At 45.0% G+C, this 288,358-nt stretch overlaps 2 protein-coding genes across 4 annotated transcripts; both read left to right on the forward strand.

The window, feature by feature from the left end:
- Nucleotides 1-1,247: 1,247 nt before the first annotated feature.
- Nucleotides 1,248-153,252, forward strand: LOC311098747 (E3 ubiquitin-protein ligase RNF220-like; the record flags this gene model as incomplete). 3 transcript variants are annotated; one of them, XM_084139295.1, is made up of 13 exons in its annotated part: nt 1,248-1,896; nt 100,179-100,308; nt 106,778-106,832; nt 112,210-112,305; nt 114,758-114,800; nt 117,987-118,108; nt 120,336-120,465; nt 127,473-127,656; nt 127,779-127,834; nt 127,957-128,068; nt 136,526-136,634; nt 138,754-138,828; nt 151,474-153,252. In XM_084139295.1, the coding sequence occupies 13 exons, from the start codon at nt 1,248-1,250 to the stop codon at nt 151,543-151,545; spliced, it is 1,833 nt and encodes a 610-aa protein (XP_083995421.1). In that variant the 3' UTR covers nt 151,546-153,252. The 3 variants fall into 3 exon arrangements, with proteins under 3 accessions (XP_083995421.1, XP_083995422.1, XP_083995423.1); XM_084139296.1 differs by having other exon boundaries at nt 117,987-118,030; XM_084139297.1 differs by lacking the exons at nt 1,248-1,896; nt 100,179-100,308; nt 106,778-106,832; nt 112,210-112,305 and adding an exon at nt 114,362-114,598.
- Nucleotides 153,253-258,987: 105,735 nt separating this feature from the next.
- LOC311150671 (Krueppel-like factor 4) lies at nt 258,988-261,819 on the forward strand. Its single transcript, XM_084188174.1, has 3 exons — nt 258,988-259,200; nt 259,730-260,771; nt 260,913-261,819. The coding sequence occupies exons 1-3, from the start codon at nt 259,114-259,116 to the stop codon at nt 261,086-261,088; spliced, it is 1,305 nt and encodes a 434-aa protein (XP_084044300.1). The 5' UTR covers nt 258,988-259,113; the 3' UTR covers nt 261,089-261,819.
- The last annotated feature ends 26,539 nt before the right edge of the window (nt 261,820-288,358 follow it).

Genomic DNA, 288,358 nt, shown 5'->3' on the forward strand with positions numbered 1-288,358 from the left:
GAAAGATAGAGTGTAATGTGATGCTTGGGCATCTGGCCAGACCTGAGCGCTGTAGTATAGTATAGTATAACCCATTTTCAACAGACATTCCCCTGACACTGTATGGCTACGTCCCAAATGGCACCCTATTCACTATATAGTGCACTACATTTGACCAGGTCCCATAGGCGCTATGTGATAATGTAAAGGGATTTTTTTGAGGTAGGCTGCATGTGTGTGTAATGTGCCAAAGCTCAGATCAGGTTTTAAATCGATTTGAATGGGTGTTCAGGACAGCTGATATCTATAAAAGATTTCTCAGCTAATTCTCATGGAGGGTCTGATGTGGGCAGATATTCTGTGTGGCTTTGAAGAGCTACAGCAGTGTGATGTACTTTATGATAGCATATGAACATACCTTAAATGTTTTCTGTGTGTGATATGAATGTAAATCTATGGAATATTAATACAAATATAGATTTATGAAATACAGATTAGTAAAACCCTGAATGTAACTTCAGTTTTTTTTTGGATTGTTATAGATGAGCTCTTAAAATGTCCATGTTATACCCTTAACTAGGACGACCTTCAAATTGCCCTTTGGGATAAAAATCTTTGAAACGTTTTTCGCCAGCGTTTCATTATTAAATCACCTCACACACTTTGTCCAATCTGACCATCTAATCCTCCTGAGGGTCTCAGTCTGTTTCACTGCTCCAGAGGTCAAGAGGTGAAGTGCAGCTAATTTATTCATTCAGTCAAATTTTCTGGCTGTGCAGATGGCAGCCTGATATGATATCACTATCACAATCCCATTGGAGTAGGCAGCCTGGGGACCAGGGACGAGTGTTCACATGAGCAGGCCCAGCCTTATCAGATTGACGAGCGCTGCCCTTATCTGTGACAGACGGTTCTGGTCCAGCTGCAGGCAGGGGAGGGAGAGATGGAGAAATAAGCTGCTTAGATAGACGTGATCCAACCCCAGATCTCTCTCTGAGGAAAAGTTTGTGACTCTTCTTCAAAGAGGCTCTGTCATGTTGTTTGAAATAGTTTGATGGCTGATGCTGAATGACACTTCTTGTGTGTCCTGTTACAGACGGTGACCTGAGGAGGATGACCCCACAGTGAGACTGGAACCTTCCGTGAGGACCCACCTTCCCCTGACCTGCGTGTCCAGAGCCTCCTCCCGCACCCCGGACACACCGCCCCACTCCTTCTTCTCTCAGCCCCTCCTCTGGGCCCAGGACCCCCCCACCCCAGGTACCAGGATGGACCTGCACCGGGCCGCTTTCAAGATGGAGTCGTCCTCCTACCTGCCCAACCCTCTGGCGTCCCCGGCACTCATGGTGCTGGCATCCACCGCCGAGGCCAGCCGCGATGCCTCCATCCCCTGCCAGCAGCCCCGCCCCTTCGGCGTGCCTGTCTCCATGGGCGAAAAGGACATGCACCTGCCCTTCAACAACGGCTCCTACACCTTCGCCTCCATGTACCACCGTCAGGGAGCCGTTCCCGGGGGCTTCCCCAACCGGGACTTTCCCTCCTCCCTGCTGCACCTGCATCACCAGTTCGCCCCTCCAAATCTGGACTGCTCCCCCATCAGCATGCTGAACCACAGCGGGGTGGGGGCCTTCCGACCCTTCGCCTCACCTCCAGAGGACCGCGACGGGGCAGGGGGCTATCAATCAGCCTTCACCCCAGCCAAGCGCCTCAAAGGCTGCCTGGATGTAGACGCCTCTCCCCACCTGCGCTACACGGACGCTGAGGGTAAAGAGTATGACTTTGGGGGCGCACAGATCCCCTCCAGGTCCCCAAGCGCCCTCAAAGCAGTTGAGGATGCTGGGAAAAAGATTTTTGCAGTGTCAGGCCTATTGTCCGACCGTGAGACGTCATCAAGCCCAGAGGACCGCATCGAACGCTGTGAGTACATTTACTGTTGTCTAATGTTTCACAAAGGTCTGATTAATCTGTAAAGTAAAGGAACATAAAACACGTGTAATGATGATCACTAATAATGATAACCCATTATTTGCTATCTTTATTATCAAATCATGCCTCACAAACAATATGATTTTGATATAAATTGACAAGAAAACATTGATCTAAAAACAACACATACTTTATACTGTGGTTTAGTAGAGACTGCAGCACCCATTCTATGTGAGAAGTGTATTCAACTACCAGAGAATGTTCAGATAGTGTTCCACAGAGCACATTACAATGAACTCCACAGATCTAATTCATAAATGAGATGGAGGTTTCTCTTGGCTTAGTTCAAGTGAAAGAATTGGGAAAATTCAAAGGATGGCATAACCTTTCCTGACCAGGGCGTGCTCAGAAGAATAAGTATGCTGCTGAGAGGGAGCCCAGTAATATAACTGGCAGTAATTCACCCTGTGAACCTTAACTCCAAATACAGTAGCAGGCTGTAAAAACCAAAGACATTTCCATAGGCCCACTCAGCCTTAAACCCACACACACAGACACTGTCCTCTCCTCTCACTGTGCTCTGTGATGAATGCATACACACATGCTCATGTGCGAGCTTGTGCTCTCTCTCTCACACACACACACACACACACACACACACACACACACACACACACACACACACACACACACACACACACACACACACACACACACACACACACACACACCACACACACACTCCCCTACCGATTATGTCCTCTGTCACCACCACAGCACACTACACTGACTTTCTGGTCCCTTCTTTCTGCCTTTCCCAGTCCCTCCCTGTCCCTGTTTCACTCTGACTCCCACAAGCTCTGGGACATTAGCATTCGCCAATGAGCGGAGGCCATTTGGATCACTGTTTGAATCTGATTACTTGGGAAGTGACTCGCTACAAGATGGGGCACAGTCCTGTCATCAGCATTCATCATACCACTGGACTCACCCAGCCAATGTGGCAAATGAACAGGGGATTACCCAGCTTTCCAAACTTTGGCAGGAGACTCTAACAGAAGGGGGGTTCAATTGGAGTACCCACCACCCCTGTCACCCCCCTACCCTCCTCTCTCTCTGCACAAGCACTAACAACTCCTACACACGTCAACACAATCTATATGATCTTGTGACGTATTGGTGGGAGAGAGAGAGAGACAGAGAGAGAGCGAGATAGAGAGAGCGAGAGAGTGAGTCTCTCCGGATGAGAAGGGGACTGAGGCCTCATTATGGTTGCGGGTATTTCCCTGTGCTTTTTCTCCATCTTTCTCTCTCTGTCTCAGTCCCTCTTTCTCTCTCTGTCTCAGTCCCTCTTTCTCTCTCTATCTCAGTCCATCTTTCTGTCTCTGTCTCAGTCCATCTTTCTGTCTCTGTCTCAGTCCCTCTTTCTCTCTCTGTCTCAGTCCATCTTTCTCTCTCTGTCTCAGTCCATCTTTCTCTTTCTGTCTCAGTCCATCTTTCTCTCTCTATCTCAGTCCATCTTTCTCTGTCTCAGTCCCTCTTTCTCTCTCTGTCTCAGTACTTCTTTCTCTCTCTGTCTCAGTCCATCTTTCTCTCTCTGTCTCAGTCCACCTTTCTCTCTATGTCTCAGTCCATCTTTCTCTCTCTGTCTCAGTCCATCTTTCTCTCTCTGTCTCAGTCCATCTTTCTCTCTCTGTCTCAGTCCATCTTTCTCTCTCTGTCTCAGTCCATCTTTCTCTGTCTCTGTCTCCGTCCATCTTTCTGTCTCTGTCTCAGTCCATCTTTCTCTCTCTGTTTCAGTCCATCTTTCTCTCTCTGTCTCAGTCCATCCTTCTCTCTCTGTCTCAGTCCATCTTTCTCTGTCTCAGTCCATCTTTCTGTCTCTGTCTCAGTCCATCTTTCTCTCTCTGTCTCAGTCCATCTTTCTCTCTCTGTGTCAGTCCATCTTTCTCTCTCTGTCCATCTTTCTCTCTGTCTCAGTCCATCTTTCCCTCTCTCTCTCTCTCTCTCTCTCAGTCCACCTTTCTCTCTCTGTCGCAGTCCATCTTTCTCTCTCTCTCTCAGTCCATCTTTCTCTCTCTCTCTCTGTCCATCTTTCTCTCTCTGTCTCAGTCCATCTTTCTCTCTCTGTGTCAGTCCATCGTTCTCTTTCTGTCTCAGTCCATCTTTCTCTCTCTGTGTCAGTCCATCTTTTTCTCTCTGTCTCAGTCCCTCTTTCTCTCTTTTTGTCTCCCATTTCCTCTCCCTCTCATTGGGAGGGCTAGAGCGCGACAGGCGTGCTGTGCATAAGGAGAGATCGAACCACCCTTGATCAAACACATGAGAGACAAGGGCGGCGAGCTGAGACTGATCCGATAAAAACACCACCAGAGGAGCAGGGAGGGGTATGAATGACACACCCAGCCAGAAGAAAGAGAGGGAGAGAGAGATAGGGAAGGATAGAGAGAAATAAATAGAGGTGGAGAACTGAAAGAAATAGCATTTCTCATAAAGGATTACTTCTTATATGAGTCCTGTTTAAAGCCACTTTGGTGGTTTTAAGGAACTGTACATTTCAGCCCAGCTAATGATATCAGTGTTTTTGTGGTCACATTTATGTAGAACCAGAGAGATGCATTTCAATTTCTACTTTGTAACGTGTAGTGTAGATGGAAGAAGTGAAATAGATGGAATTACATGTTCTTCGTTTTGAGTTATTGGGAAATTGCAAAATGCAGCCACATGAATTCTCCCGAAGAAAGGCTTATGAATACCATCCAGATCTACTGCTATTGTGCCTTAAGCTGATATTGGTGTCATTTGATTAGAATATGGCCTGGTTCATCCTCACTGATATAGAGGAGATTATGGTGGAAGGGGACCGGGGGACTAGGGGACCGGGGGTTTGGCATCCCCAGTGAGGAGCAAGGCGGCATGGGCGTAGTGTATGGAGAGGACTGGGAGGGGGGAAATTATTTTGAGAGCTGGAAGCTGTTTTCTGTTTTGGAGTCTTGTCTAATTCGATTAAACCTGGGCCCACCAAGGGCTCTAATGCAATTGAATCTCCAGCACTTTTATATAAGAGACTTAAATTGGGTTCCCCTTGACTGGATATCTAGCTGCTTGCTGTCACTCCTGGAACAGTGTCCCCTCAGTGTTAAGCCCCCCAAATCTTCCCAGTACAGTCACTGGCACGTTTTTAATACGCTATGCTGTCAACCATTAAACCTCCACATAAAGGTCCCATCATGGCATAATATATATGCATAATATACGCATGTCACATTATAAGCTGTTACCAGATGTATCCTCTGAAATCAGGAATAAAAAGGTTTTTCCTTCTATACTGTATTATTTACAGGCATAATGAGTCATTTGCCTGTTTAAAATACACATTAATATTTACACTGAAACAGTCACATGCAGAAGCTCAGTGAAGACAGAAGAACACTTGTTTGTTTGTGAGAGTGATTTTATATTTGTGTATCTCTGTGTGTTTTGTGTGTGTGCCATTTATTTTTATGGATATAGTGTGTGTGTGTTTGTTCCTGTGTGAATGTGTGTTTTGTGAGCGTGTACGTCTCCCTGTGTGAGTGTGTGACAGCTGGAGATTGTTTGTTTGTTTTTTCCTCACCACACATTTGCACGGCAGAGCTGAGCATTGAACATGACCCTGAACAGCTAACCCACTTCCACAATTCCATTCCACAAAGCACCCCAACAAGCCTGACTTAGGGAGGAGAGGGGGAGAGAGAGAGAGAGAGAGAGAGAGAGAGGAAAGTGAAGACTGTGTGCGTGTGAACGAGAGAGAGCAAGAAAAAGTGAGATAAAAGGAGAGATCAAATAAATAATAAAAAAGGAGGAAGAGTAATCAGCGTGGTTTTGAGCTGAAACACAGACCCCAGCTGCCTTCCTGAGCAGCTGAAATAAAAGAGATGAATCCTTAAGACAACAGAGTATAGCCACGCGGGCTTCCTTCCTGACGTGACCAAGCTGTGAGCCGTACAGGCCTGTCTCCATAAATCCCCACTGATTTACGGGGTGCTGGGTGCCTGGCAGGGCCACAGTTAACCTCCACCACCCCGGTCGGTCAGGACTGGGGCTAGCCACTGACCAACCCACCGCCCAGTCAGTCAGAGGACAGGCCAGTCAGGCTAGGCTAAATATCCCATCTAATGTCTGTCTGGGAGAATAAGGATTCAGTCCCTCCCACATTTTATTCAAGACCCCCTGAGTTTCAGGTTTAGGTTTAGGGTAAAATTATTTTGTGATGATTCTGAATATTATCAGCTAGGTTGTTGTGATATAAAAATGAATGCAGTACAGTATGTAGATCCATCTCCATACCTGGTTCTGTGACACCGGTTGCCAGGCAGATTGTTCAGTTGGTGACTTTAATGATTTGCTGGCCCGTACCTTTCCCTCTCCCTCTCCGTCACGATGATTGATGCAGATTTTCATGTTTGTCATTCCTGCCTTGTAGATCTGTCACCCAACGTGCAGTTATTCCACCGTTCTTCACATCCAATGTTCAAAAGAGCAACGTGTGCTGACAGCTGTTAAAACACACAGTCAGTCGGATGGGGAGATTTCTTTTTCAAAGAGCATATGTCATCAGTGTGGTTGTTATTCCCAGGGAAATATTACAAACTTTGGGAAACAGTTGCAGGAAAAGGAGACAATCACAGAGAGGATCCTCAAAGAGGAGGATGATAGTGATGATGGTGCTAAGAATATAAAATGCCTTAGATGAATAGAAATCCCTTTATATTTGAATTCCTGTAATCTTATGAGGCTCTTGAATTGTTTGTTTAGTTACAACAACCCCTACTCATTTCATTCCAGCAGGTGAAGACTTAAATAACCAAGGAGACAAACATTGTCATCCCCACAAAAATCTGCTCCCCTCCTCCTCTTGCCCTGATCTCATTCCCTCTCCCTCCCTCGCTCTCCTCTCCCTGTCACAGTCTAGTGGCAAGGTTAAGTTAAGTAAGAGTGTTCTAATAATCAGGCTGCACCCGGGTGCTCGTCTGTGCTTACCCAGATGTTAAAAGGCTTGTCCTCTCATGTTGCCTCCCTGTCAGTCCCTGTGCCCATCCCCCCTGCCCTCCCTCCTGCCTCCTCTCCCACCCAGCTCCTGGGTGCTGTGGCCCTCTGGCCTGGCCTCCATTTCTTTGTTTAGTCTCTTTCTGTCTCTCTCTCCCGTTGGGTGGTTGTTGGCAGTAGACAGCAGGTGTCTACCCACCACAGCGCTGTGTTAAAGCGAAGAGCAGTGAGCTGTGCCATTGTTGCAGCGCAATGCAGATCAAGGATTAGCGCTTCCTGCCTGGGCTTTGTTGGCTCGGCCACTTGAATTGGACACAGAGTGTGCGGCCTCGATTATTGAAACGAGCCGCTGGATCCACTGTTAGGGAAATGAACGGGGGGAAATTTGATGAGCGGCGACACCCTCCTCCAACGAACAGTTGGGCTCTCTGGACTAGTAAACAGCTGGGCTCTCTGGACTAGTAAACAGCTGGGCTCTCTGGACTAGTAAACAGCTGGGCTCTCTGGACTAGTAAACAGCTGGGCTCTCTGGACTAGTAAACAGCTGGGCTCTCTGGACTAGTAAACAGCTGGGCTCTCTGGACTAGTAAACAGCTGGGCTCTCTGGACTAGTAAACAGCTGGGCTCTCTGGACTAGTAAACAGCTGGGCTCTCTGGACTAGTAAACAGCTGGGTTCTCTGGACTAGTAAACAGCTCCTCGCAGTTCTCAGTTAAAGGAGGGGCTGTTAGAACACATTGAACACAAGCCCACAACTTTTTATCTGTTTTTCTCATATTGTGGAGCTAGAAAGAGAACTTGTTTGACTCCAGACAATATGAGAACATAAGTCTCAATAGAAGGGACGATTAAAGTCGTAATGTAAAACAGGAAGCTTTATGTAGCTAGTAATATTGTGGCGGTATGTCTTCCCTGACAATGGGCTTTATTATTTTTGCTGTGTGTGCCTGTGTGCGAGTGTGTGCGCGTTATTTATGCTGTGGGTGTGTGTGTGTGTGCAGCAGCAGTATGGGGGGCCCAGTCTCCATCCGTTCCTCTCGGCCCCCTCCATTTCATCTCCCAGGCCCCGGGTCAGCCACATTCCCATGGTCCGGATTTCAGCCCTGTGCTGATGTCACTCAGCCGCTATAAAACCCCAGTGAAACCAGCCCGCTGAGTCCAGTAGAACCTCCACAGCTGGCATGCAGTTCCGTTCCTCCGTTACCTAGGGGTCAGGCTGCTAGTCAGGGCACCAGGAGGGCAGAACACCCTGGAGGTCCAGTCCTCCATCCCCCCTTTCCACTCCTCCCTTTTATGAAACAGGTTTTTGTCTGTAGTCTCAGGAAAGGGGAAGGAACAGATTCTCTAGTTGTTACTGACTGACTCACGGTGTCCAGAGCTGTAGGGTTTATTTCTCTGGAGAGCCCGTATTCCACGGTCCTCGGCCTGCCCATGCTAATGCAGACGTGTTAAAAGGTCTGTCACCACCAGAACACCCTTAAAGAGCCAGGGCCTGAATCCGCGCTCCTGCTAACAGGTCCCCACCTAGAGCAAAGCCAGACCCCCATGACAGCTGGCATGTCTTCTATCGCTTTTATTCCCCCTTTTCTTTTATCTTAATTTTTCCTATGTTCCTCTCCTTTTCTCTTTCTCCTCCCTCCCTCCCTCTCTTTCTCCTCCCTCCCTCCCTCCCTCTCTTTCTCCTCCTTCCCTCTCCCTCGCCAGCTCTGCCCCCCTTCTTCTCGTCTCTCTAATCTTCTCACAGTTTGTGGATGCAGTCTTCTGTGACAGGTTTGTTTCTAAAAAGCCCACTTGGCAAAAGGACACATATATGTTACGCCCTTAATTTGGAATAATTCATCGGCAAGTGATTGCGGCCTCTGAAGCGCTGCTGTGAGAGGCTGCGTTTGGGATCGTTACCTGTTTTAACGCACGGTTGCACAATGTTTCAGTGTTGCAGACTGGAGCTGTGCCACAATAACAGTCCTTTTTTAGACCATTACCTCATGAAATGCACCTGTAGCTTTTGTTTCGGTGCCATTTAGTCTTCACTGAAAATATGCTAGAGTGGTTTTTCAGTAGGTAAATCTGGAGAAACAAAAACTAGAAAACATAACCATTGAATGAATGGGTATTACAGTGAATTACCACCAAACGAATAGGCATGTTTCAAACCGTTCAAGTGGGCATTTCCTTGTTATTCACACCATGCTCCATCAGATACAGAAACATTGTATAATCACAGTCTCAACTGCTGATCACAGAACCATCATGAATAAAGCAAGGCGTCCATACTGCCATATGTCCAATCCTATCTGCTTGGTCCTTCAAAATGCCCCACAATGCAGTGGTGCATTTGTGATGGGTGACGGCCATTAGGAAAGTGTTGCCATTCTCCCCCTAGCTACCTTCATGTCACTCTCCCTCCATCCAGTCCTCCTCCCACTAGCCCCAATTAATTATTTATCAGCATGTATCATCTATTTACCTTTGTAATCCATCTGTCAGCAAGCCTATTGATTCAATTCTGCATTCTAATTGTGCGTCCTCTACTCAGCTGCTATCTCATATTGAAATCCAATAGCTGTCACCCACCTAGCCTCTTTCTGTATTAGTTACCCAGCCTCTTTCTGTATTAGTTACCCAGCCTCTTTCTGTACTAGTTACCCAGCCTCTATCTGTATTAGTTACCCAGACTCTATCTGTATTAGTTACCCAGCCTCTCTCTGTATTAGTTACCCAGCCTCTTTCTGTATTAGTTACCCAGCCTCTCTCTGTATTAGTTACCCAGCCTCTCTCTGTATTAGTTACCCAGCCTCTCTCTGTATTAGTTACCCAGCCTCTTTCTGTATTAGTTACCCAGCCTCTCTCTGTATTAGTTACCCAGCCTCTCTCTGTATTAGTTACCCAGCCTCTCTCTGTATTAGTTACCCAGCCTCTCTCTGTATTAGTTACCCAGCCTCTATCTGTATTAGTTACCCAGCCTCTCTCTGTATTAGTTACCCATCCTCTCTCTGTGTTAGTTACCCAGCCTCTATCTGTATTAGTTACCCAGCCTCTCTCTGTACTAGTTACCCAGCCTCTCTCTGTATTAGTTACCCAGCCTCTCTATGTACTAGTTACCCAGCCTCTCTCTGTGTTAGTTACCCAGCCTCTCTCTGTATTAGTTACCCAGCCTCTGTCTGTGTTAGTTACCCAGCCTCTCTATGTATTAGTTACCCAGCCTCTCTCTGTATAAGTTACCCAGCCTCTCTCTGTATTAGTTACCCAGCCTCTCTCTGTGTTAGTTACCCAGCCTCTCTCTGTATTAGTTACCCAGCCTCTCTCTGTATTAGTTACCCAGCCTCTCTCTGTATTAGTTACCCAGCCTCTCTCTGTATTAGTTACCCAGCCTCTGTCTGTGTTAGTTACCCAGCCTCTCTCTGTGTTAGTTACCCAGCCTCTCTCTGTATTAGTTACCCAGACTCTCTCTGTACTAGTTACCCAGCCTCTCTCTGTATTAGTTACCCAGCCTCTCTCTGTACTAGTTACCCATCCTCTCTCTGTGTTAGTTACCTAGCCTCTCTCTGTATTAGTTACCTAGCCTCTCTCTGTATTAGTTACCCAGCCTCTCTCTGTACTAGTTACCCAACCTCTCTCTGTATTAGTTACCCAGCCTCTCTCTGTATTAGTTACCCAGTCTCTCTCTGTATTAGTTACCCAGTCTCTCTCTGTGTTAGTTACCCAGCCTCTCTCTGTATTAGTTACCCAGCCTCTCTCTGTATTAGTTACCCATCCTCTCTCTGTATTAGTTACCCAGCCTCTCTCTGTACTAGTTACCCAGCTTCTCTCTGTATTAGTTACCCATCCTCTCTCTGTATTAGTTACCTCTCTCTGTATTAGTTACCCAGTCTCTCTCTGTGTTAGTTACCCAGCCTCTCTCTGTATTAGTTACCCAGCCTCTCTCTGTATTAGTTACCCATCCTCTCTCTGTATTAGTTACCCAGACTCTCTCTGTACTAGTTACCCAGACTCTCTCTGTATTAGTTACCCAGCCTCTCTCTGTACTAGTTACCCAGTCTCTATCTGTATTAGTTACCCAGTCTCTATCTGTATTAGTTACCCAGCCTCTCTCTGTGTTAGTTACCCAGTCTCTCTCTGTATTAGTTACCCAGCCTCTCTCTGTATTAGTTACCCAGCCTCTCTCTGTATTAGTTACCCAGTCTCTCTCTGTATTAGTTACCCAGCCTCTCTCTGTATTAGTTACCCAGTCTCTCTCTGTATTAGTTACCCAGCCTCTCTCTGTATTAGTTACCCAGCCTCTCTCTGTATTAGTTACCCAGCCTCTCTCTGTATTAGTTACCTAGCCTCTCTCTGTATTAGTTACCCAGCCTCTATCTGTATTAGTTACCCAGCCTCTCTCTGTATTAGTTACCCAGCCTCTCTCTGTATTTGTTACCCAGCCTCTCTCTGTATTAGTTACCCAGTCTCTCTCTGTATTAGTTACCCAGCCTCTCTCTGTATTAGTTACCCAGTCTCTCTCTGTATTAGTTACCCAGCCTCTCTCTGTATTAGTTACCCAGTCTCTCTCTGTATTAGTTACCCAGTCTCTCTCTGTATTAGTTACCCAGTCTCTCTCTGTATTAGTTACCCAGCCTCTCTCTGTATTAGTTTCCCAGTCTCTCTCTGTATTAGTTACCCAGCCTCTCTCTGTATTAGTTAGCCAGCCTCTCTCTGTATTAGTTACCCAGCCTCTCTCTGTATTAGTTACCCAGCCTCTGTCTGTATTAGTTACCCAGACTCTCTCTGTATTAGTTACCCAGTCTCTGTCTGTAGTGGTGCTTTTGTTAATCATTGGAGTCATAGTAGCTATTCTAAGGTATTCTTAGGGCGGCAGTTAGCCTAGTGGTTAGAGAGTTGGGCCAGTAAGGTCACTGGTTTGAATACCCGAGCTGTCAAGGTGAAAAATCTGTCGATGAGCCCTTGAGCAAGGCACCTAACCGTAATTAGATCCACGGGCGCAGTACTACTATGGCTGACCCTGTATAACAACACACATCTCACTCACTGCACCTATCCGGTGTATGTGACAAAAAAAAAATTCAAACACCTAACATCTTTACTCTCATTCTATTCCGTTTCAATTCTCCAGTTCTTCTTTCTTTCTTTCTTTCTTTCTTTCATTCTTTCTTTTCTTTTATTTGTTCTTAGTTAGTTGACATTGAGGTGTCGGGTAGATAAGAGATGTAAAGCAGGCTGTCTGTCTGGTCGTGTTGAGTGTACCACACCTCATACCACACCACCCCGCACCACACCACACCACACTACACCACACTACACCACACCATATCACACCACACCACACCGCCTGTTCGTGTCCAGGCGCCTGCAGCCGGTGCTTTTATACGCCAGTAAATAGGTCCATAGGGGGGTAGTAACCAAGGAGCCGGGAGGAAATTGTTCAAGTAGGCACTTAACCAGCAGCCCCACCAGTCTCCCTCCCTCCCACTCTCTTATCATGATGGCTTATACTGTTGTTCTCAGTTGTCTTCTAACAAGGCTTTTGACATAATTGAATACAGTAGCCCTGCAGAGTGGCGATAAGTGTGTGTGTTTGCGTGTTTGAGTGTGTGTAGGCTATGTGTGTCTGTGTGTGTGCGGAGATGAATGTCTGTATGTGTGTGGGAAGATGAATGACTGTGTGTGCGTGCATTCGTACATGCGTGTCTGTGTGTATAAATGCGGATGTGTGTCTGTAGTGTCCATATATGCACATCGGTATGTAAGTTTATTGCTCAATTCATGCCCTCCTCCTTCTCTTAGTATCCTGTGCTAATCAGAGGCCACGTGTGAGAGCCCAGCATGAGTAAACATGCAAATGCAGCAATCAGTAAACACTCACTGAGCTCATGACATCAATCAATGGCCTTTTAAAACAGCAATTTGATAATTACAATCATCAATGCTCCCTGCAGTATTCATTACCAAGCAAGCACTGATCTCAATAGGGTTCCCCTCCATTTCCCTCTCTCTCTCTCTCTCTCTCTTTCTCTGTTTTACTCATCACTTCTTCATATTATCTTGTCAACTGGCCTGAGGTGTTTTGATAAAGCTTAATAGAGATGGATTTATTTGGATACATTTTAGAATGATCGTGTTTTGTAATATTAAGATTAGGAGCATTATCTATGTTGACTCCTGTAGGGTTGTTAAATGCTAAACCCGCTGTTCAATTTGTGTGTTTGCATTTTTTATGTAAAAAAGGGGAAAGGGGGTACCTAGTCAGTTGCACAACTAAATTCATTCAACCGAAATGTGTCTTCTGCATTTAACCCAACCCCTCGGAATCAGAGAGGTGCGGGGGGCTACCTTAATTGACAAGTTATGATTAAAAGGATTACTTAATCCCAATGTAATATATTTGTCTTTGGTATCGTTTGGTCAGTTTCCAGTAATACATTACTGTTATTTCTCCAAAACAAATGTTGCTCTTTTAAACAACCTCTGTTCAATTTTTTTGTAAGAATTGATATAATACATTTACACATCTTAGTAACGCAAAGTGTGAGACAATTCCAATGGTTAATTTGGTGATTTGCATACTAGTGCAGACAGCAGTTTTCTTTTCATTATGATGGATTAGCTAAAATTATTCCACAACTGTAGAAAATCAATTTAATTCTTCACTTGTCTCTCCTTTCAAAATACTTTCTTAGATGAAACCGTAGCGTCAGAAGTATGAGACACGGTCCTTGGGTTTCATCTTGTTCAGTGATCAGTGATTACGTTGTCTCATCTGGCCTTCTTTGAGAATCGTGATGCTTGTCGTTACTGCGGGGGCGCGGGGAATTGCGCAGAAGTTTATTTCTGTGACTCATCAAAGGGAAACAGCGGCCGTTTGACTAACCCTCTCAGTGTGGGGTCCACAATCATCTCAACCAGTGCCTCCCCCTTCCCCCCCAACCATCAAAGATGAAAACCGTCCCTGGGTTGCTCCTCAGTGGGTCATTTTCATCATATTTGTTGTGTGTACCAGCCAGCCAAACAGAGACAATTTTGAGATATAGAGCTGAAAATTGTTGCTTTTGAAAATGACACCTGAAAGTGGTGAGTGGGGGGCTAATCTGGGGTGGACTGGGGTCCTAGCTCTCTTCTCTTTACAGAGTGGTCCTGTTTGGCTATGTCTGGCTGACTGTGGCTGGGTCTGGGGTACAGCTAGCTAGCTGTCTGAGTTAAGCCCCGTAACCCACCTGGCGTGGTGTAATCCTGTAGTCATGTCAGACTGCAGCAGGCTCCAGCACTCAGGGTGCTCTGCGGGTTCCATTTCGATGTGGGATGTCTAATATCGCGTCCCCGTGGTAAAATGCTCGGAATTCTGCCATCCTGGAAGGGGGGGGGGGGGGGGGGGGGTTCTGAAGGGTCGACGTGTGGGTGGGAGGGGGAGAGAGAACGGAGGCAGGGGCTTAGAGGAGCAAAAGAGAGCAAATCTGTCACTTCTCCCAAAGCAACCACCCTTCTAACCTCCATTCAAAGATATATTGATTTTCCAGTGCTCTCTCCAGGGGGAGGAGTGGTGTGTGGTGGGGGAGACAGAGCGTCAGGAGCAACACATTATGGCTCCTCTTCTCTACAAGTTAAACACAGATCCCTAGCTACCTCACTAGCATAAACATCTAATAAGCATAAAGACATGAATAGAACAAAATGTATAAAAGACGTCAACATCTCTGTGTGTGTCTCTGTGTTTGTACCAGTAGGAAGTGTGTGTGTATGTGTGTGTGTGTGTGTGTGTGTGTGTACAAGTACAAAGCCAGTGTTTCAATCTGTTTCTGGCATAGGGTCTTGTCATGTTGGTCTCAGACAAGCTGATCCAAGCTCTCAGTTCAGAACTCCCTCTAGTTTTCTTTACTGGAAACCCTCCGATAGCCAGGCTGTAGGGATCCGCCTGAGGAGATCCAAGGATCCTTCAGAAGAGGACAAAACAAAGCTAGCATGTACAAAAAAGCAGAGCCAAGGGGAAAGCGCTCCCAGCTCCCAGCATCTCTCTTTCTCAGTACTCCTGTCTTATTGGTCCTAAGCCCTCTCTCTCTTCTCTCTCTGACACTGGACAAGGGCGGCGAAGCAGTAGGAGAGACTAATCTTGGTGAGGAAACTGTTTGTTTAGTAAACCCTGCCAAACCTGCCACCAATGACTCACAAAGTTTTGGATTTTTTTTTAAATGTTACAGTTTGTTTCCTTTAGATGCGTTTAGATTCTGTTCAATAATGCAGGGATTCGATGATTTACTTGCAAAAGAGAGTGGTTTCAGTATTTTCCGTACACACTACATTAGGTTTAGGGGACATTTACAAATCAAACTGTTATCATTGGTAGTTGATATTGTGAAGCCTCATATACAGTGGGGAAAAAAAGTATTTAGTCAGCCACCAATTGTGCAAGTTCTCCCACTTAAAAAGATGAGAGAGGCCTGTAATTTTCATCATAGGTACACCTCAACTATGACAGACAAATTGAGAAAAAGAAATCCAGAAAATCACATTGTAGGTTTTTTTATGAATTTATTTGCAAATTATGGTGGAAAATAAGTATTTGGTCACCTACAAACAAGCAAGATTTCAGGCTCTCACAGACCTGTAACTTCTTCTTTAAGAGGCTCCTCTGTCCTCCACTCGTTACCTGTATTAATGGCACCTGTTTGAACTTGTTATCAGTATAAAAGGCACCTGTCCACAACCTCAAACAGTCACACTCCAAACTCCACTATGGCCAAGACCAAAGAGCTGTCAAAGGACACCAGAAACAAAATTGTAGACCTGCACCAGGCTGGGAAGACTGAATCTGCAATAGGTAAGCAGCTTGGTTTGAAGAAATCAACTGTGGGAGCAATTATTAGGAAATGGAAGACATACAAGACCACTGATAATCTCCCTCGATCTGGGGCTCCACGCAAGATCTCACCCCGTGGGGTCAAAATGATCACAAGAACGGTGAGCAAAAATCCCAGAACCACACGGGGGGACCTAGTGAATGACCTGCAGAGAGCTGGGACCAAAGTAACAAAGCCTACCATCAGTAACACACTACGCCGCCAGGGACTCAAATCCTGCAGTGCAAGACGTGTCCCCCTGCTTAAGCCAGTACATGTCCAGGCCCGTCTGAAGTTTGCTAGAGTGCATTTGGATGATCCAGAAGAGGATTGGGAGAATGTCATATGAAACCAAAATATAACTTTTTGGTAAAAACTCAATTCGTCGTGTTTGGAGGACAAATAATGCTGAGTTGCATCCAAAGAACACCATACCTACTGTGAAGCATGGGGGTGGAAACATCATGCTTTGGGGCTGTTTTTCTGCAAAGGGACCAGGACGACTGATCCGTGTAAAGGAAAGAATGAATGGGGCCATGTATCGTGAGATTTTGAGTGAAAACCTCCTTCCGTCAGCAAGGGCATTGAAGATGAAACGTGGCTGGGTCTTTCAGCATGACAATGATCCCAAACACACCGCCCGGGCAACGAAGGAGTGGCTTCGTACGAAGCATTTCAAGGTCCTGGAGTGGCCTAGCCAGTCTCCAGATCTCAACCCCATAGAAAATCTTTGGAGAGAGTTGAAAGTCTGTGTTGCCCAGCGACAGCCCCAAAACATCACTGCTCTAGAGGAGATCTGCATGGAGGAATGGGCCAAAATACCAGCAACAGTGTGTGACAACCTTGTGAAGACTTACAGAAAATGTTTGACCTGTGTCATTGCCAACAAAGGGTATATAACAAAGTATTGAGAAACTTTTGTTATTGACCAAATACATATTTTCCACCATAATTTGCAAATAAATTCATAAAAAATCCTACAATGTGATTTTCTGGATTTCTGTTCCTCATTTTGTCTGTCCTAGTTGACTTGTTCCTATGATGAAAATTACAGGCCTCTCTCATCTTTTTAAGTGGGAGAACTTGCACAATTGGTGGCTGACTAAATACTTTTTTCCCCCACTGTAAACATTGTATAAATACCATGATTATAATACCCTGTTTTCCTTTAGAGGGAGTGTAGCTAAGGCTCCTTAGTTCCTAAAGCTATAGCCCACAGTGTGTCTTCCAACAGATGTAAACCCAACGTTCACTTATAAAAAAGACTGACTTTGCAGCAATGTCACAGCAACAAACATTGTTGTATCATGATCAGTAGAGAGAAGAGGTCAGGTGTCCACTGGGAGTTGACCTTACACGGCAGCGTGGTGCAAGGTCCTTGGTATATGTGGTAATGGCTGACCGCTGGGGCTGCTGGGGCAGAGCTGGACACGCCGGGTCTTCTCGGACATGGGCGGTTCACAGATAGCAGAGTGCATGCTGGGGAGAGGTCCTGCTGGGTTGTGGCCCACTGTTAGTGCTCTAGTTAAATGACCACCAGCTCAGACCAGGTAATGATGATCTGATGGGATCTGAGAACATACTGTGATAATATGAAGTGAACACCGGTGCCCTGGGGGTTTTACTGAAAAAGCAAACAGAGAAGACGAAAGTACATTTGAAAGTGAAATAGATGTAAAAGTGAGAGACTATGGGCCCGACTGGTTTGAGTGTTGATTTTAATTTGTGTTGTACAGTGGAGTGAGTGTGTTCGTGTATACATGTGTGTGTTAATCTGACTTGTCCTCTGTGTTGGTAATGCTTGTAGCTCCTCAGGCCTCTTCTTCCTGTATTAATACTATTCCATCGATACGGCCAGCGACGTGGTTGGGGCTGTCTGGTTTTGGGTGTCCTGCAGCAGGCATCCATCATCCAGTCGGCAGAGCCCCCCTGGCCTTCAATAACCCAACAGAATGCTAATGGTGGCATTTAACCATGGCCTGACAAATTAACCAAGGCTACTCAACAAGGGTTAAATATTCAGCATCCATTCCTAACCTCCTTAACTGGTCTGGCCTGGTGACACAGCTACCTACTGGGTTGTATAGGCTGAGCATGGGGCTGGAGCATGGAGCCCATAGAGATATATAATAATACTAAAGTGGGTATAGGTATAGCCGCGGGAAGTAGGGGTGCAGGGGATGCTGCAGCACCTCCTGATAATATATATATATTTTAAATAATTATTATACAATTCCACAAAATTATTGAACTAGGCCTTAATTACTCCTGTATGAGCTGAGAAAAATACTTGTCAGCAGAGCAGAGAAAAATACTCCCGTCGACAGCACCACCACAAAACATCTTCCCGCGGCCATGGGTATAGGCATAAACCTTAATAATTCTAACCTAGAATGTGCTGGATCCCATAGAGATATATAATACTAGAGCGGTTATGTCATAAACCTTTGTAAGTCTAGAATTTGTTCTCTATGTTCTATTTAATTATATGATGAATCCCTTTAAAGCCAACCCACAGAGAGAGGGGATACTGGCCTCTCAGCTCGCCATTGAATACTTGACCATAGAATAGGATATGTTAGCATGTTAGAGAGAGGGTTAGTGAATAGTGATGATACATAGGCATGGTGCATGGTCCCAGTGCACCTTTAAGGATGGTCATGCAGTGGATTTAAAGGGGGATTATGTTCATGCACACACAGGGTTAGAGGAGCTGATCGCTGATCACTTCCCCCTCCTCCTCCTCCTCTACTCTCGCTCTCTGATCACAGATGGCAATGTGTCAGGAGGGAGAGGGTTGGTTACGATCAAAGCCCCCAGCCAATACCCCTCCCTACCCAACCCAGGCCCACCACCCGCTCTCCCTCTCTGGACTGGTCCAAGGCTTGGCCGAGGGTAGGATCAGGGATGGAGCAGCAGGCACTAAGTGTGTCTGCCACATGAAAGCCTCCCTCGGCCTCCACTGTCCTCCCCTCCTCATAGCTAGACCGACCAGCAGCCCAGCTCTCCTGCCCCCTCCTTTTTCCCTTTCTCTCTCTCTCTCCCTCCCTTTCTCTTTCTTATTCAGCTTGTCCATCAGTGGCCTTATAAATAATTCATTGCTCTTTCCCTGATGCCTTGTCACCTTGCCTTCTTATTCGCCACCTTGTCTCCTTCCTCTCACTTCCCCTCCTCTGTTCTCAGTGTAGTGGAACACCCCAGGAGCCCGCTTGTCCGGGACCACACACTCTCTCATCCTCACCCCCCTCTCACCCCCCTCTCCTCCACCTCCTCCTCATCCTCTTCTTCTTCCCTTTCTAGACTCCTGTCTCAGTCAATGGTCATTAAGTCAGATACGGGGGTCCTGGTGGGCTCCATTTGTAGTCTGCTGTGTTTGTGGCTGGTAATTAATAGCATGCCCTTTTAACTGGCCAGTTCCTTTTAGATTCATGTTGTTTTCTACCAAGGGCTCTAGAATTGGGAGGGTGGCAACGGCTTTTTGTTTGATCTCTGCATTCCTTATCATATTGTGAGTTCCTGTTCAGTGGGGAGATGTTGTATATGGATCAGTTTTAAGAGGCGTGGCTTGTTTCTTTAATATTCTCCTCTCGGATGCCTGTGAGGAGGAAGAGTTGAGTTTTTAACTTCTCGGATGTTGAAGGAGTCACTTGATTTAATGCAATGCGCTCCATAGATTAAGGCAAATGGAACATCATTGCCCTCTGGAGAGCCTTGTGGCTAGCAGGCTGTGCAGCACTGTGCTCTCTGCAGACAGGAAGGCAGGAAGGCAGGCACACAGACCTGCAGCAGGCTGGACAAATAGTTTTCCTGAGCATAACCACAGACTTCCTAAACATTCTCATCTCCTCGCTCCTCACGTCTCCTCTTGTCCTCCCAAGGGGCAACTCTCAGCAAGAAAGACTGAAAGCAAAGCAATCGGAGAGCTGTAATCTTGTCACTAATCCATCTCTACTCTCAACAATTGAACACTGAATTAGAATCAGAATTAGTTCAGAACTCTCACTTCTTCTGAACATCAAAATAAAAGTTTGCATTAATCATATGAATGATTAATGGTTCCCTCTGTAGAGTTTGGTGTAGTGAGAAATGGATTATAGGCGTCAGAGGGCTGTTAGCCTGCTGTGTGCTGGCTGATGCAGTATGGCCGGCTGTGGAGCACTTGGGCAGAACCCTTGGGACATTGAGATGCAACACAGGGAGGTGTGTGTGTGTGTGTGTGTGTGTGTGTGTGTGTGTGTGTGTGTGTGTGTGTGTGTGTGTGAGAGAGAGAGAGAGAGAGAGAGAGACAGGTGGGACAGCCCATGCTCTGGGATGCATACAGTAAGCAGGACCTCTCGCTGTGTGTCCCTTCGAGCATATGTGTGTCCACCAAGCCCTCGCCGGCTCCACAACTTCAGATGGGGCTGTCTGCGTTACTCACAGCAATCCCGTCGGGCGATTAAAACAATGTCTCCTTCACTTTCACAGCCAGCCACACAACTGCTATTCTTTATTCAGCTGAGGCCCTGCTCGGTTAGTGCAAAATCAGCAGCGACGCCCTGGCCCATAAGAAGCAGATCAATCAGGGAGCTGGGTGATGAATTAGAGGTATCAGCAGCATGGAGGATGCTAAATTGAGCCGGCAGGATGCCACTCTGCTGCTGGCTTGCTCTGGGGAGCAGGGAGCTGACACCATACAGACACAGCCTGAGTTGTCCTTGTATACCCCCCATCCCCTCCACGCCGCTAGCAGCTTCCTTCCTCTGTACACACCCACAGATCCTCTCTCTCACACAAACACAAATACACCGATTTACACATACACACATAAAACACAGACACACAGCACAAATGTCTGATGACAAGCACAAAGTCCTCTCAAAAGAAGATGGAAGAGCCCATATGAATGGGGAATTTCCACAAGAGGCCAGACTGAGCATTTGTAGAAGTTTCTATAAGGGTCTAACAAAACAGAACTACAATAACAGTAGTTCACCTATTTATTTGATAGCATCCACAGGTGAGGCACATGATATGGGGCATTCATTTCATATAATATATTTTGTGATAGTCTGGCTTCAAATATGAGTTAATGACAAACAATATAGGACCTTGGAGACATAAAAGGAGGGATAAATAATATTTACACTCTATTTATTATAAGAGGATTCAAAATATTCAAAATATATATAATATTGTAGGTTTGAATAGGAGTCTTTGTATCACTGAGGGGTAATTGTTTTACAAAATGTTAGACAGGTTGGACTGTGAGGAATGTGGTGTCTTGGCTCTAAAGGCCCTCAGGTTAGCAGGGGGCCTGTGGCTCTATCTGTCCCAAGGCACCTTGTATTGCTGTTACCAAGCCCTCGCCGGTTCCACAGCAAGCCCTGTAGGCTATAGGCTTGATGTAGCAGCAAAACTGGGCTCCCCATACGTACCAGATTAAATCCCAGCTCTCTTACATCCTTTTTTCTATCTCTCTCTCTCTCTCCTAACCTCTCTTTCTCTATCCGGCACTCAGCTCGTGTGATAAATTCATCGTAACGATGACAGCTTTGTTACTAGGCCGCCCGCCTTGTTTTGGTGTAATTCAAACGACAGATTTAGGACTTTTTTTTTTTAAGACGTCCTGTAATTACATGGGTTTTAGCATATGTAGGGAGAGAGATATGATTCATTTGCAGAGCGACTGGGGAGCCTGGGTGAGAGGGAGATAAAGCACGACAGAGACTAGAAAAAGAAAGAAGCGAGAGGGGGAAAGGAGAGAGGGAGAGGAGAGATATGGTTTGGCAAATAAAAGAGGAGCGCCGTGTTGCTACAAACTGTTCCCCTTATTATGTCTCATTAAAGTGCGAGCTGAGATAAGGCTACACGAGGCCATGAATAAAGATCTATGGCCTCACTGTTCTGTTAGCAGGCAGAGCAATGGGAGCTGATACTGCCTGGGAGCCGTTAGTGGCTCTTTGTGAGCCGCCACTAAAATAATGTCTCCTTTTCTCCAGCGCTGACCCCAGGGAGGGGCCTGAGCGATAGCAGATAGCGGAGAGCCCCCCTGCGCTAATTAGGGGAGCTTTTTAACGAGGACAAAAAGATGTGTAGAGCCGGGGAAACTGACAGGGCCCGTTAATCCAGCTCTATTGTCAGCGCAACAGGGAAACCATGTTGGACAATCACCCTGGGAGACTAGTCATAAATCCTATACAGGCCCAGTTAGCTTACCTTCTCTTCTTCCCCTTGCCTCGCACACACACACACACACACACACACACACACAAACACGAGCTCGGACCGACCGCATTGGCTAGATTCTATAAAACAGGGCCCGGGTGATGACTGATGCCTTTCATCACAGAAGCCAAACAAATCAACAGCCAATCACACACAGCGGCATAAGTAGTCATTTGGTCCTAATTACCCAGAGTGCTAAATTACTACCTGGAGTTGTTGGGCTGATTATTGAGGAGGGCCAATCTAATCTTGTGGTGACATGACGCTGCCCAGCTGCTTTGTTCTGTGGTAGAGAGAGTCGTTGTTTGGCTGTCCTGTCCAAGCTCCTCACCTGCTGCCTCTGTAAATCAAAGCCGTGCAACACTATTAGATGCTAATGAGACCACATTGTAATTTCCAAAGGGGCTACTCTAGTCTACTCCGGGTCTGGGCCTGTCTACTGAAGATATTAAGAGAGTTGTGAGAGTAAGGCTCTGCCCCTCCATGATAGAGTAGGCATAGGAGACCTCTATGTTATCCTCCATACAAACACAGTAACACACACAGCCCCGGTCCTGGCCGTCTCACCCCTGCTGGTCACTTGTCATTCCTCTGTCTGGCCTCCCTCGCTCTAACAGGCATGTATATAGGCCCCCTGCAGTTAGAACCGTGGCCTAGTGGTTAGAGCTGTGGCCCACCGAAGGGCCCAAACATGCATCTCTCCTGATAAGCACCATGATTTCCCTAACTACCACTTACGTCCTCAAAGCAATGCCTTTTCACCCCTGATGATAGTGATGATGGGGCTGGACAGCATGAGAGTTGACGGTTGGCGCCCAACAGGCAGCTCTAGATCCCATGGCCAGAGAGGACCTGGCTGGCAGTATACTTCCATCCTTCCTGACTGAGACGATCCAACAGGCACCTGAGTTAAATGTCTGTTCTTCCTCTTCTTAATGGGCCCTATTGACAGTTTGCACAATGAAGTCCATCACCACGTACAGTAGATTAGTACGTTGGACTGCTGCTGGGAAGTAACAACACCTGCCACCACATCTTCTTCAACGCTGATAAATAACTCAGTGGCCGTATGATTCAGTGCTGTGGCCTCCTGCCGACTGGTAATTTGCTGAAATTAAAACTTAATCAAGCATACTGCAGCATTGGTCTTGAATAATTTAGTAGGGATGTTGAGGAGGAGAGGAAGAGAGAGGAGAGAGGAGGGGAGGAGAGGCATCAGGGATACAGGAGAGAGAGGATGAGCAAGTGAGAGAGAGAGGGGAGGAGGGGGAGGAGAGGGAAGGGGGGTGATGTGGTAATAAGGGATACTCTCGAGGGTCATTTTTCTCTCTCTGGGAACCTTGAACTAAACTAAAGCAATGTTTATTAGCAAGCGTCAGTGGATTCATGGTTTAGGTGCTGCAGTAGGCTTGTTCTTTGCCTCTAAACAGTAGCTCTCAATATATTAGAGATAGACAGTACACTTGTGTGCAGATTGTGTGTTGATGTTATTGGTATCAGTTGGTACTGTATCTGCAGCACTGAATGCATCCTGAGTTTGTCTTAGTCAAATAATTTGGGAGCATAATTACTTAGCTCCCCTTAACTTTTAATATCTTCTTTCAAATTTCCCGTCTTTGATTAATTTCTCATCTCCGCAAATGTTTCATTAATACAAAACCCATTAGTCATTGTGTAATGAAATATATATTTGCAGTTGTTTTTTACAAATGGAATTTCTAATCAGTGGATGATGGGGATGAATAGAATAAACATTATTTTTCTTCTGTTCACTTTTTCTCCAGGCTTTGACAGGGTGAGCTGGGCTGGAAGTGACCCTAAGATAACATTAGACTAAATTAGGACCCCCTGATAGTGAGAGAGCTGGCTGAGAGGCATCTGCTGAACTGCCTGAATTGTGTCTGTTAACTGTCTGAGGTATTACAGATCCACCACCACCGTGTTTTGTTTACAGCCTTAGAGGCTTGGTTGTATGAGTGTATGTTTGTGTGCTTGTCTCGATCTCCATCCGAACACACCCCTCTCCTCTATCCTCCTCCTCCCTCTCTCCTCCTCTCCCCCCTCCCTCCCTCCGCGGTCTTCCTCCCGTCCTCCCGACCTGTACTCTGGCAGATTGGCGAGAATGAACTCCTGGTCCAGACATTTTGTGTGAAAGCTCGGGCCTCTCTAATGGAAATGAAGCAGCAGTGACGTACTGTCCCTTTGTGATGGCCCGCAGACTCACATTTTATTAAGTACTCTTTAGAGAGAGGGGGAAACACAAGAGGGGAAAAGTCACCCGGCTGCATGTTAATTAGACCACTCCAAGACACCGAGAAGAGAGGGGAGTTTGTTAAAGGAGAAAGGGGGACTTTTTCAGGCGCTTTTAAAGGACGGGAAACTTTACACGCAAACAAAAAAGCATTGAAAAGAAAGAAAGAGAGAGAGAGAGCTGGTGTTCACTGTTTCCCTTCTTTCTGCTCCCATTCCATCCATACCCACTGGGCACACACTGGTTAAATCAAAGTTGTTTCCATTTCATTTCAATGAAATTACATTGAACCAACGTGGAATAGACGTTGAATGGACGTCTGTGCCCAGTGGGTACTCTCTCTGTGCGTTGGTCTCTGAATTCCATTTTCATCCACTCTCAGCCTGCGGTACCCTTACAGAACACTACAGTTCTCACTTAATATCAACGTAATGTCATTAAAGACTGAAAGAAAATTCATCCAATTGATTCCTGGTAGTGAACAGAAGGACCCATGATACATTGCATGGTAAAACTACACTATTTAGCCTCACATTGTGAAAGCGTGGGAGACATTGGGAAGTGAAAAGCTAGGAATTTTGTGGAAAGAGTGAGCTGAGAAGGTAGTCTGAAGAGGCTAGAAATTGCAGGGTGAGAGGTGCACTTGTTTAGGCCAGCTGAGGAGAGGGGTGTGGGGGTGGGGGGTAAGATGGTTAAAATGGGAGAGCAGAGCTGTCGACTGGTGGATGGAGCTGGTGGGTGGGTGGCTGTGGGTGAGTAGGAGGAGGGTGGAGGAGGGGGTAACGTTGTCTGAAAGGCTGAAAGAGAGCATGATGACTGCTCAATGGCACCACCCAGCCTGCCGTGAAATCGGAAACCCCTGCCAACAACCAGGGTGGAACAATCCCCTGCATGCACCCGTCCCTGTCCCCCTGTCCTAGCCAAGCAGAGGGGTTAGAGGGAGGGGTGGTCAGGTCCTCTGGGGGGAGTGCAGTCATGCAAGGTAGGCTACAGCCCTGCCCAAACCCTCCCTCCTCCCTCCCACTATCTCACCCATCCATTTCCCTCCCACTCTCTCTCACTTTCTGGCCTCTGGCATAGTCTCCCAGTGCATTTCTCATTGTAAAATACATCAGATGTCTAGGATGCTCATAGCCAGCAACTGCATGGTGTTGTACCCTACATGCAGCAGTTTAATAGTAGTTAGTTACTTTGTAGGCATGCATTACTGATGAGGCCAAAGGCTGCATTCATCTGTTAATGGCTACTGTCTGTAGAACTGCTGTTAAAAACCTCCTGCACTCCCTCCCATCCATTAGGCCTTGTTGTATATGGCCCCAATGACACCCTATTTCCTACATGGTGCATTTGACCAGGCCCTGGCCAAAAGTAGCGCACTATACAGGGAATCGGGTGCCATTTGGAATTTGTTTTGTTGCCATCAGCCCTGCATCCCACTACCCGCCCCCTTCCGTGCCAGCCAGCTGTTTCTAATGAAGTTTATTGTGTATTATTATAGTCCAACCCTTCAGAGGACTACCCTCCAGAGAGATAGGACAGTTGACATGAGTGGACTTATCCATATTAGCTAATTGGATGTATAATTTCTTTACATCTGTTTGTCTCCTCATCACTCCTTGTATTCTACGTAACTCACCACAAGGATTACCACGTAACAGTGCTCGTGTGTGTGCACGTACGAGTGAGAAATACTTCTAGACTTGTTCTAGATAGTAGACACAGGGTGAGTGCAGGGAAAAGAGAGAGAGGGAGTAGTCCATTGGAGAGTTGAGCTGGTAAGGTGGGGGGTCCTGTCATTTTAGGTCTGAGTAGGGTGGGACCAGAGCCCAGGGAGGTCAAGAGGCTAGCAGACCCAGGGCAGTCCCAGGGCAGAACCCCAGCCCCAGCACCAGCCGCCGCCTCCTGGGTCACACTGTCCCACACAGTCCCCAGTCAGATCCCAGGACCACACCACCTCTCCTCCTCACTTCTTTCTCCCTCCTCTCCTTTCTCACCCATTCACTGCTTTGTTCTGCCTGAGAATTTAGTGCTCAGCAAACTCTATTGGTCAATAACCCTCCTTGGGTTGTTATTTAACTCACTTCATAAGGCAGCCTCCTCATGCCTCCAGTCCCAGGAACTGATTTAGACCAGTAAATTAAAAGCCAAAAGTCTATCATTTGACATGGCATCAGAAAGGAGGAAAAATGATTATGCAATCAATTATACATAGATACTGTATATATTTGATTATTATCACATTTGAAGTGACTTGTGAAAATGTAAACCCTTAAAATTATTTTTGTTCTTGATATAGCTTTTTACTGAATATATTTGGATATAGGCAGGGGTTATATATTATGTAGGCCTAGAATTGATGATCATTCTGGTACAATTCTCCAACACTTTGCAGTATTACAAGTCCTCCACAAACCATAAATACTCACTGTATTATTTTCTTGTATGCGTGTATCAGTAGGCTACAGCAAATTGGAGGTTTGTTGGGCCAAGTAATTGAATAGCTTTTAGTAATGAAGGACTTAAAGAGTAAGTCCTGCTATCAAGTACCTTAAGAATATATTGGATCCAGATTATAATCACGGGGCCTACTTTTTCTCATTTACTCTAAAGTAAATTATTATTTCGTCCTCTAGACGAAGGAGTCCTATGTTCTAAGAGTCCTATGTGATTTAACGCTGCTCACAGGAACCTGTTAGCTGAAAAATTGGTTTCAAGAATTTAGTTTTAACACAATAAAACACTGTCGGTGCGCAATTAAAAACCATAGGCTTCTCTTGGAGTCGTTAACCTTCCGTGATACTTTTTGGAATTAAACCATAAAGTACTCTTTTTAAAGGATACAAATCAAAGATGTTCCACCAGTTTATTTAATTAAACTGCCATGAATGTGTCCGGCTCATGTCCAAATTTTGAGAATAGCAATACATTCCTCAAGTTGATTAAAATATGTGATATTTCACATTAGTTAGCTTTATGAGCGTCGAGGTAATTAATTGTCTCTAAATGGCTCCATGTCAATGTGCTTCAATGAATGATGTCATTTGGAAAGTCTATCATTTTAAACATCCTCCTGACTACACTGATCGACTACTGGCCTGTATTTCATTTTTGGGAGTAAAAAAAAATAAGTAGCAGGTTCATAGATGACGTGATGAAACTGATTGCTAACTCAACTATGATAATTTGTATTATGCTATGTATGATAACAATAACAGGTGAATAATAGGATAATGATACAAGCATAATAAATAATAGTAATAATAATAATAATAATAAAAATAATAATGCTATTAAAATACGTAATTAGTACCCTATTTAGCATGCCTATTGAACACGTCGGCCTAATATAAAGGTAGGCCTACCTCATTAACGCTCATTTAAATTACACTTAATGCAAATTAAGGTTAACATCAAAGCATGTTGAAAAGAGAGAATAGCAACTGGAAAAAAAAGATAACTTATGCATATTTATTTCATGCTAATTGAGGTGTATGAACACAGAAGCTGTTAATTAATTGAAAAGGATCGGATGTAAATTAATTGCTGCACTCAATCTGAAGTGTGAACACTGAGCTACAGTGAGCTCACAAAACGACTAACAACACTCCAGAGAAGACAAAGGAGAAAGATATAACAATATAGAGCCATGTTTTATTAATTGTAACCTTTGGACAATATCTATAGATTATTGTTATTATTTTTATTGTTATTATTATTAGCCTATCATCTAGAATAGCAGACTAATCGCAAGCTAATGTATAATAAACATACACCCTATTAGATAAATTGCAGAATTTGAAATAATTCGTCTAAATGATCTCATATAATGTAACATAATTAAACAGGCGTGACATTTCCACACACTCAGGCTACTGTTGTTGTTTTCTTTGCCCATATCTTACTGCCAGTTGGAAGAAGTGCGTTTATTCAAATTACCTAGCTACGAGATTAATTCCTGATTTCAGACGTTTTCTTTTTGGAAATAGCTCTGTCCTGCCAACTTGTTTTTGGAAATAGCTGTGTGCTGCCAGCTCGCCCCGTGTAATTTGTCCTGTGTTGGGGGCTGCTACAGGGCTCTATTCTCACATGTATTTGTTTATCGGCTTTTTAAGTTACTGATTGGTTGCAACCCATTCACTGCTCCTCCCTTTTAGTGAAGCAAAATGTAGGACACAAAACACTCATCCATTTCAAATCACAGATGGTCTTTTCAATGGTCGCTCTCTTGTTTTGTGTGGGAGTGCGCCCGGTTTCCCCTCTTCACTGTCGCGCATTTTGCTGCTCCTTGTTTCTTTGTGTCTAACTTTCTCTTTATAAAGCCTTTGTATAAAGCACCCCCTTCTGCTCATCTGCCCCGCTATTCACCTCGCGCCAGCTGTGCTGGGGCTCTCTTGGCTGCATGCGAGCAGTGAGAGAGAGTAGGTGAGAAGAGAGGAGCGAGCAGTGTATTGACCATAGGTCAGACCTACGACTTGGTTTTATGTCGATTGTAACACATGAAGTCAACGAGATAAAAAATATAATTTATTAAAAACATTTAGGACAGTAATTAACGGTGCATTATTCTCTTGGCATATTATTTATTCAGACTTGTTTCACATAGCCTAATACTGGGCAATGAACTAAATGCAATTAGGCAAATTAAAGGAATTGCCCACACTTGAGAAACGGAGAAGTGGGCATACAGGCAGTTTCCATCCAATTGAATTTGTTTGCAGATTATATCTAATACCTAATGCAATTCGATTATATATTTTTGTGAGCTACTGATCATATTAGAGGAGTTCCAAAAGTTCAATGGTAAATGATAATAATCATATGTATTTTACTTTGGGTATGAGGGTATATTGCCATGATAAACTCCATTGAATGGCTAATTGTAAAATTGCCCACCTGTCACACACTGAATGTGGTTTAGGGACCATTTCCGTAACATGCATAGTCTCACTTTTAATAGCGAAACAGCTGTGATTCTTGGTGGTCTTGGGGAATTTTTACATTGTATATAATGTAAAATGGAGCTACCATTTGGTGTGGCATTACATTATAAAGACAGTTTATGGTATTGCACATTTTATGGCATAGGCGATATATATAATGTTTCATGCTCTTGGATGGTATAGGTGCTGCATTGTCACCAGAGCACAATCAAAGTGGTAGTTGATGAATGGTTTAGTGGACAGACCATTGATGTTGTTAAATCACATTTCATCTTGTGTCTGTCCAGTCTCTCTATTCCTCTCCTCTCCTAAGGTGTAATAAACACACTAGCTGTCTTTCCCACTGGCAGGTTGTGACCTACTTAAGCAGGCGAAGCCACTGCTCTTTTTGAAGTCCCTTTCAATGTGGGCATTGTTGGGGAGTGTAGCCATGTTAATGTCTTGTACCGTAAAAATTGCTGCTGCTATGGCTATTAGGTGCGCTGCTAAAGTACAGGGCACCAGCAAAGAGTAGAAGCCCCACCACAAAAGCCAGGCAGCGGCGGCTGCCGGCTTCAAATACTGCGATAATTGCATTGCTGTGAAGGGTTAGCCTTTTCTCTTCTCTCGCTTTTTTTTTGTGTGTGTGATTTGTCTCTTAAGCCGGCGTAACGTCTCGGACGTGGCTACAGAATGTGGAGAGCAAATTGGAGGCTGAGCGTGAACAATGCAACATGGAACACTGCTGGGGCATTCTTTAGTGGAAATTACCCCCTCCACATGAAGGGGGAGGGAGAGAGAGAGAGAGAGAGAGAGAGAGAGAGAGAGAGAGAGAGAGAGAGAGAGAGAGAGAGAGAGAGAGAGAGAGAGAGAGAGAGAGAGAGAGAGAGAGAGAGAGAGAGAGAGAGAGAGAGAGAGAGAGAAGGAGAGAGGGAGAGAGAGAAGGAGAGAGGGAGAGAGAGAGAGGGAGAGAGAGAGAAGGAGATAGGGAGAGAGGAAATAGAGAGAGAGAAGGAGAGAAGGATAGAGAGAAGGGGAACGAAAGATAAATAAATAGTGCGTGTGAGAGAGAGAGTGAGGGGACTTCGAGAAAGAGTGTGTGAGTGAGAAAAAGAGAGTGGGGGAATAGAGATGGTGGAGAGGGGGAGAGAGAGAGAGATTGCACAACAGAATTGCCTGAAGTAGAGTTTGTCCTGAACCGTCTTATTAGAATACCCCTGTGTGTGGTGTGGATTCTCCTCTTCTTCTCCTATTGCTATCTTTCATCAAGCTACTACTACTCTCAGTGAGATGAGCACATTCCAGTGCCAGTGGTTGTTCTCTCTCTTAATGTGCCAATAGATGTAGGTATATTTCTTTGTACTGAACAGAAAAGGCCAGTCTTTCTGTGCTTTACTGTATTCCAGAGTTCAGCTAGTGGGGAACAGGTTGTGATGCTGTTGATGAATATATGGCTCACCAAAAGTAAACAGATTAGCGAGGAGGAAGCTTAGATATTCGAGGGGCCCTCTTTCTGATGTTTAAGAGCCTAATTTGATTTTTCACCTCCCATTGTTTCAATGTTTTGCTCCTCTAATCCACTTTAAAGTGGATGCAGCTTTCATCTTGGTAGGGGGGGGAGCTGCATGCTACCCCCCCCCCCTCCCTCTCTCTCTCTCTCTCTCCCCCTCTCTCTGTCTTGCTTTCTCTCTCTCTCTCTTTTTGCTTTATTTCCCCCTTATCTCTCACACAATTAGTAGAGAGAGTAGGGCAGTAAAGTTATAGCAGCAACCCTCCACCACCAGTCTCCATTTCTTTAGTTTGCATTGAAGTACTCTACCATCTCAATAAAGACTGGGGTGCTTTAAAGCTTCATTCCAAGAAGGACTGTTGGACCCTGGTGGTGTATTAAAGCCAAAGAAAGGCAGGAGAAAGAAGAAAGGAAAGAGGTGGAAATTGCCACCAGAGTTTGCAGCAAAAATGACCAGCTTGCCTGTGCTGCCTTAATGTGCCCTCCTCCGTGACCCCGAAAACGCACACACAAAACAGGGGATCGACATTATCCGGGAGCCTTGAAAAGAGCCACACAGAAATGAGCCTTTTGTGTTAATTCCTTCTCCAAACCATTGACTGCTGCTGCATTTTTCTCTCTCCTCAAATCTGTTGAAAACCCCAGAGAGAGAGGGAGGGAGGGAAGGAGGGAGGGAAGGAGGGAGGGAGGGAGGTGGATAAAGAGAGAGAAAGCGAAAGAGAGAGCGAGAGCGAGAGACAGAGCGAGAGAGAGAAGAGGGGAGGATTCCTGTCCTGGCTATTTTTAAGAACCATCTATGAACAAAGTTTGTATTCATTGGAGCAGCAAAAGAGCAACTTCAGGAAACCCTGTTCTTCCCCCTCCTGATGCCTTTTTGAACACAGCTTTAGCATAGGATATGAATAGTGTAATAGATTACATTTAAGGGTAGTAATTTATATTTGACTTTGAACAACAATTTTCATTGTCCACAAATATTCTCAAATAATGACTAATTACTTTTTCTGTTTATCCTCTTTGTTTTTGTTACAATACTTTAAACAAAACGTTCATATTGACAATTTATTAATTGAACCTTTTTGTGAGCAGGAAGTGAAAGTGTGTTTTATCAGGCTCATTGTTCCCCTGAGTGTGTGAGCCGGAGTAAGCCACTTTCCTCTCAATATTGAACCCTCACTTCCTCTCTCTCATCCCAATGTGTGTGTGTGTATATACCATATATCTGTAAGCTTGTGGTTATACCATATATGGGGCCTCAACAGTGGACTGATAACTTTACTCAGGGTTCAGCATGATACCCTACTAACGCTACTAGCTGGATAACACACACACACACACACACACGCACACACACACACACACACACACACACACACACACACACACACACACACACACACACACACACACACACACACACACACACACACACACACACACACACACACACACACACAGTGGGATTCCACAGGAACAGCAACCCTTGGGCAGCATCCACCAGAAGGCAAAGAGAGAACCATTAAAGTCCATCCCTGATAGCCCTTAAGTGGTCACCAGTCAAAGCTGACAATGAGATGAGAAGAGAAGAGAGGAGAGGAGAGGCCTACTACCTTTTCAAAGTCACCTAATCCCTCTTGAGTGGCTGTGATAGTCCTAATGATCCACACAGGCAGGGAACTGGCTGGGCTGCACCTAAATGTGCTGCTCAACACAACCACTTACTTTGACTCTAAACTCAGGGCCTTATTGCTCTGACTCCAAACCCACCCACAATCAATCCAGACTACACTACACGTCTGGATCACACTCACCTACACATTGGTGTATATCACAGAAACCAGAGCGTGGATATTTATGTGTTTTACCTAGTGCTGCTGTGTTTATGTGACACAGGGGACAAAGGAGTGACGTGTCCCCAAAGCCCTCTATGTTGAGCATTGTTGGCCGGCTGTGTGGTGGGGTGGGTGGTGTGGGCTCTGTTTTGGAGTAGCGAGGCGAAGCGAAGTAAGACGGGGACTGGCAGTGGTTTTGAAAGGGGGAGATTTTGGCCCTAGTCCAGGGAGGATGAGAAGGTGGTGGGGGGTTGGGGGGAGGAGGGGGGTGACATCACCCAGGGAGGTGTGCCAGTGTTGTTTTGCATTCAATTGCACTGTGTGTCTGTGACTGCACTGGCCCTGTGCTGCACTGTGGTGGGCCTTTTTTCCTCCCTACACCCTTTACATTCAGCCCTCGCTCACATTCATTCAAGGGTGTGTCCCAAATGGCACCCTATTCCCTATATAGTGCACTAATTTTTAACAGCGTTCTATGGGGCCTGGTCAGAAGTAGTGCACTATATAGGGAATAGGGTGCAATTTAAGACTCACCCACTGTAGTTCCTGGAAGGAGAGAGAGGCTATTTAGCCTCCATAAACTAAGCAGTACCTACTAGACAAGCAGGTGGTTTCCTATACTACTGGGCTTTATAATGTCTTCCTGTTCCCAGTGTCATAGTCATGTGGAGCAGTGGTGGTTTATCATGTCACACAGACAGACAGTACAGAGCAGAGCAAAGAGCCTATCTGCCGGAAGTGTCTCTCTCAATGACGGGTTGTTGCAACACAGTAGCAAACAGCCAAAAGAGCCAGAAGTGCAGTAACACAGTAACATATCCCCCTCTCGTCACTCCACCAGCACCACCATACTTTAATGGCCATTTCCTTTTCAATTCAGTGCACACAATGCAAACATCACTCAGGTCTCCCCGCGCCTGTCACTGAGTTTGAAGGGCCAGGGTGGATGGAGAAAAATGAAAAAGAAAAGAGTGACTTACAGATGTAGGATCTTAATTTGAGCCAGTTTGCTACAGCAGGAAAATACTCCTGCAACAACAGGAAATGGGAATTATTATGTGGACTATATTTAATGGACATTTTTGTAGGGGTTGATACATTTTTCATAAGGGATAATCAAGTCTGAAATGTCAAAGTGGAAAGCCTTTTTAAACCTTAAACACACTACCATTTTAAAATGTCCTTCATTGCAGGAAAGTTACCTGCAACAGCGTGATCATATTAAGATCCTACATCTGTAGCACCCAGCCCTCTGCCTCAGACAGGCAGCAAAGAGAGGGAACAGATTTAACAATTTGCCTGCTTCTGGTGGCCTGATGGAGCAAAAGTGAGGGCAGATTATAGGGCTGAGAGAAGACACAGGGACAGGCAGTGACAGGATGGAAGCCTAATGGCAATAATTGGCTGTGGCTTTGACAGGGCTATATGATAGCTCACAATAAATACCCTGTGTTTTTAAAGCTACATTTACACAAAATTGCACAGCGGCCGTTGAAACCATCTGTTCCTGTCTATACCCTCCGTTGACTGCTCACGTCACGCTCTTTGATTTACTCAATCAAAGCTTCAGTATTTTTTTATATCTCGCAGATAAACAGGCTTGGTGTCTTGACAGGTGTAAAAACAGTTGTTAAGCAGAATCTCTACGAATCTCCTTCTACCAATTTTTTTTGGTGTTTGGACAGTTTTTGTGTTTGGTCGGTCACATACGCACATGCACGCACGCACGCACACACTAACACACACACACACACACACACGCACGCACGCACACACACACACACACACACACACACACACACACACACACACACACACACACACACACACACACACACACACACACACATTAAAACTGTTCTTGGAGAGTCGGAGGACACAGCTCCTGTATCCCCCTTGTTGAATCAAAAGGAATCTGAACCCTCAACCCCCGTATTGATGCTGCTGACAATGTCTTCCTTTTTTACTACCTATGAAATCTACCGCATGTAAGAATGTTTGTACTTAGCTCCCTCTCAAGCCATCATAGTTTGTTTGACCATTTCCTGATAAGTAAGGTAGTTATGTATTTCTTGGGGAGGGATCAGGCCAGGGGGGATCTGGGTAAATCTGCTATTTAATCCTCTGAAAGCATCTCGTCTCATACTTTCCCAGGCTGATCTGGGGTCAGCCAGGGATGTACCCTCTGGACCCATGTTCCCAACTGTCCTCACTTTGTTCTCTTTGTACAACTAGTAATTGCGTGGTTTGCAGGGTGAAACAAATCCAAGGGTTTGTAATGATTTTGAAAGAGACACAGGAGGTTGGAGAAGAGGGGGAGGCAGGGGAGGGATAGCGAGTGAGGAAAGAGGGGGTCACATTATTAAAACAACAGACCACTCAAAAGGGGACTATCCCTGCACCTGATCGACCAGCATCATGTGTGCCAAAATACTTCCCTCTGATCTCGGTTCAAAGACAGCAGGGAAGAGACTCAAAGCATTCAGGGTGGAAGGAGGGAGGGAGGAAGGGGGAGTTGGATTGTTGGCTTACTAAAAAAAAGGCACATCCCTTGTCCCTGGAGCCCACAAATCATTCAAGCAAATACTGACTGGGGGACGTGATGGCTAAAGCTGGTTTTAAAGAGACTGATGCCCTGGTATTGAGCAGGGGAACCAGCATGGCTTCTGGTCCATCCTTCTCACCACTAGCTGGACATCTGTTCTGGGAGGTAACTTTCCACTGCAGACAGACAGACAGACAGACATACAGACAGCGAGACAGAGAGACACAGAGAGAGAGCAAAAGAGAGAGAGAGTACAAACGTGTGCATACGTATGTGTGTACCTGTAAACGTGTGTGTGTGTGCACAACGTGCCAGCGTGCGTGTATGAGCCGGGTTGCCGGTGGCCTGTCCTTGGGCAGAGCAGTTTAACTGTATTGGAAATGTTCTTGGAACCCAGTGAACAAAGGCTTTTGGGTCTGATTACCTTAACAGTAAAGCTAATAGAGGATTAGTTCCTTTTAGCCGGGCCCGCTCTCTCTCTCTCTCTCTCTCTCGCACTCTCACTCTGTTTAGTATCCAGCTGTTTTCAAAGACAGGAGGTTGTTGCCGTTGTTGAAAAGTCAAACTACTGCAAGACTAGGGGAAATGTCATTGAGGATGGCTTTGAGAAAAATAAATACAAAATATTTCGATATGTCAGAAGCTACATAATGGTTTGGAGCACTTTCACATCGTAAATATATTGAGTTTTCACATCTTTGTGAGACATCTTACTTTGGAGGCTTTGGGATTTGTTTGGCTACGAAAAAAAAAAAAAACATTTATATAAATGTACATCCTAGTTTGGCTGAAGATGTAGTAATGGAATGTTTTATGGGACACTCTGAGACACAATTTCCTCCCGCAGTACACCATGCTCATTGGAGATGGGGAAAAGCCAGTCAGTATGTCTTACCACATTTTTCATAATGGCTTTTGTAAAGCAGTGACAGTGACTTGCCATTGCACTCTGACACTGTCACCACAAATAGTCATATTTTCCCACTGACACGTACTGTACATCGGAATATGTTTTCCTTGCAATTATTGAGACCAATAAGGCACGCCGTCATAAAGTTATGGACATATAAATACTGTAGCCATGACATTTTATACTCTCGTTGGTGTTTGTGAATTGTAAAGGTTAATGGACATGTATGGTTCAGACAGACAGACACTTCTGATTGTAGTGGTCAAGGTCTCTGTCTTTGTCCTTCTGAACGGCTGTCTGGCCAACTGCTCCCTTCTCTTCCCCCTCTCCAGCACCCCTATTGCCCCATGCAGCCCCAGAAGGTTGTGATTGGTCTGTTTTAGTGGACGGTGTTGGTTGGGCCAGACCAGACCAGGCGGAGGGGGAAGAGAGGCTTCATAGGGGGTGACCCCAGGACCACTTCCTGTCTGAGCTTTGGACATCTGGGAAAGTGATTGGTCCTGATAGGGCGGTCTGGGTTACCCCTCTGCGTTTTGCCACGCAAATGACTCGTTGTGCCTGCCGCGTTGAGGGGGGCTGCTCCTAATGGTCATTCCAGTCACGTGGACGGGCCAGATGGATCAGAGAGGCAGCCAGCCAGACAGACCTGTTCTAGAAAGGTGAACAGACCCTCCCTCCCTCCCTCCCTCCCTCCCTCCCTCCCTCCCTCCCTCCCTCCACTCTCTTGTTTATGAAGAGGGATTTATAGGTCTGAGAGGGGCTCTTAGCTGGTGGTGGGTTCCACTGTGCAGAGTATTCTATCTGCTGGGACTTGGCTCTACTGGGTTATGTTCTGTTCTGCCATGGTCTGGTGTAGGAAGTAGTGGACACACACACACACACACCTCCCACTGTGCCCTGTTAGAATTCCTCTGATGGGACCCTCATGGCAGGGTAAGGCGGGCAGCCCCAGCACTGCTTCAGGCCAACATCATCCCCTCTATTGTAGCCGCGGGGTAACCTTTGTTCCCAGCATGCACAACAAAAGAAAGGGAGAGCTCTTACTGAGGTGGCCTGAGCTCAGACCCACTTGAGCTATTTTACTTTCAATTAGAGGAGCAGGCTGAGCCAACCTGGCCACACAAAAGAATGGAAACGGCGGTGATTCAAGTCAGTCAGCGGGGTTACCATGAAGGAGCTGTTGGCCTAATTGTATGGGGCACTCCATCTCACCCCCACCACCAACTCACACCATCATCACCTTCCCAGCAGCAGAGGACTGAGGGAGGGGAGGAGGGGGAGGGGACGGGGGGATCCTGGGACTTTTATGAAGTCAGTATGAGGAATGGTCTAGACCTGTGTGGCAGCCTCTTAAAAGGCCACAACTATTCAGCTGTGTGTTCCACTGTGTGCGCATGTGCATCAGTCAGACTCTATTGAATCTGATATTATCCTAGACCCTCTCTTAGTTACAACTATCTCTCTCCCGCTCTCTCTTTCCCCATCCTTCAACAAACCTTAGCCCCGACTCTGGATCCTGCAGCCTATAACCTCCAGTTGTTACAGCAGCCAACCCGTGTGGTTACAACGTGGTGACACACACACACACACACACACCACACTTCCCACTGCGCCCTGTTAGAATTCCTCCGGGTAGGAACCGGACGAGGGGTGGAGGGTCTCTCTCTCCTTGCTACTGGAGTCTAGCCGTGCCATCAAGGTGACATTTACTGTAGCGGAGGTCATGTCTAACTGTAGGTGTTACAAGCCCCTCCACACCCTCTCTGTCTTAAATATTTTATATCACACCACCTGACATCCCTGCATGTAGACTAAAGGCTAAACATGCTAAAGATAAAGGCTAAAAATAAAGGCTAAACATGCTAAAGATTTGACACTATTGGGAGTCCCAGGCTGCATCTGAAATGACAATCTATTCCATGTATAGTGCACTATTTTTTAGGTCTATATTCCCTATTTAGTGCACTGCTTTTGACCAGGAAATGGCACTCTATTCCCTATATAGTGTACTACGTTTGACCAGACCCTGGTCTTATGTTTGGTCTCGACAGACACATTCCCTGGCTGTATGGTGGTGGTGGTGTCTGGTCTCGACAGACACATTCCCTGGCTGTATGGTGTTGGTGGTGTTTGGTCTCCACATATACATTCCCTAGCTGTAAGGTGGTGGAGAAGTTTGGTCTCCACAAACACATTCCCTGGCTGTATGGTGGTTGTGGTGTTGTCTGGTCTCCACAGACAGGTGTCTGGGTCTGTTATGTAGTCCTGCAGTAATTAGCAGGCATGCCTGAGCAGTAAACCTCCAGAGGATCCGGAAGTGTCTAGTGTTTTTACCAAGGAAGGACAGGAGGGGAAGAGGGGAGGACATGGGAAGTGGGTGGGCTGTAGGCACCCTCCCATCCCTCCAGCATGTCTGGAAAACCCACTCCTCCTCCCCTCATCTTACCCCCCTTCTTACCCCTCCTCCCAGATTCCACAGGAGAATGGCTTCGGCTTCCACAACCAAACATGTTATTTGGGTGCAACTGAGACATTGGCTCTGAGAGTTATGTGTTCTAACTTGCCAATTGCTTGAGTGCTTTACTATTTTTATATGCACATACAATAATTCCTTAAGTGATGATTCTTTACCATACAGTAGAGATGAAGAAGAAAAATCTTCTACTCTACATCTTCTGTCTTGGGGTTCACTCTGTTTCTTCTGAGCATGTGCAGACAGACTGACTCTCCTGCCTGAACCCGGGCCCGTTACCACGACTACTCCCCAGCTATGCCACAGCTGTGCTTGCTCATTTGTAAAGTGCAAATCTCTTCACCTTTCTAAACAGGACAGATAACAGTAGATGGTGATCATCCCTGCCCTCTCTTAGCCTATAGATGGCCATCTTAACGGCCTCCCGTTGTCTGTCTCTTTCTTTTAACCTTTTATCGGCCTGTGTTTTATGCCCTCTCTCTTTACCTCTGCCAGAATTGATTTCCTTTCACACTATCTCATTCTGGCTCTTTCCCCTGTTACTTTACACACTCACGCATACACACAAACACACGCATACACACAAACACACGCACACACACACACGCACACACACACACACACACACAGATCCACCCCTATTCATTATTTGCATCAGTGGTCTTCAATATTTCATTGGAACATGGCAATCATATTACACTGCTAGATCCTGTACAGATACCTACCGTATTATGAATGTGAGTTCACCACATTATTAGCAGGCTGTAATATATGGGGTGTCATGGTGCCTTCAGACAGCAGTTAGACCTGGGGCTATATTTCAGTGGTAGTAGACTAGACTGTAGAGTAGTGGTCACCAACCTTTTCTAAGTCAACATCACTTTCGCAGTCAAAAAGCAAGCCATGATCTACCACTCAGATTATTTTTAAACATGACTTACAAAATTCACATTAACCTAATAAAAACGAGGTTTGTGCAGTGGGCCTAATACATTATCACAGTATATTGGCTATATGCCTCGCCTGCCAATATTGTTCTCCTCAGACCATATTATGTTTCAAAACTCGAGCTTTAATAACAAAATAATCAGTTGGTGTAGAACTTGCGAGGCACAGCTGAGCTTTTTTATTTTACTGGATTTATGGTACCTGCATCTGATGGTCTTGGTGCTTTCAAGACAACTGGGATCTCTAAAAAAATCATGATGTCAGTGATCTTCAGGTCGGAAGGTCGGAGCTATACAGGTTTCCGACTTGGAATTCAGAGTTGGGTGACCGTTCAAAACTATTTTTCCCAGTTGTCTTGAACGCACTGAAGTCGGATGTCGGAGATTTCCGAGTTCCCAGTTCCCAGTTGTTTTGAACACGGCATTAGTCTCAGCAGAGGGAGGGAAGGAGCGGTAGAGGGTCCGACTCTCACGGTCCCTGGTCTGTTCTTCCGTTCCTCCGGTGAGACTGACCAGAGAGAGGGGACAGTCTTCCACCTGATTGCGAAACTCGAGTCGCACCGCATCTGCCTCATGCACAAATTCATGTTGTTCCTATGACCAGAGAAAGTTAAATATTCCTAGATATTAAAATAGACACGAAGAGTTGCTAATAATAATAAAAACGCAGGCCTATCGATACACTTGGCTACTCATTCATTGCAGCTGCAGCGCGAGTGGAAGTAGGTGTTTTATGTTTTGTAATAGTGTTGAATAAAAACAGTGTTGACAGTGCTGAATAAAAACTTAGACATGAACTCACTCATAAAAACAGCAGCTCTGGTCAAGGTTTTAAAAGTTATGAAATCTCACGTAGGCTAGTATCAAGCTTTGCTGTGGCCGGGGTCGTGGAAGCTGTAGGCAAGGTGATTGGAGCTATCCGATTGGCCAGCGCAGTAGGCACACTCAATTTAGCCACAGATATCCCAGTCTGCCGGGTAGGTGGAGTTTGTATTTTCAGACAAATGAAATGTGTGATGAGGTGGTGTTGAAGGAGTCAGGCGCAGGAGGGTAAATCACAGAATAACAGGCTTTAATCCACAAAATACAGGTTTACGCAGAAATGCGTCAAACACACTCCAGGGCACAAAACAGGCGCACTGGAAAATACAAGGCACACAGGAAATACTCCCGTCGATACAAAATACACAAGCTCCACCGAGCTTCACTAACCTCCACAATAAACAATCACCCACACAGACAAGGAAGCAGAGGGAACACTTATACAATGACTAATGAGGGAATAAGGACCAGGTGTGTGTGATTGAAGACAAGACAAATGGAATGATGATAAATGGATCGGCAGTAGCTAGTAAGCCGGTGACGCCGAACGCCGAAACCTCCCCGAACAAGGAGGGGAGGCAGCCTCGGCGGAAGTCGTGACAAAATGGTTCAAAATGGGAACACTTTGCCTGCCAGGTACATAGGGCTTCTGAATCAAGTGCACCTACAGCCAACAGCACAACACAGGGCTTCTGAATCAAGTGCACCTAGAGCCAACAGCGCAACACAGGGCTTCTGAATCAAGTGCACCTACAGCCAACATCGCAACACAGGGCTTCTGAATCAAGTGCACCTACAGCCAACAGCGGAACACAGGGCTTCTGAATCAAGTGCACCTACAGCCAACAGCGGAACACAGTGCTTCTAAATCAAGTGCACCTACAGCCAACAGCGGAACACAGGGCTTCTGAATCAAGTGCACCTACAGCCAACAGCGGAACACAGGGCTTCTGAATCAAGTGCACCTACAGCCAACAGCGCAACACAGGGCTTCTGAATCAAGTGCACCTACAGCCAACAGCGCAACACAGGGCTTCTGAATCAAGTGCACCTACAGCCAACAGCGGAACACAGGGCTTCTGAATCAAGTGCACCTACAGCCAACAGCGCAACACAGGGCTTCTGAATCAAGTGCACCTACAGCCAACAGCGGAACACAGGGCTTCTGAATCAAGTGCACCTACAGCCAACAGCGGAACACAAAGAAAAAAAAGGAGCGCAAGCCTTTATCGTTTGCTGTTCTACAGAAATGTTTGGTGATCCACTAGGAATGCGATCGACTGGTTGGTTACCGCTGCTATAGAGGCTATGTCTCAAATGGCACTCTTTTCCCTATAAAGTGCACTACTTTTGACCAGGGCCCATAGGACTCAAAAGTAGTGCACTAAATAGGGAATAAAGTAGGGTGCCATTTGGGACATAGCCATAGACATTGAGCTCTTACACCATGGTCTGTAAGATAGACACAGAACACCGCTGAGTAGCGTGTCAAAGCACTGTCACACCCCCCGTTTTATATGTAAGACGAATGTGACAGTGAGTCAGGGAGAGCGAGAGTGCTCTCTGATAAAGGGCTTTGTTAACCTTGTGTAGCACTAGGACGAATGGAGGGGAAAATTAGGCCTGATATGATGGTAGTCATACAGGGGACTGCTGAAGGGGAAAAGGGGGATGGAAGCTGCTAGCTAGTGTTAAACTAAGAACATGTAAGAGATAGAGATTCAGAACCAGATAAAAGCAGGTGATACAGTCCTACTTTTTTATGACTTACTGTATTAGAAAGCTCAGTAATAGTAGGCCTGTGTGTCTGTGGGATTGATATAAAGTGTAATATCTGCATATGAGTTGTCATGGCAGTACAAGCAGCAGATGTGAGAAGTCATGCTTATTCCTCAACAACATTATGACATCTTGTTTTTATTAGGCTACCCAGCTGTAAACACCGAGTACTGTATCTCTACATCTGGCCTCAGAGACTTCCATGATTGTGTTTCACATAAACTCCCACCACAACTACCCCAGCTACTCTCTGTCTGTTCCTCTGCCAGGACCCCCCTCTCACGCTGACGAATGAGTCAAATCCTCAGCACTCTGCTATGTCTTTTCCCACCACACAGTGGATTTGTTATAGGCTATGGCCATCACTTCACAAGCCCACAGTGCCCAGTCCACCACCACACAGCCCTACTCACTCATTATACAATAAACACAAGCCACGGTAGCTACAGGCTCTGTTGGCTAGGCTGTGGACAACTCTCGGCCGAGGTCAGGCAGTGGCAAAGAGACATGATTAAATGCGGGTTAATCGCCTGCTTCCAATGGCTGTCTAAATGAGAATGGAACTGAGAGTGCAGTGGCAGCAGCAGTAGCAGTTGCTGGAAATGGCCATGGAGCTCGGTTTTGATTGTTTCTCTGGTTAAAGATGCCCGGGGAAAGAACCCATTACTTGGGTGTGAATAGGTAAAGGAAAGAGATAGCTGAGATTTCCTCCAGACCTCCAGAACTCTCACCCAGAGTAGGGGAGGAGAGACAGCCACTTATCCCTGTCTGAGATGTCTCTGAGAGGGGGAGATCTCAAGCCTGCTCCCAGCTCCCTGCCCTATCCCATACTACTCATTCAGGGCAGGATTTACATTTAGCTGGTCAGGCCATTGGTTTATATTACCATAGGCTTATGGCAGTGTTGTACAAGTTTGATGCAGAGATAAGTAGTACGGCACATTGTTATATTGATATTGCTAGGCCAATAAGACTTTAATACTTTTTTTCCTGTGATGGCAGTCATTTTTGGATTCATGTCGCTCCCTTCTGTTATTTTGTGTATAGTAAGTGATCAATGTGATGCAATGACAGGCGTCTCACTGAACCAACAAGTGTTTGCTTAAGCCAGTGTGTAGTTGTGTAGGTTTATAATAAGTGTGTGGATGCTGTGGTTCTATATGCCACTAGCTCCCATTGATATCACACCAGTCATTACAGAGTTAGAAGCAAATACCCCCCGCTAGTTTGTCTGCAAATCGTCACAGCAGTGAAAGAGATCTATAAAATAGGCCCTCAATAGAGATAGAGATAGAGAGAGAGAGAGAGAGAGAGAGAGAGAGAGAGAGAGAGAGAGAGAGAGAGAGAGAGAGAGAGAGAGCATATGAATGAGGCAGAAAGAGGGATCGAGGGATAGAGAGAGCGAGGCAGAAAAAGATAAAGAAAGTGAGATAGTAGGCGGAGCGAGGGCCAACACACTTTCCTACAGCAATCCAAAACCACTCTCTATCTTCTCCCAAAATGACACAATTACGTGATCACAACACCAGTAAGAGTGTCTACCTATAAAAGACAGTTTAGCTTGTTACACCAGCCAACTGAGCAGAATAACATGATGATTTGCTAGCTGCTATCAAGTCCCTCTCAAAGCCACCCCCTGAGGTGAAGTTCTAGTGTAGTCCCTCCCCACACCACACACACCCCAACACACTAACCTTGTTGCCACTACCACCAGCACCACCACACAGACCCAATGTGTGTGCGTGTTTGTGTGTGTGTGTGTGTGTGAGTGTGTGTGTGAGTGTATGTGTGTGTGAGGAATCGTCAAGTTCCTGAGACATTCTCAATCCACCCTGGTGATAAATCAGGCCCAGTGTTAATTGGTATGGAAACAACACTTTGGTAGTATGTAATGTTTTATGTGTCTTTCATGTCCTTTATTATAATACTAATGAGGAGCTGTATATATATAGAGAGAGAGTCGGCAGCACAGCGCGGCGGAGGATAAGCTCCTTAGCAGGATCACGGGGATCTGAGAGCCGCAACACAGAACAGGCGGAACACAATCAACCAGCCTCTCATTTGTAATCAGTAATTAGTATGCAAATGAGCCCAGGGGACCACACAAGTACTAGTGTATTACAAGGGTCTGATTATGACTCCTCCGGGCCTCTGGGAGAGCAGACTGAGCACTGAGAAACCTCCTCACCTCCCTCAGCTGGTGCCAAGTATCACAAACTAGCACGCCATTTGCTCCCATTCGTGTCAGTCAGGGCTCCTGGCCTATCAGCTGGGAGAATAGGCCTGGGTGGGTGGGAGTTTTTCATAGCCACCCTGTGACCTGAGAGCTGGGTTTTTATGGTGACCTCCTGTGTCTGGCCCAGCCACTCTAGTCTTAAGTGCTGGCCAGACTTTCTACACCTAATCTGCTGCCATTCAGAGACAAAGGCCATACATTTGCTTGCTGGCCAGAAATGAGTCCACCAAGGGAAATGGAAATTGTTGCACCATTTTTTAATGGCTGAATGACGAGCATTTGGTCCTAGATTATTATTCTGTATTGATGGGGTATACTACACCCCCATACAAGTGTAATATGCATTTAATGTAGTGTTCTATACATGCCATATATTCAACATTATGTTGTGTAGTATTTTGATTGATTGTAACAGTGCTGTGTTTATCCTGCTGACCAATCGAATTGAAAAGCACAACAGAGAAAAAGGTGTTTGGTCGTGATGTGTGACACTGAGACAAATAGACAGGAGGCTTTTAGCTAGGTTGCTCAGGGTGAATATTGCCCTCCCCGGCTAGCTCTGGGAGAGAGGAGAGAAGGCATCACACACACACACACACACACACACACACACACACACACACAGAACATCGCATCACCAGGCCTGTAAATGAATCCCGACAGGCTGTGAGGAAGATTGGGGCCCATTATGGCGAGCAGTGTCCTCTGACACCCCGGCCTTAAAGAGTGGCGGCCAATTGAATCCCATGCCAAACGGCGGCCGGCTCTGCCCGTGATTCTCCCCGTGACCTGATTTAAGGAGAACAGAGAGAAGCAGAGATCTATAACACCCTGACTGCCCTCTCCCTTTGTTCTCCTACAGAGCCAGGGATAGTCAGGCAAGGCATATTGGCTGTGGAGATTATAGGCATATTGATGGGATGGGAGGGATGTGCTGGGGCTGGTGGGACTGAAGGGAGGAGAGGAAGGATGCTGATCTGCTCTCACCATGCCCAGAGGGAGCCTTGGATGCTGGCTCAGGTCCATCCACCCCAGCCCCAGCCCCAGCCCCAGGCAGACAGAGCCACACAGCTCCTCACAGCTCCTCCAGTCTATGGCAGTGTAGAGCAGTGAGTGAATCAGTGTACTCTGACTGCCCTTGGCTGAACACTCAAGCTGAACAACATCCAGTACAGGAGGGCATATGGAAAATGTCCACCATCCACTATCCACACAATGGGTAGTGCAGAGCAACGCTTAGAAATGTGCCATTGATTCCCTGTGCTTTGGTATAGGGGTTAACTTATGCTGGCCCTCCCAGAGCCACCCAGGGATAGGGACTATTGTTCACCATACACACAGGAGGGGTACCATAAGATATGCCTGGACACAGTCTTTTTCTCCCTCCACACTGCAATAAAAGGCCTAAGCATTGGCTCTTCATCCAGGTCAATTACAATCTGTCTCGTTGGTTTGGTTTACAGAAAATTGTGATCACTCTGGCAAGCAGGGAAGCCAGTAAATCACTGTAGTAAAATCCACAGAGAAAAGGCATCACTGGTGAGGCGTTGCCCCGTCTCAATTGAGTGTGCCTGGATGTTGTGTATGTGTTTGTTTGGGTGTCACTACCCTCTCCATCTCTGGACGAGTAGTCAGAACTCCTAATTTCTCCCTGTCCTCCTCCATAGTGGAGTAGGTGCCCCGTCATGTAACTAACCATTTAGGGTCCTCCTCTCCGCTCCTTTCCTCCTCTTCTCTTCTCTTCTCCTCTCCTGTCCTCTTCTCCTCCTCCTCTCCTCCACTCCTCCTCTTCTCCTCCTCCTCTCCTCCTCTCATCCTCAGCCTCCTGGGTGACAGCAGTACTACTGATGCTGCAGCAGGCCAAACGCTCCACAGGGGGATCGTTCCACCAAGCAAATATTATTGCACACTGGAATAATTTATGAGGAGCATAAACCCCCCCTCTTGCCCATCTCCCCACCCCCCATATCGTCCCATCCCCTTTCTGGTGGTGGAGGCTCCTCTCCGTTCATGGAGGTAGTATTTATGAGAGGGTTTGTTCCCTGCCTCCCTCCAATATTTCACCCAGTGAAAAGGGATGGGGTGTGTGGGGGGGTTGGGGTAAAGGGGTGTGTGGGGGGGATAATGACACACACTACACCACCACCGTGGGCTTCTCTCTGCTGGCTGCTGTGACAGCTGTAATTGTGGAGCACATTAAAACGGAGAGCAGGGAGCACCTACCCCACCTTTCTCTGCCTGAAAGGACACTACCGCATGCCATCTGAGAAATGAGCTGCTCCAAATATCAAATACAGCAGAACCCGAGTGCTGTGATGAGTGCTACCCTGTCTTAATGTTTAGATTTTTGATGTCATGATTATAGGTGTTGGTTTGAACCTCTCGAAACGAGAGAAGGTCTACTGTTAAATGTATAAGAAAAGGGACATATTTCTTAGAAATGCAGGGAGGGAGCCTGTGACTGTCAATATGTGACAGTAAGTGTATAGAATTTGGATTGAAAGGTTTGAAGACAAGGCCCGAGGGGTCAAATGTCACATGAATAATAATGAGTCATATGTATAAATTGGTTGCAGGTGCCTTTGGTCAACAAAGGTCAGGCCACCACCATTTTGTCTACCGAATTACTGTACTAATGAGTGATGCATCTAAATGTATACTTTATAGAGAGGGGGGAGTTTATAACTCTTTCATTAGTTGTTCTAGTGCTCCAGTCCCTGCCGTTATTGAGGCACTGTCTCATTCCTTTGTCTCTTCCCCAGCCTAGCCCCGTTTAACTCTGGGAACACACAGTGAAAGTGACCAGGCGGGGGGACTAAGGTTTGTGTGAGTGTGTGTGAGCTGGCAGTTCACCCTACCTTGTCACTGTCCTGGCACTCACAGTGTGGTTATTGGAGCTTAATGATGCTATTCTGCCATCCTCTCTCAGCTCAATGGTGCTCCTTTTCAAGGTGGACAGCTCCGAATAGGGTTCCATTCCTTGGGAGGGGTTAGGGGGGTGTAGGGGTGTGTATAGATACCCCCCTGGGAGACCCCCCCCCCCCCCCCCAGAGTGGCTGTATTGTCTCCTTGGGCAAACATTCCCACAGAAAGGCAGGGGGAAGAAACCATTGGCTTCCCCAGCTTGTGGTTCTTTTTCTGGACTAGAGGAGGTCCCCGCCAGTCAACAGCTGGACATGACGTGACAAATTGGGGGCTTTGTCTTTCCGAGGAGATGGGGGAGTGGAGGCCAAATGGCTTAGGGAGCTGACATTGAAAGGATGTGTAGCCAATAGAATGGATTGTGAATCCCCCCCCCATGCACAATGCAAATGGCCACAGTTTAAAGGAAAAATATGGTGCTGCTTTGTTATTAATAAAAACGCTCAACCTTATTGAGGTGATAAAGACGGGGAGATTATTATTATTTTTGGTCTGGCCATCTCTCTCGGCGTTCCCCTGGAGACCACAGGTGAGCCAAAACGTTGATATATGGAATTTTGACTTGGATTTAGTTACAACAGCATATTTGGTTACAAATGAGTTTACGCAAACCTCGTAAAACAACCCAGAATAGCAAAGCGTCTCACCGCTGTAATTATTTTCTGGATTCTGAGCAGCAATAAAACACGCTTGGAGCTCTGGGTTTTAGAGCTCTACTGTGATTGGATATAAACAAAGTGGCCCTCAGACTTAAATGGGGGATGCTACCAGATTTTCTAGTCATCATGCTAGGCTCAGACCTTAGCCCCTCTCCTCGGCGGCCATTTTAACTGGTCCCTCTCCTCTGTATTGTAGTAGGCCTGGGATCCCCCACTGGCGACCCTGGGGTGAAAAAGCTCTGCATTTGACAGAGTCCACCTCTTAACTTGTTAACTTGCTAATTGGCCAGCAGTCACTTCATGAGCTGAACAATAGACTGCTAGCTGAGCGATGATCCCCTCTTTTAGAGAGCCAGAGGGAGCGAGGGGCCAGGTGGTGGTGAGGGAAGTGGTAGTGGAGGATGGGGGGACTCAGGGATGTGTGTGTGAGGAGTGTTGTGTGTGGGGTCCTGCCTTGTTGCCAGGGGGATAGGGGGCCTATCGGCCTGACCTAGGGAGATGAGGTGGTGGGGGGTTAGGTGAGATGCACTGTGTTTTACTCCCCCTCTCTCTCCTCTTCTCCCATCCCCCCAGCCTCTTTCTACATGGCAGAGAGGAGCAGAGGAGTTTGTTTGCCCAGTGAAGGATTGGCTTGGCAGTCCTGGCTCCATTGGTTGTGGGCTGAAAGGAGGTGCAGACGTTTAGACCTAGACCATGTTAAGTAATTAGGGAGCGCTTACAGGGCCATTTCCACGACAGCTGCTCCGAGAGCAAACAGAGAGCTGCCCAGAGGGAGCTGCGGATGCATTGTGATCTGTTTGTGGGAACAAGGTTGCCAAATACAATACGGCAGCATGTGCAGCCAGACATCCAGAGATGTCCAACCGGAGTCTTTGTATGGAAGCACAAACACTATTACAACACCAGCACAGAAGGGAAAGAACAGGGTACAAAACAACATATTATTGGGTTTGATCTGATCGGTAACTGGACCAATACACACTATGTGCCGTTGTTTGGCACTGGTTATAGATGAACTAATACACCCAGTGATGATATTCAGGTTAGAATACAGGTTGAACACGATATTTCAAACGTTTCAATGAGACCTGTTGAATTTAAGGGATTTAAGGTTTTTTTTTCTCTCTCCCTGAAGAGAAGGCCTCACATGGGGAGACCTACCCTGCCTGTCTCTCCCTGTAGTCTAGCTGATGGCATATGGGACCCAGTTGGAGTCCCTGTGTTAAATAAATGGCTGGGGAGTTGACCCATGTGTTAGCCATGTTACAATAACAACCCCCGCATCCCGTGTCCCGGCAGGCCCCAGTGTGGCACTGTAAGGCCGGGGAGGGGGTGGTGGGGGGGGGGGGGGGGGGGGGGGGGGGTTGGTGAACTCATGCCTAACAGAGGGTCCTTCCTATGGGCCGGCTCCCCAGCCAAGGTTCAGGCTTTACCCAGGGCCTTGTATATTTTCCTGGCTCCTCTTTATTTATTCACTGCAAATCCATCTGGAGCAGCATCAAAGGAATTTCCTTCTTTCTCTCTTCCCCCCCAAACCACCTAGGTTGAGAAAGAAAAAAAACAGGTGTAACAGTGTCTTCTCGCCTGGCATGTTGACACCGCTGTCTTCAACTTTTAACATGAACTCAGTCGTCTTCAACTTTTAACATTGGGAAAGGGAGGGGCTTTGCCTTGCCATCATTTCCCATAGCTCATTTATTAGACAAGGGTGTCGTGCCATCGGAACACACAAGCTCTTTTAAAGGGACTGTATAGAGTTTTTCTTCTATAATGCTTAGTATTTGTTTAGGTAGTTTTGGGTTGCTCTCAAAACACATCTTACCTTGTTTTGTCTAGGTAGAGAGCAGGTGTCATCCAGCTTTTTCCCCTGGCTGGTGTGAGGTGAATTGTCCTCACGGAGAGTTCATACAGTAGCCATTTTGCAGCTTTAGGTGCTCCATTTAGTCTTATGGTACCTACCCATAGTCTACCTCAATTACAGCATTCTACACTCAGGATGAAACCAGTATGTTATGTGGATGGTTAGCGTACGCCCTATCAGCATTCTTTCTGTTGATTATACAAACTAGTATGTATGAAACCAGTATGCTTAGCGTTAGCGTACGCCCTAATGAGGCACTACGTATTGTTAAAGGCATGCGTACCTCTTCAACCACACCATGAGCAAACCATTACATCAATAAGCCTGGATCATTTCAAAAGCATCCAATTAAATTTGGTCTTACAGCACTGCGTTCAAAAACACAGATTTTTCAGTCTGTGGGACATGCAAACACACTCACAAACACACTCACAAACACACACACACGCCCCCCCCCCCACACACACTGAAACACACGCACACGTTTAGCTACGAGTCTGCCTCCTCTCTCCTATGTGTCGGGCGGCAGATGCCTTTCATGTGGCTCCCCGTTCTCCTTCCTAATAGCCTGCCTTGTCTGCTAGCCTGATGGGCTGTTTTCATAGCTCAAGCTGTGGCAGGGAGGGGGCAGAGTGTCAGCAGGAGCAGAGTAACCACTCCATCAGGCCTCTGTGTCAAACAATACAAACCTGATCTCTATATTTGGAGAGAAGCTGCGCACCGCTTGCCACACAGGAAAGGCAGAGGAAAAAGTGCCGGCGGCGGCGTGGTATCATTTAAACCCAGTGGCGTGGAATGATAAATAAAACCCACAGTGTTTCGCCTCTCAGTCATGGATGTTAGAGCTGGTGGAGAGAGGCCGCGCCAGAACCTCTCTCTCGCTCTCTCTCTCTCTCTCCCTCTCTCTCTCTCTCTCTCTCTCTCTCTCTCTCTCTCTCTCTCTCTCTCTCTCTCTCTCTCTCTCTCTCTCTCTCTCTCTCTCTCTCTCACCCCTCCGTCCTTGTCTTGTCTGTGTGTGTCTGTACAGTAGGTATGATGGGTGAAGCATGTGTTAAGGGCTCTCAATGGCTGCCTGCATCCCCCCCATGTACCCCACCTCCTCCCCCCAACCCTCCTGCTTGGCATCTGTTAAGCTGCTAAAGAGAAATTTGTGTTGTGAGACCGGTCCGTCTTGCTGGGTGGATTTGAACAAGCACATGCCTGTTCTACCCCGGTGGCCTATGAAATGAGAAAATCAGCCGCTGTGATGCCGACGGGAGCAGGGCTTGGGTGATAAATCTGTGAGGGCTTTTTGTGTGTGTGTGTGTGTGTGTGTGTGTGTGTGTGTGTGTGTGTGTGTGTGTGTGTGTGTGTGTGTGTGTGTGTGTGTGCGTGCGTGTGCTTGTGTGTAGATCCATGGAGCCAGGGGGTTAAGATTTGGGGATTTGATTTTACACCAGCAAAGATGTGTCAGGAAACCCATGACGTTAAAACATGTATGAGTTAATTATTCAGCTCCAGTGACATTAATTTCTTATCATCTGGCTCATTTTTTATTTCTATGAATATTCCTCCCAGGAGTATTAGAGGTCACATTACTAATCTATAGCACTCACACAGGGAGGGTCCACCATCTTGTGACATAAAGGTCAGATATTGAATAGAAAATTAGCCTGGTACAACACACGTTTAAGAGTCATACGTATCTATTATAATAGGTTAACTGGTTTGTCCTCTTTATGAGGTTAAAAGCTTTTTCTAGATTTGTCCTATGTTGTGTGTGTATTTCTTGAATTTATGGAAACTTACATAAATGTAGTCATGTAATGACAACCATAGCTTTCTGCAGCCAGATTACCAGGCTGGTCCAAACTAAAACAACTAATCAGTTCCTTCATGCTTCATGTCTATGACTCATGTTCATGCTTCATGTCTATGGCTCATGTTCATGCTTCATGTCTATGGCTCATGTTCATGCTTCATGTCTATGACTCATGTTCATGCTTCATGTCTATGGCTCATGTTCATGCTTCATGTCTATGGCTCATGTTCATGCTTCATGTCTATGGCTCATGTTCATGCTTCATGTCTATGGCTCATGTTCATGCTTCATGTCTATGACTCATGTTCATGCTTCATGTCTATGGCTCATGTTCATGCTTCATGTCTATGGCTCATGTTCATGCTTCATGTCTATGGCTCATGTTCATGCTTCATGTCTATGGCTCATGTTCATGCTTCATGTCTATGACTCATGTTCATGCTTCATGTCTATGGCTCATGTTCATGCTTCATGTCTATGGCTCATGTTCATGCTTCATGTCTATGACTCATGTTCATGCCTCATGTCTATGGCAAAGAATATTGTTAAAAGTCCTGAACCAGTTGATAATATCTAGATCAGATCTAGTCTGTGAGGAGAACAAGAGACTGTTTCATCTGTACTCATCCTCAGAGGCAGGCGGAGAGAGAGGGAGAGAGAGAGAGAGAGAGAGAGAGAGAGAGAGAAAAAGAGAGAGAGAGAGAGGTCTGCGGTGTGCTGATAACATACTGTACACACCTGTGTAAGGTGTTTCCGCACCGCTTAGACAGAAGCATAGGGGTGTCTGAGGCCTTTATTTGCTTCGATATACTATAGCTGTAATTACATTTTTTGAGCAAAAGGTGAATGGAAGAGAATATCTTTCATTATTATTTCTTAACAATTAGAATATATTGCTGTCTACAACACAGTTGGATCTCACAACACATCTCATGTCTCATATCTTGGATTGAAAATCCAAACATAGTTTTACTTCACTCCATCATGATCACCTACTCCCTTCACTATGGTGATGCAGGGTAGTGACCACTAGCCAGTATATCAGAGCTTAATTACCCTTCTCCAGTACACTACAGCCCAGGTAATAGACTGGTAACAGAGGTGTCACTCTGCCACACAGAGGGATCTCTCAGGTGAGTCCTACTGTAGTCTGTGCTTTATTAGGGGGTCAGGAGTTCGGTGCCACCTCATTGGCTCTGGTCGAGCTCCGTGCCAGCTCATTGGCTCTGATCAGTAGCTCTTTGCCAGCTCATTAGCTCTGAGAACTATTAACCTTCTCCCCTCTCCAGACCCAGCTGTCTTAGGTGCAGTACAGCAGGCCACAGGCTCCTGCTACTCCTAAAGGAGTCTCATGCCAAGCAGAATCAAGCAGGCAGCCATGGGCAGTTGCTGCCGTACAGGAAAGGTCTTAGCTCTTTGGAAACACTGGGACTCTCTAAATGTAAGTGTCCAGTTGATGCAGCTAGTGTGTTTTCTCTACCACTGGTATGTATAGTAATTTGTTTACATCCCTGTTAGTGAGCATTTCTCAGGTGTGGCATATCAAGAAGCTGATTAGACAGCATGATTATTACACAGGTGCACCTTGTGCTTGGGACAATAAAAGGCCACTCTAAAATGTGCCGTTTTTTCACACAACACAATGCCACAGATGTCTCAAGTTTTGAGGGAGCATGCAATTGGCATGCTGAATGCAGGAATGTCCACCAGAGCGGTTGTCAGATAATGTAATGTTAATTTCTCTACCATAAGCCGCCTCCAACGTCATTTTAAAGAATTTGGCAGTACGTCCAACCGGACTAAAAACTGCAGACCACGTGTAACCAAGCCAGCCCAGGACCTCCACATCATTCAATTGACTGATTTCCTTATATGAACTGTAACTCAATAAAATCTTGAAATTGTTGCATGTTGCGTTTATATTTTTGTTCAGTGTAAATTGGGGAAACAAGTATGTTATTGAGGGCTTAATAATAACATTTTCATCCATCCTCTCTAACACCTAGCTTAAGTCAAACAGTTCACATTACCATCTGAGCTTGTGTGCTATTACACTCCGATCAAGGGTTCTGCGTTCCATTTGGATTGTTATCTAGTGGCTTCACAACCTTGCTGAAAACCAGATACCACAAAATCAGAGCAAAGCTTCAAGAGCTGTTTATAAGGGCTGACATTCAGAGCAGCAAGGCCCTATTCTGAATCTCCCATTGTGTTGGAGCAGAGGAGGCCTCTCCATGGCAGCGTCCCAAATGGCACCCTATTCCCTATAGCGTGCACTACAGGGCTCTGGTCAAAAGCAGTGCACTATATGGGGAATAAGGTGCCATTTGGGACACAGCCCATGTGTCAGCTCCTCCAGGGTCCCTGAGGGGCCTGGATGGCCCTCTGTCTGTTTGTCAGGGCTCTCCCCCCAGGATGCACCGGGCAGCACCAGCCTGGCTCCTCTTCCTGCAGCCTTCTCCCCTGCCTGGCCCCCCATGTTGTGACTCCTGACAAGTCCTCCAATTTGCTCAGCTGTGTGAAAAGGCAGAGAGGCCATTGATATCTTCCCATTTATAAATGATCAGGCCCTGGGCTCATGTTTCAGACCTGGTGGGCCCTGGCTGGCCCCCTGAGTCCCTCAGCTCCTCCAGCTCAGCTCCTCCAACCCTCTACTTTTCACACTCACACACCAACCGCCTCTGTGACTGTCTACCACCACCCGGCCTGCCACACACAGAAACCCAGAGTAGCAGCCATTGATTTAGTCCCTTCTCAGAGTTAACACAGCTCCATCAGTTAGAGGAGCAGTGGGGGACCGTGTGTGTCTGTGTTTGTCTGTTGTGTGTGTGTGTGTGTGTGTGTGTGTGTGTGTGTGTGTGTGTGTGTGTGTGTGTGTGTGTGTGTGTGTGTGTGTGTGTGTGTGTGTGTGTGTGTGTGTGTGTGTGTGTGTGTGTGTGTGTGTGTGTATGTGGACACGTGTGTGTGCATGTGTGTGAGTGCATGCGTGAATATGTGTGTGTGTGTCTAGCAGGGGGATGAGGTAGACGCAGCAGCAGAAACACATTTAGCCCTGACCTTAATGAAGGTCGAAAGGATACCACTGTCACACTCCATGAACAGTTAGATAATACCCTTTATCGAAAATATTAAGACTATGGCACTGCCAATGTACTAAAAAGTTAATGATTATAGCATTAATCAATAAAATCACCTCACAAGGAGAGAATGCTGTGTCAGCAGGAATGAGGTCTCCATCGATTGGCGGTCAACTTCCTTCATATTCCTCAGCATTAAGCAGCAGGTAACAAGACCCAGAGGAGTTCAGTTCACAGCCTGATACGATACACACACTCAGCTCTCAGTTTTCTTTTCACACACAATAATTGCAGCGTTACATTGTGAATAGCAAAAAATAGCAAAAATAAAATTCAATTTACATAAAATGCTTCACAGTTTTGAAATCTCTTCAAAAATTGTGGTTGAATTGACTCAACAAAGAAAAATTAACCGGGCTGGATGCTGGATGTTGGACGAACACTCTTCTTCCTATCAGTCAGTCAGTCTTCATCCCTCTCCACTCATCCACTGCCCACCATGTCTTCCTGCCATGGTGGATTCCTTTAAACCTGATCCTGGCTTATTTTCAGGCCTTCCAGATCGATTTTCCTGGGTGAAAATAAGAGGATACAAAAGCATGTTAGACGCTCTGGAATCAGATCCAATCCATTAGGGGAGATCAATACACATAAGGCAAAAGGGAGAAAAAAGAGCCGTGAGTGTTGACAAAACCAAATAAATACAGATGCGCAAGAGAGGAGAAATTAGATTACTGTCAAAGAATCTAAGCACAACACTTTTAACCCCTAACCTAACAATCTGTGTTTACACCGCAGCACAAGGGCGAGGGAGGGGACAGGAGGGACTGGAGATCAGACACGCTGTACTGTGGTCTACAGGCAGAGATGTCTGGTCCGCTCTGAATTTGATAACCTCCCATGGGATACTGGGTGGCATTCTAAATGCTAGTATACTGGGATGTATGATTATATTTTAATATGACTTAAGATTTGTGAACATGTAATGCATGGAAATGTAAAAGGTGTGTTTATTTTCTCAAGGTTGATATCGAGTTTAACATGTCTGGGGAAATGATCTAAATATATTTTGGTGCAAATTCATACGTTATCACAGAGCCATGTTTATAATACTGCTTTCTCTTTTTTATTCTCTTTTGGTCTTCATTTCAGGTAAGTCCATCTTCTTATCTTTTCATCCCTAAAAATAGAATGTGGTCAAACTCCTCCAATAATCCTCTTATGGATCACGTCGACATTGCTCTGTCTGAAAACAAATCTCAATTAGTTCTTACAATGGCAAAAGCCACATACTCACATTTCATATGGGTATTACAAAGTACGAACCGACACCCAATAACTTCACATTATGTTCTACCAGCCAAGTTCGTTCAGCTAAGTACAGTTTTTGAAGTGTTAGCAGGTTATTGAAAACGCGACCTGTTGGAATGCAGACACTATTTTCTGCCCTCCACCTCTCCCCTCCTCCTTCTCTGTAATCCCCCTTTCATAATACCTTAGCAGAAATAAATACCCATGGTCTGCTTTCCAGATGGAGCCCCATGCAGCATGGTCAAAAACTGGCAACGTCAGTTGCCCCCATCTTCCCCCACTCCCCCCCTTCACTCCCCACTTCCAGCCACAAGCATCAAGCTCAAAACTGAGGGTGTTAGTTGGTAGTGGCACCCTCATCCCTCTCTTGAACTGTAGACAACCATCAGGGTGAGGGGAAGTGATGGAGGATCTAGGTAGAGCCCCCAGAGTGAGCCATGAAAAGCCCCATGTCCGAGGGGAGGTATTAGGGTTGAGGTCTCAGGGTAGATAGCTAGCTGAATTCCTATGTCTGAGGTGAGATATCAGGGTAGATACTCTATATATACAAAGGTATGTGGACACCCCTTCAAATTACTGGATTCGGCTATTTCAGCCACACCCGTTGCTGACAGGTGTATAAAATCAAGGACATAGTCATGCAATCTCCATAGACATACATTGGAAGTAGAATGGCCTTACTGAAGAGCTTAATGACTTTCAACATGGCACCGTCATAGGATGCTACCTTTCCAACAAGTCAGTTTGTCAAATTTCTGCCTTGCTAGAGCTGCCCCGGTCAACTGTAAGTGCTATTATTGTGAAGTGGAAACGTCTAGGAGCAACAACGGCTCAGCCGGTGAAGTGGTAGGCCACACAAGCTCACAGAACAGGACCACCGAGTGCTGAAGCGCGTAGTGCTTAAAAATCGTCTGTCCTTGGTTGCAACACTCACTACTGAGTTCCAAACTGCCTCTGGAAGCAACGTCAGCACAAGAACTGTTCGTCGGGAGCTTCATGAAATGGGTTTCCATGGCCGAGCAGTGGCACACAAGCCTAGGATCACCATGTGCAATGCCAAGCGTCGGCTGGAGTGGTGTAAAACGCGCCACCATTGGACTTTGGAGCAGTGGAAACACGTTCTTTGGAGTGATGAATCACGCTTCACCATCTTGCAGTCCGACGGACGAATCTGGGTTTGGCGGATGCCAGGAGAACGCTACCTGCCCGAATGCATATTGCCAACTGTAAAGTTTGGTGGAGGAGGAATAATGGTCTGGGGCTGTTTTTCATGGTTCGGGCTAGGCCCCTTAGTTCCAGTGAAGGGAAATCTTAACGCTACAACATACAATTACATTCTAGACAATTCTGTGCTTCCAACTTTGTGGCAGCAGTTTGGGGAAGGCCCTTTCCTGTTTCAGCATGACAATGCCCCCTTGCACAAAGCGAGGTCCATACAGAAATGGTTTGTCGAGATCGGTGTGGAAGAACTTGACTGGCCTGCACAGAGCCTGACCTCAACCCCATCGAACACCTTTTGGATGAATTGGAACGCCGACTGCGAGCCAGGCCTAATCGCCCAACATCAGTGGCCGACCTCACTAATGCTCTTGTGTCTGAATGGAAGCACATCCCCACAGAAATGTTCCAACATCTAGTGGAAAGCCTTCCCAGAAGAGTGGAGGCTGTTATAGCAGCAAAGGGGGGACCAACTCCATATGAATGCCCATGATTTTGGAATGAGATGTTCGACGAGCAGGTGTCCACATACTTTTGGTCATGTAGTGTATCTAGCTGAAGCCTTGTCTTGAGAGATGAGGGTAAATACCGTATCTATCTGAAGCCCTGTCTGAGAGGTGAGGTATCATGGCTGATAGCTAGCTTTGCCCTTCACTACCACAGAGAGGATGTTTACTTTAGTCACAAAGCTGTCTCCAGGTCAGGCCCTTGGAGGATCAGTTGAAAGCCTGTCACCCTCCCTAAGCGTCTGTTCCCCCAGTCCCCCTTACTCCCCTGTCACAGTGGACGAGTTGCCACTCAGGTGATTCCCATTGATTTCCACTACACAATCGTGTCCTCTCCAGGTGTAAACAAGCTGGGTCATATCGATGGCACTTGAATGATCAGGATTCTCTGGCAGCACAGCGGGTCAATAGCAGCCACTCCTTAGAGAAGAGAAAGGCTGTGGAATGTGTCCCAAATGGCACCCTATTCCCTATATATTGCACTATTCTATATATAGTGCACTACTTTTGACCCGAACCGTATGGACTCTGGTCAAAAGTAGTGCACTATATAGGGAATAGAATGCCATTTGGGATGTATCCTGTGTGTTTTAGGATGGGACTGGGAGGGTGGGTTCCTAGACATTCAATTTCCATTGGTGGGTAATTACATTTGACCAATCGTTATGCATTTATTTCCCTTTGACTTCCCGTCACAGAGATGTATTTTTAAGATGTGTGTGTCCTTCCTATCCAACATCATAATTATTGGACGCATGATTCCAGTATTCAATACCCATGTTTTTAAAGTGTGATGATGACATTATGTGATACGGGAATTTTATTTTAGACCTTGCTTTGATATTCAGTTTCCTTCTCCTTTACCCCAGCTCCTCCTTGTATGTACAGTATTATTATGTCTTTATATTTTGTGCAAATATATGATGGTATCCATTAATAACCCTAGTTTATAGGGGCTGACATATAGCTCAGGAAATACATACCAGCGTGTAATTCAAGCTAGTTTCATGCCCAGGGTAGGAGAATGAGTAACTATTGTCAGTCTCCTCTCTCTATCTCCACACCACCCCTTGACTATGAGAGGCATAAAGGGGCATCACACAACACTATAAAACAACCTATAACAAATCAACCTAAAATTCACATGCAATATCTCTATAGCGTCTAACTGTTTCTAATCAGATATTGATTCAAAGAAAATGAATGGTTTATGCCTTGTTTTTCATGTATGTAGCTTGATAGATATGGATATTTCCCACATTTTCTCTTGTATAGTCTGTCTTCATCTGAGAGGATAAAACACAGGTCTGCCTGTCTGGTATTCATTTTCATCATTTAGCAGACGCTCTTATCCAGAGCGACTTACATGAGCAATTAGGGTTAAGTGCCTTGCTCAAGGGCACATTGACAGATTCTTCACCTAGTCGGCTCGGGGATTAGAACCAGCGACCTTTCGGTTACTGGCACAATGCTCTTAACCACTAAGCTACCTGGTATGAGAGTGGCTGTCTGTTCTGCCTATGTCTCTCTCTCTGCCTGGCTCTGTCTGAGCACTGGAAGCAGTCCTGTCAGCTCTGGAAGCAATATTGGCAGCCGCAGCAGTCACAAGGCTTTTATTTCTTCTCCTCTAACTGCTAATTCACAGCTGAAGTGGCAAAAGTGAGGCGAGGGGGGTGAAAAAGGGAAACGCTATTAATGTTCGTTAATCATTGGGCCAAGTAATAGTTATCAGTGTTTTAGGGGCAATATTATTACCATGTAACGAACGGCTTGATTACTTTATTAGCCTCTTCAAGTCATTCTGCTATCGCTTACCAAGTCGACCCTCAAGACCCATCAGCCCCTCCTCCCTGCCGCACCCCATGAAAAAATCAAATTATGGGGACTGCACATTTAAATCACAGACCCTATACCCCAAGTGACATAAAGAATGACCACTGGGGGTTATTCAGAGTTCAGGACAGATAATGAAACAGCCAGCGAGGTAATAGCATGAGGAGTAGGTGTTCTGAATATGGGGGGGGGGGGGGGGGCACAGGGAGGGGTTAATAAGGGGGGTTCATTTAGAGGGTATCTACTCCATCTGCCTCCCACGTCACTTTTTACTTTCAACCACTAAAACTCTCTCTCGTCATCTAATAGAGATCGACAGTTCCTTCTCGATTTACCAGTTAATAACGGGGAAAAAACACTACAATATTTTACATTTAGTGAGTGACATCATGTCTTTAATTTATTTCAACGTCTTTGTAAAGGGCTGGGATGTCTCTTTTACAGCAGCCATTATATAAGTGTACTATATATTTAATTTGTCTAGAATGAGTGTCGTCAGTGAGACATCATATCACCTACACACTTCTTTATTCTTCTAGTTTCTTCCAATAGCTGTGATTTGAACAGCACCACATTTTGAACAGCACCACGATTTGAACAGCACCATGATTTTAACAGCTTTCCACAAGAGAACTCAGATGGCTGGTTAGCAGTAGATAATGATGTTGTTAAACAACTAAAAGCAAACCCTTTGAAATGTCCAATCCAGTCATAACAATCTGAGCTGAAGTAAAGGACACTTGGTTTTCTCGCAGCTAGTTTCAGATGTCTATGAAGTTTGCAGGTGTACTGCTCCTGACTCAGACAGACACCTGTCACTGTGTACAAGTCCAGTCAGTCCACCCTTCCCATGTTTAAGAGCCCTAATCCCTCATTACTGAATAACTCTGCTCTCCATCTCATGTTGACTGATTCTAGATGAACAACATGGTGTGACCTCTGACTTCTCCTCTACTGTCTGTGGGGCTAAACGAGGTCAACCTGAAGGGTCAGGCAGACTGAGCCATAGTTAGTACTACCGAAATTAGAGCTCTAGTTAAAGAAAACACTCTCAACTGCTTTTCAGCAACAACTTCCCAATGTGATTTTGCTATAGTACCTAGTCCTTAGAATTACATACAGAACACATACGTGTGACAATAGAATCTATGAACTAGTCTGTGCTGGACTTGGTCATCCACTGACTCGCTCAGGAATTCTAAACAGTCGTGTTTGATGATAGCTACAGACAGTGAAGCTTTTTGAAGTGTTCTGCATGTATGTTATTCCGTGAACTTTCAATAAATTCCCGGGTTTCCCAGAATCGTGGCTGTAGGATTCCTGATTTCCTGATTATTCCCTTCTGATTCCAGGAATCCGGGATTTTGGGAAAACCAGAGAATTTATTGAAAGTTCCCCGGAATTTTGCAACCCTAGTCTATTCTATGTCTTTATGTAAAGTCCAGGGGTCCTTAGTCCACTCATTTGAGCTTCATGTCCTCCGGCCCAAACACTAAATTCGGCTTTAATTTCACCGCCATCGTGACCTAACGGAAATAGAAAGCCCATTATGAAGCCTTGTAGCCCGTAGCTCGCAGGCAGCAGCCAGGCTGTTGTTGACTGGCTTAAATGATGGCTGGGGATGAATCTGATCTCTTCATTTAGTAACAGAGTAACATTCGCCCTGTCAGCTCTGGACATTCGCTGCCCCGGCCCAAGCAACAGGCACGCCAGCCGGGTGATTAGTAGTAAAACATTTATGTGGATCCATACATATGTCTAGCTGTCATTTTTATGAGGACGTTTATACAGGCACGCCTCTGATCAAGCAGCCAGGACCCTGGGCCTGAGCAGGCACTAGCCGACCCAACCCCACTCTCCTCAGTCCCCCTCAGTCACCCATCCCCCTAGCAGCCAGAGGACCTGTCTCTCTGCCCCACATTAAATAAGCCCCCCTTCCTCCCCTGGATCACATGTGACAGTTACAGTATGGTGCAGAGAGGAGAGGACGCTGGGCTGGGGGATGTTATGACATTTGTGGGTCACCAACCCAGAGGGCTATTAGCTACATGTACAGTGTAATCTGTTGCTGGCTGCCAATATCTAACAACCATGTAACAATATGGCCAAAAATGTATAGTAATATTAATAATAGCATTTAGACACTTACTGTAGGTGTATCTTGTGAATGCTTCATAACTAATTAGACCATTAAGATAGTAGTTTGATTGTTAAACGGCTTTCAGTTATATAACATACTATTGAATGACGTGTCACATGTATGTTTAGTAGTGCCCTGAGGTGTTAAAATAGGGTTGGATGTTCCTAACTGATAACCCAGGTCCATCAACCACCATCCTGAGATTATAATAATACACCATTCAGCAATTGACATTCAAAACTCAGGAACACACTCTCCCATAGATTTACATTTTAGCAGACGCTCTTATCCAGACCGACTTACAGTTAGTGAGTGCAAATTTTTTTTTTTTCATACTGGCCCCCCGTGGGAATCGAACCCACAACCCTGCCATTACAAACTCCATGCTCTACCAACTGAGCTACATCTTACAGATAATATAAGATAGTAAATACTACCTGAGCAGGACTGATAGTCACAGTAGACTTCAGCCATTCTCAGCAGGTGGAATGCCATGAGTGGGCAGGTAGTTAGTTGATCAGGGTCATGACAAGAGGTTCCAAAGGCCCCTCCCTCCAATAAATACCTGCCACCTACCTGCATCCCAGCAGGTAAGAAGGGAAGGGACATATCCCACTTCCAAGGCACCTTATCAGCCACTATGTTTTGCTAAGATATCTAAATGAGGGTGGAAGGGCCTCTCAGATTGCTTAGAAAATAGCTTAGAAAATAAATACAGTTGGAGGTCAGAAAGGCAAAGGGTTCTAGAAAGGTGAAATTGCGATTAGGGATCGAGGGATTGATATCGTGGGGTCACCATCCTAACAAGTGGAGTAACAGAGTTAGGGCCTGTCACACCTGCAGATCAGGGGCCCGGCCGGGGCCCCAAGAGTGAGAATGAGCTGACTAATGGGCCCTAATTAGAGGAGACGAGAGGCAGGAAAGTCCTTTATACTGAGCCTGGAGCCACAGCACCTCACTCCGAGGTGACCGTTTACAAGACTAACACTGCAGGCCTAACGCAATTAACACCGGTGAGTGTGGGGTTAAGACAAGGTTTCCGTTGGGATGGCGATGGCAATGGCTCTATACCTCGCTCTGAGCCCAGAAGCAGGGAGAGAGGGAGAGAATGAAATCGACCTGAAATTGAATCACCGGTGGAAGGGGATGGGTCCCACAAGGGCCACCACGCATGCAGCCAGGCAGGGAACCACAATGACAGTCTTAACTGAAGGGGACAAGGTCAGCGGTGACCACAGTGAGGACGGTGTCCTCCAATCAACAGCTTAATAATAGAACACATCATTAGAGGGCTGGGGGCTATTGCACTAAGCACTTACGTCACTGTTTGTTTGCTTCCCTCTGGACGTTTTCCCCAACAAAATTGCAGCATAGGCTATAGAACTGTATGTATCGACTTCAGTCCTTTTTAGACAACGTGCAGACAGCCAGCAATCCTAATTCCTCAAATAGGAACTTGTGAATATTGGTCTGGCTAATGCCTAGATTAGATCACCCCATGCACTAAAGCAGACAGCAGACATTCTTTGGAGTCGATACCCATATTCTCTCCAACAGATATGATCAGTAGCTTCACCACCAGGCTCTACTGACCACTCTCAGAGCCTCATGGTGCATCCCAAATGGCACCATATTCCCTACATAGTGCACTACGTTTGACCAGGGCCCATAGGGAATAGGGTGCCATTTGGGACGTAAGCTCAGTAATAAGCCCTTCAGCAGTTTATATCTATCAGCGTTCTGCTGCGTATCGACCAGGCATTGCTCTGGCCTCACAGAGGATGCAGATGCTCAGGCTATTAGGCCCTTTTGTTTGTTTTGAATGAGAATAGAAAAGGAATTGGCTCATTTTTATCTTATTGTCGGTAACTCTACCTCCTCTGTAGCAAGGACAAAAACCAATCCTAATTTGGTTAGAGCGGCAACATTGGCTTTTCTAATGGTTTTGAGCGACCAAAATATGGTGACATATAATGTACACACACACAGGAAGGGAAGCCTTTAAGAGCAAGGCAGGCAGCCGCAACCGAAGATCCTCCGTTAGCTAACCGCCGCCCGTGGCTCCAGCCGGAGCATTAGAGAGGCCTGTGATTGGTTTGAAATTTATGGCAGCCATAAGTGGATTTGATTGATAGGACTGTTTAAGAGCAGACTCTGCCTGCTGCAATTTATTTTATTCATAAAGAATGACCCAATAAATGTTTTTAACCCCACCGCCACAAGCTGTATTCACAAAGAGTCTCAGAGTAGGACTGCTGATATAGGAACAGTTTTCCTTATAGAATAGTTAAGAATAAGATTAGCGGGGTAACTGATCCTAGACCTGCACTTTTATTCTGAGATGCTTTTTGAATACTGCCCACCAAACCTTTAGTCAGCACACTCAGCACCAAAATCACCCAGTCCTCTCCAGCCTCACCCTTCAACATGAATACCCCACAAGACATGCCACCAGAGGTCTCTTCACAGTCCCCAAGTCAAGAACAGACTATGGGAGGCGCGCAGTACTACATAGAGCCATGACTACATGGAACTCTATTTCACATCAAGTAACTCATGCCAGCAGTAAAATTAGATTTAAAAAACAGATAAAAATACACCTTATGGAACAGCGGGGACTGTGAAGCAACACAAACATAGGCACATGCATACAAACACACGATAACATACGCACTATACACACATGTACACATGGATTTTGTGTTATAGATATTTGGTAGTAGAGTACAGGCCTGAGGTCACACACTTAATATGTGAAATCTGTTATAAATGTATTGTAATGTTTTTAAAATGTATAACTGCCTTACTTTTGCTGGACCCCAGGAAGAGTAGCTGCTGCCTTGGCAGGAACTAATGGGGCTCCATAATAAATACAAATACAAATAGAAAGAGAATATATCAGTCATGGCTGTCTTATTTGATATGTTCATTTGGGGCTATGGAGAGGACACTCTATCCACTCACAATAACGCTCAAGACATACTGAAATGAGGTAGCATAATGTTATTGTAGATCACTGTGGTATGTCAGACCTGGGTTGTGTCCCAAATGGCACCATATTCCCTATATTGTGCATTATTTTTAACCATGGACCCATGCACCCTGGTCAAAAGTAATGTACTATATAGGGAATAGGTGCTATTTGGGATGCAGACCTGGTGTATAACTGTAGAGGGCTTTCTGAAGAAGGCTCAGCAGCATCCAGCAGGCTAAAGCTCAGGAGAGAAACCTGATCTGCCCAGTGCAACCTCTCGAACCTTTCCTGTCCTCCACTGACCTCTGTGTAATGATGCCTTTTGACCTATAGCACATCACTGCACTGTCTGACATCATGTCGTGTGTGTGTGTTTAAATATCCGTAACTAGCCCAGTCAAAGAAATCAGCCATATCAGATTATTTTACAACTCTGCACTAGTCTATACTTAAGTACTAAGCAATATACTTTCTAGCACTTTCATTTATATAGTTGTATTAGCTTGCCCTAAAACTGTAAAAAAAAAAAAAAGAAAACGTGTCCAAAATGCATGCCCATACACAACCACCAACTTTTGCTTCCTTACATACCTTGTGCACACACGCACGCACGCACGCACGCACGCACCCACGCACGCACGCACGCACGCACACACGCACGCACACAAACACACACACACACACACACACACACACACACACACACACACATCTATGATATGCTAAGTAGCAGTGAGTAATAGCCCCTATGTGCAGGCAGCTGCTGGCTCTTGTTTACATGATAACTGATTACCCTAATTTTGAGACAGGCTGATAAATAGTGTCCTCCATTGTCAGGCCCTGCAAGAGCAGTGGGTGATAATACCTTTTTGATTATTCAATAAATAACCCATAATTCGACATTGATTGGGCTGTGAATGTGCTGAGGGGGTTGGGGTAGGAGACGGCTATTGACCCTTGTGGTCAGTTAGCTGGCTGACCACTGGGCACTAAGGTCAGACCCCTCCCTGGCCCCCCTAGCCTGAGTCCACTCCAGGCCTCGCTGATCTTATTATGACTGGGGTCATTTGTTTGCCTCATTGCTTATTGGCAAAACAGACATTGTGGCCTAATGGTTCCCACTTAATAACTTTTTTCAAAATTATCCCCATTGCTTTTGATGACCAAATTACAATGACATGTTTAGTATGAGCCATATTAACATCTAGCCCCCTGAATGGATTTTCCGCCTCGTTGTAAGTAGAATGGATTTTATGGTATCTGTCTCACTCACTATCGGACGCAGCAGAACAGCGTTGTGGGTGACAAATCTTCCTGGGTTGCGTGTCATTGCCTTGATGTTGCCATTGAAGTCTCCTGATGTAGTTATTGGAGTTTCCTGGTGTAGTTATTGGAGTATTGATTCTAGGAATGTTTAGCTTTCGGTCCTCTCCCATTTCATGTACAGTATATGCACAGCAGATGCCGTTGTGCAGGGCAACTAGAACGTTCACTTGCAGTTCTGTCTGACAGCCTCCCTCCCTCCCTCGCTGCCTCCCTCCCTCCTCTACTTATGATATCACTCATCAGGACAGACAAGCCACTGGGTGTCTCAGGGAGAGAAGAGGCAAGCCACACTGGGTGTCTCAGGGAGAGAAGAGGCATGCAGTCATTGAATTGAACAAATCTGGGGTTGAAAAATAGCCTTGGATCACTTTGAGAAGCAGCCCGCCGTAGAGTGACTTTCACTCCAACAGCAGATGCATTACTGTGTTAGTAGGTTGCCTATTAAATACCTTCTCTCAATTGCCCATTATTTCCCCCAATAAAACTGCTGCAGACTGCATGGATTATTTCCCCCTCTCCCCGTCTTTTTGTTTCGGAAAACATGCTTCAAATGCAACCTTGAAAAAAAAGCCCTTAATGAAGTGAAACGTTTGATGTTTTAAATAAAAAACAGACTGGCTTATGGGTGGAAGGCACAGCAGCAAATGCGGTGGTTGATCATAGGTGTGGAAAGCAAATCTTTTAAAAAGACAAAATAAAAAAGGTCCTTCTCAGAAACTCTGCCAAAAAAAGGAGCCCCCCTCTTCCCCCACCTCCTTATACCTCCCTACCCTTGGGCCATTGGTAGTAGTCTTATTATGCAATTACTGCTAGGTAAATTAACCTCCGCCCCAAAGTCTGGGTGGAGTACCCACATCCCACACACACCACACGCTGCTCCAATGATTTGACCAGGTAAGAGTACAGTATTGAAGTGGCATATACGTAAAAATATATGCACACATGACTGTAAGTCGCTTTGGATAAAAGTGTCTGCTAAATGGCATATTATTATTATTATTATATGGACATGGTAAGACCAGGGAACAAAGCTTAGTTAGCATGCCTTGATGAAATGACACCAGCTGTGGAGTACAAGAAGAAACCACCAGACCTTTATTAAGGTGTGTTGATGGGCTTATCTCGGGCTGATGCCCTCTCTCTCTCATTAGACCCCCGTGTCTTAGGCTAGAGATGAGAAAAGAAAGAAGATGATTAAGAACCGCGGCCATTATGCTTCACTTTTCTGTTAGGAGGAGAAAATCGTTCTATTCATAATTCATACCCTCAATAACTATTAATAAAGTGATATTTCGGCTAGGGGAATGGGCACAGGACAATTACATGTAGCGTATAGCATTAACATTTTTCTATTTTAATGTTTTCCAGCATCAATTTCTCTTCTTGGAGTTAATAAGATAGATGATCCCCTTGACTTTGTCATGAAATTATTGTATGAATGTAATATTCCAATCTATTAGCCTGGTGTGATATATTCGACCCAGTTAATTGGGACTCTGGTGGGAGAGTGTGGTGACTGCCCTAGACAATGATGTTGGGGCAAAGAGAAGAGAAGATGAGAAAGAGGGTAGGTGGAGTTCTGTTGAACCCTCTCGGGGATGAAGGTCAAAGCAAAGGTCTCTAAAGTCCTGTGAAGTTTCAATGAACACCCACTGAAGGCACGTCCATCATCTGAAGACATTGATCAGCATTCCATTCCTTCTTATCTCTCCAATGACCCTCCTCACTGTGCTTGGAAAGACAGCAGGCAGCAGACTTTGAATGCGTCCTAAATGGCACCCTATTCCCTATATAGTGTAGTACTTTTGACCAGGGCCCATATGGAATAGGGTGCCATTTGGGACATACAGTGGGGAGAACAAGTATTTGATACACTGCCGATTTTGCAGGTTTTCCTACTTACAAAGCATGTAGAGGTCTGTAATTTTGATCATAGGTACACTTCAACTGTGAAAGGAATCTAAAACAAAAATCCAGAAAATCACATTGTATGATTTTTAAGTAATTAATTTGCATTTTATTGCATGACATAAGTATTTGATCACCTACCAACCAGTATGAATTCCGGCTCTCACAGACCTGTTAGTTTTTCTTTAAGAAGCCCTCCTGTTCTCCACTCATTACCTGTATTAACTGCACCTGTTTGAACTCGTTACCTGTATAAAAGACACCTGTCCACACACTCAATCAAACAGACTCCAACCTCTCCACAATGGCCAAGACCAGAGAGCTGTGTAAGGACATCAGGGATAAAATTGTAGACCTGCTTAAGGCTGGGATGGGCTACAGGACAATAGGCAAGCAGCTTGGTGAGAAGGCAACAACTGTTGGCGCAATTATTAGAAAATGGAAGAAGTTCAAGATGACGGTCAATCACCCTCGGTCTGGGGCTCCATGCAAGATCTCACCTCGTGAGGCATCAATGATCATGAGGAAGGTGAGGGATCAGCCCAGAACTACAAGGCAGGACCTGGTTAATGACCTGAAGAGAGCTGGGACCACAGTCTCAAAGAAAACCATTAGTAACACACTACGCCGTCATGGATTAAAATCCTGCAGCGCACGCAAGGTCCCCCTGCTCAAGCCAGCGCATGTCCAGGCCCGTCTGAAGATTGCCAATGACCATCTGGATGATCCAGAGGAGGAATGGGAGAAGGTCATGTGGTCTGATGAGACAAAAATATAGCTTTTTGGTCTAAACTTCACTCGCCGTATTTGGAGGAAGAAGAAGGATGAGTACAACCCCAAGAACACCATCCCAACCGTGAAGTATGGAGGTGGAAACATCATTCTTTGGGGATGCTTTTCTGCAAAGGGGACAGGACGACTGCACCGTATTGAGGGGAGGATGGATGGGGCCATGTATCGCGAGATCTTGGCCAACAACCTCCTTCCCTCAGTAAGAGCATTGAAGATGGGTCGTGGCTGGGTCTTCCAGCATGACAACGACCCGAAACACACAGCCAGGGCAACTAAGGAGTGGCTCCATAAGAAGCATCTCAAGGTCCTGGAGTGGCCTAGCCAGTCTCCAGACCTGAACCCAATAGAAAATCTTTGGAGGAAGCTGAAAGTCCGTATTGCCCAGCGACAGCCCCGAAACCTGAAGGATCTGGAGAAGGTCTGTATGGAGGAGTGGGCCAAAATCCCTGCTGCAGTGTGTGCAAACCTGGTCAAGACCTACAGGAAACGTATGATCTCTGTAATTGCAAACAAAGGTTTCTGTACCAAATATTAAGTTCTGCTTTTCTGATGTATCAAATACTTATGTCATGCAATAAAATGCAAATGAATTACTTAAAAATTATACAATGTGATTTTCTGGATTTTTGTTTTAGATTCCGTCTCTCACAGTTGAAGTGTACCTATGATAAAAATTACAGACCTCTACATGCTTTGTAAGTAGGAAAACCTGCAAAATCGGCAGTGTATCAAATACTTGTTCTCCCCACTGTATACATTGTCACTGGCACTGCAGCCAGTGGAGGATAGGACCAGCCAGCCAGGCAGTCTAGCTTTGGCTGCAGTGACATAGAGAGCTGTGCTGTTTCAATCTGTGCTGTGAAGTCCCTGGATCTGAATGTGATGGTGACTGGCACACTTGGCATTCCTCCTAGGACCCCATTAGACCCACACCTGCCTGCCAGCGGAGTCTGGATCTGGAACTCAGGACCCAGCCCTACACCAGAGAACCATACTCCACTTGGTATAGGTGCCAAGCACGAAAACCCACAAGGAACCAATTCCTTTGGAGTGGACAGATAAAAGTCAACTTTGATATGGGGAGGAAAGTTCAAATGGTAGTATTTTCTGCTGTGTTGGTACTACTGCTGCCTGTGCCTATCAGGTATGGTAGGCGCCACGTGCCTTTCCTATAATAGGTGGTTTACTCTGCTCTCTGGTTTCTAGGGAAATGTTTAATGGCCTCTTCATATAAAAAAGTATTCAGTGAGCGCTTGTAAAAGGTTCCAGATTGACAGCTTTGCAGACTCCCAGTGTTTTGGCTCTCTTGTTTTTTAGGTGGGCACAGGAGATGGTGGGATGGTGGTAATGATGGCCCCCAAGGCCAGGTCTCCATAAAGGGGTGACAATCTTGTCCCTTGAGGGTACCATACCAGTGGTAATGGCCCTCCCTCCCCCTGGCTGGTTAGCGGGGTAGCCCCCTCCCTTTATGTGCCAACCTGACCCACAGCTGTGCTGTTTTTCCACTTCACATCGTGGACGTCTAATCCCTCTAGCTTTCCTCTCAAAGGAACAACGGGCATGATGTAACTCCAACTGAATTTCAATTACCATGTCCTTATTTCACTAAAAGAGTCACCCCTTCCCCCTTTTCCCCCACCACGCACCCCAAAAATCCCCTCACTCTCACCCATCAAATGTTTTATTCTGATAAATTCACTATTCTTTATTTCCCTGGTCTTAACAGGGGCAGCGATGCTCTCACTACGCGCGCGGCCTGCCAGCCAGGGCTTATAAAAGCTAGACTTCAATGAACTAACCCACAACGGGGTGCCTCACACCCCGCCCGCATATCTGGTTTGATTTTAAAGTGAAATGACTAAATTCCTGCCTTCCCTTTGGAAAGCGCAGTGGAACATGCGCTCCATAAAATGCTGGGTGGGGTTGTTTGGTTGGGGGGGCTCCTGGTGACGGTTAGCCGTGCGGTTTGTCTGAGCCCCATGGGGCTTGTCTGGGCACTGTGTGGGTGCTGTAAACCAGGAAGCTGTGCTGTAAACAGAGCCGGCGTGGAGGGGCCCTGGACTGAGGGCCGGGAGGACACTACCGCTCTCCTCCTCTCTGCTCTGGGGGTAAACAGACTAGTGGCCCTGGCTTGGCCCTTGGTTCTCACCTCCCTCTGTGCTCTCATTCAACTTTCATCATGTGAATAAAAGGCAAAAGCTGGTGCATACATACACTGACTGTCCACTCTATATGTGCTATAGATCTCATGGGTGACTGGTGGAGAGATCTAGTCATACAGCTAAGTGAACCAAGAAACCTCCACCTACTAATATAATTTTACAAGGAAATATCCTTATGTTTGACCTCATACTTAGAGCTAACTACATGGCTTGGCTGAGAGGTAAATATTGTATGTGGAGCCCTCTGCTGTACCAACCTCCTCTCACCCCGGTAGCCCTTAAAAGCCTCAGGCATTAAACTATAGGCCGCCATGTCGCTGTCTGTTTCAATGACGACCAATTAGACTGCCTTCGGGCATGTCTATTACAAGCTCCAATGTTAGTCATAGTCATGTCTCAGTCAATACTGCGAGCTGTCATCCAGGCATCAATCTCTCTCTGCGCAGAAACTCGCTTTCTCTTCAGCTTTTGTTCTGACACATTCTGGGCCAAAGTTCCCAGCCTCATGTTTCTATTTTCTGACTCCTAAATGTAATATTTTTGAGTTTTGGTTTATAAATGTATCATAGCCACCCAGCTGGCACAGGAAAACAAAGACATGAGGGAAACAATCTCATAACAATCAAAGTATAAAAAACGCAGCCTCCAAAATAAATCTTGAAATGTCATAGCAAGGCCCTTTGCTTATTTCATTGTGCGTGGAAATACAAGAAGGCATTGTTTCGCTAATTCCCCCCGCCTTTTAGACACGTTTAATGGGGCTTTGGCTGCTCTGACCGTGATATAAATCTGTCATATTTTATTAGAAATACTAAAGAAGAAGAGCAACATTAATCACCCTTTTTTGTTTATTAAAGCAATAAAGGTTTCACTGAGTGGTTTATTACCAAGCACCATATTTTGATAAGACAGGCTTTGTAGTGTAGGGTGTCTCACTAGAGTAACTAGTGCAATTACACCATGGGTTGAATCTCAAATGGCACCCTAATCCCTATATAGTGTACTACTTTTGACCAGAACCCATAAGGCATGGGCCACTATATAGGGAATAGGGTGCCATTTGGGACGCTGACCATGGTAGCACTCTGACTCAGAGTCACTAGTGCAATTACACTATGCTAGCACTCTGACTGCACCCCTCCCTCCCACCCAGGGAGGGTATAGGGAGCACAGGATGGCTGTGGCTCTGGAGCACAAGCTTTATTGTGTTGTCAGGAAGTAGGACATCATCCTGGTCTTTGACCCAACACAGGCAGCAACGGCAGCATACTGCTGATTGGACATGGGACGTCTATATTGACTCCTGTCCTTCCATAGTGCTGATGTAAGAAGCTATTACACCTGAGATACCTGACGACATGCAGATAGGAGCATAGTGGTGGACGGTGGTGGTTCAGCATACTGTAATATGCACTGAGGGTGGGTCATTGCTGTAGGTCATTGCTGTAGGTCATCATACGTTTGTAGAGATCATAGGGTTTAGATGTCTTCTAGGTCAAGCGGCTGTACTCTGCACATTCACCTGACCTGAAGAAATATTGTGTAAAATGGCCAGGCTTTCTCTCTTCTCTGTGCTTTTTTGTTATACCACAGATCAATAATTCAATAAGACATATCTTTCAATTTGGCGACATCTCATCTAGTAATCTCTGTTTATAATTTCCATTGATCTAAATAGGGTTGAGCAGAGTCAAGGACATCAGGGAACAGTCACCATCCTTAGAATATGTAAACAAAGCAGTTACCTTTGACATTGAATGAAGGGGGAGTCAGTATATTATGAGTGCTTCTGTATTCTGCGCTGGTACTATCTTGATGTTTTATCTGAGGACGGATACAGACAGACAGCGATTGATATAGACCGATAAAAACCTCGATCTCCAGCCTTAATGGATGATTGCTCTTTCTGTTTTTAGCCGGGCCACCATATCAGAGATCTCAAAGTCCAATCGTAAGATGGGTGTGAAAGACATGGGCGTTGCTGTTCGCAATCACCACAATCATAAATTCAGAAAACTCCCATTTGTCTTTGAATAATGTAATCTTAATGATTATTTTTGCTCTGTATAACATAATTATTTGGTATAATGATTTTTATGCCCCTGACATATTGTTTGAAGGGTGACATAAAACCCCAATGACATGTGACATTTGGAAAAGGTCACTCAGCCCATCTCAGCTCACGTCTGTCTTCATAACGCTAGCATCACCAATCTTTGTCTTGCGCTCGAAAACCCACCTCCCACCTATTTTTTCTCCCTTATTGCGCTTTTTCCTGGTTGTGTTATTATTTGTTTTTTCGAGGGCTTTTTTCAGGAAGAGAGGAGGGGAGAATTGTCACTGTAGGGAGAGGAGGAAAGGAAGCCATATCGCCCCCCCTCAGGAGCCCTGGGGGAACACAGGCAGCATGCAGCATGTCAACCCCAGCTGGAGAGAGAGGGATGGATGGATGGATGGATGGAGAGAGAGAGAGGAATGACAGGGAGAAGGGTTAATACTAATGTGATCAATACGTCAGAAGTGACCAGAGGCTGGGGGGGCAGGATGGGGGCTAGGTGCCTATGTTCAGTCAGATGACAGAAATGGGGGGATTTGACGAGGGGCGATCTGCTGGAATTAAAGGAAATTGTGTCTGAAATAAATTGCGTATTTTGGGGGGTTTGGTTGGTTAGAGGCTGTCAGCACACTCTACTAAAACATGTTCAAACTAAGGGGAATTGGCTAGGATACAGACAGTTGTACCTTTTACACTCATCACAATTTGGTAGAGTAGTTATTTAAAACTGTAAAAGGAATGTTTTTACTCAGAGAAAGTAGTAGATTATCGGAAAAATAAGATGCATATAAAAACTGTAATTATGACTAAAAAGTCTGATAATATTATTCAATGTTAAATACAGTAGTATTTAATTGAGGGGACATTTTATGTTAATCATTAATCACACAGATAGGGTGTCTTTTTATTCAATATCTATTTCACTGTTTTAGAAATGTAACCTGTCATCATCCCCTGCCTGTACTCGACGCTCTTATTTTATCCTGCTGTGGAGTGCCACCCTGACAACCCTCTGCTTCAAAATTACAGTTTTCTGACAACTGTATCTTATGGTCTTAAAATGGCTGACCCCTGCCCTCAATTTCCCAATGGATGTGTTTTGAGTAGGACATCCTTTTGGAGGACATGAAATATACATTTTGATGCAGGCAGTGGGGCCTGACCTGGGGTCGTAAATTACAGAGGGGCTCAGTGGGCTTGGTGCTTGGTGCTGTAGGCTTACACCTCTCACGCCTCTTACTCTAACCAAGGAGGAGCAGGGACAGGAATGGGGACGGGGCGGACGGGGGTCATCTGGGCGGAGCTGGACCCAGCTTGTTTGTGGTATCTCCATCCCAAATGGCAACCTACTCCCTATATAGTGCACTACTTCTGACCAGATTCCTATGGGCCCTGGTCAAAAGTAGTGCACTATATAGAGAATAGGCTGCCATTTGGGACACAGCAGTATCTGCTGGGTTACCGGTGGCCTGGTAGCAGAGCTGGGGGGTTGGAGGACTGGAGGGGGTTGCAGCAGTAATGTATGGACTGTAACACTCAGTGCTTATGCCCTGACAGCTTTAATGGTGATGGCCATATTATAGAGAGTGGGCAGAGAGTAAAAGAGGTGCTTTATGTGGACTGCCCTGTGACAGATGCAAATAGTAAAGACACTGAAGTGTCCGTGTGTGTTTGTGTGCGTGCGTGTGCGCATGTGTGCATGTGTCCGTGTGTATCCGTGTGTGTGTGTACCACAGCGGATACGTCTCTGTGTACCCCAAATGAGTCAGTCAGTCAGGCTAATTACGAACAGCTGCTGACTAATGAATCAGGCTAAGGTTAATGATCAGTGCTTTTAACGCTGATGAGAAACTGAGACTTACTGTAGTGTTCATGGAAACTGGCGTTTGTTAGCAGCAGTGGTATATTTCTAGCATGGTTCCAGATATGTTTGTGCTGTCTTGAAACAGGCTAGACCATAGAAGTTGGCAAGACAGCATAAACAGATCTGGAACCAGGCTAGACCATAGAAGTTGGCAAGACAGTACAAACAAATCTGGAACCAGGCTACCGTACAGTTGAAGTCGGAAGTTTACATACACTTAGATTGGAGTCATTAAAACTAGTTTTTCAACCACTCCACAAATGTCTTGTTAACAAACTATAGTTTTGGCAAGTCGGTTAGGACATCTACTTTGTGCATGACACAAGTAATTTTTTCAACAATTGTTTACAGACAGATTATTTCACTTATCATTCACTGTATCACAATTCCAATGGGTCAGAAGTTTACATACACTAAGTTGACTGTGCCTTTAAACAGCTTGGAAAATTCCAGAAAATGATGTCATGGCTTTAGAAGCTTGTGATAGGCTAATTGACATCATTTGAGTCAATTGGAGGTGTACCTGTGGATGTATTTCAAGGCCTACCTTCAAACTCAGTGCCTCTTTGCTTGATGGGAAAATCTAAAGAAATCAGCCAAGACCTCAGAAAAAAAATGGTAGACCTCCACAAGTCTGGTTCATCCATGGGATACATTTCCAAATGCCTGAAGGTACCATGTTCATCTGTACAAACAATAGTACGCAAGTATAAACACCATGGGACCATGCAGCCGTCATACCGCTCAGGAAGGAGACGCGTTCTGTCTCCTAGAGATGAACGTACTTTGGTGCGAAAAGTGCAAATCAATCCCAGAACAACAGCAAAGGACCTTTTGAAGATGCTGGAGGAAACAGATACAGTGTCTATATCCACAGTAAAACGAGTCCTATATCGACATAACCTGAAAGGCCGCTCAGGAAGGAAGAAGCCACTGCTCCAAAACCGCCATAAAAAAGCCAGACTACGGTTTGCAAATGAACATGGGGACAAAGATTGTACTTTTTGGAGAAATGTCCTCTGGTCTGATGAAACAAAAATAGAACTGTTTGGCCATAATGACCATCGTTATGTTTGGAGGACAAAGGGGGTGCTTGCAAGCCGAAGAACACCATCCCAACCGTGAAGCACGGGGGTGGCAGCATCATGCTGTGGGGGTGCTTTGCTGCGGGAGGGACTGGTGCACTTCACAAAATAGATGGCATCATGAGGAAGGAAAATTATGTGGATATATTGAAGCAACATCTCAAGACATCAGTCAGGAAGTTAAAGCTTGGTCGCAAATGGGTCTTCCAAATGGACAATGACCCCAAGCATACTTCCAAAGTTGTGGCAAAATGGCTTAAGGGAAACAAAGTCAAGGTGTTGGAGTGGCCATCACAAAGCCCTGACCTCAATCCTATAGAACATTTGTGGGCAGAACTGAAAAAGTGTGTGCGAGCAAGGAGGCCTACAAACCTGACTCAGTTACACCAGCTCTGTCAGGAGGAATGGGCCAAAATTCACCCAACTTATTGTGGGAAACTTGTGGAAGGCTACCTGAAACGTTTGACCCAAGTTAAACAATTTAAAGGCAATGCTACCAAATACTAATTGAGTGTTTGTAAACTTCTGACCCACTGGGAATGTGATGAAAGAAATAAAAGCTTAAATAAATAATTCTCTCTACTATTATTCTGACATTTCACGTTCTTAAAATAGAGTGGTGATCCTAACTGACCTAAGACAGGGAATTTTTACTAGGATTATATGTCAGGAATTGTGAAAAACTGAGTTGATATGTATTTGGCTAAGGTGTATGTAAACTTCTGACTTCAACTGTATTTCTTGGAGGGTAACATTATGTTTTTTCCGATGTTAGCCGAGTGAGATATTGAGATATATGTGGTTGGGACAGAGTGGCATGTTTCATAGAGGTGTCTGCTCAGCAGCCCATCTCTTTGTCATGCTGCCTGTGGTCCTTCCTTCCGCACCACCACCACTGTTACTGATATTCAAACCTGCTCGCTCTGTTATTCAGTCCCTCTGTGTGTTTCTGGTGGTTATTTAAAGGAAGGCAGCCGTGTTGGGTCTTCATAATGTGTGGTGGTATCATAACCCATACTTCCTGGATCACATCACATCAAGTCACACACACACATATACACACACACACACACACACACAAACACACACACACATTTATACACACACACACACACACACACACACACAAACACACACACACTCATACACACACACACACACAAAAAAAAAAAAAACACACACACACAAAAACACACACACACACACACACACACCCCAGCCAGCCAGTAGACTAGGACCTGTCTGTCCGTTACAGTAAGGAAAGGGGCCCAGTGTCTGTGGTTTCTGGGGAGTGTAACGGACTGACCTCATGCAGGTAGACCTTTTCCTGGTATTACACAACAATAGCACCCATTGGTACCCTGTCTGTTGCCACATTCACCACAGTCCTGTCACTGCTCTCCTCTCTGTGACATAACCGTTCCCCCTTGTTCCCAGGAGAGTGAGAGGGTCGAACCAACACAATTTCACACAGTTTTTTATATAGATGTCAGCGAGATTTAGAAAATGTCTTATAGTACAATATATAATTCAAATAATATTACAGATTTTAATGACACGGTTATGATCACATTTACAGTAATGTTACAATTATTATTTATTTCATAATAAATCGATGTCCAATTTTTTTAGCAAGGAAAAAACAAATGACAGTATAACTATATATACAAACATAACAATATACTGCAGCTCCAGCAATGATCTGGAGCCAACAGAACTAATGACATGACATGTGTCCTGCCTGTAACACAATGCTTGCTGACTCCAGACCTACGTACAGCAGTACCACTGCCTGCCAAACATAAACTTTTGCAGCAACCCCAGCACCTCACCGTCTCTTAAACCTAGCTGACACTCTGCTGCTTTAAGCACAAAAGTCCTGTCTGTGTTCCAAATTGTACCCAATTCCCTTTATAGTGCACTATTTTTGACCAGAGCCCTATGTGCCCTGGTCAAAAGTAGTGCACTATAAAGAGAATAGTGTGCCACTTGGGACGAAGAACCTGGCTGTGTTCTGCTGTTCTGCTGTGATTGAGAGCTTAAGTGAGTTTAGGCCACAGAGTTTTCCCCCGTAAACATTCTGAGCACTTGAGCCGTTCGGAGGCTGAGACTCATTTGCCCTTGTAAATAAACATGTTTGCTAGCTGTGTTTCTCAGGGATCAGAAAGCTTCTCCATGTCGCTGAGTTTTCTGTCATTCTCATCCCGATATCATGGCAAGTATCTCCTCTGCAATAGGCCCATCTAGGTAGATCTGTACATACATACAGTATATATCTATTTCTGTAGTCATTGTGATCGAAGCTAACTAACGGTATATATCATGCCACCTAGCTATAATTGATGCCTTTCTGTCTGTTTGTTAGTGTACCTGTTGTGTTAAGTGTGAGACCTGGCATAGCAGGGGGTTTTGAAAGGGAAATTGTCTGACAGACACACGCATGCTGTCATAGCCAGCGCTCCTGAAAAGGGAAAGCTTGATGGATTGATTTTGTTATTTTGTTCTGACGTCTAGCATCCACCCACTCTGGCCCTTTTAATCTAACATAAAAGAGGGCTGCTGTCTTTTGTTTGCGGTGGCGAGGAGGTAGGAGCCTAGCTGCCTCGTGTTATTTGCCAATTTGATGTGAGACACTGAGGTTGCTTCCTTGTTTGTGGGATATGTACGCCACAAATTGGGGCGGTAGGATTGGGAGTTGTGGGGGTCCGTGTGTGTGTTTGTATGGATGTGAATGTCTTAACAGTATTACCTGGATTAAGACAAAGCCTATTATGCTTGAATTAAATTATCATCCTGGGGGGATAACAGAGTACTGTCTGCTTGTATAGATACTCTTATCCCTCGTAGGATCCCTTTGTCACAGGAATAGGGTCACGGTTTGAGGTGAGAGGGTTGCATGCGTTTTTACACTTGTCTCCTTATCTAGTGTGGGTCAGCTCCTGGCTGCTAGTGTTGGGAGAAACAACAACCCTTGCCTCCTTCCCTTCCTAATCTTGTTTGTCATTGCTAAATGAGTTGCTCTTGCTAGGTGTGTTAGCAGCTAATGAATTTACAACCTGATAGTGAAGCCCAGGACTGGCAGGGGTCATAATAAATGGAGAAAAAAAGGTAATTAACATTTATTAGCTGCCTTGTCATCTAGCTGCGTCTGTAGGTTTGTTGGTCATATGGGACCAGAGTATGGGGTAGTATTGCAGTGATCAATTTAATTTTTAATTATCTCAGGAGAGATTATGGAGACTCCCGATGAACTCCAGACTGGCTGGAGTCTGTCAATAACCAGTGTATGGGTCACACTGCAATGCACCATGTGTATCCTGGCTTATCAACAGAATACAACCCACCCCAGCCTGCTGGCTGCTGTCATGACACCTGGCTTGCGTCCCAAATGGCACCCTATTTAGTCCACTACTTTTGATCAGGGCCCATATGGCTCTGGTTAAAATAGTGTACTATGTAGGGCAGGGATCATCAACTAGATTCAGCTGCGGGATGATTTATTGTGGATGGTCAGGGGGCTGGAACATAATTACAAATCATTTGTAGACTGCCAATTGACCGGGGGTGGGGGGGAGGGCAAATAAAAACACCTGCTGGTCGTGAGTTGGGAGATCCTGATGTTGGGAATAGGGTGCCATTTGGGACCACCCACCATCCACAACCACCTTGCCACCACCCTCAACAGACCCACATCAATCCTATCATCTCTGTCTATCTATCTATCCACCACATGACACAAGACTTAACTCCTATAACGAGACATAAGAGAGCTCAAATGGATTGCCCACAGCTCCTTTGAACCCTAAAGCTGCAATGTTCACATTAACTGTTCAGGAAATGGTTGTTGTTGAACACAGCATCAAAGACCGGACCTTTTTCCCTTCAAAGCCCATTTCCCCTTAGTGTATAGGAAAGAGAGGCTAATGGGGAATAGATACTAGATACTAGACTAATGCCCTGTTGAAGGAATATAGATGGATGGATAGGGAGGGGAAAAATAACTACATGACTTATCGAGTGTTACCCATGGGGTTGATTCTTCACAGACAGTTTTCATGGCAAGCGGTAGCTGATAGTTAAAAGTTAATAACTTTATTGCTGAAAGGCCCTCATTCATCACGGACAGTTTGTTTGTCCAGCATTGTGACGGCACACTGTAGCCAGGGCTCGGCTTACTGCACTGATAAATGGAGATTGCAGGAAGGTGTCCCTCTGTGTGTATTATGTGTCAGCGTGTGTGTCAGTGTGTGTGTTCCTCTGTCATATTGGGCAATGTTTTTAGCTCTTTAATTAATGAATTTTTGGTATTTTTAATGTATTTATTTTTAACTATTTCCTCATTTAATCAATGTGAATGGGGGCGTGCTCGGCCCTCCTTTTCCTGTAGTCCACGATCAGCTCCTTTGTCTTGCTCACGTTGAGGGATAGGTTGTTATCCTGGCACCACACTGCCAGGTCTCTGACCTCCCTATAGGCTGTCTCATCGTTGTCGGTGATCAGGCCTACCACCGTTGTGTCGTCGGCAAAATTAATGATGGTGTTGGAGTCGTGCTTGGCCACGGAGTCGTGCTTGGCCACGCAGTCGTGGGTGAACAGGGAGTACAGGAGGGGACTAAGCACGCTCCCCTGAGGGGTCCCCGTGTTGAGGATCAGCATGGCAGATATGTTGTTGCCTACCCTTATCACCTGGGGGTGGCCCGTCAGGAAGTCCAGGATCCAGTTGCAGAGGGAGGTGTTCAGTCCCAGGGTCCTTAGCTTAGTGATGAGCTTTGAGGGCACGATGGTGTTGAACGCTGAGCTGTAGTCAATGAACAGCATTCTCACATAGGTGTTCCTTTTGTCCAGGTGGGATAGGGCAGTGTGGAGTGCAATTGAGATTGCGTCATCTGTGGATCTGTTGGGGAGGTATGCGAATTGGAGTGGGTCTAAGGTTTCCAGGATGATGGTGTTGATGTGAGCCATGACCAGCCTTTCAAAGCAGTTCATGATTACAGACGTAGTGGCAGAATGGCGTCGGAGGGGATGGCTGCCGTTTTACGGGCTCCTAACCAATTGTGCTATTTTGTGTTTTTTTTTACAAAAGCATCATTAGAATTTTATTCTGCTAAACAATCATTTAACTGGCACTCTGCTCATGTAATCTGTACAATTTCTTAAACTGAAAATATTTCCTAAAATTACACCGCCACTTTTTACTCTGTCCATAATTTGTGAAGTCTGAAGTGTGACTGGACTGTCGTTTCTTTCCCTGAGCCTCAGTGACCTGCTGTCTAGGGGACATACAGTAACAAAGATGTGTGTGTAGAGAGAGAGTCTTGGCTCAGCCCAGCCAGGCTAGCCAAAGCCCCAGTTCCTTCCGGCAGCCTATGGGGCTCTGAGGCTGGGTCCCAGCACTGTAAATGAGCTGCCTCGTCTGGAGGTTTGTAGTGTTAATAGCTCAAGGTCACCACCATAAACTGGAGGAGACAGAGAGGGCTGGCCAGCCCGGCTTGCTCCAGAGCTGCTGGGGGTGTGATGGTGGAGGTGATGGGGAGGACCAGACAGTTTCAGTAGAATGTACTGCAAGGTGGTTGTGACACCGCACCCCGCCGCAGTTGTCAACAATGCAGATCTCCCACTGTTCTCTCAAACCAACCTACATCCATCCATCTATCTCCCCCTCTCTTTATGTTATGGGGCCTCTATGATCTTTAAGAGTGGGAGGTTTTTCTCTGCCATGCAACCCCTGTTTTCAGATTTCCAAAGTGATAAATGGGAGTGTGAAAAATGAACAGTTAGTTGTTTTTTACACCTAACTAACAGGGCCAGATGTGATGATGTGAAGAATGTTACCCCTACAAGTGGCCTGCTGTAAGACTGCCTTTAGGCCTGCTGCTGCTGCTTGTACGACTGATTTGACAACGTTACGCTGTGATGGGTCATCATCAGACAATGGCCATTCCCTTCTTTTTTCTCAACACTCCACCACTCCTTCCCTCCCTCTCTTCCCTCCCTCCCCCTCCTCCATCCCTCCCTACCCCTAGGCCTTACCACTGCCCTCCTGCAAACCAGCATGCAGCTGTGGTTCTGTTGGTGCCACCGTCCCCACCGTCCCTGTCACAATAGAACCATTAACACTGGGCCACAAAGACACAAAGATACCAGTGCACCGCCCACCTCTTAACACACTGCATTGTTCCTGCTGGCCAGCGACGCTGCCTCGGACCACTCAATCAGTCATAGGGTGTGACTAAAACAATACAAAATAACAACACACATATGGTAGGGGTAGAATGGGAGGCATTACAATTATTTATTTATTTATTTTATTTTTTAACAATTTGAAACTCAAAATAATGAATTACGACGATAACTGAGGATATGTGCAAGTGGAACAGCGAGCAAGCGGAGGTTTCATTTTTCAACAATATTGAATTATATAAATGGTCCTCAGTCAAGTGCAAAATAAGAAGTCAGATTCTCTCTGTGTGTTTGAGTGTGTCTCTGTGTCAGTGTCTCTGTGTGTGTGACTGTGTCTCTGTATCAGTGTCTCTGTGTGCATTGTGCAGCCCAATCGGTGGGGCTGAGGCAGAGGCTGAACATATTGTTTTCCGGCTGAGAGTGCTCTGTAATTCAGGCTCAGTGAACCTCCAGCTCCCCTGGCTGGCTCCTGGTCCCCACCAGACCTGTTGATGGGCCCTTTCCGTCAGCCTGCGGGAGGCTGGAGTGATAAAGGTCCCTTATCGTCATTGTCATTGTAATAGCTCCACAACAGGCCTGTGAGATGGGGAATGGGCCAGAGTTATCACCGGCTCCTGCAGGGGAAGAATACACATCAAGCTGCCAATCACCCACCCTGAAAATTGCTCTGAGATTTGAGTCCCCAGACAGCCAGCTAGACAACAGCCAAAGTTCCCTCTCTCCCTCTCCTTTCTCACTGCTGCTATTACACTCCTCTCCTCCATTTCTTTATTTCACCTTTTTTTAACGCTGAAACTCCTAAACACCACCATTACCTGTCAATCTCTGAGGGCTTTTTTTCTTTCTCCCCTCCTTTCCGACCCTGTTACTCAAGACAGTTAAAATAGAGCTGCTCAGCTCGTCTCTGTAGCGGCAGTTTGTAGGAGAGATGAGAGGCAGAGGCCTGCGTCCCACATGGCATCCTATTCCCTACATAGTGCCCTATGGGCCCTGGTCAAAAGTAGTGCACTTTATTGGGAGTACTAGGATGTCATTTGGGACACAGCCAGTGAAGAGGGTTAATGTGTGAGCAGCAGCAGAAACCATTTTCAGGCTCTTTAATTTTCTATTGATCGGCCGTGCACCCGTTCTGAACTGAGAATTAGATACGATACATCGGGAAGAGACAGTGGACTCTTTCTCCCAGCCTCCTCCTCTACTACCTCATACCGTACAGTAAGATCCAGGGCTGAGGATGAGGAGGCTAGTATCGGATCAGATCACCCCGCAGTGCTGCCCGCCACACACATAGTGACTTGGACTCCTAATCAGAGGGGTTAAAGAGAGCAGCCAGCCATGTTAAGATAGGAGCGGTCGAAGAGTAACATCGCCCTCTGCTGTTAGAACTCATATCACACTCTGAGAGGAAAGGAGTAGAGGGGGAGGCACAGCCCTAGACAGATCCAGCTGTGTAAGAGAGAGCGAAAGAGCGAAAGAGAGAGAGAAAGAGAGAGCAGCGAGGAGCAGGGATAAGATCACAATGATGTCCAATTGCGGTGGCTGTGCCGTGGTGTGATGGCAATCGGAGCGTGTCTGATTGTCGTCGTCCCCCCCGTCCCCCCAGGCAGCCCTCCAGGACACCGCAGCTCCTTTTATCACCCAGCCTACAACTCTCTCTGCCCACTGTAATACCCAGTCCTCCATGCCTGATAGCCATCACAGCCCACTCCTCAGCTCCCATCAGCCTCTCAGCCCTACAATCCCTGCCTTTATTAAGTGCCCTCTCGCCCTCTCTCTCTCTCTCTCTCTCTCTCTCTCTCTCTCTCTCTCTCTCTCTCTCTCTCTCTCTCTCTCTCTCTCTCTCTCTCTCTCTCTCTCTCTCTCTTCTCTCTCTCTCTCTCTCTCTCTCTCTCTCTCTCTCTCTCTCTCTCTCTCAACCTCTCACTCTGCTATGCAGCCTCTCCACAGCACAGAGAAAACTGACATTCTGATACTATTCTCAGACAAGGGGAAATATAGCAGGCAGCAGCCCCAGAGATAGAGATATGCAGGCACACTGAGGGATTATCCGAGTTCCCCCGTTTGTGACAAGGGCTGATAACGGTTAGAGCTGAAAGGGGATGGGGGCTGAGCGTTTCAGACCGGCGGAGAGCAAGAGGTGTCAATCCATCACTGGGGGGATTTCAAGGGAGGAAACAGAATCATCTGAATCATCCTCTCAACAGTAACAATAGGATATTGTGAAATGTGTCTTTTAAAGGGGGAATTCAGAGGTTTGAATAGACACCAATTTTGGTGTATTCCTGATTTCCATCTTGCATTTATATTTCCCTATTTCTCTCCTAATCATTCTAGGAATCTCATTGTGTGTCTCCTGACATCACTGTGACGTTCCAATGCTGGCCAAATATCAGACACAGCAATTGCCCTTTAAATCAAAGGGTGTCTAGGTCTAGTTATCTGCAAGGCAACCTGAACAAACAAGCAGAACCAATAGTAGTGAGTGACTGACTAAGGAGCCAAATGCAAGCTGTCCTGTCCTGTCCTGTCCAGTCCTGGCTACCACTGTATTGAGAGATGTCTAACTAGCAGCCTGTCTGGTTATTATTCTCCTGCTTTATTGCTCTGACCCCCGGGCCATATTTCTGAGGCTCAGTGCTCCCGACACAGTCTGGCAGATGAGAATGGGAGGGAGAAAGAGGGTGAGGAGGGGGTGATGTGGCGTGTGTGTGTGTGTGTGTGTGTGTGTGTGCGCGTGTGCATGTACAGGCCTGCTTTTGCATGAATGCTTTCGTGCGTTGCCGTGTGTTTGTGCCCAAAAAAAGGGCCTGTATCTCCCCTCCCCTCCACTGTAGACAGGTGCCATGTTAACAGCAGTGTTGTCCAGTCAAGGGGGAGGAGGAGGGGAGGTGGAGGTCTACTCTGGGCTTAGGCTGTAAATGGCTTGTGCGATGGAGGTGTTAGCCGGTGTCAGCGTACCAGGAGCTGAAAGATGAGAACAGGCTAGGAACAGGCAATCTCCTCCTCTCCTCTCCTCTCCTCTCCTCTCCTCTCCTCTCCTCTCCTCTCCTCTCCTCTCCTCTCCTCTCCTCTCCTCTCCTCTCCTCTCCTCTCCTCTCCTCTCCTCTCCTCTCCTCTCCTCTCCTCTCCTCTCCTCTCCTCTCCTCTCCTCCTCCTCTACTCTCCTCTTCCCTCCTCTCCGTGTGTAAAAGGAACCCTGTTTCAGGCTCTGTGGGGGTCGCAGGGGCGGGGTGGAGAGGTTAGAGATGTGCACCATTGTCTCCGATTGTGTTCCTGGGAGAGAGAGTGAGTTCTCTGCATGCAAAGCGTGGGGTCAGGAGGCAGACCATTTGGTGAACGTGGCGGTGCTAGATATGATTGATCACCCAAGCCCTCAGCGCTTTCTCTTGTAACTTTCAAATCATTAAGCCTTTACAGTCTTATGCAGATTTTATGACTCAGCCAAGGACCCATTTTCAGATCTATATTAGTGAATCAGGGAACACTCGCCGAGCCAAGGCCGTGGACTGTAGTGTAGCCCTGTGCTCTGTATACTTTCAACCACTGTGATATACACTTTCTAACGAATACTGTCAAATATGTAAAATATCCTAAATATAGTGTTATGAGTCTCATGGGGTGAAGTGACATGGTGACGTGGTGACATGAAAATGCATAAAGTCATAAATCCATGAATTAATGTATTTAAATGGATAGGCATGTTGGCAATGTATTTTATGCTTGTGTGCATGTGTGTGTCTTTGTGTCTATGAATGTGTGTGTATGTGTGTATCCGTGTCAGGCATGAGGTGTGACACACCATCTAAAGTGTAGTGACAGGCGGTTGGTGTAAATAACAGGGGAGGTGGGAGGGGAACAGCTTTCTCCCCTCTACTGCCTGATGACAGGCAGCTCTACCCCAGACAGGCTTCTTCCCATTCAGCTTCCACTCCCAACCTGCATCCAGCCCCAACGTTAGAATTCAATTAACTCCACTGGGCGCTGTTGTGTCGCCATTAGAGATAATTAGTTAAAACATCAGAGTATAAACAGTTAATTGGCTTTGGTAATTAATTCCCCCACTCAAGCATATGAGAGCGAGGGAGAGAGTGAGGGAGAGAGGGGATGAGAGAGAGGAAGAGGGGTAATAGAGAGAGAGAGAGAGAGAGAGAGAGAGAGAGAGAGAGAGAGAGAGAGAGGGGGGGATGGGGGACGGTGGTGTTGGTGGTGTTGGTGGTGGTGATAAAGTGAAACCTGTGGGGGTTAGCTATCTGTGGCTGAGCGCTAGCTATCAATTACTGTTAAGCATTGTTCAGGATGAGCTCCGTGCTCCCGCTCCACTTCCTGGTGGCAAACAGGCGGCAAATAACACTCTCAGCAGCAGCCAGCCGACAACAGCAGCCAGCCGACAACAACAGCCGACAACTTCCCCAATGTCCCTGCTAAAACTGAGAAGGGAAGAGGGATGCAGCATTAAAGAGCTAGCTAGCTAGCCTCATCAGCTAAAACTAAACAACCAAAACAGAACCCATCTTAGGCAATGGATTTACTTTTAACAGAGTACAGACATTATCTCCTATTGAAAAGTGAGGGGAAGGAAGACAGTGCTTAGTGCTCTAACCACTTACCCTGTTGAAGGGCTGTATTAACAAGAGTAGCCTATTGTTGTTCTGAAATGGGGGATATGCAGTGGTTGTGAATGGGTGTAAACAGAATACTATTGTGGTGGTGGTGGTGCTTAGTCAGCCCCTGTGTTAAAAGTGCTGATCTCAGCCTCAGCAATGACACTGCTGTTTCTCCTTCCACCATGATGAGCCCTTTGGGATGGAAATGAGTCCTGACCACAGCAGATCAGCCCACTCCCTGTTAGAGGCTAGAGACACACCTCAACTCTGTGCAGCTGAAGGTACAATTGAATAGTGGGAGTCAGCGTGGAGAAGTTAGCTTTTGACTCGCTCATCATGGCCCTTTCTGAGCAACTGAGAAATATTGAGCTGGTGAGAAATTGTCTATTTGAATGGGGTTTTCCCACACACTCGCCCCGACCTCCACGCTTCACACCCTCTTAAGGCGTCCGCATGCTTCCCAGCCAAAACTGTTCGATAGAGTTTGTGCAAATATTATGATGACATTTTGTGACCTTTTTGTTCGTTTTGGACTTCGGACACACAAAACAAATTATTGAGGCCAGCCGAAGTTTCGGAGCCGAAGTCTACGCCCCTTCGTCCATCATTGATCAACTGTAGGGATTCTTCAATAAAGTATTTGTTGTCATTCAGCGAGAGACGACTTGTTTTCATGCACAATTTTTCATTGAGAAATACTACACCAAATATCTTTGTTGGATGTAAAATTGTGCGACTAAGATCTCTGCAAAAACATAAAAAAGAATGACATATTTATTGCGTTATCTTAGATTAATTCGGACTATATTTGAGGCTGGCTACGGCTCGTTCAGTTCGCCTAGCCGACTTCGGCTAGCCACCAGCCGAACAGAAGCATGCTGACGCCTTTACCCCACACCTCCTCAGTGCTACTCCCCCACCCGGCAACTCCAGAGGGAGGCAACCCAGGTTAGGACCCAGACCTCACACCCTGCCCACTCAGCAGGCCAAGTAAGGCCCCACCTGTTCTCAGGAACACATGATTTCTCTAGCTAGCCTATGTTGCAAATACATCCATATTTAAGTAGAGATTCTACTCTACCAGCTCCTCCTCTATTTCCCCTTCATCCCCTACTACCCAGGCCGTCTCCCTCTCATGCCAACAGTAATGTCCCTTTCCCCTGGGGAGAACTGAAGGAGGAGGTGGGGGAGATAAGGGGGAGGTGGGGGTGCTGTGAATGTGTGGTGCGGTGGTGGCCACTGTCTCTGTGTTCAATTCTCTGCTGAAGCTCCCTCCCTCTCAGCAGTAGCAGCCGGGGGCCGTGGGAGGCTTGGGGGTGCCGGGGAGTACGAGGCTGAGTGGAGAGGCAGGCAGGCTGGCAGATCTAACCCAGCAGTATCACCCTCATTTCCTGGGTCAGCGCCTGGGTAATGGTCTATTAATTTGCTCCATTCTCCCTTGTGAGGCAAAACTCGATCTCACAGTCCCTGGCACGCTGCTTTACCGTCGACAAGGTGATTGATTGAATAAACAGCTGTCACTAGCGTGCTCGCCCCGCCACCACCACGAGCCACTCTCCCCTTTCACCCCCCATACACCACCCCCGTCAACCCCCATAACCCCCACTAGCACATACACCCATACACACACACCCACACAAACCACACGCCCTCCCGCCACTGCTTCAGAAGAGGTGTTAAAACTTCAGTAAATCACTTAGATAATATCACATTGTTTTGAAATCAGCCTACATGATGGCATTGTTTAGCTTTTTGTATGGATTGTAACAAGTCCTCATTGTATTTTCCATCTGTAAGTGTAAACTTTCACTGTTAGCATTTTAATCACATTTTGACAGGCAGAACAACAGAACAACAGAAGCTCTCCCCCTTTTCCCCTTCACTCTGCTCACGGAGAGGAGATTGCATTTGCTTTTTTAAAAGTGACAATGGGGCCCGGGTTTGGAACGAGCAGAGTGATCCGTTTTGAGCAGGGCGTGGAACACTGGTATTTAAAAGCACAATGCATCACTGTCAGACCCCGAGCAGGAGAGCAAGCGAGCAGCCCCCTGTGTACTAGCTAGAGATCTCCTCCTCTCCTCCCCACCTTGCTCCTAACACCGGCAGGCGTGGGGGCACCAAACTGAAGATGACCCCGTTCCATTTCATCAAACGTCCTCTGAATGAACAGCCAAACTCCGCCTCCCACCCCCTCACTGCAATCAGCCCAGTAACTGGCAGGCCTGCTTAAATCACCACTCACTTAGAATAAACCAAATCATCACACACACACACACAGGCAGGGACACACACACACACACACAGGCAGGGACACACACACACACACACACACACATATGTGTACACACAAACACCCCTTGCCGGCCCCATTGCCTTAATTCGCCTCATTTTGACTTTAAAGCCCACATTTTCTATTATGAAGATGACTTCAGGGGACTCACCTTGAATTGATTTAGGGTAGTGGGGAACCCAAAATGAAGGGTGACAGGATTGGTGGATTTATTTGATTGTGCATGCGAGGCAGTGTCATTTTGGAGAGGGGGATGAGATGAGGATGAGTGGGGGTTGAGTGGGGGGTGTTACAGCTTCAGGCAAGGCAAGGAGGAGAGGAAAGAATGGGGAATCTCTAAAGGAGAAAAAAAAAGGCCCCCGCGAATCAAATCAAATTCCCCTTATCACACATTATTTGAAGACGTTATCAGGCAGGGTAATGCGGTTACACATTGAGTTTTGGCTGAGAGATTTCATTGTTTACTGATGTTGGCGGGTTTAGTAAGGGCGAGGCGATGGGAGGGATAGAAGGAGGGTAGCGGGTGTAAACACTTGATGCATGTCGGGAAACTCATTTACGGCTCCCTGGCATGAAAAACAAGAGGAAAATGCAACTAGGTCGACAAGGAGAACACACTTCTCCAAGGGCACCCAGACAGGCTCTCTATGTAGGCACTTTGTAATTCCATTTACCAAACTGTTTGTGTGTGGCTCCACTCGGTTCACCTCAGCTCACCTCAGCCAACTCATAAAGTCAGACCTTGCCGTTCATTCTGTAGTCTTATTGTGCCTTTGTGTGCAGTTTACATGCATGTTATTCATTAGCTGATTGTAGTACAAGCCAATTCAATTCATTCCCATTTGCATACCGTACAGGCTCACATAAAGCCCATGACGCGCTGGTCAAAAGTAGTGTACTAAATAGGGAATAGGTTTCCATGAGTAGTGCACTATATACGTGGTCCTCTGTAGCTCAGCTGGTAGAGCACGGCGCTTGTAACGCCAAGGTAGTGGGTTCGATCCCCGGGACCAACCATACACAAAAATGTATGCACGCATGACTGTAAGTCGCTTTGGATAAAAGCGTCTGCTAAATGGCATATTATTATTATTTATAGGGAATAGGGTGTTATTTCGAAAACACAGACCTATACACTCAGTGGCCAGTTTATTAGGTACACTCATCTAGTACTGGCTTGGACCACCCTTTGCCTCCGAAATAGCCTGAATTCTTTGGGGCATGGATTCTACAAGGTGTGGCGTTCAAACGTTGCTCAATTGGTATCAAGGGACCTAACGTGTGGCAGGAAAACATTCCCCACACCATTACACCAACGCCACCAGCCTGTACCGTTGCCACCAGGCAGGATGGGGCCATGGACTCATGCTGCTTACGCCAAATCTTGACTCTATCATCAGGATGACGCAACAGTCAAGATTCCTCTGACCAGGCAATGTTTTTCCACTCCTCAATTGTCCAGTGTTGGTGATCGCGTGTCCACTGGAGCCGCTTCTTCTTGTTTTTAGTTGATAGGAGTGGAACCCGTGACAAGGACTATCTGTGACAAGGAACGACGAGTTGTGCGTTCCGAGATGCCGTTCTGCACAACACTGTTGTACCGCGTCGTTATTTGCATCTTTGTGGCCTGCCAGTTAGCTTGCACAAATCTTTCTCCTTCGACCTCTCATCAACAAGCTGCCACTGACTGGATATGTTTTGATTATTGAACCATTCTCAGTAAACCCTAGACACTGTCTTGTGTGAAAAGCTCGATCCTGGAACCGGCGCGCCTGACACCGACGATCATACCACGCTCAAAGTCGCTTAGGTCACTCGTTTTGCCCATTCTAACGTTCACTCGAACAGTAACTGAATGCCTCAATGCCTGTCTGCCTGCTTTATATAGCAAGCCATGGCCACGTGAATGGGGTGGTGTACCTAATAAACTGGCCTCTGAGTGCAGACCTATGCATTAACTGGGTAGCCAGGTACAGTAAAAGAAAATATACATATCCACTCCAGATGATAAAGGCCTAAAGAACCCTATTTCCTGCTACTCATCCTTCTCTTTAAAAGACAAATGATCATCTACCTCTGCCAAAGACAAGTTCAGGGGCCTCTATTAATCTGGAAGTAAAAGTGACAGATCCTAGCGCGCTGTTAAATGAAGTCAGCACATAATTGATACTAATTGATCCTGTGTAACTAACTGCTGCTCGGCTGGAAGAATGGAGAGATGGAGGGAGAGTGGAATGGAGGGATTTTGATTGTTCTGTGCGGCCCTGTATGATACTTGGTTCTGGGTTATAAAAACGGTGAAGGGAAATAAGATAGTGTTCCTTTGTTCTCAACTACTATAGTCTCTGAGATTAAAGTCAGACATTTAGAGAACCTTTGGATTTTTACCCTGTAAACTGTCTAATGACCCAACAAAAATGTTAACACTTAAATCTGACCTAACAGATTAGAATTAGGTGTGCTGTATATATTTCCTGCATAATCACTTACAGAATTTTAACACACACACACACGCACACACACGCACACACACACACACACACACACACACACACACACACACACACACACACACACACACACACACACACACACACACACACACACACACAGTTATAGGCTGTGTAAAAGCTGAGTTAAAGGGCCTAGTAGTAAAGCTGCAGTGCAGTGTGGGCAGGCAGCAGGCATGTAGTCAGGCGCCTGTGAAGTCAGCAGTGTGTTTTGTTGCGGAGGCAGCTTTACTGGCGGCAGCTGTGCTGGGTCATGGACTTCCAGGTGAGCACCGCGGGGGGTACACTACACAACTACAGCCCTACAGGCCCCACCAGACCTCTGCCAGAGTCTCCACTAAGAGCAATGCTACAATGTTAACACTCCAGTCCTCCCTGAATGCCTATTATGTAAAATGTCTTTGTTCTCTGTCCAGTACATTAAGCATTAAGGGAGCTAGCAGTGCTGAGCTCTCATTTCAGCAGCAAGCAGCATACTGCACACACACACACACACACACACACACACACACTCTCATGTATACACACCATGGTTATACACACACATATCAATTACTAAAACCGGCTTCCTATTTTAGCCAATAATTGATATAGCACACACGTTAGCTAATATTATTTGAGAATACTTGCATGTTTAAAAGTATATTTACACAAATCATATCAAAAGCCAGTGAGACAGTACCTTCTGTCGCTACATATATTTTTATGGACACAGATACGTAAGGCGTATAGGTTCTTTATGCATTTGGAAGCAGTTAAATAAAATAGACCCATGCTGTTACGTTGTGAAACGTTGTGAAAGGGCAAACGAGTTAGGAGACAGACAGCTTACATGTCTGAACTATCAGAGTTGTGGCAGTGGCCCTCTGCCAGTTATAGCAGCTAGCTACAGTCTTGGCTCAGCAGAGTCTGCTTCTCCTCTTAAATAGTGGTGTATAAAACAACAAGAAGAAGTTTCAGGGAGAGCTCCACAGCAGTTATACATCGCCACGCACAAATGTAGCCTGAGCCGCCCGCTCAGCCAAATTCACCGTCCCTCACTGGCACCCTAGCCATGGCCATGCACCATGATGGGGGCTGTGCAGCCGTTTGGCAGCTCTGATAAGACAGGCATCGGAGCATGACAGGGTTTAGTATCAGCTACATGGATGTGGTGAAACGAAACAGGAATATCACCCCCAATCTCATCTCCTCCTCCTCTTCTCTCTCTCTCTCTCTCTCTCTCTCTCTCTCTCTCTCTCTCTCTCCATCAGGCTGCAGTCTTCCATAGAAACATGCTCTCATTTCACCATCTGTCGTCTAATCGGTTGTCTCGATTTCTCATAACGCCTCTTATCATTGATTTTAAGGAAAGGGGTTAAGTGATGGGAATACTTTAGATAATTACAGTTTGCCTGGCTGGCGTGTTGTGCTGGAGGAGGGAGTCAGGTGAGCGTGTCTGAGTACGTCCCAAATGGGACCCTATACCCTATTTAGTGCACTACTTTTGGCCAGGACCCATAGGGCTCTGGTCAAAAGTAGTGCACTATATAGGGAATACGGTGCCATTTGGGATGCGGCCTCTGTCTGTCATTAACTGTGTCTAGGAGACGAGTGGAGAGGACTCGGGCTGGTTAAGTGGAGTGCCCTGATAAAGGTAAATGGTGGCAGAGATTAAAAGGAGAGATTGGGGGCCAGGCAGTGAGGCAGTGTGGGATGGGAGAAGAAGATGAGATGATCCATCTTGGCGCATTAGAAGAGATCAGGCCAGCACTCAATCAGAACTGTCAGGCCACAGCGAGCGGAGGCAGCAGTCCATCCCTTCCTTCCTTCCCCTGGTCACATGGCATTTTAGTGAGGAATCTCAGCACTAAAAAGTTCTGTCAGGCCTATTTCCTTGTTATTGCCCCCCTCCTCCTCCTCCCTCGTTCCCTCTCTCCCTGTCTGCCTCGGCGTCCCCTTCGCTCCCACAGATTAAACAGAGCCAAGGGGTCCGGCGGAGGGGGGCATCCCGCATTAATCATCTTTAACGCGCTGACAAGTGCCGCGTGCAAGACCCCCTCCATCCCCAGGATTTATCTCTCTGTCGACCAATTCCCATCACTCACTGCCCTGAGGGAGAGAGAGACAGAGAGAAAAAGAGGGGGGTTGATAATGAGAGAGGGTAAGAGACAGGGATAGAGAGAGAACTAGAAACTGACAAGAGAATGAGGGGTAGAGAGATGGGGATAAAGGGAGGGGGAGAAAGGAAGAGAAACGGAGGAAAAGGGTAGATGAGGCAATAGAGGAGAAAAAGAGAGAGAATAGACCAATAGACAGAAAGGGGAAGCAGTACCAGTACCCAGGTGTGGCTGTGTAGAGAGGGAAGGAGCACTACTGTGAAGTGAAGTGGGGGGTCTGCCTGCCTCTGTCGCTGTCTATCTGTGACTGCTCTCACTCTGTTTCACTGGTCCTCCTGGCCCATGATTAATCACAGGCTGTCTGCCTTTAGTCAATCCTCTCTGGGGAGGACGTGGACATCAGGCTGGGGGGCTGCAGCCACACACACACAGCCACACATAATGTGGCCTGTCTATAGGAAAAGCATTAGGCCCAGCCCCACACACAGACATTATTGAGGATCCCCGTGACAGATCAGGAAAACTTTGGACATGTGACATCATAGGTGAGATTGAAAGATTACCACAAGGGGATGAGAGATGCTCTGTTGTCCGGGGCTGAGATTGGACAGGGAAAGATGATATTTGGAACCAATGTGTATCATGAGAGGTGTGAGATTTAAAGGGAGCCTTAGACAATGCCTTGGGTCATTCTCTAAAATGCAGCGATAACAGAGAGAGAGAGAGAGAGAGAGAGAGAGAGAAAGAGAGTGATATTTTGGGGGGTTTAGTCTGGAGCAGGGCCCAGCAGAGCCAGCCACAGTTGGTACAGAGAGAGAGATTGATTGAGAGAGAGAAAGAAAAAAGAGAGTAGTCAGCCCCTGCTCTAACGCCGATGTTCCATCTGTCAGCAGGTTGACAGATGGTCCGTCAGCTTGTTTTTCATTAGACTGGCTGCTCTCTCTCTCTCGCTCTCTTGCTCTCTCTCTCTCTCTCTCTCTCTCTCTCTCTCTCTCTCTCTCTCTCTCTCTCTCTCTCTCTCTCTCTCTCTCTCTCTCTCTCTCTCTCTCTCTCTCTCTCTCTCTCTCTCTCTCTCTCTCTCTCTCTCTCGCTCTGGCTCTCTGGTGAAATTACAGCACACCAAGGGCCAAACTCCCACCTGCCCGGCCCACTCTCAACTCACAGAGAGGAGTTTCTCACCACACAGCCCCCAGACAGAGCCACTACAGCCAGCCAGGCAGTCACACCACTACCCCTAATCCCTGGAGCATCTATCCCCAAGATGCCTCTGTGTGATGAAAAAATGAACACAGTTCACTGTTATGTACATACATCTGTAGTCATTACCGCACTTATTACCATAAGCTAATGTGACATTAAATCTTATGTACATGTTTTCTTACTTGTAAAATGCACTACCAGTCTGGCAATGCAATTCATTCAGTTGTATTGAATGTCCCGGAAATGTGACAGAACTTATACAATTGACAAATTCTGTATTTTCCTGGAGTGTTAAAATGGTAGTCAGTGCTGTGAGGCTTGGGCTCTGCACTCTGTCCTGTCCACTCTCACAGCCCTGCCTGCTGCCTGCCTGCCCTCAGGGAGCCCTGTCTCTTTCTCTGTCTACCCACACCACACTATGTGCTGCGGAGAGCAAACAGCTCTCTCCTCTCTGAGCCAGAGCTAGATATTGGTGTGTGTGTGTATGTGTGTGTGTGTGTGTGTGCCCGTGCGTGTGTGTGTGCGTGCATCTGTGCATGCATGTGTGTGTGTTGGGGCATGACAGGTGACACGGAGGTGGTTAAGGGGCCGACAGGTCCTCGCTGCAGTGATCAGGACTCCATTACAAAACCCATTGATTGTGTAGGAATGAATTAAAGGACCTGACTCGAGAGGCGATGGACCACACACTCCCATTGTCCTCAGACAGACAGGGACTCAGTACCACCACATAGTCTGTCTATCTCTACCCACACAAACAGCACCAGAATAATTGCTGTTCTCCTCTGGTATACACAGAAATCTATTGGTATTTGTACCATATTTAACACTTTGTTTAAAGAAATCTGGACAACCATGAGAAACCTATGCTGTCTGACAATATGGCCATTGATGTAACATTGTCACTTGCACAATTGTCACAGAACTGAATGCCTACAGTAAAAAAAATAAAAACTATGGTTATTTACAATGAGCAAAATGCACATTTAAAAAGCCCATCTACCAAAAACCCCTAAATCAACCATAGACAATAAAGTCCAGGGATTTCTGTGTTTTCTCAATACGTTTGCCCACAGAATTGAAAGCACTTTATCAGCAACAGAATTGGATTGGATCTTTCTTTGTTTACTCTTGCGGACGGTGATTGCTTTGGCACACTCAAATTATCTTGTCAGGGCAATAAAGCTGACCACCGCTGAGTGAAGAGAGGAGACAGCTGGGAAAAGAGGAGAGCGACAGGTACAAAGACCACAGGAGATGAAAGGAGAAAGAGATAGAAAAATAAAGAGACAAAGAATGGAAGAAAGAAAGACAGGAAGAAAAGGAAAGAAAGATAAATAATATAAATAAATAAATAGATGGAGGATGAGCAGAGCGAGGGAAAATAAATAGGTAGGGGCAGAAAATTCGAAATAGATGTCCAGGGATGCAGCGAGCGGGAGAGGGAGGAAGGTGACAGAAACAGAGACGCAGAATTGTAATCGATTACCTATTTTTCAAAGTCACTTATAGTGTCCAGAGTGTGGGGCTGTTAAGTAGTAGTGCTGGAGAATAGGAGTTCAGTATGCGCCGGCACGCTTGACTGGGAGCCAAGCGGGGAGGAGGGGGGTAGGCTGAGAGCCGCAGAGATGGGGTGTGTGTGTGTGCGTGTGCATATGCGTGTGTGTTTCTGCGTGTTTGCAAGTGCGTTTGCAACTGGAAGGGCGAGGGGGATGGGGTGGCGGTGCATGCTAACATTGACCCTGCTAACTACTTACTGATGAATCTGTACTCTTGCAGGAAATAGTTGTGACAGGCCAATATCTGGGCAGGGATATGGGCCCCTGGAGGGCCCCTGGAGCAGTATGCTGCTCTGCTCTGTGTTTATGTGTGTTTGTTACAGAGGGAGGTGAGACTGATCCATCACCAGCTCAAACAATGTAGCAGCACATCACTAGACAAATACAACACTGGTTGTTTGGATCCTGGATGCTGATTGGACGAGCAGCAGCCGTGCTGTATTGGCCGTCAAAGACACACCTATGCCTGATAACAGTTCCATCTGAAAACAATCACTGCGCCTCCATAAGAATATCATGTCCATGTTGTTGTCCGAATCATCGCCTAGCATTTAGTTTGGTACAGTGGGAGTTAATATAAGACTCAATGTCTGCCTGTCCGACATCGGAAACAATGTTTAATTTTTGAATTTTGATCTCTGTATTACCATACATAGAGTAAATGTTGCCCAGACAAGACAACTTTTTCTCAGCCAATTGAAATCACGCATCAACGTCATTATCATGGACATTTCCAAGTAAATGCCAATAGAAAAAAAAGCTACAACAAACGAAAATGCAGCTAGTGTACTGTCATTCCAGGTTCAATGTTTGACGTGAATGAGTTAGCTGAGCTAGGTAGCTAGCAAGTGACAAGAATGTTATCCAACCTGCATGGCAAACATTTTGTTGAGAACAGACGACCAGTGCTTTTGCATAGCAAATATGCAAAAAATAATTAATGACTGGCTCGCATCTGTAGCAACATGTCAAAAATAACTAACAAGCAGATTTTTGTCCGGACTATATCTTCTATGAATTTTCTTATCAAAATAAAGTTTTAATGAAAATATGTAATTCTTATGTTATTTTAATATGTTGGTAACAGTTTTATAAAAGCAAGGCAGTGCTGTATCATGAATACAGTCACAGGTAAATGGGTTGAACAACACCTGTGACTTTATTCATGATACACCACTGCCTCTTGTGCCTTATTGCTTAAATACAACACTGCCCTCGGAAGTCAAGGACACAGAGGTTTCTTGGCTTAAGGATTGATACTGAGCACAGAGCAGAGAGCTAAGGCTTTATAGTGTTTATGACTATAGATGTTAGAGCCCACGCTCCGCTGCCCTGTTTCTAGGTTGCCTCCCTGTACAGTGCCTTGCAAAAGTATTCATCCCCATTGGCGTTTTTCCAATTTTGTTGCATTACAACCTGTAATTTAAATGGATTTTTATTTGGATTTCATGTAATGGCTTGTAATGGACATACACAAAATAGTCCAAATTGGTGAAGTGAAATGAAAAAAATTACTTGTTTCAAAGAATTCAAAAAAATTAATAACGGAAAAGTGGTACGTGCATATGTATTCACCCCCTTTGCTATGAATCCCCTAAATAAGATTTGGTGCAACCAATTACCTTCAGAAGTCACATAATTAGTTAAATATAGTCCACCTGTGTGCAATCTAAGTGTCACATGATCTGTCACATGATCTCAGTATATATACACCTGTTCTGAAAGGCCCCAGAGTCTGCAACACCACGAAGCAAGGGGCACCACCAAGCAAGCGGCACTATGAAGACCAAGGAGCTCTCCAAACAGGTCAGGGACAAAGTTGTGGAGAAGTACAGATCAGGGTTTGGTTATAAAAGAATATCAGAAACTTTGAACATCCCACGGAGCACCATTAAATCCATTATAAAAAAATTGAAAGAATATGGCACCACAACAAACCTGCTAAGAGAGGGCCGCCCACCAAAACTCACGGACCAGGCAAGGAGGCCAAAGATAACCCTGAAGGAGCTGCAAATCTCCACAGCGGAGATTAGAGTATCTGTCTATAGGACCACTTTAAGCCGTACACTCCACAGAGCTAGGCTTTACAGAAGAGTGGCCAGAAAAAAAGCCATTGCTTAAAGAAAAAAAAAAAAAAAACGTTTGGTGTTCGCCAAAGGGTATGTGGGAGACTCCCCAAACATATGGAAGAAGTTACTCTGGTCAGATGAGACTAAAATTGAGCTTTTTGGCCATCAAGGAAAATGTCTGGCGCAAACCAAACACCTCTCATCACCCCGAGAACACCATCCCCACAGTGAAGCATGGTGGTGGCAGCATCATGCTGTGGGAATGTTTTTCATCGGCAGGGACTGGGAAACTGGTCAGAATTGAAGGAATGATGGATGGCGCTAAATACAGGGAAATTCTTGAGGGAAACCTATTTCAGTCTTCCAGAGATTTGAGACTGGGACAGAGGTTCACCTTCCAGCAGGACAATGACCCTAAGCGTACTGCTAAAGCAACACTTGAGTGGTTTAAGGGGAAACATTTAAATGTCTTGGAATGGCCTAGTCAAAGCCCTTAATCCAATTGAGAATCTGTGGTATGACTTAAAGATTGCTGTACACCAGCGGAACCCATCCAACTTGAAAGAGCTGGAGCAGTTTTGCCTTGAAGAATGGTCAAAAATCCCAGTGGCTAGATGTGCCAAGCTTATAGAGACATACCACAAGAGACATATTTTGCATCTTCAAAGTGGTAGGCATGTTGTGTAAATCAAATGATACAAATCCCCAAATAATCAATTTTAATTCCAGGTTGTAAGGCAACAAAATAGCCCTGTCCAACTGTAGTGTCACCGCGTTCAGACTTGGTGTCATGGGGGCAGATAAGGATAAGAGTGTCCCACTGACTGTGTGTTTCTGATGTCAGGGCAGACAGTGTCTACCGTCCGCCGCCCGCCTGCCTGCCTCTACCTGCAAAGTTGTCGCCCTGACAGCCCATCCCAACAGGATATCCTGTGTCAGGGTAGGCCCATTGTTCCTGGTCTAAGAATAGACCTGTCTGATTGGACAGCTCGGGATCCAAAACAGCAAAGAGACAGAGGATGCGTCCCAAATGGCGCCCTATTCCCTATATACTGCACATATTTTGACCAGGTCTATGGTCAAAATAAGTGTACTATTTAAGACGTAGGGTACCATTTGGGCCACTTTTAGCCCAGACGTGTCCTCTATACCTAGACTTTTCACACATACACACACACACGGAAATCCTAATACACTCCTGTTTCCTGACACACACTTACACACACACTCACTCACTCACTCACTCACTCACTCACTCACTCACTCACACACACACACACACACACACACACACACATACAGAGACAATGAACTGGCTCATTACATCTTATACTGTACGCTCTTAGAAAAAAAGGTGCTATCTAGAACATAAAAGGGTTCTTCAGCTGTCCCTGTAGGAGAACCCTTTGAAGAACCCTTTTTGGTTCCAGGTAGAACCCTTTCCACAGAGGGTTCTACATGGAACCAAAAAGGGTCCTATCTGGAACCAAAAAGGGTTCTCCTATAGGGACAGCCGAAGAACCCTTTTGGAACCCTTTTTTCTTAGAGTATATGATTGTACTTTACACAAGTGTGCATGAGTGTGTGTACAGTATGTCTTTCTCTCTGATGTCGAGCCAGAATTTGATCTATGGAGTGTTGCTGGGCTCAATCAGTCGCTTACTTCGTCAGTGTTAATGAGGTAACTGGAGACAGGCGATAGGGCCCAGCGATTCTCAGGGAAGTGAACTCTGTGGCACTTAATCCTGCTGCCCCCTCTCTGCCTCCCTCCCGCCAGCCACACGGCCCTGTGGACTGATCTCATCCTAGCTGCCCTTGATAACTCTCTCTCTCTCTCTCTCTCTCTCTCTCTCTCTCTCTCTCTCTCTCTCTCTCTCTTTCTCTCTTTCTCTCTCTCTCTCTCTCTCTCTCTCTCTTTACTCCTCTCTCTCTCTCTCTCTCCCCTATCTCTATCTCGCTCTTTTTTTCTCTCTCTCCATCTCTCCAGGTAAGAAGAAGGTGTCTCTGTATGACAGCCAGGCCCCCATCTGTCCTATCTGCCAGGTGTTGCTGCGTCCAGGAGAGCTGCAGGACCACATGGAGCAGGAGATGGAGCGCCTCACACACATGCACCTCAGGTTATACCTCCAACCTACCACACACTATTCGCCCATAACACAATTCTGGGAGGGTACAGCTGACCCCCTCATCAGACTGAGACCTGCACCCCCACGTCTAGTACAGCACACAGTAGGGAGTCTACTCTCAGTTCTATATCATCCAAAGCAAGAACCACATAGCCTACAGTGCTTCAATCTCTCTACTGAGGGTACAATACACAGGGTCAGGGAGTATGCTTTAGTGGTCAGCTTTGGAAGAAGAGCTTTTGGAGAGACCATAGCCCCCCTCCAGCCCCTGGCATTTCCCCTATTACTGCAGTGATACCTGGGCTTTTGGGGGACTTTGCCAGCCAGGAAAACATATCAACTGCAGAACACACTGAGCGTATCCATGGTAAGGTAACTATGGGATTAGATAAGAGAGATCTGGAGGTAGATTTACAGTATCAATTACTTTTTTACTGACTGTGGAGGCTTCAGCTAGAGAAAGCAGAAAGATTCGGTTCCCTTCAATAGTCAACCTGGGCTGCGTCCAAAATGGCACCCTATTTACTATATAGTCCACTAATGTACTTTTGACCAATGCCCTACTTTTGACCAAGACCAAAAGGGCTCTGGTTAAAAGTAGTGCACTATATAGGGCAGGGATGGGCAACTTTGATATGGGTGGGGGCCACAAAAAATCTAAATTCATCATGGGGGGCTGCAGTGGTTCGCAGGTCTGCGTACCCACATCTATACCCACACATGCAGTCAGATCCGGCCCTAGCCTTTTGGGGACCCTAAGTGAAATATGAAGTTTTAGAGATTATTTCCTGCAATTCTACATATTTTGCCATGGGGCGTAGAGAACAATTAAATAAATAATAATAATATGTCATTTAGCAGACGCTTTTATCCAAAGCGACTTACAGTCATGTGTGCATACATTTTAACGTATGGGTGGTCCCAGGGATCGAACCCACTACCCTGGCGTTACAAGCGCCATGCTCTACCAATTGAGCTACAGAGGACCACATTAACAGTTTTACAGCTAATTTCCTGCAATTCTACACATTTTGCCATAGGGTGGAGAGAAATGTTTGCTGTTTTTTATATGATATCTGACTAAGAATGACTAACAAAATAAATGTGGCCCCCCCTGGTCGGTAATTCGACTATGATTACTACAAGTTTAGATAGCTGGCCGCAAGACTAACTTACAATGTATTTATTTATTAGCTCACATGGGCTAATTGAGTGACAGTCAGTGACTGACTTCACAAGATAAACACTGCTGATGCACAACCAAATTTCGAAATTGCACCTTGCGTATTCTACTACTCTAACTCTCAACAGTATATATATCAATCATTTTGTTGTCTTTGGAAATCGTGGGGCCCACGTGTAACCAGTTGCCCATCCCTGATATAGGGAATAGGGTGCCATTTGAGTTGCAGACCCAGGTTTACAATGGGATAAATCAAACCATTAACCCTTGAGATAGGAGGCAGCCATTTGAAATCATATTTCACCTTGATCCCGTGACAAAGTGCTCCCTATCCACCCTGCTTTATAGCACCACCCATTAACCCACTGCCATGAGGAGCCTTCCTCCACTCACTCCTCATTGAAATCAAAGCTACACTCTCTCCTCCCATATCTGAATGATCCCTGTCACCTGCAGCAGTACATGTGTAACACATAGCACCAGAGCCAGCCCAAAAGGCCTATGGTGAGAGGGTAGAGGGGGAGGAGGGGGGTGTGTGCTCCTCTTCTCTCCTCTCCAGACTGAGCGTTATCCATCATGCGGCAGTGAGGAGTTATCATTTAATAATTAATAAAGGGCAGCAGGCCACCCTCCCGTCCGGGCTTCCAGCCCTCCACCCTCCACCCTCCCCACTCTCCTACCCCTCTGCTGCAGACACGGACACGGGGAGCCTGCCTGGAGGGCCCGGGTGGTTGATGGCAGCGGTTATTTAAAGAAATGGCGTCATCCTTCCTGGTTTGTCAGGGGCGGACACTGCTGAGCATCGCGGCCTGGTGATTTAGCCTCGCCTGCACCGGCCCCATTAACCCCATTGCTGTTGCCATGTGAATTATGCCTGGTTATACCCCGGCAACGCACCGCCGTTTAGTTTTGATTTAAGGAATATGGGGGAGGGGAAGGAGAGGTCTTCGTAGAGGAAGAGAGAGAGCGGGTGGGAAGGGGAGAGAGAGAAAGAAAGAGGAAGTGTCTTGTGCCGAATGTCCTTGCTCCTGGACCAACCCAAGGTCTATGTTTAACTCCAATACAATCACTGCTGGGCTTAATGGGAGAAATGATTTCCGTTAGATGATGAATCTTCTTTCAGACCATGTTGGAGCTTTAATCTTTTTGCGTCCGTGTGAAAAGCGACGTCAGGTAATGGGCTTAGCAAACTGGTCAGTTAGCTTTTCATAATTTCAATAATGCCTCTCACTGTATAGCTAAAATGTACTTTCAAGATGGATGGTGATCTCTACCTCTGTGTAAACCCCATTCTGCTCTGCCACAATGGGCCGATAGCCTGTGGAACCCCATACAAAGCACAGATTCTGGATTAGAAGGCTATGAGGACATCAGACCCATCCACATATCATTAAAGAGCAGAGTATGTCCTTATGACAGCAGGGAAGTCCCCCTTCTTCTTCTATCCCTCTCTCTCTCTATTTTCCTTTCTCTCCCTCCCTCCGTCTCTCTCTCCACAATCCGCTGTCCCATTCTTCCTGCTCTGACACCGTTGCCGGGCGAGGCAGCAGCGCTACATCGGCGCACAGATCATTGGAAGTGACATGGCGAATTTGTGGCAATTTGTAGTAAATCTCCCTTCAATGATAGCGTTTCATTTTGCACCAAATTAGACTTGAGTGCATGTAAAATGGAGGAGGCTGTTTAAGATGTAGCATTAGGCAGATGATGGGGGCTGTCAGGAGCCGTGAGAGGCCCTGAGTGGAGGTGTGTGAGATTGGGACTAGCTGCCAGAGCTGCTGGCTCCCTAGTGGCCTTGGCCGATGGGGCCGCCTCACCTCTCCTCGCCTCTCCTCTGCCTCCACTCCTCATGTATGGAAATGGAAATCTATCATGCCCTTTACACATCAGCCTGCTCACAGGGGCAGAGCAATCTACATATCCCTCCACCCCACCACCCCTCCCCTCCACATAATCAATTTGCCTCCAACGGAGCGAGCCAGAGCTGTGTGGCAAATGACACGAAAAGCAATCTTTATGTCGAGCTTCCAACCCCTTCCCCCCTGACTGGGACTTATTCAATTTTCATCCTCTCTCCTCTCCTTCCCTCTCCGTCCTTCTCTCCTCCTTCCCTCTCTCTCCTCTCCTTCTCTCCTCTTCTCTCTCTCTCTCTCTCTCTCTCTCTCGCTCTCTCTCCTTCTCTCGACATTTGGTTTCAGTGGGAGGCGTTTGGATGGGTCTGGGAGAGAGGAGGAGGACCAGAGGGGGTGTAGTGGTTATTCTAAAGGCATCCTATCAGGCCCCTTTAGCCAAATGACCGTTGCTAACCCTATCAACCAACAGTCTAGAAGATGAAAGCTTAGCATTCTGCCAGAGCTGTCAAAGAGCAGTCAGTCATGGGCCGAAACATCAAACATATTCTCTTCACATTAACTTCTACTGCTTTTATGGAGAATTATATAGCCTTGACTGGAAAAAGCACCTCTACTTTCTGGTAACTCTGCTCCCCTGTTCACATTCTCATGAACAAAACACATTTGAACTCCATCTTGTTTCGGCAACCTCTCTTTCTCTCCTTTTCTCTCCAACTCATCTATTTTCTCTCCTTGCTTTGTTGCTCATTTCCAAACTATTTCATTGGTTTGACATGACAGGCTGGAAGCTTTTTGCCCAAGCGTTCAAATCAAAATTCATTGAAACGGGCACGTGTGTGAAGCTGCAAGAAGCCACACCTGCACTTCTTCTTTCATCTCTCCTCTCTCTCCTCTCTCCCTCTCTCTCCTCTCTCCCTCTCTCCCTCTCTCCCTCTCTCCCTCTCCTCACTGTCACCTTACTGTTACTGTGACAACAGCACCTCAGTGTTTAATCTCCTTGTTGTCGCTCCCTATATACAGTACTGCCAGCCACCTTCAACAACATGTCAGCTTTTCTTATTGTTTCTATGGCATTTTGAGGTAATAAAGAGAAAGAAAGAAACACTGGACATTCAGGAGATACCGAGCGTTACACACTGCCAGAGTATGTAGCTAATGTTATTATCTTTGTTGGTTCTACTCTATTCAAGTCCCTCCTCACACTTTGCCAGACTGCTCTCCTTCCAAGTGTGCAATAGATACAAATACAACTTTTCAGTAGTCTCATGTAGGCTCCTACGACTCTTTAAACAACTAAGACATGGTGGACGTCCTCTCAACCCTCAGCCACTAACACTGAGAATGAACCCTATCTGTGACTTCCCTTTGACCTGTAAGTGCCCTACTCCCACTCCACTCCACCCCACTCCCTCTCCATCCCCTTGGTGTGTCTCTACCAGTGTGGCCGGGGTCTCTCATCCAGATTGATGGTGCAGTACATTAGTTACAGTGCTCTAAAAGCAGGCCCTTCTGTACTGTCTGTCGGACCAGAGTGGAGGGATGACATGAGTGTGACACAGCCAGCACAGACACAGATAGAGACACAGCCCAGTTAATGCTGCCTCCCTCCCTGCCTGCCTGTTACCCTGCCTGCCTGCCTGGATGGTGGATTTATGATGGCAGGGAGTGTGTTTATTATCTCACAAACAGTACAGAGCCCATGTGGAGATTTATCCCCTTTCAAGGCCTGGCCCTGATTTGTGTTGGCAGATCAATCATCAGTGCCTCCACAGAGGGGCCAGGGGCGGGGACAAGGCTTATTACCTATGGAAGGAGGCAGGACGAGTGGTTGAATCTGCCTTCACCTGCCATTCATTACACCAATGCAACTATCTCTGGTTGCCTAACCGACCGGAACGTCAACCAATTGCCACACTAGGATTTTACCACATCAGGAAGATAAGTATTTATTCTTCTGGAGATTTAATTGTAAATCAACTAATCTTTACTTCCTGCTTACCTTGGTTGATCTCCTTGGTTTCCTTCTTGTAACACCTTGTCTGTGGCCTCCTGTGTGAGGCCACGCCCCCACCCCTCCCCTCTCCAGCTGTCCACTCCGGGGACACGCTCGCCTGCCAAATCACGTTGTTGGATTAGGACCTGGGCAAATTCAATTTCAGTGTCTTGCCAAAGCCGCTCTGCATCTGGGGCTGCGCGTAGGACACAAAGCGAACATGACAAGGGTGACTTTTTTTGTCACTTAGACCCGGCACATCATTTGTGAGGCTCATAAAAATGTATCTGTGTCTCAGTGAAAGGAGGAGATAGGGAGGAGGAGCGAAAGAAGGAAAGCTAGACAGTGAAAGTGACAGAACAGAAGATATGCAGGAAACAAATAGAAAAAAAGGACTGCCAAGAGCAGAGCTCCAGCCAGTCTATGTCTGCAGAGGGAGGAGGATAGGGAATAAGGGATATTAATGTCTCAGGGAGAGATCTGATTTGATATGTCTCTCCCCATTGTCGGCTGATGCTTTAGCCGGACCGTTTAATATTTCCGGCCTTCTAATCAGTCATCTTCAATCCACAATGTCGATGAGGCTGTGATTTGATGTAGCCCCCGCTGGTCAGACTCCCTCCCTTCCCTCTCTCTCTCTTATATCCATCCCTCTCTCCTCTCCTCCGCCTCTTTAATACAATGTTTACAAGCGAGCGCATTGTCCTCAACATATTTCAAAGTCCTAAGTGCACAGGGCGTTTCACTGACAAATCAAATAACAGCAAAATCATTTATTTCCTGCTCCTGCCACTGGCTCAGCGACGGCAGTTAGAGAGGAGGATAGGTGGAGAGGGGTGGATAGGAACATCAAAGAGAATGATTACTTCAATAAAATAATTATATCCCAAATCTGCTTAGCAGTCATACTTTGAGCTGTAATTGTTTCAAACACAGCATGGCCCAAGGGTGGGCAGATTGAGTGGCACAGAGGGAGCTGGGAGGAGGGGGAGGAAATGGAGGGTGGTCGTGTTGGAATCTTGCAGACGATTAAAAGTGTGATTTGTGTTTCTCGGTGACTGAGTAACCGTTTGAGCTGTCCCCTGGGTATTGCATTTTGTCTGAGTGAGTAGGGGGAGAAACAGTGCTGTCTTTCTGTCCGCGTGACTTTAAACAGAGTTGAGTGTTAAAAGAGGGATGTCATCTGCACAGAGACAGAGGACAGAGGTGTCACCTGAGAGGACAGAGGGTAGAATATCACTTATATTAGGGGTGACACAGAAATACACACACAGGCAAAAGGAGAGGGCTTCCTAGAAAGACAACCTCAATAAAAAAAACATATATATGTTGTGCAACTCCCATTTCAATGGAAACACCCAAACCCACCCATATTGTAAAAATACAGATCCAATAACTTGTTTTAATTGGTCTCTTCCCTCTCTCCTACAGTAAGAACCCATCACACGGACACAAGGACGGCAGTTTGGCTCCAGGAACTCCTAAGGTAAGAGTACTTCAGAGACTTTCATGATAAACCAGCAGAATCTCTCCCAGACTCCACAGCCCCAATAAGACCATTATCTTTCCACTGACCAGCTCCCAGTCCAGGCTCTCCCTCACAAATATCTGAGCCTTATAAGGCTAAAGTACTTTAGGTCTAGATCTCTGTTGCACTGTGAGGAAACCAGTAGAGATCATTAAGGTCCTCTGGAATGAAGGGTGTTAAGCTACTACTGTCTGTATCAAGAGGCTAGCCCAGTGGACATGCTCCAGCAGGCAGGGGAGAGGGGAAAGGAGGAAGCAGCCATAGATGCACTTCCTATGGTTTCATGGCTGTCTGAGTCCTCATTAAAGAACTGGTCCAAGAGACCCTGGACAGCAGTTTCTGTGAACCCCCAATAAGAATCAAAGGATATGGAGACAAAGGACTCTGTATAACCAAGAACTTAAAAAGGGACTCTAACTGGGTCTAACTCCTCGGTACAATGCAGTGTTTCAAAGTGTTCACTTTGAGACACACTCCAAGCCACATTGCATTCCTGTAGTCTGTTGAGACAGGGTATGTCTCTCTTAATAAGAGCTTTCATTAATGTTCTCCCAATGCTGCCACATTTAGCTGTGACAGGCAGGGGCATGTGGATCAGTGGATGTGTTGAGTGAAGAGAGAGAGAGAGAGAGAGAGAGAGAGAGAGAGAGAGAGAGAGAGAGAGAGAGAGAGAGAGAGAGAGAGAGAGAGAGAGAGAGAGAGAGAGAGAGAGAGAGAGAGAGAGAGAGAGAGAGAGAGAGAGAGAGAGAGAGAGAGAGAGAGAGAGAGAGAGAGAGAGAGAGAGAGAGAGAGAGAGAGAGAGAGAGAGAGAGAGAGAGAGAGAGAGATTCGTTTTTTTAGGTTTAGTCTGGAGCAGGGCCAAGCAGAGCCAGCCACAGTTGGCACAGAGGGAGAGATCGATTGTTTCTCTGCCATTAAAGGTACGATTTGCTAATGGCATGTGTCCCTGCGGAGGGTAAAGATGCTATGAAGGATGTCTGTCTGTAATGATCACTGTTCCTGTCTGGTAAAAGGGGACCTTTAATATCGTCAACATCTCCAAAGACACATGCTTTAATGTGCTCAACAGTGTTTCCTCTACTCTTCATTCAACTGCCATTTCGGAGGACATTTACTGGGTTGAGATTAAATGGATAAACTTCATAAAAAATATATAATGGAGATTTTTGATGTATTAGGATCCCCATTAGCCGACGCCAATGGCGACAACTAGTCTTACAGGGGTCCGACACATAACGAAAAAGACATTACAGACAGAATACTTTACAATTTACATACATTTAAAAACATGAACATGTAGTGTGTGTGTGTGTGTGTGCATCTATCAGTTACACATACATGTCAGTACATACACACAACAAGTAGGTCACATGGGGAGAGGTGTTGTGCTGTGAGATGTTGCTTTATTTGTTTTTTGAAACCAGGTTTGCTGTTCACTTGCGCTATATAAGATGGGAGTTCCATGCACTCATGGCTCTGTATAATACTGTACGTTTCTTTGATTTTGTTCTGGACCTGGGGACTGTGAAAAGACCCCTGGTGGCATGTCTGGTGGGGTAAGTGTGTGTGTCAGTGCTGTGTGTAAGTTGACTATGCAAACAATTTGGAATTTCCAATACATTAATGTTTCTTATAAAAATCAAGAAGTGACATAGTTAGACTTTCCTAACAAAAATCTAGAACCAGTTTATTTCTGGCCACCCATTCCAAAACAGACTGCAACTCTTTGTTAAGGGTTTCAGTGAGTTCATTAGATGTGGTTGTGTATATAGTTGAATCATCAGCATACATGGACACACATGCTTTGTTTAATGCCAGTGGCAGGTCGTTGGTAAAAATAGAAAAGAGTAAAGGGCCTAGAGAGCTGCCCTGCGGTACACCACACTTTACATTTGACATTAGAGAAGCTTCCATTAAAGAAAACCCTCTGGGTTCTATTAGATACAGTAGATAGCTCTGAATCCACGATATGGCAGAGGTTGAAAAGCCATAACACATATGTTTTCTCAACAACAGGTTATGGTCAATAATATCAAAGGCTGCACTGAAATCTAACAGTACAGCTCCCACAGTCTTCTTATGATCAATTTCTTTCAACCAATGATCAGTCATTTGTGTCAGTGCAGTACATGTTGAGTGCCCTTCTCCATAAGCATTTGTTTACAGTGAAATAGCATTGTATTTGGTCAAACACAATTTTTTCCAACAGTTTGCTAAGAGCTGGCAGCAAGCTGATAGGTCTGCTGTTAGAACCAGTAAAGGCCGCTTTACCACTCTTGGGTAGCTTTGGCTTCCCTCCAGGCCTGAGGACAAAGACTTTCCTGTTCGTTGTTGGCATTTCCTGCCTTAGTTTGCCCACTTTGCCAATTAAGTCATCATTAAAATAATTGCCAACATCAAATGGTTTTGTGACGAATAAGCCGTCTGATTCGTTGAATTTGTCTTTGTGCCCATAATTTCATTTAAAGTACTCCAAAGTATTTTTTCCATCATTCTTTATATAATTGATCTTGGCTTCATAATACAGTTTCTCCTTATTTCTGTTGAGTTTAGTCACATAATTTCTCAATTTGCAGTAAGTCAGTCAGTCAGATGTGCAGCCAGACGTATTAGCCACTCCTTTTGCCCTATCTCTTTCAACCATACAGTTTTTTAATTCCTCATCAATCCATGGAGCCTTAACAGTTCTAACAGTCAGTTTCTTAACAGGTGCATGTTAATCAATAATTGGAAGAAGTAATTTCATAAATTCATCAAGTGCAGCGTCTGGATGCACCTTATTAATCACATCAGACCAACAAATATCTTTACATCATCCACATAAAAGTCACAGCAAAATCTTATACACTGTTTTAGGCCCAGCTTTTGGAACGTTGGCTCTCCTGGATATAGCCACTATATTATGATCACTGCATCCAATGGGTACAGATACAACTTTAGAACAAAGTTCTACAGAATTAGTAAAAATGTGATCAATACATGTGGATGATCTTGTGCCTGTAGTGTTTGTAAACACCATGGTAGGTTGATTAATAACCTGAACCAGATTACAGGCACTGGTTATAGTGAGAAGCTTCCTCTTGAGCGGACAGCTTGATGAAAACCAGTCAATATTCAGGTCCCCAAGAAAGTAGACCTCTCTGTTTACATCACATACACTATCAAGCATTTCACACATATTATCTAGATACTGACTGTTAGCACTTGGTGGCCTATAGCAACACCCCATAAGAAAAGCCTTTAGCTGTACCAGGTGAACCTGCAACCACAACACTTCAATAACACTTGACATAAGATATTCTGTAAGAGATTGGAGACAGAGGTGTGGTACTGTAGTAACAGTACATATTACATATTATTATGTAAGTCTGCAGGCTCACCGTTTCTCACTACTACCTTCTGGTGGGGCCTGGTTCAGAGTCAGACAGAAGCTAGGGGAGAGTCAGAGACAGGGGCTAGGGGAGAGTCAGAGAAAGGGGCTGGGTGAGAGTCAGAGACAGGAGCTAGGGGAGAGTCAGAGACAGGGGCTAGGGGAGAGTCAGAGACAGGGGCTTGGGGAGAGTCAGAGACAGGGGCTTGGGGAGAGTCAGAGACAGGGGCTAGGGGAGAGTCAGAGACAGGGCTACGGGAGAGTCAGAGACAGGGGCTATGGGAGAGTCAGTGACAGGGGCTAGGGGAGAGTCAGAGATAGGGGCTACGGAAGAGTCAGAGACAGGGGCTACGGGAGAGTCAGAGACAGGGGCTAGGGGAGAGTCAGAGACAGGGGCTAGGGGAGAGTCAGAGACAGGGGCTAGGGGAGAGTCAGAGACAGGGGCTAGGGGAGAGTCAGAGACAGGGGCTTGGGGAGAGTCAGACAGACAAGGGCTAGGGGAGAGTCAGAGACAGGGGCTAGGGGAGAGTCAGAGGCAGGGGCTAGGGGAGAGTCAGAGTCAGAGACAGGGGCTAGGGGAGAGTCAGAGACATGGGCTAGTGGAGAGTCAGAGACAGGGGCTAGGGGAGAGTCAGAGACAGGGGCTAGGGGAGAGTCAGAGACAGAGGCTTGGGGAGAGTCAGACAGGGGCTATGGCAGAGTCAGAGACAGGGGCTAGGGGAGAGTCAGAGACAGGGGCTAGGGGAGAGTCAGAGACAGGGGCTAGGGGAGAGTCAGAGACAGGGGCTAGGGGAACCAGAGTAATCGTGGTTAGGTGAGGAGAGTGGGAGTAAGGGAACAGGGAACGAACAGGGACTGGGGTGAGGGGAACAGAACAGGCCATCTGAGCGAGGCGTGACTAAGCATTCCCCAGTAGGTACTTAGTATTCCCTGTAGTCCCGTGTAGCTCAGTTGGTAGAGCATGGCATTTGCAACGCTAGAGTTGTGGGTTCGTTTCCCAAGGGGGACCAGTATGAAAAATATATATTTAAAAAATGTATGCACTCACTAACTGTAAGTCGCTCTGGATAAGAGCGTCTGCTAAATGACTAAAATGTAAAATTTGAAAAATGAAGAAGCTGGTTGAGGGTCACAGGGGCTTGCTTCAGACCTTCTAGACCAGCCTACCGGTTCTAAAGGGGATTAACCTTTCCCGCTTCACACATGCCACCCGCCCCCTCTCAACCACGCCATCGCCATAGCGACTCCATGCCAGCCCTGTGCCTCTTAATTCTCGGGGCCAACTGGACGTCGAGGCGAGATGAAGCTAACTAACATGGCACCTCCTGTATCTAACGCTGACATCAATCTGTATATTAGTCAACACACTATTACACTTAAGTATAATTACAAGTAGTAGTTGATATCAGAGGCTTGTGCTAATTGACACATTTGCAACTAGTCCAGTTACAACAATTAATAAAAGACAACACACAAATATTCCCCAAGCTCAAGCCACACAAATAAACAGCAGTTACCTGACCTTGCAGTCCCGAAGCATAAAAAGCCATGCACAATGCTTAATTTACTGTCCCGGCACTAGGGGTCTGCCATTTCTCACATATTAATATTAGATTATAGTTGTCGGCCACTTAAGCCCCTGCTCTCTCCTCTCTCCTTGATTAATAGGGACACATTGTAAATACAAATATTTCATAGCAGCCTCGTAAAGAGCTGGATCTCTGTCAACTATGCCCCGTAAAGTAAGCACTATTTCCCCTCCCCCCCCCTTTCCCCTCGTTCATTTGAGAAATTAACTCAATTAAGTTTGACAGTGGGACAGGCCTGTAATGTTGGAGGCTCATCTGAGGCTCTCAGAGCAGGTTTCTAGATGACTGTAATGTTGGCGAGTGTCCTCCTTGCCTCCACTGCAGCATTCACCTCTTCTCTTCCTCTCACAATAACTGTCTTGCTCTTTCTCCTCAGTCCATGCTGTTGTCGGTGCACATCAAACGCGAGGGAGAGTCACCGGTGGTCTCCCCTCTTTCCTCTGAAGACGCCCACCACTCCGACAGATACCAGGTGAGCTGCCTGCCCTGTGCCCTGCCTGGAGAAACAAGGGGTAGGTTCCAAATGGCACCCTATGCCCTATTTAGTGCACTACTTTGACCAGAGCCCTGGTTAAAAGTAGTACTCTATGTAGGGAATAGGGTGCCATTTGGGACGCTACCAGGATGCTGCTCTTGGCCCACATATTTAGCATCATAATCCCATCATCATATCCTGTCATATGACAGGAAAAATTAAACTCTCTATGAAACATACTCCTGGTAAAATAACAGGAAATGCAATGGATGGACAATGTGCAAAAACGTCCCCTGCTCTCTGTTAGAGAGGTTAAACATTAGGCAAACTCACAGGTGTCACCGCGGCGATGGTGAAAGACGACAAGGTAATAATTTGTTGTTTTAGTGTTGAACACACAACATTGACTCAGCCAATCATCTCGCTATCATGGAGTGGATCAGGGAGTCAATAGAGGTCCTAGTCTCCATCAGGAATCAGCCAAGCCGCCTACCTCTATCCTACCTGCTTGTGTCCCAAATGGCTCCCTATTTCCTATATAGTGCACTACTTTTGACCAGATCCCTATGGGCCCTTGTCAAAAGTAGTACACTATATAGGGAATAGGGTGCCATTTGGGAAGGCACCCCTCTATCCTCCGACTATCTCTGGTAAAGATTTGTCCAGGCTGTAATGTGTTTCCCTGTTCAGATAGGTAATCATCCATAGTTTACCTCAAGCTCTTATGCTCCCTAAGCCTGGATGGTATCTCTTCTGGTCTACAGCATCCTTGACATGTTTTCCACCTCATTCTGCTGGAGGCCTCACCACTACAGTGTGCGTCCTAAATGACACTATACTCCCTACACAGTGCCTTACTTTTGATCAGACCCCAATGGGCCCAGGTAAAAAGTAGTGCACTACAGTATATAGGGAATAGGGTGCTATTTGGGATGTGACCGTACAGTAGATTAGTTAGGATTTAACTTACTCATACAGCACAGTGTTTTAACCGAATCTATAATTATAATGTAGCTTATATACCGTACTTTTTTTCTCTCAAAGTTTAGTATTTCAAACTCATATGCCAATGATCTATTATTTGGGTTAAGTGGTTTTCTTCCTTATACCATAAAGTGAGAACTATTAGTGTAGGACATCATATCCATACATTGACAGGCCTATTAAAGGGGCAGTGTGGTTAAAGTATATATTTTCATTAGTAAAATTGCTGCTGAAATCATTTCATACAAATGATTAAGTAAATGGAGACCCCAACCCCCCTGACATTTTAGATTTTTGTTATTATTCCTCATCATGTAATTGTGTAAGCCGTTTAGATAGCATGCGTCCCAAAAGGCACCCTATTCCCTGTCAGGTACTTTATATTTCAGCAGAGCACTATGACCCCTGGTCAAAAGTAGTGCACTAAATAGGGAATAGCGTGTCATTTGGGAAGCAGCCATAGTGGATCATCATGGTGCAGGTTGGATATGAGCATGACTTAAGTATCAGTGTAAGAGGCCTGTCTGGTATATGATGGACGACCACTCGGCAGGAATTTGAATTTTTGACCACATTCTGTGCCCGTGTCGATGAGTGGACATTCATCCATTGCCCTGACTGGCCCTGCTAGTGTCAGCACATAGCCTACACACTCTGGAAGAGAAGGGAGAAGAAAGATAGGTGGTCCCACTTAACCCATATCTTAGTGGTATTCACAATCACTGATCATGCCTGTCAGTTTCAAACAAGTTTAGATGGAGAGAATTCATAGCCTATTTCTTATGTCACTTTGATATGATGAGATTGTACAAAATAAGGAAACACTCATTTTCAGAAAATGAAATAAAAAGTTTATACTATTTGTATTGACTGCAAAAAACTAAGTTTAGATATGATGCATACAACTTGTTTACCCTACAAGTTACTTGACAAACTTGAATAAATCTTGAAATCTCATATCAAGTCAACTTCCATTGAAGCCAGCCACTATATTACTTATTGCTGCTCCCTAGTGTCAAACGGTGGTACGACACCGGACGTCCTCTGAACTTTCACTCCTGTGTTGGTCACATGACACGCGCCAAGCCAAGATGGCGACGTCGATGAACAGAGCGGCTTTGTAGGCGGCACATTCAATCCTTTGGCATCCTCATAAAATTATTGATACAAAATTGTATTAATGGTGCGGTCTAGTACCGGGAGACCTAAATGATAGACGTGAACAAGTGAGTTTGTCGGCTTGAAAAGGCTTTGAACAAAACTTGACGACCCTGTTATGGAAGACACGATACAGCCCAAAAGAGAAGTAGGTTTTTGTTTACTATCAAGATGTAGCTTGCAGGGCACACTGTAGAATCCAAAGCAATCCATCCATGCACTGCTACTAATGTATCTATGAACATTATAAATTCAAAGGTCCATATCTAATGCATATTTTGTGTGATTCCTTTCTTCCTACCTGCAGACATTTTTACGAGTGCGGGCAAATAGGCAAACCCGATTGAATGGTATGTATACATTTCATTTTTCTTTTGAAAGTTAAATACTTTTCATAAGCATCTTACACGTTTATGTTTTTCATAAGGCAACTTATTTATTTCTAACAGCATTTCTGGTAAAACATCCTGTAGAATTACAGCATATATATTAATATATATATTAATGAAGATATCATGATCTCATCACCTGCAACATCACAAAACCCACTTGTATGCAATGACATGATTAGAGCCTAGCTTCATTGTCTTGGTGAAATTGTGCAGTAATGTTCTGAAATAATGCCACTATCGGCTTGTGACATGATTAAATCATGTCTATTTAGGTTATTTCCTAAAACAAGATATTTCCCTATCAAATAATATTCTATTCATATTTATTAAGTAGCCTAAACAGTTTTATTTTATACTTTTTCAATACACTACTGAAAATGAAGGTTGCTCAACCAAATATCACCTGTATTACAGTTGGTGGAATTGTCAATACATGTTGAAGCAGCAACTGGTGAGGCGCATGTGCATCTTCAGTATGGTGACCAGATTTTGGAAATTTAAATCATTTTATTCAGTTATGTAGCTGCACCAAAAATGTATACATTGTATGGAACTACCAATTTTTACTATAGCCCTTTAAAATACTTTTTAATAAATGAAAACAGAAATGTATTACTCCGCCACAGTTTTCGTAATCCTAGCTTATCTAGTAATTTTAGAATCACCCAAGTTTGGTAGCCTATGCTGTTGGATGCACTTTATGGCCATGGCCGTAGTTGTTCATGCGGTTACAATGTATCACTGATCAAACATTCTCATTAGGTCCGAGGCAAAGCTGCTGTAGCAAACAAGTTTTGTACAGGGACAGACATTTTTACATGCAAATCTGATTGGATACTGTGTTTGATTATTGAAATATCAGCCTCAATTTATCTTCGAGTTGCTTTATTCTTTCTGAGGGCTAATCAGGGACAGCTATAGCCGGAGACAGGCCACCAATGGGGACTGTCCCCGGAAATTGGGGATGTCTGGTCACCCTAATATTCAGAGTGGGAGGACAGATTCATAGGTCTGGATGGATCAACTGACAGAGAGAGTCTGAGTCTGTGGGACCTTGACCAGGCAGGGTGGCCATGAGTGAGATGTCAATCTGACCTGTGTTTGGTTGGATTGTGATAGGTGTGACTGACCACACATTTCTACCCTGCATAGCCAAAATCTTGGCTCTGTCATCTATATCACACATTATGGCTCAATATAGCCAGAGGACCATGTTGAACACAGCCCTTGCTGACAGCCCATTCACACTGTGGACCAGCTCCAGGTTGTAGCCTACATTACAGCTACAGAGCCAGGCCTGCCCCTTGTTGACCCACTGAGTGTGATAGCAGGGCTGGCTGGTGGGGGGGTCGGGAGCCCTGGCTGCCCCTGTGTGTATCCCTCCCTGATTTTCCCTTGACCTAGCGCCTACACGAGCAGAGGATCTATTAACCCTTGACCTTCTTGATATGTTAACAGTCGATGACCTCTGCTGGTGCAGGCGCTACGCCAAGGAAAGTGTCAAAAGTGCTCCCCTTGGACTGCACAACGGAGCCCCCCTTGCCCCCTGCTGCATTCGCCACGGTAAGCGCCTGCCCCCAGTCCCCTCCTCAACACCCCCGAGCTAGCTCACTTCAGGCCCAGTCTCCCTCCCTGCCTCCATTGACATTTAGCGTACACCAGCCTCGGCTCGGCAGCAGCCTCACTGCTGCTACGAAATGAAACGGTGCCGACTTTGTTTAAACTCAGGCCTCCATTAATGTCTATTACCTCTCATGTGGAACCTGAATGATTTTTTTTTGGGGGGGGGGGCTTGTGCCGTGCCTAATTAATCGTCCCTTTCTCTCTGCGTTTAATGACGCCCTCCTCGATTACCATCACCCGTTCCCTGGCCTGGGAGAGAGATTATGAGGAGCTTTCCCAATCTCCCTGGAGTTATGGCGCATTGTCCCTCCTCCTCCTCTCGCCATCCCTCCTCAGGTCCCCCTTGGCCCCTTTCGCAAATCACAGCCACCTAAAAATTAATGTCCCCGCACGCCATTTGCAGTTAAGAAAAGTCGACAAAGACTTACGGCGCAATGGCTGCTGTTCTGCTGTGTTAAATTTCTAATTATGCGCGTGGTGGGGGGGGGGGGTCGTAGACTAGAGAGAGAGACGTGGAAGGAGTGTTCAGTTCAGTCACGTGACCTAGACCTACAGTAGACCATCTTTACCTATCATCCTGGAGAAAGATGAGGAACCTTCTCTAGGTTTAGGCATCCTCCTAAAACACTGTTTGGACCTATTAAGAGAATAGATTGCCCTCTCTCTATGTCCTGTCAATGTGTTATAACATGTAGGGGTAGTAGACCATAGTTGTGGCACTGGGGATGGTTCTCCTAAAACAGTGTTCCCATGAAGAGAGTAGATTGCCCCCTCTCTTTGTCATGGCACTGTATTATAGGCCTAACATTAGCGGGTAGTCTCGTGACGTTAGAGTAGTTGTGGCACTGAGGATGGTTGTCATGGCGGCCTCCCTGCCCGCTGTTGTAATTCCTGATCTTCTGGTACCAGGCTAAACGCTGTGGCATCGTCTGGGAGACCTGGGGCACATCGATTCCCCTCCACTCCGCTGACCCGCGTTATTCCCAGCGAGGCAGCAAACTTCTCTGACATGTTGTGAATGCCAATAGCGTTCACTGCTGCTCTTTTGCCCAGAAGAGGAGAGAGACACACAGCACACAGCTGGAGGACAGAGGAGGTAGAAAACTCCCAAAAGGCTACCATGAATTTACTGTGTGTTTTTGGTCCATGTCAAATTCAATACCGGTTGCCATATTAAAAGAGCCTGGTTTTGAGGCATTCTGCTGGGCTGTATTGCCTGCTATGAGTCTGGTTATCCACACTGACAGAGGGTTTAATATTATCAAATAACTCATATCAGATTCTAATCAAGAACATTTGGTTCATTCTGTTTTTTGGATTGAGTCCTCTTTTGCTGCATTTCAACCAATCATGTCATTGTAGCCACATTGCTGTCTGCTGAAGTCAATTGACTTTTTTTAACCAATCAATGTGATATTTCAGGACGCAACTTAAAAAAGAGAAATACAAAAACAAGTCCCAGATTTCCATGTATTTCCCCATGTTTCTAACCACCTCTTCCTCTGTTTCTTTGTGTTTCAGCCCGGATTGGGAAGATGAAGCGCCGGAAGCCAGAGGATGGGCAGGTATGTCCACTGTGCAGCGCGCCGCTGGCAGGGACAGAGGAGGAGATGAGTAGGCATGTGGAACAATGTCTGTTCAAGGTAGCCTCACGTCCGTACCCGTTCCCCCTTAGCCTCAGGCCTCTAGTCAACCAGTCACCACTCTAGTCACTGGTCACCACCACGCTATCTAGTATCTATCCACTCTGCTCCCTCTCTTTCCCCTGGACCTGACATTACATAGACACTACATAGACATGACATAGACTCAGAACACATACAGTGAGGGAAAAAAGTATTTGATCCACTGCTGATTTTGTACGTTTGCCCACTGACAAAGAAATGATCAGTCTATAATTTTAATGGTAGGTTTATTTGAACAGTGAGAGACAGAATAACAACAACAAAATCCAGAAGAACGCATGTAAAAAATGTTATAAATTGATTTGGATTTTAATGAGGGAAATAAGTATTTGACCCCCTCTCAATCAAAAAGATTTCTGGCTCCCAGGTGTTTTTTATACAGGTAACAAGCTGAGATTAGGCGCACACTCTTAAAGGGAGCGCTCCTAATCTCAGTTTGTTACCTGTATAAAAGACACCTGTCCACAGAAGCAATCAATCAATCAGATTCCAAACTCTCCACCATGGCCAAGACCAAAGAGCTCTCCAAGGATGTCAGGGACAAGATTGTAGACCTACACAAGGCTGGAATGGGCTACAAGACCATCGCCAAGCAGCTTGGTGAGAAGGTGACAACAGTTGGTGCGATTATTCACAAATGGAAGAAACACAAAATAACTGTCTATTTCCCTCGGCCTGGGGCTCCATGCAAGATCTCACCTCGTGGAGTTGCAATGATCATGAGAACTACACGGGAGGATCTTGTCAATGATCTCAAGGCAGGTGGGACCATAGTCACCAAGAAAACAATTGGTAACACACTACGCCGTGAAGGACTGAAATCCTGCAGCGCCCGCAAGGTCCCCCTGCTCAAGAAAGCACATATACAGGGCCGTCTGAAGTTTGCCAATGAACATCTGAATGATTCAGAGGAGAACTGGGTGAAAGTGTTGTGGTCAGATGAGACCAAAATAGAGCTCTTTGGCATCAACTCAACTCGCTGTGTTTGGAGGAGGAGGAATGCTGCCTATGACCCCAAGAACACCATCCCCACCGTCAAACATGGAGGTGGAAACATTATGGTTTGGGGGTGTTTGGGGGACAGGACAACTTCACCGCATCAAAGGGATGATGGACGGGGCCATTTACCATCAAATCTTGGGTGAGAACCTCCTTCCCTCAGCCAGGGCATTGAAAATGGGTCGTGGATGGGTATTCCAGCATGACAATGACCCAAAACACACAGCCAAGGCAACAAAGGAGTGGCTCAAGAAGAAGCACATTAAGGTCCTGGAGTGGCCTAGCCAGTCTCCAGACCTTAATCCCATAGAACATCTGTGGAGGGAGCTGAAGGTTCGAGTTGCCAAACGTCAGCCTCGAAACCTTAATGACTTGGAGAAGATCTGCAAAGAGGAGTGGGACAAAATCCCTCCTGAGATGTGTGCAAACCTGGTGGCCAACTACAAGAAATGTCTGACCTCTGTGATTGCCAACAAGGGTTTTGCCACCAAGTACTAAGTCATGTTTTGCAGAGGGGTCAAATAGTTATTTCCCTCATTAAAATGCAAATCAATTTATAACAGTTTTGACATGCGTTTTTCTGGATTTTTTTGTTGTTATTCTGTCTCTCACTGATCATTTATTTGTCAGCGGGCAAACGTACAAAATCAGCAGGGGATCAAATACTTTTTTCCCTCACTGTCTGACAAGCTCTTCTTTTAGTTGTCTCTCTCCTGTAGGAAAATCTTCTTCCTCCTCTGAATCTCTGGTTCCTAAATAGAATAGATGGCAAGTGAGGCCTCCTGACCAACTCAAAGATTCATTCTCACTCGCACTGTAACACCTCACTTTAGCTCACAGAATATAATGTATTTATTTATAGAAATCATGCTTTGTATAACGTTGGTCATGATGCTGCACTCGCCCCCCTATTTTGGTGATATGTTTTCCAAATTTCACAGATCCATTAGTTGTAGTTCTATCACCTATTGTACATCACAACTAGTTTTGTATTAATAAGAAATATTTAACAAGTATTGATAAGTTGATAAGCATTTTGGTGATATGGTATACTTGGAATAGTTTTTGGTTGATCATTTTGATTATGCGAATAGTTCCAAATTCTGACATAGGAGAACATGTATTTTTCCGCACTCAGCCCTACCCTGTGTCTGGTTCAGTGTTGACTGTGTCTTTGTTCTCTCAGAGGGAGGGTGCGTTTGCTGAGGATGACTCTGCAGACATGGACGGAGAGAACGGGACCCGCTTCGAGGAGTACGAGTGGTGCGGCCAGAAGAGGGTCAGAGCTACCACCCTGCTGGAAGGAGGCTTCAGAGGTACACTATACAGTGACACTATACACCTATGGGCCCTGGTCAAAAGTAGTGCACTATAAAGGGAATAGGGTGCCATTTGGGACGCAACCCTATTTTTCACACTAAGAAAATAAATTAGTCTACTTTGGTTCAAAACATTTATGTAACATTTGAGAATCAACTAAATATTTAGGGTAGCTGAAAGTATAAGAGTCTGGAAACCCAGTGCACCAAATGCCTTCCACCACAGCACTCAATCTAAACGTCATTCCCTGCTAGTCCCAAGCCCCCTCAGTAACAACAACAGGGTGAGGCGGTGTATCATTGCCTTTTAAAAGGACTTAACAGGGTGCAGAGGCTAACATGCCTACCATGCCCACGATTACAGGGTGGACAGCTCTAGGTTTACGTGCCACGATTACAGGGTGGACAGCTCTAGGTTTACGTGCCACGATTACAGGGTGGACAACTCTAGGTTTACGTGCCACGATTACAGGGTGGACAGCTCTAGGTTTACGTGCCACGATTACAGGGTGGACAGCTCTAGGTTTATGTGCCACGATTACAGGGTGGACAGCTCTAGGTTTACGTGCCACGATTACAGGGTGGACAGCTCTAGGTTTACGTGCCACGATTACAGGGTGGACAGCTCTAGGTTTACGTGCCACGATTACAGGGTGGACAGCTCTAGGTTTATGTGCCACGATTACAGGGTGGACAGCTCTAGGTTTATGTGCCACGATTACAGGGTGGACAGCTCTAGGTTTATGTGCCAAATTACGCCCTATTCCCCATTTAGTGCATTACCTTTGACCAGGGCCCATAGTGCACTAAATAGTGAATAGGGTGCCATTTGGGATGTGCCCTCTGGCTCCAGCTGCAGTGTGAGGGCATGTAGCCCCGGTCCAGGCAGGGGTCAGCCCAGTCTGGCCCTGGCCCCTTTAGGAGAGAAAGGAAAACACATTTAGCTGTGCAATTGACCTGTCTGAACCGGTGAGGAGTGGTGTGTGGAAGGGAAATGGGCCAGTGACCCTTTGGGTTCCCCTCAGCCCAGCAATGCAATTATAGCAATGGACACAAAGCTGCCCACTAGGGAACAGACTACTCTCTCTCTCATGTTCTCTCCATTTATTTTTCTCTCACTCTTTCTTTCTCACATTCCATCTCCCTCTCGCTATATCTCTCTCTCCCTCTGAAACATATCTTAGCTAAGCTCACGTCATCAATAGGAAGGGCTAGAATTCAATACATAATCCATTATCAGTAATCGTTGACAACAAGACGTCAATGGGCTATTGATTACATTGCTCAATAAATTGTCTATTTTAATTTCTTTTTCTCCAATAGTGAACTTTTAAACGTAGGCGATCAAGCAACCAGATAGATCTAGTTTAGTGATTTAGATGCTATAATAAATGTATCCAACCTAACCGCTATGTGCTCACGTACATGATTGGTGAATATTTAGTAGGCCATTGGTCTGTGATCAATAACTAGTGTAGTCCGCTTAATTGGACAAGTGTATGATTTGGTTGTAGGTCAGTGTTCATTATTTCATGTCCGACAGACAGGCCTTACTTCATTGCTAGCGAGAGCTGTAAAAATGAATTGGACACAGGTCCTCGTGGTGTGTCTATAGATCACAGGAAAGTGAAGTCCTCTTCTTTAAGGTCCTCTTTAAACCTTGCAAAGTCACTAAACCCCCCAAGTCCCCAAATTCGATCCAGAGTAAAACTACATTACAAAGCCCAATAAGACGTGAGCCTTTTGGCTCCTCTATCTCTCTCGCCGCAAACCTGTCCAGACAGACTGATATCAACGGCCTACAGATCAATTTGAATTCTCGACTGAACCTCCTGAGCAGGAGGCTGTCTGTCCATTCATCTAATGAGCAGTAGACCCCTTCTGGCGGGCTGTGATAGCCCGGCGTCCTGTGATGTTGTGATGTGACACAGATAAGGGCTGGTCAAAGTCAGAGGTGCTGCTGCTGCTCCAACCAGCCTGGTGATACCACTTGAAAGCAACCCCCCCTAGAAGCTCAGAAGGTGGATTTGCCTTGAAAGCTCTGCTGCAGTCAACCATGGTTCAATGGGTCCAGCCAGGCAGAATCCACCATCCATCCAGCCCAGGGGGGGGGGGGGTGGTTGATGCGGGGAGGAGAGACGGTGACAAGGGGCTTCAATTGGATAAAAGGCCTAAGCTATCCTCTGTGAGACACCAACACCGCCACCTCTGTCCCTTTGAGAGGAAAGGCAAAGGGAAGCCCTTTAAACAGCACAGAAAAGTCGAAGACAGGCAGAGGGTGGGAGGAAAATCGAACAGGATCACTTTCTGCTTGAGACGTGTGGGGCCCTGTTCCTCCTGTGTACATGGCTTATGAGGACCTGGGAGACAGCTCTAAAGGCTGCTGTATTGATGAAGGAGGTCAGATCTGATCCCAACAGCCTGATAGTGAAGACCAAGGCTAAGTGGGCTGATCCAGGGAGAGAGGATTTGGGCCTGCTGACTGGAGATGGCACCGGTATATAAGGCGGTGCTTTCTCCTTTGTAAATGGGCTTCCATCTCTGTCCCCTCATCTCTCCAGACGGGTCCTGTAAATGCCAGTGAGATATGACAGCCTTCAACCAGAGCCGACTGGGGAGGGCTGATAAGGGCTATCAGTGCCATGGCAACCGGGTGTTGTTGGTCAGGCTGTCTCTTATGTTGATTGGCCCCTTGACCCTCCCTCGCTACTCACATCTCAGAAACCTAACGTTGTCACTGACTCTGTCTCTGCGGTAATAGGTGGTATATGGAGATAGGTGTGCCGTGTCACAGTCAGGTCCATGTTACACAGGCAAGAACACATGTATTTTACATGTTCAAGTCGATGAGAGAGAGCGAGAGAGATATATGTGTATATATATATATATATATATATATATATATATATATATATATATATGCTGCTGACCTTTTCAGGGGAGATTAGATTGCCTGCCAAGACTGGTTAAAGGGAGAGATAAGGGCTGAGCAGCAGGACCAGACCATGCTGGCCAGCCCAACAACATGGCTGAGTCCCAAACAGCACCCTATTCCCTATTTGATGCATTACTTTTGACCAGGGCCCGTAGGGCTCTGCTCAGAAGTAGTGCACTAAATAGGAAATAGGGTGCCATTTGGGACGCAGCCCATGACTTAAGACTGCTGTAGTCCTCTCGTCTGCTCATGGAACAACAACAGGGTCTGACGCTTAGACTTTGGACAATCCAATTTCGGCTGGATAGTTAGGCTACATGCCACCTGCTTTTATAGCATCCCTTCGTTTTAGTTTCTATCAGTCAGCTATCAGTGTGATGGGGATCTTGTTTTCCCTACTAGTCTTTATAGTCCTCTTCCACACTTACCGCTGTGGTGAATTAAGATTGAACTGGATCGAATGCAGCTGTAGTAGTCTGCCCATCTCTGTCAGTTCCAGTTGGGGAGAGTATATTTAAGGGGAATATTTATCCATGTCCCACTGGGTTTAATGCTAATCCCATCTAGTAAAACTGAACTCTGGAAAGCCCTCTTCTTAGAACCACTGTGGCCCCAACACGGTTGGGGGTTGGGGACAGTGAAAGCATCTAGAACCATTCTCTTTAGCCACCACAACACCACAGTCTTCTAAAAATCAATGCTGTGCTATCTCTCCCATCCCTTCCCATCTCCTGGCTCCAGCCATGCATCGCTAACTAGCCGCAGTATCAATACCCTGATCAATTGATTGGAATAACAGTGATTTCTGGTTCCTTCCAACCCTCCACCACTACAGAGACCCAGAAGGCAGGCAGCCTCTTCCCCTCTCTCCGTGGAGGCTGGAGGAAGCTGTGCTAAGGCACTGGAGCTGCTGCTGGAGAAGAGAGGGTAAAAACCATGTCCCTGCCTGCCATCAAGGCTAACCCTTTTTACAATGTGCCCATGCTTTTCAGTGATCATATAAAAGGGACCTTTTACGTTTTATTTGATTCCTGTGGCTACGTGGAATATATCTGAACAATGGCTGTGGTGCACAAATATGTCTGTTTAGCTGCTTGTGGCAGAGACAGTAGTACTAGACAGCTGAGGGGACCAGTGGGCAGATACTATTTAAATAATCTCAAGGTCCCTGAATGGTGGTGGTCTATCTGGATAGGACAGGCTCCCATGCTGCCCACTGGGCCCCTCAGCTGTCTAGTACTACTGTCACTGCCACCAGCAGCTAAACAGACATATTTGTGCACCACAGGCATTGTTCATATATATGCTCCACCCAGCTACAGGGATGAAATAAACTCAAAAGGTCCCTTTTACACTGAACGAAAATATAAACGCAACATGTAAAGTGTTGGTCCCATGTTTCATGAGCTGAAATAAAAAAATCGCAGACATTTTCCATACGTACAGAAAGCTTATTTCTCTCACATCTTTTGCAGATGTTTTTTTACATCCATGTTAGTGAGCATTTTTCCTTTGCCAATATAATACATCCACCTGACAGGGGGGAGGGGGGGTTCTGAGGAGTATTTCTGTCTGTATTAAAGCCCTTTTGTGGGGAAAAACTCATTTTGATTGGCTGGGCCTGGCTTCCCAGTAGGTGGGCATATGCCCACCCATGGCTGCACCCCTGCCTAGTCATGTGAAATCCATAGATTAGGGCCTAATTGTTTCATGTTGCATTTTATATTTGTTCAGTATATATGATCACTGAAAAGCATGGGCGCATTGTAAAAAATGGTTAGCCTTGATGGCAGGCAGGGACATGGTTTTTACCCTCTCTTCTCCAGCAGCAGCTCCAGTGCCTTAGCACAGCTTCCTCCAGCCTCCACGGAGAGAGGGGAAGAGGCTGCCTGCCTTCTGGGTCTCTGTAGTAGGTTGGCCTTAGAACCTCTATCCATGACTCTACCTTTTGTCTTTGTATGAGCCCATGCCATTTTTTATCCTTAACAGCTGAGTCTGTCTGTACTCCACCACTGTACCATCTCCTGTCCTGACATGAGTCAGCTATCAGTGTCCAGCCCTAGACGAGTGGGAGACTCGGCCCCTGACCACTCAATCAGCCCCCAGCACTGTGTGTGTCTCAAGGGTAGCACAGGCAGGGCCCTAAGTGGAGCTGAAAGGGCCAGTCAGAGCGCAGCAGGAGTTTGTCTGGGGAGCCGCTCATCACATGGTTTCTAGAGGTGCCAGTCAGACCCTACCGCCAGTCAGTCAGCCCCTCCCAGACCGCCACGCTCCCATAACCAGATAACCAGCCACTGGCAGCTGACAGACAGCTGACACAACCCCCTAAACTCCCTCCCTCTCTCCCCCAGTCTGCAGCTGACAGCCTCACCTGGCCAACAACACTTCACAGAAAAGGAGGGCGAGATGGCAGCATCTCAACATGTCCATTTCAATCAGTCTGCTTTAGCAGCAGGTTTAATAGACAAACTCAGATCTTTCGTAACCTGCTGGTCTACATGTGTAGAGAGAGGGATAGGCAGACAGGGTCTTAGAGAAAAGGCTTGCTACTGTTTGTTGGAGGCCTGGTTTGCAATGTCATCCCATCTGAAATTACAGAAATGAATGTTTCAGAGGTTGTGAAGTATATACCAGCCATACTCAACTGGCGGTTCGCATCCGGACCCAGAACAGGGCCCCATGTAGCTCAGTTGGTAGAGCATGGCGCTTGCAACGCCAGGGTTGTGGGTTCGATTCCCACGGGGGGCCAGTGTGTATATATATATATATATTTTTTTTAGATAAAAGGTATGCACTCACTAACTGTAAGTCGCTCTGGATAAGAGCGTCTGCTAAATGACTAAAATGGAAATGTAATAAATACTTTTTATAACCTGTCAGAAATGTCCAGTTTATCAACTACTAGCCTGTGTTAGGTAAGTTAGGCTATCTAAATCCTGTAGTTATCATGGCCAGATTACGTGCCCGGGGGCCTGCATTTCAAATCAAATCAAATCAAATTTTATTGGTCACATGCGCCGAATACAACAGGTGCAGACATTACAGTGAAATGCTTACTTACAGCCCTTAACCAACAGTGCATTTATTTTAAACAAAAAAGTAAGAATAAAACAACAACAAAAAAGTGTTGAGAAAAAAAGAGCAGAAGTAAAAATAAAGTGACAGTAGGGAGGCTATATATACAATAGAATAAAGTGACAGTAGGGAGGCTATATATACAGGGGGGTACCGTTGCATAGTCAATGTGCGGGGGCACCGGCTAGTTGAGGTAGTTGAGGTAATATGTACATGTGGGTAGAGTTAAAGTGACTATGCATAAATACTTAACAGAGTAGCAGCAGCGTAAAAAGGATGGGGTGGGGGGGCAGTGCAAATAGTCCGGGTAGCCATGATTAGCTGTTCAGGAGTCTTATGGCTTGGGGGTAGAAGCTGTTGAGAAGTCTTTTGGACCTAGACTTGGCACTCCGGTACCGCTTGCCGTGCGGTAGCAGAGAGAACAGTCTATGACTAGGGTGACTGGAGTCTTTGACAATTTTGAGGGCCTTCCTCTGACACCGCCTGGTATAGAGGTCCTGGATGGAAGGGAGCTTTGCCCCAGTGATGTACTGGGCCGTACGCACTACCCTCTGTAGTGCCTTGCGGTCAGAGGCCAAGCAGTTGCCATACCAGGCGGTGATGCAACCAGTCAGGATTTGATTTTGTTGAGTCACTCCGGTGTCATATGAACACACATAAGATATGGCAAAATGTGTAGAATTGCAGGAAATGACCTTTTTAAAACTGCAAAATGTTCTCTCCACCAACAAGAGGGCTGTGTAGAGTTTGAACAGTGTGGGGTCGCATTGGTTGCGAGATGGGGGTTTGTTACTACACCGATCCATGAAAATATCGTTTCAGACCTTTGCCACCTAGGAAATTTGTGTGACCGGATCTTCCCAAATAGTAGTTGAGTACCCCTGGTATATACACTATTTACACAAATAGTTATTTTCCTCCTCAACATTGACAAAGGTTGCATGGTCTGAAAGACACTGACTCCCTCCTCTCTCGCCTCCCTGCCTCTCCTCAGGAACAGGCTTTGCCATGTGCAGCACGAAGGAGAACCACGACAGCGACGCCGACCTTGACGTGGATGGAGACGACACACTGGAGTACGGCAAGGCCCAGTACACTGAGGCAGACATCATTCCCTGCTCCGGAGAGGACCAAGGAGAAGCCAAAGAACGGGAAGCCCTACGCGGCGCAGTGTTGAAGTAGGTTCTCACTCATACCACTCTACTATATGCTAGTCAACTCTACTCTATTGACGACTTCCTGTCTGTGGCGTTGAGCTCCTTCTCATGACATAGTATTATGTTTGTTTCTGCTCTTACAGTGGTGGAATGCCATCCAACAGAATAACGCCAGAGTTCTCCAAATGGGCCAGTGATGGTGAGTTAAGGCTTGAAACAAGATGTCATCCTCTATATTTTTGGTTACCTTGTTGAAATCTTTCGACCGTATTGATTAATGTTGAGGTTGGTGCTAATAGCTCCCCGTCTCTCTCTCTGCAGAGATGCCCTCTACGAGCAACGGGGAGAGCAGCAAGCAGCAGCTGCCTCAGGAGCCCAACGCCTGCTCATCCTCCAACGCGCCCCGGACCTGTAAAAACAGCGAAATAGAGAAGTAAGAATCATCCCCCCATCCTCTCTTCTCAGTACACACACACCTGCCCAGGCTGAAATCTAACCACTGCCTCCCCCATTCCTCTCATGTCACGTTTCTATTACTCTCAGATGAGTTTCTCTTTCCTTCCTACACTTGGCCAGTTATGTCATAAATGATGCATTTTGTGTGGTCGTTTTTCCTCCTGCGGTGAATCTAGCGAAGCCTCACTTTGTCCCCTGGTCTGATCACAGGAGAGTCCCACCGTATTGATCCCCTCTCTGTAGCTGTGTGCTCCATCTGGGCCAGACACACAGCACCACGCAGGAATCCTAATATCACCACACACACTACCTCCCCCCTTCTGCTATCTAGCTGCTGTACCTAGCCACCTACCTCCCCAATTCATTACAACCTAATCATGTGTAATTGTTTGCCTAGCTGCTGCTCTACCATCCTCCAGTAGTGTTCACACACTCACACACACACACTCACACACACACACACTAGGCCTGGTGAGAAGCAACAGGCCGGCAGACCTCCTAGTGTAGTAGAAACACAGGCAGTCTCCCTAGCCTCCCTACCAAACACCAGATAAATGTGAATAATCTGTGCATGGTAAAGGCCAGCCTCTCTAATTCCCTCATCTCCATGTCCTCATCCATATTCCCCGACATGTGGCGCCCGGAAGCAGGGCCGGCCCCTGAATGGGTAATTGGGGTCAGAGCAGCACAGCTAGTGGAGAGAGAGCGGGGGATTGTGGTTGATTGCTTGTTTCTGCATGTGTGGCATATTCCTCCTCTTGCTCCCCATTTTGGCTCAGTTGCTTCGGTTTTCCCCAACCCTATCTTAAACGTGGCCACGGGTCGGAAACTGCAAACTGCAGTCTGCCACTGCCTTCCATCACAATCTCTCTGTCTCTTCCTTCTCACTCCTTCCTCACATCTCATTTGGCTGTTTCCTTTCCCCAGCCCTGCTCACTCTGACTGAGATAAATGAATGTTTTGGTTTCAACAAAGCAACCAAACGGCTCCATTTCTTATTCTCCCTCAGCCGCCATCATCATCATTGACTTCCTGTGAAGGGCATAGTAGTACGAGCGTAGCAAGTGTTTTATAAATCCACACATGATTACTTCCTCTTAACACCCGTAGACACACACACACACACACACACACACACACACACACTCTTCTCCACTGACTGTCTCCTCTTGGGAGGGCTGCCCTGCCTGCCCGGCAGGCTAAATGCTTCATTGCTCAGCTATCATAGAGCTGCTCTAGCCACATATTGAATATCAGCCTGCTGTTGGAGAACTGAACTGGTGCATAATCAGAGCAGCTTGAGATGTATTGATCTCGGCTGCGTCCCAAATGGCACCCTATTCCCTACATAGTGCACTGCTTTTGACCACGGCCAATGGAAAAGTACTGCACTATGAAGGGAATAAGGTCCCATTTGGGACGTAGACCTGATCTGTGCTCATCGGTGCACTGTGATCACGTATCTGGTCCGATCCCTCCCTCCCTCTCTCTCCCGGATGAAGGTGTGTGTACCCAGGATAAATGTGTGTGTGTGCAGAGTGGGGGGATGAATTCATCATCAGTACATCCTCTGTGGCAGCGTCATTATGATCCGTCTGTGTGGCAGACAGACAGACTGAGAGATGTAAACACAGTGACTGTCTGAGGGTTAGGGAGGGAAAGCCTTGTGTCCATAAGGAAAACGGTGTAGGGGTTTAGGAATAGTGAGGTTGATTCATTTTTTTTGGCCGTGTAGATAGACGGGGGATCGGCATGAAGATAGACGGGGGATCGTTCCCTAAGTGGTGAAGCCAGAAGCATGACTACTTAGGAGATTGATTCATCGCTGTAACTATGTTGAAACTCCCTGCCTCCCTTCTCACATACACACACACACACACGCTCGCCCTCACAGCCGCAGAAAGAGAATACCGCTCTGTGCCATTATATGAAGGAGTAGGGGTATTAGGCGTGTTAGGCGCACTGGGCATAGATCACTCCTGCTGGTTGATGTCAGACAGAAGGAAGAGTAGGCTTTAGCCATGAGAAGGGCCTCCTACCTGCCTCCTCAATCGGCTTTATTAGCTTAGCTATCGGCTGCTCTGCTCTCCTCCAGACGTGACACAGGCCTATTTATTTAATATCATATTTCCACCAGCCAGGCAGAGAGAGAGAGGGGTTCACCAACCAGTCTGCTCTGGAGCACTGACTTTGTGTCTTAAATGGCACCCTATTCCCTGTATAGTGCACTACTTTTGATTGTGCCCTATGTGGAAAAGGAAGTCAAACATAGTGCACAATATAGGGAATAGGGTGCCATTTAGAATGCATCTACAGACAGTCACAGTAACTCTTCAGCTGAACCTATATTTCTCACAGATATTTAGCGTTTCTCCCTCCCTGCCGTTGTTTTCTACGAGGCCTTATTTGATCAGGTTCCACAGGATGTTGGAAGGGTATTGTATTATACGGCGGGAGATGATGTAATTCATCAAACAGAGAGAGGGTTGTTACGGGAATAATAGTTTAACAGTTCTTCTTTACTTTCTGTTGGCTTATTGGGAAGAACAAGCCTGTATGATTATTTACTATTGTCATAAAAAAGACAAGGAAATAATAATAATAATTATTATTATTAAGTACATGAGTTGACATCATTCATTCTTCTTAACAGTACAATGTTGCTTGTATGTTCTTACATTCTGACTTTTCTGTGCCAAAATCTAGAAACAAATGGACATGCAGGGTGACAGTTTTATGGGCAATTTCCTGATGGAAAAGAAAGAGGCTTAATGTGAGAATCCTTTAAAAGAGACCAAATAAGGGATTGAATGATTTCAGAGGAACAACTTTGCTGTTTGCAAAATGCATATGGCTTTCTCTTTCTCAGCCCTCGATGAAAATGAGATATGTCTCCTTTCGTTATGTTGATTGTGTGTGTGTGTGTGTGTGTGTGTGTGTGTGTGTGTGTGTGTGTGTTTGCGCGCGTGTGTGCATTTTGCGGTAGTGAAATCTCTGATCTCATCCCAGATGGGTAATGATCTCTTGGCATCGGTGTCTCCATCCCCGCTCGTTGCCAAACAAGATAAATGAGCTCTCCAATGCCGCCAATGTGATTGCTGCAAAATTTCATGCTCAACTTGAAACAATGGCAGAGATTTCCATGTAGCTCCGCAAATAATTGAATCTGTCCTCAATTTCTGTGTGATGACTCTACCCCACCCGCTCCCTCCTCCTCTGCCTCTCCCCCCTCGGACCCTGTGAGAGAGAGGAGCCCTCCCCCTATAGCCACCTGAAACCCTCCTCACACACATATGGCTGGAGCTGAAGAAATCAATTGGGACTTAACTGTTTTATTTTCTGGTGTCAGTTTAATTAAGGCGTTAGTTAACAGAGCTGAGGCAGCCATGGACTGTAATAGCGATGTCCCACTCCATAGTTTGTTGGAATTTGTGGGTATTGTTAACTAGTCCTTTGTTATATGACTTGATCTTAATCTTCAACAGTATTCACGTTTTTAGATGTGAATATACATTTGAGTTTCCGAAGGTTTGTAAATTCGACATACATTTTTGCATAGGCCTATCATACAAAGATGTTGTATGTACAGATGACCGAATTAATTGGGTGAATGGGGAAGGAGGTGGATGTGGATTAATCCCCATTGTAAAAGGCTTTCAGTCCTCTGGGTCTCTCCTTTTCCCTTTCGCTCGTATCTAACTGTAATTACACCAGCCAGTAGTGTGCTCAGGAGGCCACCACTGGCCCTGCCTGCCTGCCTCTCTCCCTGCCTGAGAGATGAAAGGCTGGGATATAGGTGGACGCTAGATGAAGATAACGGGCTGATGGAGATGGATTGCAGGGGGTTGTGCAGAGGCCTGGGGGGGGCCAGGGAGCCTATTAAGGTGGGCTAATCAAATGAGAAATGGGCGCAACGCACAGCCTCCCGCACACATTCAGACTGAACAAAGAACACTTAACGGGGAAGAATGACAAGCTCTCTCTTTTTCCCTCTTCCTTTCTCTATTTCTTTCTCTCGCTTTCCGTCCTGTGGAGGTCAGAGGGGAGGATCACAGCTGAGATAACATACACTGAGTGTACAAAACTCTTCCCATGACATAGACTGACCAGGTGAATCCAGGTGAAAGCTATGATCCCTTATTGATGTCACCTGTTAAATCCACTTCAATCAGCATAGATGAAGGGGAGGAGACAGGTTAAAGAAGGATTTTTAAGCCTTGAGAAAATTGAGACATGGATTGTGTATGTGTGCCATTCAGAGGGTGAATGCGTAAGACAAAATATTTAAGTGCCTTTTGAACAGGGTATGGTAGTAGGTGCCAGGCGCACGAGTTTGTGTCAAGAACTGCAACGCTGCTGGGTTTTTCACGCTCAACAGTTTCCTGTGTGTATCAAGAATGGTCCACCAAACAAAGGACATCCAGCCAACTTGACACAACTGTGGGAAGCATTGGAGTCAACATGGGCTGGCATCCCTGTGGAACGCATTCAACACCTTGTAGAATCCATGCCCCAATGAATTGACGCTGTTCTGAGGGCAAAAGGGATGGGGGTGCAACTCAATATTAGTAAGGTGTTCTCTGGCTCCATCCTCCCCTTCTGTTGCTTCAGGGATTGTGTTCAGTAGGGAGAACTTCTGAAACAGTGCTACTGAAGTTAAGATTTTAGTTTTCCATTCTATGGTTTGCCCTTCTGAACACAACCCCAGGTAGTCCTCCAAAGAACTGTAGTGTCCCAGCTACACAGAGATGGTGTAGCAGCCAGGGACATCTTTGCATGATGTAGTATTTCAGGTTAGATTGTAAGTCTTGTAAGGTTTTATCAGTACTCAAGGCTACTACAGCTTCAGTGCCCCACAGAGTCCCACTGTGGTCAGAAACCTCAGCCCAGGCCTGATTCACTGCCCTGTTTTTATGCCCACAATGTTTGCTTTACTTGTATTTCCCTTAGCATTACGTCTAACCAATAACTTAACTCATCTTATAAATCATTTAAAGTTTAGCACAGGTTGTTTGGTATATTACAACATGGATTTTTGAGGTGTACCTTTACAAATGATAGTAGTTTAGAGTCTAGGAAAAGGTTTAGCGAAACGTGATCTGCGTAGACCATCTTCCTCTACCAGTCAAGCTAAATTGTGATAATTTATACACAGGCTTATGCCCAGTAAAGACAGGGTTACCTATCCAGGAAGACAATAGAATGAGGTAAAGCTGTAAAGTGACAATGACAAGGAGTCATTGTGTCAAGGTATGTTGAAAGTGGTATATAGATACTAATAATTGCTATGATCTAGTTTAGTAATGCAGTGCTTGCCTGTCTGTGGTTGGGTTGTGGTTTGGTTGGGGCTGGCCCCCCTGATACAGTCATCAAATGGTTGATTACTTTCAGCCCAGTGAGGTAATCCAGTCCCCTCTGCCTAGTGTGTAGTAAACCAGGGGCACACACACACAAACACTCCTGTCCACCATCCATCGCTCCATCGGCTCAGTCCTCCACATAAAACAAGATTAAAACCCCCTTTTATTGCACGAGGGAATTAAATAACTTTTAGAATGTGGTTTCTTATAAATCACTGACTAAATTAATATTCATCGTCAAACCGCCTCGTGTCTGAGAAAGAGACAAGAGGAGGGTTGGTCTTTATAGGGAAAAGTTTTACTCAGTGCGGCCCAATGACAGTGTTTGTTGAGTGAATCACCACAGGGATTTATGAAGCTGTTAAAAGGGAAAACACCAGGCTACCGAGGACAGCGCTACTGGGCCTGCTTTATAAGCAAGCACGCTAATCAAGACTAAATGCCTTTTTACAAGCTCCTCGCTAATAAGGAGAGATTTTAAAGCTTTATGGCTATGGTGTCACAGGACAGGAGACAATGACTGGCCTCTCCTTTCTGTAGCCAAGGTCTCTGTCCAGTCAAACGAGTTTCAAGTTGACTTGAGTAACAATCAGCTGTATTGTATTGGACTAACATCAGATAAATGAACATTCAAGGTCTTGAAGTCATATACCTTCTGATGAGAACATGGCATTGGTGTGAGTAGATCTACAGTGGGGAGAACAAGTATTTGATAAACTGCCGATTTTGCAGGTTTTCCTACTTACAAAGCATGTAGAGGTCTGTAATTTTTATCATAGGTACACTTCAACTGTTGAAACCGGAATCTAACCGGAATCATTGTATGATTTTTAAGTAATTAATTTGCATTTTATTGCATGACATAAGTATTTGATACATCAGAAAAGCAGAACTTAATATTTGGTACAGAAACCTTTGTTTGCAATTACAGAGATCATACGTTGCCTGTAGGTCTTGACCAGGTTTGCACAAACTGCAGCAGGGATTTTGGCCCACTCCTCCATACAGACCTTCTCCAGATCCTTCAGGTTTCTGGGCTGTCGCTGGGCAATACGGACTTTCAGCTCCCTCCAAAGATTTTTTATTGGGTTAAGGTCTGGAGACTGGCTAGGCCACTCCAGGACCTTGAGATGCTTCTTACGCAGCCACTCCTTAGTTGCCCTGGCTGTGTGTTTCGGGTCGTTGTCATGCTGGAAGACCCAGCCACGACCCATCTTCAATGCTCTTACTGAGGGAAGGTTGTTGTTGGCCAAGATCTCGCTATACATGGCCCCATCCATCCTCCCCTCAATACGGTGCAGTCGTCCTGTCCCCATTTGCAGAAAAGCATCCCCAAAGAATGATGTTTCCACCTCCATGCTTCACGGTTGGGATGGTGTTCTTGGGGTTGTACTCATCCTTCTTCTTTCTCCAAACAAGGCGAGTGGAGTTTAGACCAAAAAGCTATATTTTTGTCTCATCAGACCACATGACCTTCTCCCATTCCTCCTCTGGATCATCCAGATGGTCATTGGCAAACTTCAGACGGGCCTGGACATGCGCTGGCTTGTGCAGGGGGACCTTGCGTGCGCTGCAGGATTTTAATCCATGACGGCGTAGTGTGTTACTAATGGTTTTCTTTGAGACTGTGGTCCCAGCTCTCTTCAGGTTATTGACCAGGTCCTGCCGTGTAGTTCTGGGCTGATCCCTCACCTTCCTCATGATCATTGATGCCCCACAAGGTGAGATCTTGCATGGAGCCCCAGACCGAGGGTGATTGACCGTCATCTTGAACTTCTTCCATTTTCTAATAATTGCGCCAACAGTTGTTGCCTTCTCACCAAGCTGCTTGCCTATTGTCCTGTAGCCCATCCCAGCCTTGTGCAGGTCTACAATTTTATCCCTGATGTCCTTACACAGCTCTCTGGTCTTGGCCATTGTGGAGAGGTTGGAGTTTGATTGAGTGTGTGGACAGGTGTCTTTTATACAGGTAACGAGTTCAAACAGGTGCAGTTAATACAGGTAATGAGTGGAGAACAGGAGGGCTTCTTAAAGAAAAACTAACAGGTCTGTGAGAGCCGGAATTCTTACTGGTTGGTAGGTGATCAAATACTTATGTCATGCAATAAAATGCAAATTAATTACTTAAAAATCATACAATGTGATTTTCTGGATTTTTGATTTATTTTTTGATAAGAATTACAGACCTCTACATGCTTTGTAAGTAGGAAAACCTGCAAAATCGGCAGTGTATCAAATACTTGTTCTCCCCACTGTATATGATAACACAAAAACAGTGCTTTCTTCAATGTAGCTATCGAGCTAGGTAAGTGGCCTGTCTAGTTCTTCTCCTGTACTGTCTCTGTGGTCCTCAGAGCCCTCACTCCTCCTCATTGAACAACCACACAAGGCCGGTAGTATAATAAATGAAGCCATAGATAGCCGAGGCAATGGGCCCTCCGACCGGCCGCTAATCGGAGTGGGGGAGCGCTGTGCCTTGCCTCCCGCTGAGAGCTGGTCCAATAGTAAATCAATACTGTAGATCAGCGCTCCATCTGGCTGGAAAATGAGCGGATCACCATAAACATCTGGCTAGCGCCGCATCCCGGACAATCACTGGCGGCCATATTGATTTAGTTATTGCTAGTTCATATGCTGCAGGACAGTGTTAAATGTACATTCTCCAGGCAGTGGCATTAATCAGGGGATATTTAGTGGGGCCTGAGAGGTGAGGAGGGGAGGGAGCCGTAAATCATGGGTCAGTCAGTGTAGGGATAGGGCCTGGGAGGATACAGACAGACAGCTGTTAAATAGGGAGGTGTCATGCACAGAATAAAGACAGCTCGGTGTCCTGACAAGCAAGGACTGAATGGAAAAACTTGACGTGGAACAACCATCTCAAAGCAATCAGATACTGGGACTGAGGTAGAAGATTAAGAATGATAACGCATAAAATGGCCACCAAATACCTTGGCCTTTGCATCCCTGCAGTGCTGCTACCAAACAGTTAAAACAAGAGATTTCATGATGTAATTGTGATGATCCTTTCTCTTTGAGTGTCACTGTGACCCAACCCAAGCTTTTCTTCTTTACAGGATCACAGAGGGCTCGACAGCCACCACGTTCGAAGCACTAAAGGCTCGTATCCGGGAACTGGAGAAACAGATCCTACGAGGGGACAGATATAAGTGTCTCATCTGCATGGTAAGGATCCACTACACTCCTTTCTTCTCTGTCCATCCATTTGCTTTTCTCTCTGACTCAATGCATGTCTGCCATAACGGAGTGTTTGAACCCAAGTAACCCGCCCATCCACTACTATATCAACTCTTGGTGTGCGTTCCAAATGGCACCCTATTCCCTTTATAGAGTGCCAGTTTTGACCAGGGCCCTGTGGGTTTTGGTCATATATAGGGAATAGTGTGCCATTAGGGACACATCGTTGTGGTATGCAGGCAGAGGCTTTGTGTTGACATGTACTGTCTGGTGGTTGAAGTGATTCCTGCATGGCCTGAAAGTCAGCCCTCCTCCCTCCCTGCCCCTGATGTGTGTGTCAGAGAGATTCTGTTGCACCAACTGTCATCACTTTGAAGCCCCAGCTGCAAGCAGCCCATTGTATTGGCAGCTTTGAGGAGTTTCTCTGACCATTTCATTTGGGGGGGGTCAATAAGTGAAATCATGTCTTTAGTTATTGATGTCACCTTGGTGATTGACATCCATCAACGTATCCGGTTCCTCGAGAGTTGATTATCTGTCATGTCCCTAATGACTGGCTCGGCTGTTCTGGTCTGAGAGAAAATCAGACAACATGGATTAAGAACACCCCACACCTGAGCAATCAGAATCCTTTCGTAAGTGTTCCTGAGAGTGTGTTGTGGTGGTACTTCCCCCATCGTCATAGACCCCACCCACCCTGCCATCCTCCCATCCTGAGAATGAGTGGAGAGTGAAGATGCCAGATGCTTTGGCAGCCCCTGCTCCCTGACCCCGGCCCCAACCCGGGCCCACAACTCTGAAAAGCAAGTAATTACTGACGCCTGCCCCTCCTAAAGGGGGGGCAGAGAGGAGAGGAGAATGGATGCATATTGATCACTCCTGCCCTCCGGTGACCATCGTAAAGCTCATTTGTCATTACTGTCGTCTCCTCCCATCACAAATCTCACTCGGCCAGGCTGAGGAGTGAAGACGCTCTGCCCTCTGCTCTGACTGACACACCTGTTTGTTGACGGGATTTAGATGTCATTTTTTAAAGAGTGGTGAGGAAATAGCCTAAACAATGACCTGAAAGTCTAACCCACCAACTAAGTTGGTCAGGAGTCATATTTGACTGCTTACACCTCATCACTCATTTTGAAAGACAAAATGGCGTGGGCTTGTTAGGCAGTAGAGTTGAGGATCTTTCTCTACAAGCTCCTCAAGGAGTTTGTAACCTGTGTTATCTGAACACTTGTTAAAGCATCGTACAGGCAGACCACCTCAGCAGGGTCCTTGTCAGTGGATCTCTACCACCATCTACTGTTGCTTTAAGGAACTGGACACTAGATGGATGCATTGGATTTCACATCACATCATCTTCACATTCAGTGTTCCCTGTTCTGTTTCAGTACGTTTCATAGAAACAGCATATTCTGGCCTGTAAAGTTATCTATAGCTTATTTTGATCAGAGCCTGCCACAAGTCTCAACATATCACATCAAAAGAGCTGCAACAGAAACTCTTATAGACCTCTCTCTCCAGTGCCGCCTGATGTTGTGTGAGTGCATGTGTCGGTGTCCGTCCAGTCCGTCCGTACCTGTTTCTATCTATGCTTTGTAGTCCGCCACATTCTTGTGCTCAGCAGTGCCCCCTCTGTACTTCCCTACAGAGGAAAATATTCCAAACAGACAGGGCTGAAGACAAGAATCTGGGCCAATTGGGGCGGGCCCTCGCGGTAACAGCGCCCAATGAGAGGCGGTTTGCTGAGAGCTCAAAGCCCCTCCCCCCGCTGAGCATTTACTGTTTGTATAGAGGCTACGTTATGGGCTGCAGCGGCGGCGGGATTAAACGGCTGCTCCCGCTCCGGAGGGTAAGGCTCTCTGTGCTCACCCACTCTCCTTCCCTCTACCCGCCCACCTGCTCACCCGGCTGGGCTGGCCACTCCCCTCATCCATGCCTGTGCTTCTAGCAGTGCTGCCTGGTGCTTTTGTTTTGGTGCCGTCGTTCGTCAGGACTTGTCCAGTGTTGTGCCGTGTGTGCCTGCGACCGTGCATTTGTGTCAGTCCAAACAGTTCCCCTTTAATCTCTTGTGCTTAATGTTCTCTCTCTCCCATCTCCCTTGTGGCAGGACTCGTACACGATGCCCCTCACCTCCATCCAGTGCTGGCACGTCCACTGTGAGGAATGCTGGCTCAGGACTCTGGTGAGAACCCAACGGCAACCCACCCAGCCTCCACAACACATCACAACACTGCTGTTGCACGGCAACACTACTTCATCACATTACAGCCACTGATTATAGAACAGTTTCATAGTGACTGAACTTCCCACTTCTCTCTCTCTCTATCGCTCGCTCTCTCTCTTTCTCTCGCTCTCTCTCTCTCTCTCTCTCTCTTTCTCGCTCTCTCAACTCTGAAATAAATAGGTCTACTCTAACCTCTGAATTATACCCCTTACGTCTAAACACACAAACTTAACATACTCTTGAGCTATGTTTGTTTTGTTATTCATTTTTCTAATTTGGTCTTTGGTCAGTGATTAATGAAGTAAATTATTTAGACAATTTTGTTGCATCTGACCACAGGGGTGTAGGTACCTCTTCTCCTCTCTTCTCTTTACAAACACCGTAGTGAGTCCCACCTAACTCATTAACCCCTTATTGTACAGTACAGTAGGCCCAACCAGGCAGTGTACCTCCACTGTACTCATATCCTTCCATATCCTTGCCTGTACATACAGTTGAAGTCGAAGGTTGGAGTCATTAAAACTTGTTTTTCAACCACTCCACAGATTTCTTGTTAACAAACTATAGTTTTGGCAAGTCGGATAGGACATCTACTTTGCATGACACAAGTAATTTTTCCAACAATTGTTTACAGACAATTTGTTTATAATTCACTGTATCACGATTTCAGTGGGTCAGAGGTTTACATACACTAAGTTGACTGTGCCTTTTAAACAGCTTGGAAAATTCCAGAAAACGATGTCATGGCTTTAGAAGGTTCTGATAGGCTAATTGACATATTTGAGTCAATTGGAGGTGTACCTGTGGATGTATTTCAAGGCCTACCTTCAAACTCTGTGCCTCTTTGATTGACATGGGAAAATCAAAAGAAATCAGCCAAGACCTCAGAAAAGAAATTGTAGACCTCCACAAGTCTGGTTTATCGTTGGGAACAATTTCCAAGCACCTGAAGGTACCACGTTCATCAATCAATTCAATCAATTTTATTTTATATAGCCCTTCTTACATCAGCTAATATCTCGAAGTGCTGTACAGAAACCCAGCCTAAAACCCCAAACAGCTAGTAATGCAGGTGTAGAAGCACGGTGGCTAGGAAAAACTCCCTAGAAAGGCGAAAACCTAGGAAGAAACCTAGAGAGGAACCAGGCTATGAGGGGTGGCCAGTCCTCTTCTGGCTGTGCCGGGTGGAGATTATAACAGAACCATGCCAAGATGTTCAAAAATGTTCATAAGTGACAAGCATGGTCAAATAATAATCAGGAATAAATCTCAGTTGGCTTTTCATAGCCGATCATTAAGAGTTGAAAACAGCAGGTCTGGGACAGGTAGGGGTTCCATAACCGCAGGCAGAACAGTTGAAACTGGAATAGCAGCAAGGCCAGGCGGACTGGGGACAGCAAGGAGTCACCACGGCCGGTAGTCCCGACGTATGGTCCTAGGGTTCAGGTCTCTCAGTTGGCTTTTCATAGCCGATCATTAAGAGTTGAAAACAGCAGGTCTGGGACAGGTAGGGGTTTCGTAGCCGCAGGCAGAACAGTTGAAACTGGAATAGCAGCAAGGCCAGGCGGACTGGGGACAGCAAGGTGTCATCATGCCCGGTAGTCCTGACGTATGGTCCTAGGGCTCAGGTTCTCAGAGAGAAAGAGAGAACGAGAGAATTAGAGAGAGCATACTTAAATTCACACAGGACACTGGATAAGACAGGAGAAGTACTCCAGGTATAACCAACTAACCCCAGCCCCCCGACACATAAACTACTGCAGCATAAATACTGGAGGCTGAGACAGGAGCGGTCCGGAGACACTGTGGCCCCATCCGAAGAAACCCCCGGACAGGGCCAAACAGGAAGGATATAACCCCACCCACTCCGCCAAAGCACAGCCCCCGCACCACTAGAGGGATATCCCCAACCACCAACTTACAATCCTGAGACAAGGCCGAGTATAGCCCACAGAGGTCTCCACCACAGCACAAACCAAGGGGGGGGCGCCAACCCAGACAGGAAGATCACGTCAGTAACTCAACCCACTCAAGTGACGCACCCCTCCCAGGGACGGCATGAAAGAGCACCAGCAAGCCAGTGACTCAGCCCCTGCAACAGGGTTAGAGGCAGAGAACCCCAGTGGAGAGGGGAACCGGCCTGGCAGAGACAGCAAGGGCTGTTCGTTGCTCCAGCCTTTCCGTTCACCTTCACACTCCTGGGCCAGACTACACTCAATCATATGACCTACTGAAGAGATAAGTCTTCAGTAAAGACTTAAAGGTTGAGACCGAGTCTGCGTCTCTCACATGGGTAGGCAGACTGTTCCATAAAAATGGAGATCTATAGGAGAAAGCCCTGCCTCCCGCTGTTTGCTTAGAAATTCTAGGGACAATTAGGAGGCCTGCGTCTTGTGACCGTAGCGTACGTATTGGTATGTACGGCAGGACCAACTCGGAAAGATAGGTAGGAGCAAGCCCATGTAACGCTTTATAGGTTAACAGTAAAACCTTGAAATCAGCCCTTGCCTTAACAGGAAGCCAGTGTAGGGAAGCTAGCACTGGAGTAATATGATCAAATTTCTTGGTTCTAGTCAGGATTCTAGCAGCCGTATTTAGCACTAACTGAAGTTTATTTAGTGCTTTATCCGGGTAGCCGGAAAATAGAGCATTGCAGTAGTCTAACCTAGAAGTAACAAATGCATGGATTAATTTTTCTGCATCATTTTTGGACAGAAAATTTCTGATTTTTGCAATGTTACGTAGATGGAAAAAAGCTGTCCTTGAAACAGTCTTGATATGTTCGTCAAAAGAGAGATCAGGGTCAAGAGTAACGCCGAGGTCCTTCACAGTTTTATTTGAGACGACTTTACAACCATCAAGATGAATTGTCAGATTTAACAGAAGATCTCTTTGTTTCTTGGGACCTAGAACAAGCATCTCTGTTTTGTCCGAGTTTAAAAGTAAAAAGTTTTCAGCCATCCACTTCCTTATGTCTGAAACACAGGCTTCTAGCGAGGGCAATTTTGGGGCTTCACCATGTTTCATTGAAATGTACAGCTGTGTGTCATCCGCATAGCAGTGAAAGTTAACATTATGTTTTCGAATAACATCCCCAAGAGGTAAAATATATAGTGAAAACAATAGTGTTCATCTGTACAAACAATAGTACGCAAGTATAAACGCCATGGGACCACGCAGCCGTCATACTTCTCAGAAAGGAGACAAGCTCTGTCTCCTAGAGATGAACGTACTTTGGTGTGAAAAGTGCAAATCAATCCCAGAACAACAGCAAAGGACCTTGTGAAGATGCTGGAGGAAACGGGTACAAACGTATCTATATCCACAATAAAACGAGTCCTATATCGACATAACCTGAAAGGCTGCTCAGCAAGGATGAAGCCACTGCTCCAAAACCGCCATAAAAAAGCCAGACTACGGTTTGCAACTGCACATGGGGACAAAGATCGTACTTTTTGGAGAAATGTCCTCTGGTCTGATGAAACAAAAATAGAACTGTTTGGCCATAATGACCATCGTTATGTTTGGAGGAAAAAGGGGGTTGCTTGCAAGCCGAAGAAAACCATCCCAACCGTGATGCACGGGGGTGGCAGCATCATGCTGTGGAGGTGCTTTGCTGCAGGAGGGACTGGTGCACTTCACAAAATAGATGGCATCATGAGGAAGGAAAATTATGTGGATATATTGAAGCAACATCTCAAGACATCAGTCAGGAAGTTAAAGCTTGGTCGCAAATGGGTCTTCCAAATGGACAATGACCTCAAGCATACTTCCAAAGTTGTGGCAAAATGGCTTACGGACAACAAAATCAAGGTTTTGGAGTGGCCATCACAAAGCCCTGACCTCAATCCTATAGAACATTTGTGGGCAGAACTGAAAAAGCGTGTGCGAGCAAGGAGGCCTACAAACCTGACTCAGTTACACCAGCTCTGTCAGGAGGAATGGGCCAAAATTCACCCAACTTATTTTGGGAAGCTTGTGGAAGGCTACCCGAAACGTTTGACCCAAGTTAAACAATTTAATGGCAATGCTACCAAATACAAATTGAGTATATGTAAACTTCTGACCCACTGGGAATGTGATGAAATAAATAAAAGGTGAAATAAATCATTCTCTCTACTATTATTCTGACATTTCACATTCTTAAAATAAAGTGGTGATCCTAACTGACCTAAGACAGGGAATTTTTACTAGGATTAAATGTCAGGAATTGTGAAAAACTGAGTGTAAATGTATTTGGCTAAGGTGTATGTAAACTTCCGACTTCAACTGTAATGCCCTGAATCTATTCTACAACGCCCGGAAATCTGCCCGGTTTATTCTCTCTACCCAACGCACTAGAAGACCAGTTCTTAAAGCTTTTAGCCGTATCCTTATTCTATTCCTCCTCTGTTCCTCTGGTGATGTAGAGGTTAACTCAGGCCCTGTAGCCCCCAGTATCACTCCTACTCCCCAGGCGCTATCATTTGTTGACTTCTGTAACCGTAAAAGCCTTGGTTTCTTGCATGTTAACATCAGAAGCCTCCTCCCCAAGTTTGAGTTATTCACTGCGTTAGCACACTCTGCCAACCCTGGTGTTCTAGCAGAGTCTGAATCCTGGCTTAGGAAGGCCACAAAAAATTCAGAAATGTCCATCCCGAACTACATCATCTTCCGTCTAGATAGAACTGCCAAAGGGGGCGGAGTTGCAATCTACTGTAGAGAGAGCCTGCAGAGCTCTATCATACTATTCAGGTCTGTGCCCAAACAGTTTGAGCTTCTACTTCTAAAAATCCACCTTTCCAGAAATAAGTCTCTCACTGTTGCAGCTTGCTACAGACCCCCCTCAGCCCCCAGTTGTGCCCTGGACACCATATGTGAATTGCTTGCCCCCCATCTATCCTCAGAGTTCGTACTGCTTGGTGACCTGAACTGGGATATGCTTAACACCCCGGCCGTCCTACAATCTAAACTAGATGCCCTCAATATCACACAAATTATCAAGGAACCTACCAGGTACAACCCTAAATCCGTAAACATGGGCACCCTCATAGATAACATCCTGACTAATTTACCCTCTAAATACACCTCCGCTGTCTTCAACCAGGATCTCAGCAATCACTGCCTCATTGCCTGCGTCCGTAATGGGTCCACGGTCAAGCGACCACCCCTCATCACTGTCAAACTCTCCCTAAAACACTTCAGCGAGCAGGCCTTTCTAATTGACCTGGCCCGGGTATCCTGGATGGATATTGACCTCATTCCGTCAGTATAGGATGCCTGGATGTTCTTCAAAAGTGCTTTCCTCTCCATCTTAATTAAGCATGCCCCATTCAAAAAATTCCGAACTAAGAACAGATATAGCCCCTGGTTCACCCCAGACTTGACTGCCCTTGACCAGCACAAAAACATCCTGTGGCGTACTGCACTAGCATCGATCAGCCCCCGCGATATGCAGCTTTTCAGAGAAGTCAGGAACCAATATACACAATCAGTTAGGAAAGCAAAGGCTAGCTTTTTCAAACAGAAATTTGCATCCTGTAGCACTAACTCCAAAAGGTTTTGGGACACTGTAAAGTCCATGGAGAATAAAAGCACCTCCTCCCAGCTACCCACTGCACTGAGGCTAGGAAACACTGTCACCACCGATAAATCTACGATAATAGAGAATTTCAATAAGCATTTTGCTACGGCTGGCCATGCTTTCCACCTGGCTACCTCTACCCCCCCCCCCCCGCTTCTCCTTCACCCAAATTCAGATAGCCGATGTCCTGAAAGAGCTGCAAAATCAAAATATGGACCCCTACAAATCAGCTGGGCTAGACAATCTGGAACCTTTCTTTCTAAAATTAGCCATCGAAATTGTTGCAACCCCTATTACTAGCCTGTTCAACCTCTCTTTCGTATCGTCTTGAGATCCCCAGAGATTGGAAAGCTGCAGTGGTCATCCCCCTCTTCAAAGGGGGTGACACTCTAGATCCAAACTGTTACAGACCTATATCCATCCTACCCTGCCTTTCGAAAGTATTTGAAAGCCAAGTTAACAAACAGATCACCGACCACTTCGAATCCCACCGTACCTTCTCCGCTATGCAATCCGGTTTCCAAGCTGGTCATGGGTGCACCTCAGCCACACTCAAGGTCCTAAACGATATAATAACCGCGATTGATAAAAGACAGTACTGTACAGCCGAGTTCAATGTGTCAAATCGGAGGGCCTGTTGTCTGGACCTCTGGCAGTCTGTATGGGGGTGCCACAGGGTTCAATTTTCGGGCCGACTCTATTCTCTGTGTATATCAATGATGTCGCTCTTGCTGCTGGTGACTCTCAGATCCACCTCTACGCAGACGACAACATTTTGTATACATCTGGCCCTTCATTGGACACTGTGTTAACAAACCTCCAAACGAGCTTCAATGCCATACAACACTCCTTCCGTGGCCTCCAACTGCTCTTAAACGCTAGTAAAACTAAATGCATGCTCTTCAATCGAACGCTGCTTGCACCCGCCCGCCCGACTAGAATCACTACTCTCGGCGGGTCTGACTTAGAATATGTGGACAACTACAAATACCTAGGTGTCTGGTTAGACCGTAAACTCTCCTTCCAGACTCACATTAAGCATCTCCAATCCAAAGTTAAATCTAGAATCGGCTTCCTGTTTCGCAACAAAGCCTCCTTCACTCATGCTGCTAAACATGCCCTCGTAAAACTGACTATCCTACCGATCCTTGACTTCGGCGATGTCATTTACAAAATAGCTTCCAACACTCAACTCAGCAAATTGGATGTAGTCTATCACAGTGCCATCCGTTTTGTCACCAAAGCCCCATATACTACCCACCATTGTGACCTGTACGCTCTCGTTGGCTGGTCCTCACTACATATTCGTCGCCAAACCCACTGGCTCCAGGTCATCTATAAATCACTTCTAAGGCAAATCCCCGCCTTATCTTAGCTCATTGGTCACCATAGCAATACCCACCTGTAGTATGCGCTCCAGCAGGTATATCTCACTGGTCATCCCCAAAACTAACACCTCCTTTGGCTGCCATTCCTTCCAGTTCTCTGCTGCAAATGACTGGAACGAACTACAAAAATCTCTGAAGCTGGAGACACTTATCTCCCTCATTAACTTTAAGCATCAGTTGTCAGAGCACCTTACCGATCACTGTACCTGTACACAGCCCATCTGTAATTAGCCCACCCAACTACCTCATCCCCATATTGTTATTTACATTGTTATTTATTTTGCTCATTTGCACCCCAGTATCTCTATTTGCACGTCTATCACTCCAGTGTTAATACTAAATTGTAATTATTTAGCACTATGGCCTATTTATTGCCTTACCTCCATAACTTACTACATTTGCACACACTGTATATAGATTTTCTATTTTCTATTGTGTTATTGACTGTACGTTTTGGTTTATTCCATATGTAACTCTGTGTTGTTGTTTTTATCGCACTGCTTTGCTTTATCTTGGCCAGGTCGCAGTTGTAAATGAGAACTTGTTCTCAACTGGCTTACCTGGTGAAATAAAATAAATAAATAAAAAAGGGAAACCTCCAGGACCTTCTGCTGTGTCCTATGTTTTGGGGAGAATTTGTTGTCCCCGATGCACTCCCTCCTCATCCTGTTTTTTGCTACTACACACAGAAGCAATTCATAAAAAGAAAATTCCCAGCTCAGCCCTCCTCATCCTCCTCCAATATCCAATATATGTGTTCCTTTTTTCATCACAAAGCCCTGTGTGTGAAAGACAAAGGCAGTGGTGGAAGGAGGGAGGGAAAGGGGGAAGGCTGAGGGGTGGATAAGAAATGTGTGTCTGCCGCAGCAGCTTGATCCTAATGTGGGCATTCAAATGTTGCCCAAAGACAGCAATAAAAGCATTGTACGGCAGGGCTCCCCACATCTTGATCAAAGTAAATGCGTGTAATCTAGTTACCGCCAGGCCTTTTTTATGAGTTTAATAGAGCACGGCATCTGGCCACACCGTACACCAGGCTCATTAAGATCAGGTAACTCTTTTATTTTATATGAAGAAAAGAAAGAAAGGCCCTGCTGTCATTTCTTTGTGTAAAGAGAGGACGATGGAGGAACCTGGTTCTCATTGGAGCCGGGGTACGGGTTGGGGGGGTTCTTAGAGGATGAGGTATACAACAATAGAAGAAGGCTGGTACGGTAGCTCGTTTGTCTGTCCGTCTGCAAGGTCGTTGGACACTGATTTTAGTTCGGTGCAAGCTTCATTTATTTTCAAAATGAACCTGTAGGCTGTTAAGACAACGAGAGCTAACCAGTTTGGGCTTGGTCCAATACTCCCTGAGTTTTTCTGTTACTGCATGCTGCTGTTATGGAGACCACTTCTACTCAAGGCCCCTCCGCCCATCTCCTTAGCCTGGTCATCTTTGCTCTAGACATGAGCAGACCTGTTGGGAGCCACAAATCCACCGTGGCGTGAGAGCTGCCCGGGCCCCCCAGCTGCCCCCTGACTCCTGGTTCTGGCAGCACAGAGACTCCACTGTTTGCTAACAGCTGTGTGCTCCTTGTCTGGCAAAGATTTATTTACCCCTTCCTGTAAGCCAGGGCCTAACCCTGTGCAGTCAGGTGTACACACACACACGTACATACACACAGGGCTAACCCAGCCCACCACATCAGTGTGTCAGGACTCAGTGTATGAACTCTGCCCCTAGTTCAGTAACTCCCACTGTGCCCTCTGCATACTCTGACAAGAACCGTTATATCACCTTGGTTCATTCCAGATAGATCCCAGGTCAGTCAGCTAGTACCTCTCAGACTGTACATACACAGGTCCCAGTGTGCTGGAAGTTGACTCACGCTCTGAGCACACACACAGGTAGTAGACTAGACCTCTTCACAGTGTGGCTCCAGTAACCTTCCCCATACCTCATTTTCCTGTTAATGAGTCAGTGACAGGAGACCAGTGAAAGCAGGTAGTCTACATGTCTTTCGTGTTTGAGCTGGTGGTGTGTCAGCACTTGTAGGGGGAGGGGTTCAGATAGATGACACTTGGCAGGCTCAATCAAATGCTCAAAATATTTGAAAGAAAACAAATTTGAACACAGTTCAGATACATGCCAGGGTAAGGGTTCAGGGCCCAGATTCACAAAACCTTAAGAAATACCTTCTTAACTGCATTTTTTCCCTTAACTATAGACTTATGGAGAATAGCAAAGTTGCTATTCCTCAAAAATGTTATTGGAAATGTTCTTGCGCTATTTCTTATGTTTCTCCTGATTATTGAAAGTACATTTCTTGGATTTGTTCTTAATTCCAAGATAGCTAAACCCTTGTCTTAAACTCTGGGCAGTGAGAGAATAAGTTCATGAAAGCAATTTAACATGTTTAATTCACTCAAACTTAATCTGAGAGTTTTAGTATTGATTATTTTAAACCCAAGAACATGTTTTAGAGCAGTCATTTCAGTACGAAATATGCTAACGTGATTGCCATTGCTAGCTAGATAGCTAGCTAAATTGGTTGCCTAGCAACAAACATCTTAAGAAGATTCGTAAGAAGATATTTGAGAAGTTCGTAAGAAAATCATTAAATCTTAAGATATATTGTTGAGGAATTGCACTTACAAACTATCTTATCAAGTTAATATTTCTTAAGAAACTTCTTACGTTTTTGCGTAAGAAGTGTTTTGTGAATCTGGGCCCATGTAGATGGCTCAGTTGGCAGACTGTATGGTTGCGTGGCAGCCCTCCCTCCTGCCGTGGCAGATGCCCGTCTCCCTCTCTCCACTCGGGGCAGCACCACCTCATGTGTGGCACAGAAAGAGAGGAGACCACACAGCTCACCTTGCCCTGATGTCAGCTCCTGCCCCCGCTGCCTTTTAATTACACCCTGTACACAGCTTTATAGGAGATGGCAGTGATTCAAAGTGGGAGAGAGCAGAGCAGGAACCCTGGAACAGGATGATGAGCAGGCTTTGATGCTCCACTGTAGGCCGTCTGTGTCACTGACGGAGGCATGCTTAGGGATCTATACACTGTGGCTGAATGTGGTTTTATACCTGTTCTGTACTGTGTCCACATCACCAACAAACTAACATGGTCCAAGCACACCAAGACAGTCGTGAAGAGGGCATGACAAAACCTATTCCCCCTAAGGAGACTGAAAAGATTTGGCATGGGTCCTCAGATCCTCAAAAGGTTATACAGCTGCACCATCGAGAGCATCCTGACTGGTTGCATCACTGCCTGGTATGGCAACTGCTCGGCCTCCGACCGCAAGGCACTACAGAGGGTAGTGCGTACGGCCCAGTACATCACTGGGGCCAAGCTTCCTGTCATCCAGGACCTCTATACCAGGCGGTGTCAGAGGAAGGCCCTAAAAATTGTCAAAGACTAGCCACCCTACTCAGACTGTTCTTTGTGCTACCGCACGGCAACCGGTACCGGAGTGCCAAGTCTAGGTCAAAGAGGTTTCTAAACAGCTTCTACCCCCAAGCCATGAGACTCCTGAACATCTAATCAAATGGCTACCCAGACTATTTGCTTTGCCCCCCCTCTTTTACGCTGCTGCTACTCTGTTTATTATCTATGCATAGTCACTTTAATAACTCTACCTACATGTACAGTGGGGAGAACAAGTATTTGATACACTGCTGATTTTGCACGTTTTCCTACTTACAAAGCATGTAGAGGTCTGTAATTTTTATCATAGGTACACTTCAACTGTGAGAGACAGAATCTAAAACAAAAATCCAGAAAATCACATTGTATGATTTTTAAGTAATTCATTTGCATTTTATTGCATGACATAAGTATTTGATCACCTACCAACCAGTAAGAATTCCGGCTCTCACAGACCTGTTCATTTTTCTTTAAGGAGCCCTCCTGTTCTCCACTCATTCCTGTATTAACTGCACCTGTTTGAACTCGTTACCTGTATAAAATACATCTGTCCACACACTCAATCAAACAGACTCCAACCTCTCCACAATGGCCAAGACCAGAGAGCTGTGTAAGGACATCAGGGATAACATTGTAGACCTGCACAAGGCTGGGATGGGCTACAGGACAATAGGCAAGCAGCTTGGTGAGAAGGCAACAACTGTTGGCGCAATTATTAGAAAATGGAAGAAGTTCAAGATGACTGTCAATCACCCTCGGTCTGGGGCTCCATGCAAGATCTCACCTCGTGGGGCATCAATGATCATGAGGAAGGCGAGGGATCAGCCCAGAACTACATAGCAGGATCTGGTCAATGACCTGAAGAGAGATGGGACCACAGTCTCAAAGAAAACCATTAGTAACACACTACGCCGTCATGGATTAAAATCCTGCAGCGCACGCAAGGTCCCCCTGCTCAAGCCAGCGCATGTCCAGGCCCGTCTGAAGTTTGCCAATGACCATCTGGATGATCCAGAGGAGGAATGGGAGAAGGTCATGTGGTCTGATGAGACAAAAATAGAGCTTTTTGGTCTAAACTCCACTCTCCGTGTTTGGAGGAAGAAGAAGGATGAGTACAACCCCAAGAACACCATCCCAACCGTGAAGCATGGAGGTGGAAACATCATTCTTTGGGGATGCTTTTCTGCAAAGGGGACAGGACGACTGCACCGTATTGAGGGGAGGATGGATGGGGCCATGTATCGCGAGATCTTGGCCAACAACCTCCTTCCCTCAGTAAGAGCATTGAAGATGGGTCGTGGCTGGGTCTTCCAGCATGACAACGACCCGAAACACACAGCCAGGGCAACTAAGGAGTGGCTCCATAAGAAGCATCTCAAGGTCCTGGAGTGGCCTAGCCAGTCTCCAGACCTGAACCCAATAGAAAATCTTTGGAGGGAGCTGAAAGTCTGTATTGCCCAGCGACAACCCCGAAACCTGAAAGATCTGGAGAAGGTCTGTATGGAGGAGTGGGCCAAAATCCCTGCTGCAGTGTGTGCAAACCTGGTCAAGACCTACAGGAAACGTATGATCTCTGTAATTGCAAACAAAGGTTTCTGTACCAACTATTAAGTTCTGCTTTTCTGATGTATCAAATACTTATGTCATGCAATAAAATGCAAATTAATTAATGAAAAATCATACAATGTGATTTTCTGGATTGTTGTTTTAGATTCCGTCTCTCACAGTTGAAGTGTACCTATGATAAAAATGACAGACCTCTACATGCTTTGTAAGTAGGAAAACCTGCAAAATCGACAGTGTATCAAATACTTGTTCTCCCCACTGAACATATTACCTCGACTAACCGGTGCCCCCGCACATTGGCTCGGTACTGGTACCCCCTGTATATAGCCTCGCTATTGTTATTTTACTGCTGCTCTTTAATTATTTGTTACTTTTTTTTTTTTTTTTTTTTTTTTTTTTGTTTGGTGTTCTTTCTTAAAATTGCCTTGTTGGTTAAGGGCTTGTAAGTAAACATTTCACTGTTGTATTCGGCGCATGTGACAAATACAATTTGATTTGATGTGGTTGTTTTGATCTATTACAGGACTATCTCTGTACTGTCAGTCTAAGTACCGCATACTATTTCACCAGGGTGTTTTAAGGACAGATGCATTCTCTATGCTTTGCTCAAACCCTCAACTGCTCATATTGTGGCCTAAACAATGACATTTTCCTCTCTCTCTGTCCCACAGGGAAACAAGAAACTGTGCCCACAATGCAACACCATCACGTCGCCAGGAGATCTAAGGCGCGTCTACATGTGAAGAAGACGGCGCCTGCCCTGACCGGCCTCCACCTCCAACCCCCTCCTCCCTCCATGTTTTCCTCTTAATATTTCCATTTGCTCTCACCGTATTTGTTTTTCTTCACCTTGCGTGGGCCTGGGTTTGTGAAGCCCCCATCAGAGCTTAGAGAGATTAAACTGATGTCTTGAATGACTCTTCAGACCAGGGGAGGACTGACTGATAAACCAACCAGCCATGGGGACAGAACCAAACCAAGTAGTATTCTCAGAATGACTAACCAACCACCCCTCACTGGCTCCCTGCGCTCTAGTGGTGGGTGGTCTAGTCCAGTCAAATACCCTCCACCCTGCCCTCTAGTGGTGGGTGGTCTACTCCAGCCAGATACCCTCCACCCTGGGTGACACTTCTGGTTCTGTGTGTTTGATCCTGTAGCTCCCAGACGACCCAGCTTTACACTGCTGTGTTACTCACTGAGCCCCCCTCCTTTGCCACACCATCATCCCTGCGGAGAGGTGTGTTCAGGTGGGAGGAGGTGGTGGTGTAATTCGCTCTGTGTGGAAAACCCCATCTTGGTTCAAGCCATCGGGACAGCCAAGCTAGACATTGAGCTGGCCGCCGGTCGTCGCACCCTGCTTGAAGGCCTGGTAAGGGGGAAAGGAAAACGATCAACTCTTTCAGCTTTCAACCAAACCAACAACCTCAGAACATCCAGGAGATCCTCCTCTTCTTTTCAACCTCCTTTTCCCTTCCTTCTTCAGTTGTGGTGTTATAGTGAAGTCAACCAAATCCCAAGGATCAGTGCAAGCACATGTATAATAGTCTGTGTATGTTTACAGTGTTGTGTGTAAATGACATAGAGGTTACACTTGTATACATATGTACGCACACACACACACACACACACACACACACACACACAGAAGTATATATTATTAAAGTCCAGTTTTTCTTTAGAGTTTTGGTGAGGGGGGAAAAGGATGTTTAAAAAATGGCCGAAAAGAAACCCCTCTGTATTTTTAAACCAACGTTGTCGTCTTGAGGTTGAAGTTGAACTATTTCATTGTACAGGAATACATTTAAAGTAATAATAATAAAACTACTCAATTAGAAATTCAAGGTTTAGATGGTGTACATTTTTCATTCAACTATACAGTAAAAGCTATAGAATAATTAAACCTAAAGCAAGGAGATAATTTTTTTAAATTATTTTTTGGGGATGTAAAGATTCAAATGGCTCTAACCCTAGACTAGGAGAGATGATGGCTTTGAATTGTTACAGAACTGCAACGCTGGCCAAACAAACCGCTGTTTTCAAAATCACAACCTGGAACGCAGTTGTAAATTCCACCTCCGCTTCTTGTCCTCAGTTGTACAGCATACATGCTGATCATATCACTTTGCTGATCACTTTGATTTTCTGTTTTGCCTGCTCTGATAAAGCCTCATAAAATGCTTGTCCTCCAGAAATGTTTGAGTGTTCCTTCCATTGTGCTACCCAGCAAAGGCTCCAACCTGGCAACTCGTAAAGGCAGGTCCTTCCCATCTGTAAGGGAAAAGAGGAGTGGGCCTTCATGTTGGGTTGGGTTGGCCCAGCCAACTGACTGCCCAAGCCCAGTCACTGAACACTACCCCACAGCAAAGTGGCGTGCTTTGTATTTGTAAAACTATGTATCCTGTGATGTCTGTATTGATGTATGCTGACAAAAAATAAAGAAGTGAAAGGTTTATGACTGAATTCAAACCCCCAACAGAAACCCTGCAGATATATTAACACGTGTACAGAAAGCTTCCATTTTCAGTGAAGGGGAACAATAGACAAAGACTTTAGTCACAAATGCAAAGATTTTGATATTTCAGTCCAGACCTGGTTTCTCTTCATGGACTACTGTTTTCAGAACTGTCTCCAGTTTAGTGCTTATTGCATTTTTTGTTTAGGTCTAAGATTATTTCATCTCCATCCATTGTTGATTTAGATGCTATTTTACAATGACTATTTGATTGATAATGATGGCTACAATGTAGACATACAGCAGGTTTGTTTTCATAAAAGCAGTACACATCTTTAGTAGAGTATTGTTTCTATAAAGGGTATGTTCTGGAGCAGCCTGTTAAAAGGTATGATCACAGGCTCGTAGCACCTCCAAAGGATCTGTAGAATTGTTCCACATTGTTACAAAGTTATTTTCCCAATACCTCTGTTCATACAGTACATGTATGTATAGGTTTTGTTCTAGTTTCACTTTGCAGTCACATTTACAGGTAACCATGCATAGGCAAATGAACACTTAAAGCTGTGCTACAGTACGTCTGGGGCACCTTTGAACCCGTAATAGGCTTATTGCACCTGTGTGTCAAGACGAGCTGTGACTTCTGTGAATCGGCTTCACAATACTGTTGAGAATTAAGGGTTAAGCTCTTCTCTCACTTTGCGGTTACTTCCTTCAACTGGAGATTTATTTCAACCTGCCCCAAAGATGACAAATTGCACAAGATGATTGTGTCAAATAATTTGTGTCTTGTATATTCTTGAAAATGGTACGTGTCTTTCCCGTTTGTAAACTACATTTGACATTAATTAAATGATTGTAAATCTTAAGTTGTCCTCGCGTGCTGCCTCTATTCCCAGATCCCATCACTCATTGTTCTCATTGCTTCTTTCTCTCTTTAGGTCCTGAATATAAATCTAGTTAAAGGTCCAATGCAGCCGTTTTATCACGATATCAAATCATTTCTGGGTAAGAATTAAGTGTCTTACTGTGATTGTTTTCAAGTAAATGGTCATAAAGAAACAAAAATAGCTTCTTAGCAAAGAGCAATTTCTCAAGAAATAATTTTGCTAGGACTGTGGGAGTGGTCTGAGTGGGGAGGGGAAAACTGAAAACTAGCTGTTATTGGCAGAGAGGTTATTGGTCTATTGTACATCGGGTGGGTCTAATCCTGAATGCTGATTGGTTAAAACTGCATTCCAGCCAGTGTCTATTCCACAAGTTACCAACGGCTAAATCTATGACCTTACAATGCCTATTTACTCTGTTCCATCTGACTGCGCAATCCACTGTCTCATCAGCCCAGCCAGGCAATATTCAAATTTGATCTCCACTATAAAAAGCATCTAGACATTATCTTACATTTCTTTTAGACTAACATTTAGTTTTCAACAGCGGAGATTTGTATTAACCTTGCTGTCTGTCTCCGACATTTGCAACATTGTTTCAATATTCGAATTCGATCTCCAGCTGTCACATGGTAATGAATGTGTCGGGAGTCGGGATGAGACAGACAGGCAGGCAGCTTTTCTCAGCCAGTCGAAATCATGAATCAGCATCATTTTTATGGATATCTACAAAGAAATATCAATAGAAAACAGGTAAAATGAAACAAAGTGCAGCTAGTTTGCAGTCTTTCCAGCTTCAGTTTGAAGTGATTGTGTTAGCTGTGTTGTTGGCTAGCTCCTCTGAACAACAGTGTCCTGACGAGAAAGCACATTTTCTATGCCAGGTGAAATCGCGCCTCATTAGCTCATTGTTATGGATGTATCCTAATAAATGTCACTAGAAAACAGCTTAAACAAATGCAAATTATGCAGGTACTTTGTTGTTTTCTGGCTGCACTGTTTGACGTGACTGTAAATTAGCCGTAGTTGGCTAGCTAGCAAGCAAGGGATAAGAACGTTGCCAGCCAGTATGGCAATAGAACATTTAGAACGAACGACTGAGTCGTGTCCATAGATGTAGAACAAAAAGACTGAACGACTGAGTTGCTTCTCTGCTGAATGGGCAGCATTCCTTGGCTGGATTGTTCTAGCGATGTTAACAAGCACATACACTTTCCCCTGCCTCAGCCTGCCTGCCTGCTGCACCATCTGGAGAGCACCCATCATTAGGAGTGTTGGGAGTTAGTAACACTTTAGAGTTATTGGACACCTTATTGGACACCTTTTGCCTCTAGATGGTAATGGAAGCTGCTAATTCCAGCGACGTCTATTTTGACTAGCTTAATTCTAAATGAATGGCTATCTATTGGCTTGGCTGTTGGGAAAACATAGAAATTCTGATCACTCACATACACCAAAACTCTAAGCCAATAGATAGCCATTCATCTATAATTAAGCTAGTCAAAATAGACGTCGCTGGAATTAGCAGCTTCCATTACCATCTAGAGGCAAAAGGTGTCCAATAAGGTGTCCAATAACTCTAAAGTGTTATTAACTCCCAACACTCCTAATGATGGGTGCTCTCCAGATGGTGCAGCAGGCAGGCAGGCTGAGGCAGGGGAAAGTGTATGTGCTTGTTAACATCGCTAGAACAATCCAGCCAAGGAATGCTGCCCATTCAGCAGAAACCTGTTGCAGTAATTTGGTGGAAAACTACAAGATGATCACTGAAAGTAATTTTTTTCCCCTCGCCACCTCTTAGATCCATGGCCAAACCTTGAATTCAACCAATATTACCTTTCCGATGCCGAGGTAAAGAAAGGCACATCCAGCAAAAAGCAAAACAATCCCCAGAAGTTGTGTTATCAGATGCTAATAAAGTAGTGCTAAATGAGTGGGAACGCCAGCAGGGGTTCTAATAAACCTCTTGTGGAACTGAACTTCTCCCCATACTCCTGCTGAAGGTTCTGGAAGCTCTCTAGGGTAAAGCCCCTAGTGTGGATATCAACACTCAATCTTACCCCAACGAGCCAGGAGAGGACGAGATGGGGTCAATCAGATTAGGATTGACAAGTGGATATAAACTCAGCAAAAAAAGAAAGGTCCCTTTTTCAGGACCCTGTCTTTCAAAGATAATTCGTAAAAATCCAAATAACTTCACATATCTTCATTGTAAAGGGTTTAAACACTGTTTCCCATGCTTGTTCAATGAACCATAAACAATTAATGAACATGCACCTGTGGAACGGTTGTTAAGGCACTAACAGCTTACAGACGGTAGGCAATTAAGGTCACAGTTATGAAAACTTAGGACACTAAAGAGGCCTTTCTACTGACTCTGAAAAACACCAAAAGAAAGATACCCAGGGTCCCTGGTCATCTGTGTGAACGTGCCTTAGGCATGCTGCAAGGAGGCATAAGTACTGCAGATGTGGCCAGGGCAATAAATTGCAATGTCCGTACTGTGAGACGCCTAAGACAGCGCTACAGGGAGACAGGATGGACAGCTGATTGTCCTCGCAGTGGCAGACCACGTGTAACAACACCTGCACAGGATCGGTACATCCAAACATCACACCTGCGGGACAGGTACAGGATGGCAACAACAACTTCCTGAGTTACACAGGAATGCACAATCCCTCCATCAGTGCTCAGACTGTCCGCAATAGGCTGAGAGAGGCTGGACTGAGGCCTGTTGTAAGGCAGGTCCTCACCAGACATCACCGGCAACAACGTCGCCTATTGGCACAAACCCACCGTCGCTGGACCAGACAGGACTGGCAAAAAGTGCTCTTCACCGACGAGTCGCGGTTTTGTCTAACCAGGGGTGATGGTCGGATTCGCGTTTATCGTCGAAGGAATGAACGTTACACCGAGGCCTGTACTCTGGAGCGGGATCGATTTGGAGGTGGAGGGTCCGTCATGGTCTGGGGCGGTGTGTCACAGCATCATCGAACTGAGCTTGTTGTCATTGCAGGCAATATCAACGCTGTGCGTTACAGGGAAGACATCCTCCTCCCTCATGTGGTACCCTTCCTGAAGGCTCATCCTGACATGACCCTCCAGCATGACAATGCCACCAGCCATACTGCTCGTTCTGTGCGTGATTTCCTGCAAGACAGGAATGTCAGTGTTCTGCCATGGCCAGCAAAGAGCCTGGATCTCAATCCCATTGAGCATGTCTGGGACCTGTTGGATCGGAGGGTGAGGGCTAGGGCCATTCCCCCCAGAAATGTCAGGGAACTTGCAGGTGCCTTGGTGGAAGAGTGGGGTAACGTCTCACAGCAAGAACTGGCAAATCTGGTGCAGTCCATGAGGAGGAGATGCACTGCAGTACTTAATGCAGCTGGTGGCCACACCAGATACTGACTGTTACTTTAGATTTTGACCCCCCCTTTGTTCAGGGACACATTATTCAATTTCTATTAGTCACATGTCTGTGGAACTTGTTCAGTTTATGTCTCAGTTGTTGAATCTTGTTATGCTCATACAAATATTTATAAATGTTAAGTTTGCTGAAAATAAACGCAGTTGACAGTGAGAGACGTTTGTTTTTTTGCTGAGTTTACATGTGCTTGATCCCCTGAGTGTGAAGTGTGTGGAGGTCAAAGTGGAGAAGGAGTGACCACTAGCCTAGAGGAGAGGACTGAGGGGGTTGAGGGCAGGGGGCCAGATTAAATGTGCCTTTAAGGCTTTATGGTTAAATGAAAGTTACAGAGCCTGTATCGTTTACCCCACAGCCCAGCCTGTCAAGAGGTTGTAGGCCAGACACCCAACCAATCCATAACTGGTGCATTAGGAGGGCTATGACTGAGGGTCGGGTTACGGCTAGGCTTAGAGCCTGAGTGGCTCTGGACCCAGGAAGTGGGGGCCCCAAGTCGAAGCAGATCTATAGAAATTGCTTTTGGAGGTCAAAGCTCGTCCTGATGGGGGAGTATAGAGTGTGGGGGCCATTATTGGTAGTTTACAAACATCTCCACAGACCGATCAATAGGACAGACCTTCCCTGTTGTGTTCGGTAATTTCTCTATTGCATTGCCCGTCTGTACCAATGGTAATTTACACCTTCATGTGGGAATTTGACTTGGACCCCCTACCCTACCTCCCCCTACTAGCATCCTCCTCTTCCTCCTCTGGCACTCAGCATATTGCTGCTGGTACAACTCATTCAATTAAGAGCCTGCTCTCCACCATGGCCTTTTTACATCATCGATCCAACCCAAGGTGGTTAATCGGAAAAGGATTTGGTCAGTCAAGGGATCTCTGTTTGGAGAAAGGGGAAGGGAGAGTGTTTGACATAGGCCATATGGTGTAGTGTCCTTTTCTTCTTCCGGCCATGGTGGTGCCAGAGATATCTAACCCCACCGTTTTAGATTAACCATCGTGGATTAGAGGTGCACTTAGAAAGGGGAATTTGAACCAGTTAAGACTCAGTCAGCCGATCATACAGCCAATCTCTCCTATTTACCACCTGTCATTATCCTAAGATGAAGGTGGAAGTTATTGAATTAATTTACTGTGTCTTTTACACAGGTGTCCAGGTGTTTTTCATCTCAATAATCTTCACCTTTTTCAGATATACAAAATCTCAAATAAAGAAATAATTAAAGAGGAAAAGAGAAATAGCAGCCCAGAGAAGCCAGCGCTTTACCAAACCCTAGCTAGTGTGGTTGTAAATGTCTTCAGAGTCCTCTCCTCTGTGCCTAGCTAATCCGATAATTACAGTTTTGCTAAATTGCTTTCATATCCATGAATGCTTAAGAGATTGAAGAATGACATTGTGGGTTTAGAGTGGGATGTTTTTCAATAACAAGGCAACTGACTAGGCGAGGTGAGACTGCTTCTGTGTGTATTCATGTACAGGATTACTGTCATGCGGTGTGCAATGAGACATTAAGGTAAAGCCACCAGAGAAACCAAAAACCGACATGTGGGAGTGCGCCAAAGTTACCTCCCTAATCTCTCTCTCACAAAGTTGTGACTGACTTACATTAGCTGCCTCCTAATGCTTTACAGCTATTGTGGTGATATTAAAAGTGTGTAATTTGGCTGACCACACACACCCACATTCCACACAGTGTTGATGCCTATTATGAAGTTCTCACACTAGGCTATTATATCCAACACATTCTTTGGCATGACATTTTTCCATTGATTTGAATGAAATGTTTGTATGCAAGCAATATCTACCTAAATATCCGTTATACAGCCACCTTAGCATTTACTCTCACTGTCCACATGGGAGCACTAGAAGCAAGACAACGTTTTTTCAAGGAGGCAGTCCATGCCAGTATGTTTGGTCAGGTTGTCAATGGTGGAAGTACTGTAGGTGAAAAAAAGCTAAACAAATTACCCTTTGAAATCAGTGTGATGATCAGGTAAATAGTAGCTATTTTGATAATAAACTACTGCAGTAGAAGAGATGGAGATGTGAATGCATTGCACGGAGTAGGTGGGTTCTTCTTCTACTCAACTAACACAGGCATATGATGCTATTCATGTTTTCACACTTACTTTAGTAAACACAATCGAAAAAGGAAGTATACTTTTCAGCCTATGGTAAATGCAATGGAGAAACGATGCATTACAAGACTTTTCCCTAACTTAGGCTACTGCCCAGAGTTCAAGTTAACCAGGCCAGGGTCGTGCTATCTTATATAAACCTGCTGCCTGGCTTGCCACCCCCCACATAGACAGGATCATGAAACCTGCCACTTCTGTCACCCCCAGCTGCCCCCTAGCACCCCCACAGCCACCCACCAGAGACAGGATCCAGACAACGAAGGCCTTTGACTGGGCCCTGCAATGAAGGCCGAGATGCTCCCACAATTATCCGAGACATTTCATCTTCTCCCCTCTGTCCCCGGCTTCAACACACCGGCTTTCATCTCCAGTTGGCCCCAGGGGAACACTGACTGTTTTGTGTGTGGTGGTGGGGAGAGAGGGGACGGGGGTAGGGGAGTGCGGTGGAGGGGAATGGGAGGGGGTGGTCAAGGTTGCTGAGGGACTGCTTCGTACAGGTAGAGGTAGTAGGGGGAGGGGGGTTCTTACCACAGTATCCACCTATTTTCCTGTCTTGAAAGGGGGAGATGACAAATGGAGATTGGTGGGGTTGGGAGGGTGAGGGATAGAGGGTTGGGGGGGGAGGACCCCCCACTTCTGACTGACGCTGTACCTGGCCAACTGTGCATGACTTTCAGATGCCAGGGCTCTGCAACAGAGCGAGAAAGAAAGAGAGAGAGAGAGAGAGAGAGAGAGAGAGAGAGAGAGAGAGAGAGAGAGAGAGAGAGAGAGAGAGAGAGAGAGAGAGAGAGAGAAGAGAGAGAGAGAGAGAGAGAGAGAGAGAGAGAGAGAGAGAGAGAGAGAGAGAGAGAGAGAGAGAGAGAGAGAGAGAGAGAGAGAGAGAGAGAGAGAGAGAGAGAGAGAGAGAGAGAGAGAGAGAGAGAGAGAGAGAGAGAGAGAGAGAGAGAGAGAGAGAGAGAGAGAGAGAGAGAGAGAGAGAGAGAGAGAGAGAGAGAGAGAGAGAGAGAGAGAGAGAGAGAGAGAGAGAGAGAGAGACTAACACAGGAAAGTCAAGTTCATACAGCAGTGGCGTTCTAACATTATGACAGTAATATACTTCAGTTTAACGACAATGTTTATGTTTCGCAATCAGTCCTCTAAGGTTACAGCAGACAGGATTGTAAACACATATGAAGTAATAGTAATTCCAAGGTAAATATTGTTGCTTAGTCTAATGTAAACAGTCAAAGCAATTAGCTAAGACAGTTATCTCTAAGCCAGTGGTCACCAACCGGTCGATCACGATCTCCAAGCCATTTCTATTCGATCACCAAACATTTCTGTAAAAAACCCAACGATAAAGCCTTGCATTCCTATTTTTTTTATTCATTTTGTGTTGTTGGTGGTAGGTGCACTTGATTCAACAGCCCTAACGCATGTGTCTGAAAGTAGAAATTTGCCTACCCGGCAGGCCCAGAGAGCAAATCAAGTGTAAAAAATAAGCCTTGAATGCACAGCAAAGTTGATAATGTGAGATTTCAACACTTTTAAAACCATGTCTAGAGAGAGACTCAACAAATACACCAAAGAGCTGCTGTTTTTATGAGTAAATTCATGTTTAAGTTGTTATTCAGCACTGTCAACAGCACTGTCAACACTCCCTACGTCCACTCACGCTACAACCAGCACTGCAGCTGCAATGAATGAGTATAGCAAAGTGTTTCGATAAGCTTGCCTTTTTTAATATCAAGGAATATTTCACTTTCTCTGGTCATATGAATAACAACATGAATTGGTGAATGAGGCAGAAATAATGCAGTGCGACTTAAGTTTTGCCATCAGCTGGAAGACTGTGTCCCCATTTCTCAGCGGAGGGAGGGAGAGAGGAGGGCCGGTGAGTCGGGTGAGAGGCAGTTTCACCGCTGCTCCCTCCCTACCCTCACACTGACCATCAGATGCAGGCCATCAGTCCAGTAAAAAGCTGTGCCTCACAAGTAATACAACAAATTATCTATTATCAGTGTGATCATACCTAAAATATAATTTCAAAATGGTCTGAGAAGAACAACATTGGCAGGGTAATTCAAGCATAGCCAATATGCAGTAATAATGTATTGGGCCTATAGCCTACTGCACAAACCTCATTGCTACAGAACTGTTTTTAATTGGTTAATGTTGCATAGGCTTATGTTTTTTAAGTCATGTTTAAAAAATAAATCTGAGCGGTAGATCTCGGCTTGCATTTTGACTCAGAAAGTGATCTTAACTCAGAAATGGTTGGTGAGCCATGTGTAAATGACTGTAGAGTAGTACCACTACACATTCTGTAAAGGCAGACATGTTGACTGTAGGCTAATTCTCAGCTAGACCTGTTGTTTCTGAATGGAAGGTACATTTACAACACCAGTCTGTTGCTACTCTTTCCTTAAGTCGCTGCATGAAGTCTCGATGGGATATTCCCCAGTAATTGGATGATAATACCTCTAATTGACAGTACTAATCCATGTGATAAGTCTGCCACTGGGACATGAGTTGGTTTAGAGGGAAGTGTCTTGTAAGTGGGCTATTGTTGTTGAGGTTTTTACAAATCAGAGTAAACTTCGCACTTATACCCCAACACACAGGAACACAATGCATGGTTAAGAAGGACTTAGGTTTTAAAAGTATGATAAGTCCACTACAATGTGTTTACAGAGCTCTACAATGTTTTTTGTTTGACTAGAAAACACAGTGGTTTGTGCCAGCTCAATGCTAATGTTAGCATGCACATGGATTACGTGAACAAGCACTATCTTCAGTGCAGTGCTGTCTGACAGCAACAATTGCAAAGTTGATTATGTAATGCACTGTGTATAGATGTGTTAACAAAAAGTATAGGCTCAGTCATAGCCAGCTCTGAACTGCTGCAAAAGGTCTTGAGATGCTGAAGAAAGGTTAAAAACACCAGTGCCAAGTAATTGCCATATCTATCTCGACATTCTACTTTTCTTCATTTCTATAACTGGGCAGCGGGTAGTTGGTTTATTACACCAACTACCTCAGGGAGTGATGTCACTGCCATACCCTAGTCACAGGCTCAACTGGTGCAGTCTGTCAGTAGCCGGAAAGCCCCCCCCATGTAGAGAAGCACCACTACAGCCCATGTAGAGAAGCACCACTACTGCCCATGTAGAGAAGCACCACTACTGCTCATGTAGAGAAGCACCACTACTGCCGATGTAGAGAAGAACCACTACTGCCGATGTAGAGAAGCACCACTACAGCCCATGTAGAGAAGCACCACTACTGCCCATGTAGAGAAGCACCACTACTGCCCATGTAGAGAAGCACCACTACAGCCCATGTAGAGAAGAACCACTGCAGCCCATGTAGAGAAGAACCACTACAGCCCATGTAGAGAAGCACCACTACTGCCCATGTAGAGAAGCACCACTACTGCCCATGTAGAGAAGCACCACTACAGCCCATGTAGAGAAGCACCACTACAGCCCATGTAGAGAAGCACCACTACAGCCCATGTAGAGAAGCACCACTACAGCCCATGTAGAGAAGCACCACTACTGCCCATGTAGAGAAGCACCACTACTGCCCATGTAGAGAAGAACCACTACAGCCCATGTAGAGAAGCACCACTACAGCCCATGTAGAGAAGCACCACTACAGCCCATGTAGAGAAGCACCACTACTGCCCATGTAGAGAAGCACCACTACAGCCCATGTAGAGAAGCACCACTACAGCCCATGTAGAGAAGCACCACTACAGCCCATGTAGAGAAGCACCACTACAGCCCATGTAGAGAAGCACCACTACTGCCCATGTAGAGAAGCACCACTACTGCCCATGTAGAGAAACACCACTACAGCCCATGTAGAGAAGCACCACTACAGCCCATGTAGAGAAGCACCACTACTGCCCATGTAGAGAAGCACCACTACAGCCCATGTAGAGAAGCACCACTACTGAATCCACTTGACAGGCCAGATGTATAAAAGAGGAAGGGGATTCTTCTGTTATCTCCTATCTCCAGGATGACAACACACTAATCCTTCCAGTCAATATGAAACCAGGGGGACACAAGGGGGACACTGTTGACTCTTCCTAGTGCTTTATCCCCATAGGGGGCTACTGTTATCTGATGCATAGTCATAGGGATAGACTGACACACTTGGCACCCTGGTGCTTATACCTCTATCTCTGCTACATGTTATTTTCTATTGACGTTATGCTAAATATAAAAGACTGTACCTGGTTATTCAGTGGGAAACAATGTAAGTGATGTTTTGGTTAATGGGGAGTTGTGAGGGAAAGAATGCCTGAAATCCTTTACTAAAATGCAAATGTTGGTTTTGAGTTGCGATATAAATAGATGTTTTATGATAATTCAATGAGTTCAGTGGGTTTGGTTGTCAGCTGGCATACTGTACATGCCTCTGAGTTTTGCACTTCAGGACAGAGGCTTTTTATCAGAGCATGAAACTGTACATTAGTGTACATTAGATATATAATCACAGCTGAAAGACAGCAAGTTCAAAGTCTGGCCATATGAGTCATTGAACTAATCTTGTCTTCCTCGTCCTTCCTTGTGTTTTTTTGTTTGTCTGTCTGTCTCTGTCTGTCTCCCTACCTGCCTGTCTCCCTACCTGCCTGTCTCCCTACCTGCCTGTCTCCCTGCCTGTCTCCCTACCTGCCTGTCTCCCTGCCTGTCTCCCTACCTGCCTGGCTCCCTGCCTGTCTCCCTACCTGCCTGTCTCCCTACCTGCCCGACTCCCTACCTGCCTGTCTCCCTACCTGCCTGTCTCCCTACCTGCCTGTCTCCCTACCTGCCTGTCTCCCTGCCTGTCTCCCTACCTGCCTGTCTCCCTGCCTGTCTCCCTACCTGCCTGGCTCCCTGCCTGTCTCCCTACCTGCCTGGCTCCCTGCCTGTCTCCCTACCTGCCTGGCTCCCTGCCTGTCTCCCTACCTGCCTGTCTCCCTGCCTGCCATCATACATCCACTGTAGGGGGATACATGAGGGGGAGGGGTGCCACTCTACTGTCTCTTCTTCCTGCTATCTCTCACATTGAAAAGCACAGAGACGGTTGCCTGAGGCACACCTGGGTGGGACTGTCCTCACCTGTGCAAACAGAAGCAGGCAGTATGGAGAGACCGGTTTGAAATCCACCAAGGATTCGATCCCTCATCAGCTACACTTGATCATGTCTGACTTGGCCTGACACCCCCAGGAAACCGAGATCCCCCAAATAATGTATTTTCCTGTTTCAGAGGCTTAAATCTCAAATACCTGCTTTGATTAATGAACTTCTGATGTGCCTTTCGGTAGATCTAGTGTAGCACTGTAGATGATGATGATACACATATAGGTTGTTGTGAAGAGAAGTCCTCCGCTTAACAATGTGAGAGAGGGATATAGTATATTTGTGTGTTGCCAAATGCAATATAATGTCTGTAGAAGTTTTTATTCTACACAGTTTATATACATGTAACAAACAGAAGAGTAAGAATCATTCTGTTGTCAAAGAAAATGCCAAAAGGTAGGCTATTCAACAAACAGGAATAACTTCATGCAAATAGGATGCTAAGACTAATGTTCCCATGTTGAGAATGACATCTTTGTCATCATATTTCTGCTTTTCTTTCTTCTATTGCTTTTGAAATTATTCTGCTTTCATATTCCCTCTTCTCCAGTATGTGGATGTGGATCTGAAGTCTCCCATGACAGTTAAGATCAAACTCATTAGACAGGTGCAGGGAATTTCTCCTACTATGTGTGAAGAGAAATGTAACTAATTAAATGTTTTAAAAAAAAATCTGTACAGCCAATTTTCACTTACTGTCAATGTGACTTACCTGTGACGAATGCTTGCATATTTTGTGACTTTTTTGTGTTTCATGCTATTGAAAATGTTGCACAAGAATGCTTTCAATAGTGTAACAGTCTCCAATTTTAAGTCATAAAGGGTTTTGTTGCACAAAGTTAGTCACATTTTCTCTGTCTTCTTCCCTTCCCCCAGCTCTTTCTTTTTGTGGTGAAAAGGGGATTTGATGTAGCTGGACAATGAGTGTACGATTTAGAGATTTCCTGTTTGAGAGTGTCATATGATTTGTCCTAAGGCAGTGCTGTTTCAGAAGCCTTTGTGTCCCGGTCAGAACAGTGGAAACCAGACTTCCCAAAGGTTATTTATGTCACCTATTGAATACAGGGATGCAAAGGCATTGTGGTGTGATTTATACAGGTACTGCTGGCTCCTATGATCTCTGCTTGACATGTGCAGTGTGAACAGTCTATTTGATATGGCTATCCCTTCTACACACAATCTTTCTGAGGAAAAGTGCACATTGAAGCAGACAATAGCTTTTGTCCGGTTTGATAATGGAGGGATTTCAAATGGCTATTTATGTTTCTAATGTGATTTTAGACACATTAATGTTAAGTTACATCAGGCAGAAAGCTGAGACTAAAGCTAGTTCTCTATGAAATCCCTTTCATTCAAAATGAGACATTTTGTTTGTTTGTGAAAAGTTGAATTACAGCAACCTGGGTATTTCAAAATGGAATAAACATGAACCACTGACATACTCAGTGAGGCACTGTTTTTTCACATGGCACAGTCTGCATGGAGGAACAGTACATTTTAGATGGATTGCCTTTTCGGGGGGTTGAGCATTATGTTATGGAACTCAGGCATTCTGTTTACTTCCTCCATGTCAACACAGAGACTCTTGCTTGAGGAGTTCAGACATGGCAGCAGGTAAACGGAGGTGACAGACAGTAAGGAATCAACACCAGGAAATGTCAGAGATGGATTCTGGGCTTCTATCTTGTCCAAGCATGCCCATAACCTATTAAGAATGATTTTACACCTGAGGAAGAAGTGTGTGTGTTGGTATGCTTGTTGCTGATCCAATGTGTGTGTGTGTGCGTGTGTGTGTGTGCGCACGGGTGCGCGCGTGTGTTCTTGTGTTTGTATGTGCGTATGTTTTTGTGCACGTGTGTGTGTTTGTGTATGTGTGTGTGCATGTGCGTCATTAAAGGCCCAATGCAGCCATTTTTATATCAATATCAAATCATTTCTGGGTAACAATTAAGTACCTTTCTAACCACTTTTCCATCCACAGTTTTAATGCTAGTAAAGTCATACCATAAAAATGTTTTCATGACAGCTGTGATGGAAACAGGACGTTTCGGTAAAATTCTATAAATGCCGACAGATCATTTGTTTATTCGACATGGTGGGATCTTTATGTGTTGGTAAAATGAACTATGAGAGAAATGGCGCTGGAAACGGCTTTAGCGCAAATATTGATATTGTAACGACCCTGTATTGTGTTCTGTGTTCATGGGTGTGTTATCGTTCTCATGGGTGCTAGCAGGGGTTAAATATGCCAGGACAGATGGAAAGGTTGGGGGGGTACGGTCTCATCTCTCTCTCTTCTGTTCGGGACCCTTGATTTGACATGTTATATTTGTGTATGTTCGAGGTTTAGCGGCGTGGGCTGTGGCCTGAACAATAGCCCATTCAGGAATAAACCTGTGTTCTGCCTGTACACCTGGTGCCCGTCTCTCTTTTACTTTATGACCCAGCTGGGTCATTACATTGGTGTCAGAAGTGCTTTCGAACGACGGGATAGATCGAGATTAGGCGAGTTAGCTGTTTCAGTATAGGCCGTGGTTAGCTTTAGCGTGACTCGCATCTACGGTCATGATGATCGGGGCGAGGTGGAAAGTTAAGGAACAGTCGGACAAAGTGTCCGTTGTGGGCTCGGGTGTACCCGGTCGGGAGGGTCAGGCGATGACGGCTGTAGAAGAGCTGGAGAGCAACATGGCGGAAGTTAAATTGTCAGTCAGCAAGATGGCAGAACGGGCGGGTTTTCCTTCAAACCGCTCGACCAGAACAGACGTCACGGCGACGGAGATATCGACGTCACCGCGTGCGGAAATGGCTGGGCCTCCTTATGTAAACAGAGATGGCAGCGCCCTATTGCCATTAGCCACGGTAGCGGCTAAACTTCCAAAGTTCAATGGACAAGGTAAATGGGAAGTTTTTTTCACTCAATTCGAGTTGTTGGCTAGAGCCGGGAGGTGGTCTGACGAGACGAAAGGGTTACAGCTTGCCCTGAGCCTGGCAGAGGAGGCGTCGGAATGCCTGCTAACGCTAGCCCCGGACGAGAGGGGAGACTACGGTGCGCTAGTGGAGGCATTGGGGGGCCGTTTCGGCAGCGATGCACAGCCCAACATGCTGCGGATTGAACTGAATAACAAAAAGAGACTTCAGGGGGAATCATTAAAGGCGTTGGCAAGTGATATTCTGAGCCTGACCAGGCGGGCTTATGCAACTATGCCGATTGGGGTGCAAGACGAGCTGGCACGGGACAGTTTTATTAGAGCGCTCTCTTCCACCGAACTGGGTAAGCATGTTCAGATGTCGGACCCAGCATCTCTGCGGGCTGCAGTGGAGATAGCCAGGAAGAGGGAGCTGATCTGGGGTGAGGGAGTGAGAGTGGAGGTTGCCAGTCAACCAGAGGTGAGAGCAGCGGCGGCCGTGGTGCCGGGGGTCACCAAACCAGAGTGGGTCGACGAGTTGGGCAGGTTAGTCAAGACCGCTTCGCTTGTCATTGAGAGGGGCTCCAGACAACATCGCAGTGTCAGCTCAACTTCCATTGTCTGCTGGGGTTGTGGCCAGCCTGGCCAAATTCAGCGGGAGTGTGGCAGATTCTCCAGTCAACAGGGAAACGACAGCGGGTTCTCGCGCAGGGGGCAGCGCGGGCCCACCCCTCCGCCCCCGAACCCACAGTAAGCAGAAGAGGTACCCAGCAGCGCAGGCAAGAGGGTGGGGACCTGCTTCCCCAGGGTGTAGCTGCCACCGTGTTTCCTAGTCCGGTAGTTGTGGTGGGACGTACCACCATTGGGGACTTCTGCAATGTCATCGTCAAGGTAGAGGGGGTGGAATGTTTGGCCCTGGTCGACACGGGCTCTACAGTAACCCTGGTGAGACCAGACATACTACCTGTTGGGGTGCGGGTGGAGCCGACCCTTGTCCAGCTACGGACTGTCACGGGGGAGCTAGCCCCCATGTTAGGGAAGAGTCGGTTGTCTGTGACTGTGGGGGGGAGAACTGTGGGGTGTCCGGTGTGGGTAGCAGCGGTACAGGACCCCTGTATACTGGGAATGGACTTTTTGAAAAACTGTGGGGCTCAGTTGGACTTAGCTTCGGGCACTTTGAGGCTGTCGGGGGGGCCCACAGTGGGAATGTCGCCTTCGGGAGGGCCAGCAGGGGGCAGGGCTGTCCCTCCGTCTTCCTCCAAGCTTGCCGAAACTCCACTGGTCGTCCCGGCTGCTCCCTTGGTCGTTGTGCCATCCCAGCAGCTGTCTCCGGCGGCAACGACCTTCACTCCCCATAATGGTGCAAGCACAGGCATCCCAGTAGCCCAAAACACACTGGCTCCTTCACCCCATCAGCCCGACGGGGGGAAGGAGGAAGTTATCGACGCCGTTGAGGCTGTGTGGCTGAAAAACTGTCAAGGTCTGGACGAGAGACAACAGAGACAGTTAAAGCAGCTGCTGTTTGACTTTAAAGATAGCTTCGCTTGGGGGGAAGATGAGGTAGGGCAAACGCACCTGGTTCAGCACGACATCGACACTGGGGACAACCAACCCATTAAAATTCGGCCCCGTCGCATTCCCCTTGCCAAGAGGGAAGCAGCAGCCACAGCTATTGCTGACATGTTGCGGGCTGATTTCATTGAGCCATCAGATAGCCCATGGTCCGCGCCGGTCGTCATGGTGCCTAAGAAAGGGGGTAAACTTAGGTTTTGTGCGGACTACAGGGGCCTAAATTCTGTCACCACTAAAGACTCTTACCCCATACCGAGGATCGATGAGTCGCTAGACCACGTCAGAGGGTCCTCGTGGTTCTCTTCCCTTGATCTGCGCAGTGGCTACTGGCAGGTGCCCCTCTCGCCTGGGGCACGTGAAAAAACGGCCTTCTCCACGGATAGGGGCCATTGGCAGTTCAAGGTGCTGTGCTTCGGGCTTTGTAATGCTCCTGCCACCTTTGAGAGGCTCATGGACAGAGTGCTGGCGGGGGTTCCGAGAGACGAGTGTGTCGTGTACCTAGACGACATATTGGTACACGGCACGTCGTTTGAGGGGGCACTGGGGGCACTTAGGCGAGTGCTGGAGAGGATCTCGGGGGCGGGGCTAAAATTACACCCGGAAAAGTGCCATTTCATGCAAAGGGAGTTGGCGTTCCTGGGTCATCAGCTGGGTGGTGAGGGTATCAGCACGATGCCAGACAAAGTGGAGGCTGTGAGGGGGTGGCCAATTCCAAAGGGAAAAAAAGAGGTTAAGAGCTTCCTGGGTCTGGCATCCTACTATCGTAGGTTTGTGAAAGGGTTTGCGGGGATAGCAGCTCCTTTGAACCACCTTCTCAAGAAGGACACTGTTTTTCAGTGGACCGAAGAGCACCAGCGGGCGTTTGAGGCCCTCAAACGTGCCCTGGTAGAGGCCCCTGTCCTGTCCTCACCAGACCCAAACCGTCCGTTTATCCTGGACACCGACGCAAGCAATGAGGGCTTGGGGGCCGTGCTGGCTCAGCGTGGTTCTGACGGGGAGCACGTAGTAGCTTATTACAGCAGAACTTTTGATAAGGCTGAAAAACGCTACTGCGTGACAAGGAGGGAGCTTTTGGCTGTCGTGGCAGCAGTACGCCATTTCAAGTACTACCTGGGGGGCCTGCCGTTTGTGGTGCGGACGGATCACTCCGCCCTGCAGTGGCTTCTCTCCTTCAAGGAGCCAGAGGGTCAGATCGCCCGCTGGTTGGAGGAGCTGCAACCCTACGACTTCCAGGTGGAGCACAGGGCCGGCCTTCGCCACAGCAATGCAGACGCCTTGTCCCGCCGCCCGTGTGCTGAGGACGGCTGTGGGTACTGCGCCAAACGGGTGGAGCGAGAGAGGGAACTGTGCATGGAGGAGGGAGTCACCGCCACGGTGAGTCAGCTGAGGGTGACAGAGTGCCGGGAGCTTGAGGCTGTGGACGTCGGGGAGTGGAGGCGTCGCCAGGAGGAGGACGCAGAGCTGCGTCCTGTGCTGGGGTGGGTGGAAGAGAGAAGACGACCGCCATGGGGGGAAGTAGCCCCTCTATCACCAGTCACCAAAGGACTCTGGGCTAAATTCTCAGTCCTTAGAGTGGCTGAGGGAGTGCTCCAGAGGGGGTGGAAAAAGCCAGCTACTGGAGAAATGACGTGGCAGGTAGTGGTTCCCAAAAGGCTGCAAGGGAGCGTGTTACAGCAGCTTCAAGGGGGAGTAGGCGCAGGGCATTTTGGGGTCTCCAAAACGTTAAAGCGCGTACGTAAAGGCTTCTATTGTGCCAGGCACAGGAGGGATGTGGAGGACTTTTGCAGGCAGTGCGATGAGTGTGCTGCTAAGAAAGGACCTCCAGGTCAGTCACACGCCCTCCTACAACAATTCCCAGTAGGGGAGCCCATGGAGAGACTGGGGGTAGACATAGTTGGACCGTTTCCAACCACAGACAGCGGTAACAGGTGGATTCTAACTGCTATGGACTACTTCACCAAGTGGCCAGAGGCTTACGCTCTCCCAGACCAGGAGGCAGAAACAGTAGCTGATGCATTGGTAGGGGGAATAATCAGTCGGTTTGGGGTGCCACAGTCTATACACAGCGACCAGGGGAGAAACTTTGAGTCACGGGTGTTCTCAGAGTTGTGTAGACGGTTAGGCGCGGAGAAGACGCGCACTACTCCGCTTCACCCCCAGAGTGATGGGCTGGTGGAAAGATTTAACAGAACATTAGCACAACAGCTGGCTATCGTTACCTCAAAACACCAGAGAGATTGGGACACCCACTTACCGTTTATTCTTATGGCATGTAGGTCGGCTGTTCAAGAATCGACTGCGTGCTCCCCAGCGCTACTAATGTTAGGTCGTGAGTTGCGCACCCCAGCCGAACTGACGTTTGGCCACCCTCCTGATAACGACGACGGGGTTTTGCCTGGCCCGAACTATGTTCATCGTCTGCAGAACCGGTTAGAAGCGGCTCACACCTTCGCAAGAGAGCAACTCGAGAACGCAGGGATGCGCCAAAAGCGCCACTATGACTCACGCGCTAGGGGGAGGCACTTTGGAGCGGGAGAACGAGTGTGGCTTCACAACCCCACGCGCAAGAAGGGGCGGTGCCCAAAGCTGGACAGTGCCTGGGTGGGGCCGTGCCTGGTGATAGAGAGAGTGGGGGAGGTGACGTACCGGGTGGAGGTTCCCCCACGGAGCAGGAAGGTGGTGGTCCACCGGGACCGATTGGCGCCCTACAGAGGGAGGAAAACGGTAGGGAATGGAAGTGAGGACTCTGATGTGAGCACACGGGGACAGTCTAGCGAGGAGACTCTAGTGCAAGCTGAGCCTGGAGCGGGGGCTGCCTCTTCGGAGGGCGCTGGAAATGACATTGGGGCAGATGAGTGTTCTGGGGGTCCACCAGTGAGAGTCAAGGGGAGGCACAAGAGACTGATGCGACCTCCGGGTCGTTTTAAGGATTTTGTTTTGTAACCCTAGGGGCTAGGGTTTAGAAAGGGGGGGGCTATGTAACGACCCTGTATTATGTTCTGTGTTCATGGGTGTGTTATCGTTCTCATGGGTGCTAGCAGGGGTTAAATATGCCAGGACAGATGGAAAGGTTGGGGGGGTATGATGGGTAATCCCGCGGGGTTTTGGAATGCTTAAATAAGGGTTACGGTCTCATCTCTCTCTCTTCTGTTCGGGACCCTTGATTTGACATGTTATATTTGTGTATGTTCGAGGTTTAGCGGCGTGGGCTGTGGCCTGAACAATAGCCCATTCAGGAATAAACCTGTGTTCTGCCTGTACACCTGGTGCCCGTCTCTCTTTTACTTTATGACCCAGCTGGGTCATCACAATATATTAACCATCATATCGAAGTAAACTTGAAGTCACACGATATGTTGTGTGGTCCTCCCAGTACGACTCAGGACACCATGTAGTTTATTAGGCTACAGATGAAATAAGTTATGATGAACTTCACATGGTGATGAAAGTGCACAGTGATGAGCTTGATGATCCATTCCAAAGAATATCGAAGGTCTTCTTCTGGTGACATGATGAACGACGCTTGACTGCCATTTGACAAATACAAATATTCTCGCTCTTATCCATAATCATCTCAGTAGACTAGCCAACCCGCACTGTATCTGCGAGCTGTTGGCTGGAGCGCACGTGCCACGACCAGAGTAGGCACATTTTCTATTTAACGAGAAACACATTGAAACTTAGGTTTTATTCGGTACTTACGCGAAAAAGTTCTTTTTGTGTGCACTATTTTTATCCACAACAAGTCCATTTGGTGGAAACACACCACTGGTGGGAACATTTGCATATTTTCTTTATGCGTATTTTAGAATATTTGCATGAAAATCTGTTGCCAATTGGATGGAAACCTAGCTACTGTAATAGATTTACATTAAAACTATTTCTCAAGCAAGAATTTAGCTCGGAATGTTTGGGAGTGGTCTGAGTGAGGAGGGGGAAACTGAAAATCCGGTCCCTAAATGTCTTTGCTCCACGAAAGAAGCAGAGATGGCAGATGTCAACTAGATTGAAGTATTCATTCTATCAATTTATGATAATTTTCTGGTGAGCAAGGCTTTATTTAGTCTTCTAGGGCAGGGTTTCCCAAACTCGGTCCTGGGGCTCACCTTGGGTACACGGTCTGTTTTTTGCCCTAGCACTACACAGCTGATTCAAATAATCAAAGCTTGATGATGAGTTGGTTATTTGAATCAGCTGTGTAGTGCTAGGGCAAAAACTAAATGTGCACCCTGGAGGGAAACCCTGTTCTATGGCAACATATCATGACAGAACAGAAGCTTTCATGTATCTCATGATAGACAAGTTGACTAACAAATAGCCTACCAAAATGTTGGAAATGATAAGCAGAAACATATCTAAATTAGGCCCACAAAAAATCCTGCATCCCCTGTCAAAAAATCGTTCCGCCGTCTCTGACTGTAGCCTAAAGCTCATTTTCTATATTTGCTGGTTAGGGTCAGGTGCGGGCATCAGATTTTCACTTTATCACATATAGTCGGACAGTTGCGGATGGGCCATTAGCAATTGTGGGCGGGTGATTAGAAGGTCCTGTGTAGGTTGTATTATCAACCAGAAACTAATCAGGAAATAACATTGATCGAATTTGTTCACACTTTTGCAGTTGTTGTACAATATGATATAAAACACAGGAAAAACTGAATTTTGACTGCACTGGGCCTTTAAATCTAGAATCCTTAATTGAAACAATAACAAAGCCGTCACCCCCCACTTGTGTTTTGGTAAAAAGCTGAAGGATGAGCCTGGAGAAATGTAACCACTCTCAAATTCATAGACAGAGCTATGGAAGCATGGACTGAACTATAGTTTACATTTTTTTAGGCTATACAGTGTTTGTTTACATTTACATTGTTTAAAGCATTGGAGTAAAACAGGCTTGTATTTTGGGTTCTGATGGTGTATGACAGTTGAACTAAGTTCATGAGGCATTTCTAAGTTATATTCTTCAAGAATTAATGGGTATACACTGAGTGTACAAAACATTAGGAACACCTGCTCTTTCCATGACATGCTGTAGACTACTGACCAGGTGAATCCCCCTGTTAAATCCACTTCAGTCAGTGTAGACGAAGGGGAGGAGACAGGTTCTTTCTTAAGAGTCTAAGTCGTTGGGGGGGGGGGGGTTCTAAGCTGACATATGGAATGGTTTTAAGATGGTCATACCATGGATCATTTAGCTATTTGATTTGGAATTTTAGGACCCCTTTAGGTATTAAATATTGAATTTGTCCTTTACTACTATAGCCCATAGAAACACATTGAATAACACATTTATAAATGGCAAAAAAGACTGTTAAAAAAAAAAAATCACAAGGAATGAGGTTTTGAAGTGTCTGTCCTATATCTAGGAGATATACAGTAAGAAAGCTCAGGAAATATTTTAGTTTTTTTTTTACATATTTAACCTCTTTTTTGGGGTAGACATAAAACTACCACCATACTTCCATACATTTTTTAAAACCGGAACCGGTTACCTTCAGACGAATCCTGTGACACAGAAAAAACCATCGTGTTCGTGAGTGTCTCATCTTTCCATAGAGTGGAATAGTTTGTAGGCTAAACCGTTCGGACGCTACAGACTTTTTGTCAGGAGACCGTTTTTCATGATGTCTCATGGTCTGACAAACATCGCTGTAGCTCGGCCATCTTCCACCGCAGATGCGGAAGGCCGCTATAGGCGGATGAGGTGTATTGAGATATCTCTAGTTTAAAATTCTGATGTGGATTTTTTTATTATGTTACTTAGATTGACGCACCGGTGCGTCAATAGACTCTAGGGTTAAAGAAGGATTTAAAAAATATATTTAAGTGCCTTTGAACATGGTATGGTAGTAGGTGCCGGGTGCACCAGTTGGAGTGTGTCAAGAACTGCAACGTTGCTGGGTTTTTCACGCCTGTGTGTATCAACAATGGTCCACCACCCAAAGGACATCCAGCCAACTTAACAACTCGGGGAAGCATTGGAGTCAACATGGGCCAGCATCCCTGTGGAACGCGTTCCACACCTTGTAGAGTCCATGCCCCGACGAATTGAGGCTATTCTGAGGGCAAAAGGGGGTGCAACCCAATATTAGGAAGGTGTTCCTAATGTTTTGTACACTGTGTATATCAAGTCCAAAAATGGATGTATCAACTAAGGATTCCACCATGCCACAAATCCGATGTCTTCTTTGAGTGCATTAATCCTCTAAGGCACAATACTGTATTATATCCCCCCAGCCGTGTGATAGAGATGAACGGTTTGAGGAAGTCAATCAGCTTTGGTCTGTTTCACTTTGCATTCTTCACATCTTTACCATTCAAGTAGTGTGCATTAGAAAGAAGATGCCTATTATTAGAGCGATATCAAAAAGGAATGAACGAGGTTCCTGGGGAAACCACCCTGTTGGACTTTTAGCCAACCTGTCTCTCTACCTGTCTCTGGTTGCGCACCTGACTTTAACACCAGGAGACAAATGAGAATATCTCACATTGTGTCATATGCAACTTGCTTTCTCTCATTTGTCTCCATGCACCTTGCCCTGATTGTCATTCAATCATATTGAGGGAAAACAACTTAGTTATAATTTCTTAGGAAAACTTCTAAAATGCCTTTCACAATTGTAAGGACCAGACATTAAAATGGGTTTAGAATATTTGAGGAAATGGAATGGATGTGAGAATGAGGACTCTGCAGATGAAGGATCCAGGGGGGTGGACTCTGCAGAGGAAGGATCCAGGGGGGTGGACTCTGCAGAGGAAGGATCCAGGAGGGTGGACTCTGCAGATGAAGGATCCAGGGGGTGGACTCTGCAGAGGAAGGATCCAGGAGGGTGGACTCTGCAGATGAAGGATCCAGGGGGGTGGACTCTGCAGAGGAAGGATCCAGGAGGGTGGACTCTGCAGATTAAGGATCCAGGAGGGTGGACTCTGCAGATTAAGGATCCAGGAGGGTGGACTTTGCAGATTAAGGATCCAGGAGGGTGGACTCTGCAGATTAAGGATCCAGGGGGGTGGACTCTGCAGATGAAGGATCCAGGAGGGTGGACTCTGCAGAGGAAGGATCCAGGGGGGTGGACTCTGCAGAGGAAGGATCCAGGGGGGTGGACTCTGCAGAGGAAGGATCCAGGAGGGTGGACTCTGCAGATTAAGGATCCAGGGGGGTGGACTCTGCAGATTAAGGATCCAGGGGGGTGGACTCTGTAGATGAAGGAAACAGGGAGGTGGACTCTGTAGACTTTGGCTTGGAGTCTCAGGTAGACATCGTCGACAGGCCGTGTTAGTTTGGCTGCTGTGGTGATAGCAATCACCCCAGGAAATCCTTGGAAGACCCTAAGAGATACTAGATAGAAGGGAAGGGCTGGACACCTTGATAAGGCTAGTGGCACACAGTGTCATGCAACACAACATGCACTGCAGAACAATAAGGAGGAATGTTAGTTTGGTCAGGTTTAAGTAGGGTGGCAGTGGTGATTAAGAAGAGTGAGGACCGGTGTGGAGGCTAATTAGCAATGATTGCAGCTGATGATTGTTGGGGAGCTGCGTTCAAGGCAACTAGTGGTTCCATTCAAGTCTGATCCTCTCTCCTGAATTTTTTACAATTCATAACACCATTAACATGATGAAATCCTAACACAACTGTAAAGAACGTCACACTACTTGCTTAACAACAGTATAGCTTCCTCGCTCACAAACCCTCATTGGTATTTGATCTGGCGTCCAGAAGGGTCTCACTCAAGGTATAGACGTGATGGATCACTGACCACAGATCAGATTCACTGTCACCACGTCTCCCCGTGTCCTCCAGGTCAGCCGTGCTCTCCTCTTTGATCAGGGACATGTTGTCCAAGCCTTGTCTACGAGGCTCCAGGGGGGGATAGGCAGGGCCACAGGGCCAACCTGACCCCCCTGGAATACTGAGCTTTCTGTGGGTCATCTACAAAGCCTCTCCTTCTTTAGCACTGCAGCACATGGAGCTCTGCCTGCAACCTGATCCTATCAAGCGGATGAATGTGTCTGACTGAAATGTTGTGATCATACGTAGTGGTAATTATAGATTATTAAAGATTGGACATCTGACTCCCAGGGTTACTGAGTCTGATGTTGGGGGGATATGATGAGTTCTCTGAACCTCACCAGGATCAACTGTGTGTATTTGTAAATGGTTCAATACTTTGATAAACTCCTGTAGCCTTCTTCACTGTCCTTGCATGATCATGTGACACACTAATGCAGTTTGCTTGTCCAGGTTTTGTGGGTTAACACAGCAGCAGTCAGGTAATACTACACACACACACACACACACATACAATACAGTACTGTAGTTGACTATATCTGGATCTGTAGTAAGGCTGCAAGTATTCTGTGTGAATGGAGTGGTATCAAACACATGAAAACCAAATGTTTCAAACCATTCCATTCAATGGCCGTTCCAGACATTATTATGAGCCCATCCTCCCCAATTAAGGAGCCACCAGCCACCTGTGAGTTCCTGTAATGTTTTTTTTATCTGTAGCTGGCTCATTTCTGCGAGAGAGAATGTGAGCAGTAAATTATGCGGTAAAAATGATTGGCATGCAGCTAGCTACCTACCTGCCAGAGGAAATAAGGTAAATCCCTTGGTTAAATATGTGTAACAGTGTTGCTTCCGTCCCTCTCCTTGCCCCAACCTGGGCTCGAACCAGGGACCTTCTGAACACATCAAAAACTGCCTCCCACGAAGCATCGTTACCTATTGCTCCACGAAAGGGAAACAACTACTTCAAAGTCTCAGAGCTAGTGACGTCACCGATTGAAACTCGTCTTAATTTGATCAACCTGTTGTTACAGGAAATGTCCTGTACAGCACAAAATGCAAACTTGTGGTGTATTCATGGCTTAAAAGGGCTTCTAAAGTTTGTAATTTCCACTTAAAAATGTCAGAATTGATTTGCCCAAATGAAAAATGTATCAACCCCTACAATTTATTTTATGAACTATAATCCACACAATAATTCACATTTCCTGTTGCTGCAGAATTTATTTTCCTGCTGTGAAAAGCTGGTCAAATTTAGATCGTACTCCTGTATAGCTTGTACCATCTATTCCACCGGTGTGGCCTACAACTCAGCCATGCACCTGATGATGTCCACAACACTTTGTGACGAGTGAATGAAAAGTTGTGGGGTGAAGAGGTTTGACTGTTGACAGAGAGAGGGACAGGTGAACCACTTGATAGTAATCCTCCCGTAGCAGAGCTCATGTACTGTATATGAGGAGTGATTAATGCATGTAGTCCTCTGCTGAACACTACAGAGGACCTACTGTACCTCATCAGTGACATCAATCTTAAAACACATGTACATATGTGCTATTTTAAGTTGACCAGTTTCTCGCAGCTGGAAAATAATCCTGCAGCAACAGGAAAGGTGAAATATTATTTGGATTATAATTTATGGATATTTCTGTAGGAGTTGATACATTTTTCGTTAAGGCAAATCAAGTATGACATTTTAAAGTGGACATTACAAACTTCAGAAGCCTTTTTAAACCTCAAATACACTACAATTTGCATTTCCTGCTGCACAGGAGAATTGTCTGCGACAACAGAGTGATCAAATGAAGGTAGCACTCACATACATGGCCCCACTTCTACTCTCTTAGAAAAAAAGGTGCTATCTAGAACCTAAAAGTTCCATATAGAACCCTTTTGGAATAATTTTTTCTAAGAATGTATCATTACTTATTTTACATAGTCATGATCCTCTTCTCACAAGACGTCTGACATCGCATACATGTACAGTGGGGAAAACTATTTAGTCAAATCAAATCAAATCAAATCAAATTTTATTGGTCACATGCGCCGAATACAACAGGTGCAGACATTACAGTGAAATGCTTACTTACAGCCCTTAACCAACAGTGCATTTATTGTTAACAAAAAAAGTAAAAATAAAACAACAACAAAAAAAGTGTTGAGAAAAAAAGAGCAGAAGTAAAATAAAATAACTTTAGGGAGGCTATATATACAGGGGGGTACCGGTGCAGAGTCAATGTGCGGGGGCACCGGCTAGTTGAGATAGTTGAAGTAATATGTACATGTGGGTAGAGTTAAAGTGACTATGCATAAATAATTAACAGAGTAGCAGCAGCGTAAAAAGGATGGGGTGGGGGGGCAGTGCAAATAGTCCGAGTAGCCATGATTAGCTGTTCAGGAGTCTTATGGCTTGGGGGTAGAAGCTGTTGAGAAGTCTTTTGGACCTAGACTTGGCACTCCGGTACCGCTTGCCGTGCGGTAGCAGGGAGAACAGTCTATGACTAGGGTGGCTGGAGTCTTTGACAATTTTGAGGGCCTTCCTCTGACACCGCCTGGTATAGAGGTCCTGGATGGCAGGAAGCTTGGCCCCAGTGATGTGCTGGGCCGTACGCACTACCCTCTGTAGTGCCTTGTGGTCGGAGGCCAAGCAGTTGCCATACCAGGCGGTGATGCAACCAGTCAGGATGCTCTCGATGGTGCAGCTGTAGAATTTTTTGAGGATCTGAGGACCCATGCCAAATCTTTTCAGTCTCCTGAGGGGGAATAGGCTTTGTCGTGCCCTCTTCACGACTGTCTTGGTGTGTTTGGACCATGATAGTTCGTTGGTGATGTGGACACCAAGGAACTTGAAGCTCTCAACCTGTTCCACTACAGCCCCGTCGATGAGAATGGGGGCGTGCTCAGTCCTCTTTTTTTTCCTGTAGTCCACAATCATCTCCTTTGTCTTGGTCACGTTGAGGGAGAGGTTGTTGTTCTGGCACCACACGGCCAGGTCTATGACCTCCTCCCTATAGGCTGTCTCATCGTTGTCGGTGATCAGGCCTACCACTGTTGTGTCGTCGGCAAACTTAATGATGGTGTTGGAGTCGTGCCTGGCCATGCAGTCATGGGTGAACAGAGAGTACAGGAGGGGACTGAGCACGCACCCCTGAGGGGCCCCCGTGTTGAGGATCAGTGTGGCAGATGTGTTGTTACCTACCCTTACCACCTGGGGGCGGCCCGTCAGGAAGTCCAGGATCCAGTTGCAGAGGGAGGTGTTTAGTCCCAGGATCCTTAGCTTAGTGATGAGCTTAGAGGGCACTATGGTGTTGAATGCTGAGCTGTAGTCAATGAATAGCATTCTCACGTAGGTGTTCCTCTTGTCCAGGTGGGAAAGGGCAGTGTGGAGTGCAATAGAGATTGCATCATCTGTGGATCTGTTGGGGCGGTATGCAAATTGGAGTGGGTCAAGGGTTTCTGGGATAATGTTGTTGATGTGAGCCATGACCAGCCTTTCAAAGCACTTCATGGCTACAGACGTCAGTGCTACGGGTCGGTAGTCATTTAGGCAGGTTATCTTAGAGTCCTTGGGCACGGGGACTATGGTGGTCTGCTTGAAACATGTTGGTATTACAGACTCAGTCAGGGACATGTTGAAAATGTTAGTGAAGACACTTGCCAGTTGGTCAGCACATGCTCGGAGTACACGTCCTGGTAATCCGTCTGGCCCTGCGGCCTTGTGAATGTTGACCTGCTTAAAAGTCTTACTCACATCGGCTACGGAGAGCGTGATCACATAGTCATCCGGAACAGCTGGTGCTCTCATGCATGCTTCAGTGTTGCTTGCCACCAATTGTGCAAGTTCTCCCACTTAAAAAGATGCGAGAGGCCTGTAATTTTCATCATAGCTACACGTCAACTATGACAGACAAATTGCGATTGTAGGATTTTTAATGAATTTATTTGCAAATTATGGTGGAAAATAAGTATTTTAGCACCTACAAACAAGCAAGATTTCTGGCTCTCACAGACCTGTAACTTCTTCTTTAAGAGGCTCCTCTGTCCTCCACTCGTTACCTGTATTAATGGCACCTGTTTGAACTTGTTATCAGTATAAAAGACACCTGTCCACAACCTCAAACAGTCACACTCCAAACTCCACTATGGCCAAGACCAAAGAGCTGTCAAAGGACACCAGAAACAAAATTGTAGACCTGCACCAGGCTGGGAAGACTGAATCTGCAATAGGTAAGCAGCTTGGTTTGAAGAAATCAACTGTGGGAGCAATTATTAGGAAATGGAAGACATACAAGACCACTGATAATCTCCCTTGATCTGGGGCTCCACGCAAGATCTCACCCCGTGGGGTCAAAATGATCACAAGAACGGTGAGCAAAAATCCCAGAACCACACGGGGGGACCTAGTGAATGACCTGCAGAGAGCTGGGACCAAAGTAACAAAGCCTACCATCAGTAACACACTACGCTGCCAGGGACTCAAATCCTGCAGTGCCAGACGTGTCCCCCTGCTTAAGCCAGTACATGTCCAGGCCCGTCTGAAGTTTGCTAGAGTGCATTTGGATGATCCAGAAGAGGATTGGGAGAATGTCATATGGTCAGATGAAACCAAAATATAACTTTTTGGTAAAAACTCAACTCGTCGTGTTTGGAGGACAAAGAATGCTGAGTTGCATCCAAAGAACACCATACCTACTGTGAAGCATGGGGGTGGAAACATCATGCTTTGGGGCTGTTTTTCTGCAAAGGGACCAGGATGACTGATCCGTGTAAAGGAAAGAATGAATGGGGCCATGTATCGTGAGATTTTGAGTGAAAACCTCCTTCCATCAGCAAGGGCATTGAAGATGAAACGTGGCTGGGTCTTTCAGCATGACAATGATCCCAAACACACCGCCCGGGCAATGAAGGAGTGGCTTCGTAAGAAGCATTTCAAGGTCCTGGAGTGGCCTAGCCAGTCTCCAGATCTCAACCCCATAGAAAATCTTTGGAGGGAGTTGAAAGTCTGTGTTGCCCAGCGACAGCCCCAAAACATCACTGCTCTAGAGGAGATCTGCATGGAGGAATGGGCCAAAATACCAGCAACAGTGTGTGAAAACCTTGTGAAGACTTACAGAAAACGTTTGACCTGTGTCATTGCAAACAAAGGGTATATAACAAAGTATTGAGAAACTTTTGTTATTGACCAAATACTTATTTTCCACCATAATTTGCAAATAAATTCATAAAAAATCCTACAATGTGATTTTCTGGAAAAAAAATTCTCATTTTGTCTGTCATAGTTGACGTGTACCTATGATGAAAATTACAGGCCTCTCTCATCTTTTTAAGTGGGAGAACTTGTACAATTGGTGGCTGACTAAATACTTTTTTCCCCCATTGTACATGTCAGACCAGCCTGTATGTCAGACTACTAAGCTCTATAGGATGCATTTTTTACATTGGTGCAGGGATGCATGAGAGAGTTAAGGTATCACATCCTGTTTGACTTTGTGAGAATGAAAATAAAAATACCTTTACCGAACAGCTTGTGGCTTGTATCAAACAGTGCAGATCTTAATCTTGACATACATAACTGTAACTTTCTGCACGCTTATCTCAGGAAGTATGTTCTATCCTGAAAGAGCCAACCACTCAATGATCTATACTTTGTACAACTGCAGACATACAGTATTGGTAGCACTTCATAATAACTCCACGTAATAAAGCATTTAGTAAATCGTTTATTCATAATTTATGAATCATTACTCCCACCTTTGTAAATGTTAGCAACCTAGTTATTCACACATTTATTGAATAGTGAATCATAAGATCATTCATAAGATGTTTAATATACAGTTGAAGTCGGAAGTTTACATACACTTAGGTTGGAGTCATTAAAACTTGTTTTTCAACCACTCCACAAATTTCTTCTTAACAAACTATAGGACATCTACTTTGTGCATGACACAAGTAATGTTTCCAACAATTGTTTACAGACAGATTATTTCACTTATAATTCACTGTATCACAATTCCAGTGGGTCGGAAGTTTACATACACTAAGTTGACTGTGCCTTTAAACAGCTTGGAAAATTCCAGAAAATTATGTCATGGCTTTAGAAGCTTCTGATAGGCTAATTGACATCATTTGAGTCATTTGGAGGTGTACCTGTGGATGTATTTCAAGGCCTACCTTCAAACTCAGTGCCTCTTTGCTTGACATCATGGGAAAATCAAAAGAAATCAGCCAAGACCTCAGAAAAAAAGGTACCACGTTTATCTGTACAAACAATAGTACGCAAGTATAAACACCATGGGACCACACAGCCGTCATACCGCTCAGGAAGGAGACGCATTCTGTCTCCTAGAGATGAACGAACTTTGGTGCGAAAAGTGCAAATCAATCCCAGAACAACAGCAAATGACCTTGTGAAGATGCTGGAGGAAACAGGTACAAAAATATCTATATCCACAGTAAAGCGAGTCCTATATCGACATAACCTGAAAGACCGCTCAGCAAGGAAGAAGCTACTGCTCCAAAACCGCCATAAAAAAGCCAGACTATGGTTTGCAACTGCACATGGGGACAAAGATCGTACTTTTTGGAGATATGTCCTCTGGTCTGATGAAACAAAAATAGAACTGTTTGGCCATAATGACCATCGTTGTTTGGAGGAAAAAGGGGGGGCTTGCAAGCCAAAGAACACCATCCCAACCGTGAAGCACGGGGGTGGCAGCATCTTGCTGTGGGGGTGCTTTGCTGCAGGAGGGACTGGTGCACTTCACAAAATAGATGGCATCATGAGGAAGCAAAATTATGTGGATATATTGAAGCAACATCTCAAAATATCAGTCAGGAAGTTAAAGCTTGGTCGCAAATGTGTCTTCCAAATGGACAATGACCCCAAGCATACTTCCAAAGTTGTGGCAAAATGGTTTAAGGACAACAAAGTCAAGGTATTGGAGTGGCCATCAGAAAGCCCTGACCTCAATCATATAGAACATATGTGGGCAGAACTGAAAAAGCGTGTGCAAGCAAGGAGGCCTACAAACCTGACTCAGTTACACCAGCTCTGTCAGGAGGAATGGGCCAAAATTCACCCAACTTATTGTGGGAAGCTTGTGGAAGGCTACCTGAAACGTTTGACCCAAGTTAAACAATTTAAAGGCAATGCTACCAAATACTAATTTAGTGTATGTAAACTTCTGATCCACTGGGAATGTGATGAAAGAAATAAAAGCTGAAATAAATGATTCTCTCTACTATTATTCTGACATTTCACATTCTTAAAATGAAGTGGTAATCCTAACTGACCTAAAACAGGGAATTTGTACTAGGATTAAATGTCAGGAATTGTGAAAAACTGAGTTTAAATGTATTTGGCTAAGGTGTATGTAAACTTCCGACTTCAACTGTAGGTCCTTATAAACCATTTACTAATCATTAGTTAAGTATATTGGCGTGGTCTCATCTAAAGTGTGGGGTATTTACACTTTATAAATGTTTTGAGTGACCAGTGTAATTACTCACAAAAAGGACATGGTAAACATTCCAGCAGTACCTGATGCTCCTTATGGTCTCAAAATGGCCTAGAACATATCAATGGTTAAACAATAAACACACATTACAGATGATGTTTAAGAAAATATATTGAACATTTTATTCCAAAACAGTCACACTGTTGTAATAGTGTGATGTGTAACTTCCGACACACTCTATGCTGAGTCACATTTTTGTCTGAAAATGCTAACATAAGCCTTTCTTGGCAGTGACTTTTCAACCAAAACCAAAGTGTGGAGAGCAGTGTAATCTCGGTTAACCCAGCACTAAAATATCGCCTAATTTGGTCTTCTGCGTGATTAAGTTCTGGGTCCATACGTGTTAGATATTGGGAGTTCCGGTTTGCGAAGTTTAAGCACTCCCAATCCTGGTCCATCCAAATAATCAGTGACGAAAACCCAAACACCGGAACTACTGCTGCTCGCTACGCATTCCATCCCACCACTGCAGAATCTGTTCATGAGAGATTAAGAGCAGTCCATACACTGCTTACGAGGTAAGAAAACAAATATCTGAATAGATTATTTCACTGAACTATCCCATTATGTTTAAAGAGTTACTACCTTTAAAGGCCCAGTAAAGGTGACGCCAAATAAAGCCAGGTGTGAAAATAGTCTGTGGTTAAAAGACTGAAGCACTGGAAGCATTTAAAGGTTATACATGTAACATTTCTACCTGCAAATCATACATGCAACATTTGTACCCCAATCACATATCAGTAGTAATGAAGGAAAAAAATCCACTAGAGAAAAACTCTTCCTAAAGTCCTTGCAACAGTTGTTTCACAAGTTTATGTGAATAAAATGTTTGATATATTACCTTTAACATCCTGTGTTGTGTGCTTATTATTTTATCATTGATATGTTCTAGGCTATTTTGCGACCTTAAGGAGCATCAGGTACTGCTGGAATGTCTACCAATGACGTGCATCTTTTTGTGAGATAATATCCTTGTAAAACCACCTCAAAAAGAGAGGAAGAAAAGATAAGTCAGACCGGTAACCAAACGGTCTTGTCTAGTTATATGGTAATGATTTAATGCCCCTGGTGCCCCTAACTCTATTGTTGTTTTCATCATCCTTCTGGCTACCATCACATCTGTGGCATTGGACAATACCGCTTTGCTGAAGACAACCACTGGAGGCCTCAAGGAAAAAAATGGGCCGGTGTGGAGGCCTAGAGGAAGAAAATGGGCCGGTGAGGAGGCCTAGAGGAAGAAAATGGGCCGGTGTGGAGGCCTAGAGGAAGAAAATGGGCCGGTGTGGAGGCCTTGAGGAAAAAAATGTGGGCCGGTGTGGAGGCCTCAAGGAAGAAAATGGGCCGGTATGGGGGCCTCGAGGGGAAAAGAAATGGGCCGGTGTGGGGCCTCAAGGAAAGAAATGAGCCAGTGTGTTAGAAATACCAGAGCCGATTTCTGGTCCCAGTCCGTCCCTGGTGTCTCCCCTATCTGTTTACTATGGACTGTTGGAATAAAACAGCAGGCTGGATGTCTGACGGTAAATCACGTTGCTATAGTAATGGTACCTGGAAAGCTGTCAAAATACATTGGCAGTTTCCCAGGTTTGGGTAAACAACATTTCACTGTAAATTCACTTTGAGTTTATGGTAATTGTTTGTTATTTTACTCTATCAATGCTTGGCGCTGCCTCTGATGGTTGTTGTCATTTGTCTTCCTTCTTCCAGAGAAAAGGCATGTGCTAGGCAGGTATATGTCAACTTTCCTTGAGGGATTTGCTTCCAGAGGAAGTAGTTACTGTCACGGATATTTATCCTGTATCTCTGTATCTACAAGTTAACTCTTGATTAAACAACAAAAAAAGGTTTCCTTCCTCATATATATTTTTTTATCATACACTCTTTTCCAGAACGACTTACAGAAGAGAGTGCATACATTTTCATTTGTACTGGTCCTCTGTGAGAATTGAACCCACAACCCTGGTATTGGAAGTGCCATGCTCTACCAACTGAGCCACGTGGGACCACTCAAACACATCACTATGTTCTCTATCCTGTCCTCATATTCCTAGCAGTCCTTATCACCTGATCTGTTGCCTGACATAGGCAGTTATGTACCATCCACAAATTGAACGACAGTGACAGCGTGATGCATGAGCACTGTCGCCAGTTTGTTAGAAATGATTTATTATGTGACGTCTACTGTGATAGCACTCCCTGGGGACGCGTCGTCACGTCTGCAGGTTCTTATCACCATCATGTTGTTTATGAGCTATTGGATCAGTCAGGGGCAATAATGAGAGTATGGTATCCGCTGCAGCCGCCATCGAGACTCCTTCTGACGGAATCCACACACACACAGAACCGTGCAGAGAGAGCGAGAGAGAGAGAGAGAGAGAGAGAGAGAGAGAGAGAGAGAGGGAGTGAGAGAGAGATAACAGCAGGACAGAAAACACGAGACCTAAGTTGAAAAAGAAGCTGAGATGGATATCAAAGTTTAGCGCAAACAAATTGACTTATCAGAATCTCTGATTCATACACCCTGTTTTCATTTTGATGTGTGTATAGTCGTTTGTCAGGCAAGCGCTCATTGTGTGCCTTTCTTTGCCTGGCTGAGTATAACTTTGAAGGGTCAGTGGCAACAGGAAGAATAAATGTTAGAATTGTGCATTTATCAGAGAGAGAGAGAGAGAGAGAGAGAGAGATGGCGACAGGGGGACTCTTAGATATTAGTTATAATGGTGCCACTGTTGCAATGGCATCTAAATAGAAAATCACCAATGTAAATTGCCGTCCCATCTCAGTGCTTTGAAGTTGCGCAGTAGCGAAACCTTGAATTTCCTCTTTTCATTTTGGAAGCAGCTCGTTGTGTTGTAGTGTCCCAGGGGGACCTCCGATACGTGCCATGGCCCATGCCCCAGCCACTCTGGAGAGATGCCACATGCCTCCTGGGTTCAGAGCCCCCCCCCCCCCCCCCCCTTTCTCTCTCACTCTTTCTTCTCCCTCCTTTCTCTCTTCTTCTCAAACATACAGTATTCACACTCGCAAGTATGCACACGCACACACACACACACACGTACACACACAAGCTCTCGTGCACCAAATATATCTTGACTTGTTTGCCAAAATCAGTAAGGGAGTCAACTAAATGAGTAGCATGGTGATAACATGTAATTACAATTTCTGTCAATTGAGAGTGAATCCAACTCACAAAGCACATTGGGTAAACCTTTACATGACAGTACAACTGCCAGGTCGCAGTTGTAAATGAGAACTTGTTCTCAACTGGCTTACCTGGTTAAATAAAGGTGAAAATAAAAAAAATAAAAAAATAAAAAAACTATTTCTGTAAGGATTCCGGGTTGAACCGGGATGTGGACATGAAGCTAGGGCTAAGGTTAGGGTTATGGCTAGGGTTTGGGTTGAGCCGGGGTGTAGAAAAGTTTGTGGTCGTATGCACATCCTTAGGTGCTGGGCTAATGCATTGTTTCGAATTGTTTTCACATCCACCATGTGTCGTGCGTAATGGTCATGTGGGGGTGGAATATGTATATATTTGGGGATGTGAGCACTCAGTCTGTTTGACCTGAGGAAGTTCCTTGTGGATAGAAAAGTTGTCAATAAAGGTGGTAATTGGAGCATATTCAGTGTGCAGGCCTTTCTGTTATTTTTGACACAGGGTGTGGACATGAAGCTAGGGTTAGGGTTATAGCTAAGGTTTGGGTTGAGCCGGGATGTGGACATGAAACTAGGGTTAGGGTTATAGCTAAGGTTTGGGTTGAGCCGGGGTGTGGACATGAAGCTAGGGTTCAGGGTTATGGCTAGGGTTAGGGTTGAGCCGGGATGTGGACATGAAGCTAGGGTTAGGTTTAGAGTTATGGCTACGGTTAGGGTTGAGCCGGGGTGTGGACATGAAGCTAGGGTTAGGTTTAGAGTTATGGCTACGGTTAGGGTTAGGTTTGAGCCGGGGTGTGGACATGAAGCTACGGTTAGGTTTAGGGTTATGGCTAGGGTTAGGGTTGAGCCGGGGTGTGGACATTAAGCTAGGGTTAGGTTTAGGGTTATGGCTACGGTTAGGGTTGAGCCGGGGTGTGGACATTAAGCTAGGGTTAGGTTTAGGGTTATGGCTACGGTTAGGGTTGAGCTCGGGTGTGGACATGAAGCTAGGGTTAGGGTTAGGGTTAGGACTAACACTACCATAGTCAGTATTTTTCATACTTCAAGTCACTTGTCTAATGCCAGACCATAGCTGTCCTATATCAACCCAACCTGGCTAGCCACTCTCAGTGGCTTAGCCAATTAGATGGTGCAAACTTTTGTCAGGGTTACAGCATATCTGTTTTTGTTGTATATTAGTTAGGGTTGCTAATAATCAGGTTTCATCTACTGTATATTGTATGTCTTGAGGGCAAAGGTGTACAGGACAGTGTGGTCCCAAACAATCAGTCTGAAAGGAGAAACCCCCACTTCTATCAATCAATTTTGATGTTCTTTACTGCAGATTAGATCGCAAATTGCATGATAACTACATCCTGGACCCATTTAAAATTATATTATTGGTTCTTCCACTGGTCTCAGTGCATTATGTAAGAGCAGGTGATTTCTTGTAACTGTATACTGAATGGTGTGATTATATGACGTACAGTGCCTTTGGTTTATAGATAGCGAGGATCTGCTGTGTCTTCAGCCTTGTCTTATTCCCTTTTCAGTCAAATTGGAAATACCTCTCAACATGCTGTCTTGCTTGGCACATTGTTTTAGTTTGATCAATGTCTCATCTAAATTGTATTTCTTGGTTATTTCTTGGAGGTTCAAGTTAGCAATGCCAATCACCTAATGTGTTTTAAGCATGATGGAGAGTTTTAAATACTCACTTTTGATCACCAAACTCTTCTCCTTTTTTGTCATTTTACCGGACTGATTTTGTCCACTCATCTTTATTTTTTGTAGGCGTCCATCCCTATCATAAATCCATGTCTGGGAGCAAACAGGAATCCATGCAATGTGCAGGGGTACCTCAACTACCTCGTACCCCTGCACATTGGCTCAGTACCGGTACTCCTTGTATATACCCTCGTTATTGTCATTTTATTGTGTTACTATTTCCTTTTTATTTCATTTTTTTTACTCTGCGTTGTTGGCAAAGGGCTCGTAAGTAAGCATTTCATGGTAGTCTACACCTGTTGTACTCGGTGCATGTGACACATAAAATTTGATTTGATTTGTACTTACAGTCAATCACACATTCAGTAGTAGAAGGAAACTCCTTTAGAAGTTTATGGAAAAAAGTGTCAGGAAGCCCATACCCTCCCATAGCCTGTTCTAGCCTATATGTTAGATAATGTATGACATGCATCCAGCATTAGATACTCATCATGTGTCTTTACAGTCAACATTGAATATTAAATTGTGATAATCAGAAATAATTCTCCATTTATCTCTAGTAAAGTTTGATAGAGATTCTGTTATCACTCAAGTTGCATTGGCAAACATTCAACACAAGCTTTTTGATCTTGCCTCAGTAAGGGGCCCATATGAGAAATGTGGTAACTGAAAAAGCATCACAATCTACCCCAGTCAGCCTGGAACACTGTTCTCAGGTGATTGATGTTATAATGTGTAAATAAGTGTTGTGTTTCTTAATCTTCTATTTACAGTCAAAGTTCAGTTTGCTGAGGGGGAATGAAGTGGTGATTCAGAGGCTGATTGTGGCAGGTTTGCACAGCTGTGAACTAGTGCATGTTGTAGCAGTCATGCAAAGGCTTTCTCCCTTCTGGTTGGTGTAGGTTGGGCGCACAATATGAACTGATATGGAATAGACTGTTGAATTGCTTTACTGGGTCAATAAATGAATTGATTGGTAGGCTACTAAAACAATAGTGCTATCATTAACAAGAACTGTATGAAAACTTAACGTTAGATTTAGAAAAAAAGGCATTTGAGGACCAACACAGCATGCTCATTTCTGCTTTATGATAAAACTGTCAATCTATCTTCATAGAAACGACTGACCTGGAGATAGCAGGGGGACCGGTTTGTAGAGAGTGGCATAGGGGTTCATGACTCATAACGAGCTCCACCCTCCTCTCCAACCTCTGCACTGCGGTTTTCTGCCACCTGGCCAACCAATAAGAGGACGATAATGTAGAGGTGTGTGTGGGTGCCGAACAGTAAGGGTGGGGACCTTAGAAGACAGCTTAGGTTTCCTTAGAGTGAGTCATGGTGTCGATACGATGGGACTCCACGGTATAAAGCAACCAAGCAAAAATTGTTTTCTGTGTAAGTGTGGCAATAATTGTTTATGCATTATTGCATTCACCTTAATGGCTGCAGCAGTTAATGAACTGCCAATCAATGAAATCACAAGATGAGAATCACCATACACAGTACCAGGCTGTGGGATTGGCTCTTCACAGTCAACCACGTGAATCTGGCTGCATTTCTTATGTAACAAGGACTGTCAGACTCTTAAACATTCCCACATTCATGTAATCCCGTGCATGTATACACATGTATTAATACTAACTATTAAATGACTAATGGTATATGCATTTAGGTCCTATCCTCTTATCAGTCAGCAAAGAGAACTACACCTCAGCATGGTGCCAAATATAGAGAACAAAGGAATTGTCATAAAGCTGGCTTGACTCCAAGCTTGCAAGTATACAATGCTAACTCCTATTTATTCTACATTCTCATTCAGTTAATTTATGTGAAATGCACTCTTGCATGTGCTGGCCCGAGGACATAGGCATACCTGTGATTGCATAGGCCTACCTGTGATTTATGTGCTCTCTGCACCATACAGGTAGATCTCCAAAGATATCTCAGGAAAATACATAAGCAACCTAACCCCCATGTTGTGTTGTACTGTCTGTCTCTGTCTCTGTCTGTCTGTCTGTCTGTCGCTCTCTTTCTCTCTCTGTCTCTGTCAAAGGGGCTCATATCAGGTGCTCCATCTACCTTTTTATTTGTCACATGCGCCGAATACAACAGGTGTAGACCTTACCGTGAAATTCTTACTTACAAGCCCTTAACCAACAATGCAGTTTTAAGAAAATAGAGTTAAGAAAATATTTACTAAATAAACTGAAGTAAAAATGTATTTCATGTGTATCGTTAGTATACTTTGTGGTAGGCCATGGTTAGTGTTATTTGAACGGCTGCTATGTACTAGGGCAAATCCGATCTATTTACCAACCCAAAGTACCTCTAACAAAAAGTGTTTGGCTCTGTTTGAACAGAATAACCCATGACTACTGAGTGTCTGAATTGGATCCTCTTTATGTTTTTTTTGGGGCAACTGAATTAGGAGTGTACACAGATGTACTGTATACAGTTAGAGGTATAAAGGGCAATTCAGATAAGGTGTCTCAATAGTACTGGGCATTGTCAACCAAGTCCCATATACAGGCCAATCACCTTTCACGTACTAAGCATGACTAAAATGTGTGTCATTACCTGCATATTGAGGTTACAACGTCAATCACTCCTCATGGTCAGTGAACGGGGTTAACTGTCCTAGCCTCCTGACGGATCTGTGTCATGACTGAGGAGGTGGAGGAAGTGGTGGATGATCATGTTCTTGGCTGTAGTAGTTAATGCGCTCCTAATGGGCCAGCAACTAATGGTCTCCAGAACAGAGGCATTTCCTCTCCTGCCTGCCTGCCTGCAGCTAGGGGACCAGCTAGGGACCAAGTCCCCTTCCGTTAGCCTGCATGTCTCCATCAGTTAACCTCAGATCTTTAACTACGTAACGCACGGCAACAGAGGGCTACTTTGTGGTCATGTCTACTCTACCTCTGAATCCAGAGTTTGTAGGGCACACAAAGGGAACAGAAAACAAGGGGTTTTCCCACTTTTTACCTCCCCTGTTGATGCAAAAAGAAGGGATGTGAAAATATATGGTAAATAAAAGCACTTTTTCCTGCTAGACCATGGAATGCTTTTGCAAAGTGAAATGTCTTGACTTCAGAATTGACAGTACTAGTGCAGGACTACAGCTTCAGATACCAATACAATGAAATGGGAGAGGCTCTTTCTTAAAGTATGGAGCGACTCACTGTGACGACTATAGAAACAAAAGGGCTGCCCATTTCCATCTCAGCCGAGACCTTGGGACTCTTAATTCTAACAATCCCCTGGTCCTCGTGGCCCTTCAGCTTCCTCACTCATCCTGTCTGCACTTAATAATCTGAGTTGAGTGTCAGTTTCAGCTTGGCTGCCAAAGGTGGGCCAGCCATGTTAATGACATCAAAGGGTATGGTTCAGCCTGGCCTCAGAGCCATACGAAACATGTTCGAGTCTCGTCTGGGACAACTGTAGCATTTTAGCTAACCCTTCCCCTAACACTTATTCTAAACTTAACCCAATTTACCTAACCTGCTATGTAAATTCACCTCACCTTTGTCATTTTAGTTCCCCTAAACACCAATGTAAATTCTCCCGTATGTAAGGCAAAACAACGTAGACTCTTATCTAGTGGTCAGTAGCTTCGCTAGCATGTCAGTAGTATGACTGATCAGAGGTGATCCAAAGGCTAAACTCATGTTCCTCTTTTGGCTCTTCCCTGTATTTTCACAGCTGGCCGACGGTGGTTGTTTCAGGCCGAGGTGTAGCGTCATCATCCTGGATGGCAGGCAGGGGAAGACGGGATGCCCTGCCTGCCCTGTCTGCACGTCACCAGCTGCCTGGGTCAGGCCTGTAGAGAGAGAGGGGCAGTCCTGGCCAGGCTTACAGTACCTGGCTCTGGTTCTGGCAAAGAAGCTGAGTAGCAGTAAAGACTATCACACCAGAGAGCACTTCCCCCATCAACACTACAATAACTGCTGCCTGATACATCCCAGCCTAGGCCAGGCCAGGCCAGAGCCACTATCTCCTCCTGGGACACATTGTAGGAGATGCATGGAGTATAAATGCTGATGATAGTCAACTGTTTAATAATGCCCTTTTAATGTGTTTGATTTAACAATAAAATCTTAATCCCAGCACTTTATCCAGCCCGTATGTACAGTAGATATAGATTACAATGTATGAGCAGGTACCTCTCAGAGCAGTTGGGTTAAATGTGGAAGACACATTTCAGTTGAATGCATTCAGTTGTACAACTGACTAGGTATCCCCTTTCCTTTCCTTTTTCCTTCCTGTATATCCTCACCATTTAAGCATAGCCTGACGTGATACACAAAACCATGTCAACGCTTTGATTGGACTGAACCTTCCAAACAGGTAAAGGTAAGGTTTAGGTGTCCTGAGGCAGCCTATGGGGCCACTAAAAGATGTTGTATGGAGGCAGAGGATAAGAGAGACCAGGGGATCCCTGAAGGCGTCAGCAACAGCAGTGAGGCCCATGATAGGCAGATAAAGATCAGGATCAGGCCATGTCTGGACTCATCAGCTGCAGGGTAGTGGCTACACGGTCAGGGCCTGGGGCTGCTATGGTGGAGGAGAAATACCTCCACTATCAAATCAACTTTATGTGAATCTGGTCAAACTGCATTCTTACCCCCCTGCAGTAAAGGTCTTATATACTGTAACTAAACTACAGTAACAGTGTAATGTATGTTCATTTGAACCGGAGCTGTAGTGTTAAGGGAAGCCACTGCATTGGTCCCCTAACCACTGCCCTGTTAACATAACCTCCATTTTAGTGTCAAAGGCAAAATATGACTCCTTTAAAATATAAGTTTAACTTAGATCAATAGTTTGCACAATCCATATATATACAGTGTAACATAGCCTTATGTGGCCAATTCTTTACAGAAAACATAAAAACCTCAATATTACAATAGCTAACATGGATTTATTCTATAGAACAAACAATTGAAGTGTCAGCTATACATTAATTCTTATCTCATAATAATGCCTAGGCCAGTGTTTCCCAACTTCAGTCCTAGACATACAGGGCTAGATGATTAGTTTACAAGTTGAATCAGGTGTGCTTGTCCGGGGCTACAACAAAAAGTTGTGCTGTTGGGGGTACTCGAGGAGTTGGCAAACACTGGTCTAGGCTACAATAAGAGTTGACCCCCTGCTATGGGATTCATGATTCTTATCTACTCTATCAGCTTCCAAAGCACCCAGCATCCTGCATGCCCTCACAGTACTGACAGTAGTAATTACAGTCCTGCAGAAGCCAGGCAGGTGAGTTGAGGCAGCCAGCTTTGGTCTCGGAGTCTTACCTCCAAGTCTTGTCTGTCAAATTGCCTGACCCTTAGCTTACACTCCTGCGATAACTAGTCCTATCGGTAAGTGCGGTCTAAGCGATTCCCTTATGATATCACGTTACCTCACTACATTGATTCTATTGATGGAAAACAATTGTTTACCTCTTGTGTCGCACACATTTCATTCAACATTTAATTCTAGCTCACAATCAAGGACCGCTGTGTTTTCCCTCCAACAGTGTAGCCTTGTGACACTCTCCTACAGGACTCAGTCCTGGTCCCTACTTAAATGTAATAGAGTACTAATAGAGTCCTGCAGATGGCAGTATTGAGACATGACCTGAGGGCCTACTTGTTTTCTTTCTCCAATCAAATCTAAATAATTTGCACAATAGACACAGTAATAGCATCCACACACATGGGCGGTTTCATCTCAATGTATTTTTCAATTTTATACTTTTTAAATATATTCCATTCTCCTTTCTCTTGTATATATTATGGCTATATTCCCACTAATATTCCTTTATCTAATTAATTTTTACATGTGTATTTTCAGTCTTTTAATAATAGTAATAATATAATATTTAATTTGTAGAGCGCATTTCCCAAGCTCAATGCACATGTGAAGCTTGTTGGTGCTTGCTTCTGTGCTCAAATCATTTGACCGCTGCAGTTTGAGATGATTTATTCCCTTTTCTTTATGAAAAGAAGCTGATACTGTCCTTTATTATTTATGGTTTATTTATGATATTTTAGCTTAATTAAATTGATTAATATTATGGTGTTTCTATTCCAAGAAAAACTCAAATACATTTTACAGTAGCCTATATATTGCCTATCTAAAAACATCCGTTAATACATTAGAAGTCCTTTAAAATAGAAACTACATAATGTTAGAAAGTAGAATATAAACTAGATATAGGCTACTGTGGGTGAGGTAAGCTAAATAAATACAACTAAATAGGCCTAATTAAAAGAATAGTGATAAAGGAAATGAAATATGCTAGGCAGAGCATGTCCAGAGCTTGTGGTTGAGCAGTACCAGAGCGGAATTGGGGAGCGGGAGAGAAGGCCGACAACATTTTTTAACCTGTCAATAAATAATAATATCAATGGATGGAATGAATGAATGGCTGCAGCAACCATTACACGGTCTGACAGCTGCATAACAAATGAGGACTATTTAGACAAAAGAACAATTAAGTCATTCAAACGAGATAAGTTGTTCAAACAACTTAATATCTCGTTTGAACGACTTAGTATATCTTTAGAACAACTTAGTAAAAAAATGTTTTACTAAGTCGTTCAAACAAGATACTAAGTCATTTAAAAGAAATACTATGTCGTTCAAACTAGATAATTCCAAGAGTCTACTTAATTGTTTTATTTTTAGCCTTGGGCTTCAGGGCTTCTATAGTCAGGTAGTTCTCCTTTGTTATTACAATGCAACAAGCAACCTGGTCTCAGGTAAAGACGAATAATACTATACGTTCTCCCAGATGTTTGATAAATTACATCATCCAATTCATATGCTATTGCACGACCGGGTAAGACATATGATACTATACGTCCTCTAATTCGTATGATATTGTACAACCACTATTCCATTCATAATGTAACCTAAAGTAATGTAACATATCATACTAAATGGAGTGTCACAGATTTATATGCAGAATAATACGAATTGGGCCTCCCAATTGACTCACATACACGCTGTCCCTCTCTCCACTTACCTTCGTTGGCCTCTTGTTTTTTGGTCAGAGAAAATGACAATTTACGTGGTATTGCTTTGTGCACTGACTTTATTGAACTCTGGAGAAAACGAACATTGTCGCAGGGTGAGTACATCTGACAATGTACTCTCGCGTCCATTAGACATTTTGTCTGCAGGAACTCGCTCTTTTTCACTCGGTCCACTCGTCCAAGTGCCGATGCATTTGTGGCATGATGTGAACAGTACGAATTTGTGTCACTACCAAAGTCTAATGGTTTTAAATGACTGTTTTGTATTGTCTGGAAACTCACTTGTAGAATTCGCTTGCAGTAGGTCTCTTAAAAAAGAGAAGCCGTGCAAGGTTATTAAACAGAGGTGCCTAGTTATTCTTCTGTTGTTGATATCAGGTAATGTGCAACCTAACCCTGGCCCTGATATGCAATGTCTCCAAACCCCCTCTGATTTTAAATCAAGATCTGGTTTTGGTATTTTTCATTTAAATGTACGCAGCCTGTTGTCAAAAATTGATGGGGTTAGGATTTGGGCTAAATCAACTGATGCTGATGTAATTGTGTTTTCGGAAACCTGGCTCAGCAAGTCTATTTTTGATAAGGATATTTGTATAAGTGGTTACAATGTTTATCGTGCAGATCGGGTTAAGAAAGGTGGGGGTGTGGCTATATATGTAAAATCTAAATTCCATGTAAGTGTGGCAAAGTCTGAAACTATTTGTAAACAGTTGGAATTTCTTGCTTTGAATATTGAGGTTTCAAAGGGCCTCTCTATAACTGTGATTGGCTGTTATAGACCCCCCTCTGCTCTTGGTGATGCATTTTCTTCTTTGACGCACCTTATGTCTAAACTTCTTTACAGTGAAATGATCTTGATTGGTGATCTCAACTGGTGTTGGTTAAAGCCGGTGTCTGATGATTTAAAAATGTTTTGTAATTCTATGAATCTTACCCAGTTGATTAATTCACCCACTCGCCCAAATCTTAAATGCCCTGATAAATCTACCCTGATTGATTTGATATTGACAAATGTTCCACATAAATATTCTGCGGTTGGTGTTTTTTGTAATGATTTAAGTGACCATTGTGCTGTTGTTGCTGTTAGAAATACTAAGGTTCCAAAGACAAATCCACGTTTTATTCGTAAGAGAAATTTGAAGTGTTTTAATGAGCAGGCTTTCTTTCATGATTTGTTTTATTTTGACTGGAGCAAGATTGAGCTTATCCCTGATGTGGAAACTGCCTGGATATTCTTTCATGATGGTTTTTTCCAAATAGTAAACAAACATGCACCATTCCGCAGGTTCAGGGTTAAAGGGCGGGATAATCCATGGTTTTCTTCTGAGCTGTCTTGTATTATTCACGACCGTAATCTAGCCTGGGCTAAAGCAAGGAAATCTTGTTCTGATGCTGATTGGCTTATTTTTAGGCAGTTAAGAAACAAGTGTTCTTTTCTTCTCAGGAAGGCCAAGTCTGAATATTTTATGTCTGTTACCACTGATAACCTGAATGACCCTAGAAAGTTTTGGAATGCTATTAAGTCTATGTCTGGTAACAGTAATGTTAATGAATTACCGTCATGTGTTTTGAAGGACTCTGTTGCTATATATGACAAAACTGAAATGCTGAATTGTTTCAATGAGCACTTTGTATCATCTGGTAGGCTGTTTGATTCAGTGTCCTCTGTCTCTGTACAACCCTGTGTGGATGAACCAGTGTCCTCTGTCTCTGTACAACCCTGTGTGGATGAACCAGTGAGAGCTGGTCAAACTTTTAGTTTTCTGCCATTCTCAGTGCAGGTGGTACATAAAGCCCTGAAATCCTTAGATCAAAGAAAGCCTGCAGGTCCTGATCTTTTGGATCCCTGCTTTTTAAATCTGGCAGCTGATTTCATAGCTGAACCACTTACATATCTGTTCAATCTAACCCTGGAATGTAATGAAATTCCAAAGATCTGGAAATCAGCATTTGTCCTACCACTTTTAAAAGGGGGAGATCCAACTCTTTTAAATAATTATAGGCCAATCTCAAAGCTGTCACCCCTGGTGAAAATACTTGAAACCCTTGTAAGTGAACAGCTAAAATAGTTTTTATTTACTAACTCTATTTTATCAATGTATCAATCGGGCTTCAGGAAGAAGCATAGCACAATTACAGCAGCCATGAAGGTTTTAAATGATATCACTGAAGCCCTTGACAAAAAACAGCACTGTGTCTCACTTTATATTGATCTCTCTAAGGCTTTTGATACAGTTGATCATGCTATACTAAGGCAGAGATTGTTGAGTGTAGGTCTTTCGGAGCATGCAGTTGCATGGTTTGCTAACTATCTGTCTGATAGAACTCAGTGCACTCAATTTGATGGGCTTATGTCTGTTAAATTGTCTGTCCTGAATGGTGTGCCCCAGGGCTCTGTACTTGGTCCTCTCTTATTCACTATTTATATTAATGATTTAGACAAAAATGTCCAAAATGCACAACTTCATTTTTATGCTGATGATACTGTTATTTACTGTTGTGCCTCATCTCTTACAAAAGCTTTCCAGAACTTGCAAACTGCTTTTTATACTGTTCAACATACCTTGTGTCAATTGAAGCTTATCCTCAATACTGACAAAACTAAACTAATGGTGTTTTCTAATGCAAGAAATAGACCTCTGAACCTTTCACCTGTTACTACCTGTCAGGGCAAGGAGATTGAGGTTGTAACCTCATATAAATATCTTGTAATTCTAATTGATGACGGCCTCTCTTTTAAATTGCATATTCAACAACTTACAAAAAAATTGAAGCTGAAATTGGGATTTTATTTTAGGAATAAGGCCTGTTTTTCTTTTGAAGCCAGAAGGAGGCTAGTATCAGCTACATTTATGCCTTTACTAGACTATGGGGATATTTTATATATGAATGCTTCCGCTCAGTGTTTGAGATCAATTGACACTCTTTATCATGGTACTTTGAGATTTATTTTAAACTGCAAAACCCTTACGCACCACTGTACTTTGTATACCAGGGTTGGCTGGCCTTCTCTAGTCACTCGTAGGCTCAGTCACTGGTATACTTTTATTTACAAAGCCATTTTGGGTTTACTACCTTTTTATTTGGGCATTTTTATTGTTCAGAAATGTGGTGGGTACTCTCTTCGTTCACTGGACTTTATCCTGCTAACTGTTCCAAATGTCCGAACTGAATTTGGTAAAAGGTCTTTTATGTACTCTGCGCCATCGTCTTGGAACACCTTACAAAATAATTTTAAACTGGAAGAACTTGTCCCGATTGGTGTTTTTAAATCTCTGATGAAGGATTTTGAGGCTGATTCCCTGACCTGTCAATGTCTTTAATTTGCTGTTTTTGATATTGTTATACTCTTGTGAATTCATGAATGGTTTTTACTAGATTACTTGTAGTTTTTCATGTTGTCTGTCTGTAATTTTTTGTAATGACTTGGTGCTGCCTATCTTGGCCAGGACGCTCTTGAAAAAGAGATTTTAAATCTCAATGAGCCCTTCCTGGTTAAATAAAGGTTAAATAAAATAAATAAAAGTGGCGCAGCAGTCTAAGGCACTGCATCGCAGCGCATGAGGCATCACTATAGACCCGGGTTCGCTCCCGGGCTGTGTCGGAAGGGTTTGGCCGGCCGGGATGTCCTTGTCCCATCGCACTCTAGTGACTCCTTGTGGCGGGCTGGGTGAATGCACGCTGACACGGTCGCCAGTTGTACAGTGTTTCCTCCGACACATTGGTGCGGCTGGTTTCCGGGTTAAGCGAGCAGTGTGTCAAGAAGCAGTGCGGCTTGGCAGGGTCGTGTTTCGGAGGACACATCGACCTTTGCCTCTCCCAAGTCTTTACGGGAGTTGTAGCGATGGGACAAGACTGTAACTACCAATTGTATATAACGAAAAGTACAAAATAATAATACTAATTGTCCTGAGACCACATTGCAAGGTTTGTCTTGGTGGACATTCAAGACAAACAAGCTGAGCTGCTATACATCATGGTTATGGCTTGAGGCTAATGGGCAAATGGATGATTCAGGTTGCTGGGAAATGTACTGTATGAACATGCTCCTCCAACCCGCTCTGGTACTGCTGTATTACTTTATTTGTCTAGTATAATTTCTTGTTATAGAGAGCACATAGACAATGTTTATGCCTTCCTTCCTCTGCTGCAGCCTCTTCAACCATGTGTGTGTGGGAGGGGTTGGGTACAACAGAAGGCACATTTCTGTCTTGTAAGGATTAATAGTGGAGGTATTTCTCCTCCACCATAGCAGCCCCAGGCCCTGACCGTGTAGCCACTACCCTGCAGCTGATGAGTCCAGACATGGCCTGATCCTGATCTTTATCTGCCTATCATGGGCCTCACTGCTGTTGCTGACGCCTTCAGGGATCCCCTGGTCTCTCTTATCCTCTGCCTCCATACAACATATTTTAGTGGCCCCATAGGCTGACTCAGGACACCCAAACCTTACCACTGTCTGTTTGGAAGGTTCAGTCCAATCAAAGCGTTGACATGGTTTTGTGTATCACGTCAGGCTATGCTTAAATGGTGAGGATATACAGGATGGAAAAAGGAAAGGAAAGGGGGATACCTAGTCAGTTGTACAACTGAATGCATTCAACTGAAATGTGTCTTCCACATTTAACCCAACCGCTCTGAGAGGTACCTGCTAATACATTGTAATCTATATCTACTGTACATACGGGCTGGATAAAGTGCTGGGATTAAGATTTTATTGTTAAATCAAACACATTAAAAGGGCATTATTAAACAGTTGACTATCATCAGCATTTATACTCCATGCATCTCCTACAATGTGTCCCAGGAGGTGATAGTGCCTCTGGCCTGGCCTGGCCTAGGCTGGGATGTATCAGGCAGCAGTTATTGTAGTGTTGATGGGGGAAGTGCTCTCTGGTGTGATAGTCTTTACTGCTACTCAGCTTCTTTGCCAGAACCAGAGCCAGGTACTGTAAGCCTGGCCAGGACTGCCCTGCCCCTCTCTCTCTACAGGCCTGACCCAGGCAGCTGGTGACGTGCAGACAGGGCATCCCGTCTTCCCCTGCCTGCCATCCAGGATGATGACGCTACACCTCGGCCTGAAACAACCACCATTGGCCAGCTGTGAAAATACAGGGAAGAGACAAAAGAGGAACATGAGTTTAGCCTTTGGATCACCTTTGATCAGTCATACTACTGACATGCTAGCGAAGCCTCAAAATTACATCATTGGAATTTTATAGAATGTAAAACCTACTGACCACTAGACAGTCTATTGTATTGTGGTTTGGTGCTTTAATTATACTTTTAAATGGTTAAGATTGAGTAAAAGTGTGATGTTCTTTATTTCCTAGGGCTTGTTCATCTTAAGAAAAAGCTTGTGACCATGCATAACACCTATGCTTTAAGCATCCCCCTTATCTCAAGCCTATTTGAGACAACTCATGATTGTCATTTGAGATGTTCACTGTCCGACTCCTAAGCTTAGTCCTTAACATCGGGGACCCAGCCCTTTTATGTATACAGTGCTGAAGTCTTTGAACATTTTAGCATATCCTTTATTCACAGTGGGATTATTGAGAGTATGTGCAGTTGCTTTTTGCTGTTTCAGTTACTATTGAAGAGTTGACTATACCTCCTTGTGATTTGCATAGGACTGGTGTGGTGGGGAGGGTTGAGGGAAGGCTTGAGGTTGTCAGAGCCTCTCTTCCGGTTACAGTAACAGGTTGCTCTCTTTTGTCTTCTATAGAAACTCCACCTATGTAAAGAGAGCTCAGTAGCCAAGTCCCGACTAATAAATAAAACATTTCTATCCATGCTATGATCGCTTTGTGATTTTTACGCATTTCTAAACACATTTTAAATCAACAAAACTGATTTAGGAAAGTTTAATAAAATCTAAATGAAATAATTAACATATTTATACGTCCTAACAAGCATAATTTATTGATTACACTTGACTTGCCTGAATTTTCTTCAGACCTTTCTCAAGACATTATACAATGTTAGTTTGGTATAAGAAATAGTACATTCATTTACATTATACCATAAATCCTTATTCATTGCAATATGCAGTACAAGACATAACAGGCATAGAACAAGTAGTTGGAATCCAGTGTTGTGTGTTTGGAGTTGAAGCAAGGCACCAGTGGTGTTTGATAGGCTCCCCTGCTGTGCCCTCTTTAGCTCCTGGCAGAGCAGCCCAAAGGCTAGGGCTGGCCTGCGATTGTAACCCCCATGGAGCCTGAATGAGGGCCTGCCTTCCTTCAATTACCTGCCCAGCCCCATGAAACACAAGGGTTTACAGCTCCAATCCAATTGAATCCCCGGGCAATAAAGGCCGGGGAGAAAGACAGCTAGCAGGTAGTAATGGCCGCTTAAATTGCAACAACATTCCTCAGTGTGCAACCTCTTCTGACTCCTGTTCCAGCAGGACATCCCAGGGATGCCAGCTGGCGCACTGTTGGGAAGCCCACAGAGCAGACAAGTGACATCAGTCCCCAACCCAGTGGCCATCAATCATTAGGCTTCAAATCAAATCAAATGTTATGTATCATACACGTGTTTAGCAGATGTTATTGCGGGTGTAGTGAAATGCTTGTGCTTCTAGCTCTGACAGTGCAGTAATATCTAACAAGTAATATCTAACAATTTCACAACATATACCCAATACACACAAATGGAATTTAAGAATATATACAGTTGAAGTCGGAAGTTTACATACACCTTAGCAAAATACATTTCAACTCAGTTTTTCACAATTCCTGACATTTAATCCAAGAAAAAATTCCCTGTCTTAGGTCAGTTAGGATCACCACTTTATTTTAAGAATGTGAAATGTCAAAATAATAGTAGAGAGAATGATTTATTTCAGATTTTATTTATTTAATCACATTCCCAGTGGGTCAGAAGTTTACATACTCTCAATTAGTATTTGGTAGCATTGCCTTTCAATTGTTTAACTTGGGTCAAACGTTTCGGGTAGCCTTCCACAAGCTTCCCACAATAAGTTGGGTGAATTTTGGCCCATTCCTCCTGACAGAGCTGGTGTAACTGAGTAAGGTTTGTAGGCCTCCTTGCTCACACACGCTTTTTCAGTACTACCCACAAATTCATTGTCCATTTGGAAGACCCATTTGCGACCAAGCTTTAACTTCCTGACTGATGTCTTGAGATGTTGCTTCAATATATCCACATAATTTTCCTTCCTCATGATGCCATTTATTTTGTGAAGTGCACCAGTCCCTCCTGCAGTAAAGCACCCCCACAGCATGATGCTGCCACACCCGTGCTTCATGGTTGGGATGGTGTTCTTCGGCTCGCAAGCTCCCCCTTTTTCCTCCAAACATAACGATGGTTATTATGGCCAAACAGTTCTAGTTTTGTTTCATCAGACCAGAGGACATTTCTCCAAAAAGTATGATCTTTGTCCCCATGTGCAGTTGCAAGCCGTAGTCTGGCTTTTTTATGGCGGTTTTGGAGCAGTGGCTTCTTCCTTGCTGAGCGGCCTTTCAGGTTATGTCGATATATGACTTGTTTTACTGTGGATATAGATACTTTTGTACAGTGGGGGAAAAAAGTATTTAGTCAGCCACCAATTGTGCAAGTTCTCCCACTTAAAAAGATGAGAGAGGCCTGTAATTTTCATCATAGGTACACGTCAACTTTGTCAGACAAATTGAGAATTTTTTTCTCCAGAAAATCACATTGTAGGATTTTGAATGAATTTATTTGCAAATTATGGTGGAAAATAAGTATTTGGTCACCTACAAACAAGCAAGATTTCTGGCTCTCACAGACCTGTAACTTCTTCTTTAAGAGGCTCCTCTGTCCTCCACTCGTTACCTGTATTAATGGCACCTGTTTGAACTTGTTATCAGTATAAAAGACACCTGTCCACAACCTCAAACAGTCACACTCCAAACTCCACTATGGCCAAGACCAAAGAGCTGTCAAAGGACACCAGAAACAAAATTGTAGACCTGCACCAGCCTGGGAAGACTGAATCTGCAATAGGTAAGCAGCTTGGTTTGAAGAAATCAACTGTGGGAGCAATTATTAGGAAATGGAAGACATACAAGACCAAAAATCCCAGAACCACACGGGGGGACCTAGTGAATGACCTGCAGAGAGCTGGGACCAAAGTAACAAAGCCTACCATCAGTAACACACTACGCCGCAAGGGACTCAAATCCTGCAGTGGCAGACGTGTCCCCCTGCTTAAGCCAGTACATGTCCAGGCCCGTCCGAAGTTTGCTAGAGTGCATTTGGATGATCCAGAAGAGGATTGGGAGAATGTCATATGGTCAGATGAAACCAAAATATAACTTTTTGGTAAAAACTCAACTCGTCGTGTTTGGAGGACAAAGAATGCTGAGTTGCATCCAAAGAACACCATACCTACTGTGAAGCATGGGGGTAGAAACATCATGCTTTGGGGCTGTTTTTCTGCAAAGGGACCAGGACGACTGATCCGTGTAAAGGAAAGAATGGGGCCATGTATCGTGAGATTTTGAGTGAAAACCTCCTTCCATCAGCAAGGGCATTGAAGATGAAACGTGGCTGGGTCTTTCAGCATTACAATGATCCCAAACACACCGCCCGGGCAATGAAGGAGTGGCTTCGTAAGAAGCATTTCAAGGTCCTGGAGTGGCCTAGCCAGTCTCCAGATCTCAACCCCATAGAAAATCTTTGGAGGGAGTTGAAAGTCCGTGTTGCCCAGCGACAGCCCCAAAACATCACTGCTCTAGAGGAGATCTGCATGGAGGAATGGGCCAAAATACCAGCAACAGTGTGTGAAAACCTTGTGAAGACTTACAGAAAACGTTTGACCTGTGTCATTGCCAACAAAGGGTATACAACAAAGTATTGAGAAACTTTTGTTATTGACCAAATACTTATTTTCCACCATAATTTGCAAATAAATTCATAAAAAATCCTACAATGTGATTTTCTGGATTTTCTTTTCTCATTTTGTCTGTCATAGTTGACGTGTACCTATGATGAAAATTACAGGCCTCACTCATCTTTTTAAGTGGGAGAACTTGCACAATTGGTGGCTGACTAAATCCTTTTTTCCCCACTGTACCTGTTTCCTCCAGCATCTTCACAAGGTCCTTTGCTGTTGTTCTGGGATTGATTTGCACTTTTCGCACAAAAGTATGTTCATCTCTAGGAGACAGAACGCGTCTCCTTCCTGAGCGGTATGACAGCTGCGTGGTCCCATGGTGTTTATACTTGTGTACTATTGTTGGTACAAATGAACGTGGTACCTTCAGGCATTTGGAAATTGCTCCCAAGGATGAACCAGACTTGTGGAGGTATACAATTCGTTTTCTGAGGACTTGGCTGATTTCTTTTAATTTTCCCATGATGTCAAGCAAAGAGACACTGAGTTTGAAGGTAGGCCTTGAAATACATCCACAGGTACACCTCCAATTGACTCAAATGATCTTGTCAATGATCTCAAGGCAGCTGGGACCATAGTCACCAAGAAAACAAATTGGTAACACACTACGCCATGAAGGACTGAAATCCTGCAGCACCCGCAAGGTCCCCCTCCTCAAGAAAGCACATATACATGCCCGTCTGAAGTTTGCCAATGAACATCTGAATGATTCAGAGGAGAACTGGGTGAAAGTGTTGTGGTCAGATGAGACCAAAATGGAACTCTTTGGCATCAACTCAACTCACCGTGTTTGGAGGAGGAGGAATGCTGCCTATGACCCCAAGAACATCATCCCCACCGTCAAACATGGAGGTGGAAACGTTATGCTTTGTGGGTGTTTTTCTGCTAAGGGGACAGGACAACTTCACTGCATCAAAGGGACGATGGACGGGGCCATGTACCGTCAAATCTTGGGTGAGAACCTCCTTGGGTCGTGGATGGTTATTCCAGCATGACAATGACCCAAAACACACGGCCAAGGCAACAAAGGAGTGGCTCAAGAAGAAGCACATTAAGGTTCTAGAGTGGCCTAGCCAGTCTCCAGACCTTAATCCCATAGAAAATCTGTGGAGGGAGCTGAAGGTTCGAGTTGCCAAACGTCAGCCTCAAAACCTTAAAGACTTGGAGAAGATCTGCAAAGAGGAGTGGGACAAAATCCCTCCTGAGATGTATGCAAACCTGGTGGCCAACTACAAGAAACGTCTGACCTCTGTGATTGCCAACAAGGGTTTTGCCACCAAGTACTAAGTCATGTTTTGCAGAGGGGTCAAATAGTTATTTCCCTCATTAAAATGCAAATCAATTTATAACATTTTTGACATGCGTTTTTCTGGATTTTTTTGTTGTAATTCTGTATCTCACTGTTCAAATAAACCTACCATTAAAATTATAGACTGATCATTTCTTTGTCAGTGGGCAAACTTACAAAATCAGCAGGGGATCAAATACTTTTTCCCCCTCACTGTATATGGACAAGCAATGGACTAAGATACAGTAGAATATTATAGAATAGAATACAGTATATACATATGAGATGAGTAATGCAAGATATGTAAACATTATTAAAGTGACTAGTGTTCCATTTCTTAAAGTGGCCAGTGATTTCAATAGGCAGCAGCAGACTCTAATGTGCTAGTGATGGCTATTTAACAGTCTGATGGCCTTGAGATAGAAGCTGTTTTTCATTCTCTCAGTCCCAGCTTTGATGCACCTGCACTGACCTCGCCTTCTGGATGATAGCGGGGTGAACAGGCAGTGGCTCGGGTGGTTGATGTCCTTGATGATCTTTTTGGCCTTCCTGTGACATCAGCTGCTGTAGGTGTCTTGGAGGGCGGGTAGTTTGCCCCCGGTAATGCGTTCGGCAGACCACACCACCCTCTGGAGAGCCCTGCGGTTGCGGGGGGTGCAGTTGCCGTACCAGGCGGTGATACAGCCCAACAGGATGCTCTCAATTGTGCATATGTAAAAGTTTGTGAGGGTTTTAGGTGCCAAGACGAATTTCTTCAGCCTCCTGAAGTTGAAGAGGCTCTGTTGCGCCTTCTTCACCACACTGTCTGCGTGGGTAGACCATTTCAGTTTGTCGGTGATGTGTACGCCAAGGAACAACCTCCTGGTCAGAAGTAGCTTGATAGTTCTCATACAGGCCTACTGCTACTATTAGTCCTACCATGCTCCATAATGGTCATACAGGCCTAATGCTACTGTATGTAGAGTAAGTCAATAATCATGTGTCATGTTACATACCAGGAATTAGTTCAATGGTAGTTATGAGTGTGCATTATATCCACTTTATATCAAGATGCAGAAAAGGTGAAGTTTAGGAGACTAGCAATTGATGACACATCCAACAATTTGTCAATGGCAAGGTGTGTTGAGTGATTAACCATATAAACAGATATTTATATTGTTTTATTGGGCTTAACTCCTATGACTCAGCCACCAACTAGCTCACCTGTAGTCAGTAGCGAGCCGCACCCTAATTTCAAAGCCTCAGATAGGGCACAGTCCATACAGGATTACAGACAGGAACCCTGCAGTAAACCTACAAACTCAGCCTGAACTTGCATAAGACTGATCTGTGTGATGGCTTGCCATTGAGAAACTTGTTCAAACCAATGACACCACTTTTCACCAGTTCACTCACCCCTGTCCAACAGGATCTAATGTGATTTAAATCTCATAGATAGTCCATTTGGTAGCAGCATTTGGATTATAATGCATCGTTAATCTATGTGTCGATAATGCATAGTTATTTTGTATCCTATTTTAGAGCATGTAGATGTTCAGAATAGGTCTTAGTACAATACATGGTATTCTGAACCACCTGATCCATATTTGGCACTTGCGTATGTTTACGTCACTAGCTGTTCCCCTAAGAATAGTGTACTGGTAGTGGAATCAAAGGGACATTTCTGCTGTTCTTTTGGCTGTAAACTCAGTGTTGTTTTTGGCCTCAATCTTTACATCTGATCCACTGGAACACTGACCGTTCCTTTATTTTGGTACTTTAAACACACAGTATGTATCCCAAATGGCACTATATTCCCATTATAGTGCACAACTTTTGACCCTGGCCCATAGCAACCTATAAAGGGAATAGGGTACCATTTGGGACACAACCAGTTTCACATTTGAATCTCAGTCATGGAAACATTTTCACTCTGCCAGGAATGATGCAGGAATCTGTGACTACTGTAATTAACTGAATTATTTTCCTCTGAACTCTTATCACAAGCGTAAACCTTTACCAATGTGTGCATATCACTGTTGACAGCATGTTATTTAACAGAGAAATACTAACAGTTATTTTAGCGTCCCTGGAGGAATATCTGAGATCTGTATATGGTTATGGAGTAATTATAACAATAAACTGGAACGCTCGACAGTTAACGTTGAGTAGTTAGACATCATCAGTTTGCTTTTGTAACACATTCCATTCTGTAATCACTAAACGGGTTGACACATACACATTTCTAAAAATGTTAATCAACTAAACAGATTTAGGAATGTCTAATTCAATCAAAATGAAACATTACAATAGTTGTCATAATTTACATATTTCTGGAAAAGAAAACAGAAAACCTAACAATTGATAGATTACACTTCACTTACCAGAATTTTCTTCAGACATTTCTCAAGACATTATACAATGTTAGTTTTGATAAAATAAATAGTACATTAAATTACACTAAGCAACATGCATTTCCCTTTTAGACAGGTATAAAAGTATGTGACAGTGGTGCGGAGCACCTGGAGAGAGACTCACCTGTGTGTGTCTGCTGAGGCATCCAGGCAGGTCTGAGGGTCTGCAGGGGGTCGATGCTGTAGTAAGGGACCCTGCAGAGAGGGGAGGAGGGCTCCTTATGACCCCCAGCAGGCATCTCCACTCCCTGCCCCAAACCCTGCTCTGCCCCAGGCCTACACCACCACATTGCACTGCAGGGGACATGTCCACTAGCCAGACCCATACACCTGTGGGCAGGTACAGTGAGGGAAAAAAGTATTTGATCCCCTGCTGATTTTGTACATTTGCCCACCGACAAAGAAATGATCAGTCTATAATTTTAATGCTAGGTTTATTTGAACAGTGAGAGACAGAATAACAACAACAAAAATCCAGAAAAACGCATGTAAAAAATGTTATAAATTGATTTGCATTTTAATGAGGGAAATAAGTATTTGACCCCCTCTCAATCAGAAAGATTTCTGGCTCCCAGGTGTCTTTTATACAGGTAACGAGCTGAGATTAGAGCACACTCTTAAAGGGAGTGCTCCTAATCTCAGCTTGTTACCTGTATAAAAGACACCTGTCCACAGAAGCAATCAATCAATCAATCATATTCCAAACTCTCCACCATGGCCAAGACCAAAGAGCTCTCCAAGGATGTCAGGGACTATATTGTAGACCTACACAAGGCTGGAATGGGCTACAAGACCATCGCCAAGCAGCTTGGTGAGAAGGTGACAACAGTTGGTGCGATTATTCGCAAATGGAAGAAACACAAAAGAACTGTCAATCTCCCTCGGCCTGGGGCTCCATGCAAGATCTCACCTCATGGAGTTGCAATGATCATGATAACGGTGAGGAATCAGCCCAGAACTACACGGGAGGATCTTGTCAATGATCTCAAGGCAGCTGGGACCATAGTCACCAAGAAAACAATTGGTAACACACTACGCCGTGAAGGACTGAAATCCTGCAGCGCCCGCAAGGTCCACCTGCTCAAGAAAGCACATATACAGGGCCGTCTGAAGTTTGCCAATGAACATCTCAATGATTCAGTGGAGAACTGGGTGAAAGTGTTGCGGTCAGATGAGATCAAAATCGAGCTCTTTGGCATCAACTCAACTCGCCGTGTTTGGAGGAGGAGGAATGCTGCCTATGACCCCAAGAACACCATCCCCACCGTCAAACATGGAGGTGGAAACATTATGCTTTGGGGGTGTTTTTCTGCTAAGAGGACAGGACAACTTCACCGCATCAAAGGGATGATGGACGGGGCCATGTACCGTCAAATCTTGGGTGAGAATCGCCTTCCCTCAGCCAGGGCATTGAAAATGGGTCGTAGATGGGTATTCCAGCATGACAATGACCCAAAACACACGGCCAAGGCAACAAAGGAGTGGCTCAAGAAGAAGCACATTAAGGTCCTGGAGTGGCCTAGCCAGTCTCCAGACTTTAATCGCATAGAAAATTTATGGAGGGAGCTGAAGGTTCGAGTTGCCAAACGTCAGCCTCGAAACCTTAATGACTTGGAGAAGATCTGCAAAGAGGAGTGGAACAAAATCCCTCCTGAGATGTGTGCAAACCTGGTGGCCAACTACAAGAAACGTCTGACCTCTGTGATTGCCAACAAGGGTTTTGCCACCAAGTACAAAGTCATGTTTTGGAGAGGGGTCAAATACTTATTTCCCTCATTAAAATGCAAATCAATTTATAACATTTTTGACATGCGTTTTTCTGGATTTTTTTGTTGTAATTCTGTCTCTCACTGTTCAAATAAACCTACCATTAAAATTATAGACTGATCATGTCTTTGTCAGTGGGCAAACGTACAAAATCAGCAGGGGATCAAATACTTTTTCCCCCTCACTGTATATGGACAAGCAATGGACTAAGATACAGTAGAATATTATAGAATAGAATACAGTATATACATATGAGATGAGTAATGCAAGATATGTAAACATTATTAAAGTGACTAGTGTTCCATTTCTCACTGTAGCTAGGCCCCGGCCCCCGGCCACGCCAAACACTCTGGCCTGAAATTTACTCAGCACCTAAATGACAGCCGCTGCATGCCCTGGTGGCTGCAGGCAATGGTGATCGCTCATGTTAGATTGACTGTTTTATATTCAATTTATATCCACGCCAGTTTGATTCAACCATATTTGTCGACTGCACAGTACTGTGCATTATATAGTAAGGGTCCTATTTGGTGATGCATAAATGTACTGTAGGTACAGTAGTACGACATACAGCACACCATTTGTGAAGTAATTTGTTCATACTGTAAGTAGACCTCACTTCAATATGAATAGCCATCTAAATCAATTGGGGTTGAAACAACTCAGACATTTTATTGATGCTATGATGTAGTATTAAACAGCTGTAAGCAGGACTCAAGCTGTAAACCAGATTACAATGGAATTGGAATTCCACATCAAACTGTCCACTCGACCCTCAGAGAGACTCCGAGAGAGAGACTGATCTGGGCAGGTCTCTGAGCTCTACAGGGAGTCCTGGGATGGGAGCAGCCTGGACACACCAGGCTCAGCAAGGGGCAGCCTCACCTTTAAAAATGGCAGGTAGATGAGGAACACGACAAGGAAGAAAGCTGTTATTTTCATGCAGCTCGAATGAGATTCCTTTAGTCTTCCCGGGAACCAACACTTTCAACCAAAGATGCTTTAGGGCAGGGAAGTCAAACTTCATTTCCCCGCGGGCCGCATTCGGTGGTCCTGAGGGCCGCACTTAAAACGTATTTCCTCTATCCATCGCTTTTTGAATTTTCTGTTCTCCCTGACAGTCTAGCTTTCGTTACGATGACTGTTAGCAAGCTGGACAGAGTGAAGAGACTATAAATGTAGGTCCATTATCATTTCTACACAGTTTCAGTTTGGTTTTAGTCATTTAAATGTCGACTGAGATCGTTTTTCCTGTAAAAAAAAAAAATGTTTTGGGTGTTTGCTATCAGTTGATTGGTGAATCGGAAAGAAATGTGCACGGAGACACCCACTTCAGTACGTGACAATGATGGTACATTTACATACAGTAATGCTTACAAACAAAGTCATAAATGTTGGTATAGCCTGTATGTCTGCCTATATTGAAAGATAAAAAATAAAAAACATGACAGAATAAGGAGTTCTCAAACATTGTCCTTATTTAGAGACCTGACAGCCCCAACAACCCTCAATGCAGCTAAGCAACAAGCACATTCCAGAATTATGTTTATCATTCAGTATGACACATCTTCCTGTCCATCTCGGCTCACCCACACAACTGTACTAGAGCATTCATAATTTTTTAGTAGAAATCTGATAGTATCTGTAAAATGTCCTATAATGCCACCAAATCAGTACCAGTGTAAGGTAGAGGTGCCGAGGTCCAGTCTTACCTGCAGTCTGTGATTCAACTTTAATACAAGTGTGTGCTAACTACAGTGGGGAGAACAAGTATTTGATACACAGACGATTTTGCAGGTTTTCCTACTTACAAAGCATGTAGAGGTCTGTAATTTTTTATCATAGGTACACTTCAACTGTGAGAGACGGAATCTAAAACAAAAATCCAGAAAATCACATTGTATGATTTTTAAGTAATTAATTTGCATTTTATTGCATGACATAAGTATTTGATCACCTACCAACCAGTAAGAATTCCGGCTCTCACAGACGTGTTTTTTTTTTTTATGAAGCCCTCCTGTTCTCCACTCATTACCTGCATTAACTGCACCTGTTTGAACTCGTTACCTGTATAAAATACATCTGTCCACACACTCAATCAAACAGACTCCAACCTCTCCACAATGGCCAAGACCAGAGAGCTGTGTAAGGACATCAGGGATAAAATTGTAGACCTGCACAAGGCTGGGATGGGCTACAGGACAATAGGCAAGCAGCTTGGTGAGAAGGCAACAACTGTTGGCGAAGAAGTTCAAGATGATGGTCAATCACCCTCGGTCTGGGGCTCCATGCAAGATCTCACCTCGTGGGCCATCAATGATCATGAGGAAGGTGAGGGATCAGCCCAGAACTACACGGCAGGACCTGGTCAATGACCTGAAGAGAGCTGGGACCACAGTCTCAAAGAAAACCATTAGTAACACACTACGCCGTCATGTATTAAAATCCTGCAGCGCGCGCAAGGTCCCCCTGCTCAAGCCAGCGCATGTCCAGGCCCGTCTGAAGTTTGCCAATGTCCATCTGGATGATCCAGAGGAGGAATGGGAGAAGGTCATGTGGTCTGATGAGACAAAAATAGAGCTTTCTGGTCTAAACATGAAGCATGGAGGTGGAAACATCATTCTTTGGGGATGCTTTTCTGCAAAGGGGACAGGACGACTGCACCGTATTGAGGGGAGGATGGATGGGGCCATGTATCGCGAGATCTTGGCCAACAACCTCCTTCCCTCAGTAAGAGCATTGAAGATGGGTCATGGCTGGGTCTTCCAGCATGACAACGACCCGAAACACACAGCCAGGGCAACTAAGGAGTGGCTCCGTAAGAAGCATCTCAAGGTCCTGGAGTGGCCTAGCCAGTCTCCAGACCTGAACCCAATAGAACATCTTTGGAGGGAGCTGAAAGTCCATATTGCCCAGCGACAGCCCCGAAACCTGAAGGATCTGGAGAAGGTCTGTATGGAGGAGTGGGCCAAAATCCCTGCTGCAGTGTGTGCAAACCTGGTCAAGACCTACAGGAAACGTATGATCTCTGCAATTGCAAACAAAGGTTTCTGTACCAAATATTAAGTTATGCTTTTCTGGATTTTTGTTTTAGATTCCATCTCTCACAGTTGAAGTGTACCTATGATAAAAATTATAGACCTCTACATGCTTTGTAAGTAGGAAAACCTGCAAAATCGGCAGTGTATCAAATACTTGTTCTCCCCACTGTATGTATTGACTTATCTTGCTGGAAATGTCAACTCTTCGCTTTCATTTGATTGAACTCCATTTTACTGCTTTTCAACAACAAAGTTAGTTATTTTTATGCACCATGTCATTATGTATTCTATTCTGACAAGTGAATAAATGCCACTGGAAACATGGCTGTTCATTGCTTGTTTCAGAGTTTAGGCCTTATCACCAGAGAGCAGTATGTGTGTCTATTCTGGGGCCCAGTGTGCGTGTGTAGGCTGACCTATGGCAGGTGTAATAACCACAGTTCAGCGGTAGGCCCTTAACCAGATGGAAAGGTGAGATGACCTTTTCCATGACCACACAAATAGAAGGGCTTCCTGTTTCCAAAGGGGCTGGAGAGAGTTAGTACTGTGGTATGAAGGTAGCAGTCTTTCACTTTCCATAGCTCCCCCAGACCACTGGAAATATTTTATTACATACAGTGCCTTCAGAAAGTATTCATACCCCTTGACTTGTTCCATATTTAGTTGTGTTGATCCTGCCAGTAGCATATGCTCGTCTCAAAGATTAAGCCATGCAAGTCTAAGTACACACGGCCGGTACAGTGAAACTGCGAATGGCTCATTTAATGATTTAGATTTACATGGACTTACATTTAGACTTACATGGAATTCAAAATAGATTAAATAGATTTTTATCTACACACAATACCCCATAATGACAAAGTGAAAACATCATTAGATATTTTTGCAAATGTATTGAAAATGAAATACTTTGTAGAAGCACCTTTGGCAGTGATTACACCTGTGGGTGTTTCTGATGCTAAAGCCACTTTCTACCACTCTAAATTCCAAGCATATGCCTCTAACCCTAGGAAGCTCTTTGCCACCTTCTCCTCCCTCCATGCTTTGACTTCTTTCTCCCCTCTCTCTCCAGATGAAATCTTGCGACTTGTGACGGCCGGCCGCCCAACAACCTGCCCGCTTGACCCTATCACCTCCTCTCTTCTCCAGACCATTTCCGGAGACCTTCTCCCTTACCTCACCTCTCTCATCAACTCATCCTTGACCGCTGGCTATGTCCCTTCCATCTTCAAGAGAGCGAGAGTTGCACCCCTTCTCAAAAAACCTACACTCGATCCCTCCGATGTCAACAACTACAGACCAGTATCCCTTCTTTCTTTTCTCTCCAAAACTCTTGAGCGTGCCGTCTTTAGCCAACTCTCTTGCTATCTCTCTCAGAATTACCTTCTTGATCCAAACCAGTCAGGTTCCAAGACTGGTCATTCAACTGAGACTGCTCTTCTCTGTGTCACGGAGGCTCTCCACACTGCTAAAGCTAACTCTCTCTCCTCTGCTCTCGTCCTTCTAGACCCATCTGCTGCCTTTGATACTGTGAACCATCAGATCCTCCTCTACACCCTCTCAGAGTTGGGCATCTCCGGCGCGGCTCACTCTTGGATTGCGTCCTACCTGACAGGTCGCTCCTACCAGGTGGCGTGGCGAGAATCTGTCTCCGCACCACGTGCTCTCACCACTGGTGTCCCCCAGGGCTCAGTTCTAGGCCCTCTCCTATTCTCGCTATACACCAAGTCACTTGGCTCTGTCATATCCTCACATGGCCTCTCCTATCATTGCTACGCAGACGACACACAACTAATCTTCTCCTTTCCCCCTTCTGATAACCAGGTGGCAAATCGCATCTCTGCATGTCTGGCAGACATATCAGTATGGATGACGGATCACCACCTCAAGCTGAACCTTGGCAAGACGGAGCTGCTCTTCCTCCCGGGGAAGGACTGCCTGTTCCATGATCTCGCCATCACGGTTGACAACTCCATTGTGTCCTCCTCCCAGAGTGCGAAGAGCCTTGGCGTGACCCTGGACAACACCCTGTCGTTCTCCGCTAACATCAAGGTGGTGACCCGATCCTGTAGGTTCATGCTCTACAACATTCGGAGAGTACGACCCTGCCTTACACAGGAAGCGGCACAGGTCCTAATCCAGGCACTTGTCATCTCCCGTCTGGATTACTGCAACTCGCTGTTGGCTGGGCTCCCTGCCTGTGCCATTAAACCCCTACAACTCATCCAGAATGCCGCAGCCCGTCTGGTGTTCAACCTTCCCAAGTTCTCTCACGTCACCCCGCTCCTCCGCACACTCCACTGGCTTCCAGTTGAAGCTCGCATCTGCTACAAGACCATGGTGCTTGCTTACAGAGCTGTGAGGGGAACGGCACCCCCGTAACTTCAGGCTCTGATCAGTCCCTACACCCAAACGAGGGCATTGCATTCATCCACCTCTGGCCTGCTGGCCCCCCTACCTCTGCGGAAGCACAGTTCCCACTCAGCCCAGTCAAAACTGTTCGCTGCTCTGGCACCCCAATGGTGGAACAAGCTCCCTCACGACGCCAGGACAGCGGAGTCACTCACCACCTTCCGGAGACACTTGAAACCCCACCTCTTTAAGGAATACCTGGGATAGGATAAAGTAATCCTTCTACCCCTCCTTAACCCACCCAAAAAATAAAAATAAAAAATACATTATGAAAAAGATAAAAGTACAAAAAATTAATTTGGAAAGTGGTTGTCCCACTGGCTATCATAAGGTGAATGCACCAATTGTAAGTCGCTCTGGATAAGAGTGTCTGCTAAATGACGAAAATGTAAATGTAAGTCTCTAAGAGCTTTCCACACCTGGATTGTGAAACATTTGCCCATTTATTCTTTTCTAAATTATTCAAGCTTTGTCAAGCTGGTTGTTGATCATTGCTAGACAACCATTTTCAGGTCTTGCCATAGATTCTCAAGTAAATTTAAGCCAAAATTGTAATTCGGCCACTCAGGAACATTCACTGTCTTCTTGGTAAGCAACTCCAGCGTAGATTTGGCCTTGTGTTTTAGGTTATTGTCCTGCTGAAAGGTGAATTTTTCTCCCAGTGTCTGATGGAAAGCAGACAACCAGGTTTTCCACTAGGATTTTGCCTGTGCTTAGCTCCATTCCATTTCCTGAAAAACTCCCCAGTCCTTAACGATTACACCACTATGCTTGAAAATAAGGAGAGTGGTATTCAGTAATGTGTTGTATTGGATTTGCGGCGAACATAACACTTTGTATTCAGGACAAAAAGTTAATTGCTTTGCCACATTTTTTGCAGTATTACTTTAGTGCCTCGTTGCAAACAGTATGCATGTTTTGGAATATTTTTTATTCTGTACAGACTTCTTTTCACTCTGTCAATTAGGTGAGTATTGTGGAGTACCTACAATGTTGTTGATCAATCCTCAGTTCTCCTATCACAGTCATTAAACTCTGTTTTGAAGTCACCATTGGCCTCATTGTGAAATCCCTGAGTGGTTTCCATCTTCTCCGGCAACTGAGTTAGGAAGGACGTCTGTATCTTTGTAGTGACTGGGTGTATTGATAAACCATCCAAAATGTAATTAAATAACTTCACCATGCTCAAAGGGATATTCAATGTCTGCTTTAAAAAAAAAGTTTTACCCATCTACCAATAGGTGCCCTTCTTTACGAGCCATTGGAAAACCTCTGGTCTGTGGTTGAATCGGTGTTTGGAATTCACCGCTCAACTGAGGGACCTTACAGATAATTGTACGTGTGGGGTACATGAGGCAGTCATTCATAAATCATGTTAAACACTATTATTGCAACTTACTATGTACAGTTGAAGTCAGAAGTTTACATACACTTTGGTTGGAGACATTAAAACTCATTGTTCAACCACTCCACATATTTCTTGTTAACGAACTATAGTTTTGGCAAGTCGGTTAGGACATCTACTTTGTGCATGACAAGTACATTTTCGAACAATTGTTTACAGACAGATTATTTCACTTATAATTCACTGTATCACAATTCCAGTGGGTCAGAAGTTTACATACACTAAGTTGACTGTGCCTTTAAACAGTTTGGAAAATTCTAGAAAATTATGTCATGCTTTAGAAGCTTCTGATTGACTCAAATGACGTCAATTAGCCTATTGGAGGTGTACCTGTGGATGTATTTCAAGGCCTACCTTCAAACTCAGTGCCTCTTTGCTTGACATCATGGGAAAATCAAAAGATAATCAGCCAAGACCTCAGATAGCTAATTGTATACCTCCACAAGTCTGGTTCATCCTTGGGAGCAATTTCCAAACGCCTGAAGGTACCACGTTCATCTGTACAAACAATCGTACGCAAGTATAAACACCATGGGACCACGCAGCCGTCATACCGCTCAGGAAGGAGACGCATTCTGTCTCCTAGAGATGAACGTACTTTGGTGCGAAAAGTGCAAATCAATCCCAGAACAACAGCAAAGGACCTTGTGAAGATGCTGGAGGAAAATTATCTATATCCACAGTAAAACAAGTCCTATATCGACATAACCTGAAAGGCCGCTCAGGAAGGAAGAAGCCACTTCTCCAAAACCGCCATAAAAAAGCCAGACTACGGTTTGCAACTGCACATGGAGACAAAGATCGTACTTTTTGGAGAAATGTCCTCTGGTCTGATGAAACAAAACTAGAACTGTTTGGGCATAATGACCATCGTTATGTTTGGAGGAAAAAGGGGGAGCTTGCGAGCCGAAGAACACCATCCCAACCGTGAAGCACAGGGGTAGCAGCATCATGCTGTGGGGGTGCTTTGCTGCAGGAGGGACTGGTGCACTTCACAAAATAGATGGCATCATGAGGAAGGAAAATTATGTGGATATATTGAAGCAACATCTCAAGACATCAGTCAGGAAGTTAAAGCTTGGTCGCTAATGGGTCTTCCAAATGGACAATTACCCCAAGCATACTTCCAAAGTTGTGGCAAAATGGCTTAAGGACAACAAAGTCAAGGTATTGGAGTGGCCATCACAAAGCCCTGACCTCAATCCTATAGAAAATGCGTGGGCAGAACTGAAAAAGCGTGTGCGAGCAAGGAGGCCTACAAACCTGACTCAGTTACACCAGCTCTGTCAGGAGGAATGGGCCAAAATTCACCCAACTTATTGTGGGAAGCTTGTGGAAGGCTACCCGAAATGTTTGACCCAAGTTAAACATTTTAAAGGCAATGCTACCAAATACTAATTGAGTGTATGTAATATTCTGACCCACTGGGAATGTGAAGAAATAAAAGCTGAAATAAATAATTATCTCTACTATTATTCTGACATTTCACATTCTTGAAATAAAGTGGTGATCCTAACTGACCTAAGACAGGGAATTTTTACTAGGATTAAATGTCAGGAATTGTGAAAAACTGATTTTAAATGTATTTGGCTAAGGTGTATGTTAACTTCCGACTTCAACTGTAACTTGTTAAGCACATTTTTACTCTTGAACTTGTTCAGTCTTTACTTCATCACTACTTGACATGTTGAATGCACCAAGCTGTCTGTTTGAACTACTGGCACACAGCTCAGACACCCATGCAACAACTTTTTTTATAGCCAGTATTGTTATCTCGTATTGTAATACCATACTGAGTAAGTGTTACGAAACCGATTAACTAGACTGCTAATATTGTTGCACTCGCTAAGTCTAAGCGTTTTAGGCCTAGTTAACTGGTCTGTAACCTGATTGGATGTGTGGATTAATATGAGAAGTGAGATATGTGCCTAGGTTTTGAATGTACTGTATCTATACCCAGGAGACAGCTACCTTACTTTAGGTCCAGGGCCAGCTCCATCTTGACCTTGTAGTGTCGAGATAACGATGCTAATCATGCTGTGATGACAAGAAATCCGCTGACACTGTCCTTGATTACAATAGTTTATTACACCAAAGATTTCAGCGTCAATTTACAGACTCCTGCAGACATCTGGAGAACAATAATAATAATAATATGCCATTTAGCAGACGCTTTTATCCAAAGCGACTTACAGTCATGCGTGCATAATTTTTTTTGTGTATGGGTGGTCCCGGGGATCGAACCCACTACCTTGGCGTTACAAGCGCCGTGCTCTACCAGCAACTGACCCAATCTCTAATATGTTGTTCCTCCTCGTCCTTTGTTCCAACCATGGTATTTATAATCTGTAACATGATATGGGTGGTTTTCCCATCCACCAATCCCAGGCCTCCACATAACAGACTTCCTCTGTTTTAGGGGGCCCCTTTAGTAATGCTTTCCAGATGCTTCCGCAAGCTGAGTCAACTTCCTCTAACACACCATTTGCAAACTTCAGCAAAGTCATAAACTGTTTAGACACTACAACCTCTTGGTCGAACAGTCCAAGCGGATTATTATTTGTTCAGATGGTGACTAAATAAATATGTACAAAAACCAAACTACAAAAAGGCATTCCCAACTAAAGAGGTTAACTAACACAAAGAAACAAACCAAAGGCCGCCTGAGAGGCTTCTGGCCTCCTCTCCTTCTCCTGGACTGAAAATCAACTTAATTGGCTGTACCTGATGTGCTTATCAAGGCTTCCTGGCAGAGGCCTTGACCCGGTTGGTGCTGCCACCCGGGGGATGGAGTGTAGAAGTGTATCCTGGATAGTGTGTTGCCCACCTGTGTGCCAACACTACACTAACCTCCATATCATAACACCTCCCCCAACAAGAAAAACGAATAATTGTCACCAATATCTATTTTCCGAAAGTTTCATACTTTTTTCCCCCTTTTTCTTTTCCATTAAACTTACTTAGCTGAAGAGACCAATATAAACACAAGAGCTGCAAAACTATGAAACTTGACTACAGAAACCCTCAACTGTGAAATAGTCATTCTCAAAAACCAGAAACCAGTCAAAAACCAAAACCACCAAATGTACTGCTCTAGCACTCAGGTAATTTCTTCCTGGCAAAAGTCTCTGATTTGAACAAACCAGGGAACAACCAGTGACCCCTCTGGTTCTAAACTGAGAGACCATCTCATTTCCTAGGCCCATGGTCACAAGCACCAAGCTCCATATGATATGTAAGCAACAAGGAGAGACATATAACACCCTCCACCAGGGACAAGTGAACGTGAATCACAACTTCAGCAAACTCACTAGCGACACCATCCACGTTCCCAAATGACTTTTCTCCAGCCCTGAACACTCACTGGAGGGGAACTATTAGCTATATCCTCTACACTTTCCTCCACGTTAACAGGAGACACACTAGGCCTACATGCTGCAGGAACTGTCAACCGCTCCTCAACAATAGGAAGTAACACCGGTGGATCTGGCTTTTCCACCAAACTCACTTGTTCAAGCTCCCAATTATCATCACAAGACACACCCGTGTCAACCTGCAAAACTCAGACCGGGCCTTCCAGCAGATCCTCACGAACATCACAACATGACAATGAAGAATCTCCTCCCTCCCACAGCTTAGCGAGAAACGTGTCAGCTAAATCAACATCTGACACCCAAACAACCTCACGGGCAGCCTGCGGAAGAACCACAACCTCCTCTACTGTGGCAAAGAATGTGTCAGCTAAAGGAATCAAATAATCACTGACAACCTCTGAATCCAACAGATCACTTGGGGTAACCAAATCATTACTCAGACCACAAAGAGAACTTAGTTGCTTAGTGTCACTCAACCCAACAAAGAACATCTCCCCTGAATTGACACCTGAATCAACCTCATCTTCAACCTGCAGAGGGCACATTCCATCAAATATCTCTGCCCAGAAGGTCTCATCTAGAGACGCACAAGAATCACCTTCCTCACTACGGAGAACCATTTCCTGGGAACCACTGTCTACTTTGGCAAAGAATGTTTCCTCCAAGTCCCCACACAAATCATCCTCCTCCCTATCTGGTTTTCCATCAGCACTCTTCTGAACATGAGTAACTTCACAAACTGGGGATATGTAAAAACTCTGCTTGAGAGACTTTACCCCCTGACTTTTCACTGGAGTTACACAAACATCACTTGGGGAAACTAGCTCATCACTTTGATCACTGGTGGAAACTGGTTTAGTGGCAAGACTGTCTGAACAGCATTACCGCACAAATGGAAAAGGAAAGTGGAAGGGGGAAAAAGTAAGGAACTTGTCTGTCGGCCTTGCATTAAAGAATATAATTGGTTAAAGAAAATGGTGATAAATATAAAAGTTTACCAGTTTCATTTAAGGACCAAAGGATTGACAGCCGTCCCATATAGATTGCAAAATAGTTGGGAAGAGATTTTTGACGTAACGATTCCATGGCATAGTGTTTATGAATTGATACGCAAAACGACGCCGGATTCAAAACTTAGAATTTTTCAATTTAAATTATTATATAAAATTCTTGCTACCAATAGAATGTTATTTATATGGGGGATACAATCTTCCCAGACATAATCATTAGATAATTTGTTTTGGTACTGTCCATTTGTAGCTTGTTTTTGGACACAGGTCCAGGAATGGCTAAAGGATTGCAATATTTACCTGGAGCTAACCCTGCAGATAGCACTACTGGGTGATCTGAAAAATCATAGTCAATCGATCAATAATATAATAATACTTTTAGCAAAAGTGTTTATTTCAATTTACAATCTGGAGAAACAATGAGAATAGAAAGGTTCAGAACTTTTATAAAACATCACAGTACAGTTAAAAAATATATGGCAAATAGAAATCCAATATGGATGGTGTTAAGAGATAGATGGGAGGTGTTGAATGGAGCTGAAGGATGGGACTAATAACAACTAATAACAACAAGATAACTAATGTAAAGCATACTGTGTCCATAATAAGTATATAGGTTATAGGTTGAGAGCTTTTGTGAAAGAGCACAGTTAGAAAAATATAGCATATAGAAGCAAACCAGATGGACATCATGAAAATGATCGGAGGAAGTTCAGGAGTAAAAATGTATATAGTATGTATGGGCTGGAAGTAGAGGCCTAAGCGTTGTTGTTCACTAGTTTACTCCAATTGGGGAAGGGGTGGTGGGGTTGGAAAGTAATGAAGGGAAATATAATTTTTAAAAGGATGTATGTATGTATGTGTATATACAGTGCTATGAAAAAGTATTTGCCCCCTTTCTAATTTTCTCTACTTTTGCATATTTGTGATACTGAATGTTATCAGATCTTCAACCAAAACCTAAAATTAGATAAAGGGAACATAAGTGAACAAATAACACAACAATTACATATTTATTTCATAAACAAAGTTATGCAACACCCAATTCCCCTGTGTGAAAAAGTAATTGCCCCCTTACACTCAATAACTGGTTGTGCCACCTTTAGCTGCAATGACTCCAACCAAATGCTTCCTGTAGTTGTTGATCAGTCTCTCACGTCGCTGTGGAGGAATTTTGGCCCACTCTTCCATGCAGAACTGCTTTAACTCAGTGACGTGTGGGTTTTCAAGCATGAACTGCTCGTTTCAAGTCCTGCCACAACATCTCAATTGGGATTAGGTCTGGACTTTGACTAGGCCATTCCAAAACTTCCAAATTGTTGCTTTTTAGCAATTTTCATGTAGACTTGATTTTTTGGATCATTGTCTTGCTGCATGACACAGCTGCGCTTCAGCTTCAGCTCACAGACGGATGGTCTGACATTCTCCTGTAGAATTCTCTGATACAGAGCAAAATTCATAGTTCCTTCTATTAAGGCAAGTTGTCCAGGTCCTGAGCCAGCAAAGCATCCCCAAACCATTACACCACCACCACCATGCTTGACCTTTGATCCAGGCTCTGTCGTAGCCGGCCGCAACCGGGAGACCCATGGGGCGGCGAACAATTGGCCCAGCGTCGTCCAGGGTAGGGGAGGGAATGGCAGGCAGGGATGTAGCTCAGTTGGTAGAGCATGGCGTTTGCAACGCCAGGGTTGTGGGTTCGAATTCCCACGGGGGGGGCAGTATAAAAAAAAAAATGTATGCACTCACTAACTGTAAGTCGCTCTGGATAAGAGCGTCTGCTAAATGACAAAAATGTAAAAGTATGATGTTCTTACTGTGGAATGCAGAGTTTGGTTTTCGCCTGGCATAATGGGACCCATCTCGTCCAAAAAGTTGACTAAAGTTTGCCAAAAAGCACCTGGATGATCATCAAGACTCTTGGAAGAACGTTCTATGGACAGATGATTCAAAAGTATAACTTTTTGGACGACATGGTTCCAGTAATGCCTGGCGAAAACCAAACTCTGCATTCCACAGTAAGAACATCATACCAAAGGTAAAGAGTGGTGGTGGTGTGATGTCTTGGGGATGCTTTGCTGGCTCAGGACCTGGACGACTTGCCTTAATAGAAGGAACCATGAATTCTGCTCTGTATCAGAGAATTCTACAGGAGAATATCAGACCATCCGTCTGTGAGCTGAAGCTGAAGCGCAGCTGGGTCATGCAGCAAGACAATGATCCAAAACACAATCAAGTCTACATGAAAATAGCTAAAAAGCAACAAATTTGAAGTTTTGGAATGGCCTAGTCAAAGTCCAGATCTAATCCCAATTGAGATGTTGTGGCAGGACTTGAAACGAGCAGTTCATGCTTGAAAACCCACACATCACTGAGTTAAAGCAGTTCTGCATGGAAGAGTTGGCCAAAATTCCTCCACAGCGATGTGAGAGACTGATCAACAACTACAGGAAGCATTTGGTTGGAGTCATTGCAGCTAAAGGTGGCACAACCAGTTATTGAGTGTAAGGGGGCAATTACTTTTTCACACAGGGGAATTGGGTGTTGCGTAACTTTGTTTATGAAATAAATATGTAATTGTTGTGTTATTTGTTCACTTATGTTCCCTTTATCTAATATTAGGTTTTGGTTGAAGATCTGATAACATTCAGTATCACAAATATGCAAAAGTAGAGAAAATTAGAAAGGGGGTAAATACTTTTTCATAGCACTGTATGTGTGTGTGTGTGTATATATATATATATATATATATATATATATATATATATATATATATATATATATATATATGCGAGAGAAAAAACATATGGGAGATTGGAAGTGATGCAGACAATTACATTGATGGAAGTTACAATCTGAAATATTAAAGCTGATCTACCCCCTTAAAAATAAAAAATAAATAAAAGGACTGTCTGAACGACTGGCAACAAACTTTCTCCCCTCTATGCAGTTTTTCATTCATCTGCTGTTCCAGCAGTGCTATCTCCTGTTCTAACCTCGCCATTTCCAACAAGTCTTCTTCCTCCTGACTGCTATCCACCCAAACAGGAGACAATAACTCACTCCACTTCTCCCATAATGGTACTGCAACATCTAACTTGTTCAACTCCCCTGTTATTTCAACCTCCAGCAATTCGGTTACAAAACCGATTAACTAGCCTGCTAATATTACTGCACTCGCTAAGTCTAGGGGTCTTAGGCCTAGTTAACTGGCCTGTAACCTGATTTGATGTGTACATTAATATGAGAAGTAAAGATATGCGCCTAGGTGTTGAATGTAATTTATGTACCCAGGAGACAGCTACCTTACCTAATACAGAATATTTGTTCAGATGGTGACTAAATAAATATGTACAAAAAGGCATGCCCAACTAAAGAGGTTAACTTACACAAAGAAACAAACAAAAGGCCCCCTGAGAGTCTTCTGGCCTCCTCTTTTTCTTCCAGACTGACAATCAACTTAATTGGCTGCACCTGATGTACTTATCAAGGATTCCTGGCAGAGCCCAGCTCTTGACCTGGGGGATGGAGTGTGGAATTGTGTGTTGCCTACCAGTGTGCTAACACTGTACTACTCCCATATCATAACAGTAAGCCTATATTGTAATACTGACACAACTAGGCACACTGCACCTAGTTGTGCCAATAGTATAAGTCCTGCTCAGTATAACAATACCAGATAAACAACAGTGTTTATAAATTATGATGAGGCTATGCAAGAATCTTGTAATTGCAGGGACTTTCAAGGAAAATAAATTGTTTTTTTGGTTTTTAATCAGATAAAAATGTGACTTGTATGTATCCTCAGCAGTGACTCACGATGGCCCACAGACCCATGGAATGTTCTCCTGCCCCTTCAAAGCTAAATCCTCGCTGCCCAGAGCTTTAGAATTCCACCACTTCCTTCCGAACGGAACGTCAACTGGAGACATGTTGTTTGATCTCCGCTGATCCCCTGAGAATAGTGTTCCTTTAAAGACAATGATACTTACTGAGAGAGAGAGAGAGAGAGAGAGAGAGAGAGAGAGAGAGAGAGAGAGAGAGAGAGAGAGAGAGAGAGAGAGAGAGAGAGAGAGAGAGAGAGAGAGAGAGAGTGAAAAACCACAGTGTGCCATCACAGCAGCAAGATTTGTGACCTGTTACCACAAGAAAAGGGCAACCAGTGAAGAACAAACACCATTGTAAATACAACCCATATTTATGTTTATTTATTTTCCCATTTGTACTTTAACTATTTGCACATCGTTACAACACTGTATATATACATAATATGACATTTGAAATGTATTCTTTTGGAACTTCTGAGTGTAATGTTTACTGTTAATATTTATTGTTTATTTCACTTTTGTTTACTATCTACTTCACTTGCTTTGGCAATGTTAACATACGTTTCCCATGCCAATAAAGCCCTTAAATTGAATTGAATTGAGAGAGAGAGAGAGAGAGAGAGAGAGAGAGAGAGAGAGAGAGAGAGAGAGAGAGAGAGAGAGAGAGAGAGAGAGAGAGAGAGAGAGAGAGAGAGAGAGAGAGAGAGAGTTTGTGAAGCAGCTACAATTACACAGAACACAATGTGTCAAGAACCAGGAGGAAAGGATCCCCCATCTTTGGAGCAGTGTCCCTCTGGGAAAGTGACAGGTGAGATGAGTTAAAGTTAAAAGGGATGTATGTTAGGAGAAGGCAACACCTCTGAGCAGCACCGTAACAAATTGCTCCATGTCTTCCGGGTACTGTTGTTGTTCTGAGTTCAAAAATCAAGGCTATTTTTCAAGGGTTTGTGGAGCCAATTGCATCAGGTGTACATACTTTGATTCCCAAGTGTCTTTCATACTTTCAAACAACATATCCATGAGCCATATAGTCATGGCATAGGGCCACTTGAATTTTTTAAAATTAATATGGTGTATTCTACCTCTTGGTCAAGTACATGGTAAAGGAAGCAGAGTTGGCCCAGAACAGGAAAATAGTTGTTAAACTCGTACAGTGTTTTCTATTGTAATGTCGCCGGAGGAAATATCTTTAAACATATTTAAAACAGACAAAAAGTGCATAAAGGGAGATAACTGACTACCCATTCAGGGTGGCTATGGTTTATATGGTAAATATTCTAGTCTCTGTAGCACTGTCTCATTCATTCAAGAGGATATTCATAGCCTGTGTAAAAAGCCACAGGCCATGGAGGTAAGGAAACTATCCTCAGAGGGAATAAGACCCTCCAAGGGGCCATAGTGTAATGTGAGGGAATCTTTCGTTCTCACAACCTCAGAAAAAGCCCCTGGAGCAGTCCCTAAACCCCCATCTCCACTCCCCTCAGTCCCACAGCATGGTAAAATCACCTCAGCTCCTGTTACCAAATTGAATAAGTTACTAAACAAAAATAGTGAAAGAGAGGAGAGGACTTCCATTACAGTTTGTGTGTCCTTGTGTTCTCCGTTAATTACCGTTTGTTTTGTAGGGGCTATATGGTTTCAGGCACCAGGGAACTCAGGCTGCTCAGCTCATAGAAAACTCCTCTGTCACAGTGCTTTGGGGTGGTGGCGATAGGTGTCACATTGTAGCAGGGCTCCAACAGTACTGTGGCTGGCTGGGCCTCCAGGGACAAATACACCAGGTCGGAGTACAGTAACCCTTAGCAGGTACCTCTGCTTCCTGGTATTAGATATGCTGCTCTGAAAAGAGTTGGAGTGATTGGGGATCGGAGTAGATTATCATGACATGGGGCAGACAGAAACCCAAGAGCAGCTGTAGAGACATGGCATGCATCCCAAATGGCACACTATTCTCTATGTAGTGCACTACTTTTGAACAGAGCTCTATGGACCCTTGTCAAAAGAAATGCACTACATAGGAGAATAGGGAGCCATTTGGGACTCAGCCATTGTCCGGAGAGAACATAAAGTCATGATGGGTTATTGCCTCATTCATCTCTTTCACACAGACCATAGCAACAACAACAAAAAGTATAATCTCTTTCTGTTTCAGCTGAGTGTGTTAGCTATATGCTGCATTTGGGTAGAAGACATTGCATTACCTGACTTCTGGGTCTAGCTGTCTGTTACCATGATGTGCTCACTCTCATTTTGAGATCAATCCCGCTAATAGATGCAGAGCTGCTCCTGGCCTTATACCATGCTTATTAACCAGGCACTATAATTGCTGGATGCCAGAGAGCTTTTATTTAAACTCGCCGGGAGCCCCTGCATGTCAGGCTTTCAACTCAGTGTCAAGTTTTACAATCTCATACAAGCACCTGACAATACAAGCTGAAGCTACACAAATGCTGTGTTTTCTGTACTAAAGATTTGTATCGTGAATTCAATAAGAGTTTCTGACTGGCGATGAAAGCGGTTCATTGTGTGTTTTTGATGTGATGATGACTGCTGTTTTGATAAGGCCTTGCTCAGGAACGTAGCTTAGACAAGATCTAATACGTTTTAAATGGGGAATGAATCATCATCATTGAAGGAAAGAGACGGAAAAGATAGTTTGCAGAAAGGCCAGAGTTGTTTATCTATTTTGAAATGTAACAAGCACATTATAGAAATTGATCAGAACCAAGCAAGAGTATTTTGAGCCGAACACAACATGCCAGGATGACTCATCTCAGATGTCATTGGAGGGAGGTTTTGGCCTTTTCTTTTATTCTGATATCTGACATTATCTTGCACCAGCCAAAGATCACTGTGGTTTGTGACTTCAGTGTTCTTCTCCTCGTCCAGATGCAGGTTTCACTGCTTTACTGAGAGGATTCTGCCCAATCTGTAATGGACATGTCTTGAACACCTAATGCAAAGCCTTTGTTAGCTGCTTCAATGAGTTATAACATTTTACATAGCTCTAACTGCCGTCCATCGCCCTCGAAAGAGAATCTCCACGAAACAGCCTCACAGGATGTGGACCTTTTAGGGCAGAACCTTAATCTCTGGCGTCTGCCAGAAAAAAATACAACATGTTTTTGCCAGTGGCTGTGAGCATTGACATCTTTATCTCACCCCCGTCTCCATCAGCCTTAATTGGATAATTAGATGTTGGTTATTCTCTTCATGTGGTCATGGGGCGATTTTATCATGGGCGCCATTTCTGGAGGAGGACCTGTGGAAAATGACAATAAGCTTTCTGCCGTGCCATCGATTACGTTGGCGAATTGTGTGGTCTGTGGTCCGGTATGGGAACTGGCATGGTGTCGCTGGGTCTGTGTTTGTTTAGGGGCTTGGTTCTTGGTCCCAGTTGTGCCATAAGGCTGTCACATCTAATTTCCAAATCGCTGGGGACAGCAAGGACAGATATGGTTTAGAGCAAGGCAGGAATGGGGTAGGCCTTGCTAGATGGCTGGCTGGCTACTGTTGTTCCCCAAACAAATCTATGGTTTAGCAGGAAACGTAGTTCATATGGTGTATAGATCAAAGTAGTGGGCCATTTTTTCTCTATCAACAATAACAATTCCCATCAATTCCCATCACCACCAGCTACAAGTGTGGGAATTGTTTGTGAGACTGTTCAATATGATCTGGTTAGATATTACTGTAAACAGTGGTTCACAACCAGGGGTACTATGGTCTTGGCCCATCCACAGGGGGTACTTGAGAAGACTCATGAGACCATAGGCCTACTGATAAAATGCATATGAGAGGGTACTTCAGGGGTACTACGGGCAGAGCAAATTTCAGTTTGTGGTACAGTAACCGAAAAATTTTGGGAACCACTACTGTAAAAAACAGGCAATAAATCAACCTATTACTAGTGAAGATGAGTCATTGACTTTACAGTAAATTAAGAACATTTTCAAACAAAACTGATGAAATGTACACATGGTATAATACATTTGTTTGAATATCCTTTACCAGAAATGATGCAACTTGGACATGATTCTAAACCTCAGGCATCAGGTTTTGCACACTTCCCACTGGGCACAAATCAAATCAAATCAAATTGTATTTGCCACATGCGCCGAATACAACAGGTGTAGACATTACTGTGAAATGCTTACTTACAGCCCTTAACCAACAATGCATTTATTTTTTTATAAAAAAGTAAAATAAAACTACAACAACAAAAAAGTGTTGAGAAAAAAAGAGCAGAAGTAAAATAAAATAACAGTAGGGAGGCTATATACAGGGGGGTACCGGTGCAGAGTCAATGTGCGGGGGCACCGGCTAGTTGAGGTAGTTGAGGTAATATGTACATGTGGGTAGTGACTATGCATAAATAATTAACAGAGTAGCAGCAGTGTAAAAAGATGGGGTGTGGGTGGGGGGGGCAGTGCAAATAGTCCGGGTAACCATGATTAGCTGTTCAGGAGGCTTATGACTTGGGGGTAGAAGCTGTTGAGAAGCCTTTTGGACCTAGACTTGGCGCTTCGGTACTGCTTGCCGTGCGGTAGCAGAGAGAACAGTCTATGACTAGGGTGGCTGGTGTCTTTGACAATTTTGAGGGCCTTCCTCTGACACCGCCTGGTATAGAGGTCCTGCATGGCAGGAAGCTTGGCCCCAGTGATGTACTGGGCCTTTACGCACTACCCTCTGTAGTGCCTTGCGGTCGGAGGCCGAGCAGTTGCCATACCAGGCGGTGATCCAACCAGTCAGGATGCTCTCGATGGTGCAGCTGTAGAACATTTTGAGGATCTGAGGACCCATGCCAAATCTTTTCAGTCTCCTGAGGGGGAATAGGCTTTGTCGTGCCCTCTTCACGACTGTCTTGGTGTGTTTGGACCATGATAGTTTGTTGGTGATGTGGACACTAAGGAACTTGAAGCTCTCAACCTGTTCCACTGCAGCCCAGTCAATGAGAATGGGGGCGTGCTCAGTCCTCTTTTTTTTCCTGTAGTCCACAATCATCTCCTTTGTCTTGGTCACGTTGAGGGAGAGGTTGTTATCCTGGCAACACACGGTCTCTGACCTCCTCCCTATAGGCTGTCTCATCGTTGTCAGTGATCAGGCCTACCACTGTTGTGTCGTCAGCAAACTTAATGATGGTGTTGGAGTCGTGCCTGGCCATGCAGTCATGGGTGAACAGGGAGTACAGGAGGGGATGAGCACGCACCACTGAGGGGCCCCCGTGTTGAGGATCAGCGTGGCAGATGTGTTGCTACCTACCCTTACCACCTGGGGGCGGCCCGTCAGGAAGTCCAGGATCCAGTTGCAGAGGGAGGTGTTTAGTCCCAGGATCCTTAGCTTAGTGATGAGCTTTGAGGGCACTATGGTGTTGAACGCTGAGCTGTATTCAATGAATAGCATTCTCACGTAGGTGTTCCTCTTGTCCAGGTGGGAAAGGGCAGTGTGGAGTGCAATAGAGATTGCATCATCTGTGGATCTGTTGGGGCAGTATGCAAATTAGAGTGGGTCTAGGGTTTCTGGGATAATGGTGTTGAGCCATGACCAGCCTTTCAAAGCACTTCATGGCTACAGACGTCAGTGCTACGGGTCGGTAGTCATTTAGGCAGGTTATCTTAGTGTCCTTGGGCACGGGGACTATGGTGGTCTGCTTGAAACATGTTGGTATTACAGACTTAGTCAGGGACATGTTGAAAATGTCAGTGAAGACACTTGCCAGTTGGTCAGCACATGCTCGGAGTACACGTCCTGGTAATCCGTCTGGCCTTGCGGCCTTGTGAATGTTGACCTGCTTAAAAGTCTTACTCACATCGGCTACGGAGAGCGTGATCACATAGTCATCCGGAACAGCTGGTGCTCTCATGCATGCTTCAGTGTTGCTTGCCTCGAAGCAAGCATAGAAGTGGTTTAGCTCGTCTGGTAGGCTTGTGTCACTGGGCAGCTCGCGGCTGTGCTTCCCTTTGTAGTCTGTAATAGTTTTCAAGCCCTGCCACATCCGACGAGCGTCAGAGCCGGTGTAGTACGATTCAATCTTAGTCCTGTATTGACTCTTTGCCTGTTTGATGGTTCGTCGGAGGGCATAGCGGGATTTTTCATAAGCGTCCGGGTTAGAGTCCCGCTCCTTGAAAGCGGCAGCTCTACCCTTTAGCTCAGTGCGGATGTTGCCTGTAATCCATGGCTTCTGGTTGGGGTATGTACATATGGTCACTGTGGGGACGACGTCATCGATGCACTTATTGATGAGGCCAGTGACTGATGTGGTGTGCTCCTCAATGCTATCTGAAGAATCCCGGAACATGTGGTATACACGTCAATTCAACGTGTATTCCACGTTGGTTCAACGTAATTTCATTGAAATGACTTGGAAACAACGTTGAGTCAACCAGTGTGTGCCCAGTGGGTTTCCAATATGTTCTGTGGATATATTTCCAGAAAGTGGGTATATTTCCAGAAAGTCTCCACATGTTCAATCTCAAACTCACTTTCTCACCATCAAATAAGACCAATAAGAAACAGAGTTCCAAACCTCTCAGCCAATAACAGAACATTTTCAGTTGTCCCGTCCCCAGTCAGACCAATCCCAGACAGTCCTAGCAAAATTCTTGCTTGAGAAATTGCCCTTTGCTAAGAAGCTATTTTTGTTACTTTTTGACCATTTTAATTTAAAACAATCACAGTAAGGTACTTAATTGTTACACTGAAATTATTTGATATTGAGATAAAAATGGTTGCATTGGACCTTTAATAAATGTGGTTCTGAGAGACCCTCTTTTCAATCAAATAAAAACAACAAATGCATGTGCTCAACTCATCATTCTATAACTCATCTCTGCTCAACCCTTGAATAACATTAACGTTGTAGAACATGCAAAAACTATATTGCTATAGCATGGCAATAAGCAGTTTTGAACATTGACAGTTGTGCTCCATTTTGGCCTGATCTCTACCTCCCATATCTCTTAAGGAGGAAATGACATTGCAGTGCACATCTTCCCCACATATTTAGAGTTGAAGAAGTTAAGCCAGGATTTTAGTATTTTTCTGGCAAGACGTACAGACAACTATCTGATTGCTCCTAATTGTTGTTTTTCATTCTCTTGTCATCTGTCCAATGTTGTCCAACTACAGAGATGTCTGGCACGCTGATGGGCCCAAGACATCTTTTGAGTGGCATCTAGTAATAAATGCAGATATGTCTGAGGTGAAAAACTTTACCCCCACTCAGTGTTGTCTTTTGAAGAACTGTTTTGGTGAGCTAAACTATATGGTATGTAACCACACGGCTCTTGAGATGTATCAGCATGCTATGATAAACAGGATGTCCATGTTAGTGAATGATTTTGTTGCTGATCGTTTTTTCTGCAATGATTCAGATGGTCAGAGTTGAGGACTAATTTAGAATCCAAACTGTCACAAACGACATTCTACCAAGATACAAGATAAACCACAACTTCAAAAACAATATTTTAAAAACATATTATGTTGTGCTAGATTGGTTATGACCCATTTTAGATTTGCCTGTAAGAAGGCTATGTAACAAGCCGTTGGAACCACAGAGACGGAACTGAACTGTGACGTAAATAATAATAATAATAATATAATATGCCATTTAGCAGACGCTTTTATCCAAAGCGACTTACAGTCATGTGTGCATACATTTTTACGTATTGGTGGTCCCAGGGATCGAACCCACTACCCTGGCATTACAAGCGCCTTGCTCTACCAATTGAGCTACTGTCCCCCTAGTCTCAGTACTCTCTTCCTAGGAAGTACAGCAGGTCCTGCTGATGACAACTTGATATTAGATGAACACCTTGTACAGATGTAGGATCTTAATTTGATCACTCTTTTGTTGCTGAAAATTGCAGGAAATGCAAACTTGTAGTGTATTCTAGGTTTTAAAAGGCTTCTAAAGTTTGTCATTTCCACTAAAATGTTGGACTTGATTTGCCCTACAAAAAATATCCATCAATTATAATCCTCATAATTCACATTTCCTGTTATTGCAGGATTATTTTCCTGCTGTAGCAAACTGGTTCATATTAAGATCCTACATCTGTAGCTAGCCGGAGTGTGTGGCTGCTCCTGGTTATCGACAGTCCAGTAATCACTCGTTCCCAGGCCAGTCGGGCCAAAGGCAGGTGGAGATAGCGCTTCAGCACCAACTGAAACTCAAGAGGGACTGCGTGATGAGGGGTTAGGACCCTTCTACCCAGGCTCCAGATTTATGATCTTAATTTGATCGCTCTTTTGTTGCTGAGGATTTTCCTGCACAGCAGGAAATGCAAACTTGTAGTGTATTTGAGTTTTAAAAAGGCTTCTAAAACTTGATTTGCCCTAACGAAAAAATTATCAAACTCTACAAAAATGTCCATTCATTTTAATCTACAGTGCCTTGCAAAAGTATTCATCCCACTTGGCGTTTTTCCTATTTTGTTGCATTACAACCTGTAATTTAAATGGATTTTTATTTGGATTTCATGTAATGGACATACACAAAAGTGAAATGAAAAAAATAACTTGTTTCAAAAAATTCTAAAAACTAAATAACGTGCATATGTATTCACCCCCTTTGCTATGAAGCCCCTAAATAAGATCTGGTGCAACCAATTACCTTCAGAAGTCACATAATTAGTTAAATAAAGTCCACCTGTGTGCAATCTAAGTGTCACATGATCTGTCACATGATCTCAGTATATATATACACCTGTTCTGAAAGGCCCCAGTCTGCAACACCACTAAGCAAGGGGCACCACCAAGCAAGCGGCACCATGAAGACCAAGGAGCTCTCCAAACAGGTCAGGGACAAAGTTGTGGAGAAGTACAGATCAGGGTTGGGTTATAAAAAAATATCTGAAACTTTGAACATCCCACGGTGCACCATTAAATCCATTATTAAAAAATGGAAAGAATATGGCACCACAACAAACCTGCCAAGAGAGGGCCACCCACCAAAACCCACGGACCAGGCAAGGAGGGCATTAAATCAGAGAGGCATCAAAGAGACCAAAGATAACCTCTACAACTTATCCAGAACGCTGTAGCCCGTCTGGTGTTCAACCTTCCCAAGTTCTCTCATGTCACCCCGCTCCTCCGCACACTCCACTGGCGTCCAGTTGAAGCTTGCATCTACTACAAAACCATGGTGCTTGCCTACGGAGCTGTGAGGGGAACGGCACCTCCTTACCTTCAGGCTCTGATCCTGCACCCAAATGAGGGCACTACGTTCATCCACCTCTGGCCTGCTAGCCCCCCTACCTCTATGGAAGCACAGTTCCCGCTCAGCCCAGTCAAAGCTATTCGCTGGTCTGGCACCCCAATGGTGGAACAAGCTCCCCCACGACTCCAGGACAGCGAAGTCACTGACCACCTTCCGGAGACACTTGAAACCCTACCTCTTTAAGGAATACCTGTCACGGATTCAGCCGAGGCTGCTCCTCCTCCTTGCTCGGGCAGGCTTCGGCGTTCGTCGTCCCGGAGTACTAGCTGCTGCCGATCGATGTTTCGGTGTTTGTCTTGTTTGGTCTTTATTGTTTACACCTGTTTCCCATTATGTTTTATTGTGTTCCCTTTATAACCCTCTGTTTCTCATTGTGTATTGTGCGTTATTGTTTTGGTCTTTGCGGCAGTTGCCCATGTGTGCGGGTCTTGTTATTTCCTCGCTGTTTGAGGTTGCCAGTGTACTTTGTTTTGTTGCACTGAATCCAGTAAAGTTTCTGCCAGTAGCTCGGTGTCCTGCTCTTGACTTCGCCTACCGCATACACGTCGCTTTGACAGAATAACGCACCCTTTAGACATGGAGTCAGCAGGAGCGGCGGTGCCAGCTGGATCAATAGAAGAGCGCGTAGAACAACAAGCGGCTATGATCCAGGCTCTCGGCACCGCCATGGAACAGGTGGTGAAAACCGTGGAGCGATGGGAAAGAAGAAGTTGGTCTACACCTCCTCCGACGATACCACCACCATCAGCTATGCCCATCGCTTCATCTCCGGGGTCCAGTGGGATTCGGCTCTCGCTCCCGAGGGCTTATGATGGCACAGCTGCCGGGTGTCAGGGTTTCCTGCTCCAGGTGGAACTCTACCTGGCAACCATCCAACCAGCGCCCTCGGGATACGAGAGCGTGTCCGCCCTCATCTCCTGTCTGTCCGGCAAGGCGCTGGAGTGGGCCAACGCCGAGTGGGGGGGAATAGACGCCGCTACAGTCAACTATGCAGAGTTCACCCGCCGCTTCAGGGCAGTATTCGATCATCCACCAGAGGGTGAGGCGGCGGGTGAACGTCTATTCCACCTTCGACAGGGGAGGAGGAGCGCGCAGGAGTTCGCACTGGACTTCCGGACACTGGCTGCCAACGCGGGATGGAATGAGAGGGCCCTCATCGACCACTACAGATGTAGCCTGAGGGAGGACTTGCGTCAGGAATTGGCCTGCAGGGACACCAACCTAAACTTCGATCAACTAGTGGACATGTCGATTCGCCTGGACACCCTGTTGGCTATCCGCGGACGTCCGGACTCGGGGCCGTCCATTCCATCACCCAGCACTTCCGAGCCGACCCCGATGGAGCTCGGAGGTGCTGGCACTAGGAGAGAGACCAGGAGAGAGGCCGTCCCCTGCACCAACTGTGAACGCAGAGGACACACTGCTGGTCGGTGCTGGGGAGGGTCTCCTCGGAATCGAGGCAGTAGGCTGCGCACTGATGAGTCATTCCAGGTGAGTAGGCGCCCAACTTACCCAGAGCTCCCTGTTGCGCATATGTGTATTAAAGTTGTGTTTCCCGACGTTTCTCCTCATTCCCAGCATAAGGCGGTAGTCGATTCAGGCGCAGCTGGGAATTTTATCAATCGCCATTTCACCCATAAGTTAGGGATTCCTATAGTTCCAGTGGATGTGCCCTTCCCTATCCATGCCCTAGATAGTCGCCCTTTGGGGTCTGGGTTGATTAGGGAGGTCACGGCGCCACTGATGAAAACGCAGGAGGGCCATGAGGAGATAATTTGGTTGTATTTGATTGACTCTCCTGCGTTTCCCGTGGTGTTGGGGCTTCCCTGGTTGACGTCTCATGACCCCAACATTTCATGGCAACAGAGGGCTCTCAAGGGATGGTCTGATCAGTGTGTCGGGAGGTGTGTGGGTGTTTCCGTAGGGGCCACGACGCTGGAAAGTCCGAACCAAGTTCCCACCATGCACATTCTACCTGAATATGCCGATTTGGCTCTCGCCTTCTGTAAAAAGAAGGCGACTCAATTACCACCACAGGGGGATTGTGCGATAAACCTCCAAGTAGGCGCTGCGCTTCCACGTAGCCATGTGTATCCTCTGTCTCAGGAGGAGACGGCGGCTATGGAAACATATGTCGCCGAATCGCTGAGACAGGGATACATACGGCCGTCCACTTCCCCTGCGTCCTCGAGTTTCTTTTTTGTGAAGAAGAAAGATGGGGGTTTACGCCTGTGTATTGACTACCATGGTCTCAATCAGATCACCATCAAATACAGCTATCCTCTCCCTCTGATTGCTAGTATGACGGAGTCATTACACGGGGCGCGATTCTTCACAAAATTGGATCTCAGGAGCGCGTACAACCTGGTGCGCATTAGGGAGGAAAAGAGTGGAAGACAACATTCAGTACCACCTCGGGTCACTATGAGTACCTCGTCATGCCATACGGGTTAATGAATGCTCCTTCAGTCTTCCAATCGTTTGTGAATGAGATTTTCCGGGACTTACATGGACAGGGTGTATTGGTGTATATTGATGACATTCTAATATACTCCGCTACCCGCGCAGAGCATGTGTCCCTGGTTCGTCGGGTGCTTGGTAGACTGTTGGAGCATGACCTGTAATGCAAAGGCAGAGAAATGTCTGTTCTTCCAGGAGTCCATCTCCGTTCCAGGCCAGCTTCTGAGGCCCACCCTTAAGGAGAGAGGTGAGCGGGGCGTCTATGGAGCTGAAGGACCTGATGAAACGCCGGAAGAAATTGGCGAAGCCCAGGAAGCTCTGTAGGCCCTTGAGGGTGGTGGGGAATGGCCATGACCTGACGGCGTCCGTCTTCTCTTTCCATGAACACCCCCTGAGGACTGATCCTGTAACCCAGGAAGGAGATGGCCTGTTGGTGGAATTCGCATTTCTCCTCCTTCACCAACAGGCTGTGTTCCCAGAGGCAGAGTAGGACAGCTCTGACGTCCCTGACGTGCTCCTCGAACGTAGCTGAGTAGATCAGGATATCGTTGATGTACACCACCACCTGTTTACTCAGCATGTCTCGGAACACGTCATTGACGAAGGACTGGAACACAGAAGGTGCGTTGGCGAGGCCGTAGGGCATGACGCAGTATTCATAGTGGCCTAAGGTATTGCTGAATGCCGTCTTCCACTCATCTCCTTCCTGGATTCGGATCAGGTTGTAGGCACTCCTCAGGTCCAACTTGGTAAAGTACCGGGCCCCTCGTAGCTGCTCGATGACCGACAGAACCAGAGGGAGGGGGTACCGGTACTTGGTGGTGACTGCATTCAGCCCCCTGTAGTCAATGCACGACCTCAGTCCTCCGTCAGATAAAGTGAAACCTGTAGCAGGAAGCCACTACATTTTGTAGTTTTTACCGTCATAGCGCTCCGGTAGGGCGAGGGGTCCCTCAGAAGTTGGTGATAGCACGGGAAAAGGTGGACTGGGGGCATTCGCCGCTCCCTGAGGTGGAACAGGAGTGCTGGGCAGATTATGCAGAGTTCGGAGTGCTTCCTGCATGGCGGCATTCAACTGGGCAAGCTGCTGCTGGTGCTGGGCGAGGTGCTGGGAAACTCCAGGAGGATTACCTGCTGCATCCATTTTCGTGAGAGGTGTGTAATTCTGTGACGAGTACTGAGGATATGAAGAGGCAGGACGCAGACGCAATAATTAACAAGTTAAAGGTTTACTTAACAATGAGAAAGAGAATAACAAAGAGCAAGTAACCGACACGACGCTAACAATTACACACAACAGTGACTGAACAGTCCAGGGCTATATAGTGGTGGTGATGAGATGATGAGGTGCAGGTACGCTGGAGGTGATTTGGGTGCGTTGGGTTTCCATTCCTGTGTTGCCGAGGTGGTGCGCTCAGACCGGTTGCTCAGTAGACCGGCGAATCAGAGCGCCGGAGGGGAGCAGCGGGAGGAGACGTGCCAATCAGAATGAATTCTCAAAATGAATGTACTGTAGCTTTGTGTTAAGACCTATTTTCACTTGCTCTTTATAGACGAATGTGAAACAAACTATGGTAGAGAGATCTACCATAAGACCGGCTTGATAACCAGCAGCTGCTGTGTAGATTAACTGAATTTGGTGAAGACACTATTTCCTTGACAATTATTCCCCTCCCCATTTTACTCATCCCTATCCCCCAAGGAACTGTGTTTAAACTTATCAGGTGTGGGGGAGGGGATAGACTGAAACTCCAGTCACCAGAAACTCACACCTGTCCAGCATGTCCTAACTTCTGCATTTAGGCTACGTTCACAGAGGCAGCCCAATTCTGATATTTTTTCCACTAATAGGTCAGATCAGCTCTGATCTTTTTCAGAGATGATCTGATAGGCAGAGCTGTGGACTCGAGTCACATGACTTGGACTTGAGTCGGTCTCAAGTCACAAATTTGATGACTTGATACTCGACTTGATAGAAAGTAAAATAACCTGAGACTTGACTTGGACTTGGAGCCTCAAGACTCGGGACTCGACTTTGACTTGAGAGTGATGACTTGAAATTATCTGGCCAGGTTTTGTAATGTTTTGTCACTCATTTTGTTGTACAGAGTCTATGTGGATTATGCTACCAGAGACATGTTTATAGTGCACATGAACGTTTGCAAGAATCATGAGGTAGAAGTTCTGTTTATTTAATTCAATGTATGGTTTCCTTTGTTCATATTTCCCAGGTTATGTTGGAGTTCCTTGTCCGATGTCTCTGTCATTTTTGTTGTGCGTGATAGGAGCTTGCACGCCTCATTGTGCATAGAAACAGGCTACGTGGCCTGCGCTATACGCTTTAGTCAGAACGTTGAATAAGATAAAAATGTTGTTCCATGTATGCATGGTGTTTAAATATCATTAATAATCAAGTCTTATTAAGACGAATGTACCAATTTAAAAATGGATATAGAAATTGCCTTTTACATTGTTGAACCAGTTTATTGGTTGTAATTGCCAATTGGGTAATGGTATGTTCCTGGGGGCCAAGTGCTTATATTATGTAGGCCTACCTGTTTGAGCTCCCGTTAGACAGATTGGCTGTACAGTCTTGCCCTCTACATGTGTCCATTTAGATAGGACAGGGCTCTTGCCCATGTATATTTGGTAAATCTATATATGTTGTATATGGCGCTGTCACCATTGGATCACCAAGACCTGTAAATATATCTACACTCTGACCATGTCAACCTGCCTTGCCTTCTGCTGATTTCATGCCCTTACGACTGCTACAAAGTTCCTATTTTACAATTATATGAGCTAATCAAAATGTGTTCTAGACATAATAATGAAAAGGGCTGTCTGGTAGCCTCAATAAATAGACAAAGATTTGAACTTGAACAATTCGCTGTATGTATAGATTTTTTTGTTGTTGCTTGACTTGAGACTTGTCTCAACTTGATTTGCTCTTAGAATGTATGACTTGCACTTGATTCAAGTCTTGACCCTTTCTACTTGGGACTCAACTTGAGACTCGAACCTTGTGACTTCAGAATTGCTTGTGACTCGAATAATAGTGACTTTGTCCCCATCTCTGCTGATTGGTCAAAAGACCAATTAGTGAAAAAATACCAGAATTGGGCTGCCTGTCTAAATGCAGCCTTAGTCACGCTTTTCTGAGGAGGGCAACTCTGTATTTGTAGTCAACTTTGTTCTGAAGCTATCAGTGGTAACAGAGATGGATAAACCATGTATTCTATGTTTAGCGGAGATCTTCTGTGTATAAAGTGATGTGGGAGGGCAAAAAAGCCTCTAAGGACGCACTTAGCTGTTCTATGAGTAGTCTGAGGCAGGCTTTACATTACAAGCATTTTCAAGTACAACGTTAATAACAACCTTCCTACGAAAGTTTTAACTATTTCTCTAAAATGTTATGCACAAATCTGTTTACATCCCTGTTATTGAGCATTTCTCCTTTGCCAAGATAATCCATCCACCTGACAGGTGTAGCATATCAAGAAGCTGATTAAACAGCATGATCATTACACAGGTGCACCTGTGTAAGGACACTCTAAAATGTGCAGTTTTGTCACACAACACAATGTCAAAGATGTCTAAAGTTTTGAGGGAGTGTGCAATTGGCATGCTGACTGCAGGAATATCCACCAGAGCTGTTGCCAGAGAACATCATGTTAATTTCTCTACCATAAGCCGCCTCCAGCAACGTTTTGGCGAATTTGGAAGTACGTCTAACTGGCCTCACCTTCCGTAGACCACTTGTAATCACGCCAGCCCAGGACCTCCACATCCGGCTTCTTCACCTGCAGGATCATCTGAGATCAGCCACCCGGACAGCTGATGAAACTGTGGGTTTGCACAACCGAATAATTTCTGCACAAACTGTCAGAAACCATCTCAGGGAAGCTCATCTGCATGCTCGTCATCCTCACCAGGGTCTTGACCTGACTGCAGTTCGGTGTCGTAACCGACTTCAGTGGGCAAACGCTCACCTTCGATGGCCACTGGCTCTTCACGGATGAATCCCGGTTTCAACTGTCCAGGGCAGATGGCAGACAACTGTACCGGGCAGATGGCAAAAACCGTGTATGGAATCGTGTGGGCAAGCGGTTTTCTGATGTCAACATTGTGAACAGATTGCCCCTTGGTGGCGGTGGGGTTATGGTATGGGCAGGCATAAGCAACGGACAATGAACACAACTGCATTTTATCAATGGCAATTTTAATGCAGAGATACCGTGATGAGAGGCCCATTGTCATGCCATTAATCCGCTGCCATCACCTCATGTTTCAGCATGATAATGCACGGCCCCAGGTCACAAGGATCTGCACACAATTCCTGGAAGCTGAAAATCTCCCAGTTCTTCCATGGCCTGCATACTCACCAGACGTCACCCATTGAGCATGTTTGGGATGCTCTGGATCAACGTGTACGACAGCATGTTCCAGTTCCCACCAATATCCAGCAACTTCGCACAGCCATTGAAGAGGAGTGGGACAACATTCCACAGGCCACAATCAACAGCCTGATCAACTCTACGCAAAGGAGATGTGTCACGCTGCATGAGGCAAATGGTGGTCACACCAGATATTGACTGGTTTTCTGATCCATGCCCCTACCTTTTTTTAAGTTATCTGTGACCAACAGATGCGTATCTGTATTCCCAGTCATGTGAAATCCTTAGATTAGGGAATAACACGTTTATGTCAATTGACTGATTTCCTTATATGAACTGTAACTCAGTCAAATCTTTGAAAAGTTGAATTTTGCGTTTATATTTTTGTTCAGTGTAATTATTGGTTCTGTCACTTGAATCAACAGATTATCAATAGGTTCACATCACATTGTCACATGGCCATGTTACATCAATCTTACCTCAGGTGACATGGCTTGACCCTTATCTGGGAGATGCCAGTCATATTTTATGGATGAGGAGATAATGATAGCTGTGACCAGCACTGCAATTCTGTTCATCTAGCCCTGGGCCAGTCCTTTTCCCCATTCCAATCAAGGCTTTCATTAACTGGTCCTAATGATAGACTGGTGACCTCTGTGTTCCCGTGGAACTAGATTGGCCTCTTTTAAAAAGTTTTCCCCTTTAATCCTGATTTTGGTTAGATTGCAGTTGCACCATCAAAAACATTCTAATGTGAATTAGATGTAGCCTAATAATTTGTTATATTGTAATGTGTGTTTAGTATTCTATTTGGTACGGGTCATGTTTTACATTAATTTGCACAGATGATATGTAGTAACAAATCATTTTAATTACATGCAAGTAGCAAATAGTAAATACAAAAATGGAATATTCATTTTTTCATTAATCATTGTCTCATGCAGCTTATCAGTAGTTACCATGTACATCTAAGTAACTTCATTCTGTACCAAAGTAGTTATCAAGTACTTGCATGGCATGAAGGCTACTGAATGCTGTCATGTCCTGTTTAGTTGTGTAAGGCAACAGTAACAAAAAGTGAATTAAGACATAAGGGAAATCATCCCCCATGGCGTTTTTCCTATTTGGTGAAGTGAAATGAAAAAAAGAAGTCTAAAAAAATAAATAACGGAAAAATGGTGCATGCATATGTATTCACCCCCTTTGCTATGAAACCCCTGAATAAGATCTGGTGCAACCAACTACCTTCAGAAGTCACATAATTAGTTAAATAAAGTCCACCTGTGTGCAATCTAAGTGTCACATGATCTCAGTATATATACACCTGTTCTGAAAGGCCCCAGAGTCTGCAACACCACTAAGCAAGTGGCACCACCAAGCAAGCGGCACCATGAAGACCAAGGAGCTCTCCAAACAGGTCAGGGACAAAGTTGTGGAGAAGTACAGATCAGGGTTGGGTTATAAAAAAATATCAGAAACTTTGAACATCCCACAAAGCACCATTAAATCCATTATTAAAATTTTTAAAGAATATGGCACCACAACAAGCATGCCAAGAGAGGGCCGCCCACCAAAACTCACGGACCAGGCAAGGAGGGCATTAATCAGAGAGGCAACAAAGAGACCAAACATAACCCTGAAGGAGCTGCAAAGCTCCACAGCGGAGATTGGAGTATCTGTGTCACGCCCTGACTTAGGGGATGCTTATATGTTGAGTCAGGGTGTGTATATTCCTTGTTGTGTTTTTTCTATGTTTGTGATCTAGTATGTTTAGTTCTATGTTGGCCGGTGTGGTTCCCAATCAGAGGCAGCTGTCGCTCGTTGTCTCTGATTGGGGACCATACTTAGGCAGCCTATGGGCACTATTGAGTTGTGGGATCTTGTTCCGGGTAAGGTTTGTTGTATGTACAACCTTAGGACTTCACGTTTTGTTTGTTTGTTGTTTTGTCGTGTGTTTATTCAGTGTAAATAAACGTGTATGTATATCACGCTGCGACTTGGTCTGACCCGTCATTCAACGAACGTGACAGAAGATCCCACCAAACGAGGACCAAGTAGAGTGCACAGGCGGAGCGAATGGCCATGTCACAGGTGGCCGATTTGTGGTCATGGGAAGAGATATTTGCGGGGAGAGGACCATGGGCTAAGGTAGATGCCCAGGCAGGAGAGGAGCAACGGCAACAAGGAGGAGGCCGGTCGAGGAGGAAGTCCGAGAAGCAGCCCCAAGAAAAACATTTGGGGGGGCACACGGGGTGGTTGGCGGAGCCTAGTGTCAGAGCAGAGCCAACTCCCCGTACTCATGCGAGGAAGCGTATGACTGGGCAGGCTCCATGTTATGCGGAGCTACGTACTGTTTCGCCAGTGTGCCGGCACAGTCCTGTACGTCCTGTGCTTGCACCACGCACGTGCCGTGTGAAGATGGGCATCCAGCCAGGACGGGGTGTGCCGGCTCAATGCTCCTGGTCTCCAGTACGCCTCCTCGGTCCCGCATATCCTGCGCCAGTTCTATGAACTGTATCGCCAGTGCGCGTGCACAGCCCAGTGCGTCCTGTGCTGATTCCTCACACATACTGTGCGGAAGAAGGCATCCAGCCAGGACGGGTTGTGCCAGCTCTCCGCTCCAGACCTCCAGTCCGCCTCCACAGCCCGGCCCGGCCTGTTCCTGCTCCTCGCACCAAGCCAGTGGTGCGCGTCGCCAGCCCGGCCCGGCCTGTTCCTGCTCCTCGCACCAAGCCAGTGGTGCGAGTCGCCAGCCTGGCCCGGCCTGTTCCTGCTCCTCGCACCAAGCCAGTGGTGTGCGTCGCCAGCCAGGCCCGGCCTGTTCCTGCTCATCGCACCAAGCCAGTGGTGCGCGTCGCCAGTCCGGCCCGGCCCGTTCCTGCCCCTCGCACCAAGCCAGTGGTGCGTGTTCCTAGTCAGGTCCGGCCTGTGCCTGCTCCTCGCACCAGACCAGTGGTGCGTTTGTCCAGTCCGGCACGGCCCGTGCCCGTTCTACCGGTGCCTTGTCCGGCACCGGTCAGCTGCTCCACTCCGGAGCCAGAGCAGTCCACTCCACCGGTGCCTGATCCAGCTCCGGTCAGCTGCGCCACTCCGGAGCCAGAGCAGTCCGCTCCACCGGGGTCCAGTCCAGTTCCGGTCAGCGGCTCCACTCCGGCGCCAGAGCAGTCCGCTCCACCGGTGCCTGATCCAGCTCCGGTCAGCGGCTCCAGTCCAGACCATGATGTCAGCCCCTCTCCAGGTTCGGGGTCTCCCACACCAGGGTCCAGACAGGGCCTGGCGTATCGTGGGAGGAAGGAGAGGGGAAGTAGCGCGCCGAGGTCCAGACCAGACCAGGGGCGCAACAGGGAGGCGGAGAGTGAGAGGTCGTCACGCCCCGAGCCGGATCCGCCTCCGAGGCGGAATGCCCACCCGGCCCCTACCCTGTTATGTTTATGTTGTGCGGTCGGAGTCCGCACCTTTGGGGGGGGGTTCCCAATCAGAGGCAGCTGTCGCTCGTTGTCTCTGATTGGGGACCATACTTAGGCAGCCTATGGGCACTATTGAGTTGTGGGATCTTGTTCCGGGTAAGGTTTGTTGTTTGTACAACCTTAGGACTTCACGTTTCGTTTGTTTGTTGTTTTGTCGTGTGTTTATTCAGTGTAAATAAACATGTACGTATATCACGCTGCGCCTTGGTCTGACCCGTCATTCAACGAACGTGACAATCTGTCCATAGGACCACTTTAAGCTGTACACTCCACAGAGCTGGGCTTTACGGAAGAGTGGCCAGAAAAAAGCCATTGCTTAAAGAAAAAATAAGCAAACACGTTTGGAAGAAGGTACTCAGGTCAGATGAGACTAAAATTTAGCTTTTTGGCCATCAAGGAAAACGCTATGTCTGGCGCAAACCCAACACCTCTCATTACACCGAGAACACCATCCCCACAGTGAAGCATGGTGGTGGCAGCATCATGCTGTGGAGGTGTTTTTCATCGGCAGGGACTGGGAAACTGGTCAGAATTGAAGGAATGATGGATGGCGCTAAATACAGAGACATTCTTGAGGAAAACCTATTTCAGTCTTCCAGAGATTTGAGACTGGGACGGAGGTTCACCTTCCAGCAGGACAATGACCCTAAGCATACTGCTAAAGCAACACTCAAGTGGTTTAAGGGGAAACATTTAAATGTCTTGGAATGGCCTAGTCAAAGCCCAGACCTCAATCCAATTGAGAATCTGTGGTATGACTTAAAGATTGCTGTACACCAGCGGAACCCATCCAACTTGAAGGAGCTGGAGCAGTTTTACCTTGAAGAATGGGCAAAAATCCCAGTGGCAAGATGTACCAAGCTTATAGAGACATACCCCAAGATACTTGCAGCTGTAATTGCTGCAAAAGATGGCTCTACAAAGTATTGACTTTGGGGGGGTGAATAGTTATGCACGCTCAAGTTTTCTGTTTTTTTTGTCGTATTTTTTGTTTGTTTCACAAAAAAAAATATTTGCATCTTCAAAGTGGTAGGCATGTTGTGTAAATAAAATTATACAACCCCCCCCAAAAATCAATTTTAATTCCAGGTTGTAAGGCAACAAAATAGGAAAAATGCCAAGGGAGGTGAATACTTTCGCAAGCCACTGTAAATCATGTCTAACCAATGCCAGCTCTAATTCCTGATTTGAATATGAGGGGAGGAGCTTGTGTGTGAGCACTTGCACTTTCAAAGGCCTGGAGGCATTCAGGGCTAAATCTCATAATAGTTTCAACAACAGGCTTATCTTCCTGTCAGCATTTGAAAGGCCAGCAGATTGAATTTACAGTAGACTTGGTGAAAAGGGGAGGCATTAGATAATAACATTATGAAACATCTTACCTCAGCAGAGCTATGCATAAGAATCAAACAATTCTATAACATCATAAACATTTGCTACAAATGGTCAAATTCATAGATTATAGAATGCCAACTCTACAATTTTCATTTTTGCTAACAAGTATTTGTATACAGCTTTATAAACCAGCTATACTGTGTTCAAAGCGTTCCACAGGGATGCTGGCCCATGGTGACTCCAATGCTTGCCACAGTTGTGTCAAGTTGGCTGGATGTCCTTTGGGTGGTGGACCATTCTTGATACACACAGGAAACAGCTGAGCGTGAAAAACCCAGCAGCGTTGCAGTTGTTGTACATTCACCCTCTGAATGGCATACTTACACAGTCCATGTCTCAATTGTTTCACGGCTAAAACATTTCTTTAACCTGTCTCCTGCCCTTCATCTACAATGATTGACATGGATTTAACAAGTGACATCAATAAGGGATCATAGCTTTCACCTGGATTCACCTGGTCAGTCTATGTCATGGAAAGAGCTTCTTAATGTTTAATGTTCTTAACGTTTTGTAAATCAATCAATACAAAAGTCCACAATTTCCCTTCTTTTTGCCACCACCGCGTAGCCACTCAAGTCTGTATATGTTTCTACTGATATGTCTCTATTGCGCTCAACATACAAATTCACTTGAGAGTGTTGACAACTGTCATTCCCCACCAGGTTGAATGAGTCATGTACATTCCAGGGGCCTGTAGAAAACAGCACATATCACAGAGTGCTGTGTTTATTCACCTGAGTTGGCTCTTACAGCTAGTTCTGTACCTGACAGCCTGCTCAGCCATGTCACATTCCTCTATCTTTATCATCACAAAGACATTGGGCCAATAGGGATAGGACCGAGTGTCAGGTTATAAAATCAAATGCCACATGAGTGCGAACATTGCCAGGCCTTGCCTATGGGAGTTTTACCCAAGTACTTACTTAATTACTTACTTACTCACTTAATCCTCTTTGTTCCTGGATGAACATAGGGCCTGTACTAAAGTTTTCCAATGTTGCCATTTTTGGGCTGCTTTCTTTGCCTCAGGCCATGACAAGCGGATCTTCTAGAGTTCTGCGTCTGGACACCTGCTCCAGGTCATTGTTGGATGCCCTCTTCTTTGCTTGCCTTGTGGATTCCAATCCAGGTCATGTTTTGCAATGTTCTCCGGGCCTCTCCGGACTGTGTGACCAACCCATTTCTATTTCCGCTCTTGGGTGGTGCTTGAGATGGGCTTCTGGTTGGTTCTTCCACAGGTCTATATTAGAGATGCGCTCAGGCCACCATATGCGCAAGATTATTCTGAGACAGGAGTTGACAAAGACCTGTAACTTGTGTTCCAGGCTCTTGATCAGTCTCCATGTCTCTGCACCATAGAGTAGTACAGACATGATGTTTTGTGTGAGATGTTTTTCCAAGTTAGCCTTTCCTATTCTTGTTTTTATATCCTCATCTGCTCCTCCACTTTTAGTTATAATATTGCCTAGGTCATGTAGTCCACATCTTCTATGCCTTGTTCCTCCAGGAGGATTGGGGTTACCTGAGATGTGTTGATCCTTATCAGTTTGGTTTTGCCTCCATTGATGTCCAGGCCTGTGCTCTAGACGACGGTGATGCGCCTATCAGTTTTTGCCTGCATGTGTTGTGATGTGTGTGACAACAGTGCTACATCATCTGCATAGTCTAGGCCCTCCAGTTTGGAAGTTAAAGACCACTGGATTCCCTGTGGTTGGCTGATGGATGTTCATTACCCAGTCCATGACCAGGGAGAATATGATTGGGGAGAGAAGACATCCTTGTCTTACTCCTGTGTCCACTAAGAATGGTACGGAGAGGGTTGCATTGTGTATGACATGGCAGATTGTGTTGTTGTATACGCTCTGAATGAGGCAAACAATCTTCCCTGGGATGCCGTAGTGTTTCAGTATTTTCCATATGTGACCCACCACCTGGATTCGGTCCTATGTAGCAAAATCATTTGAAATTGTGTTTTTTACATTGGATAAAAGTAGAGACTCCGATCTAGAACATGGGATATCATACACTGCATTTGAGGTACAATGAGAAAGTAATTCTGCTTTGAAAGTTGATAAACTTGTAATCCCACCTTAGAGAAAATGGTTCTCTGTCACAATGTCAGGGTATGCCATGTGGATCTTGCGATGTGGGAAGATGGTTCCTCCGATTACCTGGTCATTTGTTCCACAAAAATCTGCAAACAATTCATTGCTCCTATCCCCTCCTTGCCCATGATGAACTCTCTCCCGGTGTTAACACTGCCCACTTTAGCGTTCACGTCGCCCATGACAATTAGGATGTCTCGTCTCGTTAGCCTGTCAAGCACAACTTGCAGTTGCTCGTAGAATTCAGTTTTGTTCGGGCAAGGTTAGTTGGTGCGTAACAATGCACTATGCTGATGTTTCTAAACTTTGGCTGGAAGCGGGCTGTCAGGATTCTGTCATTTATGGGTTCTCATTCAATCGTGCTTCTTCTTGCTATCTTTGTCAGCATGAGACCTACTCAATTTTTGTGGTTGTCATCTTTGTTTGGTGGTCCTGAGTATCAGAGGTGTTGCCCTGATGTTGTCCATCGTACCTCCCTTAGGTCTAATATCGCCAACCTGTATCTATCCATCTCTCTTGTTACTTGAGCTGCCTTCCCCGTTTCATGTAGCATTCTGACATTCCAAAACCCAATCATTGTCACAGTCTTGGGGGAGAGATGATCTCTGTCGGGTTGTTGCCTTTGATCCAGTCCGTTTCTTTCTTTAGTAAAGGTTTCTGTAACAAACTATTTTATTATGTGGTGGGGGAGTTAGCCCCATGCACAACCACCAACCTGGAGGACCAGTGACTGTTTTGTCTGCCTCCTACCCTTCGACCTGTCCAGCTTGGTTGCCCATGCTGGGGGTATACACCCCCTCCAGCATAGCTCTCAGGGTCATTAGAGTACGAAAGCCTCTCCACCAGCCTGCCAGGTGACAGCCCAGGAGAGTTTTACCCCAGTGGTTTTACCTAAAAACCTACAGCTTTGCTTCAGACAAAGACCACAATACATTTCTTGTAAGTGTTTGTTGTGAAGACAATATTTGGCTTCTCAGATAAAACCGTGGATTTGTTTCCAGTTTGTTCCCACCCCAACCACATTGGCTTCCATACTGTAGGGTACCAAAACTCTGCAAGCAGGATGCTCATTTGAGTGTCTGAACAAGAAGATAAATACTGTATCAAAAATCTGCCATTAGCAATTGCAATGTTAAAAAGCTATTTTCAGTGAATAGTCCCATCTTTCGAGATTCGTGTGAATAATAGAAAGCTAATTACACACACATCTGATAAAATAGGCATCTTACTCGGATGTGAGAGTCTCTGTTTGTTTTTGTCCCATGACACTCAGCATGACAATTGATTATATGCATTGGTTTCAGGGGGAACCGTATCAAATTAGTGAGGTGTTTGTCGACAAGGGCATGTAGAGTGTTGATACTTACACCTGGTAGTCATTAGAATGGTCATGAGTATCACTGCAATAAACCCCACTGACTGTGCAAACCTATTGGACATATTGAATATCTGTCTCAACATCCCTTCAATACTGAAAATGGAATGGAAATGATAATGGTAATGCGGATGAAGAACATAGATATTTGAAAATATATTTTAAATGACTCATCCATGTCTCTACAACCAGAATGTTTGACATGAAGATGTGAATGAATCAGTAAGTAAGTCTAACATGAGTTAATATTCATGTTGCTCTCAGCTCAATTGGCTATGGGAATTATTTTGGGTGACAATGCCAGAAAGTCTATGCTCAATGAGCGTAGCATTAGCATTTGGTCCATAGCATTAGCATTTGGTTTTAGCTCAGTCAGGTCAAGTGTGAATGGGTAACAGAGAGAGAACAACTGAACCGGCAATTATCCTGGAGTCTCTCAGGTTGTCTGCCTATTAGCAGCCCAAAGGCTTTCATGGCAACCTGCAGGATTATAGGATGGACCTGTTCCACCGGTTTGGTCCAGGACTAGAGCCACAGGTCTGCTCTGATGATCTACCCAGGATTATTCTGTCAACTGTCAATATGAGTTTGTTTTACCCAGCTAGAGAGAGCCATTCATTGTGTAATTAGGGGGATGTACAGAATGGAAGGATATTATATCATGTCCATAGCTCAATTAGCCAAAGTTAATTGATTGTATCCAGACAACAATAATCTCTCAGCAGTCCATTTTTGATGAATTATTGCACACTGATACTAGCTACACATTAGCTGATATCGAACGAAATGAACTTTCTGACTATCATTTGTAAACTATCATTCAGTAACACAGATTTTTTTGAAATATAAGAAAGACAGAATATCTCGCCAGTAAGGCTGATGTGTGTGTTCTTGCTCCAATGTTTTGTTGAATAGAGACGGTCCTATCATTACAAGTGGGTTGGTTTTTTGAGAACAACTGAAAACGAACACCTTTTTCAGTACTGTAACATAAGGTACAGTACAGTGCAGCTGTAGGAGCACACTCTCCTCAAGCTCCAGAACCATCTGAGCCATCACACCAACCATCTCAGCTGAACCATCTGAGCCATCACACCAACCATCTCAGCTGAACCATCTGAGCCATCACACCAACCATCTCAGCTGAACCATCTGAGCCATCACACCAGCCATCTCAGCTGAACCATCTGAGCCATCACACCAACCATCTCAGCTGCTCCATCTGAGCCATCACACCAACCATCTCAGCTGAACCATCTGAGCCATCACACCAACCATCTCAGCTGAACCATCTGAGCCATCACACCAACCATCTCAGCTGAACCATCTGAGCCATCACACCAACCATCTCAGCTGCTCCAGATGGGTCCGTTTTCAAGTACTAGCTGTATTTCAAGCATTATGGTATTTTAGAACGAACCATGACAGTAACACGAGTTGGAACTTTCTTGTTGTGCTGTGAGAATTTCGTAAGGAAAGCAAGGCTGCCTGATGTTTGGTTCTTTGACACAAAAGCAGTGTTTTTATAGCAGATTGGAGTGTAGTTCAAAGAGCTCCTATACTGTTATACTGTATGTGAACCCTAAGAAAGTGTTACCCATCATACTTTGAAGAAAGCCCAAGCAAAGCAATCAGGCGGTATTCAAATGATTTTGATGGATCAGATGATGCAATGTTTAGAATTATGTAATTTATTTCCCTTTTAGATGAAGGCTCTTTGAAAACCTTAGACAAATCAGTGTGGATCTGGTGTGAATGAGAGGTCAAGGGGTGATGCACTGCATGCAAGTCTCTACTATTTAATCTGACTTCAGCATTTATATTATGTCAGCGGGTGTAGACTGAGCAATGACAATGACTTTAAATGGGAACTGGTCTTGAAAGGTGAAAGACACAATCAGGTGCAAAGAAACAATACTCCTAGACTCTATTTTTCACATTCTTTACTAAAGAAGTCAGCCCCAATGAACTGAAACAAGACGCCAAGTCTGCAGGCGTCATAAGTGTTTATTCCAGGTGTATTTCTAATGGACAATTTAACCACCTGAAATCAGTGCAGTCTTTTCATGGAGTCAAGAGACCTAAGCAGCCAAAGAAAATATTCAGAGGCTTTCAAAGACCCATTTGGCCACAGTGTGTGATTTTCACAGAGCTTATTTGTTTTTGTTGTGTCTTTGTTGCAGCCCACACGATCCACATGCATGCATCTTTGGTTGGAATAACATTATGCTATCCAGGCACTTGTCTGTGTAAAACCTACAGTTATGAATATAACTGCTGTTCACTGAAGGAGGAAACGAGGTATAACATACTATGGGGAGTCAACAACCAATCCTATTCAACCCCTGGTTCGATTCCAGGCTGTTTCACAACCGGTCGTGATTAGGAGTCCCTTAGGGCAGCGCACAATTGGCCCAGCGTGGTCCGGGTTTGGCCGGTGTAGGCCGTCATTGTAAATAATAATTTGTTCTTAACTGAGTTGCCTAGTTAAATAAAGGTAAAAAAAAAAAAAAAAAAATCACCTGAAGCAAACTGAAATCATGCCCTTGGAAGCCCCGTCTTTCCGGCTATAATACCGGGGCTCACATTTATCTCCTCAATTCAGTACCGCTCTCAAGCGAGCCCTGACCGAGCAGGGCCAAAATATGTTAAGCAGTGTAATCTTGTAGAAAAGGACCTTCAGGTCCACAGACTCCAATGGTTCAAACGGAGGCTCACACAGAGGGTCCAAGACCAAAGGCAGGTCCCAGGTCTGTGCCATAGGCTTAGACACCGGTCTGAGCCGACGCACGCCTTTCAGGAACCGCACCACTAGAGGATGAGACCCCAGGGTAGAGCTGTCAATCCCTACATGACACGCCAAGATGGCTGCCATATAAACCTTCAATGTGGAAAACGCTGCTCAAAAAGCTATTGCAAGAACATCAAAATGTCCACCAAAGAGCTCTGAAAAGGAGAAACTCCTTTAACCTGACACCAACCCTCAAACGTATGCCACTTATTATAGCCCCGCATTCCCCGGTATTATAGCCAGGAATACCGTTGGGCGTGATTTCAGTTTGCTTCAGGTGAATAGGATTGGTCATTGACTCTCCATAGTATGTTATAGAGTACCACAGTATGAGTCATAATACCCATAAAACCTAGCAGTCAAACAAGGAAATGGTTCCAATCGTTTTTCCACCATTCATTTTTCCCATAGGGGATTTTAGAAACTCTTACCCTGGTGTGACATTTTGATAACCGTATAAATCTCTCTGGGAAAAGGTTACTTTTATCAATATATTCACCTGTATTTACCCTCAAAAAATGAAATGCAAATTAACTGCTAATGTAGCTATCATAAAGAACTACAAATGCCATGATGATCTGGACGAGAATGCCGAATCGATACAAAGGAAAGAATCTCTGGATTAACTATCTATTGTTAAATTGAGTCATGAATAATTTGCATTTTCGAATCTGAGAGTAAATAGAGCCAAATATATTGATAAAAGTCACCTTGTCCGAGAGAGATTTACATGGTTATCAAAATGTCACGCCAGGTTAAGCCTACATGAAACACAGACCTTATTTTTAAGTGTTCCTAAAATTTCCTATGGGAAAAATGAATGGTGGAAAAACTATTGGAACCATTTCCCTGTTTGACTGCTACGTTTTATGGGTATTATGACACCTCCACTGTGGGGCTCTATACCGAGTGACCGACTGAAAGAGAACCACATGTACAACCTCCAATGTAAACAAATCTGTCCATGATGTGAATATGCAGGTGGTCAGATACTGTTGGATTCAGAATTTTACTTGATAATGAAATGTATTTATTTTCAGTTGGTAGTGGCTTCACACATAAAGGAGTATCAAACGTGATTCCCTGTGCTGTAAACATTTAGGTGGCTGAAGTTTCAAAAGTGAGATGGAGAGTCTAGCTAGCCTAATTGTGTTCAAGCAGGGACTCTAGTAAGTGACACAATATTTATTTGGCTCAACTGAATTCTGACTGCAGCAGTAGAATATGAAAAGCTGGAGAACAGATAGGAGAGCAAATAATTGCTTTTCCCAGGTATTTACCCCATTGTTAGTGAGTAGGAGAGCGAGGAGAGCTGAAACAGGTCCTCTTGGGGTGTCCTTTTGACCCCAGACAGATGCAGACACACAGAGAGACGGTTTTGTGTCCCCAGACAAGGGTTCCTCCAAAGCCGGCAAGGGCAATTACATCCCAGGACAAAGGGCCCAAGAGGGGGATGAGTGACTGAGAACAGGACCCTGGCTGGGTCAGGGGCCATCAGGAGCCAGTAAGCCAGTGAGCCAGTGAAAGCAGCAGACTGTAAAACTCTGTGGAAAGAGATGGACATCACTGCAAAATCACTGTGATGGCCAGGTCAGGTACAGTAGACTCAGGTATCATTATAGTGCCATACACCTCCACTCAACTTCACAGTGAGCCAGCAGGTTCCAGCACAGTCCATACAACAGAGTGGTTAATGTAGCACACATGTGCTGCTCTCAGGAAGAGCAGAATTACTGAATAGTCAGTCAGCCAGCCACTACCCAGCCAGTGTTATTGCTTTTCTTTTCCCATGATTATCCCAAGACTTTGTATTTGTTCCTACTCCCTCTCTCATTGACCAATAGCCTCACCTCCTTTGATATATTAGAAAAGGTAAAGCTTCTGTGTTTCTTTTTCATGTCATGCAAGGCAGCGTATTTATATTAGATAGCAGTGGGTTTCCCCTCTGCTACTGGGATGGAAGATAATTACTAGTGACTGGAGTCACCAGATTAGATTGTAATTCATTTGTCGAAGTGCCTGAGTGAAACTACAGTCAGACAGGAAGATAAACATAACAGTGGGAAAAGAGGGGGAAGAAGAAGAAGAAATAAAGACTACAGTATGTCCCAACCACTTCTGGGTTATTATTATCATGCATCAAAGAGAGAGAAGAGAGAGAAGAAGGATGTAGGATGGTCTAATGACCAACACAACACACCATGATGAAAGGACCAACAACATTAAAAATATGTTCAAAAGTTTCTGCAACAAAAACACAACTACAATCAGTGAAAATCTCTAATTGTGTGCTCTGTCCTGAGACTGTCGTGGTATGGGGTATCTAGGCAGGCTTCTCTGCTTAGTCCACACACACACACACACCACACACACCACAGATGTAGAATCTTAATTTGAGCCAGTTTGCTACAGCAGGAAAATAATCCTGCAGCAACAGGAAATGTGAATTATTATGTGGGTTATAATTAATGGACATTTTATGTAGGGGTTTATACATTTTTCATTAGGGCAAATCAAGTCTGACATTTTAAAGTGGGAATTACAAACTTTAGAAGCCTTTTTAAACCTGGAATGCACTACAAGTTTGCATTTCCTGCTGTGCATGAAAAGTCGTGCAACAACAGGATGATCAAATTAAGATATGGCATCTGAAGTAACCTGTGTTGGTTGTTCCTTTCATTCTAGCAGACAGGTCGGCTGGCTCCTGGCTGGGACATTTAACCAGTCATGTGGTGATTGAGGTCTCGTCTCCAGCCTCTTTGTTATTGTCCAGTCTCCTTCAGGAGACAGAGAGGAGAGAAGCCTTCTAGGCTTGTTCAGACAGATAACATGGTCAGCAGGCTAAGGGAAGATTGAACGGGAATGGAGGTAGTGATGGTGGGCACAAATATTTACTTGGTCACACTAATGGGGCTGAGTGATATGGCTGCCATGGATTGAAGTAACATCAACTACTGCTGTGCGGGAATCAACCTCCATACTACTGCTGACATAGTGTGAGGATATATTATTTATTTTGAACAGACATGATCCATCTGTCTTAGCTTGTGATGACTAACAATCATGCGATAGAGACAGAGAGCCAATTACAGGGCAGAATGATGAGTGACTCAAAAAGAAAGGTAGTCATCATCAATCAGAGTAGAGGTGGAATAGATTCTGAAGAACTCGTGATGAACCACAAAATATATTTGATAAAGCCACAATGTGTAATCTTGACAGAAAGAATACTTTCATATAGAACCATAAGTAGAAACATCCATGCACAAAAGGCCACGGTGTAGGTGCTAAGGCTAAGGGTGCTTACAATTGTCCAAATCTGGTCAAAATAAATGCATCATATAAAAAGCCCATTGACACTGTCCTTTTTATTGTGGTGTGACTGCTGCTTAGTCTACAAAACATAATTGTATCTTTGGACATAAACCCATTTGTGTAAACATATGTTATCATGCACTTATAGCACATATATGCATGACAATGTAATGGAAGAGGACCACTGCTGTGTGTGGAAACAAATCATACTTTTACACCACCTCTGTTATGTTTTCTTTCACTGAAACCAATGGTTGCTGCAGCAACTCAAGTTAGATTTGCAAGCTAAAATGTTTAATCACAATAATAAGTAATTGTGAGGTATGGTTTAGGCGTAAGTTATGAGAAAATTACAGTCCAGAGAGAACAATTATATTTTTGGATTGAGCTGCTTGCAAAATAATTAATCAAGACAAGTTATGTCCCATCATATATTTCCTTGTAAGTAAAATGAAATGTATCCAGGAAGTGGGCCATGGCACTGTCTGCCAATGTGCAATCTTCTAGATTGTGTTTAGAAAACAAGAGGAGCCTTCCTCTCTTTGAACACAGAGAAATACAAAAGGAGAAATGTGACCCTGTACCAGCAATTCTTATCTCTCTCTCTATTTGTCCTAAATGTCTTATTGTAAATACAATACAAGATAGGAAACAGCTTTCTCCTTTTGTGCCTTTCTACAACCTCTTATTTCTATGTCCTTTCTTCTCTTTCTTAACATGTAGCAGGTCTATAGCAACCTATACGTTATGAGTTTAATGATGAGTTGTTTATGGACGTTTTCATTTTTACTAAAACTTTTTAATAGTGCTTTCGTTTCGGTTGACATTGAGCCAAAATCCAAAAACGAAATATCTACTTTATATCGGTGGACATGACATTGACTGGTTAAGTATCTATGACACTGTAAAAAAATGAATAACGTGCGAGCGCGTGTGTGGTACGCGCAGTCACAGAAGAGTGAAAGTGGAGTGCAGCAAAAGTGTCCCGTTTTTCCTCAGGAAACTAACTCCATTTCCACTTGGCTCCAGACACAACGGTTACTGAATCTGATTTGCGTAGGACGTTTAAAAATAACAGGGTATAAAGGCATGGAGTAGATTCTCTTGAAGGGCAGTCCACTCGGCAAATGAGCTCTAGATAGGCTATGAGTCTCTGGTTTAATTCTGAATAAAAGAGAATTTACATATCTCTTACTCACTTTTCCCTCAATTAGAAACTACCCCTGTAGTCTATTAAAAAATAGGCCTACAATATAGCATGATAGTGCATGGGACTTGAAGCAGAACCTTGGCTGCCCAACACAATGTTTCAAATCTTTTTTTGCAGCTGGTCATGTCATCAGACGATATTTGTTTGTAAAATTCTTTAAATGGTATATTTCCAGCTCAACAAAAAAAGTATATGATTCTATGACCTAACATGTTTGAACAATTCATCTTTGTAATCAGGACGGCAAGCCCAGCAACAGATGCTCTATGCGCCAAGTACCTTCATTTCCATAATAATCAAGCCAACGAATGGGTTTGTTTATGTTAAAGATCATTAACGAACATTACGGTCAAGATTAACAAGTTGTTTCGATGGCCCTGAAAATGTCACAAGTTCACACATTTCTATTTGTTTAAATGTTAAACAACTAGGGGATCACGTTGAGACAAATTGATGATATTGCCGATTGAGATTCGGCCTATCTATAGATTGTCAAATCGAAAATAAGGTCTGTTAGAGAGAAGTGAAACGAAACTCTAGAAGTAGCTGGATATTTTACTTACAAAATAATGCAATCATCGGGTGTTACGTTCATGAGTGTTAGGCCTAGGATTGCTACTTTTAAAACACTTGAAAATATTTATTTTGACTGGTCTAATTCAGAAGGCCATACTGTCATGACTATTTACTGAAGGGTATAAACCATTATCCCTTTATTTCAGATTAATTATATCAGACACATTATCATATTATTGAACTAATTGCATAGCGAGTTTGCACAGGGTAAGTGTCGCCTGCCCCCTTCAGTTATATTCCATGATAGAATCTGAAGTCCTTGTTTTTGAGTGGGAAAGCACAGGGGACAATGTTTCAAATGACTATCAATAAATATAAATGTAGAACAGTCTCCTTATAATATATATATAGAATAATATAGTAATATTAATAAATGGTTATTACATGGTTATTATTATTGATTAATAATTTGATTGAAATCAGAGGGTAATAGAGTTGCAATAAATGTAATAGCACAACTATAGACTTCACAAATGATAATAACAAATTCAACTTGGCTTTTTTGAAACTCAATATCATGACAGCTTTCTCATCATCACAGCTCTCTCTGCAAAGTAAAACTTACTGAAAAGTAAAGTGTTATATGCCCGATACAACCCTTTGACTATTTAATTAAGGCAAACATACTATGGCTTTTGTAAATACGATTTTGATATTTTGTAAGATTTTATAATAAAAGTATAGCCTACCTCAGCACTTCACCCTATTGGTCGACAGGTGAAACGGCTTCTGACACGCCCACAAAGGGACGGGGCTATAAGTGGCTGGCACTACAGTAATCAGGGGTTATATCGTTTGGTTAAGAGTTGGATTGCGTATCGTTAGATGTTTTGTGGTAAATCTTTCAGCTTCGTTTGCCTTACTGAATTTGGACAGGTGTGAAAGGTTAAGCAGAATAACATTTTGAAATGGCTCTCGCTGATGCGATGCTGCCGTCGATTACTACGTTTTCCAGCAGTAAGACTATGGAGGAAAGACAGTCTGCAATTGTCCATGTAAGTGTACTTTTTTCCCCCGATGTAATTTCTTCAACAGAAACTAGCTTAAAATACAAAGTTGATAACATAGTGTGCATATTAAGTCTATAGCTTGCTTTTCTTTTGTTTATTTAGCCATTGTCATTTGCACGAGATAAATGTACCCACTGGGCAAAAACTGTTTGAATCAACGTTGTTTCCACGTAATTTCAACCCAAAAAATGCAATGTGATGACGTTGAATCAGCGTGGAAAACTGATTGGATTTGAAAAAAGCAATTAACCTAAGGGAATTTCGTCATTTTCCCACCCAACTTTTAACCTAAATCCAAATACGTGGTGACAATTTTGGTTGATTTCACGTTGAATTCACATTTCACGTTGAATTCACGTTAGTTGACTCAAACAAAGGTAAATCAAAACTTACTTATCTGTCCAGTGGGTATAGCCTATATAGGCTACACAAAGAAAAATCAACAACTGTTTTGGAAAGAGGTTCTTGACTGAAACAATATTTAAATGCCAATGTCGTTTTATTTACATTATAGGACTGGAAAGTAGATGGTTGTAATACCAGAACAACAGGTGATGACTTGAGATCCCAGATCGAAGTGGAGCTCAGTATCGTTGAATCACCTGCAGTGACCAGAGATGAAGATGACCTGGGGAAATTCTTGGATTTAGAGTTCATTTTATCCAACACCATTGGATCTGAAAGTGGAACCAACAACAATAACAACTCATCTCAACAGTCGTGCTCATACTCACTGCCTGAGTCGCCGGAAAGCTGCAGCACAGGGCATGACAGTGACGGTTCTCAGCTCACACCCAACGCTTATGGCAGCTATAACTTCAACACAAGTCCTGGGCACAGTCTGGTAGCCGAGCTGCTAACCCCAGAGATGAACTATCAGAGCGACACACTGCTAGACTACAGGCTGAAGCGTCCTGCCACGGACAGGCGGGAGTACACTGAACTGCGTGCTTTGAACATAGCCACTGCCACTCCAGTCCACTTACAAGTGACCAACTCTCATCCCATGGGATACAAAATAAAGACAGAAAACACTGAGCAGTCGTGCATGATGGCAGGTGACTTCATAGGACACATGTATGACGAGAAACACATGCTTTCCATGCACACAGAGTTCGCGCACCATCAACCTGCTGTTCAGGGGTTTGTACCTCACGGCATGCAACAGAATGTGTCCCGAGATCGGATGGGGCGCAAAGACTGTCACTTGGCAGAGATGAACTCTCATCACCAGCATTCTCACATGGCACACCTGCAACAGTATGAGCCATATCCACCGCAGTACGCGCATCACCAAGGTGCGCAACAGTATCATGGACAGTACAGGATGTTCAGGGAGCCCATACGGGTGCACCACCCGTCCATGCCGGGGGTGATATTGACCCCACCATCTTCGCCACTTTTGGAGTTCTACGCGCCAGAAGATGGCAAACCCAAACGGGGCCGCCGGTCATGGGCGAGAAAGCGCACGGCGACGCACAGCTGTGAATTCCCTGGATGTGGGAAGACTTACACCAAGAGTTCCCATCTAAAGGCTCACATGCGAACACACACAGGTAATTGCACATTTAATTTACTATATAACCTACATGTTCTTCTGTTTTGTTGGAATCTATCTGCTATGTTTTCAAAAAATAATTACACACACTAGCCTATTATGCACAAAAATCTAACTGTATTGTCCTTGTAATCCACAGGTGAGAAACCGTACCATTGCAATTGGGAAGGCTGCGGTTGGAAATTTGCTAGGTCTGACGAGCTGACTCGTCATTATAGGAAGCACACCGGTCAGAGGCCTTTCCAGTGCCACCTGTGTGAGAGGGCCTTCTCGCGCTCAGATCACCTCGCACTGCACATGAAGAGGCACATGTAAACAGAGACAGTTGGATCTGACTTTGAACGTTCTATTTTTGTATCATGGCAATAGACTGGACATGACATGTAAATGCTTGTACATACTATTATTCTCTTCTAAATTATGGTAGTACAATATTTAAGGAAAAGGAGAGCCTTTCTTGCTTACTCTTCCATTTAAATTATTGAGTGTTGGTGACTGCTGATGGTTGCTATTTTGGCTTTTGAAATAAAACACTGAACAAGGGCTGTAGCCTACCCAATATTCTTTGTACATATGCCTACATGTAAATGGACATTTGTTTTCTATCACTTACGCCTACTGCATAACTTTGATACTTTGTTGCTGTTTACAAGAATCACCAGAATTTCTATGGTTTTCTATAGTATTTACAATAAAACTATGCACATTTCAAAACATTTTTTAAATCTTCTATTTAATTGTTTGAATACTTAGGCTTATTAAGCTTCTCAAAGTGCTCTTAATTAAATGAGGTACTAAACACTGCCTTTCAATGTTTCATACATTTTGTATACAAAATGATGCTAACGTTGTAAGGAAATATTCTCCCAAAACTGTACTAGATATACTTGAAGCTCTGGGCAAAATATTTAAAAACTTGTAAGGGCAATGCATTTTCACTCTTGGACAGCAACAAATTGTATTTCACTCTGTAAGTGCAATATAGTTTTGTAAAATCATCAAGATAATAGCTCTGTGTTTTATGAAAATAAAATAATATGGAAATGAATAATTGTTTATATTTTTTATTTGACATGAATAGTGTTAAGATCACAGTATGGTCTGGCCGAGAAATCGAAAAACCCTCCTAAAGGACATACATTTTTATAACAGTGGGTCTAGGATGAGGTCTAATATCCCCTTTGTAATAGTAATAGGTAACACTTTTATTGAGGCTTCCTAAGACAAGCCTAGGGACATACTACCTGAACGTGGCCCATAGTATACTGTAGACCTAAAATTATATTATTTACACACCTTCACAGACAATTATATAGGCTTAAGTATAGTATTTATTAGGATCCCCAATTAGCTTCTGCCAAGGCAGTGGCTACTCTACCTGGGGTCCAGGAAAAGTAACCATGGTTATATTTTGGTTTCCTCATTTTGAATTCAACGTGTGAGAAATATATAAATCAACACCATGTACAGTGGGGGAAAAAAGTATTTAGTCAGCCACCAATTGTGCAAGTTCTCCCACTTAAAAAGATGAGAGAGGCCTGTAATTTTCATCATAGGTACACGTCAACAATGACAGACAAAATGAGAAAAAAATTCCAGAAAATCACATAGTAGGATTTTTAATGAATTTATTTGCTAATTATGGTGGAAAATAAGTATTTGGTCAATAACAAAAGTTTCTCAATACTTTGTTATATACCCTTTGTTGGCAATGACACAGGTCAAACGTTTTCTGTAAGTCTTCACAAGGTTTTCACACACTGTTGCTGGTATTTTGGCCCATTCCTCCATGCAGATCTCCTCTAGAGCAGTGATGTTTTGGGGCTGTCGCTGGGCAACACGGACTTTCAACTCCCTCCAAATATTTTCTATGGGGTTGAGATCTGGAGACTGGCTAGGCCACTCCAGGACCTTGAAATGCTTCTTACGAAGCCACTCCTTCGTTGCCCGGGCGGTGTGTTTGGGATCATTGTCATGCTGAAAGACCCAGCCATGTTTCATCTTCAATGCCCTTGCTGATGGAAGGAGGTTTTCACTCAAAATCTCACGATACATGGCCCCATTCATTCTTTCCTTTACACGGATCAGTCGTCCTGGTCCCTTTGCAGAAAAACAGCCCCAAAGCATGATGTTTCCACCCCCATGCTTCACAGTAGGTATGGTGTTCTTTGGATGCAACTCAGCATTCTTTGTCCTCCAAACACGACGAGTTTAGTTTTTACCAAAAAGTTCTATTTTGGTTTCATCTGACCATATGACATTCTCCCAATCCTCTTCTGGATCATCCAAATGCACTCTAGCAAACTTCAGACGGGCCTGGACATGTACTGGCTTAAGCAGGGGGACACGTCTGGCACTGCAGGATTTGAGTCCCTGGCGGCGTAGTGTGTTACTGATGGTAGGCAAAGTTACTTTGGTCCCAGCTCTCTGCAGGTCATTCACTAGGTCCCCCCGTGTGGTTCTGGGATTTTTGCTCACCGTTCTTGTGATCATTTTGACCCCACGGGGTAAGATCTTGCGTGGAGCCCCAGATCGAGGGAGATTATCAGTGGTCTTGTATGTCTTCCATTTCCTAATAATTGCTCCCACAGTAGATTTCATCAAACCAAGCTGCTTACCTATTGCAGATTCAGTCTTCCCAGCCTGGTGCAGGTCTACAATTTTGTTTCTGGTGTCCTTTGACAGCTCTTTGGTCTTGGCCATAGTGGAGTTTGGAGTGTGACTGTTTGAGGTTGTGGACAGGTGTCTTTTATACTGATAACAAGTTCAAACAGGTGCCATTCATACAGGTAACGAGTGGAGGACAGAGGAGCCTCTTAAAGAAGAAGTTACAGGTCTGTGAGAGCCAGAAATCTTGCTTGTTTGTAGGTGACCAAATACTTATTTTCCACCATAATTTGCAAATAAATTCATAAAAAATCCTACAATGTGATTTTCTGGATTTTTTTTTCTCAATTTATCTTTCATAGTTGACGTGTACCTATGATGACAATCTTTTTAAGTGGGAGAACTTGCACAAGTGGTGGCTGACTAAATACTTTTTTCCCCCACTGTATGTCTCCTTATAATGACTAATATCACTAGTACCCATGCTGATTTAGGCCTATATGTCAATTTTTTATTCAAAATGAAACCAAAATATGTGTGGCTCCTTACATTGAAATCTAATTGTCAGATCCACATCTACTTTGATTAATAATAATACCTTTTATACAGCATTTTCATGCAATGTCATGGTTGGCATTATGTAAGACAGGTGCTATTGGTTGGAACCAACATTAAGGATGGCTTTACCGCCAAAACGTTTGTAGGCCTTTCCTCAAGAGACTGATTAAAGCATCACTTAAGATGTATCTTTTTTTTTTAACGGCCCCATAAAGTACACTGCATTTGAAGTTTTATCTTTAGTCTACGCAGCACAAGTTCTGAGCACAGTGGTTTTAAGAACTATAGGTTGGATACTTCAGTGCTTACATTTACATTACATTTACGTCATTTAGCAGACGCTCTTATCCAGAGCGACTTACACATTGGTGCATTCACCTTATAGCCAGTGGGATAACCACTTTACAATATTTTTTTTTTTTTGGGGGGTGGGGGGTGGGGTAAGGGGGGGGTTAGAAGGATTACTTTATCCTATCCCAGGTGTTCCTTAAAGAGGTGGGGTTTCAAATGTCTCCGGAAGGTGGTGAGTGACTCCGCTGTCCTGGCGTCGTGAGGGAGCTTGTTCCACCATTGGGGTGCCAGAGCAGCGAACAGTTTTGACTGGGCTGAGCGGGAACTGTGCTTCAGCAGAGGTAGGGGAGCCAGCAGGCCAGAGGTGGATGAACGCAATGCCCTCGTTTGGGTGTAGGGACTGATCAGAGCCTGAAGGTACGGAGGTGCCGTTCCCCTCACAGCTCCGTAGGCAAGCACCATGGTCTCACCAACCAATGTAATTAAATAATTTAAAGCCAAACTGAAGAGATGCCATAGCAATAGTTAGGCCTATATTTACAGTAATACACTGTAATAAGGTGGATATTGGGTCCCAATATCATGGTTGGCTGTACAGATGGCGATTGTCGCCCTCTCCTGTTCATTTTACCAACTTGCATTTATTAGGCTACTTAAAAGTGAAAAATGTTGTCAATTCTATAATCTACCTCATGAGGGCAGTCTTGTACCATTGCACTGATGTAACCAAGCTGTAACACCAGAATTCACTTGAGCAAAGTCAAACCAAGAATATCACTCCTTCCTTGGTCTTCGTTCACTTTAAACTCCAAAATTACATTAACTAATACACAAATCTAAACACAAACACATTTCCTGACAAAGCAGTCCTTACCAAAACTGTTGATCGACATTGTAATAATATTACAAGTATAATGTGGTATCATTTAGCTTTTTACTTCCCATGACCTCCACAAGTTCCAAAGTGTTCCTGGTCCATATGTGAGGCTAGAATTGTATGTTGTAGGTATTCTAAACTCTGATCCCAAACAAGGTGGCCTGTGTCTTAAGTATATTGGGACTTCTGTGTCTGTGTAAAACATTTCCTCCACCCGTTGCCTGCTATGTGGCCTACATTGAGCTGAATAATACAACTCTGTCTGATATATGGGTGGTTCAACCTGGGTTTTGCTTAGCATAGTGTGGGGAATACAATGTTTACTTTAGCTGTTTCCCTTCCCTTCCAACAGATAGGCATCCTAAGTGACTGGGTAGCTTGTCTATGATTCTTATGGTTGCAGGGAATGAAGAAATAATTTCACGTCCCCCAAACATAGGCCTAACTATATCTTATCCTTTTGGACAGTTGACTGTGCCATTCAATAACTGTGTCATAAAGTTAGACATATTGTCGTAAGTGTTAATATACATTACTTCACATTTTATTGTTATACAGTAATTACACAGTAATAACATAAATCCTCAGTGACAGTGTCAAGCGATGGCAGATTTTAACTCATGTGCCTTCGGAAAGTATTCAGACCCCTTGACTTTTTCCACATTTTGTTACGTTACAGCCTTATTGTAAAATTGATTAAATCGTTGTTTCCTCATCAATCTTAACACAATACCCCATAATGACAAAGCAAAAACAGGTTTTTAGACTTTTTTGCTAAACAGAAATATCACATTTACATTAGTATTCACACCCTTTACTCAGTACTTTGTTGAAGTGATTACAGCCTCGAGTCTTCTTGGGTATGACGCTACAAGCTTGGCACACCTGTATTTGCTGTCCCATGTAGCTCAGTTGGTAGAGCATGGCGCTTGCAACGCCAGGGTTGAGGGTTCGATTCCCACAGGGGACCAGTATGAAAATGTATGCACTCACTAACTGTAAGTCGCTCCGGATAAGAGCGTCTGCTAAATGACTAAAATGTAAAATGTATTTGGAGACTTTCTCCCATTCTTCTCTGCAGATCCTCTCAAGCTACAGTTGAAGTCGAAAGTTTACATACACTTAGGTTGGAGTCATTAAAACTTGTTTTTCAACCAATCCACACATTTCTTGATAAACAAACAATAGTTTTGGCAAGTCGGTTAGGACATCTACTATGTGCAAGACACAAATACGTTTTCCAACAATTGTTTACAGACACATTATTTCACTTTAAATTCACTGTATCACAATTCCAGTGGGTCAGAAGTTTACATACACAAAGTTGACTGTGCCTTTAAACAGCTTGGAAAATTCCAGAAAATTATGTCATGGCTTTAGAAGCTTCTGATAGGCTAATTGACATCATTTGAGTCAATTGGAGGTGTACCTGTGGATGTATTTCAAGGCCTACCTTCAAACTCAGTGCCCCTTTGCTTGACATCATGGGAAAATCAAATGAAATCAGCCAAGACCTCAGAAAAAAATTGTAGACCTCCACAAGTCTGGTTCATCCTTGGGAGCAATTTCCAAACGCCTGAAGGTACCACGTTCATCTGTACAAACAATAGTACGCAAGTATAAACACCATGGGACCACACAGCCGTCATACCGCTCAGGAAGGAGACGCATTCTGTCTCCTAGAGATGAACGTACTTTGGTGCGAAAAGTGCAAATCAATCCCAGAACAACAGCAAAGGACCGTGTGAAGATGCTGGAGGAAACGGGTACAAACGTATCTATATCCACAGTAAAACAAGTCCTATATTGACATAACCTGAAAGGCCGCTCGGCAAGGAAGAAGCCACTGCTCCAAAACCGCCAGAAAAAAGCCAGACTACGGTTTGCAACTGCACATGGGGACAAAGATCGTACTTTTTGGAGAAATGTCCTCTGGTCTGATGAAACAAAAATAGAACTGTTTGGCCATAATGACCATCGTTATGTTTGGAGGAAAAAGGGGGCTGCTTGCAAGCCGAAGAACACCACTCCATGAAGCACGGTGGTGGCAGCATCATGCTGTTGGGGTGCTTTGCTGCAGGAGGGACTGTTGCACTTCACGAAATAGATGGCATCATGAGGAAGGAAAATTATGTGGATATATTGAAGCAACATCTCAAGATATCAGTCAGGAAGTTAAAGCTTGGTCGCAAATGGGTCTTCCAAATGGACAATGACCCCAAGCATACTTCCAAAGTTGTGGCAAAATGGCTTAAGGACTACAAAGTCAAGGTATTGGAGTGGCCATCACAAAGCCCTGACCTCAATCCTATAGAACATTTGTGGGCAGAACTGAAAAAGCGTGTGCGAGCAAGGAGGCCTACAAACCTGACTCAGTTACACCAGCTCTGTCAGGAGGAATGGGCCAAAATTCACCCAACTTATTGTGGGAAGCTTGTGGAAGGCTACTCGAAATGTTTGACCCAAGTTAAACAATTTAAAGGCAATGCTACCAAATACTAATTGAGTGTATGTAAACTTCTGACCCACTGGGAATGTGATGAAAGAAATAGAAGCTGAAATAAATAATTATCTCTACTATTATTCTGACATTTCACATTCTTAAAATAAAGTGGTGATCCTAACTGACCTAAGACAGGGCATTTTTACTAGGATTAAATGTCAGGAACTGTGAAAAACTGAGTTTAAATGTATTTGGCTTAGGTGTATGTAAACTTCCGACTTCAACTGTATGTCAGGTAGGATGGGGAGCATTGCTGTACAGCTATTTTCAGGTCTCTCCAGAGACGTTTGATCAGGTTCAAGTCCTGGCTCTGGCTGGGCCACTCAAGTACATTCAGAGCCACTCCTGAGTTGTCTTGGCTGTGTGCTTAGGGTCATTGTCCTGTTGGAAGGTGAACCTTCGCCCCAGTCTGAGGTCCTGAGCGCTCTGGAGGAGTTTTTCATCAAGGATCTCTCTGTACTTTGCTCTTTTCACCTTTGCCTCGATCCTAACTAGTCTCCCAGTCCCTGCCGCTGAAAAACATCCCCACAACATGATGCTGCCACCACCATGCGTCACCGTAGAGATGGTGCCAGGATTCCTCCAAACGTGACGCTTGGCATTCAGGCCAAAGAGTTCAATCTTGGTTTCATCAGACGAGAGAATCTTGTTTCTCATGGTCTGAGAGTCTTTAGGTGCCTTTTGGCAAACTCCAAGCGGGCTGTCAAGTGCCTTTTACTGAGGAGTGGCTTCCGTCTGGCCACTCTACCATAAAGGCCTGATTGGTGGAGTGCTGCAGAGATGGTTGACCTTCTTGAAGGTTCTCCCATCACAGAGGATCTCTAGAGCTCTGTCAGAGTGACCATCGGGTTCTTGGTCACCTCCCTGACCAAGGCACTTTCCCCCCGATTGCTCAGTTTGGCCAGCTCTAGGAAGAGTCTTGGTGGTTCCAAACTTCTTCCATTTAAGAATGATGGAGGCCACTGTGTTCTTGGGGACCTTCAATGATGCAGACATTTTTTAGTACCCTTCCCCAGATCTGTGCCTCGACACAATCCTGTCTCGGAGCTCTACGGATAATTCCTTCGACCTCATGGCTTGTTTTTTGCTATGACATGCACTGTCAACTGTGGGACCTTATTTAGACAGGTGTGTGCCTTTTCAAATCATGTCCAATGAATTGAATTTACCACAGGTGGACTCCAATCAAGTTGTAGAAACATCTCAAGGATGATCAATGGAAATAGGATGCACCTAAGCTCAATTTCGAGTCTCATATCAAAGGGTTTGAATACTTATGTAAATAAGGTATTCCTGATTTCTAAAAGGCTGTTTTTGCTTTGTCATTATGGGGTATTGTGTGTTGATTGCTGAGGATTTTTTATTTATTTAATCCATTTTAGAATAAGGCTGTAACGTAACAAAATGTGGAAAAAGTCAAGGGGTCTGAATACTTTCCGAAGGCACTGTACACAGTTTGGGGTTGTGGCTCGTTGTCATGGAGGCCCTGCTATGGTTTCATTTGTTTACTTTACAGAGGAATCCTGAGCTGGGTGAACTCAACACTAGGTCAGAAGCTAAACTCACCAGTGGGGCGGTACGGCTCTGACCAGGCAACAGGACACCCAATGACATTCACATTTCCCCTTTCATATTTATATACTTCAATAACCTGTTTATTACACATGGGATTGAATCCAAATGGGAAATATTTTAGTTATTTTACTCTGAGTGGTCAGTATGCTACTGTAGCTGAGGAATACTGTTTATATCATAGTAAAATAGTAACTATTTTCTCTGAACATTATGCATTGATGCCAGATTAAAAAGTAGAGTCAATATCCAGGACCTGTTCAAATTCTCCTTCCTTCAAGACTTTAATAGCTAAACTGCCCACTAGCATCGCACTGCCTTCTCTGAAATCCCTCAAGACTCAGCTTCCCACCTGTCTTAGCAACAAGGTAAAGCATTTTCCATCTTTCTCAGAACAATTACATTTCGTCAATACAGGATTCAATGTTCAAACAAATTAAATACATTTCAAAATCTATCATTCAATAAATCAAAAGTTCAATAAATAATAAGTAATTAAATCTAGTCATCAAATCAGGGCAAACTAGGCAGATCAAATCAAAATTGGCAAGTTAAATATTAATCACAAAAAGGAACAAATCTAGCAATTCGCAATAACTTAATTAAATAAACTTCAACTTTTTTCATTGTTGTTTGTAGCTTTTTCAAAAGCTTTAGAACTGGCAGGGATCATGGTCAAAGTTTTTTAGACCAATAGAAAAAACCAACAGCTGTGACGAGGTGTGAATGGGAGAGTTTTTGTTCGGGTGGTTCAGTGAAACAATTTTAGTTTCTGAGGTAGAAGTTTTTGGTGAGGGAGGCCCTGCTCTCTCCTCTCCCAGATGCTTAGCTCATTTCATTCCGATCTCCTCTGCATTTTTGTAGCCATTTGCTACAGCCTGTCAACTATGCCTCTGCCTATCCCTGTTCTCTCCTCTCTGCACAGGCTACACAAACGCACCACACCGCGCGGCTGCTGCCTCTCTAACCTGCTGGTCCCTGCACGCACCCCTCACCTGGAGTTCCAGGTCGCAGGCAGCCTCTGGAACTGCCGTTCTGCTGCCAACAAAGCTGACTTCATCCCAGCCTATGCCAACCTCCAGTCCCTCGACTTCCTGGCGCTGACGGAAACATGGATCACCACTGAAAACACTGCTACTCCTACTGCTCTCTCCTCGTCTGACCATGTGTTCTCGCATACCCCGAGAGCATCTGGTCAGAGGGGTGGTGGTACAGGAATCCTCATCTCTCCCAAGTGGACATTCTCAATTTTTCCCCTAACCCATCTGTCTATCTCCTCATTTGAATTCCATGCTGTCACAGTCACTAGCCCATTTAAGCTTAATATCCTTGTCATCTATCGCCCTCCAGGTTCCCTTGGAGAGTTCATCAATGAGCTTGACGCCTTGATAAGTTCCTTTCCTGAGGATGGCTCACCCCTCACAGTTTTGGGGGATTTCAACCTCCCTATGTCCACATTTGACTCATTTCTCTCTGCCTCCTTCTTTCCACTCCTCTCCTTGACCTCACCCTCTCACCGTCCCCCCCTACTCACAAGGCAGGCAATACGCTTGACCTCATCTTCACTAGATGCTGCTCCTCTACTAATCTCACTGCAACTCCCCTCCATGTCTCCGACCACTACTTTGTTTCCTTTTCTCTCTCGCTCTCCTCCCACACTACTCACTCTGCCCCTACACAGATGGTAATGCGCCGCCGCAACCTTCGCTCTCTCTCTCCCACTACTCTCTCCTCTTCCATCCTATCATCTCTTCCCTCTGCTCAATCCTTCTCCCTCCAATCTCCTGATTCTGCCTCCTCAACCCTCCTCTCCTCCCTTTCTGCATCCTTTGACTCTCTGTGTCCCCTATCCTCCCGGCCGGCTCGGTCCTCCCCTCCAGCTCCGTGGCTTGATGACTCACTGCGAGCTCACAGAACAGAGCTCCGGGCAGCGGAGCGGAAATGGAAGAAAACTAAACTCCCTGCCGACCTGGCATCTTTTCACTCCCTCCTCTCTACATTTTCTTCATCTGTTTCTGCTGCTAAGGCCACCTTCTACCACTCTAAATTCCAAGCATCTGCCTCTAACCCTAGGAAGCTCTTTGCCACATTTTCCTCCCTCCTGAATCCCCCCCCCCCCCCCCCTCCTCCTCTCTCTCTGTGGATGACTTCGTCAACCACTTTGAAAAGAAGGTTGACGACATCCGATCCTCGTTTGTTAAGTCTAATGACACTGCTGGTCCTGCTCACACTGCCCTACCCTATGCTTTGACTTCTTTCTCCCCTCTCTCTCCAGATAAAATCCTGCGACTTGTGACTGCAGGCCGCCCAACAACCTGCCCGCTTGACCCCATCCCCTCCTCCCTTCTCCAGACCATCTCCGGTGACCTTCTCCCCTACCTCACCTCGCTGATCAACTCATCCTTGACCGCTGGCCATGTCCCTTCCGTCTTCAAGAGAGCGAGAGTTGCTCCCCTTCTCAAAAAACCAACACTCGACCCCACTGATGTCAACAACTACAGACCAGTATCCCTTCTTTCTTTTCTTTCCAAAACTATTGAGCGTGCCGTCTTTAGCCAACTCTCTTGCTATCTCTCTCAGAATGACCTTCTTGATCCAAACCAATCAGGTTTCAGGACTGGTCATTCAACTGAGACTGCTCTTCTCTGTGTCACGGAGACTCTCCGCACTGCTAAAGCTAACTCTCTCTCCTCTGCTCTTGTCCTTCTAGACCTGTCTGCTGCCTTTGATACTGTGAACCATCAGATCCTCCTCTCCACCCTCTCCGAGCTGGGCATCTCCGGCGCGGCTCACTCCTGGATTGCGTCCTACCTGACCGGTCGCTCCTACCAAGTGGCGTGGCGAGAAGCTGTCTCCGCACCACGTGCTCTCACCACTGGTGTCCCCCAAGGCTCAGTTCTAGGCCCTCTCCTTTTCTCCCTATACAGTCTCCCGAGTGGCGCAGTGGTCTAAGGCACTGCATCGCAGTGCTAGCTGTGCCACTAGAGATCCTGGTTCGAATCCAGGCTCTGTCGTAGCCGGCCGCGACCGGGAGACCCATGGGGCGGTGCAGAATTGGCCCAGCGTCGTCCAGGGTAGGGGAGGGAATGGCCGGCAGGGATGTAGCTCAGTTGGTAGAGCATGGCGTTTGCAACGCCAGGGTTGTGGGTTCAATTCCCACAGGGGGCCAGTATGAAAAATAAAAAAAAATATGTATGCACTCACTAACTGTAAGTCGCTCTGGATAAGAGCGTCTGCTAAATGACTAAAATGTAAATGTAATGTAAAAGTCACTTGGCTCTGTCATATCCTCACATGGTCTCTCCTATCATTGCTACGCTGACGATACACAACTAATCTTCTCCTTTCCCCCTTCTGATAACCAGGTGGCGAATCGCATCTCTGCATGTCTGGCAGACATATCAGTATGGATGACGGATCACCACCTCAAGCTGAACCCTGGCAAGACGGAGCTGCTCTTCCTCCCGGGGAAGGACTGCCCGTTCCATGATCTCGCCATCACGGTTGACAACTCCGCTGTGTCCTCCTCCCAGAGTGCGAAGAGCCTAGGCGTGACCCTGGACAACACCCTGTCGTTCTCCGCCAACATCAAGGCGGTGACCCGCTCCTGCAGGTTCATGCTCTACAACATTCGGAGAGTACGACCCTGCCTTACACAGGAAGCGGCACAGGTCCTAATCCAGGCACTTGTCATCTCCCGTCTGGACTACTGCAACTCGCTGTTGGCTGGCCTCCCTGCCTGTGCCATTAAACCCCTACAACTCATCCAGAATGCCGCAGCCCGCCTGGTGTTCAACCTTCCCAAGTTCTCTCACGTCACCCCCCTCCTCCGCACACTCCACTGGCTTCCAGTTGAAGCTCGCATCCGCTACAAGACCATGGTGCTTGCCTATGGAGCAGTGAGGGGAACGGCACCTCTGTACCTTCAGGCTCTGATCAGTCCCTACACCCAAACGAGGGCATTGCGCTCATCCACCTCTGGCCTGCTGGCTCCCCTTCCTCTGCGGAAGCATAGTTCCCGCTCAGCCCAGTCAAAACTGTTCGCTGCTCTGGCACCCCAATGGTGGAACAAGCTCCCTCACGACGCCAGGACAGCGGAGTCACTCACCACCTTCCGGAGACATTTGAAACCCCACCTCTTTAAGGAATACCTGGGATAGGATAAAGGAATCCTTCTACCCCCCCCCCCCCCCAATTGTAAAGTGGTTATCCCACTGGCTATAGGGTGAACGCACCAATTTGTGAGTCGCTCTGGCTAAGAGCGTCTGCTAAATGACGTTAATGTGCCCTTGAGCAAGGCACTTAACCCTAATTGCTCCTGTAAGTCGCTCTGGATAAGAGCGTCTGCTAAATGACTAAAATGTAAAAATGTAAATGTATGAATGAAGGAGTCAGGCGCAGGAGGTAAAATACCGAAGTACAAAGTTGAATCAGTTTGCATAAATCAAACGCCCCAAGCGTCAAACGAAACTATACAAGGGAAAACATCCACCTTGGCAATAACACAGTGAAATGTAGCTCAACCGAGCTACACGCTCTCACAACAAACAATCACTCACAGAGGGAACACTTATACACATACTAATTAGGGGAATGAGCACCAGGTGTGTGTGATTGACATGACAAGTGGAGTGATGAGAATGGGATCGGCAGTAGCTAGTACTCCGGTGACGACGAACGCCGAAGCCTGCCCGAACCAGGAGGGGGGGCAGCCTCGGCGGAAGTCGTGACATTACCCACCCACCCCCCCTGACGCGCGGCACCTGCCCATTGCTCTCGGGGTGAAAACCAGAGGTCAGGCTGACCGAGACCCCCAGACGTTCCATGAACGCCTTCCAGACTCTAGACGTGAACTGTGGACCTCGGTCGGACACTATTTCCTCTGGTACCCCGTAGTGCCAGAAGACGTGAGTAAACAGAGCCTCCGCAGTTTGTAGGGCTGTGGGGAGACCAGGCAGAGGAAGGAGGTGGCAGGACTTTGAAAAGCAGTCCACAACGACCAGGATAATGGTGTTACCTTGGGAGTGGGGAAGATCTGTGAGAAAATCAATACTCAGGTGAGACCATGGTCGTTGTGGAACTGGTAAAGGTTGTAGTTTACCCGCTGGGAGGTGCCTAGGTGCCTGACTCTGGGCGCACACTGAGCATGAGGAAACATACACCCTCACGTCCTTAGCCAAGGTAGTCCACCAGTACTTCTCGGTCAGGCAGCGCATTGTATGACCGTTACCTGGATGACCAGAGGAGGGTGACGTGTGTGCCCAGTAGATCAGACGATCACGAATAAGCGCAGGCACGTACTGCAGCCCAGCTGGACACTGCGGTGGAGATGGATCTGTGCATAATGGCTGCGCTATATCTGCGTCCATACAACTGGTGCCACAATGCATAAGGCCGGGAGTATGGGGGTGTTGTCTCTGGGCCTCTCCTCTGTGTCATACAGCCGAGACAGTGCGTCTGCCTTCACGTTCTTCGTACCCGGAATGTATGAGAGTGTGAAATCAAACCGGGTGAAGAAAAGGGCCCACCTGGCCTGGCGAGGATTCAGCCTCCTCGCTGCCCGAATGTACTCCAGATTACAGTGGGTCTGTCCTGACGAGAAAAGGGTGTTTCGCCCCTTCGAGCCAATGTCTCCACACCGTCAAAGCTCGGACAACAGCCAGCAGCTCCCGATCACCAACGCCGTAGTTCTGCTCTGCCGAGCTGAGCTTCTTAGAAAAAAACCCACAGGTGCGGAGCTTGGGTGGCGTGCCTGAGCGTTGGGATAAGACAGCTCCTATCCCTACCTCGGACACATCCACCTCCACTACGAACGGTAGTGATGGATCGGGGTGAGCCAGTACCGGGGCTGAGGTGAACAGACCCTGCAATCTACTGAAGGCCAAATCAGCCTCAACAGACCAGCGGAGCCGGGACGGCCCACCCTTCAACAAGGAGGTAATGGGAGCTGCGACCTTGCAACAGCCCCAAATAAACCTTTGATAGTAGTTGGCAAAGCCAAGGAAGCGCTGCACCTCCTTTACCGTGGTTGGAGTTGGCCAATTACGCACGGCTGCAATGCGGTCTCCCTCCATCTCCACACCTGTGGTGGTAATGCGATACCCGAGGAAGGAGATTGACTGCTGGAAAAACTCACACTTCTTTGCCTTGGCATAAAGATCATTTTCCAGCAGTCGGACCAGTACTTTGCGAACCAGGGACACATGTTCGGCGCGCGTAGCAGAATACACCAGGATGTCATTGATGTAGACCACCACACCGCGACCAAGCATGTCCCGAAGCACCTCGTTCACAAAGGACTGGAAAACGGATAGAGCATTCATCAAACCGTAGGGTATCACCAGGTATTCATAATGCCCCGAGGTTGTGCTGAATGCTGTTTTCCACTCATCCCCTTCCCGAATACGCACCAGGTTGTAGGCACTCCTGAGGTCTAATTTGGTGAAAAAACGGGCCCCATGCATTGACTCAATCACTGAAGGAATGAGGGGAAGAGGATAACTAAATCGTACCGTCACATTATTCAGTGGTCGATAATCAATGCACAGGCATAAACCGCCATCTTTCTTCTTCACAAAGAAGAAACTTGAGGAGGCAGGTGAAGTGGAGGGACATACAGTGGGGGAAAAAAGTATTTAGTCAGCCACCAATTGTGCAAGTTCTCCCACTTAAAATGATGAGAGAGGCCTGTAATTTTCATCAAAGGTACACGTCAACTATGACAGACAAAATGAGAAAAAGAATTCCAGAAAATCACATTGTAGGATTTTTTATGAATTTATTTGCAAATTATGGTGGAAAATAAGTATTTGGTCAATAACAAAAGTTTCTCAATACTTTGTTATATACCCTTTGTTGGCAATGACACAGGTCAAACGTTTTCTGTAAGTCTTCACAAGGTTTTCACACACTGTTGCTGGTATTTTGGCCCATTCCTCCATGCAGATCTCCTCTAGAGCAGTAATGTTTTGGGGCTGTCGCTGGGCAACACGGACTTTCAACTCCCTCCAAAGATTTTCTATGGGGTTGAGATCTGGAGACTGGCTAGGCCACTCCAGGACCTTGAAATGCTTCTTACGAAGCCACTCCTTCGTTGCCCAGGCGGTGTGTTTGGGATCATTGTCATGCTGAAAGACCCAGCCATGTTTCATCTTCAATGCCCTTGCTGATGGAAGGAGGCTTTCACTCAAAATCTCACGATACATGGCCCCATTCATTCTTTCCTTTACACGGATCAGTCGTCCTGGTCCCTTTGCAGAAAAACAGCCCCAAAGCATGATGTTTCCACCCCCATGCTTCACAGTAGGTATGGTGTTCTTTGGATGCAACTCAGCATTCTTTGTCCTCCAAACACGACGAGTTGAGTTTTTACCAAAAAGTCCTATTTTGGTTTCATCTGACCATATGACATTCTCCCAATCCTCTTCTGGATCATCCAAATGCACTCTAGCAAACTTCAGACGGGCCTGGACATGTACTGGCTTAAGCAGGGGGACACGTCTGGCACTGCAGGATTTGAGTCCCTGGCGGCGTAGTGTGTTACTGATGGTAGGCAAAGTTACTTTGGTCCCAGCTCTCTGCAGGTCATTCACTAGGTCCCCCCGTGTGGTTCTGGGATTTTTGCTCACCGTTCTTGTGATCATTTTGACCCCACGGGGTGAGATCTTGCGTGGAGCCCCAGATCGAGGGAGATTATCAGTGGTCTTGTATGTCTTCCATTTCCTAATAATTGCTCCCACAGTTGATTTCTTCAAACCAAGCTGCTTACCTATTGCAGATTCAGTCTTCCTAGGCTGGTGCAGGTCTACAATTTTGTTTCTGGTGTCCTTTGACAGCTCTTTGGTCTTGGCCATAGTGGAGTTTGGAGTGTGACTGTTTGAGGTTGTGGACAGGTGTCTTTTATACTGATAACAAGTTCAAACAGGTGCCATTAATACAGGTAACGAGTGGAGGACAGAGGAGCCTCTTAAAGAAGAAGTTTCAGGTCTGTGAGAGCCAGAAATCTTGCTTGTTTGTAGGTGACCAAATACTTATTTTCCACCATAATTTGCAAATAAATTCATTAAAAATCCTACAATGTGATTTTCTGGATATCTTTTTCTCAATTTGTCTGTCATAGTTGACGTGTACCTATGATGAAAATTACAGGCCTCTCTCATCTTTTTAAGTGGGAGAACTTGCACAATTGGTGGCTGACTAAATACTTTTTTCCCCCACTGTATATACCCCTGGCGCAGGGACTCAGTGACGTATATTTCCATAGCCTCCGTTTCAGCCTGCGACAGGGGATACACATGACTCCTGGGAGGTACAGCGTCTACCCGAAGGTTTATCGCGCAATCCCCCTCCCGATGAGGTGGTAATTTAGTCGCTTGCGTCTCTGGACTTTCCACCGTGGTCGCACCAACGGAAACACCTAGACACCTACCCAGACACTCACGCGACCATCCCGTAAGAACCCTCTGCGGCCATGAGAAATTAGGGTTGTGAAGGGCTAACCACGGGATACCCAAGACTACAGGGTAAGCAGGAGACTCAATAATCATAAAGGTGATCTGCTCAACATGCGTCTCCTGCGTAATCATGGTGACTGGTACCGTAACTTCCTTAACCAACCCGGACCCTAATGGTCGACTATCAAGTGCTCTGATGGGGAGTGGAATTGTTAGGGGAACCAATTAAATGTCTTGACGGTGTGCAAATGCCCTGTCCATAAAATTCCCAGCTGCGCCTGAATCGACTAGCGCCTTACACTGGGAACGTACCAAGTGATCGGGAAAGGAGATAGATAAAGTACAGTGCGCCGCAAAGGGCTCTGAACATGTTTGGGTGTTCGTTACCTGGGGTGATGCGTGAGTACCCTGCCTACCGCCTCCAGACACAAAAGAACGTTGACTGCAAATGTGAAAAGGAACACTTGCAAAGCATGCTGGATATTATTCTAATGAGCTCCGCCCCCAAACAAGACCACATTTGGTCAGTCTTGACCAACTCTGAACAAATCATGGATGTCTATGTTTCACAAGTTTGGACAGCACAGTACAGTACAGTACAGTAGAACACAGTAGAGTTTAGTTCAGTACAGTAGAATACAGTACAGTACAGTAGAGTTTAGTTCAGTACAGTGAAGTATAGTACAGTACAGTATAGTACAATATAATACATTATACTGTACTTAACTCTACTTTACTCTACTGTACTGGACATCTGTGGATGTTGAATACAAGGCCGTTTTGGACCACAAAACGATGTCTGTTGACGTTGAAATCAAGGCCAGGGCAGACAGACCAAATTTCAATGTCTTTTCATGTCACAGTTGGACTGTGCTCACTTGCCCCTTGTCTCTCTCCACCGACATCTGCAAAGACATCCTGTGAATGATACAGACTTGTAGACAGCTATTAGATATAATTTTAGCCTGAGAATGTCATTCTCGTACATCATTCCATGACAAATGGTACAATGGTACAAATGGTACAATGTATAGTAGCCTAGTAGGTTTTGCTGTTTCTAGCCACCTGACTTAAAACAAAAGAGCGTTGTCATTCTCCTCAGCACGTGCACGCATGCCTGTTACAAAAGCATGTCAGACAAGCTACATTACCTATCAGTGTGATCTTCATGAATGATAGTATCTCTTATCATCGTCATTATTCATTATCAAATCAGAGTTTAGTGGTCGCATACACAGATTTGCAGATGTTATCGCAGGTGCAGCGAAATCCTTGTGTTTCTAATTCCAACAGTGCTGTAATACCTAGCAATAAAAAATACAAAATAAATCACACATAATCCAGAAAAATAACAATATAAATTATATTCGATGAGCCATGACTAGTACAGCATATACATATAAAGTGGGTGAAACAGTACGTAAACATCATTAAAGTGACAAGTGTTCAATGACTCTGTACATTGGGCAGCAGTGATTAAGCTTCAGGGTAGGGTACTAGGCAGAGGTCAGCTAGTGTTTAACAGTCTGATGGCCTGGAGATAGAAGCTGTTTCTCAATCTCTCGGTCGCAGCTCATCATTTGTTGTGGGGACGGGACCTAAAAGCATTGATTTATAGTCCACAGTTTCAGTTCAGCCTGTCAAGTTTACGTTGTGTTAATTTGCCTTACATTACAGAACAAGACATTCCCATTGTAACAGGTCGATGAATAACAAGGTAGTTTGCTAAAAGTGGATACTTGGATCAAACTGTGGCGAATGGATTCATGCACGCGCTGCAGCTCATAATTCAAGACTCAACTTGTGGGCGAAGCAATTATTGAAATGATATTAGTAAAAGGCGGGGCATAGTTTGAAAGAAGAGGAAGGCTCAAGACAAGGTGATGAAACACCGAAAATTCTATGTTGATATTTAGCCACCAGATGTTCACGACACGGTAAGCAATCAATGACACAAACCATTCAAATAAGATGTTCATACATTGTTATAGCTAGCTAGTTTTCTTGCCATATTTAGTAGTTTGAATAGAGGCGTCAATCAACCTTATTAGCCCACAGTAAAGACAAGGGCTAGTAGGCTTTCCATGTCTGGATGCTTTAACTATGTTCATGCTTCATTCAATATTGGCTTTCCTGAAGATACTTGAAATTAGCTTGATAGCTAGCTATCTAGCTAGTTGTTTACTCAGAGAATGATACATATTTGTTTAACAAGGATGTGATACAGACATTTCAACGCTAGCCCCATTACATTGTTTCCCTGTTCGACGAAAACTCAAGTGAATTTATCTCCAAATATTCACTTGCTAGCTAAGTCAATTTTTGAATGAACTGAAGTTACAGTGGTGTCTTAGTTACTGATACAAAATGCAAGACCAATTTCAACATTACGTGGCAGTGTATCAGCTAATGTTACTTTCCTGGTTGTTGTGCTTCTGTGGGGTTTGTGAAAGTACGCTGTGAGAATCGCGAGCAACCATTCCATGATGTCAGGGCATCATATAGAGGAAGTCACTGTGCAACGTTGGACATTTCTCAAAAAGTTAGCTCAAGAAGTCTACAAACATTTAAAGGCACATTCTGTCATTTCAACAGCCTGACACTGTTTGGTAAACTGAGGGATGGGTCTGGGTCAGCCTGGTGAAATAGCATAGCCGTTGCTCATCATCACCCTCTAATTCATAGATATATTCTAATGTATAGATGAAAGAATTGAGTCTAAGTTTTATTAGACATATTTTGGAGCTTGTTTGTTTATAAACACTCAACTGACAGAAAAACTAACAATGGACTAATACAGTCTGAGATATTGGGTTATCATTTAACCAATGAGTGTCAATTCGTATCATTTATTGAAATTACCATGGGACAGCAGAACATATTAGACTGTAGCTTTAACTTAACACCTGGATCCCCCATGAACATTTGTGAATCTCCCCTCTTTTTAATGTGTAGTTTATTAGTGACAGAAACCTTTGTGGTTTTTGTCAGAGTTGTTGTCTATAACCATACTCACTCTAATGCTTCTGTAAAAGCTGGGAAATAGGCTATGTCAATAGTAGCTCTACTGTACATGCATGGATGCAACCCAGCCCTCCTCACCTTCACAGCAGGGCCTCTCTCACACCCACTCATGGGGTCTGCTCTTTGCCGCCTACCAGAGTAGGGAACATTAGTTTTTACAAACTTTTATCACAACCAAAATAGCTAGCTAGAATGTCTTGTGAACATTTTCAAATGTCCCTAAACTATTTTGGTTTATTAGTTCCTGAGTGACTATTATTAACATTTAGTGGCAGTGTGATTTTTCAATAGGCCTATTTCTTCTGTGCTGCTGCTGTGAAGTTATGCTACCCCCAGAGGTCAATGTTGCCATTGTAAATGTGATGGTAATTTATAGCACTAGTTACTTTTCTCAATAAAAAATAACACAGCAAATGTTTTTTGTCAACTTTCAAAAAAGAAAGAATGGATGATATTTCAACAGGTTGGACCGAAACCACTATAATACTATGAACTGGATTGGAAATATTCCTGTCAGTTTTATGAATAGTATGAGGTTTATTTTCCAAATTCCAAAAATACTTTGTCACACTTTACATTTGGAAATGAACAGGTACAGGTACTTTAACTAGCCTACTGCTATGGCTTGTGAAGGTTTCCTTCATTTAAATATTAATTCTAAATGCCACCTTGTTTCCAAATGCCAAAAATACTCCACAATAATACTTTGTCAAACTTCACCTTTAAAAATTGACAGGTGTAGCCTAACTACTACTATGGTTCGTGTTTTTTATTTTTGTAAAAAAATTAATACATTCCTCATCACTTACAATAAGTCCTTCAGCAACCTCCCACACAACATACAGAATGCACCCATCACACAGATCTGTATCTAAATGTTAGTTTTGCGTAGGCATATTCATTATCAGCTAGGTTTATTTTCTAAAGTATTTTCTAATAACAGTCCTTTGCCGAACTGCCACAAATGACCTTTTAACGATATCAAAGTCCTGGCTTCAATATTAATGTTGTTCAAGTTCAGACATGTTAGAACTCGGAAGATATTCATTAATTATTTTGTTTGTTTGCGTAGCATAATAATAATAATAATACATTGGATTTAAAGCGCCTTAAAAAAAAAAGACTACTGTACATCAACACTGTACAGTAGGTGTCCTATCAGTTCCCACCTAGTTCTCATGTCTCGTTTCTCCCACTTAGCTATGAGTTAGGACTAGCTCAACAAAGTTATTGTCTTCTTAAGTGGAAATGTTCTACCATATTGGTCCTCTGTAGCTCAGTTGGTAGCATGGCGCTTGCAAGGCCAGGATAGTTGGTTCAATTCCCAGGATCACCCATACGTAACAGAATGTATGCATGCATGACTGGAAGTCGCATTGGATTAAATTGCCTGCTAAATGGCATTTATTATTATTGTTGTTATAGCCTACTGTAAAGACACATTTGGAAGAATTTGACCTTTTTTACTTATCTTGACTTATGATATGCTTATTTGTCCATTGTTTGAAAGCTAGTAGGCCTAATATCCACACATTGTAGAAGTTTATATCCTCTGAGGGGAGGCTGGCAGAAAAATATTGACATGAAATGGTTTACATATATACTGTATTATATTTATTATTATTATTATTATTACTGTATTAGCATGTAGGGCCTAGGTCGGGGCCTAAACACCACTGTTGTGGATCAGGTCTTGACCAGGTGCATAGAATGTGAACTGATACCATTGGCCAGCTGGCCCTGCACTGGCATTCTGAAGACATTCCTCTGACAGAAATAGCCTGCATCCACTACCCAAAGTTCAGCTACATGTTTTGTAGTTTCTGGCTCCAGAACGTAACTTTGCAGTGTGAAACCAGAATTAGGCCTAGCCTAGGGCTATATTGTGGCACTAAAAGTGTACAGATACAGTGCCTTCAGAAAGTATTCATACCCCTTGACTTTTTTCAATTTTTTTCCCTTAGGGATTTGACGATGAGGCCAATGGTGACTTTAAAACAGTAAGAGTTTAATGGCTGTGATAGGAGAAAACTGAGGATGGATCAACAACATTGTAGTTACTCCACAATACTAACCTAAATGACAGAGTGAAAAGAAGGAAGCTTGTACAGAATACAAATATTCCAGAACATGCATCCTGTTTGCAATAAGGCACTAAAGTAAAACTCCAAAACATGTGGCAAAGAAATTAACTTTATGTCCTGAATACAAAGCGTTATGTTTGGGGCAAATCCAACACAACACATCACTGAGGACCACTCTTCATATTTTCAAGCATGGTGGAGGGGTTCATCATGTTACGGGTATGCTTGTCATCGGCAAGGACTAGGGAGTTGTTTTTTAAAATTAAAATAAATGGAATAGAGCTAAGCACAGGCAAAATCCTAGCTCAGTTTGCTTTCCAACAGACACTGGGAGACAAATTCACCTTTCAGCAGGACAATAACCTAAAAGACAAGCCAAATACAGTCGTATGAAAAAGTTTGGGCACCCCTGACAATTTCCATGATTTCCATTTATAAATAATTGGGTGTTTGGATCAGCAATTTCATTTTGATCTATCAAATAACTGATGGACACAGTAATATTTCAGTAGTGAAATTAGGTTTATTGGATTAACAGAAAATGTGCAATATGCATCAAAACGAAATTAGACAGGTGCATACATTTGGGCACCCCAACAGAAAAATCACATCAATATTTAGTAGAGCCTCCTTTTGCTAAAATAACAGCCTCTAGACGTGTCTGGATTCCTGGATGAAGGTATTTTGGACCATTCTTCCTTACAAAACATCTCCACTTCAGTTAGGTTTGATGGATGCTGAGCATGGACAGCCCGCTTCAAATCATCCCACATATTCTCAATGATATTCAGGTCTGGGGACTGGGATGGCCATTCCAGAACATTGTACTTGTTCCTCTGCATAAATGCCCGGGTAGATTTTGAGCAGTGTTTTGGATCGTTGTCTTGTTGAAATATCTAGCCCCGGCGTAACTTCAACTTTGTGACTGATTCTTCAACATTATTCCCAATAATCTGCTGATATTGAGTGGAATCCATGCGACCCTCAACTTTAACAATATTCCCAGTACCGGCACTGCCCACACAGCCCCACAGCATGATGGAACCCCCACCAAATTGTACTGTGGGTAGCAAGTGTTTTTCTTGGAACGCTGTGTTCTTTTGCCGCCATGCATAACGCCCCTTGTTATGACCAAATAACTGAATCTTTGTTTCATCAGTCCACAGCACCTTATTCCAAAATGAAGCTGGCTTGTCCAAATGTGCGTTAGCATACCTCAAACGACTCTGTTTGTGGCGTGTGTGCAGAAAAGGCTTCTTCCGCATCACTCTCCTGTACAGCTTCTCCTTGTGCAAAGTGCGCTGAATTGTTGAACGATGCACAGTGACACCATCTGCAGCAAGATGATGTTGTAGGTCTTTGGAGGTGGTCTGTGGGCTGTTTTTGACCGTTCTCACCATCCTTCGCCTTTGCCTCTCCAATATTTTACTTGGCCTGCCACTTCTGGCCTTAACAAGAACAGTGCCTGTGGTCTTCCATTTCCTCACAGTGGACACTGACAGCTTACATCTCTGCGATAGCTTTTTGTAGCCTTCCCCTAAACCATAATGTTGAACAATCTTTGTTTTCAGGTCATTTGAGAGTTGTTTTGAGGCCCCCATGTTGCCACTCTTCAGAGGAAAGTCAAAGAGAACAACAACTTGCAATTGGCCACCTTAAATACCTTTTCTCATGATTGGATGCACTTGTCTATGAAGTGCAATGCTTAATGAGCTCACCAAACCAATTGTGTGTTCCAATTAATCAGTGCTAAGTAGTTACAGGTATTCAAATCAACAGAATGACAAGGGTGCCCAAATTTTTGCATAGCCTATTTTTCACATCTGATTTAATTACATATAACTTAATATTGCTACACAAAAAATCTTTGTCTGAACAATACCCCAGTATTCAGCTTTTATTATAAAATGAATGGCATGCCACTGTGATCATTTTCTGTGATGACAGAGTAAATTATTATGCAGCCTCAGAGGGGTGCCCAAACCTTTTCATACGACTGTATACACTGAAGTTGCTTACCAAGACGACATTGTTCCTGAGTGGCCTATTTACAGTTTTGACTTAAATTGGCTTGAAAATGTATGGCAAGACTTGAAAATGATTGTCCAGCAATGATCAACTTGACAGCTTGAAGAATAATAATGTCCAAATATTGTACAATTCAGCTGTGCAAAGCTCTTAGAGATGTACCCAGAAAGACTCACAGCTGTATGTGAATACTTATGTAAATGAGATATTTCTGTATTTCATTTTCAATACATATGTCAAAATGTCTAAAAACATGTTTTCACTTTGTCATTTTGGGGTAAAAATAAATTGAATCCAATTCAGGCTGTGTACAGGGGTGTCAAACTCATTCCACGGAAGGCCGAGTGTCTGCGGGTTTTGGTTTTTCCTTTCAATTAAGACCTAGACAACCAGGTGAGGGGAGTTCCTTACAAATTAGTGACCTTAATTCATCAATCAAGTACAAGGGAGGAGCAAAAACCCGCAGACACTCGGCCCTCCGTGGAATGAGTTTGGCACGTGCTGTAACACGACAAAATGTGGAATAAATCAAGTGTTATGAATACTTTCTGAAGGCACTGTAAGTGCTACACTGCCTTTAAACCTTACCCTACACTATGCTGAAGACCTGTTACATAAACATTGTTGATATAGGCCTAAATCAAAGGCATTTGTAGTAGGCCTAATTTGTGTCAGATAATTTGGATTGTGCCATTTAGTTATGATACGACACGAGTAGTCTACTCTTACATAAGGCCGCACTAAAACTCGACAATGCACTAAATCAAAACCATGAAATGAATCGGAATACAGCGTGTAGCCTAGGTCTATTGAGTAGCCTACGTTTCAGTTATCACAGTGTGTGAATGAGGAGAGTGTCTTCGTGACACTCACTACTGCATTGTGGGAAGACGCCCAAGATGAGGGATGGGTGAAAGACGGACAGACATAGCACTGTAAGCCCTAATGGAAATTTCCCAAAGCTCTATAATGAAACTGAAGGGAGACTGCTGTGTCCACTGTGTGCTTTTGCGCCCAAATATTTCATTGTTGTTTTTGGGAGGGTGTTAACGGTGCATATCTCACAACTAACCAGACTGGTATGAGAGGGCATCTCAGAATGCCAGGCATGCAGTATTGTGAGTAGTAGCAGATACCATGTTTTTTTTTTTATGTAGGCCAACATCCATGTTTTGCTGCCTCAAAATTGCAAATGTTTTGCTTGTTTAGCATTGTCATTCATGCTGGTATGAAATTATACCCTCATCAGACTGAAAGTCAAACATTAGAATAGCCAGCCTGTTTTAGAGGAATTATTCCATTAATTTTTCAAATTAACTGTCAATATGCCAACACTCCATTCAAACAATGCAGTCAATCCACAGCCATACACTGGCTCAAATCAGTTGACTATAGGACTTAGACATAGGCCCTCTAGTAATTTAATAGGATCGCTGTTGTTTGGAATCTTAAAAGTTGGATCTACTTGAGGTGAGAAGCATTAGTTTTTACTCACCAAAGGAACAACACAATGTGGTCAAAGACTTAGTAATTTACAGTTGAAGTCGGATGTTTACGTACACTTAGGTTGGAGTCATTAAAAGTCATTTTTCAACCACTCCACACATTTCTTGTTAACAAAGTATAGATTTGGCAAGTCAGGTAAGACATCTACTTTGTGCATGACACAAGTAATTTTTCCAACAATTGTTTACAGACAGATTATTTCACTTATAATTCACTATATCACAATTCCAATGGGTCAGAAGTTTACATACACTAAGTTGACTGTGCCTTTAAACAGCTTGGAAAATTCCAGAAAATGATGTCATGGCTTTAGAAGCTTCTGATAGGGTAATTGACGTAATTTAAGTCAATTGGAGGTGTACCTGTGGATTTGTTTCAAGGCCTACCTTCAAACTCAGTGCCTCTTTGCTTGACATCATGGGAAAATCAAAAGAAATCAGCCAAGACCTCTGAAAAAAAATTGCAGACCTCCACAAGTCTGGTTCATCCTTGGGAGCAATTTCCAAACGCCAGAAGGTACCACGTTCATCTGTACAAACAATAGTACGCAAGTATAAACAACATGGGACCGCGCAGCCGTCATACCGCTCAGGAAGGAAACGCGTTCTGTCTCCTAGAGATGAATGTACTTTGGTGCGAAAAGTGCAAATCAATCCCAGAACAACAGCAAAGGACCTTGTGAAGATGCTGGAGGAAACAGGTACAAAATTATCTATATCCACAATAAAACAAGTCATGTGTAGCTCAGTTGGTAGAGCATGGCGCTTGCAACGCCAGGGTTGTGGGATAAGGATAAGAGCGTCTGCTAAATGACTAAAATGTAATGTAAATGTATATCGACATAACCTGAAAGGCCGCTCATCAAGGAAAAAGCTACTGCTCCAAAACCGCCATAAAAACGACAGACTGCGGTTTGCAACTGCACATGGGGACAAGATTGTACTTTTTGGAGAAATGTCCTCTGGTCTGATGAAACAAAAATAGAACTGTTTGGCCATACTGACTATCGTTATGTTTGGAGGAAAAAGGGGGTGGCTTGCAAACCGAAGAACACCATCCCAACCGTGAAGCACAGGGGTGGCAGCATCATGCTGTGGGGGTGCTTTGCTGCAGGAGGGACTGGTGCACTTCACAAAATAGATGGCATCATGAGGAAGGAAAATTATGTGGATATATTGAAGCAACATCTCAAGACATCAGTCAGGAAGTTAAAGCTTGGTCGCAAATGGGTCTTCCAAATGGACAATGACCCCAAGCATACTTCCAAAGTTGTGGCAAAATGGCTTAAGGACAACAAAGTCAAGGTATTGGAGTGGCCATCACAATGCCCTGACCTCAATCATATAGAAAATGTGTGGGCAGAACTGAAAAAGCGTGTGCGAGCAAGGAGGCCTACAAACCTGACTCAGTTATACCCAACTTATTGTGGGAAGCTTGTGGAAGGCTACCCGAAATGTTTGACCCAAGTTTAAAGACAATGCTACCAAATACTAATTGAGTGTATGTAAACTTCTGACCCACTGGGAATGTGATGAAAGAAATAAAAGCTGAAATAAATCATTATCTCTACTATTATTCTGACATTTCACATTCTTAAAATAAAGTGGTGATCCTAACTGACCTAAAACAGGGAATTTTTACTAGGATTAAATGTCAGGAATTGTGAAAAACTGAGTTTAAATGTATTTGGCTAAGGTGTATGTTAACTTCCGACTTCAACTGTAGTTGTAGTCACAATCTAGTTACCTATAACTACAAACATAGTTTTTGTATTTTATTTTTTACATATTTATTAACTTATTTACAGATATCTTTGGAACTACCCACAATGCACTATTCCTCAACGTCTCAACTATTTCTCAACGTCTACTCTGTGCAACCGAGTTCGTATGCTAGCTCAAGCTGGCTAACATTAGCCACACCTCATGCTCTTCACATACTTTGTGGCTGTGTTATCTAGTGGGATCCCGTTAGCACTTCAGGCTCTGGTGCCTTCTTGCCATGGGCTCAAAACGAAAGTGAAAATCATAACTGCTTGCTTTAATTGTGTAACGGTGGTAGCTAGTCTGTTCTCCTTTTTGT

Source organism: Coregonus lavaretus (genome assembly GCF_964263955.1).
Source record: "Coregonus lavaretus genome assembly, chromosome: 23".
In the NCBI taxonomy this organism is placed as follows: domain Eukaryota; kingdom Metazoa; phylum Chordata; class Actinopteri; order Salmoniformes; family Salmonidae; genus Coregonus; species Coregonus lavaretus.

What these genes read in the sequence shown, in the direction of transcription:
- LOC311150671 (XM_084188174.1), top strand. Translation starts at nt 259,114, where the DNA reads ATGGCTCTCGCTGATGCGATGCTGCCGTCGATTACTACGTTTTCCAGC. An exon ending in GACAGTCTGCAATTGTCCAT is followed by an intron (nt 259,201 to 259,729) that starts GTAAGTGTACTT and finishes TTTACATTATAG; the next exon opens with GACTGGAAAGTAGATGGTTG. An exon ending in TCACATGCGAACACACACAG is followed by an intron (nt 260,772 to 260,912) that starts GTAATTGCACAT and finishes TGTAATCCACAG; the next exon opens with GTGAGAAACCGTACCATTGC.